Genomic DNA, 286320 nt, shown 5'->3' on the forward strand with positions numbered 1-286320 from the left:
ATTTCCTCATATTTATTCAACAAACTGGTTTTAATTTTTCTTTTAAATATCATGTTTGATTTTGATTTTTTAGTTTCTCTGTTGAGATTGTTCCATAAACCTTTACTGTTCCTTTATTGTTTATAACCTACTCTAGTTGTCAGTCCAAAATTAGGCTATGTAGAAAGGTGAAGATATATTTGAATTACCCAAGAACTATTTGTAAGTCCTTTATATTTTTCATTTGTGTAACTGGAGCAGACATCTCCCCAGTTTCCATTTGATTGCAGAAGTTGCACGTTTCCCTTAGATGTTGGACTTGGATGATTCCAGATGAGATTTTGAGATGAGTTTAATGTAGTAGGTATGTCATAGTCTTATCCTGCTGTCCATTCTGTTTTTCTCCTGTGATCTTCCCTCTCTCCGACTTTCTGCTGAATCTTATATGTCTTCCCTTAGTATCTGTGTCCCAGAAAACCTCTCACTGCCTTTTGATTAACATATAAATTATTATGTTTCTGCTTTCCTTATTGGAATTTGGATTTGCTTTAAACTCATTTTTAGTGAGGTGATCTACTGTCTCATTCCCTTGAACGTCTACATGATCTGGTACACAAACTTCACATCTATTTCTAATCTGATGCTTCTGTACAAAAGTAATCCAAATGTCATATAGAATATCTTGTCTACGATTTGAAGATGAATACTAATCATTCTGCCCTTGAGTCTGAACATATTAATATCTACATGGGTTTCCTCTATCATGTAAGGCTACTGCCAGCATTTGAACTGCATGTGTGATCTGTTGCTCTCCTGGTTATCTTCACTTTCAGTTCTGGGACATAAAATGTACAACTTCATCCCATCATTAGGATTTTAGGATCCATCTGTGAAAATCTTCACATAGGGCTCGACCTCTTCTTTGATTTCCTTTATAGCTTGATTCTGACCTTTTGAGGCATAACTGCCACCCAAAGGCTATACAATACTGCTTTGGTTAACAACATAATACTGTTTACCACTTCCTAGCTTGAAAATGTGTCTACAGCTCAGTCACAAAATGTTTGTTTTCTTTTCAGACTTTTTAGTTTTAGTCTTTCTACGATAATAAATATCATCACTATTTCCAAGAAAAGAGGCTAAATAAATCACTGACCAAAAATAAGACTATACTTTTATGTAAGCAAAATATATTTTTTACTTATGACAGTTTAATTACTATTTCGACCCCATGCGGACAGGTCATTTAGAAATGATGTTAAATGATTTTAAACTTTTATTTGTTTCTGAATTACATAAGAACAGTAAGTAATTTTGAGAAGTGAGAAATAGATTTCAAGCCTAAAGGTAAAATTTTGTACCCTAAAATAAAGATCTAAAATAAGTTTTCAACTGCATCAAAACAGTTAAAGAGCAGCGCTTTATTCTAGGGCTTTGCTATATTTCTGAACACAAGATGGCAGCATTAAAAGCGTTACTCATTGAATTTACACTCCACCTATATACTAAAGTCAGGAAATTTGACTTACCATGGTGGTCCTCTCTGCTTTGAAAATGTATCAGAGGGTCTAGCGTTGCAAACAGGAGGTGTGTAGAGATTGTAAGTCAGTGTTGAACAGGCTGAAAGAATCATCTAATGGCAGACACTGTTGAGATGCATCAAAGAAGTGTGGTCTTCACAATCTCATTAAAGGGCAAAAAGTGAGAATATCTTGGCATCTGCTGAAAAAATGAGAGAACCTCCTGAGGTCATCAACAAAAAAAAAAAAGAGTTATACAATTAATTGGTACAATGAGCAAAACAAGTGGTTATGTGTAGATGTTATCACTAGAAGTTTCAGTCCAGTCTGTGTCACTTCTATTCAATGAAAGACATCTCTGTTACATAAGGATTCATGTTGTGACAGCTGACTGTCTACAGTTGCAGACTTGTTAATCTGAGGCACAATAGAGGACAGGAAGAGTTGATGGTGAAGTCATTTAGTTTGTTAAATACAATGTAACATTACCAATCTGAACAATGATGCCTTCACTGATCAGGGAATTATTAATAATTTAAAACAAACAGCTCTTACACAATGATAGGAGCAGCTGGCAATCACCATGGCAGCTGCTGCAGAAAATCCATCCTGCCCATATATTTTATGTGGACCATTTGAGCCTTGAATCTTGTGTTAAATAAGTAAAACATTTTATCAAGATACCCAAAACCTAATTGTGGAAAGATTTAGTGACTAACAGGAGAATTTCAAAAACTCAAATAAGCTTGGTTGGTAACTGTCAGACTATCTGCGAATTTGTCTCGCACCAAGAACAAAATGTGTTTTTTTCATGTTTGATTGGGGTTGCATGTCTTTTTAATTATTTGTATCTTCATGCCAAAGTTTACTTTTTTTTCTTGTTTTTTCTACATATTTGGGTATTCCATTCATTAGTTTTGATGTGTTTAACTTTGTTTCTAGGAGAAGCAGTAAAGTGGAAGGACTATTTATGCTCCTGGCCAACCAAAGCTTTATCTCCACAGACACAGATATTGTCTGCAAGCCGATCCCTTGTCTGCTTTGTCTGATGAAAGCTGAAAATAAAAACTTTGAGACTAGCAATGATGGCCAAAAATAAGTACAACAATTAACAGCTGATTCCCTTTCTGGTATGCAGGGACACAAGTTCTCTGTGTGAAATATCAGTTTGTGTGAGCTATGAAATATTGTATGTCATAGTGAATACCAAAAGAATTAGTCTTCATTATTTCTTACCTAATAAGAGGTTTTTAGAATAGTTCGGACAGATGTTCATGTACAAATGGTCATGTGATGAAAGAGACATGTTGGGTCATTGGTGCTCCACTAACCTTTAAGTGACGCAGGGCCTGACTTTATTTTTAGTGTAATGTTCTGTATTTATTGTGTAATGGAGATATGCTGCTTCACAGCACTGACTCAACCTTCATGGTATTCCGATAGCCGGACAGCGGAGTGGTGACGGCTCAGATTCATCTTCCGAGGGCTGTCTGTGAGGTCACTGCAGGCTGGTTGAATCCGGACCAGCAAGTTGTTTACTGGTCTGCTAGTGTGTCTAAAGGTTATTCACGCTGTGTTCCCAGGAACCTGTTTTTAGCTCCAGGTCAAGAAGGCAGCTGGTGAAAGGTGGCTCATTATTTTTTTAACTTTTCCAATATTTTACTTGCAAATTTGATGAAGATGAAACAAGTACAATGAAGAGAAAATCCACTTTGGACTTTGGTTATTAAATCTATATATGTGTTACTATTACTGATATTTTAACCATAATGCTTAACAATCAAAAAGAATACCAAAGTGATAAACTGAGAGTAAATATAAAACACAACATATAGAGTCACACTAATTACGTAACGATCTCCTCATGCAGGATGTACCATAATCACAACCAGCAGCCTACATGAGGATCTTGATCAGTATAAATGTTAGTTAAGGCCACTTTAATAACTAGTTTAATAAAATACAATAAAGAGTGGAAAATGTGTTAGAGGTGCAGGGCATTTACAGGGAAAGGACATTTCTCAAGCCTTGTTGGGAAAAAAAAACTTCAGGGACTGTTAGATTTGTGTCTACTGAATTATGAAACAGTTTGCCAAATGATGTTCAAACATAATAAAACACAATTACTAACATTATAAAGAAAAACAAATAAAGCAGCAGCACACACTAATGTGCATGATACAATGTAAGAAGTTAGCCGTACAGTTTCAGGGATATTACAACATACTCACACATGTTCGGACAGGTGAAACAGTACAAATATGAAGAGGACATTTCTGCTCAGTCAACCGCATGACTTGATTTAAGCTTGCCATGGACCTGACCTGAAGCTTCTATGAAAAGTGTCAGATATGTTGGCATGCACACACAGGACTCCTAACACTGCAATACATAAGTGTCTCCACTTTCTAACACTCTAACCTGTTCAGAAAGCAGAGCTTTATTTGGGTGCTGCTGGTTTGAATGGACAGATGCTAATGGCTAACAGATGCTTTGTGCAACCCACCCACCCTCGTTCATTATTGGCTGAGAAGCATGGCGTTTCCTTTGCCTGGAACATGTTGTCATTTTATGACCTCCAGGGAGGAAGGACAACGGAATTCCTTAAACTCCTGAACTAGGTGTGAGTTTTGGAGCACAAACACTGTGAAGGAGATGTGTAAAATGTTATCCATCGCAGACCTCTTGTCAGCCAGCTAAATGCTCCCTAAAAACATGTTGGGACTCCAGACAGGCCACCCTATCTGATTGGCTGATTATATCAACCAATAGAAACATGAGGAATGTTCCTTGATGTCAGTGAGTATCACAAGCTGCCCCACAAAGTTGAAATGTTATGTAATCCTAATTTTAATGCTAAAATAGTGTTTGTTCGGTTTAGGTTTTGATTGTATGGGTTAGGGTTAGGGCTTGTATATTAATAATATTATTAATAATAATAATAATAATAATAATAATAATAATAATAATACATTTCATTTAAGGGCGCCTCTCAGGACACTCAAGGTCACCCTACAAGTTGTTGATTTTTGTGTTCTTAATAATGTTTTGTTGTTTTGGTTGATGTCTCTCTATATTTCTTGTTGAGTTTTCTTCATTTTAAAAGACAATAAAGAGACAGAAATTGCAAATGAGCTCAGAGTATAAATGTTGGGGTGTGTGGAATTGATTTGTAACTGTATACTTCTCCCTACAAGTAAACATAAAATTAGTTAATGACGACATAAATAAATCAACAAACGAAACTAAAAATATTTGTACGAGTTTATAGAGTACATATAGTATGAGTCCCTGACATAATGACTCTCTAAGGAGCAGATCAACAACAGCTCAAATATCCGGCTGTGTCTCTCAGTCTCTAGTAAACACCCGAGGTGCACATGACAGGTGTGCACATGTGCAAAAAGTGTCTATAAATTCAGAGGCCTCTTCAGCAGTGAACAGAAAGCAAACCGCTTGAGAGGAGGAAACGAAAGGGACTAATTTTCCTAAAGGACAGTGTGTTCCCACTGTGCTGGATTATAACTTTCCTGGAAGACTTTTAGGTAACTTTTCACATGAGGACAATTTTCTTTTTTTCTAAAATCATCTGTGGTATCAAGCTCAATTTTTGCCACTTAATATTTAAGTGTTAGATGATTAGATAAACAAAATGTGAAATGTTAAGCGTTTTAAATGCTTTGCTCAATTGTGTTTTGTACAACTAAACCCAAGTTTAATGTATCACCGAGTTATCAAAATGACCGTTTTATTAGTGAAATGCATGACACCTAAAATATGAATTATTCTAAAAATGAAAAATAAATGAATGCTTTTTGTTTCAGTGAGTGGTGGTATGCTTGCTTGGCTCACTTTGGAGTTTATGGCCCAAAGCATTTTCAAAACAAAACCACTTCCAGGAACAAGTGTACTTCTGGAGGAAACTTGAAGATTTTTTGTTACCCTTACTAACAGGTATGCACAAAGTTTAGCATGAGTACCTCAAACATTTGCACACTCAGAATTGCTAATTAAAAAGAGCATTATATACTGTGTGTTTGCATTGATGGCCTGGTTTGATCGATGAGTATTTTCAGTATCTTGATCTACACAGATGCCCTGAGTAAATGACATTAAGTGCAGATATTTCCATTTATGTAATCAGCCCAGACATAGAAATGGTTGGCGTGAAGCCCAAAGACATGGTGCCCTCTGGAGCAGTCAAATTCTTCGGAGCAGGAACTGCTGGCTGCATAGCTGACCTGATCACCTTTCCACTGGACACTGCCAAAGTCAGACTACAGGTGAGACACAATGTTTGTCAGAACTTCAAATGTATAAACTTGAGATTAAGTCTAGTCAGAACTTATCTCAAGCTGCTGCTAACAATTCTTGAACGTTAACCCTCTTGCTTAGATCCAGGGGGAGTGTCACGCAGTAGAAGGGTCCAACGCTGTGAAGTATCGAGGAGTGTTTGGCACCATTACCACAATGGTGCGTACAGAGGGGCCCAGGAGTCTCTACAATGGACTGGTGGCCGGACTCCAGAGACAGATGAGCTTCGCCTCTGTCAGGATAGGCCTTTACGACTCCATGAAGCAGTTCTACACACGAGGCTCTGACAGTGAGTTACATAACCTGAGTGTCATCATATTACACAAACACGGTTGTTTCTCTTGAATTCACCGACACTAATGGACACATGCTGCACAGGTACTGGGATTGTTACTCGTCTCATGGCAGGCTGCACCACAGGAGCAATGGCAGTGGCTTTTGCACAACCGACAGACGTTGTTAAGGTGCGTTTCCAAGCTCAGGTACGACTGGCAGATGGTGAAAGGAGATACAACAGCACCTTGGAGGCCTACAAGACCATTGCTCGGGATGAGGGAGTACGTGGGCTTTGGAAAGGTGCTTGCAATTTGTACTGCAGTATAAAAACTAAGCTGTATCTATAAGAATTTATCTTGGAATGTCCCTTCACTGTTTTTTGAAGACAAACCTCCTCTGTCTTCTAGGTTGTATGCCAAACATCACCCGTAATGCCATTGTAAACTGTACAGAGCTGGTGACCTATGACATGATCAAGGAACTCATCCTCAAGTATGACCTAATGACAGGTGAGGTGGTAAAGCTAACACATTGTTGTACAATATGCAGATAAAGGTTTTCAGACACTTATTACTCAGCTCTTCTACAGACAACCTGCCATGCCACTTCTCTGCTGCCTTCAGTGCTGGCTTCTGCACAACAGTCATTGCTTCTCCTGTGGATGTGGTTAAAACGCGGTTCATGAATTCAGGGGCTGGTCAGTACAGCAGTGCTATCAACTGTGCTCTCGCCATGCTGGGAAAAGAAGGACCTTCTGCCTTCTATAAAGGGTAAATTCACATTGACTTTACAAGCGAACCAAACAACAAAAAAACAACCTTTTTGAGGCACTGTCTCATTTTTCTTTTGTTTGTTTCCTAAAGGTTCATGCCGTCTTTCCTACGACTGGGCTCCTGGAACATTGTGATGTTTGTGACCTATGAACAAATTAAAAGAGGGATGACCAGAGCACAAATGTACTGGGAGTCACCATTTTGACCAATGACCGTGACATCAGACACTACTGCACAGAAACAGCTATCGCAGTTGTGACCATTAGTGACTCGCAGTTTGGGAGACCGGCAGGTTTTGGGAGGAAGCCACAAATTGTCGACGTCCTGAATGAACACTGAATCAAAATAGACTCTGAGGGCATTGTTGTAGTACCTTAAGTGATTTAAGCACTCAAGTCAGTAAGTATTGTAATACGTATTCTTGGTTCAGGGGTAAAAGACGGATGTGTAGGGGTTATTCCATAAGATTTGTTTTAATCTCTAGTTAACACACTCACTAAAACCTTGGTCAGTAGCTTTGATGATCGATTTCATGTTTACAAGGAGGAACTGTGAGATTATTTGAATAATGTTGTGTTAGGGGAAAAGCAATAGTCAGATTGAGATCTGGCAACAAAGACCTAAACTGTGATGATTTCTATGTTCCTTCTGTTGCTTCCTTTATTGTGAATCATGTGAAATGCTTTACTGTTAGATTTTATAGGTTAATTTATGCGCTGCTTATTGTAAATAGCATGATTTATTGCAGGTCAATAAATCATAAATAATTTATGTTGTGTACAGTAATAAATATTTCCAAAATGTATAAATAGTGTACTGTTGTTTTCTGTCAAATACTGACCTTCTATATACAATAGTTAGAACATATCAAGTAGTTGATTGGAAAAGAGAAATTCCATTGTTGCTTATAACATAACTTGAACTTTTAACTTTGTAGTACACACCTCAGGTTGACACAAACGATTAATGTCACAGGTCGGGTAAAGAAAAATGTCATTATGTCTAGATTGATCAAGATGTTGCTTCAGGATTACATATTACTGCAAAGCCACCGTAAACCGGCTGTGATATCAAAGTTTGCAGGAGAAAAGGAAACTGATTAATGTATTGCTGTGATTGTCTTTAGCACTCTGCAGCCTTATGCATATGACTAATAAAACAGTTGTGCTGATTTTCACTATAAAAGCATTGGTAGCAAGTTATCTGATCGGACAAAAGGCATTCCACAACAAGGATTGAATAGAAGACAACATAAAAACTCAATCCAACTCCACAACTAACAGGCACTGATACTCCACATATAATACTGCAGGTGCTACTACAGAAAGGTGTGCATGAAAATGTTGTATCTGCTGCCCACCTTCCTGGTCCAGTCAAGGTTTGAAACTGTTTGCTTGTGAAGGAACTGAATGAAATAAAGACAAAAATGTATTTAAAAAAATACATAATCAAATATAAATTCATATATGGCAAATGGACTTGAGCTTGTACAGCACTTTCATAGTCTTCTGACTAGACTACTCAAAGTGCTTTTTACACCACATGTCACACCAACCCATCCACACTCATTCACATACTGATGGCAGAGGTTGCTATGTAGTGAGACCATCTGAAGCAACTAATCCCATCCATACGCATTCTTACGCCGCTCATGAAGCAGCGGACGCAATTTGGGGTTAAGTGTCTTCCCCAAAGACACAATGGACATGTTGCTGCAGGAGCTGGGGATTGAACCCTCGACCTACCGGTTGAGAGACAACGACTCTACCAACCAATATGTAGGTCAAAGTAACCTCTATGGGGAGCCATTTAGCTACACACACTGACAAAACCCATATCAAACATTCAACTTTGTCACAGGTCAATTATTTTTTGTGTCAAGCCCCCCGAAAAAAACAACTTCCTGTTTCTTGGCACACAATGTCACCATAGCCACAGCATTTGAAGCAGACCTTTGAGCTGTACAAGCTCAGATGGTGAAGGTCTTAGTTCAAATCAATTTTGAGGAGAATATGTGAAAACTTGTAGGAATCACTAGGGATTCTTCAGAGCAGTACCTTCCCTTTGTCAATAGGTGGTGCTGTCACTAATAGAAAAATTACAATTATGAATGTGCTGGCCTGGTGTGTGATATGTTGACATGTGAGATCTGATAATTGACCACTGCATATCAGAGGTATAATCATTTATCTTTTTGTCCATTGCCAAAAAACACATGGACTGCCCACCACGGACACACCCTTTGAAGACCACTAAATCTTTTGATAACTTTAATCCCCAAAGTGTCTACAACACGTTGACCAAAGAAGTTGTTGATCAGATGAAACCCCTAGGACAAGTTCATTCAAGTATGACAAACGTCAAAATTAGCCATTATTTGAGGGTATCAAGAGGGTTTTTTGTAGGTCTTGTCATGCTTGATATGCAAAGTTAGTTTCATACATCTAGGTTAGAGTAACGTCTATGGGAAGCTCTTTTAGAAAATTTCAAAGTGGCACTATTGAGCCATTTTGCAAATGTCATCTGTGAAACAACCAAAATGTCACATTTTTCAAGAGACCTGGTACAAGAAAGAAAGAAAGAAAGAAAGAAAGACCTGCATTTCAATAGGGTCCCCGCTCTGTGGTTGGTGCTTGGGCCCTAAAAATAGTAGGTTCTTCAAATGTGAACAGTGCTTGTCTGTATTAAAGTTCACAAGGCAAGTGGTTGGCTGACACAAATTTTCTCATCTGAACATTTATAGGGTTCAGCACTAAAAGCGCAGCAATGCATGTAGTGGCACTCCGTCTCTTTCTTCGTCCTCTGTACCACTTTTTGGAATCAACTCACAGTATTTGCAACGCGAGCGAAAAGACAGGACAGCTTTCCTTCGTTTTTAAAAGGCTTACTGAAAAAACTTCAAAATAAAATACAGGTTTAACACACGGTCAAACGCACGGTCAAAAAAATGTGTAGCTTCCATCAATATTGGACTCCAAACTGCTTACGTCACATCCGTCACAACTTTAACTACGCAGTGCTGTCATAACATAAACATCCAAAAACATAAACAAAAACCTTTTTATCATTTATAAATGACTAAATTATGCCTTTAAAACAATTTTAAACATTATGAATTTACATTAAATTACTGTTATTAGATTTTAATCATTTTTAACTAGATATTTAGTATTAATCAATAATTTGCATATTGGCTCTTACAATGCAGATAACTGTCTAATGAGAGAAAAGTCCTGCTCTGACATTGGTCCACTGATGAAATGTGATTGTTTGAGTCTGGAATAAGTGCAGAAGGCAGGTTCTCATTTACGAACACAAGCGCTGTGTCCGAAATCACTCACCACTCAACCTATAGAGTGCACTATATAGTAAACACGCCATTTTGTCGTGTCCGAATTCTTTATTATTATCTGCATTATCCAAGCAATCTTTGAATCATGCATTGCAGTTCAAAGATTTTTGCGGGCAGAAAGTTGCATTTGACTCGACTGCTCTAAGTCAGAGGAGAGAGACAACCAGCATGAACACAAAAATGTCACATTAGGAGGCTGAAATCTACAAGCTGTTTTTATAAAGAGTACAGGATTTTAAACATTAGTTTGTCCATATGATGATGACAGGCATGAGATCAGAGTCTGTCAGAAGAAATAAAGGTGAAGTGAAAATATGTTAAATCATGTATAGATCATTTAATATTATATATTTATTTAGTATTCCTAACTGTTTTGTAAAAATATGATTTCTAAACTTTCAGTTATCACTGAAATTCATGTTGTTATTTAATATTACTCTTATTATTACGTTAAGCTGCACGTTTTAGTTGTGAGACAGTAATGACGTTACTGTCTGCGGCCGACGAGTGAGTGAGTACTGTCCACATTTTTTTTTCTATTATACCGAATGAGTGCACTATATAGTCCCCTACATATAACTCCCTGTATAGTGAGAAGGGAGTAGGGAATGAGTGTGTGAATTCGGACTCAAGGCCTCATAAAGTCACGTGTAGAACAACATGTACTAAAGTCTTCATTTATAACATTGCCATCCATACATCTCAAATGATCTGATTTTTCACACTGTACTATCAGTCATTGCAGGAAGGAGTCATGGAACAATTTCAACAACACGCTGTGGTGAGACATTAAAGGGTCTAAACATGCGGATCTAATTTGGTGGGTAATGTACGGTTTGTTCTTGTGTTTTCAGCATGACTCAGCATTTACTCCTCAAGTGGGTGCTCCCTGTACCGTGAATCTGTACAGAACTACACGGATCAAGCAACTAAATTTGATTCAGCAAATGAGTTTATTAACTTCAGCACTGCAACAATTTATTTTCACTAATCAACTCTTATTCTACACCGTCTTTCTAATCAAACATTTCAGTTTAGAAACTTGTGTGGGATGAATTTCTTATTTTAAATAGACTGATGAAAAGAAAGTGGATAGAGATAGATATAGAGATATTCATTTTCAAAAATGTAACACTAATCAGAGAAATGCAACCACCACGGTTTGAATCAGAGACAGGCAGTTTGTCACACAGTCAGGTTTATAGTCTTCCCATTGGACCAGCAGGCATCCTATATAGATGCAGTGGGGGTGGGGCCCCAGCAGCAAAACATGCCATGATGTAACAACGGCTGTACTTTAAGAGGAGCCACTCTGCCCCACACCACTGCATGCTTTCCATTCACACTGAATTGTTTGGATATTGTCAGCCTAAGAGGCATATTACCCCGACATTTGAACTTCCACAAAATCAAAAGGTGGGTGTTTATTTTTTCCTGGAATATTTATACTACTGTTACTATTGTTTTTTTGTTTGTTTGTTTTTTAAACCTTATTTCTGTATTTCAGGATTTGTAGTATGATTTTAAGGTTCATCGCTTCTGAAAAACCTTCTATGGAAAAACAAGGAAAACAATTTATAACTGGGACCAAATTCAACCAGAGGGACACCTTTAGAGAATCCTGATCTCTAATGTTTTTGTCCTAATCTGCTCCAATAAAGGTAAGGTTATCCCCCAAATTCAGACAAAATGGGTTTAAATTGAGCAAAATAATAAATGTGTGGTTATGAAATGGAAAGGCATTTTTTTTAAACTGTGAGCTCAGTTTTTTCTTTTTTGTGTACACAATGTGCAGCATTATTCTTTCATATAGAATTGGTCAAATCTCTGCTTTGGGATGGCTCATTATTATTTGGATATTGTTGAATAAGGCTTGACAATGCCAGGTAGCATGATGGATTGTTTTTGGGGTCTATCTTCTTGCAGATTTTGGAGGAGTTCCTTTCCCTGTCCACATTACTAAGCCACTTCTAAATCATATTGAAAAATGGTTGGATTTGGACCTGCAGATGTGCCTCCATCAGCAGCTGTGAAGTTTGTAGGAGCAGGAACTGCAGCTTGCATTGCTGACCTGTTCACGTTTCCACTTGACACAGCCAAAGTGCGGCTACAGGTAAACGAGCACTTCTATCGCAAAAATAGAAGTAAAATGAAGTCCCCCATCTGAAAAAAAACCAAGCAAAAACAAAAGTTTACGCTAATAGCGACGCTTCTAATGAGGTGTTACTCAAACCTATCATGACTTTTTATTCTGCATAGATCCAAGGAGAGTCCAGATCTTCGGCTGCTGAAGGGAAGCAGTCTGCAGTGAAGTATCGTGGAGTGTTTGGCACCATCACCACCATGGTGCGCACAGAGGGGCCCAGGAGTCTTTACAGTGGACTGGTAGCAGGGCTGCAGAGACAGATGAGCTTTGCCTCCATCCGCATTGGTCTCTACGACTCTGTAAAACAGTTCTACACTAGAGGCTCTGATCGTGAGTACTGCTGAATATAATAGATTAAGGGAGTTCTGCATCTATCAGGCTTAACCTCCCCATCCTTTTCTGATTTAGACGTTGGTATCGGCAGCCGGCTGCTTGCAGGATGTACCACTGGCACGATGGCTGTTGCTTTGGCTCAGCCTACAGATGTGGTGAAAGTTCGCTTCCAGGCTCAGGCCAGGTCTCCTGGGCATGCCAGGCGCTACTGTAGCACTATCAATGCTTACAAGACCATAGCAAAGGAGGAAGGTGTTCGTGGTCTGTGGAAAGGTAGCTTTCACTTCAGAGAGTTTCTTTGGCATTCAAGCATTTCCTTTAATTTTGCTTCATAATTCTTTCTTTGCACTAATAATTAAACTTTCACCTGCAGGAACAGCTCCAAACATTGCAAGAAATGCAATTGTTAACTGCACCGAGCTGGTGACGTATGATTTCATTAAGGATACGCTGATTAAGTCGACTCCCCTCACAGGTGAACAATGGCTGCAGTTTAGCATGATGTACTCATTCTGTATCCTTTTATCTTTTCTGTATGGCATAATCATTTCCTATTCTTTCCTCTACAGATAATCTGCCCTGCCACTTCTTATCAGCCTTTGGTGCAGGGTTATGCACAACAGTGATTGCCTCTCCTGTTGATGTGGTCAAAACGAGATACATGAATGCTGCTCTCGGCCAGTACAGCAGTGTCCTCAGCTGTGCTTCTGCCATGATGAGAAAGGAGGGACCACTTGCTTTTTATAAGGGGTAAGCATTGATTGCATGGACAATACTGAACAGAGTAATGAGTACATAAATAAAGTGTTTAGGAGGGGTTTGAAAGAAAATGCATGTAAACTAAATTTACTGAGCTGAACAGATTTATTCAATCATTTTGTTTTTTTCCCCCCTCAGGTTTGTGCCTTCTTTCTTACGCCTAGGCTCCTGGAACGTGGTGATGTTCGTAACATACGAGCAGCTGAAACGGGCCATGATGGCAGCAAGTCACAACTGTACAACCACGCTGTAACCGTTATTGTGTCAGATGAAAGGCTGGTGGTGCAACAGTGGTGCTTATGTGTCATGTGATACAAACAAAAGTTTTAGAGAGTGATCAATATTTAAAAGTGAGAGCTTGCTTGATCAGTTGCCTCCTCTCAGCGGAGAGCTTTTCTGGAAACTGGACATCAAATGTGATGATGAGGTTTCCTCTCTGAGAAGGATCCTGGGACAGCGGCATACCCTCTCCAGTCACCACCTTTTTGTATCCAGGGCTGATTTGTAAAAACAAAGCCAATCAGAGAAAGAGAAATGATGCCCATGACAAAAAAAGACTTAATACATATCTCTGCTTCTTTGTACTTTTCTATAAATAATGATTTTTATATTTGTGTCTCTCTCTTGACTGATCTTAATGTTTAACTCACTTAACATAGAGTTAAGTATTCCAGACTAATATTGAATAATAATAGTCAAGAATATTATCAACTCATATTTACAGGAATTTGAAAATACAGTGTTATACATTAGGTAATCCAAATTTCCTAGTATTGGAAAAGCACTTACTGAACAATGTCATTGATGGGAAGAGTGAGTAGCTTGCCATCTAGTGTCTCCACTTCCACAGAGAACCCAGTCAAAGCCTGAAGGAAAAGTGAGGGGGGGCTATTATCACGAAAAAAGCTTTTGTAGTTTATAAACCAATTTTTATTTCAACTCACATTAAAACGACTCACCATTTCTAGAGAGATCTGGCTTTTGAAGATCAGGTCATTTTGTTTTCTAACAAACAGAGGATGACTCTTCTGTCTCACAATGAGTACAATGTCAGCAGGGATACTGTTCGGCCCCTACAGATAAAATATGATAAGATGGTGGAGCGTCATTTTTGTTTTCTAACAAACAGAGGATGTCTCTTCTGTCTCACAATGAACACAATATCAGCAGAGATACTGTTCGGCCCCAAAAGATAAAATATGATAAGATAATGGAGGCTCTTTGTCTGAAACTTTGATTGATGATACCAAGCAGGCAAAAGAGGGACCCGGTACTCTGTCTTTATTAGGTGTTTATTCATCTCAGCATGCGTAAGAGCAAGTAAAGTGATCTGCTGAGGCCACCTACTGGTGAAAGTGGGGGCCGCTTGAGCTAGTGCCCATGTTTATTCAATGTACTGTACTTCGAAGCATTATTAATCAAACATAACCACAATATAACGTGTAGAAAACATCATAAAATAGTTTAATTGCGAATCAAATGGAGTAAAGTGCACAATGACTAAAAAAGTTAGAGACACAAAATTCAATTCAGTGTTAGATAAATGATACCATGATTCATCTGATATCATCCCAAGCCTTTCTAAAACCGATGCCTGAGCAATGCCATGAACCCAAATGTAGGCCATAAATCACAATCTTGCAAGAAACTGTGCAAAGGCAAGGACATCAAAGAACAGGAAACCTGTTTTTAACCTAAATAACGCATTTTACCATTTCTAGACAACAGAAAATGAATCAAACATGGACAGCCGTTACCAATCGCATGTTATCAGTTCTCTTACCTGATCTCCCTCTTTTTGAAACACTACTCTTGTGCCTTCTTTCCATCCGGGCTCCACATCTATAGTCAGGATCTTGTCTTTGATACTGGATGTGCATCCGTCCTCATTCATGACCTGATTAGAGGAAGGCATGAATCAAGATTTTACATTCAGCTAGTTCTTTTGTGGACCATGTTGTTATCGATCGGTAAGTCTGAAAGGTGTAATGACTCCAACACTATGCGTTTAAAAAAACATGGTTACAGTAGGCCTGGCTCTTACCCTACGAGATATCTTAATCTTTTTAGTGCATCCATGAAAGAGATCATCCAGGGAAAGATGAAGGTCTCTCTCTATATGAGAGTCTTGTGTCTTTACCACAACTTGTTGCAGTCCACCAAACTGAAGTGGTGCATCGTGTGTAGAGAAGTCTAGCAGAAACACACGTTAAGTCAATGTAATATTGTAAATTCACACATGCACAAATTGTGGCCTTTCATTTTTTACCTGAAAATGGGTTGTTGCCTCCGAAGAACTGTTTGAATGTTTTATCTGGGTTCCCATGGTAAGCGTATTTAGATGACCAGGCCCCATTGCTGCCAAACTCAGGTGGGATCCCACCTTTGAGACCCTCCTCACCAAACTTGTCATAGGTTGCCTTTTTTCGAGCTGTTACGAAGAAAATAGAGATCGTATTACACTCTAGTCCAGTCTATATGCAGTGATGACAGTCAATTTCAGTCAAAAGTAGATATTGTTTTAAATTCAGGCAGATTATGACATTAAACTTCCCATAGAAAACACACACATGCACAGTTCAAATTTGTATAGCCTAAATAAACTGGATAATCCATATATAAATAAACTGGATAACTTTGAAATGTTCAGCCTTGCTCAAAGGTTGCACCAGTCATAGATAAACAAGGTTTCTACTGACGGTCGCTCAGCACGTCGTAGGCTTCACCCAGCTGACAGAATCTCTCGGCGCTTCCAGTCTCTCTGTTGTCCGGATGAAACTTCAATGCAAGACGTCGATAACTAGAAAGGATACAAGTAGAGAACTGTGAGGACAAGCAGCAACATCTAACATCTATGGATGACATGAGGTTTCCACGTCAATGTTTTGGGCTAGTTCAACAAAAACTTACGCCTTTTTGATAAATGCGTCCGTTGCATTTCTGTTAATTTCCAGCGACTCGTAGTAGTCAGTACCCATTATGAAATGTAATGCTTAATGTTAACCCTTTACTCAGCGTGCAAGAACTAGAGTAGGTAAAAAAAAAATACAAGTTAAAACAGTAGGAGGGAGGAAATTATCAAGATAAACAAAGAGCGCAGCAGTTGTTTAGCTTGGTTTCCAAGGTAACAGTAGCTTCCGATACTCTCGCGGACATTGTGCTCAACCAATCAAGGCAGAGACCATAGACTGTAACTATTAAGACGAACATTGGTGAACATGTAGTCAACAAGTCAATGTTAAACTGACAAAATGTATGAAAACTTGTATTGGAACACACAATTATTTTAAAATCCGTCTCTTTTCAAACCCTTAATCTTGTTAAGTTTTAGTAAAATAAAGTTCATGAGGCTATTTAGTCCTAAACTAACTGGCTGTACCATCTTGCTTTGCATGTCTCAAATTATAGTTGCTTGTACTGTCAGTAACATTTAAAGCTAATTCACTACACTGTATGAAAGCTGCTACACAGAAAATTGTATTTTTAGGGTCTATTAATAGCCTTGGCATAGCCTATTTGACACTGCCACAACAACTAGTAATTATTTCTAATAAATGCGAAATTAATCAAATTATGGTAAACTTGTTGAAACGTGAGGGAATCTATGAATTTTCAAGGAGTGAGTCTTGCTACAGTTGTGTACTAGATAGGTATAATTTCCCTCATTTTTTAAAAAATAAACAAGAATTCCAGCAGCAGTGACAAGTGTATTTTTATTCTCTCATTTAAAACCATTCCAGACAGAAACATTAATGACTACTGTGCTATACAAATCCAACACTCTTCCATAAGTTCACACAAAAAAATTGCTGGGTATTATAAGAATGATAAAATTGCCATTTTAGAGGTGGTAGAGGGCATGGCAGACACTCTCTACTGATTCTGTTAAAGGTGGTCCAGATGGATGCACATTTTACAAGTGATTCAGGACTCATACCGAAAATGAAGATAGATATTAACAGCCATTAAAAAAAAAGAAAAAAAATCCAATAGAAATAAATATTACAAGTCATTGTGGATTAAATACACATGAAGAATAATCACTAACAAAAAAATCAATGCCATCAAAATAAAAGAAGCCAAAGTCTTTAAAGGGTTTGTGAAACATCATACCAAACGTAACTAGATAATCCCAAAGGAAGCCCTCTAATATTAAACTCCAAAAGGCATTTATCTCCATTCCTACTGTTATGCTGGGTTTTATGGTTGACTCCATAAATGAGAAAATCCTCTTTAAACACTACCCATCAAAGAAATAGTTTTAATCTGACAGCTTTAGTCTTTAGGAAAATAAATCAAACATCTAACCAAATAAAAAGGTAATAGAAAACGGAAGCCATGGTCAAAATAAACCATCTCAGGGGAGTGCGGAAGGAGAGGAAGGACGGTAATTTGGAGGGTGATGTAGTAGTGTTAGTGTGTGTTGTGTTCGTGCTGGTTGTCACCAGACTTTGGTGTGTGCCTGCGTGTCGACTTATATTGTACTGGTACGTGTTTGGAGAAGTTGGACTCTGCTGGTTCAGGGACCACAGAGTTTAAAATGAGCTCCTGGCTCACAAATTCACATACCGTACATCATGTGTGTACAGTAAAAAAGCCAGACCCACAACTATGTTAGATTTACTCAAACTGTTTCCACAAATTACTCTGAGCAGTTAAACCAATAGTTTGACAACACATTTCATTAATGAATCCCTGCAAATTGATTGCAAGACAACAAACATTTCAACAGACACATTTTGCTATAGCTTAAAGCAGTTTTTACATTTTTTGGAAGGACATTCCACTCTTTAACACATATCTTTTATCAGATACATTTTCTTTTAGTCTGATCAAAAAAGTCGTCATGAGACAAAATCATCCATGCGATCACCAAATCTTTTTTTTTAACTGACAGACAACAGAAGTTCAGTAAAGGAGTGTGAGCTCCCCTTGTGAATACTGTTTCAGTGTACCAGTACTCGTGTTACAGTGCAAATATTCGGTTTATTAATTGATAATGACTCTCAGAGTGTTCAAGATGAGAGAGCAGGTTTCCTCAATGGCAGATAACGGATATAGTGTTCTCTTCAGGGTGGGGGACAGAAAAGGGACAGATACAGAAAAGAAAACGACTGGGTTTTAGAAACAGCCGGTGAGATATTTGTTTGAGCATGAAATATGCTGGGATTAGCAGGAACAGCCTCCTTCACTGACAGGTAGCTCTGGTAGCTTCTCAATCTGTATGTCAATCACTGAAGGGTTCATTAGTTAAGGAACAGCATGGGACAGAAAAATGCAACACAAAATTGTACATGAGAGGTTTTAGGGATAATATTTGATCTAATGTATGACTAGAAAATGTTGGGACTTTTGTTTTCCACTGTGGGACATGACAAGGGTTCAGGGAAAAATAATATTACGTTACAGTTTTATGAAACAGCCAAACAACCTCCAATTATATAAACAACGTATCTTTAATGTTTTTCATTTTAATGTAACCTGTGAAGCTATGTGGTTCTTAGCATATTTTCAAATCTGAGCATTTCCTGGAAAATACTGGTTCAAGCACAAAACCACGAACCTCAGACGATGGCAGAATACAGCAGGCTAGTTTGACTATTTCCCATCTATGAAATTAACTACTGAATAGAAATTAGCTGGCAGTCTTTGTCTTCTTTAAAAAGGTTTCATTTAATTGTAAACCCTGCCTAGCCTTCACTAAGAGAAGATTGATTAAAAAGAAAGCTGAGTTTTGTTTTTTTGATGGACAGAATTGTTTTCATTCATTCCAGGTATTTCTGACAAACCTCTACTTGAGGCCTATGATGCATGAGTGATTTTGAATGCTTTCAACATGATTTTGATGCAATCTGAATATTTCACAATTGCAGTTAATCAAAGAGACAATGATTAAAATACCCCGAAAAAATAGATACTGGCCAGAGTATTCTTTTTTTTTTTTAAGATTATTTTTGGGCTTTTTTTTTAGACTTTGTTTCATAGGAAATATATAGGAGACCAGGAAATATGGGATGACAGGCAGCATCAGGAGTCTAACCAGTGGCCAGTGCAACAAGAACTTAAGCCTCTATATGTGGGGTGCCTGCTCTACCAACTGAGCTAAACCAGCGCCCCTGGACTATTTCTGTGACAGTATATCCTGTAAAACGGTCAGTTGAAGAAAAATAAGTGCCCTCAGTGGTGAAATACATCTAAAGGGACACATGGGTTGAACAACAATAGCTGCCTGTCACACTGCAGCACTACATCTTCTTTATGGCAGGAAAAGTAAGAGAGCTAGAAGACCTCCTGCCTCTCCTCTGTCATGTCGGAAACAGACACCGACACTGACGTGAACACAAAGGATACTGTCCTCTCTACTCTTGTCCTGTGAGGTATCCATGCCAGGGAGGGCTGCTGCCACACGGCGGAAAAGCTGGAGGGGAAGAAAACCAGATGTTATCTGTCAAAAAAAGAAATACTCCAGGCATGACAGAAACAAAAACTGAAATCCAGACAGCGGGCTTTGTGTACTCCCATAACATTATTTAGCACAGCACTCACTTGAAGCTCGCACAGAGGAAGATGACCAGCAGAGCTTTTTCCAAATTTGATTAGAATTAAGCAGCATGTGTTTGAGCTACTGTAAGGCCACATGTATGAACTGCAGAAGTGGCTTGGTAGAGTGTGTCATTTTGACCTTCCACTGTGAGAGCTTGAAGGATTGTAAGTGATCGATTGATTCAAATGGATTTAAAAGGCAAAGTGTTCAATGCATGATGATGCTCAACATGCCTACCCCCTCTTTATTTCATCACATAGACCACAGACTGTATTATAGAAGTGTACCGAGTCGTTAGTTCTGAAAAGTAAATGATAATAACCAGCACGGGGCAACTTTACAAATTCAAGGAATAAAGAAAAATATGTAAAAACAATCCTATTTATCACTTTCTCACCACCAAAAAGGTAACATTTCCACTAAAGCTATGTATGTTTAAGGGTGTGGCCATCTTATTATTTCTAAGTTACTACAAGGCTAATATTTTAACCAGGGTATAGGTATAAAAATGTGTATCCATCTTTAAATATTGTCACTTCTGGCTCCTAAAAAAACAGTAACAACATTGTACAAATATGAACTGAAGGCTTAAACAATAGTCCACAAACTGCTGGGTGAGTCCACTTCTATATACAGTGTGTGTGTGTGTGTGTAGAAATAGACTAGATACATGTGCAGATGTCACAGCAACAAAAAAATAATACAAATTGCTTCAGTAAGTCCAGTGGGAGGCATTGGTTTGCAGACCCTGACCCACCTCGAAGTCTGTATGATCAAAAAGGTGGAATGTATTATTACCTCAAGCAGGTGGGAAAGAGCTTGAAAACAAATCCAACCTTACTTCAGCATAGAGACAGTCGATGTAGAAAGCACACTTTTATGCATGCATGAAATAGAAGCCAATCAGAAGGGAGCTTGAGCTTGGCTATCAACAAAAAAAAACACACACAAGGTGCACACGCTCTACCTGTTTGACATTGTAGCCTGTCTTTGCACTTGTTTCAATAAACAGAACATTCATCTCTTTCGCTCTCTGTTCTCCCTCCTCTGTGGTTATCTGTCTGTGATGACCCACCGCACACAACATACATAACATTCACAGGGAACACGCACACATCGCCACACACATTGACAAGAAGACAAGGGAAAAAATACAGATAGTGATTATGTTGAAATGGACTAAGAAGTCGTGCCCCTTCCTGCTGCTGCTGCTGCCACGTGAGCTGGAGACCAAAAGACTTCCAGTAGACATTTGGTAATTCAATTTTCTACAGAATATTAACAAGGACTCTCATATCCAATAATATATTGAATAAATACCTATTTTAGGATGATTTAAATTAATATAGCGTACTCTTAAGGAACTTATTACTCAACTCCCCAAACCTTGCCATCTGATTTTGAGAATTCTGAGGACTTTTGGAGGTGGTGCTCATGCGGCAGCATCCTCAACAGGCTTAGAGAGCACTACTCACTCTTACCTGCTTGACGTTGTAGCCAGCTTTCGCACTAGTCTCTATAAACATTACATTTAGTTCTTTGGCTTTCCGCTCACCCTCTTCAATAGATACTTGCCTGTGGCAGATAAGGGGGTTAAGAGATGCACAGCTATACACACACTGCATAACTTCATTAAACAGGTGGATAAAGTGGATCAAACAGTAGACACTTTCAGATGAAATATTATCAAACATCACAGAAGATTTAGTTATCTTTTTAAGATTAAAACATCAATATCAATAATCAGTAGTGGGTGAATCTTGGAGAACAAGGCCTTGGTACAAAAAAAGTCAATAACAGCTTTGACGTCCATAAAGGGCTATGCTAACTTGCTCTGATCTCCTGATGCCTTAGGAAGGACTGAGGATCTCAGTATTGATAGGCAAGCAGCAGCAATCAATAACTTCATTAGTTTGCTCTCAAGAAAAGAGGACCACGTTACCTTTTATCTGCAAGGTCTGTCTTGTTCCCCACCAACATGATAATGACATCACTTCCTCTCTCTGTCCTCACATCGTCTATCCATTTTGTGGTTTGCTGGAAGGAGTTGACATCTGAAAGAGAGACAAGGAAAAAACAGGAAGAAGAGCATCAGTATTCAGGAGGTGAAAATCCTCAGCTGTGAAAACAGATGGGTTTGTGACAGGAAGACAAAGAGGAAATAGAACAACATCCCACAGCTCAACCAAGTCTTAAATAGATGTTTTGAAATACTGAATTTTTAAAGTTTAAAAGCTATGTCGGCTTGCATCACATTAAAAAAAAATGTATTTCTGTATAATAGTATATTTTTTAATTATAACTGTTGTAGGCATTTACACGTTCTTGACAGACCCTCATTTCTCTGATAACAACACATTACAGAGGACAAACAAAATGTAGCATTTTCGTAAGAAACATGATCGCACATGTAATCCACCTACTTGTGATGTCATACACTACCACAGCAGCAGCAGAGTCTCTTATGTAACTTGGGATGAGGCTGCGAAATCGCTCTTGCCCCGCTGTGTCCCACAACTGCAACCGAATCTGCTGGGCAGGAAGGGGCAAGGGATGGGAGGAGAAATAAAAGAAGAGAAAAAGGAAAAAAAATATACAGAGGGAATGAAAATTATACAAGAAAAAAAGAGGTCAGAGATGAGGTACGCTGTGGTGACATAAAGCAAATAGAATGAAAACTCAATAAAGTCAAATGGGGAAAAGACAGAGAGGATAGAAGACGCGGGGGCATGCAGGTAGTGAAGGACCACCAGAGAGAGCAAGCTGTCTGGGCCTGGAGGGGGAAATAAATAAATAATCATCCTTCACTTGTCATTAACCCCCCCCCCCCCTCCTGATCAAGCAAGGTGTTCAATTTCAAAACATGAATGAAGAGAATAGAAGGAGGGGAAGAAAGGAGAGGAAGAAAACTTGTGTTGAGGGGAAAAACAAAGGAAGGATCATCATGGGGATACGGCATCCAGCGCACACTTGAATGGAAGTGCAACTGCTGCGTTTGTTTGTTAGAAAGAACATTACCAATTTCTTTGAGACAAAAAAACTATTCTATTCAATTATATCAACAATTAATATCAGTGTAGTTTGATAAACAGAAAAATATAAAGCTGAGACCGAATACACAGAAGAAAACATTCCAATCTTGACAAAAATGAACATTTAGGGTCTGATTGACCAATAGCAGCGAATAAAAATACTTACAGTTCTGTCTTCAAGGTACATGGTTTTCGACAGGAAATCGATTCCAATTGTGGCCTGAAATGGGTTACAACAACTTAAAAAACGTATTTGTCTTTAGTTTAACCCATTAATGTTTAGTTTTAGAAGGATATGAATATTATGATTGTAGTGGTTGGAGGCGTTTGTTTTACCTGGTAAGTGTTGTCGAAGCTGTCATACATGAACCTGGTGATCAGGGATGTCTTTCCCACTGAAAGAAAATAGAGACACCATTAACCACTGTTAGTGCAATGATCACCACTTAATTTGCTCTCCTCCATAAAGACCAAACTGATACCAATTCTATTTGTAACTGTTCTATATCCTTATTGAATCATTTTGAAAACAACTTGGGGAAAAAATGCCAAAAAAACAATTAAGAAAATACTAAAGGATTTCTCAGAGGCCACTGTGACAACTTCAGGTAAAACATTCATCTGCTCAACAAACCAAACAACCTAAGATATTCATTATGTAAGTATGTAACACACAATCATTTCAGTTTAAAATGTATAAAATCATAAACAAAACCAAAATTAAAACAGCCTTATTTTTGTAACGTTCTACAAAATGGACAGAGTATCTCTTCCTTCCTATATGAAGGCCCATTTAAAAAGTAAGTATCTTACAAGGTCTTGTATGGGCTGGCCTCCTGCTTAACATCACTGACTATTTGAAGTGTTAACCAACAGCATATAAAGGGTGACTGCAACTTCTATATAAAAACTTGAAAATACAAAGCAGCATGTGTAAGAGCAAACATCAAAGCCATGTGCAGTCAATGAGCAACAGATTCTTTTTTTACATTAAAGGGTGTGGTGTGCTATCCTTTAAGTATTCAAGGAGAAGTTGAGGAATGCAGAGATTCAAGAATGGTAGGGAACCAGGTTCCCCATTTATTTCCCTTCTCAAACTATTTGCCTTGAGGTGTCCAGTCCTGTTCTGACCAGCAGTGACAATCTTTGATGCTCATTGTCGATGCTAAAAAACAAGACATTGTCATCCACTACTCCCTTCCACAACCACTTTGTTGTTATAAAGAAAAAAGAAAGAAGACTCTTTCAATGTTGACAATGTTTACTAATTTAAAAAAACACTTTTAAATCATCACTACGCAGAGTCACTGGTATGGTGTCCTTAGGCATTTAGACAGTGTTCTCCTGCATTGGACAGTTTTACTGAGCATCAAGTAACGACGACAGGACTACAGACAACTCTGCTGTTATCAGTTTTACATGGGGCACCTGCTGACCACAGGAAAACACAACTTTTTTTTCCTTCCTTGATTAAAGATGGGAGTCACATTGAAGTGCACAATACCTGTAAAAACAGTTACAGGTATCAAGAATGCATTTTGGGGAATGTGGAGCATAGTCCTCCACATTCTTTGAACAAGTATAGAGGAGCCTTCAGCAACTGGAAAAATGCATTTGAAAGGAACATTTGGGCATTGCGAGGCCCAGCGTCTCTCTCAGATTTGCAATTTTGCAGTAATTTTCTTGTTCATTTCAGGTCACAGACTCTTGCACTTTCTGCTTATTTGCACTTCTATTGAGATGCCAAACCTCATTTCGTTACTCTATACTTGTATATGTGTAATGACAATAAAGTTGAATCTCATCTCATTTAGAATATAAAAATAGGAATAGTATAAATATGAATATTCCAAATTCAGAATACACTTAGTGCTGCTTTGTCGTAAAAAAAAACACGTTTGTCAAGTAGTAAGGATGTATACTTTATAACTTTCCCTTGTCGTATTACTCTTCCAGTACAAGTACACGGTTTGCCTGGAAAGGGGGAACATGAGTAGTGGGAGTGTAGGCTTGCTGCTGAACATATCACCTCTTCTCAGAACACGCAGGGTGCAACAAGTGATCTGATTGTGAAATCACTGCAACATTAATGTGGACTCTGACGGATGATGACATCATCAAAGACAACTCATCACCTGAGGTCAACTTAAGCCTGTTACTGTATCCTCTACTGAGAAAGTAGTACTGAAATCTAAAACTACTCGAGTGTAACAACTTTAAAGTGAAAACACTGTTTTAATCACTCTGTCACATAGTGAAGTTTAATTGACACTTCTAACTTTCTGCTCTTGCCTAATAACATATCGGTTACCTAACAAGCTAGGAAGTACATTTGCACCTGAACAAGATCAGATTGAACATGAGGAAAAGGTCGTACATCATTTCCATGAAGCCTACGTGGACTCACAGTTAGAAACAAATGACTGAGTCGCGATTCCTTCTGCCAAGTTTTAACGCTGCTAATGCTAACTAGCCCCTTAACGCAATCAACCACACAAAACCAATAAACTGAAGGATAACAACTCCAACAAAGACACCTTTCAGAAACGTTTAAGGTTGGATAGACTCACCACTCTGTTCCCCGAGAAAGACCAATTTAAATTTTCTTAAGGGGTTTCCGAAGTCTCCGGCCGCAGACATGTCTGTGAGAAGCTCTGACGTTTCTGTGAGGGAGCTCCCGAGCTAATGCTAACTACTTAATGCTAACCTGCTGTTGTACGATATGGGTGGTACGGGAGGGTGGGGGGGGTCGTTTTACCGGCTTGCCAACCCTTTACACGGGTCGCCTTTGGAGGTTACGTACCCTATAAAGACCCCTTTACGCCTTTAAGACACTTTTGACAACTCTCTAACTACAGCAGCCAAGTTAACATCGCTGTCAGTTGTCTAACATGTCTAGACCAGCTAGCCACCCTGGACTACTCTTCTTCTTCTTCTTCTTCTTCTTCTTCTTCTTCTTCTACTTCACTCTGTTGGTTACCTCGCACATTCTGCCGACCTGCCCCCTACTGGTGAAGAAAACCCACAACGAGAGACTGTGTATCTATATGACAGACACATTACTGTAGAACATAACAACAATATGCACACGTTTAATAATATATCCTGTTAATTTAATCGGTTAAAGTGACTAAAATCCAAGCCTTTACAGCCCAAACAACCTCCAGTGATTGAAGCATGTACGGCCACAAGAGGGCGTACTTACACCAGCATATCTCACGCATAATAACCCTTTGTGAGAATCCATTGACTTTGATAATCTCTTTCATTAGCAGTCCAGAGGGGCATGAATGAGCTGTACACTGTTATTGAAGTGACATTCAAAAAAACGTGTAAGTTTCAGATTGTTCATTGAGCAGTGAACATGATAAAAAGATACGGGCCTGACCCGAGAACAGAATTACAATTATAGTTATGGATAGCTTTAAGTAGGATCTGTGATTGCCTAGTTGAAGTCTAACTTCCTAGGTTTATTAATTAGACACTTCATGTTGGATTGATTTCAGAAATAACTGTGTAGCTTTTATTTGATTTCTTTTGACCCAACAGCTCAGCCGCGACGCTTAAGGCTGAACTTCTGTGGAAACATATATCCTACGGTGAATTTATTCATTTGCAACTGCCTGATACACACAAAAAAAGTTAAATTAGGCCTACCAGAGTTCACAAGTGAAATGCTTTATTTAAAATTGAAAATTAATTAAGAGATTCAATTTATTCGAGTTCAGCTTTACAAGGTCTAAGAAAAAGCCGTTCATGTTAAAAATTTTAAACAAAATATTTTTCATTGACACGATTCATAATCTAAAGATTGTCATGTTGTGGTGAAAATAACACATTAACGGGTAGCACACATTGTAAATCTATTCTATCACACATTAAAAGTAAAATTAAAAATCAAATAATAATAATCACATTTGTTACAAGAAAGAGATGATCCAATATTATGTATTTTAAAGATTTAAACATAAGGGATATTGCTGAGGTACTAAGTAATTATGAGTCTGCTCTTATTTGAATACTACATCATGATTCATCATTATTATAATCAAGTTTATGAATTATCACCACTAATTGAAATATTACCAAGTGCCCTTGTTGTGAGGATAATTCTTCTCTCACATAACTCTCATAAACATTACATGGGTTTAAATATTGATTACCCCTGCAAGAAGTGTGCAGTTCATACAGGGACATTTAAAGGGTATTCTTTAAGGGCATCTTTATGAGATTACACATTAATGAAACTTATAAACTGAAATATGAATAAAATAAGTGACACTTTGCAGTTCTTTCAAAAATATGCATTGAAAAAGAAATACACCTTTTTGCCTTTTCATGAAATGGCTCCCTAACTATTGTGCTAATAGAATTGCGTCTGTGTAACCGTAGATGCAAACTTGTATGACTATGTATGAGCACAGTATGTGTGTTTGTGCGTGCTTGAACTGGCTGTTCTAGGTCACTGGAGACACACCTGCGTCTCTCCTCACTCATGTGCCATCCAGCTTGGAACTCTCTTTTCAGAGCATCGACTGGCTGATGCCAGCGCTTCAGCAGCTCTGCTTACGTCCTCGCCAAACTACAGCCGTCACACTTCCCCTGCCCTACTCCTCCTTCCCCTGCTCTCCTGAACAGCACTCCTGTACACCTACACCATATGTCCTTGGAAAGGGAAAGACCCCAATTCCCCCCGCTGAAGATGCTGAACCATCAAAATCCTTTTTCGCTCTGTCTCCCCCACTCAGCCTCATTTTCACTCACACACATGCAGAGGGGTTTTTGCATGTGTGCATTCATGTACACGCATAGATCAATGTGCTGTAGGTAATACACTGTAGAGGTAGTTGTGTAAGTGGCTGTGATTGTGAATTTGGTCACCTCCCTGTATTTGTTTTCATGATTATAAAAGATGTTCCAGTGGTATCCAGTTCTTCCAAAGCGGCCCAAAGGCATGCACCTCTTTCTGAAACAAAAAGCTGTCAACTAGGAAAGATCGTCAAACAAAATCAAAGAAGCAGAACTAAAACAATTGAACTTGTCACCTCAAGCCATGCCTTCACTCTAGTGAACTGGTCTCATATCATCATTTAATTCAGATGAATTTGACTCAGTCTTCAAATAGGAAAACATTGTTGTGACAAACACCTTGGACAAAAAAAATCTCTTTTCTTCTGCTGTGTCCTCTCTTTCTTGTGTTTTTGTTGTCGTATACGCATGTATTTCCTCACTGTAACTGTAAAACCTGCCATATTCCTAACACACCATACATCATCCAGTGTGTAATGGAGAGACACCATCCCATTCACCCACCACCTTAATATAAATCTAATGAATGCAGCTTTCAATGTCACAGCAAAGTACAATACGGTGCTCATCTCTCTAGAGAAGAGGGGAGAGAAAGAGCAAGGGGGCCATAATGGTGGAGGAGTAGGAGGGGGAAATGGACAGATGAGGAGCAGAAAGGATGAGATGAGGAGAGGAAATACATACAAAGGGGCATGAGGGCTGGGTCAGGGTAAAATAGGTGTGTTGTCATCACCAATACAGTAAGATAGGGAGGAGATAGATGGGGGGTGGAGTGGAGCAGGGACACAATTCCGCTGTAATCCCCCTTCTGGAAAAATATGGGGCCAGATGATGTATGGCAGAGGGAGTGAAGACAAGAGGGTTTGAGAAGTACGGGAAACACCACCGAGCTTCCAGACTGGAACAAAGGATTGCAGAGGAGACAGGGCAGAAAGGCAGCTTGGTTAGATCTGAAATCCCCCTTTTTTCTGTGCAACATCAGGCAGGAACAGACACAGCATTACGGTGGGAGGCATTCTTGCAAGCATAAGTGAAGCAGGGAAGCAATCCAAGCACATTTACCAGAGGACGGAGGGAGGGAGGAGAAAGAACAGATCTATGAGAGGAGGAGGAGGGGATGAGGATGGGGGGTGTTGCATGCTCAGGGAGTGTGACAGAGATAGAGCGATTCCATGAGCAAGAAAGAGACACAGAGGCAGAAGAGAGGGAGAGCACGGAGCAGGGAGAGAGAGGGATGAGGAGCAAACAGTGAGATAGAGGTAGTTTGCAGGGCTGAGATCTGCACACAAACGTGAGCAAAGGAAGGGGGAAGGAGGAAGAGAGCGGAGGGTGAAGGAGAGCAGGAGGAGGGGAGAGAGAGAGAGAGAGAGAGAAGGGGGAATGCAAAGATGATGGAGCCCAGAAATAGGCTTCATAGGACAGATTTTCATCCCGGCTCTCTGCGGCAGACATGACTCTGGGCACTGGACTGTGCTGAAATTAGCCAGGGGGACAACACAGGACAGCAGGTCTGCAGCAACTGCCTCGGTTCAGCCTCACTTGATGCAGCAAGGCAGCTGATTTATTACTGAGGGGCTGGGTGGCAGCGTGTTTGCGTGTGTGTGCATGTGTGTGTGTGTGTGTGTGTGTGTGTGTGCAGGTTTTATGGTTCCTTGTAACTGCTCGAAGCTGTGGGAGCGACCATTCCTCCAGTCATAAAATGACATTCAGCAGGCAGGGGCTTTGTGTGCTGGCGTGGATCTGCAGTCTTCAGTAGGAAGTGGGAGAGAGGGATTTGGAGCTGTCATCGAGTGCAAGTGTGTGTTTACAGTGCTGTTCGCTGAGGTGAGCCAAGGAGGATCAGCTGAATGCAGTGTGTGTCTGTCTTTAGGTTAGAGTAGCAAGGGTGCAGCAAAGGCAAAGATCCCACACAATGCAAGGACGAGTGCAGAGCAGCACTGATGGCAGAAGGTGCAGGTGAAGTACAAGGAGAGTCCTGGGGGTAGGGTGGAGGTCGAAGGCAGGGACAGCAGAGGAGGAAAGAGCGAAGCGAGGCAAGTGGAAAAGAGAGGGTGATCATGGCTGTCACGCAGTGAGCTATAGCATATGCTGTAGCGCAGAACAGAGTGGTGCGGCAGGGGGAGGACAAGCATCACTGCGCAGGGGAGGGGGGAGGAAGGGAGGAAGAGACTGAGGGTGAGAGGAGGGGGGGAGGCAATCAGCTCAGCACCTCTCCTCTACCAGGAAGAGAGGCACAGCGGGACGGGCCCAGGAGAAGACTCACTGACGAGTCAAAGACATACTGACGAGTAGCCAGGTCAACGTGTGGAGGTCAAAAAGGGAGCTGGGACAGGGGTCGGTGTACCCCTGGCAGGTCCAAGGGAACGTGGGCCGGTCCTAAAGAAGAAAAAAAGATTTTGCTGGAGAAAGAGCAGTCGGCTTTTCCAATTCCTGTTTCTCTTGATAGTCCTGCCACCTCTCCACAACCATGGGAGAATGGACCATCTTGGAGAGGCTGCTGGAGGCGGCTGTCCAGCAGCACTCTACCATGATTGGAAGGTAAGACATGACTCGTTTTAGTATGTCAAGGTGTTAGTTTTGTGTTTGTAATTTTGTTTTTCTTAACAGTAATTGGTTCACTAAATGGTATTCTGTAAATATATCATTTAACAGCATCCATATAGAACCCCCCACCCCCCTAAAGCTTGTCCCAGTGCTCTCCTCTGATACAGCCCCCCTGACACAGTCATCACTGCCTCCCCCATTCTTTCCTCCTCCCTGCTCTCCTCACCCTTATCCTCCACACTCATTATTAGTTAAGGGATAGACTAATTGCACATCATCAATAGCAGGCATTACTTGGCATTATGGTTAATTCAGAGAGGTTTCTATGTTGATACTACCTAATAGGCTAGCTATTGATGGATAACGCTCAATTTTGTTGGCCACGGACCAATAGGACAGAAGGAGGAAAAGGGAGTGGGAGTGAGAGGGGAGATGAGGTGTGGGAGATGAAAGGACGGTGAGCAAGCAGGTGTGGAAGGTAAAATCAAAGGGGGTCTAAATGGCTCTGAACTCTGAGTGAACTTGACACCAACAATGACAAAAAAAATAAAGAAGTTTGTTCAGTTTGTTCGTATCGACAGAAAGTCACTTGCATCAAGTCTGGTGAGATTATTTCTCGTGCTATATGTGAGAACGGTTTTGTGGCAGAGGGTTGAACAGATGAGCTTTTAGTTTGATAAGCAGCGGGGAAATGCTGAAAATCTGTATGAAAATGGGCTCCACATCATCTCTGTGGGATTAATTAAACGCAAAAGGGGAATTTTCCACCCATTGAACACAATCCAAATGTCACGCTGGGATGCTCATTTGGAAAAGTGCAGAATCAAACTGTTCTAGCGTGTGAAATCTGGATGTATAGATTTGTGATTCTAAAATTGTCTTTCAGCAAAAAAACAATTCCACGAAGACTATGAATTACACTGCACTGGTGTGCTCATTAACCCAGACCTCAGGTTGCCCGCAACAAAGGCATGGCCTAACCTTCTCTTTGCTTGTATGTGTGCTTAGGAAAAGTGTGTTGAGATGGTATGTGTTTCATTCTGCTTGGAAGTTAAAGTACTGAAGAAAGGTGTGTGCCCTTATTGACTACACTGTGCACAGAACCATTAGGCCATACCCCTCAAAGTCATCAACACTGTCACCGCATCAGAGCGACAGAGATGATGTGGGCTGCATTGTAGCCATGTGGATCAGGGATTGTGTGCGATGGAGATTTTCCTTCCAAGAAACTCTACACCAAGTAATTTCAGTGAGTTCTTCTTCTTTGTTTGAATGTGCTAAAGTCAATGAAATCACCTGGTTTAGTCCTCCAATGGAATGAAAACCTGCATAAAATATAACATGTTGACTTCATTTAAAGATGCATTAAGCAATATTTTGTATCATTAATTATATAACTCCCTTCATTTAATGGGAATGTGAGTAGGCCTACTACCGGTTCCTCTGAGAATCAACACCTCACTTAGAAGCTCTACTCAGCTTTCAGCCACTCTCAGCTCATTGTGTTGGTTTCCGTAATGCCAATTTCAATGACTGCTGTTGACAGTGGGCTGCTGCTCCCAACAAAGACGCAACAACAAGCTAATTGTATGCTAACTGGCTAGTGGGAGGTGGCAAAGACCAGAAGTAGCTGGTGAAGAAATTCCAACACATAGCAAGCCAAAAAGAGTTGGAGATTTTTTTCTCAAAAGCCGGGAGACAAAACAGGGGCTAAATGCCAGTGAATATTGGGATTACATTCAACAGGTGGCCAGAAAAAGGAGACCAAAGGGATGTCCGTGTTGCTCTGTTTCTGCTGGATATGTAAGTAGGCAACTGTTTGCTAACGTGTTAGCCCATAACAACTACATAAGCTAACTGCTAACTGTTGTGAACTTGTTCTGGAGTCTTTCCGCCCCCAGTGGTCAAAAATTACTTAATGCAGCTTTAAAATTCAGTCCTGACACCTGAACCAGTAATACCCTGTGAGCACAGGGTAACTAATCAATCTTTGGTGATTCAATGACTGTTAGCCACCTACAGTTTTTCAGAGGCACAGAAGCAACTCTCAATTTGTCTGCTACCTTTTTCAAGAGTCTCAATAATACTCTGATGATGTAATGGCTTCCTCTCATTTGCTTAATTTAAGTTATTTGTTGATCATGCACGCCACTGGTTGGACTCTAGAAGTATTCTCTGAACACTTCAATTATCCTACATATCTTAAAAAGAGCAGTGCTTTTATCTAGATCAATTCAGAATAGCCTAGTACATATTTCTGCCATATGGCTAAGTCTACCTGATTAATTAGCTGCTGTAACAAAACATAAAAATGATAAAACACTAGACATTTAAATGATACACAGTATGTAATTCATGCAGTTCTCTACAGCCCATTGGCTATGTGCTACTGTGCTGAATACAGCACATTTCTCTGTAAACGATCCCTATGTGTTTTGGCTTCCCTCTGACTGTGTTGGTCCTACAAGGCTCTCTAGTTGACTCGAGGGCATTAGCTGTAACATTAGCTGCTTACCAGTGAGTCTCCCTCCTATTACTCCTATTGCCTGTGGTTTGACAGTCAACAAACTTTGTCTTTGGAATCAATTTGGTCAGTACGTTGCCAGTATTTTAGTTTGTAGAGACAAGAATTTGACTTTTAACCCTTGCTAAACTATTAAAAAGTTGTTCCAGTTTGCTAGATTGAATGTGGGCTAGCAAAAGAAATAGAAAGCATGCTTTTACTGCACAAGCAGGTTTAGAGGATAGTAGTTTATTAGTAAGTTGTGGTTTGGATTTTGGCTTTTTCTTGTAGACAGGCAATTTGAGCAATTAGACTTTTTTAGGCAGTCATAGCAGTTACCAAAAAACACCACTGAAGACTTGATTCCTAATCCGAAGCATGTGTCTGCATGGTCAGGAAATCAATGACACTTAACATTTAAATGATCAGAATGATGGTTTTTTGGATGTACCAGCAAGTTGGAGAATTGTTCACCACTAGCACACATTTGTGCTGTAAAGATGCCTCCTAGATTGTCAACAAGCTACTCCACACTTAAACATGTATGGAGTCAAAATTTCCACACTGACCTCTATGGGTTGAAAGGTTCAAGTCTGTTGCACCACTGACCACGCCCAACAGCACAGTTGGGCCTGGTCAGGTGTAGTCCGTTGCACTTGTGAACAAAACCAACTGTGACATAGTGTTGCACTGTTGTGCAATGTGAAGTCATGCACTTCACAGGGTGTGGTTGGAGCATGCAGCAACTGCTAGACGGCATCACATGTAGGACGTTCAGCCTGTGTGTAGTTGTCCTGAAGAGTTTGCATGTGTACGCTTGCAGTATAACGGATGCAGTTCCAAAGTACAGGACAGTGATGTTGCCCCATGGCTGAGTAGTCTCCCCTGCACCAAACTTTGGAACATGTTTGCATGTCAGTCATCGATTTGAGTGACAATCCCCTCTCTTGCAAATTGAGGAGGTACATCCACCATGAGAGACTTCTGGATCGCATTATTGGATGTCTAGAATCTGATACAGCTACAATTAAGCTGTTTCTTAATTGTAGGTTTTAAGCTAACCTATGCCCTGGCATAGGAATGGTAATTAGCTTAGCCATACATAACAGTGTTCAAAATAGAAATGCACCAACCATGCAGTGGCATAGGTTAGCTTAATTGTGGTCTTTGAAAGAGACAGACAAATGGAGTTGCTTCTGTGCCTCTGACTAACCACAGGTGGCTTGCATATGACTCATTCAAAGAATAATGTTGTGTTGTGATTTCCATATGCCTGACTTCTAACCGGGCAATGTACAAAGTGTGCATGGATAACCGATGACTGTGATCATGATAACACAGTGAGAGAAATCATTGTCAAGGCTGCATTAACCTCATTCTCTAGCCCAAACCAAATGTACCATATACTCACAGCTATAATGACCCTGGGGGTTTCACCATTAGATAACTGACAATTCAGAGTGGCCTCAGAAGTACCCCACTATATCTCTCTCTTTCTCTTTTAATTAAGCAAATTAATTACATTTCTGCTCTTGACGGGCGGAGTGTAACCTGCTAACAGGTGATGCCATACGGCCACTGAAACAAAAACCCACAAGGGGTTATTTGGCTATTTTAATGAAAATGGAAGGTACTCATCTATACCTGTTTGTGTCAAATTTGCCAATCAATCTTTCTCTGCAGTGACCATGAGTTGATTGGCTGTCAAAGTAGCATGTTGCTACACTGAACAGATTATCACATGTTCTTTAGACTTTTTCACATAATTTCTGACACAAGAATCATCAATATTTTTCTATCTATGTGCTAATTATACCCTGGTATGTTAATGTAAATTAATACAGCTGCCTTGACAATGTTTGTAGTCATCTTGTGTGTCTTAAAAGTTTAAACACATTGGAATCAAAAGACTCAAACTAAGAAACACTTGATCTTAGCAACAGGGTAATTTTGATTATAGTCATGAACTTACAGTTAGTAAATACCTTTTGTAGTATAAAAGAATTGAGAGTTTTGCAACTTATAGAACTCGATCAGCCAACATTTTCTGGTAGTTCTGATCCATTACAGTAACACAGTCTTGTTTCTTGAGTTACAAATGGTAGATTAATATTCAATTTACTCGTCCTTTCTTTGTTTTTTATACTATACTTCCCTATCATACAGGAATTCAAACACTGTGAGACATACTCATGCAGATCTGCCAACACCAGGGATTTGACCACACAACACTGCAAACAGTTGGATATGGAGGGCACAAAGGGTCAGCTTACATGTGCTGAACAAGACTTTGTCAACCTTTTTTTTGCTAATGTCCTTTTTATTTTTACAAGATATAGATATGTTGATTATATAAATTTTTATTCAATTTTCAATACTTTATACGACAAACTGAACTTGCATATATAACCTTTATTGATACAACTGTGGATTAATACCGCACTACATGCTACATCTTTCCCACATGTGGTGCTCAGATGTTTTTGCAAAGCATAGGTGTGCATGTTTGTTGACTTGTAAATAAATTACACATTCATCTGTGAGAGTATGAAGCCTTTGGGTTTGAGTTATGTTATCCACCTTGCAGGTAGGAACAAGGAAAAAAGAAAGGAAGTGTGTTGATGCGTCTTCCCCTGCACTGCAATGCTGTAGTGAGGTCAGCAACAAAGACAAGTAGAGCGAAGAAAAAAAAAGAGGCAGAGATAATGGAGGACTGGAGTGATCTAAGGGAGATAAAATAATAAAGGTTGCCGGATGGAAGGATGGAGAGGAGAGGATGTGAGGCGTACAGGCAGAACAAAAAGGGTAAAGAGAGAGGGGGGGGGGGGTTGCTGGAGTAAAGGAGACAGAGGAAGGAGGAGAAGTTTTCCCCTCTGCAGAGTTTCTGTGCTAAGAATCTGTGTCACAGCTCCTTCCTCTAGAGCTACTGACTGACCCGCTGCCGAGGAAACAGCTTACACACACACACACACACACACACACACACACACACACACACACACACACACACACACACACACACACACACACACACACACACACACACACAAACACACATATTAACGAGGATTTCTATCGGAATGCATAAAGCTCTGAGAGGAGTTCTTGTAAAAGGTGAGGACGATGCCATCCAGAGAAAAATTACATGAAATAATAAACATCTTTGCAAATCCAGCATTGCAGGTTTGGCTGCAAACAGCTCATTAGATAAGAGACTGGACGCTCTCTTGAAGAAAACAAACTCATCATTGTCTTCAATTACACTTTAATTCAATCAGATTAACGGTGATTATATAAATTAGGATTTGTTAATGATTAATTTAAGCACTCTTTGGTAAATGTCAACATTCTGTTATGTTTACTCCTAAAAGACACAAACCATCTATTATTTAACATCCATCACTCCCCACTTGAGCATTACAAATACTTCATAAATAAATGTTATGAAGCCCTTGTTGCGAGTTGACACTGATGTCAAGTCATTCATTAAAAATGAATGCATATTTGGCCAGCCGTTTAATGTAATGGACAAAGTGGTTTATTGAATACCTTGTTGCAACTGTAACTCTGTTCATATCATTAAAAAGCACTCGGATGGACAGTCCTAAAAGATCAGACGAAAACAAATGCATCTCCATCCTTGTCTGTTTGCACTAAACGCAAAATACAGATGGTGATCTCTTTTCCCCTCCTGTACTCTTGGTGCAAACATCGCTGTTCTATCTCCTCTGTGCATAAATGGGTCAGGACATCCACAGGAAGGAGGCACCCTACTTTGAGAAGGCCACTCTACCTCTCCCAAAATAATTTGAGATGTGGGAACACTCTGCTTTAATTGAGGGCATCATCCATGTTTGATATAAACCAGAGTATATTTCATGTATCATTAATAACAGCTCCCTGGGTAGAATCTATACAGTCTGGTAAGATTGTGTTGCAAAGCAAACAATGGAAGCAATATTTCAGCGTTTGACAGGATTAGTAATCCATCATCCTGCGGCAGGTCGCGGGACTTTCAAATTAAACCATTTTTCTGCACATCCAGAGTTGTCATTAGTTTATTTGTGCAGCGCTCCCTGATGTTGAATGCTATTGATTATTCTGTTCAACGGGGATTTCGCCAGTAAAGCTGAGCTCAGCTTTCATCCAGCGAAGGCAATTATTCATTTCAGCAACACATCGATGGTGTGTGTGTGAGCTTTACTGGGCGTGTAATGTTTCTCTATACACATCCTAAATGTTCTTTAATCCAATGATTTCCCCACCAGTGTTACAATCCTTTAATTAGGCTTGAACAGGATTTCATAACTTGTAATGTGATGTAGCTTTTTAAAGAGCCCATATTATGCCCTTTTTGGGGTTCGTATATTTAATCTATGTACCTACTGAAGTATGTTCACGATAGCTCCAAAAAAGTGTCTGTTTTCATGTACTGCCGCTCCATGCACCGGCTCGCTTCTGACTCTCTCTCTAAGGCTCTGAAGTGCCCACGTTCAGAGTCCCCACGTGTGCCAAGTCTGATCTGATTGGTCGACATGCACAGGACACTTGGAAAACACACTAAAGAGCATATAAAACCACAAAAAGCATAATATGGGACCTTTAAGTTACCCAAACTCTCATAAACCCAGAAGTCACAACAGTTTAATGCTTCTGCAGTGTAAGAGATGTTTTATGTAAGAAGCCATGATTTTGGCCTTTTTTAAGATGTAAAAGCAAGTACTAATAGATACAGTCGGCTAAATAAAGATCCTTACCAACAAGAGGTACAATATTTGTCTTTACATTTAAATTATTTATTGTAGTTTTGCATCCAATTGACCTCAAACGAAGCTACGTAACTACAAGTCTGAAAAGCTCGCAGCTCACGACCTGTAAACGTTTTAATAAATTATGATGACAACCCCAGCAGACAGGAAACATTGACAATCAGGTTAGTCATGAATATCCTGCAGACCTCAACTTAAATCTTAAAACTACCCAAAACGAAAACCGAACAGGGGAAAAACAGATATTGAACAACATTGTTTGAATACTTGTGAGTTTAACTTTTTTTAACGGCTGCATGCAGAGAAATGTATTTGTGGCTCAAACACACCTTCTTTTTTTTTTTTTTTTTACCAAATAGTTCGGATATAATGAGTTTAAGTGAGTTACGATTAAGTAGGTGAGTAAAAAAAATAAGCCTAATCATCTTTGTGTCCAAGTCCTTAAGAAGGACTATTTTCTCCATCAAAAGCCCATCTGAGTAGCATCAGTTGGATACAGAACATCAAATGCCACAGAGTGTGCGGGTCTGTGCAGAACTTTCCTGTAGTATACATTTTTACTGAATTTAAACACTCCCTCGTTATATTTGTATCTCCTTTGATCATGCAAATCCTTTCATTTCTCCAAATACAGCAAGATTTGATTATGGAAGACCCTCTGAATATATTTATGCATTTTTGACTCAATCAGCAAAATGTGTTGGTTAACTGAAAGGACAAATGCTGATACCACTCAAGGTTTTTTTTTTTTTAGAGATGTGCTTTTTCATAATGTTTGACTATCTTGGCTAGAACTGGGATGAAAGCATCACTTTAAGATGAAAGGCTCATCTTACAGACGAGCAGGGTGGAGGATTTCTGCATCTGGTTTACACTGCATCATCACCACACCTTGTTAGACTGTGCAGTGAGTGAACAGAAAAGTTGTTTGTAGAATTACATCGAACAAGATAATTTCTTGTTTAATATCTTGTTTTAGTCTCTATAGCTTAGGGGGATTATCGTATCATTTTGTTTTTGTGCAGAAAAAAATCAAATGACAATGTAAGATTTTCTAATCTAAAGGTATTATGCCTCAAATTTTGAGGACATTTGCTGCTGAGTTCCCATAGTTCATTTTCTTCGTTTGGTCAGGGTTTAACCTGACCCAAACGAAAAGCTTGTATCTTCATTTTTACAACACACATGGCAAAAGGAAGATGTCTATACAAAAAACATCTATATTTATATCTCAGTAAAATGTGACTCATGCGTATTTGAAGAAGAACCACTGCAGCTGAGTGCTCACAAGTTTAGCTTAACATTAATGTATTCGTCACACCGACTCTTAGTGGCACCTCAGGCGGTCGTGCACGTCTGGCTGATGTGTGGGCGTGACCTAAAACTATTAAAACAGTTTGAAAGAGGAACAGTGGAAGAAATGTCTGCACTCTGATAATTAAGCTGCCTAATTTCTCTGCCTGCTGAGGTCTTTATTCATTATGTGCTGCCATCAGCAATCAGTGGAGCTTATTATGGAGCGAACAGGCGGGGAGAATATTTTTACTCTGCACAGATAATCCTGCACTTTACCAGCCTTTCAGGGGCCTACATGTGTACCTTTCTGTACTGATATACAGTACACCTTCATATGTTTCTCTACTGACTCATTTGCAGAGCAGGGGGGTTTAAATTCACAGTGTGTGTATGTGTGTGTGTGTGAGGGTAAAGTGTGTGTAAATCCATCTGCTGCTGTACTCGGGGCGATTTTTGTCCCTGGAGGGCGGCGGCGGCAGCAGCTGTTGTATGAATGAATGTGCGTGTGTGTATATATATGTGTGTTTGTTTAAGTGTGTGTGTGTTAAAGCCTCTGGGAGAGACAGAGCCTGTATGTCCAGCCGACACACCAGCCGAAGAGCAGCTACCATTACACTAAACACACAATCTTACAGGTCGATTGGATGACTGCGGATCAGTTTGTAGAGATGCAGAGCACTGAATCATGTCCTCGTGCTTTCTACCTCTTCAGCTCGTCTGTTAGCGCTGCTGATCTTTGCACTTTATGAAAAATACCGGCTGTAAGTGAAACGAAGATTGCCACAAAATTGACAAGATTGACTTGATTCGTGATGGCAGCAGTAGGAAATAATTGAAGGGACTTCTGGTTAAAGGAACCATGTGAGCGTCAGTGTCGTGCCTGCATTTCTTTTCACTCTTACCTTTTGAATCAGCGACTGGCCTTATTTTTATATTCTGCCCTCAGGTTTGAGTTACCGGTACTAAAAAATCTTAAAGCCTTTTCATCATTAATGTTGGTTATTGAATATTCTGCAGGTTCACGCCTAGGGGCTGTCCTGCTCCAATCTGCTCTAACGCTCAGTATTGCCTCGTTACTCTGCAGGACTTAAAACACTGATGTTTGCAGATAACCTTCGTCCACTGCTTTCTGCTAATGCAGCAATCTGCCCTGTGCTGATTATCCTGTTATAGAGCACACACACACACACACACACACACACACACACACACACACACACACACACACGCACACACACGCACACACACAGCACAACACACAGCACAACACTAAATACTTGCAATGTCTTTGAAATTTTTAACCATATAAAACTGCCTGACAAACAAGTAAAGACCGAATGACTCTTTACGGCAATACGGTACTTAGCTAAGTTTCTCATGTGAGATATGTGAGATGAAGTCTGTAAGTAAGTTAGACAGTTGTTACTGTGGAGGTGCAGAAAGCTGCAGAGAACACTGCAGTCGAGATGTGCTGCATCTTCAATAGACATATACGGCTTTATCCTTTGTTTCTATTCCACAAAGTCCTCGGCCTGCATCCTTATTTTGCTGCATTCAAGTATTCCTCAACAACTTATATATCAAGAATAAAGAAAACTTGATTTCTCCAGGTTTTCACTTTCAGGGTTTATAAAAAGTTACAACCAAATTTTACACATGTAAGCATCAATTAGTATACCTTTGAACTGAATGTCATGGGAACAAACAATTTATCTCTAAATAAATCAAGTCAAACTGCATCAGTCAACATGACTGAACAGTTAATAGGCTGTCTAAGTTACGAGTATCAGGTATGTATGTATGTATGTATTTATGTATGTATGTATGAATGTATGTAATAATTATTCAGTTGTGCTCTTAAGCGATTATCTCTTGAGATTTGTATCTTTGTAGTTTTATATCTGTCACCCTTTATTCGTTCCTTGCAGCATTATTCTTTATCAAGGTACAAAACAATGCAGAAAATGAATTCCTTTAAAATAATCAAAAAAGACACTTAAGGTTATGGGCTGTCCTTCAAGAAAGAGTTTTTGCACAATACAGTCTTACCTGTACAACTGCTAAAATATAGTTTTACTATTTTTTCCACTGAAGGCACAACATCTTTTAATGACACAATATTAAATAATAAATCTGTTAGATCTTAAATGTTGTGAACATTTTACTGTGAAAGACCTACAGTCTATGAGCTTGAGTATGGTTACTAGGCAGACGAGTGACCTTTAGTTAATGCTATAACAGCCGAGTTATTATAACTGGCAAAAGATGAAGCAAGCCTCCCATAGAAACAGACAACACATTTGTGACATTAGCTACTTTCTAGTCTTTTACAAAGTTTCAAAACCAGCATCCAGAGCTTCAAAGTCTCACACTGACACGAAACAATAGCTATTTTCATATTTTCTATGTTATTTTAGAAAATATTTGCATTTAAATGAGCGGTGGCAACCACAAGATTTCCAGCTCAGTGAACAGTATTCGTCAAATGTGTCCTTGTGGTGCAGAGCAATATCAGGCCTCGGGTCAAATCCTAAGCCGTCGAGCTTTTCATGAAGGCAGATCTAAGGACATAGAATAATGTCTCAATGTAAGTTAAAATCACAACTTGCATTTAATTTTGGAAGAGCAAAGGTGCAAGCAAGCTTTATTCTGTTGCATTTCCAAACATACTGATAGTCAGTGTAGCGTATGTGTTCACAGCTGCTCTGAGCACTGATGGCTGGACATGTTTGCCATTTTGCACAAGTCACACACATGGCTGACTCTCCCTCTTTGTCTTAGAGTTTTCGTGTCTGTCTTACTCTCACACACAAACCCCCCCCCTCCCTCCCCCTCCCCAAAAACACACACACACACACACACACACACACACACAGGCATTTACTCACAGGTGGAGCAGGAACAGTCCTGAAGCGGCGCGCTGCTCTATTTTAAGTCTGTTTCACGCTAACACGCGTCCCCATGCTACACCTCTTATCTTCACCTGTCTGCCACTGTGCTTTCACGATCTGTCTTCTTTATGGCCTCGTTCGACGACATTTATTTTATAACTCCCCTGAGTAAAAAACAGATCTTACTTTTCAGACATTTCTCACATTTTTCTCCTCCATATCTTGGTGTCTGCACCCCTTGTCTCTCACCTTTCACTAATCCGCTTGTTGCTGTGGTAACTCAGAATGGAAGGCGTCTGTGGGCATTTTTGAGCCCTCATTAAAAGATACACCATGGAGTCTTGGTTGACATGTAGATAAAAAAACAACAGAAAACAGACCAACTTTTCATTTGCATATTCAAAATGCATACGTCACCTGAATTTAAGACTGCTGTCATACACAGCTAACATTTACCCGTGTCGGCCATGGAGGTCTCATCCATCTCTGTCACCAAGTGGCCCTCCCTTGCTTGGAAACAAGTGTGTTTAAGGTAATTGGCTCATCTACGCAGGGAGCATGCACATCCTCTGCACTGTGGCATAAAAAAAGGGGGAGCCCCATGATGTGCAGGCTCTCTTCGCTCATTAGAAAGAGCTGACAGTGCAGCTCTAAAGCCCCTAGTCCTCCTCCGCAGTGCCCATGCTGGATCGACCCCAGAAGATAACAGTACAGCACTCTCTCAGATGCCTTAAAAGCAGCCGCACTGCTCTCCAGATCCTCATCTGGCCCTTGGACAATATCGCTCTCAAACTGCAGCAGTGCGCTAATGATGCTCATTGGGAAATCCCATCAGTTTTTTGTTGTTGTTGTTTTTTTGTTTGTTGAAAAGGTATGGTTTGGGTTGCACATAATAACTTTTTAGTTACTTTTACAGAGAGCAGGGGCTGCTTTAGTTTTGACGGATTTGAAACACAGATTTTTATATCCCTGACTGGTGACACATGATGGTGCCTATTTCTGAGATCTTTTGTAACGCAGGATAATGGAACAACAGAGAAGACGTTCATTATAGAGTACAATAAAAGACAAAATATGGGAAATATTCAAAATGGCACATAGTTAACAGCAGTCCCTATTTAAACATGTATTTTCAATCACACACATACACAGTGATGTCTGCACATGTCCTGATCCATTTCTGAAGATGAGTGTAAAGTCACCTGTTTTAGTCTCATATGATCAGTGAGCCCATGTGTGCATGCTATATAGGACGCGCCTCCACACTCCTATGGGGTATTTGTCACCGCAGTTGAGTGATAACACGCACACATACACAGTCATGCAAGGATATTCCCATACACACAAAGGCACATAGGTATATCCATCAAAAGATCCTTTTAAAGAAACTGTTCTTTCTGCTGCAATTAGTTTTAAGGTGAGAAAGTGAACATCAGGTGAAACCAGGACTTTCATTTTTTTTTAGAATCATTCCAAGATATTTCCTGAATCTCTGCACATTTGCTCCTCATTAACTGGCTGTTTCTGTCTCCTTTTTCAACCCCCTACCCTTTCTGCCCTTTCCTTCTCCTTCTGTCTCTCTGCAGGATACTGCTGACGGTGGTGGTGATTTTCCGAATCCTGATAGTCGGCATAGTGGGTGAGAAGGTTTACGAGGATGAGCAAATCATGTTCATCTGCAACACCATGCAGCCCGGCTGCAACCAGGCTTGTTACGACAAAGCCTTCCCTATCTCGCACATCCGCTACTGGGTCTTCCAGATCATCCTGGTGTGCACGCCAAGTTTATGCTTCATAACATATTCTGTCCACCAGTCAGCCAAAGCAAGGGACCGAAGCTACTCCCTTTTGCACCCCTACATGGATCACCACGGTCACGGTCACCACGGACGGCATCATGACCATCACGCTCGCAAGCTTCATGCCCGCAACGTCAATGGCATCCTGGTGCATCCCGATAGCAGTAAGGAGGATCACGACTGCCTGGAAGTGAAGGAGATCCCCAATGGACCTCGAGGACTCCCTCAAACCAAGAGCTCCAAGGTGCGACGACAGGAGGGCATCTCTCGCTTCTACGTCATCCAGGTGGTGTTCCGCAACGCACTGGAGATTGGCTTCCTCGCCGGGCAGTACTTCCTGTATGGCTTCAATGTGCCTGGGATGTTCGAGTGCGATCGCTACCCGTGTGTGAAGGAGGTGGAGTGTTACGTGTCTCGTCCCACAGAAAAGACCGTGTTTCTGGTCTTTATGTTTGCTGTGAGTGGCATATGTGTGCTGCTCAACCTGGCTGAGCTCAACCACCTTGGCTGGAGGAAGATAAAGACGGCCATGCGAGGGGTTCAGGCACGCAGGAAGTCCATCTGTGAAGTGCGCAAGAAGGATGTTTCACACCTGTCCCAGGCCCCAAACCTGGGCAGGACCCAGTCTAGTGAGTCAGCCTACGTCTGACAGAGGCTCCTCTGCCTGGGGGCTCAAGGACCTCTTACATTTTGGAGAAGAGCTTTTCCCTGGCCCAGGACCCAGGATCATTAGGGCACAAAACTCACCACTGCATTATTATTCAGGAGCAAGGACAGACTCTGTGTAGCATCAATTTCCAAGTAGACTTTGACACTTAAAGAGACGAGAATCACCGGAATCTCCAGAGGCAACTGTGTTTCTGTAAGAAAGCTTACACCTGAAGCATTCACGATGCAGAGGTTTGCTCTGCCAACGTGACACTAGCTGCCTTCAAAGAACCCAACAGATTAAACTGAGCAATTTCTAAACACTGTAAAGATAGTCTGAGGTTGAACTGTCTGAAGTTCTCTATTATTTGCCTTTGCTGTAGGTCAGAGATAATCCCCTTATTTTCCAATTATGTGCATATGCAAGAGCTTAAGCGTGTGCATGCATACGCATGTGTGGGAAAAAAGCCAATCTCTGACTCAAGTCAGAAAATTGAATGCTAAGCTACTCTAAGCTACCAAGAGAAAGATGATATTATTTCTCATTGTCCACAAGCTTCGAGTGAAGTCACTTGGCGGACAAATAAGCACCTTTTTTAAAACTTACACAAAGACAAACACAAAACCAATAGCACTAAAACTATCAGTGATAACTGGAACACAGTATTTGTTGTCAGTGTACGAACTCTTACTTAAAAAAGTTGTCACTTTTTCTCGTATTCTTTGGTGCATTAGGTCATCAGACGATAGACTGACATTGTAGGGAGCCTTTGTGCAAAGTGAGACACATGGTGCATTCAAGATGAGTATGATTTACTTTTCAACACTGTGTTACACTCCACAATGCTCCCAGTGCCTGCAAGGCATGCTGTTTACTCTCAGAAAAAGGAAAGTATGTCAGTGTTTCCACTTCAGCTTACAAAGTTTGATCCCTGTTTAAGAGGTATTAATTTTTTTTCAAATAAACAGGACAAAGTATGGTAGTCACATATATTTTAACATGTAACCTCAAGCTTTTTTTCACAAGCAGATCTGGTGCCATATGTCAAAGTTACTGTACATAGATGAAATGTTATAATTACACTTAGCCTTTTTCCTTATGCGGTGTAAATGGGCTTCACTTGAATGGGGAACAGGGGTTTGGGTGGTAATGAAGATTAATCATAGATTGCCAGCTTTAACAATATGTATTATTAATGTGCTCTTTGTTAAGCCTTCACCCTCTAATGGAGACGTTATGTTTCGAAAGTGTTCCCCTTTATAAGGACTTTGAAAAAGGCATGTAACTGAAGCATTAATAGAATGGGTAGATTACGACATGTAACTTTAAAAGAGACTGTTTTATTTATTTGCATCCTGCTCCTGTGAAATGTTATACTTAGCATGCATGAAGATGAAAAATATATGAACATAGAATCCCCTTGTTGGAATATTGAAAGTCAATACCTGAGAGGCTCCAGAACTGCAGCAATAATAATATATAGTATGTGAAAAAAAATATGTGAATAAATTATTATGCAAACAGTGAGTTTTTTCTGTGCTGTGTTCAACAAACAAGCGCCGATTGTATCATAATGTTTGAGATTGTTCAAAATGATATAAAAGTTAAACTACTCGCATTATCTAATATCCTTATATCCTTATATATAATATCATTATATAATATATAGCTTGTGCTAGCGTGCTAAATTATCAGCTTTTCCATTACAACAAATGTAGGCTTCTTCTCAAGTAGCTTGCAGTGTAGCTGTTAACATACACATTAGTCCAGCAGTGGGTTTGTGCCTCTGGTTCCAGTGTTATGTTGTGTTAACAAGCTGAAATGAACAATTCTACTGACTCTTCCTTAAATGTGTAAACAGCCTTTTCTATTGTAGTTGGTAAACATGGCGCTAATTTGTAACTATTTAATACACAGAGAAGCTAGTCAAAGGAATTACTTTGCAGACATTTACAGTATGTTTTGTAAAAAATGTGTTTACCACCAATCTTACTATTTATATCAAATGTATAATGAAGAGCAGAATTAATATAAAGTTAAATAAGAGAAGAAAAAATGTAGCCTACATTATTACAAAATCTGAGTTACTTTCTAATAAATTTCTTTGCACCACTGGTTTACAAGGCAGGGTTGTTTTTGCTGTAGCATGAAATATAAAGCATATTTTTGCGCTGTGAAGAACACATACTAGTCTCATACAACACAGAGTCTGGAGTACAATGCATCATCTTCAGCTGCACAGATTGAAAACCTGCTTTAACATCTATTATTCAGCAGACACAAAGTGATACACATCTGAGAGATACATCAGCGCACTCTAAGTTTTGTGGATAAATTATAGATATTTAACCCACTCATCTCTGTGGTGTAAAACTCAGAACAAAAACTTCTGAATACTCAATGAGGGTTTTGCTCATTTTCTCTGATAAACCCCTTGTTTTTTTTTTGTGTAAAATTATTCACTTCATAGAAGAAGGTTTTTTTCAGTTTCTCAGACTTAACGTGACTCATAGGCAGGTAAGTTATTACAGCCGACCAGATAATTTCAGTAATGACACAGTTACTGGGGGAAATGTGTGGGGGTGGTGAACCTTTTAGCGTTATTAAACCTTCAGTCGGTACAGGCGTCATGACGCCGCATCATGGGGAACAATGATAGTTCCGAGGAACCGGAGGAACAGGATCAAAGATGATGAATAGGAGTGTTACTAAAGTCGATTGTTTGATAGGGTGTAAAGTAATGAATCTAAGCTGGGCCTCGTTCTTATTGACATGAGGGATGGGGATGAGTGACTCTGTGTGCTGTGTGGTATATTATGTACATGCAAATCAACAAGCGCCCAACATACACCGAATGTATAAACATTCAGGGTCAATAAATACCTAAACAAGCACATTTCTGAGGATGTTGCGGGGCCGGTTGCCGTGGTGACAGGAGGGTAGTAATGATGTTAAGCTGCAGAGCGCAGGGCAGAAACAGCAGCACTGCACCACCTCTCCTGCTGACTCTCCACAGCAGCAGGTCAGAGCACAACACACACACAAGTTCACACTCATTCAAGGCAAAAGTTAGAGACATGCTTTCCACGGATGAATGCTACAACTACAAGTGTGAGCTGAAGGTATACAGTAAGTACAGTTCTTACCTGCTAAAGGTATTTTTAGTAACGATTATGACTTAAAGTCCAAAACTAAAGGTGAAGTGTTAAGTTTCAACACATGTATTGCACAGTTTTATTATCAAATTATTACACATAACAGGAAATAAAGGAGGTGTAAAAAAACACCCCCCACCATCAAACAAATGTGGACATTGATGTTAAGTTTAATGTAGGTTAATTTGACTAACATTCAATTTCATGATGAAGTGTATAATGCCTCTTCACCTTGACTTTGTCACTGATGACAACAGATGTTGATCTGATGTTAATCAAAGTTATTTTGTTAAGCCAAAGTCCCATAGGTCTTCCAAATGTGGTGCACACGACAGTAATAATATATACTATAATATATATTACTATATAGCAATATACAACTGATGATGACATGAACACACATTGGGCGTATTTAATAATTTATTGGGGCTGTTAAATAACACAAATCCTTTCAAATATATGTTCCTTTCATTGTCAGTGTTTATGAGTGCTGCCATAAATAAAGTGATCATCGTGATAAAGTCCCAATTACCATCATCAAGAAATGCATGCTTTAATTTCCAACAAAGAAGCTTTTAACTCATCTCTTGACACAGCCTAACTGGACAGCCCTGCAGAAAACATGTTCAGGGTTTTTTAAAGGTCTAGATCATACTGTACTTATCAACAGAGTTGTCATTCATCATCCACACACCTTCACATTTGTACCATCAGTACAGTTAATTAGGTACAGCACAAGTGTGTCTGCAACTTCCTCATACCTGCCTCTAAAGATGAGAGTGACATGACATAACGTGTACATTAAAAAAGAACAAATGAAGTACAAGTAAAGAGATACCCTTCCCCCCAAAGAAACAGAATCACATACATAGCTGCTGTGCAAACTGTTTAAAACATACACGTGCATGCAGAAAAGCAGATCTTCCATGAACAAGCTGCTGCAGCATGAGCCATATGCTGGCCTGAACTTTACTAGGGAATGCATTTTGTCCATTTATAAACTAAAATAAGCATTTTTTTCAAACCATTTTCCCTTTGTGTTTGATGTGCTGTTATTTTCTCAACCAGCTTTAAGTTGTTATTAACTTCCAACTTCACTAAGTGCCCAAAATGAGATCTGCAACATTTAAATCTGTTTATAGTTGATTCTGAAACGAGTTAAAGCCGCATAACACTTTAACACAAAATCTCTCCCTTTCTGCTGCAGGTGTGCAGCAGGCGTATTGATGTTAGACAGTAATGCTGACTTAATGCACTGTCCTCATTACTCAGCAACTCATCTTTATTCTGGGCTTAAAACTTACTAAGCCTGAAGACATCAGTTCAACCCATAAATACATTTCAAACATACCACGTTGCGCTCACCTTTACAATAGATTTACAAAATACAACTCAGTGCGTCAAATATTTTCCCTCCAAAAGATCAGTGAAACCAGAAAAATGCAGTCAGAAAAGAATGCTTGTGTCATTCTCAGGTTGCTAAACTGATTATGAAATACATGTTAAATCTCTCTCACATGTTCACATCCTTCTCTGATCCGACATGAAGGATGTTCAGCTGAGCCTCTTCACTCCAATCTTTCACTCCCTACACTGTTCACCAATAATGTATTTTCCTGCGTATAAATCAGACTTGAAACATACTTACAAATGAAATCATAAAAACAAGCAGCAAATGTCACCATCATTGATTGTACTCAAATGTCATTAAATATATAAAACTGTGTACATTTAGAATGAACTAATTATTTGTTTGTGTGTGTGTGAGGAGGGGGGGGGTCAACTTTTGTTTTCTCTGAGAAAGTAGGTTAATCGTTATTTCCATTAAACTGAGTCCAGGGTACATCTTGTACTTTAAATGTCAAGTTCTTGCTCCGTAACTGTTGTAATAATTCCTTGTGTGACTATCACCGTGTTAGGCTTTGTAAACACTGACAGCTGCAGAAAGGTTTTTAGTCATCTCACCTGTCTGAGTCTCTTGCAAATGTTGACTTTACAGTAAATAGAACATTGAAAAACTTAACAGATATTTGTCTCTGTTAGGATGACTCTGTATGAGCAGATTGATTGACATTGACAGTCTATTCTTAGGCATTCATCCTTGTCTCCTCATCAAATTTTCATCTGCTCACTGACCTACTCTCCACAGCTGATTTATAACTATCCCCGTAATAAGACAGGGATAGAAACATCATTTAATTATTCCTCTCCTTTACTCCTTGGATATTTCCCTCTCTGCCTCTTCACTCTTTCATAAAGATGATGTTGCCGTTGGGTTATTCCTCTCTTGAGTCTGCTCCACTTCTACTCTCTTAATGTCTCAGGACATCAATCTGTGTCAGTCTCCATTCTGCTCCCTGCAAGTGTCTTGGTTTCCTTACATGACATCCCTACTTGGCACGGCCTGCCTGCCCTTCATCTCCATCTGCTCCTCTCCTCCTGCACCTGACGCACTCTGCTTCTTCTTTCCACTGCTCCCTCCACCTCCACATTTTGATTCAGCCCTCCTGCCTTCCTTGGACCTTTTCCGCCCTTGTGTATGTAGGCCTGATCTATCCATCTGAATCTCATTTGAATTTAACACTGAATCCAATGGTTTCCTATTTCCCTCTTTGCTCCTTTTCCTCCATCTTTGTAGCTGTCAAAGCTGCTGTAGCTTAGGTCTTCTGCAGTTCTGCAGAAACACCATTCCTCAGCCTCTCCTCCATCTTAAACTGTCTGTGACCCCCGATTCATCAAGGGAACGCTGACGAAAAAAACCCTGAGACATCTCCTTCCAGCAGCTCACAAGCTTTCATTATCTTCCTCTGCAACTCTACTGATGCTGGATTGACACCTCATTCACCTCTCTCCCTTACGGCTAATCTCTGAAATATTATATTCATGGAGGAGACAACATATACGTTTTTCCTCGTGATATCTTTTTAAAGCCTTGACATTCTTAGTGTCAAGACTTCCAGATCTTCTCATGACTGTTATGCCATCAAACTGGATTAATTCATACTTAGGAATGTGCTCTATGTGTCTGTCAGATTTGGCCTGTATCTCAAAAATACCCCCATCAACCCTTTGACCAGCTCTGCAGTACACTCAGCTCAAATCTGGATCTAATGCGACTGTTCTGGTAATTAAAAAAAGTGGAAATGTTGGGGTCAAGTTACTTATATGACATGGGTAACAAACAGTCTACTCTGCTTTTTGAAGAGCGTTTCTGGTTTCGTCTGTTTAAGAACACACCATGGTGCAAGATAAATCCAGTTATAATCTTTGAACAGCAACTATTACTGTACTTTTTGCCCTTGTCACAAGACTTGGCCTTCAAAGAAAGTTTTTAATCTCAGAAAATGCTTCTTAGGTAAGATGGTGCCGCACGTTTGTCCAGATTCTTTATATTTTTTTGAAAGCAAAACATGTAACACATGGGGAAAAATATTCAAATATGGAATGATCCGAACACCAAATATTTCAGTGGGTCTGTACCAGGTTAACCCTTAAGTCCCCGAAGTCGAGAATCATTTGCTTCTTCGATAAATGATTATTTCTGTATCCCATTGGTAGCTCCATAGGGTGCCAAATGTGTTAGGTCTGTCCTTTGGGTTGTCTCTCTTTGAAGATTTTACATAAAAATGCAGGATCTGTAGGCATGGGGTGGGATTTTGGTATTAGGAGTGTTTTGGTATCTATTTGTAGTACGAGTAGCATCATATATCATCCACTAGCGCCAGAGGCTAAACTGTGTAGAGATTAAAAGGCATTTGACTTAGATTTTGACTTAATTTACGTCTCCTTAAACAGATATCTGCATCTAGCACTCTTAGACGTTACTTACAACGCCAGCCTCAAAGATCTTCTCACATTACTTGTCCGACTGTAAACAATGGCAAAGCACAAAAATAGGGTCCTTTATCGCTAACAACTGGCTGGCTATACTGGAAGCCCTATAGAGGCAGACAAAGGCCAATGGGTTTAAGATTGGGCCCTAGGTAACCTGGAAGTCTCCATCAAACAGCTGAAAACTTAAAATATCCCTGTACAGCAGAGGAATGATGAGTGGACACACATGTACATGCAGCTATTTGTCATATATCCTTTTAAAAAATCCTGCTTAAGAACACCTAATCCTGCACTGGGAGCCAAAAATAAGTCATGGCAGCAATAAATTCAGTGTGACCACCTCAGTTTGTGTGTTGTCTTCTTACAGAAGCATATCACATGACTCCCCTAATCACTTTTTCCCCTGAAGATTTAGAAAGGTTGATGATGTGGGAAGACTTGTTTCAAACTGATGTTATTTTTCTAATCCTTCATTAAGGTTAATGCTTTCCAAACTACTGTAACAGAAACGTGGGTTGAGGGACATTATTTTACAGTAAAGCTTAAGTCCTTTCAGTCAGTAGATGCGGGGAGTGCAAGAGCTGAGGGATTGATGCTGGTGAGTAATCCAACCATGCTCTTAACGTAACACTATATCTAAGAGCCAGTCTCCTGTACCTGAGCAGCTTCTTTTTATGGGCAGAGATAACATGGCTTATCAAAAAACCCCACAAAGAGACCTAAGCAAATCATCAAGGACAAGGAAGAGCTGCTGGATGCAAACAAGATAGCACTCTTAGGTCCTAAAATATTGGCTATCTCTGTCATGAACTGTAATCATAACAACAACAACAACAATAACAACAACAACAACAACAACAACAACAACAACACCAACAACAACAACAACAACAACAACAACAACAACAACAACAACAACACCACTGACCTTTTGTTTGCAATGTCTTTCTCTACACCCTCCCCTCATACATGCACCTCTGTCCCTTGGATCAATAAACAAAGGTCACATAAATTAAATAGATCTCTTATCATATCTTGTTTTGTGGCCAGAGGGCGTTCTAGCTGTGTGCAAAGAAGGAGGATGCAGATGTTCCAACTGCAGGAATCACTGCATCAAGATTTCACGTTTAACAACCGCTGAGTTACGCAGTCACACTTTAATAAAAAAAAGGGCAGGAAATAATAATTTGATATCAGCTGGAATGTAACCAACAAATTCCTGCTGTGAGTGCCTCACACACCCCATCTCCACCTTGAACATGTCCATTTCAGGGCAGCCTTTTTTTCACCCTGCACAGCTGTGCCTCGTCTCACAGCATTATTAGAGGGGGAAGGTGGAAGGCTGGAGATTTATATGGACATTTAGGGGTCATACTTTAGAGGCTGAGTGTCAGCAGAGTGAATTGTCTGTTTAGTAGTTCAGATCACACTGAAACACAGCACCCCCAAGAGGATAAACCTGCACACTACAGCTCGTTTAAAAGAAAACATGTTAACAACTATATCGTGATTAAGCAGATGTTTCTTTTTCCATATGTGAGGTTATGCATTATGGATGTTATTGAACTCGCCACTCAAATAGTAAAGTGTGTATAAAGTTAAAACTGCCTCAGTACAATATTTGTATCATTTTTCATATACACTCATGTCAGAAGAGAAATAGAGTGGCCACCTCGCACAGAATCACAGCCTGAAAGTGCAGAGGAGGTAGTGAATAAATGAGGCTGCTGTGTGACTGGTATTTTGTCCTGAGGATCAGTCACTGTGGGACCACCTGTGGTCTTAATCTAGACTTCTTTATTCATCCACAAAGCTCATGGTCACATCTCCCACAGCTCAGCCCTGCTGATGATCTGAGGCTGTATGCATGTAATGTCTGGATAAAAAGGGGATCCTGTACACTGGTTCAAAATCTGAGCATTTTCCTTCTTTTGATGCAACAATGTACATGTAGCTTTGAGCTTCACTCAGCATGAAAAATGACTGTCTCCATCATTTGTCCTGATGGTTGTTTTCCCACTTTGGAGGACAAGCTACAGGCCTATGCATAAAATTTTCTGTGCAGACAAACCATCAATAATAACACTTACATTTTAGTTGACAGGCTACTCAGTATGGGGACACCCCTTTCAAGGATCTGCAGTACAAAATCTCTTTACGTTTAGTTTCAAGCTGGCATCCGGCCACAGGAGCCATTACAGAAATATGCAAACATAACGAGGAGCTCAGCCACATGACTAATACAACAGATGACGGCAATGCATTAACAGAGGTTAAAAAGAGAGACGGCATCCTCTGCTTGCTTCCAAAGATTATGATTTAATGATCTGATTTTATTTGTGACCAGAAAGCAGGAACAGCTTCAAATCCATGACACTACATGCTTTGTTTTATAAATATTGGCATCATGACATTTCAAACTGAATGACAAACCAAGTTCCCTGTGTTGTGCCAAATAGATTTCTTTTTAATTATCTTTACTTCTGACTTTTTATTCAGGTTCCTCAACAGGAATTTAAAATCTATTTAACATGTTTTTTATGAATGGGATCACATTCCTACCATGTAAAAATAGACTACAGCTATACTACCTCTGTGTGGTTTTAAACTACATGCTAACAATAGCATGCTGACATCAACAGGTATTTTCTATTTCCCATCATAACATTTTTGGAACATGAAATAAACTCATTAGCACTTAACACAAGTAAAAAAGTTACATTTTGAAGCTATTAGGTGTAAATCCAATCTACTGACAAATTAAGAGTATATTTGATCTGTTGATTTCACGTACATGTAGAGGAGTCATTAAAGTTATTTAAATTACTTTTGAGGTAAAGAAAAATGTAAGGGCAGTCCCAATTGTTTTGTTGATGCACTGCTGTCACTGGAGCAATGCTTACACGGCTAAAAGCTCTGTGAAGTGTTTAATGACTGTACTTTGTCACTCTTGGAGATAGCCTAGCATACCAAATACTAATATTAAGAATGTATTATTAGTATTTTTATGTCTGTTTTCCCAAAGACAGCCCACTCTATACTTTGAATATCTTAAAGGCAGAGACAACGCAGACATATTTCATGGAACATCACATATTGTTTTGGCTTCAAGACCTAAAATAGGTTTGTACCACCTGAATTATTCAGCTGTGCGGCTGAAAACAACAAAAACCTGCACCACTTCTCTCTCATGGTCCCCCTTGGTGCTCTGTTGTTCTTCACCATCTGTTAAGTTTCTCTTTCTGTATAACACCCTCAGATTTTACGCCCCAGTGACATCACAGCTCTGTTTCAATTAGCAGCTCCCAGCACTGTCATTAACACCCAGCAGGGCCTACCTGAAAATAAAATAGATATGCTAAACTGCTCTCCGGAAGAGGTCAGAGGACAGTCACTAGAATGGCCCAGTTTGTTCTCTGTTGAACAAAATTTAATTACACACAGCTTGCATTAACAGAGGTCAAAATGCTGCTTTAAGCTATTTAAGGTGCAACAAAGAAACAGTGAGTGGATGTGATATGCTCTTTGCCCCCCTGAGCCACCAGATGTTGCTGTAGTGCAGGTAACGCCTAAGTTCACTCTGTATCTGGAATTTAAAAAGAAACATGCAAAGTAAGCTGTGTTTCCTGGTTCCTGCAAATGCAATATTTTGGAGATTCAAGTTTAGATCCCTCCAAAAAGTGTACATTTGTATTAGGTACGGTATACACCATCAGGTCTAGGAGAGGTGATGTGTTCAGCTTCAGAAAGAAAAACTCAGAGCCAGAGAGAATAATCTACTATCACAAATGCAAAAGAACATTTCCAGAATGGAAAAAAAATAAGAAATGTTGGGTGTGATTCCCTGCCCACTCTGATCTCAGCTACATGTTGAATTTCTCATCTGTGTGTATTTCACCATTTACATGTTTGCAGTGTAGTGGTGCCACCCCCGCCCCCCCCGTTTACTCACACAGCTATCTGTCATGGTTTTACATGAACAGCCGTCCAAGTATCTCCCCTCTAACTCCGCACCCCATCAGGTCAACCAGTTCACTGAATATATGAACTGTTGCATGAAGTTAAAACACCATATCCTTTAGGAAATGAAAGGTAAAGAAATGATACAATATTTGGATTATTGTTGTATTAGCTTTGCTATGTAAGAAGTTAATGCTGGAGTACTGTAAGGTCGTTGAAACATCTATTTCATAAACATTATATGTCTTGCATGAACAATATTAATCTGCTGGGTAAGTAGTTATGGCTGTTAGAGGAAGTAAAGTAAAATACAATATTTAAAACTAAAAAGTGGAGCAGTGAAAAAAGTGTTTCATTTAGCAATCCATTTGTGAGTGACACTTCATTTTGTAAAAACCCTTCTAAATAAAAAAAGACAATAAATAAAGTGAATAAGAAATATTTAAAGTTTTAAGTACTGCCGTTCAAAGGGCGCCCCCTATGGACCAGGTAGTATGTCTTATCCCAGGGATGGGCAACTTTGGTCACAGCAAGGGCCACATTCATTCAATTCTCACTGCCAGAGGGCCAAATAGTAGGATACAAAAACAATTACAGTCAATTATGTTTAAAATGTAACTTCAACATATACCAGTGATCAAATATTTTGATGGACATATTTCTGGTTTTCATGATTTCATGGCAGAGTTTGCCATGTTTTCTTCATGTTTCCAATTAATTGATGTGTAAAAATCTATCTGAGGGCCACATTGAGGGTTGATTGGGGCCGCCAGTTGCCCACCCCTGTCTTATCCTGTTGCTCATTTTTGTACTAAACACAACAAGGGATTTATTTTTTAAACAAAAATCTCATCTCATCAAAAAAAAGTGTTGCTGTTTCGGCGGGGTGCACCCACCCCACTGCTGCAATTTTAGTCATGACAGTTACCTGGACAGAAATGATAAATCTTGTCCATGATGGTCTTTTTTTGTTTAAGTAGTTTATATAGAGGCCTCACTAACAATTTAAGCCTGTTTTATTAGGAGAAAAAAAACTCATCACAGAAGCTTTAAGATTATACATTTAAAATCTGATGAAAAGGCTCTTTCTGATAAATCTGGTATCTTTCATGTTCTACTTTAATAAGGTGTGTTCTTTAAGTTGACTTGACAGGTGACATTGTTAAAACATTAATACAACTTAAACCACACTCAGACAGTGAATGGTTTCAGTCTAGGTAGTGTTGCTGAAGTTTCATGCAGTTACAGCTTCTGTGCAGTGAAGAGGAAATAATCCACTGCAATGAACGCCCCCTGAGTTTATGATAATCATTAACCCTTTACATGTCCTGATTGAGGATCAGGCTGAATACCTTTCTCCTGTGACACAAAACATAGCTGACATGGTCTTCCCCCATCACATCAACATATTCATGACCACTGGGCTTTCTCACACGGCCAACTCCTCACATTGTTACCACCTCTGATGTTATCTTGATATTTCAAAGCCCGCCAGGTCCTGACTTGTCCCTGTAAACGGGGGCTGACGTGGTTTGAAATGTCTAAGAGGGAGTGGCTCTTCCCCATGTACAAAGCCTGTATGTTAAACTGTAGCTTCTAAACACAGAGACAATCGCCACGATTTACAAGTTAAACTACTAAAGGAAAATTGCTGTGATGTGTCATGACCTGTAGCTTTCAGCTTTCAGCTTCCACTTGACATGAAACTGAACAAAGAGGTGGGGGCTTACATTCCACAGCTGCTTAACTTCCTGATTCAGTTTGAGACACATTTGAGAGACCACAAAACATCAGCAGATTGAATTAAAGCAATGAATAATCTCCCCACATGTGCTCCTCTGCTCTATAATTACTGCAACTCTCTTCCTGTGCTGGTGCTGCCTCAGACGTCACTGTGCTCCAGGATTTTATCACCCCTCCCGCCTTCCTCAATCTTTCTCCTTCTTCAGTGGTGGAGGCAGAAATTTGGAGAATTCCTTTCAGTGACCACACCAAACTCTCCAGTCACATGGCCTTTTTTTTCCTTCCTGTCCTTCTCCTAAATAAGGAATTACTATTTAAGTGAGGAAACAGGGAAAGAGCAAAAGGGGGTGGGTCACAGTTTGAAATAAGAGGACATGAGGGCGTCTCTCTCTCTCTCTCTCTCTCTTGCTCTCTCTTTCTGTTGAATGTGGTGAAGTCATTTATTTCAGACAAGGGTGTTTGCTCTGTTTATATTGGCAGTAGTGTACAGTGCAATCTGCACTGCGTAGTAAGAGAAAAAGAAGAGCAACGACACGACATCCTGAGCGCAGACTCACCTGTATTCACCTGAAATCTACACAACAAAGTAAGCACAAACTTTTTCTTCTTGAATTTCTTTGGTTTTAAATCTCAGTCTTTTAAATTTCTCACTGGCAGGATTTGTGTTGCTTTGTGTTTGTGGCTAGCTCTGTACAGGAAACGTGCTTAAGTGTTAAGCATGATTCTGAACGCCCCACCCTCTCTCTATCTACTTCTTCCCTCGTGCTCATGTTTGATCTTTGAAGGATTTAACACTGAGTTAATGTTTAGCTCGTTCTGCCTGGATTAGATGTCTCACCTTTCAGTCTGAACATTCTGCTCTCATGAAATCCTGTTTTTTTTTTTTTAATCTACATCATGTACTCTCTGCAAAATGTGAGGCCTCAGATTTAGAGGTTCAGCCTCTGACAAATCTCTCATCAGAGACCCAGTGCTGTCAAATAAATATATTTTCTAGTTGAGTATGTGCTTTGGCTGCTTGTTTGGGATATGGCTCTTAAACTCAGCATGTGTTTGTCACATTTATGGACCACAGTAAAGTATTATGTACAAGAGGGATAACCTTAAAGACCTCAGCTGGGGTTGAGACTGTTTTCAGTGAATATGTGGAATGACAAAGTGCTGATTTAGCAGCAGCTTGGACTGTGGAGGAAAACAGGCAAACGTTGAAGATGTGAAAAATCACAGGAAGTGTACATTTAGCTCACAGAAGAACCATAATATGAGTTAATATGTGGTATTGAAATGAATGGAAAAGTATTGATGCAGTGTCATGCTGAATGGTGCTATGCCAAAAACCTTGTGAAACATCTCATACCGGATGACTGCAAGTAACTGTGATACAAAGTTGAAGAATTTGGGCGGGGAATAATAATGACGGATAAAACTCTATCAACTGGAGCCACATTTGACTTATTAACTTAACCCAGAAATGGTACAGAGGAGCAGACAGGACAGCATTGATGAGTTTCTAACGGTAAAGAGCAAAGGCTCAATGGAGGCTATGCTCAGAGCCCTCAGCTCCTGAAGATTTTAAAGGAAAATAACTAAGTGAAACAGTAGCAATATGCCGTAGATGTTCAATAGAGTAGCCTTATGTTTAAAAGAAGGAAGTAGAAAAAAGAAGACTCAAGTAAGATCTTTTCTGCAGCAAATATAGTAAGCTTTAACTTTAGGCTGGAAACAATAATATCATTTACAATAAACTAGAAGACATGTGTCAACAAATCGTTGTGGTAATAGTGCACAGTGAATGAATAGATAACAAAAGTCACACACAGTCAATGAAGCAACAACGCTATATTAGTGTGTGGTGACATGTTGAACAATGAAGCACACAGAGCAAAGATTCAAGCATCGCAGCAAATTGAAACCGAGTCAGTCAGTCAATCAGTCACGTTAGTGACATGTTTAACAAGAAGGGGAGTTTTACATAAAGGACAGATTCAATTCAGTGTCTCTCTTCTAAAGATAGATGATTGATCATCGATTGACTGCTTTGATAAGTATGTTTGAACAAAGCACAGACTTATTCTTCGTCTCCATAAGAAATAACCTCAGTGACCCCAGCCACATCTTGTTTGGTGGAAGGTTGTAACTGAGACGCCATGATTACAAGTAACTTCTAAGCCTATCCAGTTGATTTCTAAAGTGTGCAGGTTTATGTAGCCTATAGTTAAAAAACATATCCAAACACCTTTACACACTCTGACTGAACAGCGTGTGCTAATAAACTAGTTCTCAGTCTACTTAATAGTGGTGAACACAGTTGTTAACTCATACTGGCATGATGGCAATGAACAGAGCTGAGTGGCAGTGATCTAATCTTTTTTATAGCCAATCAGTATATTCTATTAGCAGATCAGAAATCAAAATGTATGGTAGATAAAATCTGTGTCAGTCTGTGACTTAACCGTTCCTCTTTGTTCACTTCATGACGAGAGGAGTCCAGATGTTTACAGCTGCATGATGTTCTCTGGGCGTGTCAGGACACCACAGATGAATGATGCTATGATTGAGAAAGAGTTTGCATGTTAGGATCTTTACTGCACCCTTGTTATTGGTTTTGGAGTTACAAAGCAAACAGGAAGTAACTTCTCCTCCACATTCTCCGTTCCCACAATACCACTAGAACCTCACACAATGAACAGCGCATAGCATCTATGGCAGCGAGGGCTCCAGTGTGGAGCCAAACACAATTTGTCAAACTATCGACACATATGGTGTAAGACTGACAAGCTTCGATTTTGGCAAGTGATGTAAAAGGTGTGCCTTTCTGCCCTGGGGTATTTAACAGTTCTTTGTCTTGTATAAAACCTGTTTGCATGGGTACAAAGACAGTGATCCTGGCAGACATCACACATGGTTTCTACAGACCTTTTAAAATGTAAGAAAAGTTTTTCCAATATTGGCATCACATATGCATTCCACGCATTTGTGCACACGGCAAGAAAAAAGTAAGAGCAGGAGGATTTTCCTATCAGCTTTAAACATCTCCATATGTTATCTGCCTTCCCAGAAATAAGACTTGGTTATGTAACTCGGGTTTTCAGATCTGTTAAAGCAATAAATGCAGCGTGGCAGTTAGCATGCAAAGTTTGATGATTTAACAGGCTGTTTGTGTGTTTTCTTGCCCAAAGGTCGTCCCTATCGCAAGCAGCGGTGTGCCGTTTTGTTAAAAGTCATGTACACACATAACTACCTTTTTCAGGGAGGGAGGAAGGAAGTGACAGCTCAATGTGCAAACAGGATGCAGGGAGTAAGGCGGTGCTGCTAAAGCCAACAGGAAGCTTAAACTGCATTAATACATGAGACAGGCCGAAAATAATTACTCACACAGAACACATGGCTGGTTATTCATGAAGACACAGAACTTTGTCTAAATCCACAGTACAGCACCGTCTTATTTAAGAATTACACCCTCATGGCGCGGAAAGTGGGAACACAAAAGCTACAATTTGAGCTTCTTCAAGATAATGCAAATGATTTATAAAGAAGATAAAGGGTTCTATGTTGATATCAGATGTCCTCTGTTAGATCATATGAAAGCAGATATACACTACATGAACTGACATTTCTATAAGACTCTCCTCGGATTTCTTTACTTTTCACATACAACTATACGTCACAGCGTTGAAGGCTTTATATGCAATTTTTTGATCCAGCAGATGTCGCCCTTGAGCTCCAGCATGAAACCAAAACAACTCGCGCTGCATTGTTGTGTTAGCATGCTAATGCTAGCGATCTTTATTATTAACGCTTACGTGACATTCAGTTAAGCAGTGAGTACACTAGTCCCTCAATTAAACAACTTTTATACACGAGGGGAGGAGTCAGCCGGCCGTCCCGGCGATATAAACAAAGTGAAGCTAGGACTCTGAAAACTATGAAAGCATCACAGACAGTGGGACTCAGGTGTTACACCCATTGTAGACAGTCATGACTCACAGAGTTATTTTCAGAGGATATACTTGATTTCTATAACATTTGAGTGTGAAAAAGGGATACTTGAATATTTTTGGACAACTGCTTTAGTAGTTAGATGAAAAGACAAGATACGATTAGCCGGTTTGCTTTTTCTTCTAGAAATAAGCGCAGGAAATAATGAAACAGCTGGCCTGGTTCTTTCTGAAGGTATCGGAGTTTGTTAACCAGCGCTTCAATAATTCACGAACACATTATGTTTTCTGTGTTTGATCAGTGCATATAATGAAGGGGCTGTGTGTAAGAGCAAGGAGGGTGTGTATGTACTGTAAATGTTATTATAATTTTTTTTAAACATCCCTAATAAAGAACACAATATGCTGTCAGAGAGCAAAGTTTGTTGACCCGCCCACATGTCTAACTCTAACTCTCTGTCTAATCAGGATCACCATGTCAAACAGAGGTACCCCTTACGGTCTCAGCCGCGAGCTGCAGATTAAGATTGACAGGAAATATGACCCGGAGGTTGAGGAAAGGCTAGTGGAGTGGATCATGGCCCAGTGTGGCCATAATGTCGGCCAACCTGAGCCCGGCAAGACTGGCTTCCAGAACTGGCTCAAGGATGGATGTGTGAGTGTTTGATTAGCAAAAGCATTAATATAACATTGTAACCTGTATGATGTAAGCTACGATATATTTACAATGATACGCCTTTTCTGTGCGTGTGAACAGGTGCTGAGTGAGCTTATAAACAGCCTATATACATCCAACAAGCCATTCAAGGCCATCAAGGCCTCTGGCATGGCATTCAAGCAGATGGAACAAATATCCCTGTTCCTGAGTGCTGCAGAAAAATACGGAATCACCAAAACAGACATGTTTCAGACTGTAGACCTGTTTGAAGGTAAGAAAACACAGGAGAACTTATTCATGATACTACAACAGACTGTTGTTGGCAAGTTACTGACTTTAGTCTAAATTTAGTATGATAGGGACAATTCATTCATATTTTTTTTTCTTTTGGACATAGACAATTGTAAATAGCAAAATAAGAACCAGACACGTTGGACACAGGTAACAATTATTGTAAAAGAGACAGAGTGAGGGAGATTGTGCTTGAGTGTACGTAAATGTTGAGATGGGATACTGATTTCACAATTTTAAAAAAAAGATTGATTTAATGTTTAAACGCATAGAGATAGCCAGTGAACCTTTGCGGCACACTACAGCATTTCTAAAGGAAGCTAATTTGGAATGCGCGTCCTTGCAGTAACAGTAATTTCATTATTGAAGACCCTGTAATACGCAGAATAAAACGATAGCATACTTCAAAAATGTCTCTTAGGTCAGCAAAATGTCAACGCTAAACCAAGAAAAAGCAATAGATAGTCATCAGTCTTCTTGAACCTCTCTTTTCACAGTCTAGACATTGTGTGTATACGACATTTTGAGGATCTGAAATTCCTTACCTAATTGATCTAGAGGTTTTTGTTTAAAAAATAAAAACTCTTCAACCAAATTTTGTTTTTATTCTTAGAAAAACTATACTAGGACCTTTGATTCATGGGTTAGTATTTCATGGTGCAGATCAGTGTCTTTTCCCCATATTTTTGCATTGCTGTTCATGTGAGGCTGTGGTATTTTTCTAGGTAAAGACCTGGCTTCTGTCCAAAGGACCCTGATGGCTCTGGGTAACTTGGCTGTCACTAAGGATGATGGGACTTACAAAGGAGATCCGGGATGGTTCCATAAGTAAGTTTGATTATTTTATTCACATGTGTAAACTAGTTTCTATGTGCAAAGTTGTCAAACACGTCCAAGGGAAGGAAGTTTATTTTGACTCACTGAGATATGTGATGGGTTCGTGCAGGAAAGCCCAGGAAAACAAAAGAGAATTCACAGACGAGCAGCTGAGCGAAGGCAAAAGTGTCATCGGTCTGCAGATGGGCACAAACAAACTAGCATCTCAAGCTGGAATGAAAGGATACGGACTACCAAGGCAGATCATCAACGACCCCTAAACCTGAGCAGAACTTAAACCCTCCTCCTCTGGCAAGACACTCCACCTGCTTCCCCTCTGACAGGACAGAGAAACTCTAAACACGAGGAAGAATGCCACCTGACTGTTTCTGAGAATAAACTGGACCAAAACAGGGACCAACAAATGTGCACATATAGAACACCTAAACAGATACCTGTGACAATTAAACAATAAGAAGAGTTATATTACGGAGCAAATCGTAAATAAAGGTTTTCTTAAAGAATCATTCCAATTGTTTTCATTTCATTTGCTCTAATATGTAAAACTATTTTTAATCCATTTTGTTACCTTGCACACACTCAAAGTTTCAGTTTATTAACTTGAAGAGACTTGTAACCCACTTGATAGAAGCAATCCATCAAATGTATTAAGTTTGCCTTTTTTAGCTGCATATTTGCAGGAACTTCAAAACTATGGTAATGTAACAATAGGATTTATTTTTGAAGTGTTCTTGTTTGTTTATTGTTTATCTGCACACAGTTTTCTTACAGCGTAGCTATCATCTACTTATAACTGTTATATCAGGGTGTCTTTGAATGCAACGCCAAGAAGGGATTTGAAAACATTCTCTGCTCAGAGCTGCAGACAGCTTACACTTCATCAAGAAATTAAATTGAAGACATTTCATTTGTTTAATACAGTTATTATCTAACTCAAGTGCTTCAAGTCTTTGTTGTGTCCTGTATTTGTTCTGTACTTGTGTACTTGCTGTGTGATTTCAAACATACGATTGAAAATGCGATTGATAGCGATTAACTATTGAAATTTAGCGATTAACCGTGACTAAAACATTTCATCGTTTGACAGCCCTAACAAAAACATAAAATGCAGTCATGTGTGTTTTAAGTCTCCATGGAGGCTTCTAGATTCAAACACTTACTGGACCTTTTTTTAGAGTGTTTACACATCATTTATATTGAGGATGACTTTGAAATAAAATTGGATTTACCTGTAAAGAGGCCTTTTGTGTGAAGTATGGATCGTTTTTACTGATAATATCATTGATCACAATCAGTGATTTTTCACTGTGCCAGGTAAAAGGTAAATGAGATTAGTTATTGTACAAAGCAACCCAAAATAAATATGTCAGAGTTTATGCAGGTAACTATAAACCTTGTTTACTCTAAGCATCCATACACAGATAAGATGATGTATTATAGTGTGTAAAAAGAAAAAAAGTAAAGACGGAGAAGAGAGAATGATGGGAGGGAGTGATGATGGGTGGGGATAAAGCCTGGGTTTTTCCTGGCTGGGTTTTGCCTTTTTGGATGGAAAGACAGAGAGAGAGAGAGAGAGAGAGAGAGAGAGAAAGGGGGCTCAGAGGAGGACTATCACTGTCTCCTGCCAAGGTTTTGTTTGTTCTCTGTTTTTGCTCAAGTACTGACTAATCCGTTCAGCATGAACTGAATCAGAAAAAGGCCAAAGATAGAAGAAAGAAACAGGAAGGGGAAGAAAGAAAACAAATAGGAACTTTGGTTTGAGTAGAGAAAGAAGTTAAAATGTAACAAGAGGAAGAGGTACTTAAACAAATGTCCAGATGGAGTCAAACACAGGAGATTAAGATGGCTGGGGTCAGAAGGAGCAGAGGTGAAAACAGAACAGAGGATAGAAGACATCCCAAAAAGGAGCAATCATTACAGAGGGAGTGCAGACAAAAGACTTCCTTTTCACTCTATTAACTATTAACAGGAAACTGTGTGAGGAAGATTTCACACAACGGGGCTTATTGGTAAGCACATAAATAATTGACAGACAAGTTTAAGACGAGTGAAATTAGAGATGGTATGTATTTGATACAGACAAATACACTATAGGCCAAAGGGGTCAACAGACCTGTGAATGTGGCACCGTGCCACAGAGAGCCTTTTTCTGATATGGGAGCACTGATCCCTGTGGGATTCACTTTTACTCTTAAAAAGGTTTTTAGTCTTTATGATCGGACATTTGAAGATATGTTAGAAGATGTGATTAAACCACACAGTGTTTATATTTCTTTCTTCTATTATATGCACATTTAGAGCATATGGAAAGAGTTACTCTTATGTGCCTGATTATTCATAGTCAGACTCATAATAAATATTTCACAAAGACTTATTACAATACCAACCAGACTGTGATAGAGTGAGATCATATGTTATCTACACTGTATGCAAAGAAAGATGTTTTATTAATTCAACACAAGCAGACTGGTGTGCTGTGGTGCTATAACTTCTTTAAGAATTGCTGTTTTCATGAAGTGAGTGACATTATGTGTTTCATGGTCATTGTTCCGTCAACCCTTTGTGAGGAAAGTAAACATGGACAGTGTCAGAAATGTGTGACTCTCATCTCAGAGGAGATAAAAGGTGATGGGGAAACATATGTGATGTATCATTATAGATCAGCTTTTCTGCACTGATGACTTAACTTCATCACTTATTGATTGACTGAGCAAACAACCTTTAACATTTATGATATACTCCAAGACTGCATTGTTACCAACTATTGTTTTTGATTTTTTTTTACTTTTCATTGATTAATCGGTTCTTCGTTCTATTAGGAAGTAATATATTTGCCCTGTGAAGGTTCATTGAGCTATGAATGATGTCAGTGGAAACACTCTAGTTGAGGCAGCAGAACACACAAATTAAAACTGGATTAAAAGAAAGAAACGACAGTTGCTAACTATTTATAAACAGGTAAACTAGAGCAAGGCGCCAACCCAAATGGCCGCTGAAACAGAACGACATATAGTGTTATTACTTTGAGTAATGCAACACCTGACGTGTTGAAGGCTGGTGACATTAATGAAAGCGAAATACTTTTTCACACCTATCTCACAGCTTAGATCTCGCGCCCATTTCTACAGCTGATTGTAACAGACTTTTTGACTCAGAAGCTATTTTTTCTTGTTTCATCACGGTTTTTATTAAACGTGTGGAAACTGGCTTCACAGCAGAGGAATGCACTTTGATGCCATACAGGGGCAAAACAGGGGGGACGATTACCCTCGAGGTTAGTAAGGTGACCTTATGACTGAAGAGATGCCAGACTGTACGCTTAGACTGTCTGTAAAAAAGGTGAATGAGGAAGCAGATGTCATATCTCCTTCTTCAGCAGGGAGGAAAGCCTCACTGCTCCAGTGGATACAGTAAAGCTCTATCAAAGGTCATTTTAAAGTCATCTTTCTAAAGAATGTCCCATAAGAGGCTCCTAATGGACCGCAATGTACAACTTATTCAGTCCAAGAAATGTCATGCAAAGCTTCAGGTCTAAATTTCAACCAGTCCTGATGAACTAAAGAAGCCTTGTTCAGACATCAGACATCCTGAAACGTCCTTTCAGAGTGATTATTAGGCTAGAACTAATGCTACAGTCGGCGCAGTCCGTCAGATAGGACACTGGTTAGGCTGTCTGAGTGAGGTAGTGGAAAAAGCTGCAGAGATCTGACTGGAGAGAAAATCCTTCCAAGAAGACATCCGCATGGGTGTTTCCAGAAGGTGCCCCAAAATGACGTTAACAAAGAGACTGTAGCAATATTTGTGTCTCTGTTAGCTAATGTACATTATATGTTGTTGTTTTGTCCTTACTTGTTGTATTGGTTTTGCTTGTCATTGTGGTTTCATGTAACTCTGTTTACCTGTTTACCACCAACCTGCCAAGGGACTACAGATGGGAATTAGCCTATGGCTATAATCTCACATATTTACATGTTTATGTTTATTAATGTGCACTGTCCCTATTTTAAATGAACAAATCAATAAAGTTATTATAAAAAGGGGTATAATATGAAGTTAGATGAGTGAACAAGCTCTGATCTGAAAACTAGGAAGGTCTTGTCAGCGTGGTGGGTGAATCGAAACTTGCGTTGAGTAGATATTGATAGTGGGTCGTTGTCAGGCTTTGTTTGGACTGAGCACTTATGTTTCATTCTCTGAGCACCAACAGGAGAGGCAGTTGACGTGTGTCACACCCTCTGTTGATTACAAGCTGAAAATCTGGGGGCGGGATTTTCACGAAAATCCAAGCTTAAAAGAGTCTGAATCCGAAACTGCAGCAGAACAAGGTCTGATCTGAAAACTAAGCGTCTGACGCTTCAGCGTGGCCACAGAGCCCGGGCATCCACGACTACTGCTTTGCCTATTTCCTCTGGTCATCTGCTAAATGCAACATGTGCTACAAAGAAATCTCTGTCATTCATGGGAACAGGAAAAGACACATCTGTCATAGACAACGAAATCTTAACAACTTGTCTCTGCTTAAGAAAGCCTCTTCGATCCCACCCTTCATTTACTTTTGGCCTCTGGAACTGTCAATCTGCTGTGAATAAAACTGAATTCATCCAAGCACTTGCAAAAATGTCAGACATTCAGGCACTTGCCCTTACTGAAACCTGGATCCACCCAGAAAAAACAGTCACACCAGCTGCTCTTTCTGTTGACACAGTGTTCTCACACACACCCCGTTCTGTTGGACGTGGAGGTGGTTCAGGTATCCTCATTTCTAATACCTGGGAATTCAATAAACTCTTCCCACTGAGCAACAACTCCTCATTTTAATATCACACAATCTTGGTTACTGCTCCTATTAAAATGTACATTGCTATCATTTACCGCCCACCAGGGTGTAATCTGAATGATTTTGTTGTGGAACTGGACATACTACTCTCAGAAATCTCTGATGATGGAACACCACTGATTGTAATGGGAGACATGAATATACACACTGATAAAGCCCAGGCAACAGACTTCCTTGCTCTCCTATCCTCATTTGACCTCACGCAAGTCCCAACTCCTCCTACCCACAAAGCTGGCAACACTCTTGATTTAATTCTGACTCGGAACTGCTCGACAGCAAACCTGACTGTCACCCCTCTGCATCTATCAGTCCACTTCTTTATTCAATTCACAATCTCCTCACCGGAACTCCCTCAGGCACACCCACAAAAAGTGTCATACCACCAAAACATGCGATCGCTCAAGCCAGCTCAACTGTCTGACGAGGTAATGACTGCCATGCCTGCCCAAAAGGTCTTTACCGCACTCTTTACAGACAAGGCTACAGACATACTCTGCTCCACACTAGCCTCATCTCTGAACAAGCTCTGCCCTCTGGTGTCCAAACCTGCTTGCAAAACCCACCCTAGTCCATGGCTCACTGAAGTCATAAGAGAGCAAAGAGCAGGGCTGAGGTCAGCAGAGAGAAAATGGCAAAAATCCAAACAGTCCGCTGACCTCAATGACTATAAGCAAAGACTTGTCTCATTCTCCTCCAGCCTGAAAACGGCCAAGACAACATATTATCAGAATAAGATATGCAATGCCACAGATACAAGATGCTTTTAACTCACTGCTTTAACCACCTCCTCCTCCACCCTCCGATCTGTTCACACCAGACATGTTTGCCTCATATTTTACTGAAAAGGTTGCAACCATCAGTAACCAGTTTTTTGAGCCTGACCAACTCAGCCCAAAGGCACCAACCAAAAGTGCCTCACTCGACTCATTCTCCTCTCTGACTGAGGATGAGATCTCTAAGCTTGTGCTAGACTCTCGGCCCACCCCTGTCCTCTGGTCCTAATATACCATCAAGCCTCCTGCAGACCATTTCCTCCTCCGCTTATTGATGCACTTAAGCATATCATTAACTCCTCTCTGTCAACGGCTGTGTTCCCCACCGCATTCAAGCAAGCTCAGGTCACCCCTCTGCTCCTGAAAACTACAGACCGGTTTCTCTTCTGCCCTTTCTGTCAAAAATACTTGAGCGCACAGTCTTTAAGCAAGTCTCTGAGTTCCTGTCCAGAAACGATCTGTTTGACCCAAATTAGTCAGGCTTTAAGCGGGGCCACTCCACTGAAACTGCACTACTGTCAGTAACAGAATCGCTATGAGCTGCCAGAGCTGCCAGAGCTGCGGGTCAGTCATCAGTTCTATTACTGCTTGACCTGTCTGCTGCATTTGACACAGTCAACCATCAAACCCCGCTATCCATGCTCTCTGAACTTGGCATCTCAGGATCTGCCCTCTGCTGGTTAGTGTCCTACCTCTCTGGGCGATCCTTTGGAGTGTCATGGAAGGGAGAAGTGTCCAAAGCGCACAGCTTATCCACAGGGGTACCTCAAGGGTCAGTGCTTGGTCCCCATCTCTCCATATACACAAGCTCACTTGGTTCAATAATCCGCTCTCATGGCTTCTCATACCACTGCTATGCACTCTTCCTGTCATTCCCGCCAGACAATGTTACAGTCTCTGCAAGAATCTCGTCATGCCTTGTTGATATCTCTAAATGGATGAATGAACGCCACCTTCAACTCAATCTTTCAAAGACTGAGCTCCTTGTCATCCCAGCCAGTCCCTCTATGCAACCACAGATCAATATCCAGCTTGGAACAACCAATCTCATGCCCACAAAGTCTGCCCGGAACCTGGGTGTCATGATTGATGACCAGCTAACTTTTAAGGTTCAAGTAGCCTCGATTGCCCAGTCATGTCGATTTGCCCTGTACAACATCAGGAAGATCAGACCTTACCTGTCAGAACATGCAACACAGCTCCTGGTACATGCTCTTGTGATATCACGCATCGACTATTGCAACTCTCTACTGGCAAGGTCTTCCTACATGCACTATCAAACCCAGATGCATCAACTGCAGATGATACAAAATGCAGCAGCACGACTGGTCTTCAACCTTCCTAAAAGAGCACATGTCACTCCGCTGTTCATCTCCTTACACTGGCTCCCAGTTACTGCTTGCATCAAATTTAAAACTCTGCTGCTAGCTTACAAAACAGCGACAAAAATGTCCCCTCCTTTCTTTAACTCTCTCATCCAGGTCTGCACTCCCTCCTGCCCACTACGCTATGCCAATGAAAGGCATCTGATCCAACCTTCACAACAGGGTCCTAAGTCTCTGACTAGACTCTTCTCCTCTGTCGCCCCTCGGTGGTGGAATGAACTTCCAAACGCAATTCGATCTGCAGAGTCCCTCTGCATCTTTAAGAAAAAGCTAAAGACCCAGCTCTTTCATGAATACCTACTCACTTAATGATGATGGTCTCGATATCATTGATGATGATGATGGTTGTGATGATGGTTGTTGTTAAACGACGATATATAAGATGGTTTCTATACTGATTAGAGCTCTCAAGAACTGCCGTCAATGTTGTGCTTTGCCTCAATTGTGTCCAATTGGACTCAAAGCTCTTACTGACATTGTTCCCTTTTTTTCTAGATCCTTGCTTGTGTTGTACTTACTCTCTGATGTACGTCGCTTTGGATAAAAGCGTCTGCTAAGTGAATTTTAGAATTGTAGAATTGCACAGGTGGAGATCAAAGTGGATTTGGTCAACAAACATCAGACTGTGGTTCCTGTTTCCAATCAACCGTCAATTTACAAGGATTGTTGTAGTAAACATGACGATTGATCTCACTTAAGCTTAAAAAGATTATTACATCAAGTAAAATCATGATCTTGTTAATAATATACCAAGATATTTTCATGCTTGTAAATAACATTACACATAAGGCGTGTGATAACAGAGATTTTTTGACATTTAGAGATGAGTAACAGCTTTGCAAGGAAAGAAAATGACAACACATGGCTGGTTATGACGTCAAAGTATAAAATGTGTTGTGTGTTTTTGTAAAAGGCATAGACAAACTTTGTGGTTGAATCTGGAGGACTTGTGGAGTGTCACTTCTGGTTTTGCTTTTTTAGAAACCGAGAATGAAGTTAACATATCAAAAGACAACATTTAAGACGGGTGCACCTTTTATTCCATGACAACGGGCTATTCATGGGTTAGCAGAATTGTCATGATATCAAGGTTGCTGAATAGATAATAAATTATATTTTTGGGGGAACTGTAGGGTATAAATTCAGGCTTTCATACTACAGAGTACAATTCAGCTACAGTTTTCTATAAGAGCAAAAAAAGGGTTTTACAACGACCTAAACAGTGGTCCAGGATTTCGCTGCTGTCCTTGGAATTCATATCATGTTTATTTTACTAATCCTCTCTCACAATAGATGTCTTTCCATAGAGGAGAAGTCAATCCATTTTAAATGTACTGAGCAGGTGTGAACTGTTTGCAGGAAATGTCATGAAGAGAAGTCAGGCCTGAGGTTAGGAGTGACAGCCCCTTTTCTAAAGACACAAAGCTTGCTAATACATCTTGAAATGAATGAGTGAATGAATCTTGAAATGAAGAAGGAGGACATGTGAGAGGAGCTGTTAGAAAGATCTCTGATTAAGAGACAGTGATTGCTTGTAGACCTACAATCTATTCAGTTCAGTTAAAAATGTCCCATGTCTTACTATTTCTGTGGGAAATACACTGAAACATCACAAATCAGCTTCTTAGTACAATAGTGCAGGCTTTACATGACAGCAGAAGTGTTATCTGTTTGTATACAGCGAGTTGATGCCGGTTCAAGGTCATTAAGAGAAGCCACGCAAGGATGCAGTCAAAAAAAAAATGGTTGCCGTCGGTGAAGGAAAGGCAGGGGAGGTAAACAGAGCAGCCCCGACCCTGACCTGAGAACTGCTGAATTAGCTTTAGGACAAAGACAATTATCAAGTGGTGCAGAGCAGAAATCAATGAGTATTAATGAATCTCAATGACCTGGTCGAGGAGGAGAAAAAGCCTCAGGAATTCTTCTGCACTGCACACAGCAAATGATGCACCAGATTGGTCGTAATTTGCACGATGAGAAAGCTCAGTCACGGTTTACTTTGTGTTGAAGATCCCAAGTTGTTGAAGGGGCTTTTAAAAATGGTGTATGAGCCAATGCACTAACAAGAAAGTCCCTCCTGCAGCTGGAAACTGCAGGTTTGAAGATTCTGAATGATTAAGCATGAATGTCACATCAGATACTACGGACATTTCCCCTTGCAGGCTGCAGTGAGGTGAACATGAAGACTGCATATTCAGTGCATGTGTGGGTAATATGCACATGACTCATAGGCATGACTATGGCCGATCCTGAACTACAGAGAAGGCTGCAGCAGTAAGATTGCATGTGTCATTAGCTCTGAATGCTGGAGCATTGAATGATAAGAGAAAGAGAGGTAGGTCACAGGAGTATCAGGTGTAAGTAGAGGGTAATCTGAGGCAGGAAGTAGGTGTTTTCCCCTCCAAACTGCTGGTTAGAGGCCAAATATTAAGACCTGAAAGCTGAACCCTCCATTCAAACACCATGAGAGGAGGACAAAGCTTTGAAACACGTTAAAAGCTCACTTCACTGCTCAGAGCTCACCCTAGGGTGATGCTGCCTTAATATAAACCTTGTTCCAAGATTGTCATGTGCAAAAACCTACATTTACTTTTAACACTTTGTGCTTCATTTTGTCACCTAATTAACCAACTGCGACCGTCTTGCACCTTACTGGACGGAGGAAAGATGCTGTTGTGAAGCTGTGAAGAGCTCTTCGCATCGTATTGTAATGTGTTGTATCTATCTTTAGAACGCTGAATCTCCTGTCTGCACAACAAATGTACCCTTTTAGGTATTAATAAAGGATCCTGGAACCTTGAACCTGGCAGGGGAAGATAAGGAGTTCATTAGGTCATTGAGCTGCAGTCCTGGAGTCACAGTCATGTAAGATCACATGCTTAATATAATTTATTAATTCAAAATAATTCTACCAGAAACTTGCAAAAAATTATTGATTCACACACACCACAAAAAAAACTTTCATCAGGGCTTTAAGGTTCTTAAGGTTATATGAACTTCTGCTTCTATTATGTCAACTTCTGTCTTTCGTTTCCTCTGATATTGTTCAACATCAAGTTACAAAATCATGTGATGTATTCATTTAACAGGGTCAGAAGCACATGGCTCATGCCAAATACGCACTTGCATAGCTCATGATTTATGATGTTAATACAGTTATGCCAAAGACATTATAACAGCACACAAGTCACATTGTACCCTGATTAAATCAACTGAACCTCATGAGTGGTTTTGGACTTATTTATTTTCAAAAGGGTAAATTAAATTGAGGAACACATAATCACCGAGGACATCAAGTTATAGAAGACAATAAACACCATTATGCAACATTTTCAGTCGGGACAAAAATAAATGTGTCATTGCTTCAGTGATAAATGAGCAGGAATTTTTATATGATCAGTGTCAGCGCTGAGCCTGTTCTCTGTTATTAGATGCACTATTAAACCTTTACCGTGCAGCACATGACTTGTAGGTCTAATGCACAGATGCATGTTGTAACCACGGTAACATTTGTCACATATGTCAGCGTCTAACAAACCCTGACCTCACAGGTTCACTCATAAAATAACCTTCTAATAGGTGTGAACATACATCTAATGGTGATTTCATGTTTCCTCACGGCTCATACAGGCCCTTCGCTTCACTGCTGCACAGACTTCCACTGCCCAGCTTATTTAAATACTCAACTAAATCCAAATTTAAACGTGTCAAAAGAGCAATGAAAACACACAAGCCCAGATGTAGATTCTATGGGTGTAGCTGAATTTCCAAGGAAGTCTCTGGCTCTGCTAAGGCGTGCTGGGATTAGAAAGTTATCATTTCTTTTTTTTTTCCCAAACTGTGCACGGACAGACAAAGTGGTTCAATATTTATCCAAGTCTACATGGGAAGCTTTAAGAGTTATAAAAACATTAGAGGGATATTTTTATATCTGAATCACTGGCAGTCAAAATATAAAGAGTGTAGATGGACAAAGTGTCGACATGCGTTTATTTTTATTTCCCCGCGTTTATTGTGCCTTGAAATATTTCCTTTTTACCACTTTAGGGGACGCTGATTTATGATGCACAGCGATTTCTCTCCATCATTTTACATCGTACAATTGAAGAAAAATAACAGCACAAAATAAATTCTTACCTTAATCATTCATGAGTCAGACAAACTTTAAACGTGCATCCAAGTTTAACGGACTTTAGAAAATGACTGTCTATTGTTACCACTGCTTCACACTGACATGCCTCCAGATAGACATCATAGTACAAAAATGATAGAGAGAAATATCAATGTTTTTTTTGACTAAGCATTTTTGAACTTGACCTCCCTTACATAGTTTCCTGACTAAATATTTACTGAAAGGTTTGACATATGTCTACATTGCCTCTGAGAGCTGTTAATAATCTCAGCAAGGGTGACTTTAAGAAGGTAATAATGCATTCTAAATCATCTGATCCAATGGCTCCCTCTGCTGGTGAGCACTAATGCTACAAAAATGTATTCTTTTCCAACCAGTGATGCAGGATGTGTCCTTGTTTTTTTTTTTAATCACACAAAACATGCAGAATCACAAACTCAACAAGTGTATTTCCTTGTTTTGTTTTTTTTATTATTGGAATGCTTTACCTCAATAATGTGACAACGAGCTGACAGTGCAAAAGCATGATCGCACCGAAAGCAGACTCCTTCAAACTTCATTTTCTCGCAGGCTTCACATGTCTCATATTTACAAGAGGGGTCACTCTAGACACTCATACATCCAACTTACTTGCACAATCCAGCACCACACATACTGTACACACTTCTGTCCCCATGAACACTTAAGGCACGCACACATACACTATTTATATTTAAACACAGCACGGCAATGTGCAGAGCTTAAGACAGCAGTAACGTAGTATAATTCAACGCTCGACAAAAGGGTTCAACAAAGCCAAGTCAGGAGGAAACAGCTACAGTATACGCTCACAGACTAAATGGATCTCTATACATGACCTGTGATTGTGCTGTGTTGCATTTATCGTGACGATATTCAGTACAGCTTTTTTTCTGTGGCTTAAACATGTGGCTACTTTTTAGTCCTAAAAATATGCTGTAACACTAGCAAGTAGAGATGTCAGGTCCCAATGTGAGTCAACTATACAACAGGGAAAAACAAAGAGGAGGCTTTGAAAGCGTATATAGAAGTGCATGTTGGAGAAAATACTGAATATAGTTTAGGAGGGAGAGGGAGAGAGACCCTGTGTTGGTCAGTTTAGTGTCTAACTGTGAAGTTTTTGTGGAGATTTCAGTGTGAGAAACAGATATGATGAGATACGACGAGCGGTAGAGAGCTGAAGTCGGATGACCGTGGTCACATGATTTCTTTAAGACAGTGAAATATAATATTTTTCTATTAAAATATGTATTTAGCAGATATAAAGGAAGCAATCAAGACGTTCTCCTAAAGCACGTTTAAAAAGCTGGCAGTTAAGTGTTTCATTCATTAGAAAGGTGAACTTATTTTTAAGTCTTAAGCAGATTTATCTGGACTCTGTGAAGAACACAATACACAAGTGTAAGATGCTATGCACATAAACAGCAGAGTCAGATGTGTTGGAAGAACAATGAAGATGATCAGACAAGACCATTGAAAAGGTTAGCATCGCTCATATGTTTGATGACATGTTTTTGACTGATATTTACCATCTTCATACATTTCTACTCAGAAGCTGATGCTTCAAACATGCACACGATTGGCTGTGTGTGGTCTGTGGAGAGATATACAATGATTATTATTATTATTATTAAAATATATCTAAATAGTTGCAATGTGTCCAAAAGTGAAACTTTAGTAGAATAAGTGCTCTTGGTTTGTCTGAATATACTAAATATTACACATAAACTTGACCCACAGGTTCCATCAGTGTTATTTGTGTAAATTTGCTTCATGGCTGCATTTTAGGCAAATTCATCGCAGTGAGAAATATTTTCAAATCAACTCATAACATCTCACTAGTAAGCCCTCTGCAGCAGTGGTTCCCAAACATTTGAGTTGTTTCAAATTCAGGATATTTAGAAGCCTCGAGAGGTAGAAGTGTGCAGGAGTTCCACAAGAAAAACAAAATCACAAAAAAATTAGACATTAAATAAAAAGGATTTGTATTTCATTCCCTTTTTGACCCTTTTATAAACTCGTGATCTCTAACTTCACTCCTGTGGCATCTAGTTGAGTGTTAAAGCCCCTGTTTGGGAACCACTGCGCTGTAGCGTACTGCTTTGACTGATAACATTGTTCAATGTTCAATTATGTTCTGCCAAGTGAGTATCTTGTGCACTGGACTCATGCTAGATGAGAGGCCATGCTGCTAACTCTTTTCCAGGTAAAAAAAAAACGAAAGGGGAGGGAGAAGATAGCTTTTGTTTCCCATCCCCCTGACACTGGTGACAGGGGGGAAGAACACTTTCTATCTTCAAGACAGGATTCATGTGTTTGTTTGTCTTCTGTGATCTCAGTATATCTGTCTTTAAGTCAGAGTAGTTTGACCTTTATAAATGCTTTAGCAACAGATGGATTACAGTTTCTACATCTGATGTGAGGTCTCTCTCCCTCTTTAGCACCTCTCCAAACCCTCCACTCATGATTTTAATCCAACGCCCCCTCATAGGCCCACTCACAACAGGGCGTCTCTGTCCCCCTATGAGTGGGCCCTTCCTCCTCCAGAAACCAGAGACATGTCTCCCGATAGCAGGCGAGACATGCCTCTGGGGAAACGTGCTGATCAACCACTCGCCCTCAAACCAGCGACGCCCGTCTCTCCTCCGGCGTCTCCTCCAGTATCTGAAGCAGCAGGTCGCTGAGGGGCTTGGCTATAGTGCGGTAACCTGTGGGCGTCAGGTGGAGGAAGTCAAACATGTCCTGTGGGACGATAGTACCGTCAGAGTGGACAAAGTCCCCACTCACATCCAGGAACTGAGCCTGGATCAGGCGAGGCAGGCTAGAGCGCAGGTACCCGTTTACTGCTGCGTTCTTCTCCCTCAGTGGGTTTGGACGCTCCCCTCGGGGCATCAAACCCTGAAAAAAAAAAACATATTAATGACAGGTTTATGAAGATCAATTTTCTTGACAGTTAAACCTTGATATTCTGGATACAATGTGTTATTTTTAATAAGTATTGTGCTTTACTGGATACATGGTTTTAAGCACAGCCTTAAAAAAAATCCATCCTGCATTTCACTGAATCTAAGGCCTAGTCCACAAGAAGGCAGGTATTCTAGAAAAATGTTTTTGACTTGGCATAGTCATGACAGCCGCAACAGCGCCTTTTCATGTGGATGTAAATCTTTTTGAGAACTTATTTTTGTAAACGGAGGAAGAAAACCTCTGTTTACTGGTTTTCCATAAATAAATATTCTGCCTATTCTTTGTTTTTTTACAATTCCTGCAGTGTTGACTGAATTAGAGGTCATGTGCTTCAAGCGCCCTTGAACCAGTGTCTTAATATCGCTTCAATCTGTTCAAACAGTAGAGCTATATATAGACAAGTTAATAAACTAAGAGTGGAAAGGATATGATTACTAACTCCCAATGTGACAACTACAGAGACAAAATATCCACTAAGTGTGCTGAATAGAATTTCATAGACTTAATAGAGACGATGCATTCTAACAGCGCTTCAATGCTAAACAGAGTTCATAGCTGTTGCTTATTTCCAACTCTTGTCCCATGTTGGGCCTTTGAGTAAACAGTGCTAGATGCATAATGTCAACACAGCTGTTAAGAACAAACTGGGTGCAACAAAGACCAGACTCATTACCTACCAGGACTATGATCTTTGCTTTGGGGAGGCGGGAGGTGAGCAGCTGAGCAATAGCAAGAATTCCTCCGGCAACTTGCTCCGCAGTGTGTGTGTGATTGTTGGTTCCTACCCACAGCACCACCACCTGGAGCAGACCACAAACAGACACTGTAACACAGAACTGTACCCAAAGCATGATCTACGAGAACAATGAAGCAGCATCATGTCCGATGTTTAAAGAAAGAGGGAGAAACAGTGCGCCTGCAAGGTCTGTGTGTCAAATGTATGCGTGCAAAAGAAACTTTATGTGGAATAATGAGGTAAAGTGCTTTTATTTCTGCACAAGACGCATCAAACCAAATGATTTTCCTGAATCCTGCCTAAAAGAAGTTATCAGGCCTGTCTGTCTCACCTTGGGACGGATGTTCTCCAGCTCTCCGTTCTGCAGCCTCCACAGCACATTACAGGTGGTGTCCCCTCCAATGCCAAAGTTGAGTGCATGAAGAGGGGAAAATAAATCCCTCCACACCTGTGGACAAGAAGCCCAATATTAGGATCATAAATTAAGATCCATATCTTTTTTAGTTGACATCAATAAGTCATGAATAATGAATGTTGATAGGAAATTATGCTAATTAATGACCGAATACATAACAATATCTTTATAGGACTAGAAGTACTCTTGTACTGTATTGAGACAAAACACTTTCTAAATTAATCATTAAAGCTACTGGCTGCTAATGAAAATGTCCAGGAGTCTCACATCATACTGCTGCATTAGTTGAATCATAGAATCTCCCACAAACAGCACGTCTGGTTCAGCATCTTTACACTCCTGCACAAATCGTGTGTGCTGTAAAAAAAAAAAAAAAAAGAGACAAAAACAGATCCTAGTCACAACAGAGATTGTGAATTAATCATTTAAAAAAAGAGAGAGGATATTTTACATTTTATTCCCAACAAACAACACAGCTAATCACCTTCATTTAAGTCATTTTTAATCTGCATTGATACCTTGGAGTTATGAGTTTTCTAGCTCTAGGATTACACCTGTTAGCCTTCCAAGTCAAACAAAATCTCCCAAGCTCATCAGAGGACACGGTGCGTCTCAGTCCAATTAGCAGGAGGATTAACCTTTGATAGGCCTACAAGACGGTGCAACCAGACAAGCTGCTCGAAAGAAGTGCGAGCTCTGCCTCTGGGAATCAATGATTGAGATCTATAAGCATGAAATGATCTGAGTCAGATTAAAACGCCTGGCAGGTTAATAATCTATAATAGAGGATCGTTAGGGATCGACAGGTTTGTTTTAGCTTCCTCCGTTATTAGTGTAGTAAAAAATAGCCAGATGTAGATCACAGCATATGACTGGAAATACCTGTGGGATAATGTACTTGTGAGTATCTTCTTGTGCATACATAACCACAGTGGATTTAACAACCTGATGTATTCCTGTTTCTTTTATGTGCGAGATTGGAGGGGCAATAAAAGAAAGCTTAACAATAGAGGGAGGCACTATTGCCACGCATGCAAAACTAAGAATACACTTAAGAAACAGAGTACAACTTCCAGCTGTGGCACATTTAGTGAGACTTGAACAATTGTTGTCCTTGTTTCATTTTTAGGGAACATTTATTAAAAAGTGGCACATGTTATGGAAAAATCATAGAGCCCAAGAGCAATACAAAAAAATAAATGCCATTGAAAATTAGATATCAGATAATGAAATGCATTCCTATGCTTTCATTATCATCATTTCTATACCTGTCACCTGCAAATTAATTGTATATTGTATACTATATCGTATTACTTACTTGAATATTTGATTTTAGTATTTGTATATTTGTATATTTCTGATATTAGGCATGTACAGGCTTGCTCCAACAATATTTCGCTGTGCTTGTACAATGACAATAAACATATCTTATCTCATCTTATTAGGGACAAAGCAGGTAGAGATACTAAGTTTATAAGCATGACTAACCTGTGACATCCACCGTCCGTCTCCTTGTACATCCTCCACAGGCTGAGGCACTGCAGCTGGGTTTAATTCATCACCACTCATCCTGCAGGAGACATCCCCGTTTATTCACAATTAAACAAAAACAGCACGCTATAAAACAATTAAAAAAAACACATAAAACATCGAGCTATTTCTACAGTGAGCTAAATGACGGAAAGCATCAGAAACCTGCTCTGATTCAGCAGCTTCACGATGCAGCAGCGGCCTGATGCAATTGTAGGCTACTTTCGCTTTTTAAGAGGGATAACCGAGCTGATAGCTTTAAACTGGGAAACTGGTCATCATACATTAGCTTGTTTGATAGCTAGATAGCAAGCTAACATTCAAATGTCTGGAGACTGTCATCCACATCTCGTACACTTAAGAGGTTGACACGCCCGTCGTTGAAATCATTTTGATGTAACTACCTGGCAGGGTGTCGGCCGTCACTTGTCGGTTTACTCGGCTACAGAACAGCTATGTTTATGCCCTCACTTCACCTCACCGCTGATGGGCAGTAGGAGCGGATGATGCTCGCTAGCAATCGTTAGCTGACTCCAGCTAGACGAGACAACAAAAGGTGTGTCAAGAGGCAAAGAGCAGAGACTCTGTGAGGGGGGAGAGTGTCGATGTGTTACCATGAGCTGTAACACGGCTAGAAAACAAGGCAGAAACTGTGTGACCCTGAGAGCTGTCTGTCAGGCGACAACAACATTTATTCACTTAAACTCTTATCAAAAATGGCCCTACTTAACCACGAATACTGCTACACTTAAGATAGTATGTAAGTTGTGTAGGCTACTTTGTTGAATGAGACTGACGCACAGCTTCTCAGCAATCGTACCTTACATCTTAAATTCGGGGATAAAAACCACCCTTTAAATTCCTCTCCCGCAATGAATCATGGGTGTGTTGGTGGTACAGTCTTTGGTAGACAATGTTTGACAACTGGATCAGGATTGTTTCCCTCTATCTTAGATGTCAGGCTACAGCTACCGAGGAAAATACCTTTAGATCAAATAGTGTGCGTCCAGAACAGTCGGTACGGTAAACTGATCTCTCACTTCAAAACATGGCCCATCTTAGTTCATCCTTACCCATCTCTGATCCGAGCCAGTTTAATCAGCTGGACGAAATGCATCATGGTCAATTCAGATCAAATGCTGCATTCCAGTGCTGTTGGAAACACAGGGAATGTCGTCTTCCTATTTCTTGTGATACAATCCAATACTTACAATACAATACTTTATAAAAAAAAAACAATATACACTTTGTAAACAGCCAGTGTTTCACATTTTGAATGGAATAATGAACTATGTATTTTTAAATACAACCAAAATAAATAACGTGGGTCATTTTCTGATCAGCATCCAAAAACATAGCCTACATTTTCTTTTTCTGAGACTGGAAAAGGCTTTTCTGACTGCAGTTTTCTTTTATTGACAACTAAGTTGAATAAACTTTTAATACCACCAGTTAAATAATATTTCCCTCTTGGATTGTTCCTCTCATGCAGAGCAAACTTAATAACTTAAGGCTGCAGGTATACCTCTAAATCTACCCCTGTTTGTTTGTTTGTTAAATAAAGCATGACCAGGTTTAAGTAGACCCCCCATGTGATGCACAATACTGAACTCTGAAATATTCATTATCACCTGCTTTCAAAGATGAAGTGTGCTGTGTCACACTTCATCTTTGAAACAGGACAGGACAGGTGGGTCTTTTCTATTGAGGTTACTGTTTAACTAAGTAGCTAATTATTTTAAAAACATTTTAAAATGTCCTTAATTTAAGTGTTTTTAAGTAAAAAACAAGTACAAATAGTCACTTATTTTTTTGGCCTAGTTATTTTTCTGTCATTTAATATCATTGTATTTAAAGCTAAAGGTGAATTTAATTGTATATGCCTCAATTGCCCCCCTGTTGCTGTGCAATTAAATCAAATGTGAAGAGAAGATGATTCTTGCTTAAGCATCACATGTGAAGTGCAAGTGCATCAGAATCAGAATCAGAATCAGAATCAGGGTTTATTGCCAAGTACATTTACACATACAAGGAATTTGACTTGGTGTATTGGTGCTAAACAATTAACAAGTAAATAACGCAGAACTAGCAACAACTTAAATAATACAATATTAGAAACTATTACAATATATAAAATAGAATTTAAAAATGTAAAATATAAAAAATAAAGATAAAAAACACAAAATGTACAAAAGGTGCAATGTAGGAGCTGTGCAGTGGACTATGAGAAAAAATCTTAATCGGTGTGGATGAACCCACTCGTGTGTGGATGAATAACTCAAGTTAGTGACTGTTGAGCAGCATATCTGATCGGCCATCGTGCCCCGCTGTACACTGCATGACTAACGACGAGCAATCAAGCTGTAATTTGGTCCTTCTTAAAAATAGTTTATAAATTAAACAGTGCATGGTAGCTTAAATTAAAATTACAGCAGAATGTTGGCACGCAATACAAAAACAAAAACAACGATGAATTCCCCAACTGTGGATTCATAAAACATCATCAATGGTGTTCAAAATGTAGTCACAGTCATTAAAGTAGTCATAATACAACCATAAGTCACAAAGCTGATGAGCCACAGATACTCAACATTTTACAGATCACCTCTGAGATACTACATTGTCAGTAAGATACTTCAACAAGTACTCTAACCCCCGGACATCCAAGAGACTCTACAACAAACAGCAATGGAACAAAACACAAAATCAGATTCCCAGAGCAGAGCAGATACTGAAGATGGAGAATAAGGAGTTTATAACACAAAGCCAGGAGCCGGCAGCAGCCGCCAGCAGGACTAGTTCCAAGATTTCCCCACCTAGCCACAAGCTAACACTCGCTTCCAAAAAGAAGGTTTCAGGCAGCACCAGTACCCATCGAGTTTCCTGGTCCGTGGAAGTAGAGAAACCCACCCCCTCCCTGATGGCAGGTGGAAGCAGAGGGACATGAACTTGCATCTGAGACAGGCGAAAGTGATGAGACAACAGAGCCACAGACAGTTTACAGACACTACATTGTCAGTAAACTGTGATCGCGCCCTAAGATACTTCAACAAGTACAGATAGAGGAAACCACTACCACGCTGCAAATGGAGGACTTAATGTATAAAATGCAGGAACAGACCAGCAGTGGGGCTGCTGCTATGAGCCATTGAGTCCCATACAGGGAAGTGAGATCTTTGTTTTCATCCTCGGCACAAAGTCAGACCTGTTCCCAGTGCGTGTTGGACTCCACCTTATAACTGATTCTGTTTGGGATTCTGTTTATTGTGTGCCAAAATTCTACTTTTTGCAGATGTGGTTTTGTTGGCTTCTTTAGGTTGGAACATGAAGTGTGGAACAGTTTGGATTAGGGTCAGCACCTCCATGTCCAGACCATGATTCTCTGTCGGAATTTGATGGACCGCTGCTCACTCCGAGTTAGGGAGTGAGTCTTCTCAATTAAATGTGTTTAAGTATATCTGGGTCTTATCACAAGTAATGGTTAAATGAATTGTGAGTTTGATATGCGGGGTTGGTGCTCCTTCAGCAGTAATGCAGGCACTGTACCCGCCATCGTTGTGAAGAGGGAGCTGAACCTGAAGGCAAAACTTTCGATTCACCAGTCAATCTTTGTTCCAACCCTCACCCATGGCCATGAGCAGTGGGAAGTGACCAAAGAATGCGATTGCAGATACAGGCCAAAATGATTTTCCTTAGGAGAATGGCTAGGCTCAGCTACGAGAGAGGTTGAGGATCTCAGACATCTGAGGAAGTAGAGCCACTACTGGGTGCACCTATAAGTTCTCTGGAATGATTTTATATCCCATTTGGCCCTGTAACTTCTTGGAATCCCCCAGGATTCCCCCCAAAATGTTGCTGGGAGGAGGGATGTCAGTGTTGCTAAAAAATAAAATCCACCTTCACAAAAACAAATAAGAAATAATATTTTCTTGCTCATACTATTATATTTAAGTGAGACATTTAACTAAATATGATGTCAAAGCTTTTGGACATCACCGCCAGAGAAAAATTCCAGTCACCAATGATGAGAATCACAGTTATAGCCTATGTTTGTTTTTGTTTATTTACCTCTATAAGGTGTTATCAGTCTGTATTAATATAGCCTAAAGTAGACAAAATTCATAGATTTTCAACTCCTTTAGATGAATTCAGATTTAAATGAGCAGTCAACTGTTTTGGGGTGTAACAAATCCAAAAAATCAATAGGCCTATTTTTTTATGAACTGCGAGAAACTTGACTAAACCACAATATGAAAATATGATTCTATATTGTTCAACATTAGCCTCATCACAAGACTGCATTTCTGCAAGTTTTTTATGAAAATGTCCAGCCTGTCAGCCTAAACGCCCTTAAAGCAAATATTTAAAAAAAGAAGAGAATCCATTTCATGCTGCCAAAAATCAATGTAGGTTTACTCAATTCCAGTCTTATGATTGACACTTAGCCTGAGTGTATCACACCCACTATTATGTGTCTTGAATGATCAAGAAGGGGAATGATTTGTGATTCGATCCTGAGGCCACAAGGTGGAACCAGTCAGCAGAAAACTTTATAATTCCCCTTGTCGCTCAGAAATAACAAACTAAATACCGTAAGCACATATTTGTAAGGGCTGAAAAGTAATAGTAAGCCTACAGTCGACATGTTGAACAGCAGGTAGGCCTATGGTAGGTGACAAACAGGTTATGCAAGAAGCAAGAAAGGAGGTAGTTGACGCCGCCCATCAGGTGTGTTAGCAGGTTGACTCACATTTCCACCACCAAAGCGTAGATTTACACACATTTTTCCCTCCGACAGTCTGCGACGATATTTACTTTTGAGCCCATCCAACAAGCGTATGGCTACATGAATGGACTTTGACTTCAACCCGTCGGAATTGAGGCAGTTTTAATGTTTTATCCTCCCATGTCTCGGGTATGGCTTCTGCTTCTCCTGGGAGGACTCGTGCTGCCAGGTGAGTTCACACGACTTCCTGGAGAGAGTTTGCGGAGAAAAAAAAAAAAGTTTTGAAATGGTATTTTGGGGCTTTTCAGCTGTAGCCTACCATTAAAGTCCAAGTTTAGTTTTACTATAACCAAATAGTCTCTGCCTTCTGATAAAATGTTCGACATAATAGCGTCATACAGAATAACAGCATAATGTTGTCTACTATTGATCGTACTAAAATGCTACATAATGACTGTATAGGCCTACGTGTCCATAAATAAGACAATTATATTAGACCATTACAGGAGTCTTTTGTGTCGAAGTTTCTTCTATTTTTTGCCTGTCCAAACGTTGACAGCAACACACAATAGCCTATTGTAACATCCAAGAAACAGATAGGCCTGTAGGGAATAGTAATATATTGATATAGATGTGAAAGGATGCTAATATTTTCAATACAAAATCAATGTATCCTAGCCTTTTTCTGTTTTAAATGAATGTAACGTTCACGGTCATACGCTGACAAAATAACAATCAGTTGTTTACACAATCTGATGGATTTTCTTTTAATGCCAGGATGTTTGAACCTTAATTGAAGCCCCAGTCATGGGTTAAAGGTAACATAAGGCAACAGGTTGAATTCCGAAACACATTGTCACTGAAGTCTCAAAGACCTCAAAGGCATGTATTTATTATTGTTCTAGTTTAGCAAAGAGAGAGACCCTCTGCTGCACCTGCCTAAAGGGATATTTACATAAAAAAAAAACACCACAGTCAGGAGTCAGTGCAACCTATGTGACAGGTAAACCATAACACTCACTATAAGCTTCACCAAATGGACTTTGCATTGTGTCTTTCTTTTCCCCCCCAGATCAGCAATGAATGCTGTAACCACCGGATCTGGGTGTTTCATGACAGAGTAGTGCTCAGTTGTGTAAATGTTGATGTTTTAGCACATTTCAACATGTCAATAAATGAACACAATGGATTAGTGTCATGTAATGTGCATTCGATTTATACCATGTTTATCCAGTCAGGGAACAGTTTATACTGAATATGGAGCTCTTTCATTTGCAAAGTTAGAAGTTTTGATTTAGGTCTATCAAAAAATTGTACACAACAAAACCAGATGAGCCAACATATTCATAAGTGTTGATATTAGAGCAAAGGTTAGATTGGTCTCAATAATAAGAAATTACACATATAGGAACAATTGTGAGCAAAGGCACTACATGTATTTGGCTTTGTAAAAGACATAGCGCCATCATTCTCTCGTGTTGACTTCGGGTTTAGTTACACTTCAAAAGCCTTTCTGTTTGTGAATATGGAGGAGCTGTTCAGACAGGCAAGCTTGCAGACGTGTGTGTGTGTGTGTGTGTGTGTGTGTGTGTGTGTGTGTGTGTGTGTGTGTGTGTGTGTGTGTGTGTGTGTGTGTGTGTGTGTGTGTGTGTGTGTGTGTGTGTGTGTGTGTGTGTGTGTGTGTGTGTGTGTGTGTGTGTGTGTGTGTGTTTGGCTGGGCTGTGGTGGTGGGGACGCCTGATTTCATTGTTGAATGAATTGGAAAATTACTACATTATGATCTTCCCTTGCTGGCATTACAGCTGAAGATTGTAGACATTACTTCTAATGTTGAAGCCAGTGGGACCTTTATTATGAGAGTGTTTCTGTCGATATCTAAGTGCAGAGCTACGTACATTTCAAGGCTGAATGTCAGATAGACAGTCTAACAGTGTCCCAATGGAGAGATAACAGCAGGCTTTGGAGCATAATCATTCAGTAGGTTCCCAGGCTATTTCTACTCAGTACTATACTATGCAAGAGCTGAATCTTAAAGGTGCTCTATGTAGTTTTGAGAAATGTGAAAGTTTGAGAAGTGTACAGATTCTGTGGTATATGTTCATAACTCTATACACAAACTGCCCTCAGAGGAAAAATTTGGTCCCTGGAACACTGTTTGAAGATAAAATGCGACTCGAGAAGTTATGGTGGCGGGCTCGCAACAGTGAAACCGTAACTCTCCTGGTAGCTTTTTTTAGCTCCAAACAGTGTTCCAGGGATCAATTTTTACTTTAAATAAAGTTTGTGTATTTAGTTCAGAAAATCTAGCATAGAATAGTTTCACTTCTCCAACTTTCAAATTTCACTACCAAATCTACATAGTGCACCTTTAACTTTAACCTGGTAAGTATCCCCTAGGCTAACTCTTTTTTTGGTAGTGTATCAACAGTATTCCACCTCCAATCCTTGGCGAGGGTTGTAACCACAGATTTAAAGGACAGCCACAACAAATGTCACCACTGATGTTTTATTGGACAATTACTCTGAGTGAAGTGTAAAGATTCCAATGCCTTTTTTGACTTTGCGTCTCAGGCATTCCTTTATCAGTTCGTCTCTGAAGGTTTGCAGCTAAACAAGCTCATACAAGTTGATGGCGTTGATTCAGTTTTATTGCTCAAGCTGTATTAGGCAAACACTGTCCTGAGGCATCTCACTGTAGGAACGTCCATGACAGTGTCTGCTCTACAGAAGACAACACTGACAGCAATAAAGCAAAAAGAATCAACAGAAAAATAGTTGGAAAGAAATCATAAATGTCATCGGACCACTTCATCAGTTTAAATCAGACAAATATCAGATGAAAGGGGGGATCATTCAAAGAACTATACTATTTTGACTCGCTGAATGCCAGAAAAAGGCACCTCTTTGTGTATTTAGATTAACCACTTTCTAAGAATTAAACAAAGAAATACTTTCTGATTGAAACTGCTTCAGGTTACAGTCTCTATAAGTCACAGTATATGTGGATGAATGAATCATTCATCATATGTGGAGACAGAGCAGTGGTTGAAATTCACCAAATAGTGTTGGATTGACAGTCGAACTGTGCATGTTCTTTACCAGCTGAGCTAAACCAGCACCCTGAATCATTAATGGTTTGCTCAACCGACCAAGAAACAGGTAGATCATGATTCATGTTCATGTCACACTTCAACAAATTAAATTCAAATTTTGACTTTGAAGTTTTGGTAAAATGGAAAATGCAAAAAGATATTTTGTCAACTGAAAACTGAACTTATTTGAAGTTTGAAGTGCTTCTTTTGTTAACATTAGATTATAAATATACTAATTTTAGATCCACTGTTTTTATTTTTTTAAAGTTTTTTTTTTTAACCTTTTTAAAGTTTTTTTTGTACCCCGTCTTTATTATCCAATGTCAGGTAGTTCTTGGCATTTGATTATCTTTTGGGTCTCTTTTTCATTATTTCATACTGATATGAAAACACTTTGCACATTTATTTCATAAACAGGAGCCTAGGATGAGATGTCTCACTTTCAATTTATTTAGCGTTTATTGGTTTTGACTCATAAAGGTCAAGAACATGTCCACTAAATGGATTTTTACAAGTTGGATGATGTGTTTGAGTTTGCTTGCAATAATTGAATTATCGAAATTTTACACACTTACTTTATGACAATGTGCATATACCACTGGGTTCTGCATACACATACACTGACCATGCTTTAAAAAATACCATCATGTTCTAAGATTGTAGATTTCTTGTACAATCATACATTTGATTTGATCCATGTCTGTGTAGGATTAAAGCACATTCTTGGCTTCTCCTCCTCTGAGGTTTATTTTCTGGAATGTTTTAATCCTCAGGTTGAGTTTCAGGTCTGCTCATCGCTGTGGCTGACAACGTGATGCAGATGTAGCTAAACTAACAGTTTCAAGTAAAATACAATAAAAAAAGTAATATTCAGATGTATCATTTAATACATCATGTCCAACAACAATCACCTAAACCTGTTCCTTTTAAGGCGGTGTCGTCTGACCCTCTGTACTTGTGCACACATGCAATCATTAACCCATAGTAAGTGTAGCATCTATTTCATTATTTGTATTATGACTCTCTAGTTTGCTTCACTGAATTGAAGTAAATTAGAAAAGTGGTAGATTAATCCCTTATTCCTAAGCAGGGGTTTCATTTTAGAGGGTCACAATTTAAAGCTTCAAACATAAAAAGCAGAGATCTGAGGCACATGTCACTTTGCTCTTTGTCAAGGTAAATTATCAGTGATACGTACATCTGGTGCAAACAGCTCTGCTCTCGTTTAAAGTTTTCAAACTGCTCTGAAGTGGAGGAGTTGAGAAAACATAATCATCTGGACCATTCAGAATATAACTTTTGTTGTGTCAATGAGTCAGGTGATGGAAATGTTTGTATAATGTATTGGTATAGTTGATGAGTAATTCTGAATGTCTGTATTGTAGGGGTGCGTCATGTGAGTGGAATAGATATTTACACGCCAAGTGAGGTGGAGGCGGTCAACGGGACAAATGTGAAGCTGAAGTGCACCTTTACATCCAACCGTCCAGTGTCTCTTCAGTCCGTCACAGTGTCCTGGAACTTCAGATCCTTGAATTCAGGATCAGATGAGTCGGTGTGTAGAAACTGATTTTATTTTTTAACATATATTACAAACATATATGAATGTTTAAAAATGTGTTTACTCTATTTTCATTGTTAACAAAATCCAGCCAAGGCTTCGACTGAGCTTTTAACATGTTTTTAAATGATACTATATTTTGACAGTATATATTTGATTTTCTCATCACCTCTCAGTACAAGCTCCCTCACACTCATACAGAATTCAAATACAGGCAACAACAGACAGAGAATAATAAAAAATTGGGGCTGCACATAAGCACTGAACTGGCCCTCGCACCATTGTGCATGTCAGGGCGCGGTCACACTGGTCATCTGTACCGTGCTGTACCCAAGCACGATTTCTCCCCCGCTGCGCAATTCCCACGCTGGCCGGCACGGCCCGCGGTCATACTGGCCAGGACTAACCGTGCTTAAGCACGATTACCTCTTGTACATAAAGTCGTAATACAACACATGTTGTCAGTTTACAAACAGGCGGACGAGAAAGAGAGAGAGAAAGAGAGACGCGCAGTCGAGTCCGCGTCTGCACATCAGAGAAAAACACAGAGCATTACAGCTACTTTACTGACTTTGCAGCTTATTTTAAACCATTTTAATCAGACACAACCATAAATAAATAAATAAATAAATATAATAGACGCACGGCCAAGTCCATAGGCGAGTCTGCGGCCTCACATCGGAGAACAACACAGAGAACATGACAGCTACTTTGTGGCTTATTGCGTCATTTTAGTCAGATAAAGCCATGAAACTCTGGATTTCTCCATAATGAAGGCTGTCAGCGCTGTGTACCCGCATGCTTGTGCTCGTGCATGAAGTGTACCGTGCCAAAGCACACCTCTCCAAAGTATGCCAAGGAAGTGTATCGTGCCTGAGCACGATATGGAGCGGTCACACTGGTCAAACGAACTGGACTTTAGGGTTGGGCACGGTACGGATGGCCCGTGTGACCGCACCCTCAGAGTTTTATGCTTGTTGGGGTTATGGCACAGCCGCAAAGTGTGCTGCTGCTGCAATGTGTTTCAGACACACCTTTAAACTATCATGTCATTTAGACACAACATACAATGAGAGCATTGTGTGTAAATGTAATGTGAACTGACTGAAGCATGTCACGCAGGCTTACTGTGTCTGATTAATAGGTAGCAATATAACAAATATGCATATTTGGTATAGAGATATTATCCAAACAAGTAAAGTCTTTGGCAGTTTTGACCCTGTATGTTTGAGTAACAGTAACTTCCTGTTTCTTGGCGAAAGATCACATTTTTGACAAGCCACCATGGCCATGGTCCACTTAAATGCCCACTTAAACTTCAAGTTGGATCAGATGAACCTCATAGGAGAAGTTATTTTAAGAAGAATGGCAAAAGATCAAGTTACACCCCCAAATTCCAGTTCGTTTGACTAGTGTGAGTTCTCCGCAGCGTACACTTTCTTGGCCCTGGCGTGGTTTGAAGAGGTGGGCTTCAGCACAGTACAGTTGCTCATGCTCATGTGAGTTAGGAAGGATTGAGTAGTAGCTCATGTGTGGGGCAGGTGCAGTGTGTTGTAAAGCACCAGACAAAAGTTTTCTCCTTCATGTCCCTGGAGGACAGAGTCCAGAAAGTGCTCAGTACAGCATGCTTCACTGCCTTGGCTTAGCAGAGCTCTCCATCTGCATCACCCCTCGCACCTTAGCATCAGCACCCACAGCTGGCCTCAACTGCCTAGGTAGAGTTAATCCCAGAAGGAGCCTTAAAAAGGTCTACTTTTTAATCAAAAATTCAAGATGTGGGGCGCTGGTGGCGCAGTGGTTAGTGGCAAGATGTCAGTTTTCATGTTGAGATTATGATACAGAGCCAAGAGGCCTTTTTGTAGGTCTTGATAAGATTCATAAACCCACCAAATTAAGTTTTGTAGGGGGTGTTAATGAGCCATTGAGCCAATCCCACTGACAAATTGGAGCCATTTTGCACTCTTGTGCATCCCCCCCAAAGTGGTTGCTGAAAATCCTCTCTAAACCAAACTTTTAGTCAACCTAATGAAAGGCTTAGGACAGTAATGACAACAACTTATCAGACCTGTATCGTTTTTTGTACCAGAGGGTAAGCATTGTAATTTCTGCTGTAAAAACAGGCTTTGTTTAATGTAATGTGTACGTGACATCCGGGCTCTTAGAGCCAGCCTCTCGCGGACACTCTATGAACTGCAGGATTTTGCACATCTGCATTGGCTTCATTTTTCAACACCAGACATTACTGCTTGTTTAAGACCCATTGGATGACATTCTTGGTGGCTTGATGTCTCTGGTGATTCTGTATATACCGTTTATATCAATTCAATGAGAAGTAGCTGTAGTTGAACCAACCAAAGACACAGATTTTTCTTGTACTTGTTTTTTTTTTCCAAATTGTATCTCTGTGTGTGTGTTTGTGTGCCAGGTGTTTTACTACCAGGAGATGCCATACCCTCCCCAGCATGGGCGTTTTAAAGGCCATGCAGTATGGTCAGGAGATATTTTGAGACGCGATGCCTCCATCACCCTGCATGAGGTGCCTCCGACCTTTAATGGCACCTTCATCTGCCAGGTGCGCAACCGTCCAGATGTGCACGGCAGTAATGGAGAGATCGTCTTCAGAGTCGTCAACAAAGGTCAGACTGGCAGCTCTGAATGCTTGGAGGGCCTATACATTACCTAAAATAGAACTTACTCTACATAATTTTGAAGAATATAACACCAACAAACAGAATTATTAATCATTCAAATCAGGGCAAATTAAGAAATATTAGGGGTAATAGAATACTTCCTTGTGGTACACCACAAGTTATATTGACTGTGTTGGACATCTGTTTCTTAAAAAATAGTTGAATGCATGCAGCAGGAAGTGAAAGACAGAATGTCTTATCCCTGGTAAATAGTTATTTTATTCTGATGCTATCTATATTTTGTTATTTCAAATTACTCAACATACTGCACTTAGATTTCTCCCACTGTTATCTTTCATTTTGGTTCTTGTTGCTTCTAGTTTCCCTCTCTGAGATCGGCATCCTGGCAGCAGCCGTTGGAGGTGCCTGTGGTGTTATCCTCATCCTTCTTGGTATCTTTGTGGCAGTGAGGTTTTGCAAGAAAAAGCACATGGAAAACGACATTGAGATGCACACTGAGGAGTCGAAGAGGAAGGACCCGACTGTGTGGTGAGGGCCAGACATCTGGAGCTCCTCTGCTCCTTTTATTCTGGGGGCTGGTGTGGAAATTGGGGGCTGGTAGGGTACACTCTGCTGGAAAGGACAAATGAGATTTGAGGGTGGAAAGGCTCCTTTTTCTTCCATGTTTGTTCCTCCAATGTGAACCTTAAATATTATTGCATTTTATTTACTTCAGTATTAGAGATATTGTGCATCACATTTGCAGCTTATTATTTTACCAAATCTTTATTCACTTCTGTATGTTTCACCAATATTTGTCAATGATTGTAACACTTAGTTTTAGTCAGAGTTTTTAAGCTGTAAAGTAGGAGATGTGAATATGGAGGGATTTCGAACAAAAATTATGTCCTCAATTTACAGCAGCAGTTCTGACTGCATCTTTACATCATCAAACAGAATCATAATTGACTCTATCCCGATAAAAGCACATAGAGCACAAAATACATTATTCCGCTGCTGTGAATTGAGTTGTTTCCTATCTTTTGCTTTCTACTGAGGGTTTAACTTTTAAAGCTTTGCAAGATAAGAGCAGATATACTTTTTCTGGGCAATACCTTCCCTTTTCTTCAAAAACTGCTGTTTCACAGTATGATCCATCTTAGGCTGGGAATACATGTGAAGAATTTTCCAAACAGAGACAACTTAAACCTGGAGAACCATGATGCGGTGGAGAGATGCTCATGAACTGATGTCTTGGTCGTCTTTGTCCACGGGTGGGAGCAGCTCATAAAATCTCTGTGGTACTCTTAACTGGGTTTCTTTCAAGCTGAGGTTCTTGTTATTGTATTCTTTTAAGCCTCTCTCCCTGTTTATAATGGAATGGAAGTTGTTTTTTTTGCGAACCACTGTGGGCCCTTTGTTTGCTAGAGGTTTCAAGCCTCCAGGTATCCATGAGAAGACTGTCTTACTGTCAACGTGTGTTTGTGCGTGTGTGTTTTCCGGGGTTTGCATCAGTTTACCTGAAGAGGCAGTTCATCTGACAGTAGTGACGAAGGAGAAAGAAGCGGAGAGTTCAGACGATGAAGAGTCTGAACCCAGCAGTGGGGATGATGAGGAAGAGGACGGCCTTGAAGATGACGATGATGATGATGATGATGATGACGATGATGACGATGATGACGATGATGACGATGATGGTGGCGATGATGGAGGTGGTTTATTAGACTAGATTGATTAAATGTGTTCTTCCATCTATAGCATCAGGGCTTATAAATCAACCTGTTATGTAAGTTATTGTACATTAAATGTATCATGGTTATTGAATAATACAGTAAATACATTACAGTAACATTGATTTACAATTTACTATTGCACTCTTAACACTTTTATTCTCCCGATGGACAGTAAAAAACAAACAAAAAAAGGCATCCAAATCAATGACACAGGACCAGTACTGTCATTTTTAAACTTAAAACCTACATTAACCATAACCCACCAGCAACCCGTCAGACAAAAGTTTGGTCAGGGTCACTGATGATAATGTTATGCTAGTAGAAGCAGCCTTCAGCTGCTAGCCTGAAGTAGAAGAGAGGTGCAAGCCACTACAGGTGTCTGTCATGTCTGCTAACTTCTTTCCTTTTCTCTTTTTAATTTTAAACTTTGAAGTTAATTCCAAACTAACACTGACTTAGGTGACATCCCTTATTTCCCATATTTCATGAACCTGCATCTCCAGCCTCAAGAGACTTTGTGCAACGTATTCCCCTTTCATTTCTGTGTGTTTTTTGGATATGGATTGATGAATGTGTGTCTGGGTGATTGTGCATTACCACTGGAACTCTGCTTATTTATGCTAACTCACTGAATAACAAATCAGCTGTTGTTAGGAATGTATTGCCTTAGAACAATGTTTGGAAAACTCGTTCATTTTTCGTGCCGAGTAAATGAACTATACATTTTTTAAAGAGGGAAGCCAGTTTAACTTGGCTTATTGTTCAAAACACCACATACCAGCAGACAAGTGTCTAACCAACTATGTGATTGTTAGATTAATGCAACAGCAACTGTTTGTTTAAACTGTATAATCTTTTATTTTTTACATTTTTTAAAGAAATAGCTTCTAACTGTGTCTTAGTGTTTAACTTAATGAAAGTCCAACATGATATTTTTGAGTGATAATCAATGCTACGTGTTTACTACAATGGCAACATTGCACAAGTGATTATGTACATAGTGTAAGATATGCAGAACTTTCCACTGTTTAACTCAAGTCTTAAAATATCTTGTGAACAATTGTGGAATAAAGAGTTGTTTTTGAAACAGTAGGTCAGCTCTTGAGGTGAACAGTTTGAGTGGGTGAGTGTGAAATTCCAGTGATCAGCCACTCCTTTACGTGTCATACACAACAATGTGGCACACACTCCCTGGACTCAGAACAGGAAAGTAAAACTCAGTTTGTTCATTTCACTGCCAAAGTCAGTTTGTCTGACTGTGGATCCACCTCTGTCTAAAATGAGTGGATTTGAAATCATCTCACTGGGCCTTTTGTGTTTTTGTAATAGTTTGAAATGTTTTAGCATTATTAACACCTACAACAATGAAAATGCAGCTTGCAATACTTTGGAATTGCTCAAATAAAAGTTGAAAATCTGAATGTGCTTTTAAGTATTGTGAAAAAAGTGTGATCATAAAAGGACTAATAGGCATGAAGGATGTTACTCCCCCTGGTGGTTTCATGAACTCACTTTTTTTATACTCCTTACATGAAAGTGTTTTTTTCTGTTGACTTCAACACAATCAATGCTTTCACTTCCTTTTCAAACAAACGAAGACTGAAGCAGTTTCTGAGTCAGGGTCATGTGGGGACCTGTCTGAGAAACAAGCTTGTGAAAAACCACACGTAATTGTTGACTCTTGCTTTGAGTCCTAAAATGTATGTGTCTAATGGATAGAAAATATGTTTTGTCTCACAGGTACTCTGTATAAATATAACAGTAATCTACCATTGTCTTTAAGGGTCTATGTTGGGTACAAAAACTTACACTTTAGGTCAGACTCATTAAAAGTCTATAAATTGTAACTTAACTTCTTCAAAGGTTTCATGATGGCCTGCAATAATAGTTAAGCATATTGCTTTATTTAACAAGAGATACATTTTGATAAAAACGCATCAAATGTGAGACCTATCAATGATAGCTAAATATTAGTAACCCTCTGACCCCCCCTGCCTACAGGTTTGCATATAGAGTTTTGTTTTGGCCGCCTGGTGTGTGTCACTCAAATGTTCCTCCTCTTTTAGGTCTGAAGGTCTACAGGGAAAAGTCTGAATCTTAAGTAGCCCCAATTTTTGCCTGTGTGTCTTGAAAAATGTTGGGTTTTCTGGGTTTTTCTATATTTAGGTGGTGAACAATCTGAAAGTTATTGTTAGCTTAGATGGTATCCTAATGAAGTAGTAGCCTACAAACTGGGGTTGTCTCATTAGCTGCTAAATGCTATTTGTTCTCTGCAGCCGCTTGCATGAGTGAGATATAATTATACATATATTCATTTAATCTAATTTCAGTCAGTTTAAGCTACAAAAAGCAGCAGTAAGATTGTATACTGAATGCAAGGTTAATAAACTTGGCCTGCAGTGCATTGGTTGTAGCCTACTGTTCATCTTGTACAACAAGAGAACAGAGAGGCCATGTTTGTAGTCTTCTTTTTTTTTTTCTCTCCAGACATTTCTCAAAAATACTGGTTTTAAAATGTTGAAAAAACATTATTGAACTGATCTTGAATAAAAGGTGAGTAATGCAACACTTACAACCCCACCAGATTGTCTTTGTTACCCTGTGCCTGAGCTAAAGCATTAGGTCAGAAACCCCTGAACATCAAGACTGCTCTTACTAACTGTAAAGTACAATAGTGTCTCTGTATATACAATTAACACAGATCAATATCTAGGAAAGAGTGCTGTTTCTTTTATACTCTGAAGTGCTTTTGCTCAGTATTTACTTGCAGTAGAGTATACTACTTTGAATGCAGCACTGTTACTTGTAATGGAGTACTTTACAGTGTTGTAATGGTGTCTTTGTAGTTTTTACTCAGAAGTGCTAGTAATAACATGAATATACAGTAAGAGCTGGGACACCATCTGTCATTGTCTATTTGCGTCGAAGCAGCACACAGTTTGCTGCAGTGCGAGCAAGTGACACCTATGGCCTCTTAAAGCGAAAATGCACACTAATGGCTTCTTTGAATAATAATATGAGAAGCACACTAATGCAGATCTGTACACTAAATACTATGTGTTCATGTTAATGTAAGCAAGACTGTCCATGCGCACATTCGGTGCAGCTGCAGTTGTCCTGTAAGTCTGCAGCAGCACCCTGTCTTTCTGCAGCATAAGGCTCTTCTTCTTTTCTTTTTTTTTTCTTCTTGCAGTTTTGGAAGACTTCCCACCACTGCTGCATAGACACCCCGGTGGAGGGGCCTGGAGAGGAGAGCGGTGAGCATCCTGGACACATCATCTCTCAGTTCGAGCCCTATACCCATTAAAACACTCTGCACTCTGCTTACTGTCACACAACACCACGCGTCACCTACTTGTACATGGGCTTTAGATCAGTGTTTATTGCTAGTGGGAAGTTTTTTTCAGCCCATGCAAACTCTCATTGGACACAATTTCACACTGTCCATTCGAACACGGGATGGATTAAATTGGTAGATTATCATGTTAGACAGACGATCATTACGCCACATTTATCAGCAAGTAATACATACTTTATACTTAATGCAAGAGTAAAACACATTTCACAGAATTAACACATGAAACTATTGTAAACTTGTCTGTAGCTAAAGAGCCTGCCTATATAGTCTGTACATTTACATAATAAGCATTGCAATGCATAGTAGATCAGTGTTAATACTTGCAGATTAAAAAAAGTACAGCTACTGCCACTGACGTTTATTCTGCCAGTAGTTTAAGAAATATCAGGTGCAGTCCTCCAAACTTTACCTTTTCTTCTTCTGCAAAAGAAAACAAAGCACTGTTCTTGAGGCAGAGAGAAAATGCCAGAAGTTTAAGTCCAAAACGGATGTGCACTTGTCTGCTTGTCCTCAGCAGTCGAACTGTACCTCGGCTCAGATGGCACTGTGTCACATGATCTCAGTTGCATCCTTCCCAGCACTCACAGTTCTCCTTCCCTCCAGCAGAAAACTCCAATTAACCTCTTCCAACCCTATTGAACTCAAAACAGCCCAACCACATTTACTGTAAAGTCAAGTCCCTGTCTATTTACAGTAATGGAGTTTGGCAGGTGTGTAGCCTTAAGTGTATTAATGCAATATCAGTCATGACTAAAATTGACTAATCAAATCTCAAGAGTCTGACTGTAGCACTTCCTCTGTTGCATCCTGCAGTGAAGAGTGCAGACATGTGATGTCCGTCAGCCTTTGTTGACTGATGTGTTTGTGCATTTATGGGAAAAATGACTGCAGACATACTGCATCATATCATAACGCACTTTAGCTGCATCGCACTGATCACAAGAGAGGAATGGATGCAGCATGAGGCACATGATAGTTTGACCTTCAAGGCATTGAATGAGAAGACGGGACAAGCTTTAAAGTTGAGTTATAGTAAATAAAATCTGCACTTTTACCTAGTCAAAGCAGAATAGAGAGTTTTGATACCTGAAAGGTGACGTTATCCGTGAAACAACATGTCTATTTATGAATGGATCATTTTGAGTTGGGAGCATATGTCGGGGGCCGGCCCAGGGGCTGCATTACACAACCTCCTCCCTTCTCAAACCTGCACTGCAGAACTTCTCTCTGATCTCCACAAACCCTCTGACAAAAGTGCCTGAGTCTGCATACACGCCCCGAGTCAGGAGAGGGGGAGGAGGAAGAGGGTAAGGAAGGGAGAGGGGTTGTTGATGGAGGAGAGAAGGAGAATAAGAGGGATATGAGGAGGCAGGTGAGGGAGGGGATGTAGAGAGAGAGAGAGAGAGAGAGAGAGAGAGGGAGAGAGAGAGAGATGGCATGCAGCCAGCTGAGAGGACAGGGAAAAGTTGTGAGGTAGCCGGAGGGACGGGTAGGGAGAAGAGTCAGCATCAGCAGGGCTCTGCTGAGGAGGACTGAGAGCAGCCACTTTCCCCCTCCACTCTCTGTGTCTCTATCTGTGTCTCTGTTTGTCTCCCCCCCTCTCCTCTCTCCTCTAATTGTATCCTGTCCATGCTGCCGATGCAATGTGGCTGTCTCTGCAGTGAAAGTACTGGCTGCTGCTGGATTCTCCTTGAGTGAACCCTGACTGTGCGCAGTAAGCGTTTGCCGCTCCGCCTGCTGTCCTGTTCGCACTGACTCAGCTGTGCAGGCAGCCGGGCCGGCCTCTGAGGGGAAAACACCGGCTGCAGGAGCAGGTAGGAGACACACAACTAAAACTGTACTTAGCTTACAAATCATGTATCTTGTCTCAGCTTTACCTCTTTAACATTTATTAGAAAATAAACTGTATGCATGTGTAGAAACAACCATGTTGGAAACACACAATATATCTGTCTTGAAATGTAACTTTTTCTGTGCTGCGTCTTTGTTTTCTATTAGCTAAATGTCTTATTCAAGATTGCAGTTGATTAACTTTTTGCCTATCTCTTTCTCCTTTTCCTTTGCCCTCTGTCTCACCTACAGTCCACAGGAGTGCTGAGGGGGCTGCCAGTCAGGCTCATCTCCCCCTCCCGGGACTATACAGTACTGTAGGTGCATCATTGGAACGTGCCTCCTTTTGGGTCAAACAATCCAGAAAGCAGCTCCAGATTGAATCAAGTCTCAGTTGAGGCTAAAGGATATTTTGCTGTCCGGAGCTCGGGCTGGATCCTGCTGCTGCTGCAGTCTTTTTTTTGGAGCACATCTGGCGGTCATGGAGGTCCAGTGGGTTGGGGTTGAATCCCCGAGGCTGGGCCCTCCGCAAAGAGCCGTCGGCGTGATATTCTTAATCCTTCTTGGTAATGTCAATCTCTCACTCTACGTCACCTCATGCCACATCTGCAAAAGCATCTACTGCTGCCTTAATCATATTTTTTTAACTTTACAATTGTTTGATTTTTCCTTACTTCGTATGACTGGTGCCAACATAACATATATTAGTGCTGCTATGCGGAGCTATGATGCTGTAGCGTTTCCAAACCTGACATTGACCTTCATTTGCTTCTGACCTAGTTTGCTGTTTGATGCTTTTGTATTTAAGACATGTGTCAGCACATTGCTGATATACTAGTGACAGGACTAGATTGCAGTGATGAAGTATTTTTGGAGGTTGTGTGTTACATCTGATTAAAAAAAAATGTGCTAATGGTTCTCAAACAAAGAATGAACAAGGAAGAAAACGAAAGTTGGTTATCATGTCTATCCCCTAAATGTTGATGCAGTCTAACAGTTTTATATGCCTATTGATCAGTATTGCTATGTGTTGGGATCGTATGTCCATAAAAAGGAACTGTCAGCCGAATCAAGCGGCCCCTGTGGTGAAAAAGCTGTGTCAGACTGGGGCCACTTAAAGCAAGGCCCTGCCGTTTGCAGCATACTGTGCATCTGAAATAATAGACAGCAGCCACTCTCAGACCTGTGTCTAGATATGATATTGTTTATCTAAATAGATTGACACTTCGAATTACACACTGGTTGTAGCTATTGCCAGTTACAATGCTTCAAATATAGAGTTTCGAGTTTGAATACTGGATTTTGTTTTCCTGAGACAACATCAAATCAGGTATCACCAATAAAGTGATTGATTTTACCTCTGCAAAGAAGTGCAGAGATAATCATCATCATCACTTGTAAACAGTAAGTCACAGATGACACTGGTAGAGAAGTTGGCTCTCATGCATTTAAAGCCATTATCTCATCAACGTTTAGCCTAATATGAGCAGGATACATTTCATTTGTTAGTCTATGTATGAATCTATTTCTCACTTAATGTACTTCCCTATTTGGATTTTCTTAACCCACCTGCTTATAGGTGTGGAGCAACAGTGCAGCACACAGGCATTAAAACGTTAAACCTCTATGACATCATAGCCTGTGACATTATGCAGGAACTGCAGACTTTAAAACTGCCTTCAGTTCAATGCTAAATATTAACCTCTGCTTGATCTCTACTTCCACATTTGCCAGCATAAACAAATGTATCAGTGGAATTTTGTTACCAGGAACACAACTTAATGTAGTCTCGTTAAAGATATGTATTGCTCATAGTTGTTGTCTTTGCAATTAAGAGCATTTTAGCCTCTTTTAACAAAAACTGCATGGTAAGATTACTTAAATTAATTAATAAATTAAAATGCAGGCGCTACGGTAAAAGAGTAAATATTGAAAGCATCTTAGCATTATCCTTTTTACATCACATTCATTTTCCATTGTGTAATGCATTATGTGTGGTTTTCAAGTGACAACCTCCGATGTTGAAAAATGAAGCCAATGCGGAAGTGCAAAAAACTGTAGTTCCTCCAGTGTCCACTATAATGGCAGTTTTGGCAGCAGAAATTAACATGTTTACAGCCTGGTCCAAAAAACCATTTAGGCCTGATTAGTCAAAGCCTTAGAACACACTGTGCAGGTTTTTTGTTGTTGTAACTCACTGTTTTGATTTGATGAAGGATATGAGTTCTGCATAATTAGGGCAGTGACTGATCTGACTGCAAGCGGCTGCATTGTAGTTTCTCAGGAGGCTTAAGGCCTAAGCTAAGCTCCAGCTCTTTGGCTTTTGTTAGGTTGAACAGAATTTAGATAAAATCAGCACTTTAAATATGGCGTCCACCATGGATCAATGGGTGACGACATTGAGGCTCCGTCCATGGTTATGTACAGTCTATGGGTGGTTTAAAAACTTTATAAGCAGTGAACAGTTTGTTTTATTTTGGTTTGCGTTGATGTGTATCTTTTGGAATTTGTTTCTCCAAAGAATTTAAGTATACAGAAAGATATGGAGAGAAAGAGCAGGTGCCTGGTAGTGCACTGAAAAGGGGTTTATAAATGTGATTTAAGGATCTCTGGCAAATCTGCTGCAGTGATCATTGATCGTTACATTTTGGCCTCCACTAAAGATTGTAGGAAAGAAAGTTCTGAATGTTTTTTTGTTGTTTCTCAACCATTCAGAGCTGGTCCTGTTCTCATTTGCAGTAGTATGTGTCGCCCCACACATCTGACCACTAGTGAATAAGATACATTTTTGTCCCTTTTAAACCTAACCTAAACCCCCTTTGTTAAAGCTTCGAATTAGTGTTGTTTGAAATTCTTCATCTGATGTCAGGTTTTTTTTTTTACATAACAGATGTTGGTTTTTATTGTGCTCTAGACAGCTATTCGTCAATCAGATAATGCAGTCAATCAAATTGCAATAGAGAATTTCCAAATAATGTGTCAGATTTATGTAGCAGATAAATAACAAGATGATGTTCTAACAGCAGAACGTCCTGCTCGGTATGTTTCAAGTGATGTTTGGTTGGTTGACCTTCTTTCATGTTCAACATCTCCATCAGAAAATACAAAAAAAAAATGAGCCAGGCTTTAGTGTTTATATATTTAGCATATACCACTTTAAATTGGGGAGCACATATTCCTGTATTCATGAAAGCGCTATTGTTTTAAGGTGACTTATGTAGGTTAGAAACTGGAGCATTACTGGTCTACTTTTTTTTACTGAAGCACTAAAACTTTACATTGCAAAACAAAACTTGAATTGGTAACCACAGAGACAACGGACAGGAGGCCAATGATATTTGTGTGTTGTGGCATGACTATCAAGGATCATGATATGAGAAAAAAGGTTGTCATTAATTGCTCTGTTTTTTTGTTCTTGTTCTTTTGTTAGCAGGTTTAATAACAACAGTGATAGAAACATTATATTTTGTTGAAAACAAAGCCTTCAAAGAGGCGATGCACAGAGGGAACACAGAGAGATATTGACTGATGGAAAGAATTTGACTTACTAACATTTTGTGAAAGGTTGCTTAAAAAGCCGGAGTGACACGGAGTGCATGCAGAATGAGGCTGGAAGGGTGATGCTGTTGCTCTCTCGTCACCGTTTTTGCAAGCTCACTGTGCTGCAATGGACCAGCTGAGGAACAGATCGGACAGAGAGAGTTTGGGGGGGAAAAGCACAAATTGTGTGAGAGAATAAATCTATAACTTAATGCACATATTGTCCTCCTATGCCTTGTTTCACCTAACCTGCTGTTTTAAGCTATATTGTTTCTATTTGCTGCAGTGGTGCCTGTCAGATGTTGACCTTGACCACGTTGTGAGAACACAGCGTGCACAAAAGAGAGAAGCAAAATCAAACGAATGTACCACACTGTGCAGATTTTTTTTTTTTTTTTTTTACTGCTGCTACTGCAACCATTCATCATTTTCACATGTCAGTTTTTTCCTCTCTATAACCTCTGCATCTGTGTAATATAGCTCTGCTTCGTGCAAGCAGTTTCCACCTCACACACTAGATGGAAGCATTAAGCACAAAGTGTTTAAGTGCTGTAAAAGAGGGAGGGACAAGAAATACAGTGCAGTCTGTCCTTCACTTGCTGCCATCTGTCTGTCTGTCTGTCTGTGGTCCCTGGTATACAGTTACAGTCTCCACATAGGGCACAGCAGATTTCATCCTCTGTTATTCACAGTAATGTCATAGCAAGGACTTTAAGGTACCATGTTACTAAGGGTTTGACGATAGTATTCTGAATATCATGGAGATGTCACCTGATGGTCAGTAGGAGCTGTGGTTGATTGCTAAACTCATACATTATTGAGCTTATTATGCTGCAATACTGAGCCACTTTATGGGGCTGTACTACATTTTATACTTTTATCATTATTTATTTCTTCTTAAATTTGTATACCACTTAATTTTAGAACATATCTTTTTGTAACTACATCTTGGTTCAGAAAATCATTTTAATCAGAGTGACTTTTAGGGAGGCTTATGCGTGCCTCAGTGAAAGGACTGACTCTAGTCGTAAAGTCCCTTGTTTTCTTTTGACATTAAGTTAAAGTGACTACAAGTAAAGCAAACAATGATTATTGGGCACAAGCGGCAACCTCTGGTGTTGAAAAACGAAGCATTGCAGAAGTCCAAAAAACTGCATTTTATCTAGTTTCCACTTGAAGCTGGCTCACGTACACACCACATACAAAAATGTCTCTTTTTTCATTAAAAATGAACATGTTTACAGCCAGGTACAAAAAAATGATTTTGGTCTGATTAGTTATTGTCCTCATGGGCACACAGTGGTATAGTGCAGGGTATACGCAGGTATACAGAGTAGGGTATACCCACTTCTTAATCCCCTGGGATTCACACCATTGATTGATTGACAATATTATGTAGTGTGCTTTTCCTAGGACGATAACGGGATGACCCTCCTTTCTCTGTCTAATTGGCTGGTAAACATTTACTAAATATGCAAGAGCAGTCTTACATGTCACAGAGGCTGTTTATCCTCTGCAGGACGGGACACACAATAAACATTTGGAGTAAAAAGCAAGAGTATACCCACTTCTTCAAGCACACACTGAATTTTGTATTAATGCATCTGTTTGGATTTTATGAACAATACAAGTTATCTATAGTTAGGAGTGAGACTGACCTAACTGACAGGTGGGCAGCTACAGTGTAGCGGTTTGTCAGGAGGCTTAAAACCTGCCTCAGCTTCAGCTCTTTGCCTGTCATTAGGGTTGTCTCAAAGTTGCGCTGCAACAGGATTTCCAGCATGGCGACCACCGTTGATGAGCCGCCAGTGTCCCATGCAGTCATCTATGGATGACGTCACACTTTTTTCTTATCTTTGAACGAATGTTTTGTGAGCGATAGCGATTGACAGAAAGTGACAGTGAGGGATATTTCACTGCCACTGCAATAATGTCAACATCTTTATTAAAAGGAATCAGTGATGAATCATCCTCATGCAGGAATCTGCCTAATGTTATGCACCATCATGATGATACAAAAAATAAAAAACTGTCAATATTTAAGAGCACATATACTTTTAGGTGGGGGTTAATCCTTATTAAGGGGAGCCAAACTACCCTGGCTCCCTGTAGTTTGGTGATTTAAAATTGTTTTCTAAAAATTACCCCAAAAAAGTTTTAAACAGTGATTTTAAGAAATGCAGTTATGAAGAGATATTGTTTCCAGTCTACTGGAAACAGCCCACTTTGGATTTAGAGATCTGTTTATGGACAATTTTGGAAGTGGTATCAATATCCTCATCCAAATCAGGGCGAGTAAGCAGATACAGTATGTGCATATTAAATTATTGAACTATTATTTTAAGGCTGACTGACTTGTACTCACTCACCAAGATGCTGTAATGTAAAGTCTTATCATTTTGTGTCTCTTTTCCCTTCTCCTCAGGCGTGTGGTCTGCTCAGGCGCTTGAGATGTCTGTGGGGAAGATTAACCAACTGGAGGCGGTGAATGGCAGCACGGTCTTGCTGCCCTGCACATATGCCAGCTGTATCGGAATTAAGAACCTCTACTTCAACTGGCAATTCAACAACAACGGTACCATGCAGAAGGCAAGAACATCGTAATAAAAAATGATTCATCTTCAAGTTTTGGTCACGTGATAGTTTTGAATGCTTGACAGCTTGTTCATCTGGTCAGGTGTGTGAATCGGTGATTAAGGATGAGGGCGTGGTGCCAGATGTGACAATATTTCGAGAGCGGGTGGAGTTTATTGGGATGAATAATCACAACAATGTCTCCATCCTGCTGTGGAACATCACCTTCGAGGATGGTGGCAAGTACACTTGTTATGGAAGCAACCCCAAAGAGAAGGGCAGGAACCATAGCGCCATCTTCACCCTGATCGTGGTGGACGAGTGTGAGTGCCTACTTTTAAATCTATACTTTTCATGTGTGCTGATATATGTGAGAGGGAGGTAAGATTTATTTGTCATTTAATTTAAGACCTATTTTGATAAGGGTCTCAAGGTGAAATGGTAGCTAGGTGTTTATATGCAGGAGACATAGGCTTGTAGGAGACATAGGAGACAAACCCATTATTCCTCAGCCTGTTTTGGGGACATAAATATGCAGACTTATTGTCAAAACTGCCCAATGTGATGACAACTTTACCATCATGAATCATAAATGTGGTACAACTCATTTGGGCTTGCTTTGCTTATGGGAATACTGAATAGAAACTAATAAACACATTCCTAATAAACTAAACACTGACTATTGTTTAGACAGGATTTAAATCTGGTGACAGTTAAAGCTAGGAAAAGCACTCAAACTCACTCCACTAATGCATGTCCACAGGTCCTGTTTGTGCGTGCGAAGCATCTCTCTCAATAACAGTATAAACCAGAATTTCCCTGAGTCCCTTACTGCCATTTGTGATGTCACATTGTAAAGTGTTTTTTGAATACTATGTGACCTTTAATAATAATTTGGCTCTGTGTTTTACCAGTATCACACCCTCTCAGACTGAGGTACATTTTAAACATGAAGAAGCAAAGATAATAGATAGTTTGTAACTCCGTCCAGAAGCATTTAACATCATTAAATCAAGAAATTAATGTGCTCAACTGAAAAACTGAAGCCCATCTTGCACCTGGGCTCCCACTAAACCTTGTTTTGAGTTTAGTTAAGAGATTGGTTTTTATCTGGCTTTAGTTGTAAGTACATTTGAGTATCTTCTACTAGCATTAAAAGTTTATGGAGTGTTTCCTCATGATCTTACCTCAAGGGGGTGAAAAGAATTAGTCTGAGGATAGAATCCTTGTGAAACTTCATGAATAACTTGGGCGCACAACTTTAATGTGTACAAAATGTAATAGACCTTGTACACAACCAGCTTTAAATCACCTCACTGCAGTTATTTTAATGTCACAAGAGTACTAATCTATAAAACAGGGTGTGATAGTCAATTGTGTTAAGCTCAAGTTAAGTTCTCTTTATTGTAATTTCAACCATACACAAAGTACACAGTGAGACAACATTTTGCACCTCCAGAACAAAAAGAGGTAGGAATATAAGATTAAATGCAATGACAAGAAGGTGGTTATAAATATTTAAATTAGTAAACAAAGCAAAGTGGATCGAAAAACAGTTAAAACAGTAACAACAATTTTAAAGTGACTAAAACATGTAAAGTGGCAAAACAAATAAAGTGGCAAAACAAATAAAGTGGCAATGCTAAAGTGACAGTGGCAGAGGTCGTTTTTTTAAAATGCAGACCAGGGCTTAAATTGCTTCGGATCCTAACTGAACAAGATCCGGCACCTACCATATTGGGAACTATTTGATTGGACCTTTGGCTGTGAGGTTTGCTGTGTGTTGAAGTGTAAAATGTTCTGAAGTCGATGCGAGCTGCTGTTAATACTAAAAGTATTACTAAAAAGTGTTTATAATCCAGGGTTTTCAAATTAATTAATTAAATATTAATTTGCGCAGCACATAGAATGACTTTATGATATAGAATGACATTTATCAACATCAGAGAGAGTGCGACAGAGACAGAAGCATGTCATGATTCTACGCACTTCTCTCCAGTTGATTTTGAGCCATTATTGTGAAAGCTCCGGGGGGCCAGAGGCTCTGAGTATTTTTGATGTATTCAGTGACTTTTTTGTCTCCTCCTGCCACGCCTGAACAGCACTCTCTCTGTGCTCCGGGACCTCAGGGTTTACAAATTAAGTACTGATGCAGACTATCATCAACTGATACTGATACATATGTATGAAAGGCAGGTAGTATATACAGTATAAACAGTATACATTTATTATATATAGTGCAAAAGCCAGTCACTGTGTGTTAAGGAGTTTAATGGCTTAGGGGGAAGAAGCTATTACACAGTCTGGTAGTGAGGGCCCGGATGCTCAGTACCTTTTTCCAGACGGCAAGTGAGTAAAAAGTTTGTGTGAGGGGAAGGAGAGGTCAGCAACAATCCTGTTGGCTCTGCTGAGGTGGCTTAAGTGGTAAGCAGTTCTCTCTATCCTCTGTAAGGTTTTGTGGTCTGTGGTGATGCAGTTTCAGAACCGGGAAGTGATACAGCTGCTCAGGATGCTCTTTACGGTCCCTCTTTAAATATGTGGTGATGATGGGGGGTGGGAGGCGTACCTTCTAAAGCCTATGAAGGCGGTATTTGCGCTGCTGTCTTCTTTTGGTGCAGTGCAGCACAGTCGTGAGTCAGCAAGTTGAACAGTAACGGGCCGAGCACACAGCCCTGAGGGGTACCGGTGTTCTGAGTGGTGGTGTTAAAGGTGATTTTCCCGATAGGGACTGACTGAGGCCTCCAAGTTGGAAAGTCAAGCACCCTGTTGCAGGGGTAGGTACAGTATTCAGGCCTAGCATGTTCAACTCGGTCAGTTGCTGGGGAATGATGGTGTCGAATGCTGAACTGAAGTCGATCACTTAATGATTATTGGTGTCAGTGCAGCAGGACACAGAGGAGACAGGAATAGAGGTGGACATCAGACACATAGGAACAAATGCACTGCTCAGAGAGATGTTGTAGATGTCAGTGAGTATATCTGCTGGTCTGCGCATCCTCTGAGCACTCTGCCAGGAATGTTGTTGGGTCCTGCAGTTTTAAGTGGGTTCACTTTTTGCAGAATCTTCTGCAAAAAGCGTCTGTAGTCAGACACAGAACCTGGTCATTTGAGGAGGGAGTGGACTTCCTTGCTGGCACATTGTCAGGCAAAGAAGTTGTTCAGTGCATTGGGGAGAGAGGGAGGGAGTGGACTTCCTTGCTGGCACATTGTCAGGCAAAGAAGTTGTTCAGTGCATCGGGGAGAGAGGCATCGTTGTCACAGGCGGTTGGCAGCATTCAAATCTAACTGGGCATAACCAGTCTAAGTAGTGAGAAATCCACTCTCCAAAGTATTTTTGAGATTATTTGTAACTTTCGACAGCTATTTCAGGGCTTTGGAGAAAATACTAATTTAAACCTTCACTATGATAAAGGAACCAACTTGTTCCTCATGTTAAAAATAATTGTGATACTTAAATTGTTATTTTCACCTTACAATGTTTTCTCTGATATCTTGTTAATGTCAACAGTGAGGGTGGTGGACAACACGCTGGCCACTATGATAGCCTCAGCTGTGGGCGGAGCCATTGCACTGTTAATGGGATTCATGCTGCTTAAGAACTTCACTCTATTTGTTCTTTCCAAACTTGAAGAGAAAAAGTGAGTTTACAACCCCCTGTATATTTATATTATATTCATATCAGCAGTATAACCATTTCACACTGTTTCATCAGAGTACATCGTTTGGCTAGCTAAGTTACTGTACATGCTGAGGTAGATTTGAGGTGTTCCTTTGAGCTTTTATGCATGAACCGTTATAATTCTCTTCTTTTTTTCACCCCCTAATTGCAGTAAGGAGTGCCTTGTAACTTCATCAGGGATCGACAACACAGAAAACGGCCTCTCAGGATCCAAAGCTGATTCAAAACCGACACCAAAAAAGAAATGAGAAAGTGCATGTGAACACAAACATATGGGTACTCGTATTTATATACCTTCTTTGCATATATTTGTATATGCACATGTCTTTGCACACATGTCCAATCATTATGTTCATGTTGAGGTACTCAAATCTCTGCCTGGCTGTGGCCTTCAAAGAAAATGAATATACATGTACACATAACTGTGCAGATGATATACAACTGAAGAATGTGCAAATAATGAGTTCATTGATAATGATTTAAAATATGCATACAAATGTGGAAGAAAGTATAATTGCACCTGCCAGAGACACTTCAGATTGTCATTTTTCAGTGTGTTTGTCTTCTATATTTACATCTCTTTTCCCAAATGTACACTGTCTTAGTGTTTCAGCGAGCTCACTATACCTTAAACATGCGAAAGAAGGAGGAGATTTTAATTATTGGCGGATATCTGGTAAATCTAATTATTATTATTTCTACTGGAACAGTCGCAATCTGATGCATTCTTAAAGCAAGACAAACAAACTGAATGTGTACTGGTATTTATGGTTTTGTGTTGACCATTAGATATTTGTCAAATACCACATTGGTATTACACCCAATAAGGTACAGAAAGGCCTTAAAAAGAGCATTTAGAGTACTTGGGGGCTGCTTGTACTGCTTGAAAATGAGTTTTAATTTTAGGGGTTATACTGTGAGTATAAATTCAGTGAAAGCATTCATGTTTGAGATCAGTTCAAGCTATGAGTCCCTAGTAGATGGTTTCTATTTAAACTCAATATATTAAAATCCCATTATGTGCACATTTTTGTAAATAATGAGGATGTTTGTACAAATTTGTGTGTACATGTTATTCCCAACAATGTGTTACGTAGTTGTATATCATGTTTGCATGGTCGCACCCTTTTTCAAGTTATTTGCAGCCCTTGGTATGTCAGTGATTCTCTGCGGCCACAGCCAGAGTACATAACAAATTGACTGTTTTCCATTCAAAGGGTAAACAAAAACAATGTTTTTAAGTGCTTGAAACAGGGATTAATGCAATGTAGTTACAGCTGGGCTGAATACCTTTTCAGAAGAAGCAAAGTAACCCTTCAGTTATAGAACCAACTCAATCAAATTGAGTTGTTGAATTTACAGTGTTGTCCAATCATTTCAAACAGTCCTATATCACAAGTACTGGTCGACTTGTAACTACTTTCCACAGAACAGCTACTGTTTTTGTCTTAATTATTCCAACAATTTTTAAACAAACTGAATTTGAAAAAATGAATAAAAAGGATTGCTTACAACAGTGGTTCTCAACTGGTCTAGCCTCAGGACCCGCCAACACCTCCTTGATGAAAAATCTTGACCCAAAGTTTCTAAAATTTTCAACCTCTCAGATTTATTTAATGAAAAATAGGTTTGGACCTCAAATGGAACAAAATGTGACAAACATGTTTTAAATGTGCATCATGTAATTTAGTGCATCAATCATTTAAACAGTTTTTATTCCAGGCACAAATTCATGACCCACTGAAAACCGCTTTGCGACCCATATTTGTGTCCCAATCCACCAGTTGAGAACCACAGATTTAAAGAATACAAGTGTATAAGGATTCAGCCCAGCTTTTCATGCTGTATCTTCTCTTTGCTTGATATAAACACAGGTGCCTGTTAGTGCTTCTCTGCTCCTCTGCCAGCGTGGACGACTACATACTGCAGAACAGTTTGCAAAACTCAGCAAACAGTAATAACCCAACAAGCTTCTCAGCTCAAATGATAGACGATCCCCTGGAACTTGCCCCCTAAACTCCCCCCTTAGAAAATGTATGACCCTCAGATGATGCTGCTTTTAAGACAAATAACCAACGCATTTAAAGCATGTGCTACATGGGATGGGACACACTTTAGACACAATGCTTGAAAAAAAGAAAAACACTTTTTGGGGAAAAATAAATATGTCTTGATACTAACACTGGTAGTGTCAGCTCAGAGGTCAACTGTAAATTCCATTTCTATACCATACTAATTTCATCGTGCTAACCCTGGCTTATGTTTAGCACTATTTAGTGATGCAGCCCCAGATACTGTTAGCCTGGATCAGACTCAACATGTTCCCTTTGCTTAGTACGTGCCTGTTGATGTAAATGGCTAACATAGGACAAATATTCATTCACCCAGTCTTGCAATAAAAATCTTTTCCAGCTGCCATGCAGTGAAACGATAAACCTGGTGGACCTGCCCATGCATACAGTAGGTGACACATAAGAATGGGATTGGGCCTCAGGCAGCAGGCTGAGTATGGGGGCTGTTGTTCAACTTTAACTCCATCCAAGCTGGCAATAAGACAGATAAGATAAGTGATACTGTCAGTGGATCCCACTGACTGAAAGTGCCAAACAGGAAGCAGCTGTGCTGGGTATCACAAAAAGATGATTGTATCTGCACCAAACTCAAATAGTGAAATACAAATTCACCTGTTTTACAAAATACAACTGTTGCACATTCAAGCCTCTGAATGTCTGGCTTTAAAAAGAAATACCTCTGGAGAGTTGTACAGGTGTAAACACTGTGTAAAGCTGTATAAACGTACCTCTCAGTTCCTGCAGGTGTTGAATGAGTGCTATGTACAGTGAAGTATGAATTTCTGCTAATTTTCTGAAGTCTTTGTTGTTAATGTTAATAATAATGTGCCTCTGCATTTAAGTGACTTTAGTCTTTAGTCGCTGGCTTAAAGCAATACCATAGAGGACGTTTGTTGGGCACTTTAAACAGATGTTTATTTTTGTGAATGTATAATCCAAAGCAGTGTAGGTTGATGAGAAAAAAACAAAATGCTAACATGGAGGTTTGATGGAGTGTTTTGGTTTGAAAGGTCACAGGAAAAGGATAGTATTTGTTTCTGAATGTGATGCGAGTCTTGTTGAAACATAATTATAAAGTGGGGCATTCGTATTAAATCAATTATTAACTATTTTTTTCATTGTTGCAGTGAGTCAGGCGAGAATTTGATACCAATCAATCTCTGTCTTCCTGTAAACAACAGCTTAGCTTAGCTTAGCTTAAAGACTGGAACAGCTTGCCTAGCTCTATCTAAGATCTACCTTAAGGTGTTGGTATATCAAATATTTATTTGCCTCTTTTGGGTAAAGCTGGGGTAGTATACTTCCCTTGGCTACCAGTATTTATGCTAAGCTAGGCTAACTGTTTTCTAGCCCCAGCTCCAAATTAAATAAATTAGAGTTTTCTTCTTCTCATTCAAATCTCAGCAAAAGAGAAATTTAAATTCCTTTCAGAAAAATTTGGAAATATTTCTTTGGGAAAAATCAATAGACAATAAATTCAGTTTTAAGAAGAATGACAGAGGACAAACATTTCTGAAAATGATGTGATACATAGAAATTATTGATATATTTGAATGACTGAAGACCATGAACGTTAATGATAGCCTATATGTTTAGTTTGATTTCAAAATGTCTGAGTGTACAGGGGTTGATCCCTGTCAGTTGTGGAATAATAAGACCTGATTTGTCTGGTTTACCATCTAATTGTTTCAATGAACTGAGAAAATGAAGCTTTTGGAGAAAGACCGGATTGTTTCAGCAAGGGCCTTATGATGAAAAGCAACTCTATGCAAACAACAGAAGTGAATCCTCTGACAGTGTTTCATACTGCACCTTTGAGTTTCCACTGTGACAGTTCTGTGAGCAATACAACAGTGCTGGATCAGGGAGGTCTGATGATGGGATGCAGGTTGAATGGGGAACATTCAGAGGGGAGCATGGACTGGACTGGAGCCCCCCGTACTCAACCAGACCCTGCAGAGTGTTAAGACTCACAAAGTCATTCTCCACTGCTGCTCTCTGCACACAAATATACAGCTATAAAGCTCTGGCTCGCTCTCAAATGATGTCTCCGTTTTCAACCCCTCATCTGTGCACATCAGCTCTTGATCTCTTTAATATAGACACATGAAATCTAATAAAGTTTTAAATAAAACAGTTGTGCTGTGCTATTTGTATCTATAGGATGACTTTTTACTGAACTTCCTCTTGTGCAGAGGGAGAAGAGCAGTGAACCTTGAAGAGAGAAAATTGTATATATGTTTAATATATGTTAGAAAAATATTAAGTAAAACACACAAAGTGCTCTCAAGGGTAAATGCACAAACACACATGTGCAACACAGCGCCTCTCTTAATCAATCAGGCCAGCTGGGAGGTCTATGATACATGTAAACGGAGCAGGAGTTTACATTGTCTCTGTGAAGGCCTGCTGACAAAGCATTGCCATTATAATGTGAGAAAAGTACAACTGTATTTTTCAGGAAAATAACACCTAAAGACTCAGATGCATGGAGGGGTAATTATTAAAAAGTCTTTATTTCATCAGGGATACAGACTCGTAAAAACACAACATGTTTCAGCCAAATGCTAATACTGTTCTGTCAGAACCATGAACTGCCAAACCAAATAGATTTTTCCAGTTGAGTTATTTGGGGTTGTTTAAAGTGGAATGCACCATGTATGATAGAGGAAGAGGGGTGTTATAGCTTTGTGAAATAAGAAGTGCTCAAATTGCATTTTTGGGGCATTTACCTCAAATGTGTTTTGATGTGTTTTGTAACTCTTTTTGCAGATGTGTGCATATTTTGCAGGGTGGGTTTTTGCCACTGGTTTAATAATTGATAACTAGTGTTATTGTCTATTGGTACCATCCACATACTATAACAGATGATACTGGAGGTCCAGCAATTACTTGTTGTTCTGGTACTTTGGTTATGGTTGTTGTTAGTACCTGTTCAAAGGAAGTGTGCAGAGCTGCAAGGGCCCAAAGTGGCATTGGGTAGATCCTTTTTATTCTTTCTTTCTTTCTTTTTTTTAAACTGTCTACACTTTTTTATGTTTTTTTGGGTGTATACTTTTTCCTCATGTTCTTTTTGCCAGGTCTGTTCAATACAAATTGCTGCATGGTAAAAAAAAAACATATTCACTCATTTTCTTTTTGTGCCTTTACCACTGAGCCATCCTTAAATCTGAAAGACTGATCGTCATTGATGCCAGGATATCCTACTGAACTGGGTCGCATTCCACAGTATGCAAATCAGTGTGATATTTGACCTTCTGACCCACAATCCTGAGTACAATGGAAAATACATCACATCAACAAAGCACCCAGGCAGCGCCAACTGAGCCACCAAGGACTGGGATGGATGAATGCATTGTAAGTATTACAGTTCATGATGCAGAATTATGGCTAAGTAGTATTTCCCTGTTTATGCTGTATGTACAGAGCATACTTTGTTTGTGCAGCTTCAGTGTCCCAGTGGGAAATTTGCCTTGGACTTCACAGTGCTCTGATGCAGAAATAACAAAATATCAAAGTACATTTATTCATCAAAATAAACTGAAGTACTTTTTGTGACCCTTTAGACATTTTGATGTCATCAATTTTTATCTCAGCTTGGTCCTAAATACCACAAACTTCTAATGGAAAACTTGAGCCTGAATAAAGCTTGACAGACATCGGTTTTTGCCAGAGCTGGATACAGACTTTTTTTGACTAGGATGGCCCAACTGGGACACTGACTAATGTAAGGGTGGCATGAATTTTGTGTGCAACGGACACAAATGAAAAACCATGTAGCTCCAACTACATAACTGCTCACAGTAGTGTACCTAAAACATCTTATATTCCTGTTTTTCTGTTGCTTTTTACTTTAAAATAGAAAATCATAGATTAGGTTAGGACTTTGGTTTGGCCCCTAGGTGGCCAATTAGATTTTTCTGCCCCTGGTTTTGTATGCTAGGAAGACAGAATTGCCAAAAAAAACTGCAGTCCTTCTTCTGGCCAGCAGGGGGCGTCACTGTTTTCAATTCTGAAGTCTCTTTCACACATGCAATGAACTCCTGAACTTGTCCAGACATATCCCTAAAAGAGCTGCATTAAAAAACAGGTTTTTTAAAAGTTGACGTGGAAATTAAATTAACTTTACCTTGCAAGCCCCTTAGCCAAAAATATGGCTGAAAATTGCATTCCACTTTTATTTTAATATTGTTTATGCAAATACATGTTGTATTAATATCAGTGCCAAAACAGTCATCATTACAGACAAGTTCTTCTCCCCCTGCATTGTTTCTTGGCTCGACCACTCATTTAACCAAATGGAATGTTTGGAGGAGTTGACAATGCTGCTGCCAATCTCCGGCTGTATGCAACAAGTGTGAAAGGACAAATCAAGGACAATTTCCAGAGGTTACAGCTTGCCTGTATGAAAAGTATAATGACATGATATCTTAATTAAAAATCTCAAAATTACTTGCTCTTGATTGCTTGCTCCTTGCTTCCATGCTCCTTATTATGCATAACTGTAAGCCCTAATTTAAGGGTTAGGGTTAGGGTTAAATTATTTCATTTACATCAAATACTGTGCCAGAGGAATCTCATCATAAAGCCATGGCTTCCTGCATTATGAAACCATCATAACTACATCTCCAGTTCCTCAACGTGGCCACATCTCTTCCACAAGGACATATAATACAATATAATATACAGTAAATCACTGTGCAGGAATGGCTTTAAAGTTGCTTCGCTTGTATTTCAAGGTCTGGCCAGCAGATGTCAGCAGTGACCTGTGTGTGTGTGTGTGTGTGTGTGTGTTGTGAACGGTTTGAACCTTTTCTCGGATCACATCGTCGCGGACCCTGAAGGCAGCTCTGCTGAGAAAAGAGAGAAGGTGCTGCTGACCTTTTCTTCAAGTTATTTAAGTTTAAAGACGACCACATTTTCAAATACCACGTCTACATTTTTACAACGTAATATTTATTGGTAGCTCTTAAGGCCTCAGGCTGATGTTTAGGTTCTGCCTACTTTAACGTCTGCAGAATGTTTAAACTTTCATTCACGTGACTCTATTTAACATTTAGAACAAGTTGATGTAAGTTTATGGCATGCAAATTAGAAAGCTATTAAGTATTAGTCGATACGTTTCATTTAGATTATAGACCTGGTTAATGAATTCTACTCAAAAAACAATTAGACATGTCTAATGTCATGATTTTGTTCATTTACTGACTTCACACATCATCTTGTTGTGAAGTGCTGGTGTTGGTATAAGTGAACAAAAATATAATGCAACGCCTTTAACAAATTCCATAAACGACAGCAGTATCAAATTCACTCCAAAACATCCTGTTATCTCTGCCATTATTTTGTATAGGGAGTTTCTCAGTAGCCTAAGACATTTTTTTTTTTTTTACTCTAAATATCTTCATGAAATCCTTCGAATACGGTCTTGTTTATCTTTATGCTGTTTATTTGCATGGAGGTTGTGCGGCTGTCGCTGCAGGAAATCCTCTTCCAGATCCACACCAGTATCCACTGTGACTTTTAATATTCTATGAACTGGGAGTGTCCTCCTCCTAATTTATGCTTATTATGCAGGAGAGCTGTTCACGAAGATGGCAGGGTAAATAAGAGAGAAATAGCGATGTATAAAGTTGTTCCTTATTTTTTTACAAGATTCACTTTAACTGCTTTGATTTACCTGCCGTGGTTTTACCTGCTGTGTGGAAGAGTCATAACCCACACCCCACTACTCTTTCTCTCCCCTCCTCTATCTGCAGTGCATTTCTGTGCGCAAATGTCTACGCACGTTTCATGGCTCCCAAAGACAAAGAAAAACAGTCATTAGTCTGTGATACAGCTCCGCATCCCTCTTTTAAATATCCAAACTCTCAAGAAACGACCTTAATTCATTTTTAGAGTTTTCTCAGCAGTCTGAGCGGCTTTTGTAGATCCAGATTACGCAGAGAAACGCGGTCATCAGGGGCGCACAGGTGGGAGCGCTCTCCAAGGTGCCAACAGATCTGTCTGCGCAGCTCCACCGCGCTGTTCTACCGGCACTTTGGACACAACTGGACTCAAATCCACTGCTCAGCTCAAACCAACCATCCGTTTGTTGTGGCCCGGGATCGTTCTGCGGTGTTCGATTATTGTAGGGAGAATGGATTTGTATGCACAGTAGTCTTGGGAGGAGAGGAGGGACATGGGCGGGGCTGAGGCGCCTCTCACTTCCCCTCCACGCTTAGCGGGGCAGCAGGGCTGGAGAGACCTCCGGGGAGCACAGTCGCCAGTCCAGCACGGAGACCCGCCTGGCCAAAAAACCGCGCCTCACACTTGCCAGGATTGCCAAATATTCCTGAAAAATATACCTGCTATTTATGGCATGTGGCTTGTAACTTTACTCCTGTTGTACTCTCTCCAAGAAGGTAAGAGAAAAATAAATTATGGAATTATTCTTCATCATGTACACTGACTGCTAGAGTCTTTCTGTTTTTAAGTTGAATGAAAAGTGATAATTAATCGAAATGACTGCATGTGGTGCTGTGTATGGTGTATGTCGCTGCTGCTTTGATCTTTCATTGCATGTCTTGTAATGGAGAATTGCTTGAAAATGATTCTTTAAATTAAAATGTAGAAACGCATTGGAGCTGAACAGGTAGAAAACCATTAAAGTTTAGGTATAAAGTGATTTATTTGGAATGTTTTGAGGTTTTTATGTGGTGGCCCGTGCTGCCTCAGATGGTGCTGATAGCACGGATTGTTTTCGCATTACCAACTCCAGTTATGAATATGTAAAATGGCTGAATAGGGAGAATGAGGTGCAAATACAGAGGGAGGGTGAGAGAGAAATGAAAACATGTACCGGCCTGCAATTATGTCAAATTTTCACCAATTTGATATCAAATTTCATCAAAATGTGTCACTCCTGTAAAGTTTTGCGGAGGATTCTTTTGATTTTTTGTTATCTCGAAGCTCTCATTGTGTAGCTTTTGCTAATTGCAGATGTTATTTATGCACTATATTTAGCACAAGCGCTCCATTCTATTTTTTTTTTTTTTAGGGTTTAATCCACTTTCTTTTAGAAGCAAAATTGTTTCCATTTAAAAAATGATGTTAATTAACAGGGCCCTTTTTTTTCGTCGGCCTTATTAGTCTAATGGCCCTGCACCTAAAAGGCCATAATTGGTGCATTCACATCTCTCCTCCGTAGCCTATTTAATTCATTTGCTCTCTTCAGTTTTTCTTCTAGTTAAATTGTATTTGTAGATTTTAAAGGCGCTCTATTTGTTTAAAAGGATTCGTTATTCCTTCTTGTTCTGTATGTGCAGTAAATCCCTGACCCTATTGCAAAGTTGATCTTGTGCTATTACAGTGCATTATAATAATCCTGTGCAAATCTGCGTCGAAAATAACAGAAGTTCAACACTGTCTCCACATGACAACATTTTATAGGCCGTTCTGTAGCCTGCTGCCTGCATGGAGCCATGTTTACATGTTGTTTTGTTCTTATTAGCACAGCCCTCGATGTGTTAATTCATTTATGAAAAAGTCTGGGATGTGGTGTGACTGGAAACAGAAAATTGGCTGATATTATGCTAATGCGTTGATTTAAAAAAAGGCCATAAAGTCTGTTTGCCATTTTAACTTCTGTCGTTTTCTCACTTGGATTGACCTTTTTTCTTAATGTATTTGCAAATCTAAATCACATATTGGCTCCATCTGTGTTGCATGTCGTTGCTGTTTATGTTGTGTTTCACCCACTTCATGTGTCAGTTATTCAATATTGACAAAAAGCAATAATTCAAAGTGAAGTCTGTGATTTCTCAGCCTCTCCGGGAATCACATTGATATACGCAAATTTATTTTACCAAATGAGAAACTTCAGGGGCGTGGGTGCGCATTATAGACTTGCCCGGTCATGTTCCTCTAATAGCGCACCTGGACCCCATGGACGTGGTCGCGTGTGTGCCAGCGCGTGCGTCACGGCTCATGTTTGTCTCTGTGTGTGTGTGTGTGTGTGTGTGTGTGTGTGTGTGTGTGCGCGTGTGTGTGGGCGCGCGCGGAGGAGGGGTAAGTGACGGGGGACACCCCTCCTGGTTTGGTTCTTAAATGGTTTGTGTGTCTGTGCGTGTGTGTCTGTATTTTTGTTATTTCTTCAACAAATAAAAATATTGATTATCTTCTATTAATTGAATTTACAAATCTCCTAAAATATTGGTTAGTTACATCAAAATCGAAGAATAATTTTAAAAAGTGTCTGTAATTTCAGCCAAAGAGGCATGTTCAGGGTGTGAGGTAATTAACAGATATTCAGCAAAAATGCTTGAGGGGCAGCTGACCAATTAGTGCACAATGCCTCTAATTTTTTTAGTCATTTCAGATATTCACCCAATTAAAGATGATTCATTTTGAATTTTTACTGGTAATTTGAGGTTTTCTTCATTTGAAATCCATTCACTGTTTTTTTAAATTGATTATTAATCTTTTTGACTTAAAGGCCTCCTGTAGGCCTATTTTGATCTTAACATTATAAAATAAAATAAAAATGAATGAAATGATATTCTTTTTTAACAGTATATCTTGCATTTTAAACTGTGGTGTGAAGAGCATTTAGATCCTTCACCTTGCACACTCCTCTCCACTGCTCATCCACATATAGAAATATGCAAACCACCCCCTTCCTCCCAGTCCAATTCCCTGCTGTTGCCTCTGCAAGGCTGCACAATTAAAACTGCAATCTGAGCTACAGTCACCTCTCAATGACAGAGGGCTGCCAATCAACAGGGCACAGGCCTACTTTTATAGCAGCTCAGACCTGCATGGCAGCATGTCCTGCAGAAACACCCATCATAAAAAAGGGGATTATAAATAAGACACCTAGCCCAAAGAGTGATTTTTGCTGCAACTGGTCATTTCAACAAATTTATTTCATGAATCTGAATCTTTTAAATCAAACGAGAGGAATCTGCTCCAAAAACAATTAGGTAAAGTCTCATTAAAAGGCCGTTGCTGGATTTTTTTTTGTCTCTGATCTACCCCTTAATCTCTAAAATTCCACAGACAATTTAAAATAACGACAAATGCAAGTTATGCTTCACAAATTAAAAATGAGAAAATATCTGCAGTCAAATTTGGATCCCTGTTGTTGCCAAATGGTGGGTAAAGCTGCTGAAATAAGACTGTCAGCAGGGAAATGCAGCTCATTTCACTTCGCAACTCGCCAATAGGATGTCTCAGCTCTGTCACCAGCATCCCTGCAATCCTATTCGTCCTTAAATCTATTTCACAACCAAACAAGATTACAAATGAGAACGGTTCTTTCAAAACCACAAAAAAAAAGATGCAAATTAACACAATCCACTGTAAGAAATGTTTGTCTTCTCAGTAAGAACTCTGTGTTACACCACCCTGATGCTAAATTAAACCAGACCTCCTTCTAAATTTGATTGGATGCTGGAGCTGAACATTTTTAGGCGGAAGGAGGGTGCGTTCAGCAAATGTCAAATCTCTGAAGCAAGTAGTTGTTTTTGTTGGATCTCTCTCTCTCTCTCTCTCCCCCCCTCTCTCTCTCTTTCTCTCTCCATCCATCCTCTCTTCTTCCCTTCATTGCTTCCTCTCGCACTAACTCCCCTCCCTCTCTCTCCCTCATCACTAGGCAGAATTAAAGGTTGGGGGAGGGGCTCTTTATGCAGACTGTGCTGGGACTTGTGATCCACAGATTTGATATTCACATTAAGAGAGAAACAGGCTGCTTTGATGTGCGGGGGTAGCAGGTCCCGGGGGACTGCTGAAGTAGCACACTTTTTTTTTTTACTGACACAGCACAGGCCGGGGGGTGGGAATGGGGGGGGGGTGGGGTGGGGTGTTGGTGTTAGGTGGGTGGGGAGCAGATTGTTGGGGACAGGGTGTACAGAAAGACAGTAGGTGAGGAGCGTTGATACCCCTGTGCTTATTAGTTAACCCAGACAAACCCCCTTTCTACATCTCCACCTTCTTACACAAGACCAGTGAGGATAATCCATAGGTTTACACCTTTCTTTTCCCCCCAGCCCCCCCAACATTCAACCAATATTCAATTTACACCCGTTCTTTCAGCACATCTCCTCCTTGTTTTATGTTTCCACAAACACTTTCAGTCCTCAAAGTTACAACTTTCTGTTATGGAAACACCTGAAGGGTGAGAGATATGAGGAGCAGACACAGGGGATACAGATTGACTCCTACTCAAGTAAAAAAAAAAGGGGGAGAGGTTTCTGACTTCCCCCACATGGCTGACAATCAGGCCTTGTTCACATCGAGTCTGACCCAACTTTCGACCTTTAGCACACAGGTTTTCTTTCTGTCACTGCATCCTATCAGAGATCAGAGGTGCTACCAACATGATTGTCTTCTGACACTATAGAATTAAGTTTCGGTGCACCAATGAAAACATCGATCTCACATCATAATCGATCGGCTCCCCCAAACTAGTTAAAGTATTATTATCTATGATGATTAATAAATGAACAGTGAAGTGTGAGAAAATAATTTAAACATCGTCAAAGCAAGCACGCAAGAGTGTTTTTTCACCAACCGGGTATATGTTTTTATTTATGTTTTCGGACATATTTATTAATTCATTTTCTTAAATAATTTTCAAACAAAATAAAAAAAAGAAAATGAGATATTATTGACATTTTTGGATATTTGTTCATTTCAATTTGTACACTCTTCATATTTTTGTTGATCAAACTGGTAGCAAAGTCATACTTGGTGTTGGCTAATATTCAAATCTGTGTAACAATGTTTGTTTCCAGACTGAAGGGTATCAGAACATCTATGATGAATTGTGGTGAAAATGGGGTGCAGGTACGGTGGTACCCCATTTCCGCGGCCTCAGTTCGACTCAGAACCTCATCCCTGCACTGCATGCCATCCCCGACTCTCCTCCTCTAAACTTCCTGCCTCTGTCCACTTTTCTATCAAAAAAGGCAAAAGGCCAAACATTATCTCAAATTGAGATAAGAATTTAAAAAAATGTCTTGTCAGATGAAGAAATAGAAAGACGGAATAAGAGATGAAGTACATGTCGAGGTATTGTGTCTCTGCTGAGGCACAAGGAGATTTGGGTGCAAGAATGTGTGTGTGTGTGGAGGGTTCTAGGTTTGTTTACCTCCTCATCACAATACAGTCCTGAGCGTTGTGTGTGTGTGTGTGTGTGTGTGTGTGTGTGTGTTTGCGCGCACACTCGCATCCTGAGCAGGAGGCGTAGATCAGCTGCATTATGCATGATGAAACCTTGCATAGGTTATGACTTGTGCCTCTCTCACATACATATTCATGCGTGGCTCTCTGGCAGGATGTATAAAACAGTGGCTGCGGCTCTGACAGACGAAGCTTTGGCTCCAGCACCTCTAAGTGAGGGCTGCGTTCCTCTCTGCTGTGTCTGAGCGGGGATGATGAAGCCTCCTGGGTGCAGGTGAAGAGCTGCAGCTTCAACACATGGAGCTCGCACATGCACAGCTGTGGTCAGTATGAAGCGGAGTGTCTACACACTGCTGGATGTTTGTGGTCAGAAGAAAAGATACAACATGTGGCGGAGATAGAATTATCTCAAGATGTTTTAAACACGAACAGGCCTCATTGATATGATAAAAGGGAAATCAGACTTGAGCTAAGTTGAAATTAGGAACATTAATCAGATAGAAGACCTCATTTTGCACTTAAAAAAAACATGTAATTGATTATATATTACTAATTCCTACAATTTAGGAGTTTGAACGATTAACGCGGTATTGATACTGATGCAGGGTGAAACTTCAGGTGTGTTGTAACAAGGGATGAACTATATATGTGCGGTGCGTATATATGGGCGGTTATGGCTCAGGTGGTTGTCGGTTGTCTCTGCAGCAACATGCCCGAAGTGCCTTGGGCAAGAAACTTAACTCCGAATTGCTCTGCTGCTTCGTCAGCGACATATGCATGTGCATGAATGGGATAAGTTACTTCTGATGATCACCTCTGCCATCAGTGCAAATTGGTGTGAATGGGTAGGTGTGGTATGCAGTGTAGAAGTGCTTTGAGGAGTCAGAAGACTAGAAAAGCGCTATACAAGCCCAAGTCTATTTAATATTCAATTTATATATTTATTTGATGCTGAATCATTATTCAGAATCATTTTTCAGCATCACATTATTCTAGATCCATCATAGTGAGATAATAACAGAACTATTGATCATGATATTTAACTAGCGAAAAATAACCTTTAAAATGATTACCAGTAATAGTTTCTATCATGTGTTGAACTTGGAGGGATAAGAATACCAACTGTTACCTGCCTAATCCTCACAAAAGTGGCTGTTGTACAGTAAGCTAGTTCAGGAGTTCAATGGTTAAATAATGATTTGACAGAGTTTAGAGTACTGAATCTATAATAAATGTTTTCTACGGTGTTTCACTCTCCAGTCTTATGATGCCTATCATGTAAAGTTTAAAAAAAAAATGTTATCAGGTTGACATTAGTGTGCATCAATATGCAGAACAAAAAACGATCAGGTAAATTGTGGTTACATTATCATGAATCAAGACCTAATATATTTTGTTTTCCTAATCTTGGTGGAAGAATACCTGAGCTGTTATATGAGTCTGCCTGTTCTGAACCAGTAGAGGTGATACTGGCTGAGTTAGATGAGGTACGTATGAGGTGGTGAAAGGTGATTTATTTGACAGAGTTAACATGATGAATATGTCGAACAGCCGTTAGTTAGACTGACTGTGTTAAAAGAAAATCAATTTAATCTTTCACATGGGACTAAGGTAACTTGTTTTTTGTTTTTTTTTACGTGTATCTGACCGAGAATTTAAATCAGTAAATAAAATGGAATTTCAATAAAATGTCAATAATTGTGGGGAAAAAATAATTTTTCAAAGTCCATTTAAAGTTTTTAGATTTTGTGACCAACAACAGCCCCAAACCCAAAGATATTCCGTTTATTTTGATACCAAATATAGAAACAGGAATTCTCTATATTTAACGGCCACAATCATAATTTCCTGATTTAATCGATTTAGCAATTATCAACAGATTTTTTTTTTTCTGTCGATCAAAAAAATCCATTAGTCAACTAATCGTAGCAGCTCTGCTTTGACGTTGGTATTCAGCTCAAATACATGTTCACAGTACAGTCTCTGTTGGTTACCTTCTGTTGGTTCATGTTGGATGTTTCAGGTATGCACAGGTGGATTGTGATGTTGGGACTGTTGGTTTCAAATGGAGTGGAAACTCCACCTGCCCAGCACAAACCAGACTGTGCCAACTGAGTGCTGGAGCATTACTTGTGTGAAACACTAATGTGCCAAACATAACCAAACAGCAGATTTTATAACTGATTTAGACACAATTTATACCAAATTTGGTAGTTAACACACTTGAATTTACAGAACTCTAATGCTGCCGTCTCTTTCTTTTTTCACTTTGAAGCTTTAAAACATATTTATCTTATTCAGCAGCGTATATCTCATTACAGCTTCCTGTGACAGACTCCGTGGTTTGGTTTCTAAATTTAGATTCTTCAGTGGGTCATTGTTGACGGGTTAAACTGTCCCGTAGTTTTTTATTTAGTCACAGCTTTCAAGTGCCAGCGCCACCATAGCAACCCACTCTGTCTCCTCCCAGTGTGACTGAGCGCTGAGAGCTGCTTTTGGAGTGAGTGAGTGTGTGTGTGTGTGAGAGAGAGAGAGAGAGAGAGAGAGAGAGTTAGAGTGTGTGTGTGTGTGTGTTTGTGTGTCATGTGTTGGCTCGCCTGGTTTTGACAGGCTCTGAGTGGTGGGAGTTTGCTCTGATCCCCTTTCTATTCCACTTCCCGCTCCATCAGTAGCCGTCCTCCCCTCACCCCCCCCCAGTGCCCTGGCCCCCCAGGCCATATAATCTCCTGTATGAGAGGTTCTCCTGCCGCCCAGCCCCCCCTGGCCTCATGCTCTCAGGGTGACCCCCTCACTCCTCCACTTTAGTCCTGTCCCCCCATTGGGAGATTATAGATATTGCAATCTTTAATATGGGCTTTATGCTCAGGGGCCATTATCAGTAATCTGCAGAGGGGAGGGAGTCTGACCTGGTTTTTGCAGCCCACCACTGGACTGCCAGACACATTTTCATATACCATTTATAACATTGTCCCCAGATTTATCAATCTCTAGTCTAAGGATCTTTGAGAAGAAGCAGGAATTATGAGCAAACATTCCTGGATGAACAAAAACAGTATCTAGGTCTTTATTCGATATGGGGCTGGTGCTTAGCGCAACATAATACTTTATACTGTTTATGTTGAAGATTGATTCTGTTCAGGTTTTTTTGTTAATGTTTCTCCACATCACACAGGGCTTTAAGACATGCCTTAGTAAAAACACAAACAAAGTCCACTTGCATTGGACAATTTTAACTTTCACTTTCACTTCTCCAGCAAGTCTCTTTTATCTCAATGTCACGGTGCTTCTCTGCAACAACCTTCAAAATCACTGTTTACACTTACACACGCGCACACACACGCACACGCACACACACGCACACGCACGCACACACACACACACACACAAAATCAATCATCACAATCACATAATCAATCTTAGAATTGAAACTTGTATTAGGAGATATCGTCGATGTCTGTGTCACAGCAGACATTTTTTTTGTTTCTCTTTAAAGTGAGCGCAAACTAAAATATGGTAATTGTAGTTTATCACATGAGAATTTGTAACTTTCTGTTTTATGTTCATGATTATCATTAGAAAAAATCTTATAGTCACAGAAAACATGCAATTTGGTGGAGCACAACCGCTTGAGTCAAGTTTATAGGGCATATTGCTAGCGCTTTACGCTATTTACTGACATTTAATAGACCAAAATATAAGGGAGTAATAATTACTTTGTATAATAATATGTACTTTGTTTACTAGGGGTAGAAAAAGAGGGAACTGACATGCAGGAAAGACTGGGAAATGATGTTCCAGTTTGGACCCGACCCCATAGCCCCCAAATAGGAACACAATAGCTTCATATGGGGCACTACCTAACTTATTTTCTAAATTCTTAAAGGCCAATGTTTTTGGCCTTTAAGCATTTATTGGATAGGACATCTTAAGAGAGACAGGAAATGTAGGGTGGAGAGAGTTGGGGATGACATGCACCAAAGGGCCAAAGTGGAATTTGAACCCTCGGCCGCTTGGACGAGGACCTTAGCCTATGGGGCTTGCAAAATATAAACTAGGCTGTCCGGAGCCCCAAACCTTATTTTCTTTTACCCAGATTCTTAAGTGGTCTGCTCCCCTTCTTTTTCACCCAGACCACAGTTTATGAATGATTACAAATACATACAGATACAGAATAAAACCTCAAGTACCACCTGGAAGATTTTTGCTCCATAATAAAATCATAATTATAAATTATTATTCCAAAATGGTTTAATTGGAGGCAGATTACTACATCAAAAGTGGGTTATCAATTGTTTCAAATTCAAATGGTTGTTTTCATCCATTTGAAGTTACATATTTTGACAGTCAACAAGCTGTATTTTAAAAGAAGAATAACCAATTGGTTTATTTTCTTTATAGTAAATATACACAGTACCCTGAGTGCTCATTTGATCTCTTTTCAATCAAAATCCTTTGTCTTAGTGTTAGTGTTTTAATCCTTCAGGAGGTTTTACTTTCTGTGCTGAACCGAACATTACCAGGGACTGTATGTGGGGGAAGATGTGTATCAGATGATATAATTTAGAGTCAGTTGTGGCATCCACATCTGTCGATCAGCATTGTCCCCCACCCCCCATGATTCATCTTTCTTATCTAATCTTTCTTATAAAGACCCCAAATTTTAAAGACCCCACCCCCCTCCTCCTCCTCCTCTCATTCCTTTCTCTGCTGGTACTGTATGTGTTTAATCTGAGTGCCAATGAAGAACATCTCTGTGTATCTAAGTGTGTGCTTGTGAGTGTGTGCGTGCCCTGTGTGTGTGTGTGTTAAATATGTAAGGAGATTAAATCGACTTAAATCTCTGCGTCTGGCATAGAAATTCCAATCACATAACCTATCTGTGTGCTCCTCTCTCTGTGCACACACACTGTACAGAGGTAACAGGCTCCGCCCTTCCTTCCCTCCACCTCCCCTCCACCTAAACCATCACAGGCTTTAGCCCAAATCCCTGGCTTTCTGGATCACATGACTTATGTTTGCAGCTGGACATTTGACATACATTTGTTATGATTATTTTGCTACACATTTGAAGGACATTCCTGCTTTGTCCATTTTTGTATCCATTAAAATGATGCCGATTGCTTTGAATCAGCAACAGTGGACTCATGTTAGCTTACGTTCATCCCTTTGTGTGTTTACAAGGCTCATCTCTGCCCTCTCACCTCCTAAATGATGTTGTGTCGTCCTTTTTTTTTGCCCCTGCAGTACACAGTGAGGATGTGGGCTCTACCAGGCTGTACTTTGTGAACGCCTCCCTGCAGAGGGTAACCTACTCCAGCTCGGTGGGGGTGTCCCTGCCCTGTCCTGCAGGGGGCACCCCCAGTGCCATACTGCGCTGGTACCTGGCCACCGGCGACGACATCTACGACGTGCCCCACATCCGCCATGTGCACGCAAATGGCACCCTGCAGCTGTACCCCTTCTCGCCCTCTGCCTACAACAGCTACATCCACGACAACGACTACTTCTGCACCGCCGAGAACCAGGCCGGCAAGATCCGTAGCCCCAACATCCGCATCAAAGCTGGTGAGAATAATGTGGGGAATTAAAAGGAAAAATTTGGGAAAGAAAACACAAGTGGTGGAGTTAAAGGTCAACTCCAAACATGACACAAGAGGGAATTCAGAAAAAAAAAAAAAACAGTCATGACAGAATAAAGTAGAGCAGATGTGATTGGCAGCTGCAAAAAGCCTTAACCACGCACACAATCACCTGCCCCAAAATAGCCCGCCTCGACCTGAACACAGATTGACCTAGAACACAGTCTGCAGAGAGAACATCTGCATCACATACTACAGTCGGACTCGGACCGCACTCACACCTATCTGACTGAGCTGTGGATGAACCACTGCACTTTGTACCCACATAACCCCATCAGCTCCATCTACAACAGTGTACCACCTGGTGGGAAGAAAAGCCAAAGGACCAGCCCCTACAAGACTTAGAATTCAGTTGTAACTAGAATGTAATTTTTATGACCAAAAAGAGATTAGGAGGAAAAAGAGTTATTATATAATTCAGGCCTCATCAACACGTTTGATAAGGGCCGTATAATAAAGAGGATCAGGAACTTGCAACTTCTTCTATCATTTATAATACGTTTGAAAAGCTTTAGAAGGTGTGAAAAGTAAATCAAGACTGCAATGATTTTTGTTTTTTTCGGTTTCAGCCACCTTCTAACCTTAAACAGGGATTTTAATAAATCATATTTTGAATCGTTAATTTTCAATTCAATTGCTTAATTTTCAGAAACACAACATTAGACCAGCAACCAGTAACATTTGATTTAAAATGAAAGTAAATGAAAGTATTAAAGCTGGGGTTCAAATCCACCCAGTGGCTCTTTTCCCACATGTCATACCCCATTCTCTCTCGTGTCCCAATTTCCAACTCTATCCACTGTCCTGGCTCTCCACTAAAGGCCCCCAAAGCCCCAAAATACAGCGAAAAAAAAACAAAAACATAATTATTTGAACAGTTTATCAATCAAATATATCACTTTCAACTTAAGATAATTTGATTACATATTACAAGACTTTAACATGTGATTTTAAAATTCATACACATTTTTTAAGCTTTTTAAAGCTTCTTGTTAAGGATAAAGATTTCACTAATAAAGCCAAATTTTGTTGGTATTCTATTTTCGGAGCGTTTGACCAGAAGCTGCCTTTGTTCCCATCATATTTCATTTCTCTCCTGCTCCTCTTCCCTTGTTCTTCAAACTGCTCTCTTGTGCCAGACTAAATATAGCCACAGCACACTTGTTTAATTATGTCTCATTAACAAAACTAATTGGTGCTTCCCATTGATTGGAGCATGTGAGGCTGCTTTAATAAGAGAGACCTTGTCTAAAGTAAAACTGTGCATCTGGGGGTTTCAGCTCTGTAGAAGCAGAAACATGAGAATTAGAGACAGTTCTATCAAACCGCAGCTAGAACAAAGCTACATCTGAATGATAGTTACTCTGCATCTATTGTCCCCTCCTCCTTCTTTCCATCATTCATTCAGGCCAGTCAGTCCCTCCCCCTTCCCTCCTGCCGTCAACATCTGTTTTCATATTCTGCCTCCCAACACCGACCTGAACTAATACTCATATTAATTCTAATACTAATACTAGCGCCAAGTTGAGGATTTGAGCCAGGACCCTGAGCTGCATGCCAGCCGGTTGCTGCCTTCATTCCCACATGACCCTAAAGCCCGGCCTCAGGAGGCGAGGGATTAGCAGGAAGCAAACATCCTGCAGCCAGCGGCCTCTGTCGGGCTCTAAGGCACAGGTTACAATAGGACAGGGCGCTTTATTTTGGAGGGTCAGACTAGTGGCCATGTTGTTGAACTTGCCCTTCCACTGAGCAATAATTTAATCTAGTTTGAATCACTTTTTCTGCATCCTGCGAACAACAGTTTTTAAGAAAAATTCCCATCAGTGTTGCTTCACTCTGATCTGTTTTTTCTCCTCAAGTGTTCAAAGAAGATGCAAATTTCCATGCAAGTGTTCCCCTCCTGCAGCACGAATGTATGCACGCTGTCATCACGTCTGTTACCAGGGAAGGGATTCCGAACCAGTTTCTTAGCAACCTTCGGATACGTCCTAGCTTTCATGTGATTTTTGCTAATGAGTCCCCGCTCATTGAACAGAGTGTATAATAATGCATGAACCTGCATAAACTGAAGCACCAATAACCCTTCAGCTCTGGTGTGTCCTCGTGAAGTTCTGCACAAAAACAGATCAGTGTTACATGGTGATGTCATGCCAAAGCTGGAAAATAATTTCCATGATTATCCTGCTTAATGGCGGCTCGCGCCATTTATGGTGAAAGCAGAGGCAGGATTAGAGGAGTTCAAACAATACACGAGAGTGGGACAGTCTTTCTGATGAATTAGTGTGGAGTGCTGGGGTAATTGATGAAAGGCTGTTTTTGCTCTGGAGTGTTAATGTGTTTGTATTTGATGATGTAAACATGAGTAGGTTATGGTTTTTGTCCAGAAACAGGACTAAAGCTGAATATGATTAAAAGGCCCGAGATATGAGATCACCATGGTGTTGTCAACACAGACGATGGATGATATTCCGTATTGAAAATCAATTTATTTGAAAAAAAAAAAAAAAAAAACATTATTCGAAAAAACCTTCTCCAACAAAATTGTTAAAATCAACAAACACCTAATATTCAGTGGTAAGTAGAATTGTTCTGAAACCTGGTATCTGGTGATACTGGTTTTTGTGTCAACCTCTGATAATCCACCAGAAAGAACTGCAGTGTGGTGCTTTGAGAGGGTGCAATGTTCGCAAGAAGTTAGCAAAATGTTTTCAATCACGGTTATTTTCACCGATTTGATTTAAATTGTTTTGCTGCAGTAGAACGGGGCACTGGAACAGTAAGTTAGTAGGGGGAAGACAAAATGGCAACGGAACGTTTCTAGCGGTTAGGAAAATATCCTGACATTTCTGTTTCCTAATTATCAGTTTTCAGGGAGCCCTACACGGTGCGGGTGGCAGACCAGCGCTCCATGCGGGGCAATGTAGCCGTGTTCAAGTGCCTCATCCCTGTTGCCGTGCAGGAGTACGTCAGTGTCGTGTCCTGGGAGAGAGATACCGTGTCCATCGTCCCAGGTAAGGCATCGTCTGAGGAATTTGGTTTATTCAGGGGTAGATATGGTTGTGTCATTTCAAAGGATTCAAGTAGGTCTGTGTGTGTGTGTGTGTGTTTATGCATCTGTGTGTTTGCGTGTTTGTGTATTTGTGTTTGTTTATGTGTGATTGTATGTGTGTGCGTTGATGCACCGCTGTGCTCCATGTTTGACCGAACTCTTAACTCGTGTCTTCTGTCTGCTCACTGTTCTGGATCACTGCTCTGGTCCTCCTCCCTCCTGTCCTCTTCTTCTTCCTCTTGTCTCAGTCGCTTCCCTCTCCGCAATCACTAGTTTTCAATTCTATCACATACAATCCCCCCACGTCAATTATTGTGATTGACACGGCATTACGCAGGCTCTCTTCCATGTGGTGTTACTACTGCTCAGTTTCTCCTCATCAGATCTATTTCTGTCCTCTCCCTGCTTGTCTCAGCGCCGTGTCCTTGAAGAACAGGGCCACAATTAGAGACACAGGATGTCAATAGGACTGAGACCCTACATTCATCTTCATTAACCTCATTTGTGTTCGTGAGTGTGTATGTGCAAGAGAAAGAAAGCCAAATGCAGTGTTCAGCCTTTCTGTCTTTTCGTCAGTCTTTTACATGATTATGTTATTTGATTATATACTGTGCAATGCATGTTTGAAATGTCTGCATCATTATTTCATGGTTGCAATAACAAAGCAGCAGAGAGGGATGGGCTATACAGTAAAGGAGGAAAATGAGCCAAAAGAGGAGAATCAAGGAGGGTAGTAGGGCAAGAACGGCCTCAGGTCCTGGCAGATGGTGTTTTATATTATATGTATGCAAAACACATAGACACAGTGTCACAAACACACATGCACCAAGCTCTCAGTAATTCACTATTTTATACATTCTGGTTTGATCCTGTTGTTTTTGAAGTGCTGAAGTGTTTTTAGGTTTTTTTGTAGTTAGCAACCTAGTAAAAGTTGCAATAATTAATTATTTTTTTGTTGGAAAAACCGGAACATGTCAGCACAAGTAATTCTCACAAGTTCTCCTCTGCGTGGCTCACTCACTCACTCTTTACACGGTTGGCCACAAACACAACATGGCTTCCTGTGATTTCTGTGCCTCTGTTTTGCCTTATCCTCTGTGTGTATATTTATGCTTCTTTATATACATAGTTTTTGCTGTGTACGGCATGAGGCGACTGTGTGTAATTAGGGGTATATAGGTCAGTTGATGAGCAGTGAGTGTGAAGATCAGATGTTGAACATGATGAGCTGCTCGCTGAACTCAGCCGCTTGTTTTCCTACTACAAAAAAAAAAACACAACATGGACTCGTGCGTTAATGTTCAACCTTGACCTCAAAATTCTGCCCTCATCAGCCAATCAAAACGGGCGCTTATCTGATAAACAAACACACTTTCAAAATCCTCTGCAGAATGATTTATAATCTGAGCATGGTAAAAGCAATCAAAGCATTCATAACCATTTACATAAATGGCCTTAACAGACATGATGAAAATGTGAAAATTAAAATTGATTTTGTGACTGAGCACTCTCTGCCTGTGAAGATGTGGGTGGTCGCTTGTCTTTGCCTGTCATCGCTTTGCCTGTCATCGCAGCTTGAAAAACACAGCAGGAAGGGCAGGAGGTTGATTATGACAGAGTAAATCTATACATACTTGTTTCTCTTTAAATAAGTAACAGTCAGTGTTTTCTGACATCCGTGTTTTCTGTTCAGGGTCATGAAAGGTTACAGGTCATCCCACAATGCACCAAGGTGTCAGAGAAAACTTGGACTGTTTCACGATTGCACGGGATTGCATGGAAATTAATTGAACTTTGTTTCTTGTATTTTGTTAAATCTCTACTGATCTGATTTTGTGGTCACATCCTCTCTGGCTGGGAAGTTTTTTTTTGAGTTATACAAATAAACAGGGACATTGTCTGCTGGCATCCACTGCAAACAAGCCAAAGAGCTCAACTGCCACTGACAATTTCTTTGAATTTTAAAGATTTTGTTGGGCCCATTGCAACAAAAGGGAAAATATCTGTTTAGTTTCCTGCAATGCCTTTTTAGCTGCAAACATCAGCACAAGGAAAAAGTGCCATAAAGCTTCATGCACTGTCCATTTAGATGTAGAGACAGCCTGTTGTTTCTGTTTTAATCTTCAAATTTACTTTGACATCCTTTCGAAGTATTTTTTGACTGATTGATATCTTTATATGTTTCATTGTGATAAAAAAGAGGACACACTATTAATCCAAAAATAACAATTAAAAAGTAACAAAAAAAAAGTTTAAACTGCAATATGCAACAAAAAGCAAAGCTTGTTCCCAAGAGAGATTTAACATCTGCTTATCAACACTGATATTATATACATACAAATATTGACAATTGCAGTTGTTCTTAAACTCAAATATCCACCAGTGGCAATAGCAATGATAAAATGTAACAAGCTATCACATCCTTTCCTCTTCTTAACACCAGTCAACAATGTTTTTGTTTGTAAAATTCCTCAGCGATTCACCTGAGGTTGTCCCTCCTGATTCTGACAATCTGTATGTGAAGGGGTTTCAAATAAGAACATGAATTTTAAATTGTCCACTTCATCTTCTTTTTAAACCTGTTCCTTTGCACGGAGGAGTCATTGTCTGCGCTGATCAGTAACACAATCACATACCGGAGTGAAGGTTGAGTTGATGACATAACACAACGCAGCCGTGCCCTCTGCACCCCAACAGGTTCTATTTTGTCAAACACACACGTTCCCCATCTGGAGCCGTGTGTGTTTATGTGTGTATAAGTAAGTGTGAGTGTGTGAGTGGAGTTTGTGTGTGTGTGTGTGTGTGTGTGTGTGTGTGTGTGTGTGTGTGTGTGTGTGTCATGTCCCACTTTTCTGTCCAGCCTGGACAGTGAGGGGGTTTAGGAGGGGAGGGGTGCTTGCAGACTGACCTATTTCCCTCTCACTTCCCTGTCCCGTAAACCATCCCTGTAGTTAAGCTTTGTGTGCATGTTTTTGTGCATGTGTTTGTGACCCTCATGAGACAATGGAGACTAGTCTGAGCGGGGATCTGAAGGAGAAGAGCTGGAGCGCAGACAGAGGGATGGAGGGTTTGTAGATTGGAATAAAAACAACAACAGTGGGACGCAGAGAGGGTTCAGCCTTCAGATCGAAGCCGTCAGTTTTACCAGCAGAAAGTTAATGAGAGGCTCCTGTGAACAGAGACCCGACCAGCAGATGGCTGTGGCCACATGGTGGTCCACAGAAGATGCCCAAGCATGCTCCAACTCATCCTCCTGCCACACAGTTTGCTCCTGTTTGTGTATTTGCACAGTGATTTGATACACATGGAATTAGAACCAGTGCTGAGAGGCAAAAAAGGAAAGGAAATGAATCCACAAACTTCCATTTTCTCCAGCTCCCTGTGGGTCAATTATACCAAATACAGATGATGTTTTGCATGCTGCTAAACAATTGATTTACTGAATCTTTTACACACGCTGCAACTTTAAGATAATTATGAGAGAAAATGTGCATTCGATGAGTGTGTTGGGTCTAACCCTTCATGTGTAAACACTGAGTTAACAGTCTTTAATGTGAACTTGAGTCCTAAAGGGCGACACCGGGTGGTGAGGTCACTTACAGGCTACATTACAGATCAATCATCTGCCCCCTGGGGTCCCTGCTGGAAGTCAGGCAGTTCAACCTGACACAACAATACACACACACACACACATATGTCATGCACACTTGAACAGTATAGAGGTTAATTTGGGAACACATGGAAAAGTATACTTAAGTCTAGTGGGATAAGCATGCTGAAGGAGATGAACTATGACAATAAGTGTACAAAGTGACATATTTTAATGAAGAATAGAGCAGACTACCTTAAAGATATGCAACACATTTTTTCTGTAATGATTGATTAATGTTAGCTATTTTCTTAATTTAATTTCAATTAATCTTCAGTGGAAAGACAAGAAAACTGTGAAAAATGCAGGCTGTAATCTCCTGCAGCCCAAAGTGATGTCATCAATCCCATTTTATTTTTTCCCAACTGACAGTCCAAAATGGAAATATATTGTTTTTAAGGTTATAATTCCAAAAATATCTAAATTAAACCTGAAGTTGATTTATTGAATTTACATTTTTACTTGATAAATAACAAAATGGTCAAATAGATTAACTTTGTAATTTGTCCAATGACCAACTGTTTAACTGTTAATTAGTATATGTTGCAAATTTAGTCACAACCTGTGCATTATTAGTGCATATTTACATATTTAATTATATTACTATTAAAAAATGAAAGGTCTAAAGCCAATAGCAATATTCAGCTTCTTTGAGGTGTTTATAATAAAGTGATGTCCATAATGCAAGTTCAGTTTAATGTACCAACCACTGCATAGTTAAAAACACATCATGGGTTAAATGTACCCGCCTATTTATTTGGGGATTAGAAAAGAAGATCTACATGTGTGAGTATAGATCCAATATGTTTATGACACTTCTCATACACGAGTTTATCCTAATACACACATGCACGTCCAGCAGGGTTTCCTCTCAGTAATTAAAGCAGGGTGTCATAAGGGCTGCACACACACACACATACACAGACTGGTGCATGGAGGAGAGAGGTGACAAAGGCAGCAAGACGTCATGGAGAGCAGCGGTGTGTTAGGACACAATGAGTGTGTTTGTAAATCTATGCTTGTGCACTCTGAGCAGGAATACATTAATAGATACACTTGTCTGGGGCACCGCAGACTCATGTAAACACTAGTCCGATACACACACACACGGGCATCTACAAAGTACAAATGCACAAGCCTGCCCTCTACACACATTCACACCAAAAGAACACAATAAAGCCATTTCAGATTTGTCATGGAGCTGCCTGAATGTGGAGCTCTCATTAAACATTAACTCAGGATACATTAAGGCTCTGCTCTGCTCCCGCTGCTGTGTGATGCCTGTCTTGTTGTTGTGTTTTGGTCCGGCCTGGGTGTAGCAGGACGTGTGTGACAGAGGAGGGCAGGGAGCACGTGGCGTCCCCAGGGCTCATGGGACACAACCCATCGACTCGCCCTTGTCATTCGCCCAACCTCTCAACAAGTCTCACACTATCCCTCCCTCACCTTCCCCCCCCCATCATCTATCCCACATGCCAAGCAGCGGATCGCCCAGGTTAGCAGAGGACATTAAAAACGTCATGCAAATGAAGGTGTAATAAACTTGCAAACATGTGGCAATGGCAGCAGCACTTAAAATGACGAGCCTCATGCAACATTTCTCAATGGAAATTGCAAAAAAAAAAAAATAACCGTTTTATTTTTAACCTTTAAAATCCAGTTTCCATGCAGCTAAATCAGCCAAACCCTTGTTTATGGTTTATTCACCTCCATCTCTTTAACTCTGGTTATATTTCTGCCCCTCTCACTTTTGCCCCTCTCTTCTAAGAGCTGGGCAGGAGCAGATGGGGTGCTGGCGGCCATCTTTTACTCAGTTAGGTTGAGTAGGCACGTGGGTGGGTGTGTAAATTAGCACAAACAAGTGCGTGTGTGTGTGTGTTTGCGTGAAACGGGCACAATAGGCATAATTATCTCTGCTTGAGAGGCCCTGTTGGGGGGTGGCTTGCGTGGAGAGGCGGAGTTCAACAATGGCTCAACCACGGGCTTTGTGTGTACAGAGCAAAGGGCTGACAAGTGTTGCCTATTATTGACTATTTACACACTACTACACACCCGCTCACGTGCACACAAGACAGGAATGTACACACACTCTGCACACGCCATTGCCATCACCACCGCTTTCCTTTGATGCCTTTTTTCCTCTTTGTGTATCCATCAAACACACACACACACACACACACACACACACACACACACACACACAGATGAAGTGTGAGCATGTCTGCAGTGCATCGGTGTATCAGTTTCAATCAGTGTAAGAGGGAGGGATGGGAAAGGCCCTGCAAGCACATCACTCTGACACAAATCTGGCTGCTCTCTCGGCCTTCAAGCCCGGCTGTGTCAGGATACAACTCAGTGACAGAGACTTTAAGAAGTCACTTCTCATAATCTGGCTTTAAAGATAATTACTAAACTGGGGTCTTTCCAAAACAAATGTCTGCTTTGGTATTGTATTGATTATGTTATGGGCTATGGTTATAGGTTATGAAGTGCTTGCTGAGATTGGAGGGGAAAAAAACAATTCTACTTCTACAAAGTCTTTCAGGAGAAATCTTCTTTTAAAAGGCAGAGTTGTAGTAAATGGGTAAAATACATTGTTTTGGTTCATTAATTTTAAAAAAAAGAAACTTTTCACTTGTTTGTCACTTTGTAACTTAGTTAAGAAAATAAATGTTTATCATTATTAATGTATCAGTATAATCTGGTCATCATCAGCAGTTCGAAAGTCTAACGGTAATCTTAGATTTGATCAACACTACAACTTAAAGTGTGAGTACATGTGAGTACAGTTAACTTGTAGTTTAAAGGCACAAATCACAAATACCTTCATGTTATGATATGAGATGTAAAATGATAGGACATTTGCTTAAATCACAAAGATTGTCACTAAACTGAAAATGACTTTATTTCATCCATGCAGGGCCTGCAAATGACAATATCGCACTTTTGAATATGTTCTGTTTTTACTCTGTATAATTGAAATTCAATCATTGAAGATTTGTGGAAGGACACATATCAATGTATTGTTACACCCCGGCCAAAGTACCAACACTGCTGTTCTCCTACTGACCAAGAGGCACTACGGTGAAATCTCACCAAAAGTTCAACTAATCAGCCAACAGCTTGTAATCTCTCACTGTCAAACTATAAGACATGGGTGGGGTTCATTTTGATCAGTTCTGTGTGATCCTAGTCTAGATCTCAGGTCTGATCATCAGGTCCTGCTCCTGAGTGATTACCACGTTGTCATTTCTGTGATTATTATATTCATTAATTCAGTCAACAAGAATCCTTAAATAAATCCCAGTAGCCGGCTCTGTAAAGGATAAGTGTTAATCTGCACTTGTAACCACATCCAGAGTTGATCAGTAAAGTGAAAGCAGCAAGGCTTGTGTCAAGGCTTAGAGTTAAAGAGTTGGAAGGTTTATGTGGCCTGGATTGTGTTAAGAAATAGGATTTGAGTAAAGAGGTTTTACCTCTTTCCCCCTGCTTTCTTCCACTCTTTTGTTTAGGCTAGCAAAGAGGGATTAGTGTGAAAGGCTTTACTTAGAAATGGTATTTAAGGAAATGCTTATTTGGTGCAGAAAGTAACGGGGCCCAAGAAGTTTGCTGCTGTCGTTTTATCATTGTGGACTGCAGCGATTTTCTCTTTATAATATGGTCCTGAAATATTCCTCTAAATTCATGGGTTTTTAGAAACTAAGTTTAATCTATTACATCACAGTGTAATGATATTTTAAAAAGAATATTGGCGTTTAAGTATGGGGTTAATAAACACTTCAAACTGAGAGTAAATGCCAAAACTCTGTATTTCTTATCAAGCCGAACATAAATGTTATTCCAGAACAGAGTGATAGATTTCAGTGCGTCTGTGAGAGCATGCACTGTGAGGAGACATGATCAGGGATCAAATGGGATTCCTGGTGGTCATCCAAGTGCCATGTTCCTACATGACCTCTCAATCAGACCTATTGATCCGCCGCACTATTAGCTGTCCAAACACACATTAAGGCCAGATCAACATGGCAGGCTGTGATCGACTGCCGTGGACGAGAAGGTGAGGGGAGGTGAACGCATCAGAAAGCTGCTCCGAGGTTAATGTGATGGAAAATTTCTGAGGGAAAGGAAGGTTGTGCTGTTGTTTGTGGATTAGTATGTACATAGTAAATGTCATGTGTATGCAAGTCAATAATTTAGCGTGAGTTGTTTGCTCCCTCTGTTTCTCTACAGTAAAAATCTGTTAAGACTTCCGTCAACAGTTCAGCACATTGTTTACAACAGGGATGATACAGAGCAAGCAGCATCACTGACACCTTAGTGGATGAATAACATACAGAAATGAAGGGTCAGTTTGATTCTTTAATATCTATATTTAAGTGTACTTTTACATTTTTATTAATGACCTGCGGATCGCCTCACTCGCTCTTTCATTAGACATGTATGTTCAATGGGAAACATAATGGTGATTATCTATCACAAAGGCCTACAGAACTGTTTGTACACTTGGTTCTGAGACACTGTAGGTTATGGGGATGGAGGCATGGTAAACAATGCAACAATTATTAAGTCAATTATAAAGACAGAAAAAAAAGCATCTTGTCCAAGATCTTTAAATGACTTGTTTACTCAAATCAACAATCCAATACGGTAAGACTGTAGTACCCTATAAAACCAGGAAATCCTATTGATCAACTGATACTTTCAGCTTCATTCCCAACATGGACTGGTAGGATGCTTTTCAATGGGCTAATGCAAAGTCAGAGAATCAATCTCACTTACAGTCAGTTCAGAGTCTCCGATTCAGCTGAACTGCACAACTCAACACAGGTCAAACATGCAATCTGTACACAGAAAGGTATGAGGAGTTCAGCTGAGTTTGTTTGTGAGGTAAAAAACGAAAAATCTTTATAGTAACCTTGTTAATGATGGCACCTTAGGCACTAGAGTCTGAACTGAGCTATAGATTAAAAATAAGTACTTGGGAAAAGGATAACCAGTTCTTCTTCGGGTTTGGCAGATGGGGTTCAGAATTTAAGTACATTAATAGAAGTCATGCCATTAACTCAAACTTTAATGAACATCTGTGAATACCTGTTAGTTTGAAGATTTAGCATACAGAATGTGATCTCTGTCATTTTTATTCCATAAATGATTGAATATTAAACTGTATATAGTGGTTAAAAGAGCTCCATTTGGCTTGCCTCACTATTAGAATACTTCCTATGTTCATGTATCAGTAATATTCATCTTAAAACATTAAGCACAAACTTTTCTGAAGTTTTTTTACTGAATGATTTAAACTTGTAACAAAGTAGTTCGACATTGTGCTATATCTACTTCTTCTTCTTCTTCTTCAGTAAAGGACCTTCTTTGACTTCTACACTTCACCCACTGGACATAACTGTTTCACGTCACATCTTTCATTCATTGATTACTTCCTGTAAGGTTTAACAGACAATTGTACGCAACAGCCATGTATATGACATGTTATATAATAATACATCATAACATTTGGTACTCTAATTATTCAACATTATTTGTTGAGCTGTTAGGGATTCCAACTCTAGTTCCTTTCTAGTGTCTGGTGTGTGTGTGTGTGTGTGTGTGTGTGTGTGTGTGTGTGTGTGTGTGTGTGTGTGTGTGTGTGTGTGTGTGTGTGTGTGTGTGTGTGTGTGTGTGTGTGTGTGTGTGTGTGTGTGTGTGTGTGTGTGTGTGTGTGTGTGTAGTAGTAGTTATGCTCTCTCTCTCTCTCTCTCTCTCTGTGCTGGGCTGTGACTCTCCTCTGCCACCAGCACTCTAATGGGGAGGGACCGGGCAGCTCACTCAGTGCCGCTAATGCAGCTCACTGCCCCGGGCCATGGGCTAAGCTGGAGTACACCACATCTCACACACACACAATATGGCAGACACACAACATACATCCAACTCTGTCTTGAATGTGTTGCTGTACCAAAACAAGGTGGAGGGGTGGCTCTGGATTTTGACTTTGACTGTGTGACATTTATTTTGAAAGGACAGAGTCTCTTCAGTGTTCAGACTTATAAGTGTCCATGTTATTATCAGTTCAATAAGAGTTCTATGAGTTTGGACCATGGTGGCAAGCTTCTGTATAGTGCTGTGTATAGGGATGTGTGTGTGTGTGTGTGTGTGTGTGTGTGCATAAGTGTGTATATGTGGTTTCTCTCTCGGGACTCTCATTATCACTGCTGTCCCAGATGTCACCAAGCACATGAAACACACGTCATGAATAATGGAGTCCTATTTCTACATTTTTCCCCATTTCTCTCTCCTATCCTCCCACCCTTTTCTCCTCCATCCTTCTTTCCCTCTGATGCCTCTACTGATGCTTAATCTCCTGCGCGCTGCCTCGTTCTGAGATGGTCCATTTAGCTTTATGTAGCGTCGTCAGCGTGTCTGGTTTGGGTGGGTTTATAGTGGGGAACATGGCGTCTCTGCGCCACTGCGTTGAGTTATATCTATGCAGACGACGACACCGTTTTTGCGTAAGCTCTGTTTTATGGCTGTGCCCTGACTGCCCATTCAGCCTCTCGATACACCCCCCCACAAACCCCTGCACAGTGTCCCCTCCCCCCCAGTGTTTACTGTTTAAAGTCACACAGGGCAAATTGGGACAATGCAGTCAAGTGAAGCAGAAGAGACGTGGTCCAATCGCACTGTAAACCGGACCCTGCTCAGTCTGTCTGCTCTGTCTCATTACTCTTTTCCCTGAGACTCCACCTTTGTTTGTTTGCTCCTCACCTCTGCTCCTCTCAACTTTTTTCAACATCCTCAATGCTCACGTTGAGCCGCCGTACAACACAAGGGTCAAGGCAGGGAGAAAACATGATTGAAAGTTGAGGTAAGCAGTCAGAATTGGTTAGAAAAGAGCACAGCAGTTAGGATTAGACAGCCAAGCGTGGCTTTTTAATGAAAACATGACAGAGCTGTAGCTTCTTCGACGTCTTGCATCCCGTCCCCCTTCTTGCAGAAAAAAATGAGCGAGAAGGGGGGGGGGGGGGGGGGGGGGGAGAGAGAAAGAATGCTGAGAGCTGAGATTCAGATATTGCTCATGCAGCGTTAGCCTTAACTGGCAGCGTGGCCCGTGCTCAGTCTGAACACTTTCCTCGTGTTAACAAAGTCTCTTTTATGGAGGAGATGCAGCGGGGGCGGGCCAGCATTGCACAATTAGTTGTTGCTCATGAGTTGTGCCAATAAAACCTGCTTTGAATGTAAATGAAAGAGTTAAGAGGGTGCCGTTCATAGATGTTGAGTAAGAGTGCGGGTGAAAAAGCCAGGAAAGTATATACATTTAATTGGCTGACACCTGCTTCTACTTGGGCTTTAAATGTACACAGCAAAGAGAGCAGAGGGAGGGGGGAGAGGGCTCTTGCTTTGAATGCAGATGTAACACCCCCCTTTTTTATGCATAAAGGACGGGTGAACACAGACATCCACTGTTATCTCCTCCACAGTTTAGCAACCATCTCTTCGTCTCCTTTTCTCCTCAATTGTTTTTTTTGCACTCTCTAAAGCTGTTCATTCAATCCAAAATTGTTATTCATTTTCTCCTTTTTCAAATTCTTCTGCTGCATAATTGCACGGCTGCCATTCACTGACTTTTTGACGTTCATATTTTTTGGCCTATTATAAGCCCTAGTATAGGTGTTTTTTTTCTGTGTGATAGTGTATGTATGTGTGTGTGAGCCTGGCATGTCTGTATTTGTGAGCACCAAGCTTATTCAAGCACTGCAGAGAATATCTCCGGAATATGCTGCTTTTTTTTTCTTCTCTTCGTTCTGTGACAGTCACAAGTCTTTGATCCGCTCCTTCCTCCTCCTCCCCTCTCTCGTCTTACCTTCTTTCAAATTCCTCTCCGCAACTTGTCTTTGAGAGCAGGGTATAAGGCAAAGATACAGAATGCCATTTTTCCATTGTCAAAATGGCCCATTTATATGCCCAACATTTAAAGGATGATTATCTATTTTGAAATAATTACAACAACTTCACCTCACTTCCATTTCACTGCATCACATTAAAAAGAACTCAATTCAATAATTAAAACATCATCTCAAAGTATCTTTCACTATTCCTGTATCCTCTGCCAAATGTCTTTGGGTTTTTTGGTGGATAAAACTGCCTTTTAGTTTCAAACTTTATAGAAAAATCATGTTTAATGCACAAAAGCACAGTATGGGAAAAAGCATCATTTGTTTTAAATTCACCCTTTATCTAAAATCTACAATTTATGTCCATTTGAAGCCTATGTGGTCTGATTGTTTCATAGAGTCTGGGCTTTTCTGAAATTTTCAGCTTACATTTCAAATAAGCTAAACCTCTGAAATGGACAAAAGTGCAGTCATAAAAGTGTCCATTTAAAAGTGATTTCGAGTTTAACTCACAGCCATGTCTCTTCAATGGCTCGACACGCTGTGCTGTAGGCTTCTATCAGATGGTTTTTACACTGCTGTCAGTTTGTGGAGGAGTGAAACCTCTGACCCACCGCTGCTTTGCCACATTTTCTTCTTCTGCTGCCTTATACTCCTCATAATGAGCAAGGAAAACACACTAACCTTGATTTAACTGTGAGAGCCCTTCAAGGCGAGGAACCAGTGCCTTTGACCATCAACAGAGTTGAGTAAGATGGAGACCCCAGGGATCAGACTGGAGTGATCTGTCACGAGGGAAACAGGGATGTAACTTCGATTGCTCATTAGCCTTTTCCGAACTGATTAGATATGGGGTCCATACAGGGAACTCCCATAGGAGAACCAGTGTTTTTATACAGTGCTAGGCAGTCACTTTGTATTTTTATTGTACTGAGTCTGAGTTTTCTTCCCTCTTCGAACACAGAAACAGTTGTATTTTAGGCACTTTAGTGTCGTAAATATGTTTCCTAAAAGATTTTTACAAAGCCATCTCCTAAAATAGTCTACTTTAGACGAAGTGGAAACTTGCCTCTTTAAAACATGTAGGTCAGTTTGGTTTCCAAGAGCTAAATTGGTTTCCTGTTGATGGTAGAGAAGTCCATCTGTGTTTCAAAACTGCATAAATAACTGCCAATGAACAGGCCCCGAGTGTTTTTAGACTTTTTTTTTTTTTTTTTTAATTCTGTGAGTAAGTCACACTCACACTCACAACACACATCCCTGTGCTGCAGGTAAATAAATCTTAAAAGTCAATGAAATCATTCTTATTTCAAGGTTCAGATGTGGACTAACACCAGACTGAGACCCAGGATAAGGGAAAACCAGTACCACGTATTTTCTGTTTCATGTTTTTTGGAAATATTTGTGATTGGTTACAAAACCCATGTGCATCTGAGTAGCTATTTTTAGCCACTTTACACTGATGCGATTGTTTTGCCCATTCTTCTCTCTGAGCTCTATCACCAACTCGCCATTCAGATTTTTGCGGTCACATATAGTCAGAGGGTTCCACCTTTGTGTCCTCGACGATTGTAAACATGTTGTGCTTTAATTGTTGCTTAAAGTACAGCCAAAATCGTAGCAGGATGGCAGTGTGAAGACCCTAGCAACAGGGAGAGGATGAGGAAAAGCGTGAGAGAGGGAGGGGAGGGGGAAAGATGCAGAACATCAATAAATAATGGCCCCACTGAGGAGGTGGAAATATGGGCCTCGTTATCTTTGCGCCGACGCCTTCATTTGCATGTGAGAAAATTAGGCTGCTACCAACTCACACACACATACACTCGCACACACACACAAGATCTTGGACCCAAATGGGCTACAGTATGTATCCTATTTATAGACTCTGTCATGCTTTTATTTTTTCTTATTCTCTCTCACACATTAATACTTCTATTATTTCCCCTTTTTTTCCACCTCTTTGGATTTGTCACAGCAGCAGGTCGGGCCTGTAGAGGCCGCAGGAATTTTGTCGGATTAAAATAATGAAAGCAAATGTAAACCTTTACTATACAAGAGGGGTTTGCTGAGGACATATACAGTACAATTCATTTAAGTAATGGCATTTTATTACAGTACATACATCCATAGAAAAGCAGAGCACAAGGTTGGAGTACACACACTTAGTAACATCAGCTTTTAAATGTTTTTTATTCATTTATTTTATCCTTTCAGCCTATCTGTAGATTTAAATCAGCGTCAAATACATGTGTGCTGCCTAAAGCAGAAGGTGGATACATGTGGGATTAAATTATCTCTGCAAATTTTTGTGTGCATGCATGAGTAAAAACATCTATTATTAAAAGGACCCTATGAATTTAAAGAGGTCATATTATGCCCTTTTTGGGGTTCGTATATTTAATCCAATGGGCTTAGATCAGTGACCTCACACTGACAAGACGTCACACTGGCAAATTGTTTTCAAGGGGGGCTAGAACCGAGCGTTACATGCAGCTAACAGGAGGACGTAGGAGAAGCCACGTTTCTGCGGACTTTGAATTTTTGCAAATAGATGTGCCTAAACATGCACAGGACACTTGGAAAACACACTAAGGAGCATATAAAACCAGAAAAAGCATAATATGACCCCTTTAAAAGAAACTGAATGATCAGGCTCATCACTGTCTCAGTCCTGTGTCAGTCTGTATCTGACACTAACATAACGTGTACATAAAGACACACCAGGAGGGCTTTACAAACACTCCATCACCACTGCTCTGCTCAGCTATATACTCAAGGAGCCAGCCTAGTATCCGTACAGTCCCGTCTTCAAAGGTAGAGGTCGTTTTTTATTACACAAAGTTATGGGAAATAACTTGACAGCTGTGGCTTAGTGGTAGAGGCTCACCTCTCAACCGGAATGGTAGGGGGTTCGATCTCCAGCACCTTAAGCCACATATCAAAGTGTCCTTGGGCAAGTAGATGGATCTTTAACATATCATCCTTGGCATTTGACAAACAAAGAAATCAGGTTGTAAAATTAAGCTTCATGCAGCTCCGATCCATCTCCAAATTAATGTTATTCCGACCTGGAGAAAGTTATACACGCATTCATATCCACTCGCATCGATTATTGTAATTCACTTTATTTTGGTATCACTCAGTGATCTCTATCCCGCCTTCAACTCATACAAAATTCAGCAGCCAGAGTCCTAACACGGTCAAAAAGGAGAGATCGTATCACCCCAATTCTTGCCTCCTTACACTGGCTGCCGGTCAAGCTCAGGATTGATTTTAAAATACTTCTGACTGTGTTTAAGGCATTAAATGGACTTGCCCCCCCCCCCCCCGACTACCTCTCAGAACTCCTATCCCCATATAAACCGTTAAGAGATCTTAGGTCATCTGCACAAAACTTTCTGTCACTGCCTAAATCGAGGACAAGGTGTAATGGGGATCGGGCCTTTTCTATTGCAGGACCAAAACTATGGAACTCTTTGCCCCCAGACATCCGTCTCTCTCCCCACTATTGGTGTTTTTAAAACTCGCCTTAAAACATATTTTTACTCAATTGCTTTTAATGTTCAGTAACCTGTTTTTTTTTGGTTTTTATTTTTTATTGTTGTTATTCTTGTCTGTTACTTTTTAATGCTTTGTTTCTGCAATGTTCAGCACTTTGGATTAATCAATGTTGTGTTTAAAGTGCTATATAAATAAAGTTGATTTGATTTGATTTGATCCTCTGCCATCAGCGTGTGAATGTGACGTGATGTAAGGTCACGCTCACTAATCCGTTGGGCCCAACGCTTAAAAGCGCTTTGTCTAGTAAGAAGACTATAAAAACACAATACAAGCTCAAGTCTATTTACCTATTTCATCAATTTATTGTATCAACGTTATGGGCAGGAAAATCGATATAGTATCGTAAAAACTAACAGCACAATCGTTTTTTGAATCGATTTTTTCGCACAGCCCCAATGCACATGTGATTGTTTACATCTTTCCTCTACAAAACTACACATTTCTGGATCCAGCTGTTACTACACAGGGTTGCTTTAGTTCCCCTCCAGACTCCATCTGCATCAGGGATACATGAACAGTTTTGCACAATCTTTCCATGAATGGGTCTCATTGAGACTCATAGAAAATCCAACAATGTTGGTGTCCTTTAGGCAATGCAGCCTCTTTCAAAAAGCTTCTTTCTGGGTGAAAGAACTCTGTAAAGAACCATTTATAGTTGATGAAGAACACTTAAGCCTCTAAATGGTTCCTTCAGAGCTTTTTGCAAGAAGGAAGTGCTGCTATTTTTACTTCTCGTTTCTTTTGGCTTCTTAGTTCATGATGCTTTACGATCTGAGAACTAAATATTGTCCAACTAATGGTCCAGACATTTGTATTAGTGTGTATTCTGATGGTACAGCTGATCAGCTTTCGTTCCTTCCCAATTAGAGAATTTCTCTTCTCAGTATCTTTTCATGTGTATGACTTTTTACACTTTGATTAAACACAAAAACCTGTCTAAGACATATTCCCTAGATTTGTGGTGATTAGGAAGTTCGAGTAAAAGACTGACTACAGACTAATGAAAAAATATGTAATACTTGCACTTACATGTGAATAAAACCATTATAAGCCTGGAAAAAAGACTGTAGCATTACACCATCATGTAAATATAGAACAAATGGAAAAGAATTATGCAACACTAACAGCTAACAACAGCCACATTCAACTCTGATTTCCTGCATGCATGCATTTCTGCATGTTTTGCTGCAGCTGTGTGTCGATGTCTTTGTGTCTGTGTGAACGGCACATTGGCTCTGTTTCTCGTTATCAAGTCAAGTCAGCATGAATAAAAGCTGAGGGAGCGCAGTGATTTAGTAATTAATATTTTACTCTGTCTGCCACTCGGCTTAGAAACTGAGAACAAGTGGCTGAGGAACAGAGAGAGAGAAAAGGAGAGAGGGAGGATTAAGACAGTTCACACAAAGAGATGAAGAGTCAACTGTAGATAGACTGATTTTACATACAAGCCACTCAGAGAACAAGGATGGATAGTGAGGGAAATAACGTGTTGTGCATTGTGTAATCAGTGTTGTTTCAGAGGTATCCCTGCAGAAGGAATGAATTCTGTCCCTTGCTGAAGAGAGAAAGTGTGGTCTTGACAGATCCAACTGACTCTCCCTCTCCCTCGCCGACTCTCTCCCCCCTGCCTATGTCAGAGTGTTGTGACAGGCGAGTTGTCGGTGTTGTGGGAGTAGCAGCCTTAAAGTGCTCATTATCCTGTAAGGCTTCATTCTGGGGGGCAAACAAAGGCTGCTGTGAAATTGCAGCCTGTGCCTCCTCTCGGGTCATGCAGCATATTCCATGCAAACACATGGTCCATATCTGCTACCTTTCATGTTCCTGTACACGACCCAGACAAACACTGAGCTTGTGGATAAAATATTGACGCTGATAAACTCGCAGCACAGCTCGCTCACGCTAATTCAGCTGCTGACCTGTAGCTTAGATGTTAAAAGACACATGCGATAGCTGCTGTTTAAAAACCGACACTGACCGCAGTGTAAATTACCAACCTTTTACAAATAATATTGAAGGCTCAAGAAATACAGCTTCATTAATGTCATGTATCTTTTAAATCATTATTTTGAAGTGAGGCCTAACAGGGTGTGGAAATCATTTTACAAAAGGAGTTCAATTACATCAAAAAGCCATATTTTTTCCCGTTATGTAATTTTGGATAACGTTAGCAATATAGCTTCCGTATTTTCCAGAATGTTGTGGTATACGGGGGGTCTTTAAATACTACATCTGCTTAAACATGTTGGAAAGGTCAGAGTTTCCAATCCAGTTTCCAATTCTTTAAATGAAATATGTAACGCTCTGAAGGAAGAACATGTAGATAGTTTGGTGATGATGGTGCGTCAGAGTTTTACATTGTGTGTAGAAGAACAGTAAATCTGTCTCTGCTCCATCTATGGGTGGTGAAAGTGACCGCTGCGGGTCCTTCAGGCCTTGAAAGAGTGCCAGGTTTTAGGGGAGAAAAAAAACTTTATCAGGCAGGTAGTGCCAACTGTTCAGGCAGCTGTTTGTTCTTAGCACAATGTATTTGTACCAGAACGATCATCTTTGTACAAGTGTTTTTTTTTATGTTTCTCTGCGTCTGTCAGCAGTTTTCCTTTCAAATGAATGTAAGTCTTTATTAAATGTGTCCTCCTCAGGTAACAGGTTCTCCCTGACCTCCTTCGGGGCTCTTTACATCTCTGATGTTCAGAAGGAGGATGCCCTCTCCACATACCGGTGCATCACCAAACATAAGTACAGCGGCGAGACCCGCCAAAGCAATGGAGCCAGGCTCTCTGTCATGGGTAAGAAGCTTAGTTTAGTCAGTTTACACACGTTTTACGGATATTTGACACCAAAAAAATAACCCTAATTCTCTCCCCCCCCCCCCCCAGACCCCAACGAATCCTCACCCACCATCCTGGACAGTTTCCAAGCAGGGGAGGTGTACGCTGGCCAGAGTATCGAGCTCCCCTGCATAGCGGGAGGTTACCCCAGCCCAACTGTGCGCTGGCTGAAAGACGGTCGCCCTCTGCCCTCGGACGCCCGCTGGACACGGCGTTTGACAGGGCTGACCATCAGCGACCTGAGGCAGGAAGACAGCGGCAGCTACGCGTGTGAGGTCACCAACAGTTTTGGCTCCAAAGAGGTGTCTGGACAGCTTCACGTTATAGGTGTGTGAACACAAATACACACACACTTCTACACACACACACACACACACAACCTGACAGACTCCCACGCTGTCTTCTCTGTGAATCAGCCTGGCAGTCAGACACATTCAGCAGCTCCTCTGCTTTTTGGTTTGAGGCACACATATAAGTCGCACCTCGAGTGTGTCTGTAACAAACATATGTGTAAGCTGTGCAGTATGATGCCCCGTCATATCAGGTCTCAAACAGAGAGACAGGGCAATAATTCACTGAGACTGGATCCGTAACACAGCTGCCAGCAGCATTCACCATCACAGAGAGAGGGAGGGTGAGGAAGACGGAGATAAAGAAGAGGGTTCACGGAGGGGACGATCAGACATCCAGACAGTGCTGGAATGACATTATCTACTATGTACTAACAAGATGATAAAAGAGGCGGAGATAAATGTACATTGTGTAAGGTATACAAAGAAACAAAAAGCGGGAGGAGTCGAGACAGAGGGAGATAATGGAGAGGCGGTGGGCTTTGCCAGTGGGCACATCATGGCAGCACACTCTGTGACTCTGACAGGGTGAGAGGGGGTTGGGAGGCACAGAGATGCCCCCCAGCACACACCACCAGCTGCCTTATTGCTCACTGACATTTGCACACACACATATGTACATACACACACGCTCTCGCATTCACACAAACACGCAGACACACTCACACACACAAGTGGACAGAGATGTGAAGAGATATCTCCAGCTGCTTTTCTAATGAGTGCGTCGAACTGATTGAGTCACCATGGCTGATTGTGCTCTCTCTCTCTCTCTCTCTCTCTCTCTTTCCCTCTCTCTCTGTCTATCCTGTCTCTACGTATGTAAATGCTGATTGTATGCATGAACCCATGTGTCTCATTTTAAATCCAGCTGAATGATTTAAGAGACACAACAATTGGAATTTAATGAAAATAAGAAATAGATTTGAGTGACATTTTTTTTGTAAACAATATAAATCATTCATGTTTTGCAAATGTCATAACCTTATATAATATATAAATAAGGTGAGATTTAGCATTATTTATTTTAAGTATTTATTCATAAATCTCACAATAAAAATATTTTCATTAGGCTAATAAATACTTAAAGCCCAATTACTAGTTCAAAAATGACTTAACTCTTCGTTTTTTATAATATATTGTGAATCAAAACCAAAAAATTATTGAATTACATACAAAGTAGTAGATATCACGTTCACATTAAACCTTATGGAAAATATGAAGTAGTTTAGCTACAGTAAAACAATTTTATTAAAGCTGTACTAGCGATTTTTTTAATCATGCTACAAATTGCTTTTCAGTAAAACTGATTCAGAAGATTTAGATTAAATCAGTTTTCTCAAACATGTGCCCTTTTTTCCAGATCCGCTACTTGTGACCTTGTCCCCCAAGAATCTGAAAACTGGCATTAGCAGCACCCTGTTCTTCACCTGCACAGTGGAGGGCTCTCCAGAATACACCATCAACTGGTACAGCAACACTGAGCCCATTGTCCCTGACCAGCACATCTCCATCCAGGGACAACACAACGACACCCTGCAGATCACTGCAGCGCAGAAATTCCACTCTGGGGCCTACCAGTGCTTCGCCTCCCGAAAGGGTCACACTGCTCAGGACTTTTCCATTATTCTGTTAGAGGGTATGTGGACAGGGAATAGCAGGAAACTGCACAAGGGGAAATTTTGTGTAAAGAAAGAAAGAAAGAAAGAAATATAGCATTGTAGCAGCAAAATGACAGGAAAAGAGGTTCTTCATGTTTAAAGCCTCAAGTCTGCTTTCTATTTTTTTGATCTGTATACAGGTCCAAAGTGTCTCACCTCTCTGTCTTTATATATCTATTTTTCTCTCCCTATCTTTCTGTCTCCTCCTAGATGGTACTCCTCGTATTGTGTCTTCCTTCAGCGAGCGGGTGGTGAATCCTGGCGAGCCTTTCTCCCTCATGTGTGCTGCCAAAGGAGCCCCGCCGCCCTCCATCACCTGGACCCTGGACGACGAGCCTGTGGTACGAGACTCCACCTACAAGACCAGCCAGTACACCCTGTCGGACGGCCTGACCGTGTCCCACGTCAACGTCAGCAGCCCGCTCATTCGAGATGGGGGAGTGTATCGTTGCGTCGCACGCAACTCGGCCGGTAGCGCCGAGTACCAAGCGCGCATAAACGTAAGAGGTGCCTGTCTGCTTTTCAATATAAATGCACTCTACACCTGACTCTATACAAACACACAGGGGCTAGTGAGAGGAATATATTACTTTGCATTTCACATAGACTATCTATCTATCTATTGATCTATCTATCTATCTATCTGAAAAAAAATGAAAGCAGTAATTACAGAAGCAGCTAGACAAAAATGTATTATTTAAACCAACAAACTGCATAATTTTGGGAAATTTTACAATATTTTTTATACAAAAGCTCATAAAAATTAAAAAGAATTTCTATAATGGTGGATAAAATGCGGACAACAGTGCTGCTAATTGGATAAGCAATTTACTTGTAGCGTATGTATTCTTCTTACTGATTGGAGGTGCATTTTTTTGTCATTTTAGCCGTATTGAATGACTGATTGAAATGCTAAGATGTTTGTCATTAAAACAGCAAATTTTCCTTTCTGATTGCAGATAACAGCAGGGACAAATCAGTAAGCAAGTACTTTTAGTTTGAACTATTACTATGGCTAGCTGTGGTTAGCTCTTGAGCTAGCTGTCACGCCTTAACTGCTTTTGGAGGCATTACTTTCGCTTTTTGAGTTCACCGATAGCAGCGCTGCCTACCCACCTATCTGTCTCTTTACCCATCTACTGTATAGATACCTACCTGGCCACTTTTATTCATACCGATCTATCTTTCTGTCTATCCGAAGGGAACTGTAGAAAATTACACACAATCTCTTAGATACAAAGAACTCCTGATTAGACTTAAATCCACAAATATCCTCAATCACATTTAAATAAAGGGAGCCTAACTAACCTCCCTGTCCACCTGTCAACTTGCCCCAATCACTCTATCCCTCAACCTTTATCTCTTCACCTCCTGTCTCTGTGGCTGCTCCCTTACTCTGCCATGACCTCCTTCACCTCATCTGCCCCTCTCTTCGACCTCTGTGTTTCTCTCCGTCTCTTCCCTCCATCCCCTCTCTCTCTTCCCTGTGTCTCCAGGTCCACCCCGAATCAGACCCATGCGAGACATCACCGCAGTGGCGGGTAGGAATACCTACATAACATGCCGTGTGATTGGCTACCCATATTATTCCATCAAGTGGCTGAAGGACGGCATGCAGCTGCCTGATAATCATCGTCAAGTGCTGTTTGAGAATGGCACCCTGAGGCTGACCGACGTGCAGAAGGGCGCGGACGAGGGCACCTACTTGTGTAGCGTTCTGATCCAACCTCAGGTGTCAATCAACCAGACGGTCCATGTCACGGTCAAAGGTAAGATTGCAGAAAAGACTGGGCGTACTCCATAGGTAAATAATACCCATTAAATAAATCAGAGAGTAAGAGTGGAATAAAGATAAAATGAGTCGTCAACCTGATGTGATATCAACCTGATCTGATATGCTTGAGATTAACCATATTTTCCCAAAAAGACTTATTTTTGCTGTTTGTGGACATATGTTTGAGCACATTCATTTATAAATATACTGTATATATGAATATATATCTCAGTATATATAGCAAATCAGTATCGTGTATCCAGATTATCACTGTCAAATGGAGACACCAATATTCAAAGTTGTGCAGTGCAACTTTACAGCAATCCTTCAGGTCTAGGTTTATGGTGTTTTAGAACAGATTTATGTTTCAGTCTGCGCCTGTATTTTGTTGAGTCTGTGATTGGGGTAACGATGGTAGCAGGGCAGCTGCAGAGGTGTTTAAGGCTGTGTGCATGTGCCTGCGTGTGAGTGTGTCTCTGATTTAATTAGATGAATAATAATGAAGCCTAGATTAAATCCCCCAGATGTCTCAGCTGTAGTACCCCCACTCCAACCTCCATTGCTATGGCAACGGAATGACTTCTTCCTGCCAATTGGACTCTAACCAGAGCGGCTATTATGGGCTGCAGGAGATGGGGGCTGAGGGGGGGGGGGGGGGGGGGGGGGGGGGGGGGGGGGGGGGTGGGGGGGGGGGGGGGGGGGGGGGGGCGAGAAGAGAGGCCCACTGGCCATGACCCCTCTCTCTCTGTCAGCATTGCTCCAGATGGCCATTCTGCCACTCTTCCTCGTCTATCACTGCCTTTATTCAGCTAGCTTTCTGCACTCTTTCTCTCTCCCCCAGTGCCACCGCTCATCCAGCCCTTCGATATCCCCTCTACCTCAGTGGGGAAGCTCATGTACATCGCCTGTGTGGTGTCATCTGGGGACATGCCCATACGCATCACCTGGCACAAAGACGGCCAGCTCATCGTGCCAGGCTCAGCATCTGGCGTGGCAATAGAGACCAAAGAGTTCATGAGCTCCCTACAAATCTCCAAGGTGACACTGAAACACAACGGAAACTACACCTGCATCGCCAGCAACGCCGCCGCCACTGTCAGCTGGGAGAGACAGTTGATTGTTACTGGTGAGGGCTTGAGCAGAAAGAGAGCAGCATAATGATGAATATGGGTCAGATGAGCTGCGATATCTAATGTGCAGAGGGAGCTTGGGTCCCATTTTCAAAAATTTCTTTGGAAGAATTCCTTTTAATTCATTTATGTTAACCTCATGTTTTTGTTTCTCAGTGCCACCCCGCTTTGTGGTGCAGCCTAACAATCAGGATTGTATCTACGGCAAAGCTGGAGTTCTCAACTGCTCTGTGGAGGGTTACCCACCTCCAAAAGTCATGTGGAAGCATGCCAAAGGTAATTCAGCTCGTCATCACAGGAAAAACCTTAATAACAAGATGATGTAAACAATGAAAAAAGGAGGCAGTAATAAACATTCACTTCATGTCATGTTTTGCAGGTGTGGGAAACCCTCAGCAGTACCACCCAGTCCCACTAACAGGCCGAATCCAGATAATGTCAAATGGCTCTCTGCTCATCCGGCACGTGCTTGAGGACGACCGAGGGTACTACCTCTGCCAGGCCTCCAACGGAGTGGGCTCAGACATCAGTAAAAGCATGATCCTCACTGTCAAGAGTAAGTGTCAATCATTCTTGCTTTATCTTGAACACACTCCCTCTAATTTCACATGTCCTGCATCACATAAACAGGCAACTGCACACACAGACATGGCTTTTTCTAGGAGAATCTGCCCTTCTAAGATGCACTTTTGCCCAAGGCTAGTGTGGCATTTACTGAGCTAACAAAACCTCTGTCCTGCACATCCTGAAATGGGGGTATCTTTCCTATTGATTGAAGTGTTCTGGCTGCTGGTTGGTGTGCTACTGAATGTTTGGTTGGGAAAGGCGCTGATGAATTAGTAATGAAAACAAAACCGCAGGAACCCCTTCAATCAATAATCTATGTCTGGGGAAAGGAGGTGGAAAAGATTCAGGAGTAGAAGATGAAGGCATACAGTGAGAAGGGAGGACCAGCAGGGCTTGAAGCGTGAAATGAAAATGGAGAACGATGGGCAGAAATAGAGATGTCGTAACATCTGTAATATATCCATGATTCCCATACTATATCCCTGTTCCGGTGTCTCATTACTCTAATACTATTAGCCACACTGACACGTGTCTGTAATTCCCCCTCAGTTCCTGCCATGATCACCAGCCACCCAAACACCACAATGGCAAGGAAAGGCCAAACCAAGGAGCTGAACTGCACAGCGAGGGGGGAGCAGCCCATCATCATCCGCTGGGAGAGAGGAGACACAGTCATCGACGCAGAGAGAAACCCCCGCTACTCCATCACCATCAACAAGAAGGGCGATGAGGTCATCTCCACCCTTAAGGTCAGACAGGTTACAACATGGAGGAGACCTTTACATTTACAAAATGCTCTCACAACTGAAGGGGATTGTTTAATGCAGTGAAATGACTATTACTACTAAAGGTTCAGTCACTCATTTAGCTTCGTAAAATAGTTTGACTTTATTGATAAGAAATTAGGAAGATTGATAGGACTCTTCTGTCAATTCAGCTTGAGCAAGTAGTCAGTTAGCTTAGCTTCACATGAAGAGGCAATAGCTAACCTGGCTCTGTCTGAATGTAACAAAATCAGTCTACCAGCATCACTTCAACTTTCTTAAGTATTTCAAATCATAAATCTTGATTTCTTGTGATCTTTAAGTTCTGGATAGAGCATCTTCTTTTGTTTGAACAGAGCTGTGATGGCTTTTTATTTTTCATATTTATAGAAAAGTATAGAGTATAGAAAAGAGCATGGTATAGATATTATCATCATTTCCGCTTAATTGTTATGGAATAACCTAAAATTTCAAGACTTCATGTTTAGTAACTTCATTGGGAAATGTAGAAAAGAGGTGGAATTACCTGACCTCACACATTTTTGGAGATGTGTGTTATTGCTGCTGTCGGATGTGCATCATGTAGCACATTTACCAATTATTCTGATTGTGTTGATGTTTACAGCTGAACCCAGCAGAGCGAGGAGATTCTGTCTTCTTCTCGTGCCATGCCATCAACTCCTATGGAGAGGGACGAGGGCTCATCCAACTCACTGTGCAAGGTATCTGTACCCACTACATGACACATTCCAGACAACTTACAACTTACTGAAAATGGTGCTAAATGGTACATGTGATTATCCAAATTGCTCAGTGGCAGAATCAGATCTCCAGAACTATAGAGTTAAACCTTGTTGGTGCAGCACTTTCAACTCTTCTTTTTTAATCTTTTTTTATCTCACACAAACAGAACCACCAGATCCCCCTGAACTAGAAGTGAGGGAGGTTAAGGACAGGAGCATGAACCTCCGGTGGATCCAGAGGTTTGATGGGAACAGCATCATCACCAGCTATGACATTGAGTACAAAAACAAATCAGGTGGGTTCCTTAAATTTAAGCATGCCATTTAAATTAAAGAAATTGAGATACATGCCTTTTAAGTCTCTAAAACAAAAATTGTTCTTGACAGACTCCTGGGATCATATGTACACAACCAGGAACATCTCACCCACCAACAACCAGGCCAACATCGTAGAGCTGCACCCAGCCTGTGTTTACAGCATCCGCATGTATTCTTACAACAAGATTGGCCGCAGCCTTCCGAGCAAAGAACTCACAATCAGTACCGAGGAAGCACGTAAGTGATTGTTGTCTCTCCAGAAAGCTCTCTGTTTCTGCCTTATTTTTCTCCGTCTTAAAAGAAGACTAAGAACGTTGACTTTAACACTTGTTTTTCATCAAAAGCACCCGACGGACCACCGATGGATGTAATCCTCCAACCAATGACGTCTCAGAGCATACGGGTTACATGGAGGGTAAAGTCACTGCTTTATAAATAATCATGCACAACATTAAAACATTACTACTCTTACCTTAAGAAACCTTGCCTATCTCTTTGTCCTGGAAATTGACTTGTCTTAATATCTGAAGTTTAGTAAGGCTTAGGCAAACCTAAATGTGTTATTTATTAATATGCTGCCTCACGAATGCCTTAATAATTAATGATTGAGGGCGGCAGGAGAGGATTTCAGAATTAGCAAATAGATGTGACATTATCAGTTCAAGGAATGTAAATATTGTCAACCCCTCATAACATTCCTGAAGAAAAAAAAAGGAAAATTATTATTATGAGCATTATTAAATATTCTGCATTCAGGAAACCCTTTAGTTCTATTTAATTTTCTGTCGTTATTGCTGCACCATGCACTTAAATATAAATTGCTTTCCTCCAATTTCTTTCAGGCTCCAAAGAAGGAGCTGCAGAACGGGGTGATCAGAGGCTACCAAATCGGCTATAGGGAGAACGGTCCAGGCAGCAACGGCCAGTACAGCATAGTGGAGATGAAAGCTACAGGAGACAGTGAAGTGTACACCTTGGACAATCTTAAGAAGTTTGCCCAGTACGGGGTTGTGGTCCAGGCCTTCAACAGAGCTGGCACGGGTCCATCCAGTACTGAGATCAACGCCACCACATTGGAAGATGGTAAGAGAACAAAGAGAGCAGGATGGAAAAAAATGTAAAGATAGTGGCATGAAGTAAAAGGGGCATAGGCGCAACTGAGACAGTGACTAAAGAAAATGAAAAAGAACTAATGAAAGAAAGGAAGGACACAAATTAAAAGATTAGTAAACCTCGTTGATTGCTAATAGAGAAGAGTCAAATGCAGCAACAGATGTCAGACGTATAAGTTTACATAGTTAACATACATTAAAAATAACACGCAAAATGGTAGAAATGGATCTGCAGCACATACTCCCATCCTTCTTTCCCCTTTAATTAGCGCCCTCATTAGGCTGGTAGAGAGTGATAGAGGAACAAGGAACCCTATTACTCTCTACATGTCTTCCCACTCTGCCTCCTTTCATTCTTTCTGCCCTGAATCGTCCTCTTTCTCCCATTGGTTTTGCTCTCTTCTTCCTCGCCATCCTCTGTCCATACATCCTTTTATATCCTATGTATATTTTTCTGCCACCTCAGATCTATCGTTTCTATTAGACTGAAATATGCAGACAGTAATGGCAGACACCCTGATCATGGCAGCAGTAATAATGATAGTTATTGTCCAGTTATATCATCTGAAGCTGAGCCTAAAACTGCAATTACCTTGAAAGGTGAACATTTTCTACCTTCAGATTTGATCCCCCACCTCTCAGCTCATCCCTCCCTATACTCATCTGCATTCTAACCGCTTAAGGTGTAGCTGTTTCACTATTTATGTTGCTCTCTTTTAGTGTTCACCCCCCCATTCATCTCTTCTTCCTCGCTCTAAGAGCTCATGCTGAACAAGGAGCCATTGAGATCTAATTTGACCTTATTTGACTGATTTATTTCAGGAGAAATTGCCTGTGGGTTGTTGGTGTTTGGTATTTATTCATTATCACTGTGTCAGTCACCATGCTAGATAACTCAGGTCTTCTTGGAGACAGCAATAGTCAAGGATTTTGACAAGATTGTTGAAAATGCAACCCTAATTCTGTGTGCCCTGCTCTCCTCCAGTGCCCAGTGAGCCTCCTCAGAACGTGCGAGCCATCTCTGTGACGTCAGACGAAGCGGTGATCACATGGGCAGAGCCTCCACGGCTGACGCTCCACGGTGTGCTGAAAGGCTACCGGGTTGTGTTTTGGTCCCTCTTCCCTGACGGAGGTGGGTGCTGTGGGGGCCAGGCCCAGTGGCCAATGCAGAGTAATTATCACCTATCTCATTCTAAACGTCACTAAAAACCCCACCTTCCCAAACACCTGCCTACTTCTCCGTCAGTGCTTTGAGTCAGAATGTGTGTCTGCACTTTTCTCACAACGCACTGCCTGTACCTGTGTGTCTTGGATTTGTCCATGTTCCCCCCGTTGTGTTGACGTGTCAAAGATTATTACCTCTATTAGTATTGATGGTGGATGAGAAATCAGGACATTCTGAGTGTTTGTGTGCTCCTATGTCTGTTCAGTCCTGTTTTCCGAAAAATTAAGTTGATTTTCAACTAACTTGCATTAGCTAATGTGTTTTGTAGGAAATCTTCTTAGCTGAAGATTTTTGGAAAAGTGGCATGATTTACATTTATATGGTTATTTTTGAGAACTATGTCTATGAAAATAGAATTGCTTTTATACCAGTTGTGGTATCAACATGCCCCCAATAATGCCTAAAATCTGTTACAAAAGAGTCGGCTAGTCAATGCAATGATTTGATACCATCATTTATAAGCTCTGCTAAAATTGACCTTTTTATTCTTTTCATAAAACGGTGGCTCACTTAAAATAGAAAATAATAAATACTATGGCTGCCACATTTAATTTTAGAGCAGCAAAAAGCACACTTCTAGAGGACAATGTGATGTAAGTCAAAAGCTTGTGACAACACAATTTGATGTTGATTCCTTTAAGATTTTAAGATAGGTCTAAATTAAAGATGGTTGCGTTTTTGGATAGTATTCCTTCAGTGTTTTGAGCAAGGCCCAAAAAAGAATTATATTAATTATATCACATCTATACAGGACTAGAACTATACAGCTCAGTATTTCCCATTCATAATAATAATACCACAAACTGCACTACCTTTATACCTGTCGAGTAAAGAAAGAGAGAGAGACATCCACTGTTACGTTTCTCTTTAGATGTCATTATTGTGGTGCAACATCTCATTTTAAAAACATCCGCCCTATGCTGGTGACTTCATTGTTTTGTGGAGCTGGTTTCTCCCTGCACCAGGCTCACCTTAATTAATTGAGTGTGAAACTTTTTACAACTGGAGTTTAGATGTCTGAGCAACTTTAAAAATGTACTGCAGTTGAAGATAGTCAAAGGAGCAGACACACCGCTGTGTGCATTAAGAGTAGAGCTACAGCTGTGTGCATTAAGAGTAGAGCTACAGCTGTGTGCATGTGGATATGAGAACTGCAGAGAAACAAGATGAGCCATTTGTAAACAAAAACTAAAACAAGCTACATAATTGAAGCACGATTAATTTGATACATAGCAAAACCCAATATAAAGAGGGTAATGCATTTATGTATTTTTTTTAAACACCCTTAATCATTTCCTTAAAAACACAAAATGCAAAGCAAGTTAGTTGTATATAAATGGATATTGTAGAATACAGAGTTTGAGTGTGTTACCTGCCCACCACATAACCAACAGTATTCTGTAAAAGACATTTTGCATGCTGTCCCTCCTCAGAGTGGGGAGAGATGCAGAATATCACCACCACTAGAGAACAGGTGGAGCTGCGAGGCCTGGAGAAGTTTACCAACTACAGCGTTCAGGTGTTGGCCTACACACAGGCCGGGGATGGAGTCCGCAGCAACGTTCTGTATATCCAAACCCGAGAAGACCGTGAGTATACAAAGTCTCAAAGATGTAGCTTATTTTGTTGATTCATTTGAGTGAAATACCAACAGAGGAAGGCATGAATGATGCTTGTAATGGATGAGGGCAAAGGGGGCAGGAAGGAGATAGGAGGGGACATATAAAAGAGTGCAGGGCTTTATCTCAAACCCATGACAAAAGCTCATTCATGCTTGGAAGCTCCATTAGCAGTGCTAATGAGAATTAAGAGGCTTTGGGCCCACAGCTCAGGGCTGAGGGAGAAGACGGGGGGAAGGGAGGGGTGCTCTCTTGGAGTAGAGCATCCTGGAGTCAGCCATCAGCCGGGGCCTCACATCCTCCCTCCCGCCAGTACGCTTGCCATAGGCAGAGGGATTAACTTCTCTTGGATTTGAGAGAATTAATTTTGTGCTTACACCATCGGAGGCGGGATTACAGACAGATCCATGTCTCTTTATAGAGGAGGGGAAGGAGGAGGGGCCTGGGGGGGGGGGGGGGGGGGGGGGGGGGGGGTGAAGATGGTAAAGATAGAGGGGTGATCATAGAGCTCATTGTTGGCAGACAAAACATACAAGGACTACAAAAGGACAGATAATAGATATGTCAAAGCCAAGACATTTCAATCATTTTCATGATCATTCTAACCCATTTAAAGCGTTCTATGTGTATCTGGTTGAGCCCTTTTAATGAGACCATCCCTCCGCTGACTGGCACAGGAGTGCTAATATATTCATGTAGGTGGGGCTTCCTCATCATCACACGGGCCAAGCTAGCTGTGCAGCAGACTGTTTCGGTGTCTGGAGACCTGGGTAGATTCTGGGCACCAGATGGGACTTAACCCCCCCCCCCCCCCGCGTCCTCCTCCTCCCTCTCACGCTTCTTCTTCGACATGGAGGTCCAGTTATGATAATGATGACTCCTTTGCCTGCCCCTCCCCAACACCACCACCATCATCCCTCCCCCAGGACCTGCACCTTTCATTCTCACCACTTTTCCATCCCCACATCCGTCTTTTAAGACATCCCTCACTACACCTATCCTCCCTGAATCTGTGTTTTTATCCCCGCTCATGTCATGTGCGGGATGAGGGAGTCCAAGGGCATGGGGGTTGAATTATTGGATCAGGGGGGCCTCGTGAAAGAAAAGAGGCATTTAGAGAACTGTTTCTTACACTGCAGTAGGCACCTTTTGTGGACCCCAGATGAGGCCCAGTGTCAAGCTTGTGGTATATTTATAGAGGGGTTTGAATAGGCTTGACACTGTGAACCAAATACTGTAAGGCCATGGTGACAAAAGCATTATTGTTCATCTCTCAAAGTATCCAGTATCCTGATGTGTTTCATTTTGCATTGCGCATTCCTTTTAAAGCCTTCTTACGCCTTACTTGGTAGTAAGAGTATTAAGTGGTGTCCAGTGTCAAGCTGAAGTGGCCAGCGGAGGATCAGACACGGCTGCCTAATCTGTTTGTGGGTTTGAGAGTTAAGAGAACGCTGGGTGTCACACAGCCTGAACTGCTGACCAATGTCTGACTGAACATATGTCACCACTGTGCACCCAAAGGGAGTACTTCCAAGTCCTCTTGGAGCAGCTTAGTGTGGGATAAGACTAGCAATCTGCAAACAAGCCTGCTCATTTTAATGGGCATCCAACAACCAGCATGAGTTTGCACAAACACACAGAAGCTAATGCTCATACCCGCTTTGCTGATGTTCCGATGCGTTATTTTTTCAATGTGTACAGTTCCTGGTCCACCAGCTGGCATCAAGGCAGTTCCCTCTTCACCAAGCAGTGTGGTGGTGTCCTGGTTGCCACCTCATAAACCGAATGGTGTTATCCGCAAGTACACCATCTACTGCTCCAGTCCAGGGTCTGGACAGCCGGTAAGTGCTTCCTCTGTGGTTTGTGCCTCAAAAGGGGGAGGGCATTAGAGAAAAAAAAACAGGTAATTGAGAAGTAAGGAATTTCTAAGTCCGATAAAAATCTATCAGTGGAAACACTTCAGCTTTAACAACTGTAATTAATTGAACCCGTGCATGTGTACGTTAAAATTTGTGTATGTCTCTCTTTCACTGCGTTTGCACCATCGCTTTATTTCCTACCCTCCCAGATGAACAGATGAGGTTGTCTTGGCAACGTGATGAGACGTAGATATGCAAATGAAGCAGAGAACAAGCTCACACATGCACACTGCCGCATAAGAAGCGCACACACACACACACACACACACAAACACACACACACATCACATTTCAACGTTTTCTATTTATACATGCATGTGCAGCATTTCAGTTGTGGTTAGATCATGTGCACACAAACACTAACACACACAGTGAAACCTGACATCTAGCTAGAATCTCACTTTCTTATTATTCACAAATACTCCTCCCTCTCTGTGCATGAGTGCCATGTAAATGAGCACGGGCAGGGAGGAAAGAGGGAGGAAGGGAGGGGAGGGGGAAAGACGTCTAAGAGACGGAGAAAGAGAAACACCATTAGCGGTAGGGAGAGGCCGAGGGGAAATGAGGGGAAAAGAGAGGGATGAGACGAAGAGGGGGAGAGTGTGAAAGACAGGCAGGGAAGAAGGGAGGAGCAGAGGAGGGTATCAGTCACATCAAGATGAGAGTGCTTTTGTCCGTCTTTTCATTATCTCCCCGTATCACTCCCTGGATCACCACAACACGGCCGCTATGCTGGAGGAATTTTCGAACGCACCCCCTAGACACACAAATACCAAACACATCCTCCTTCCTCCCATCCTTGTTTTCTCCATCCTCTCCTCTTCACTGAGCTAGACAGAGAGGGATAGATGGAAAAAGGGAACGAACAAATGGTGAAGGAACTTGAGATGAACACAGAGAGATAGAACAGATTAAAGAAATAGAAGAGTGGACGGGTTTGAAAAGGAAAAAAGTGTTTTTGAGTGTACGTTGGAATGTGTGTGCCTGTGTGCCTGCAGGTGTGAGTGTTAAATTCCTCTCAAAGATGTGTTTGTTGGAAAATATCCAAGGAACACAACCTTTTAATCCAGAATAGAGGCCCAAAATATGAACGTTTTTTTCCTTTCCAAAAAAAGATAAAATAGGAAATACTGACACTCAGTGTTGATGCAGTATTTTATCAAGTGAAGAGTATTTTCTTAGTTTAAATCAAATGCTTAACTGTCTAAAGCTTCATTGTTACTGCTCTATTTCTATGGTCATATTCATTCCTCATTGGAAGCCATAGTAGAGTAAGGACTTACACTTCTGCATGTCTCAATAAAAAAAACTCAAGGGGCAAACAAAAAAGAAAAATCTGCATAAGTAAATGCAATTTAATGTTAAAAGAAACCTAAAAAGACTAAGAAAAAGATCAAAGAATGGCAAACATTTAAAAAATATAAATCCAAAAGAAAATAGAAACATTGTTTTTTATCAATAAACAGTGGCTCCAAATATACACCTTGGAGCCCACCCTTCTTGTACCTAAGAAACGCTGAGTCCCCCCCAGTAAAAAAACAAGAGAAACATTGCTGTCAAAAATCAACATAGCTTTTAACTGTTTTCATTACAACCTGAGGTAAAGGTGGGAATGACTAAGTAAACCAATGGAATACATGAAAAGGAGCTACCGTGCGTTTTATTTTATTTTATATAAGATTACCCCCGTTAAGTCTTTACATTTAAACACCTGCCTTACATTCTGCATGTTCCTGAGTTTTACCTAAAGGAAGGTAAGGAAAATAAATGAGGTCAAGAGTGAATGTAGTTCTCTCTTTCCTCCTTTCCTTCTTGATTGTGTAGGGCAGTCCTTACTTTTATCAATAGGTTTTTTTCTGTTAAGTTATCAATTATTTTTAAAACATCGACATTACATTACTACGAAGTATTCCACAAAAATAAAGTAAAACCTGCTTTAGAATATTCATCATGCCATCGTCCATTTTCGCAGAACATCTTTTCAATATGTGAGTGATTAGAGCACAGGTGTAAATGCTGAAATGAATGATGGCTGCATTCCATTTAGCAACTCCAATTTCAGGATCCCAGTATTGTTCATGTTGCCTCACTTTCACACTTAAATTGTTATTAAGACACAGAACAGAGCTATCTCCTATTTCATTAGTAACACCTCTGCTTCTTTCTTTGACAAGTTCTAATGTCTTCTGTGAATGAGGACGATTTTATTCCTTGTGTCCAGTCATTGAGACCTAACATAAGCCTGGATGTGTTCTTCCAACAAATATTGAATACATGTTACAGCAGTGAAGAGACTGGCCTCCACCAAGACTGTCATGTCACTGCATCATCATATCTTGCTAACATGGCATTGTGTGCCCTCTGTCCCAGGCGCCCAGTGAGTACGAGGCCAACCCAGAGATGCTGTTCTACCGCATCACGCACCTTTCCCGTGGTAAACAATACCACATCTGGGCTGCAGCCGTCACGACAGCGGGTCGAGGCAACATCAGCTCAAAGGTCATCGTGGAGCCTGCTGGGAAAGGTAGGACCTCAAGGCGAGCCTGTAGTGGAGCAGAAGGGTGGAGGGATATCAGTAAAGGTTATAGGAAGAGCGCTATGAAGATGTCTATGAAACGCTAATATGATCACCTCTCTCTGTCTCTCACTTTCTCTCCTGCTTACTCCCGTCTCCCTCTCTCTCTCTCTCTTATTGATTGACAGCTGCTGTATTGATTGAGTGGCGGCTATGTTGCAAGAAACGCTGTTGTTAATTATGTGGTGATGAACAGGGCCTATCTAGTAAAATGACCCTTGGGGAGAGAGGTAGCGGGAGAGAATCAATAAAGGGGAGGATCTATGGAGAAAAGATAGAGTGAAACTAAGCGGTTCAGAGGAGGGGCTATGCTAAAATACCACGCTACAGTTTTTTATTTCCCCAGCACAGAGAAGAACTTTCCCCTTTGGCTAACTGACTTAGAAAACAGCCGAGGGTGGCAGTTGGACATGAGGAAAGAGACGCCAAAGCAGTTTTATGTTGTCTTGGTGTATTTATAATCTTCTGTGTGAGAAAGTGAATGATTGAATTTGACCCCTTTTTTTGTGTTTGTGCAGTCCCCGCTAAGATTCTGTCCTTTGGAGGCACAGTGACCACACCCTGGATGAAGGAAGTGCGTCTGCCCTGCAGCTCAGTGGGGGAACCCGCACCTACAATAAAATGGACCAAAGACAGGTCAGAGCTCATCATATGCCACTCAAATATCAGCATCATGACTCACTCAGACAGAGAGTGCTGCTTGTAAGGGGCCAATATAACTCTGCTTTTCCTGGATTAACACGTATGACCTGTGTGTCTCTCGACAGTGACGACTCGGCCATCCCAGTAACTGCAGACAGCCAAAAACAGATCCTGTCCAACGGCACGCTGGTGCTTCGTTCAGTCAAAGCAGAGGATTCTGGGTATTACACCTGTACGGCAACTAACACTCTGGGCTTTGACACCATCATAGTCAACCTGGTGGTGCAAGGTAATAGGAAGCAGGTGTCTTTAGTTGGTAGTAAATATAAATAGAGGATGTTTTTGTTTTCTTGGGTTTCTGCTCTGTTGTTAAGTCAAGGTCTTTCTCTTTCTTTATACCCAGTTCCTCCTGATCAGCCTCGTTTGACCGTCTCCACCACTTCCACCTCCTCCATCACCCTAGCCTGGATCCCCGGGGACAATGGGGGAAGCTCCATCAGAGGTATACCCCCGACAAGACTGCCCACCAAAACCTGCCCACGTTACAACTTTGACTTTCTATCTAATTTAATATAATGTTTTTTCAGTAGTCACCATTTTGCAATCAGTTGTACTAATTCTGCAGATTACAGTGAAAAAAAAAACCTTGTTTCTGGGTAAGAAGTAGGCCTAGTCAAAAAAATAAAAACTGATTGCTAGCTGTTTGTCGCCCCCTGGTGTCCAGTAGATGTAGCAGCAAACTCCACAGTCTATCAATGGTTGTTACTATGAATGACTTATTTTGAATATTAAACTTTGCTGTGTAATCCTGCAGGATTTGTGCTTCAGTATTCTGTGGACAACACAGAAGAATGGAGAGACGTATTTATCAGCTCCAGCGAACGCTCCTTCAGGTTGGACAATCTACGCTGTGGAACCTGGTACAAGGTCAAGTTGGCCGCCAAGAACAGCGTGGGCTCAGGGCGCATCAGTGAGATCATTGAGGCCAAGACACATGGACGAGGTAAAAAGAGTTAGCAGATAACCCTCAGGCTTTCTACAAAAATTGACTAATTAGACTAATATTGAATTTATCATTTCAGATGTTTAAAGAATAATCATGTTCTAAGGCCGATCTTTGTTTTTTGACTTTGAAAAGTTTAACATCTTGTTTTTTCTTGCTTTAACAACTTATTTCAAGTTTGTTTTGAAACAAATGCCCACCCCTGATCAAGTAGTTTGTGCCGAAAAAAATCTTTACCGGACGAAAAATGTTGGATGCTTACTATTTCTATTTTTCTTCTTCTTCTTCTTTTCTCTTTGCTTAATCCTGATAACTATTTAATATTTTCCTCAAAAAAAGAAAATACCTAAATGATTCCAGAGTGAAGCCGTGGAAAGGTTTTCTTTTTGTCAGAATTAATGCTATTGCCTGTTAATACAAATATTAATGGACCCAAAAAGAAAAGAAAAAAAAAAAATCCTGATGTCAGAAGGTGTGTTTAAAGATAGTATGCCTCCGAGACGTTTGGCACAGCCATGTGATCTTTTTAACCTCCTGTTGCTCTTCCCTTCAGAACCTGTGTTCAATAAGGACCAGCCGCTGCTCACCCACATCAACTCCACTCATGCAGGCCTCAACCTGCAGGGCTGGACTAGTGGCGGCTGCCCAATCACAGACATGATGCTTGACTTTAGGCCTAAAGGCACCTGGGCCTGGCAGAGCCTCAAGGCTAACTCCACAACTCAGCTCTTCCTCAGTGAGCTGCGGGAGGCCACCTGGTATGAGCTCAAAATGAAGGCCTGCAACAGTGCCGGGTGCGGCAACCAGAGCTCCCAGTTTGCAACCACAGACTACGACGGCAGTAAGTGTCTCCTCAACTTCATTTTTTTAAATTTTATACATCTCATATTATATTGTATTATACTGTATTAATTATTACTGTCATTCCTTCTTCTTGCCACAGGTACAATCCCACCCATTAAATCGGCTCGTGGAGAAGGGGATGACGTGAAAAAGCTGTTCTCTATCGGCTCTCCTGTCATCCTGGTTACCCTGGGCGTTGCTCTGCTCTTCATTATCCGCAAGAAACGCAAAGAGAAGCGGCTCAAACGACTTCGAGGTGAGAAAAAGATTCATTGATTGATCTGTTATTGTGTGTTAATGAATTAATGCAGCAAAGTGTGACGAGTTGAAACCTCACAGCCATCAATAATCTAATTAAAATATTGTCTTCTTTTAGATGCAAAGAGCCTCGCTGAGATGCTTATCAGGTAACAGCTGGCTTTTTATACAGTTATACTTTTTACAGTTCAACCTCTTTTTGTTCGAAAACTAAAAAGAGACACCAGTCTTACTTTGTGTGTCATTTCCATGTGTGTGCAGCAAGAACAATCGCAGTATAGACACTCCAGTGAAGGGCCCACCTCAAGGACCACGGCTCCACATCGACATCCCTCGTGTTCAGCTGCTCATTGAGGACAAGGAAGGAATCAAACAGATAGGTATGTGGCTGCATTCGACTGCAACACACAGTTTAATTGATCAAGTAGTTTGAATTTAACCTTAACTGTTTCTCCTCATCCCGTGTCTGCAACAGGAGAGGACAAGGCAGCTGTTCCTGTGACAGACACCGAGTTCAGCCAATCAGTGAATTCACAGAACTTCTGCACAGGCGTGTCTCTGCACCACCAAGCTCTCATCCAGAATTCAGGGCCTTTGATTGATATGTCAGACATCCGCCCAGGCACGAGTGAGTTCAGTTTTCTTTTCAGGTTAAGGTTTTTACACTGACTTTCGCAGCTCTTCCAGATAAAACAAAAGACAGGTTTTGCAGGTAAATCCAGGCAAAAGCTTTGATCTCTTGTTGAACTCATGAGACAGCAAGAATAGTATTTCTTCTTGAGGATCAATAAATGGATACACAGTCTTTGTGATGCACAAGCTGCTCTCTGATCACTGTGACCTCTCTCAGATCCAGTGTCCAGGAAGAGTATAAAATCAGCGCACAGTTCGAGGAACAGATACTCAAGCCAGTGGACACTAAGCCGGCCGAGTCAGAGCCAGTCAACAGCCTCGGCACGAACTCTGACCTCAGACTGGCGGACGATGGGCTCTCATGGCATCACAGCCACTGAGAGTGACAGCTACAGTGCAAGCCTCTCACAAGACACGGGTAAGTAAATCCCATTAATTATATGTTACGTTCTCTTTTTACACTGACAAGCAGCTCTTTTATGGAACATTGGAAAGGTGTTTTTTTTCATCACACTAAAGCTTAATTTACATACATCATCAAGTTATTAAGTTTATGGGGCCCTGGTGGCCTAGCTAGCAGACAGGTTGCACCCAATTTAGAAAGGTTATGGTCCTCCAAGTGGGCGGCCCAGGTTCTAGTCAGACCTGTGGCTCCTCCTGTGTCTATCCCCACTCTTTCACCCGATTTCCTACTCTAACCGTCCTATCTAAATTAACTCAAAACTCAAGATTACAAAAAATGTAATATTTATCTAGTTTATGATGGAGAAAATCTATAAAATTCTAACCTTTACACCTTACTGTGCACCTACTTCAAAAAACAGTTTTTACTGTTCAATGAGACCAATGAGTACTGTATGTAGTGTTATATTATCGTAGGATTAGAAATAAAAAATGGGTGAATTTTGTTGCTAACTCATCAGAATTCAGAGACCATATCAAAATTGTAACCAAAAACATTACTTGTTTTCTATGACAACAAAGTAAATGTATTTACATTGTCCAAAAACACCTGCAATTATTGATATACTGGATATAATATTGACATATTCTGACAGTGTAGCTACGAGCAATTTGAAATCATTGTGAAAGCCGAGCATTACTCTACGTAGTTAGAAGAGAATAATTTTAGTTATTCAAATAAAAAAGGCCAGTTTGAGGAGTTTCAAACTGGAAATGCCAGGATGTAGATAGGTCCGATACATTCTGGTTGAGATCAAACTTTATTTAAGAATTCAAGTTATTGGATAAAACACCCATTCAACCATCTATAAACCACTTGAGTTATTTTATGTTATCTAACTTGACTTATATGAATGGACACACAGACAATCCAACAAGTTTCAAAGTATGAATAGAACGTATACATAGTTGGTGCAACAGGCCACTGGAACAAATGAAAGGAAACAAAGACAATGAGCTAATGAAATGATTTTCTCTTTTCATTTTTCCAGATAAGGGTCGCAACAGCATGGTGTCGACAGAGAGCGCCTCCTCCACCTATGAGGAGCTGGCGAGGGCCTATGAGCACGCCAAGCTTGAGGAGCACCTGCAGCACGCCAAGTTCACCATTACAGAGTGTTTCATCTCCGACAGCTCATCGGACCAAATGACCACGGGCACCAATGACCCGGCAGACAGCATGACCTCACTGAGCACGCCGTCTGAGCCGGGCATCTGCCGCTTCACTGCCTCACCACCAAAACCGCAGGACTATGACCGTGGTAAAAATGTGGCTGTTCCCATTCCCCACCGCGCCAACAAAAGTAAGTAGGAAGAGACAAGAGACAAGAAGAGACAATACTGTACACAGTAACAGAGCAGGAATGTGATCATATGCCTTTTACAGAACTTTAAAAGATCCTCGTTTGAATTAAAGAATAGTTTATACAATAATGATATGAGGCATTTCGCTTCAAGGACTAAAGCCACACAAAATAGCAAAGAGTCAAGTCGTGTTTCTCGATTGATAATGAAAGTAGGGAAAACCCCTGACTCATGTGTTACAATGTAGGAAATGAATACATGAGCCCTATTTATTGAGATGTCTGTAAAATATAACTCCTGAACTCAAAATGACCTAAATGTATGGTCTCATCCTGACTTCTCCTGTTTCTTCTATAGGTGAATTCTGTAATCTTCCCCTTTACATGAAGACAGACCCTTTTTTCCGCAAACAAGGGGAGCTGCATGACCCGTGCCCAGCTGTGCCACCGCGAGAAGCCTCAATTCGCAGCCTGACGCAGCGGGCTTATCACACCCAGGGTCGTCACAAGACTCTTGACCCTTCCAAGCAGCAGGCACTGACGCTGGGCCACTCTGGGCTGGGCAGCTTGGGGGTGAACTCGGGCACCGCCACCCTGCCCCAAAGGACTCTCACCATGCCTAGCTCCAACACCGCAGCAACAGCCTCCACTTCCAGCACGGGCAGCAACCCCACCAACAGTAACAAAGTGGGGGGCTCAAGAGACTCGCTGCTCGAGAGCAGCTCCTCTGCACTGGGGAGACTCCAGAAACAGAGTGCAGGGGCATACTCTAAATCATACACACTGGTGTAGCTGACTCTCCTGCACAGACTTGCATTGCTGTCCCCTCTCCTCAGCTCGCCCTGCGTTGGTACTCTTCAGCCAGGGCCAAAAGGGGCATGCAAACATTTTACATTAAACCCAACTAATGGTGAACTGCCCAGCATTCTGTCTAATTTTACTCGGGATAGATCTTCTCCCAGACAGAGACCCAGTTTACCCTACTTTTCATATTCACCTGGGACTCTATAAAAGATTTACTAACTCCAACTAACAGTTCCAGCCGGCTGGTGCTCAGTTCCGCTCATTTCCTGCGGAAATTGCACAGCAAAAACCCAGGAAGTGATTCTATGGTCATTTGGAAATATTGACTTTAATTGAGGAGCTAAAGCTCTGTGTTTATGATGATGAAGACTACGATAGCCAGTATGAAGCTGTGTGGCCATTCTGTCTCTCATACGTACACGCATATTGTCCTCCATAGTTTGAGTATTATTGTCAATTTGCAGGACTTCCAGTTAAGTTCCCTTTTCTTACTGTTTCTTTCCCTCCTTTGTGTCTCTTAAGGTCCCAAATAGCTATTGGCAGAATGTTCTCCAAATGGTGAATCCAAAAGAAATCATTCAGGTTAACTTATGTCCAAGAATGTTAAAAGAAAAAAAAATCTATCACATTAACTTTCTCCACACATCTTTCTCTCTCCAGCTGAACAGTGTTTGACTTTTTAAAACAATCATGACAACCCAAATGAGCCAGCTATAATTCCTCACATTACAAATAGAGAATATTTGGTATTATAAAGAATTTACATATATATTTCTATGTAGGTATATTATTGACATTTAAGTGAAATTATGACAAAGTATAAATGGTATGTACTACAATGGTGTAGTAGTATTTACAGCAATTTAATGTTAAAGTCAAATTTAAGAATGAGACAATCGCTCAATCATGAAATTTAATGAAAGAGAAATTTAAAAAAAGGTTGGACAAATGACAGAAAAAGTTTAGTATATCTACGGAATGTTCTGTATGTTTCTGTATGTACACTGACTAAGAGAAGAGTGTTTCCTTTCGAGGCCACACGCTGAGGAAGGAAAAGCAAGCTAGGCTAGCAAGTTCTAGTGTCAATTCCTGAAAAGGCAGGAAGGTTCTCTTTGCTGAGATTGTTTGATGGAGACAGTTATTCTCCATACTCACATGGAGATCATTTTCCTCTGACGTCATGCTAAGGGTTGGAAGTTCAAATGCTGTTGTCGTGTCAAACAGCTGTGTCCTGTGTTCCAGCTACCTATAGACGACACATTAAACCACATGGGGCATAAAGGCCTAGACAAAATGTTAGCTAGCCAGCGACTGATGCTGTCGTCATAGCTTCTGCTGTTGTCTATTTTTTTTAGTTGTTGATCAATTAAGAAGTGAAATGAAATTATTTGGTCAGATCCCCAACCTTTATATGACTTAATCCTAGAATACAGCATAAAAACATAGCAGCATTTGAGCTTCACGCCCTGAGCGTGATGTCAGAAGAAAATGGCCACCGTGCGGAAAAGATGTCAGAAAGCTTTCTGTAAATGTATTTAAGCCTGCTCATGTGCCACTTAGACTGAGCCCGAGTGGTTGTTGATTATGATAAGATTTAGAAACCAAATCAAAGTGAATCCACAAATAAGTTTTATGTAGCGTAAATGTACAGACTTGAGTTGTGTTTCAGAATTAAAGGCTTCTGTAACAGAGACAAACATCCTACCAACCTCTCAGCCAGCCACAGTGCCACTCAGCCGGTCTTCGCTCTTTAAGGAACGTGATAACTAGCTGAAGGAAATTCCATCATGATGTGAATGAAGTAAAAATATTATAATGTTGAGCGGTGTTATATGTCAGGGAGTTCAGTTTGAAAAATTATATAATATTCACTCAATTGATATCTTTGTTGTTGCCCTGTCTGAAGTACTGTATATGTCCCACTTCCTTTATCTTCATACCCCTCCATTTTGCGCTAATGTACATTCACAAACGAACCTTTTGGAATGTCTATTTCAAACATCTCCATGAAAGTGTTATGTGGTTTGTATTTATTTACACATTTGCTTTGTTTGTTTGTTTATTTGTTTAAGGAAGGGTGTTTCTATTGGTCTCTTTATTTTGAGTCATAATATTCATTTTTAAATTTGTTTGGATTTATGTCAAAATTTTGTTTCCAGGGGCCAAGCAGTACTAAAGTATTTGGTCTGTGGCTAAAATCAGTTCAGCCAGGTGAAATCAGGGACTCGTAGCTATTTTGGTCACACAAACAACTGTTGTGTAAATACTGGACTGGAGTCAGTCTGTAAACCTTAAGCATTCAGACTCCTGTCCTTTTTCCCGTTCTGATAAATTAAAGTTCAAATTCACCCCCTTAAACTTACTAGACCCATCATCTCTACCTTTGTCAGTGTTGTTTATAGATTAAGTCTTGTACATAAACACAGTTTTGTATGAAGAGCTATTTTCAGATAAACCAGGGGACACATCAGGGTTGAATGCCCCAATTTCAAAATTGAAATAGTATCAAAAATAAATATTTTACTTCTGAAGTGGGCAAAAACATTTTTCTTTCCCTTTATGTTTTTGATACTAATTTGTTGAATTTTTATTCTTTTTTTAAAGGTCTTTTAATGTCGTCATTTGTCCTGTTTACTTTTTTTTTATTATTTTGTATTTTGTTCATCCTCAAAAAGTCATTGCATGCTTGCTAAAAGGGAAAAATTGAAGGAAAATATGTATGAAAATCAAAAACAAACAAAAAAAAATGTTGAGGGTATCCCAAACATTTGTTTGAGTTGCTTGTTATAGCAATTGCTTGTGTTCAAAAGTACATTTTCTATGAAAAGAAAGCAAAAACTAAAAAGATCATTCTAACACCTTGTGCAATAAAGCTATCTTTCATACGTCATGGCTTCTGTCCTTTTCAACAGGTCTGTTTGCACATTATGTTTGGACTGAGATCATAATAAATTAGAACTTATGGGTATTTTGAGAAGCACTATTGATACTTAATTCATCACCAAGATTTTAAGCTACATGACTTAAATATCGGTAAATGCCTGATTGAGTATAGGATGTTCATTTTGAATGCCCCTGTTTTTGAACATACACAATGTGATCATGTTGATCCAACCAGAGAGATCTGAGACACAAAGATGTTTTCACACAACGAATGAGGAATTATCAAGTTTGTGACCACAGCAGTATAAGCAAAAGACAGAAACACGTATAAACTAGTTAATAATAAAAGTGTTGGCTAATGTTCCTGTTCATAGAGTGTTAAAATGCTATAAAATCACAAACACTTACCGCACTTCAGCAGACTGAGCGGAGTAGAGTGAATTACCATCATGTTACTTCACCATAAGAGATCACAAATACAAAACAAGCAACCTGAAAACCTGGCTGTGGGACAGTGGACCAGACCTTTACCCTCACAGGGCTTCTTGGGGAGGTGGCTAATCGAGTCTAAATGTGTTTTTTTGAATCAGAGAAGGCGTTCGAACACGTTCCTCGGGGGTCATGTGGTGTGTAATGTGGGACTATGGAGTCCCAATACGGGGTTGCTGTGAGCCACCAGGTCCCTATATGACCAAAGTGAGAGCTTTGTCCACATTCTCAGCACTAAGTCCAGGTCCAAGGCAATGGTTCACTGTCGGACAATGGTGGACTGCAACTTCTGGGTCGTGAGTGATCCCTGCCTCAAGTGAAGAAGTTCAAGTATCCTGGGGGCTTGAAAAGGGTAGGCTCTGCGTTAGAGATAGGGTGAGGACCTCAGACATTCAGAGGCAGCTGGAGCCAGTAGAGGTGGTTTGGGCATCTGATTATGATGTCTCCCGGTCACCTGCCTTTGGAGGTCTTCCAGGCACGTCCAGCTGGGAGGAGACCCAGGGGTAGACCAGAAAATGTTGCTGAGAAGATGGACATTTGGGGCAGCTTGCTAAGCCTGCTGCCATTGCGGCTCGGCCCCCAGATAAATGTTAGATAATGGATTGATAAAAAAGAAAAAAAGATTTAGGGATGAATTATTAATCTATTATTTTGACGCATTACACAGCTTTGGTTCCTCTGACCACAGGTTTGACTGTCAGGCCTAGGGAGACGTGTTAGACCGCCCTGCTAACAACCTGCTCTGTTATCTTCCCCTGCATGAGCTTATGCAGCTTCTGAGCTCCAAAGTAACAGACCGAATTTCAGATTTGAGGCAAATTTTCATCAAATTGTAAACATTTCCAGCATTCTCTGACTGATGGTAGCTGCTTCAGTTCAATGACAGTGTCTTTTTACCAATAATGATAAGATATGAAGGTTGGTGAGTTTTTGATCTGCAGAGAATGTAGGCTATATAACAATTTGACCACATCCATCTTGTGCATATAACACAACTGCCCTTAACCTGATAATGATACTGAACGACACATTATCCACAGAGGACATAACATTCAGGTAACTAATAGGCTATGTGCTCCGTGATATGGTAATGTCTGAAAAAGCTATATAAATGTCTATAGCCTCATTTAATTGAATTGCCATCAAAACATATATATGGGTTTTACAACGAATCAGTCAGATGTGCTTATACTTTGTGTGAAAATAAGCAGAAAATATGAAAAGAAAACATGTGAGTAAAGCACCTCGACAGTAGGTGCTGGATGTGTTAGACTGTTAGTGAGGCTGACAAGTTAGTGGAAGATCATTATTCTTCACACCTATATCACCATAGCTGTGGTGTAACATTTTGGCACCAGATTCTTGTGCAATCTCCAGTAATGCATCTAAACAGAGAGCCCTAAAACAACTTGTGAGATAATCCTAAAATATCCAAAGTTAAATATGTAAGCTAAAATGTACATAACATTTCAAACAAATGACATATGATTCCCTGCCCACTTAATCCAAGCTCTGCTGCTCTGCAGCCACAAGATGGCGACATCACATATTAATCTCCAACCACTCCACAGAGGTGAACAGACACTGTAAGGGAAGTGTTTAGCCCAAAGAGTTCAGTCATTCATGACGGATATGCTGTGAATAATTGATGCTTTTCAGACTCACCTGCATCAGTGCCTGAATACAACAGCCTCTAGTTACTACAGCCAAGGCGTCAACTTGAATTCTTGGCCCCATGAAAAGATATTGCTGCGACACAGCCTAAGCCAACCCTGCACAATTGCTACATCCACAGCTTGATTGTGCTTATGACCTATTAAAAGCTTTCAACAACTAAAACTTTGTGTCACTGCCTGACAATTGGGGATCAAAAACCCACAGAAAGACGCATTATTGGAAAAATCTTAGACATACTGTACTTTTTCAAACATAAACAAGAGTGTGACAAGAGTGTTTACAAACAAGCAAAGCAAATCACAAAAAGGTAAAAAAAAAAAAAAAAACACATTAAAAAACAAACAAACCATTAAACTCAAATAGGCAACATCAGAACAAACACTGCATGGCCTGACTCCAGGCAAACAGGGCAAAGGACATAAGAAAGGTTAAAAGGCAGCAAAAAGGAAACAGAGCAGAAAGGGTTAAAACAATAAATAGCAATCAAAGAAATTAATTGAAGCAGGAAAAAGTAAAAACAATAGGCCTACATGGGGATAAAAGCAATGAACGAAAATGAAACACAGAAAGAAAATGAAAGACATCAAATCAATAAAATAAAAAATAAAAATAAAAAAGATATGACAGAAAGGGAAAAGCAATAGGAAGATCTGCTATGAGAATCGATATTTAAGTAAGTTGTGCAAAGACCAGACCACAACTTACTGAATGGACATTAATAAGGCTTTAGATCAAACCTATCCACATGGCAGTGATGGAGCTGCTGGAACAAATTACCACGGCAATAGACAATAAAGAATATACAGCAGGAGTTTTCATTGATCTAAGAAAAACATTTGACACGATTGACCATATATTAATATAAGTAATAGTATGCTTACTCAAATCCTTAAAAATAGACATCATTATGTGCAAATAAACAACAACAAGTCTGAGTGCTGAGGGTTACAAGTGGGGTCCCACAAGGGTCAGTGCTGGGTCCGAAATTGTTTATATTGTACATAAATGTTATTTGTTGTGTGTCCAAATTGTTTAATTTTATTCTGTTTTCCTTTACAAATTATGATTGATTACACTGAAATGTAAGAGTGTACAATTAGGATACATTTTTAGGAGCGATTAGATCACAAACTATGCTGGAAACACACGTTTATTATATTAAAACCAAACTATCAAAGTCCATCGCAATATTGAAAAAAAACAAGATATTCTTAACCAAAATTCATGACATATATTGTACAGTATCATACTTCTATACAAGAAGAGATCGTCCAGAATAATAAACAGATCAGAGCTGATTATCGTGAAACGACAAACACATTTTGATTTAAAATAGTATAACTGATTTACAAAGCATACAACAACACCTCATCAGACTGCATTCAGAGACCGTTTCAAATAAGAGAATGTCAGTATGAACTGAGAGGGAAATGTATGTTCACAAAAACAGAAGACCAGAACAAATGTTAAACAAACATGTGTTTCAGTGAGCTGGGTACATTTGTGGAAAGGCTTCCAAACAGAAAGGAAAGATTGTAATACCCACAAAAGATTTCTAAATGTATTAAAACCTATGATAGTTATCAAGTATAAAACTGAAGAACGAACAACAGAGTGCATGTAATTTGTTTGAGATTAGGGTAGACAGAAGGCCTATAAAACACTTATATTCTTCTGTTGCTTTCTTTACTGCTCTGTATACATTTAAAGGGAGATAACAAAACATGGATGTAAAAAGGGTAGGTTTAATAAGCTAAGACTTCAGCCTACATATTTTGGGTCCTTTTTTTGTTCCTTTGCTTATGTTTTATTTATGATGCTTGAAAAGCAAAACTTAACTTGTTTATTTTATTATGAATCTCTGACTCTAAGTTTCTATAAGTTGGAAGATGACCAAAATTAACTGAACCAAAAGAAGATTAAAAATAAGAATAAAGATCGAAAGATGTATAACTGGGCTGTGTACATTATCAGCTCTAAAAATGGAAAGGTACAATGTTTCAACTTACTGTAAAATCCACTGGCTGGTCACCTGCGCGGCTCTCAGGTGATAAACTCCACGTGTTTCAGCGACATCCGGAGATTTCTATCCCACTGAGAAGACCCGGGTATATTCAGTGACTATCCGGATCCCAATCTTCCAAAATGCATGTAATTCGAGATGATTTATGTAAACATTTTAGTGAAATAGTGTACTTTATCTTAGCTCACTAGGCTAACGCGGACGCTGCCATCTTGTTTTTTAATTTTCCAGTCAGAGGCTGAACCTGAAACAGACGTCACAGCCTGTTCTCTGTTTTGAAACATTCATCCTTTGCAGCTTATTCTACTAACAACATATCTATGATCCTTTTTTTTTTTTTGCAAAACAGCTTTACATGAAGATGGTCTTTTAAATTGAACAAATGCTTTTTACAACTATTTTTGACACAAAGCTAAGAGCTCAAATAAATGGCTACGGTTTTTGATCTCTGATAACTAGTGTTTATTTTACTCCCACCTGATCACCAATACATAGGAGTTCCCATTTAGGAGGCCAAATATCATAGTGTTGTTGTTTTACATTTATTTCATCTGTAATATCAAATGTTTGCTTTTCGGTTTTCTTTTTGTATTTATGGCGTAATAACTATTTAGGTCTTCATCTGACATCCTTGGGTGGTAGATATTCTGGTTTCCCAGGTTGTGCTGGGGAAAAGGATGTATTTTACACGGTTGTGCATTATTCTGGTGATATTATACATGCCTTTTTACAGAAGGAGACCAAGCATTGAAACATTTTGGAAAAATGCCTTAGACGTCAGAGGGTTAAAGGCAAAACCAAGTCTATATCGGGGAATTTTAAGTAATGGATTCAAAGATGTCACATATTCTGAATGCCTTATCTCCTCAGTCAGATTGTTTCAAAGCTGAGGGGTCCTGATGGCAGAAGCCTGAGCAGTGCCCACATTGACTGTTAGAGCCTGCTGTGGAGTGGCACGAGGCTTTTATATATTGGAAGGGTGGAGCTTAGGCCAGTTGAGACACAGGTGAGGAAGGGGATCGGGCCAAAAGAACTACCAGACTTGAGTAACACATCAAAAATATGCCTGGCATGTGAAAATTATTTCTAAACAAGGGAAGACTCCTCCTGGGTTTCAAACCCAGAGCCAGCCTGCAGTGAGGCAACAATGCCCTTGAATGAGGGAATAATTAAAGGCAAGAATTAAAACCCAGAACCATTGTTTTGTGAAGCAGCAATGTCAACCACAACGCTTATACACCTCCATGCAGTGCTCACCTCTTTGAGTTTATTTTGTATTACATCGTAGTGTATCAAAAAGCATTGTCATTAATCTGCAGGGGAAGACAGATCAGCCCCAAGTCTTGACCTAGATTGGAATAACTGTCCCCAGTTCTCATTTAACGTTCCTTGTTTTAATACCAAATATTATAGTAGATTATCTCACCTGACATTAATTACATTGCATTTTATGATAATAATAATCAAGATGATGATAATAATAAATTGTATTCATGACATGCCTTTCAGGTACTCATAGACACTGTACATAGCTAAAGTTAAGATCAAAACCACAAATAATTAGCACACACATACTGGGTTTAGCACTTGGGCCTTGATGTTTGTCAAGTTGTCAGGGAGGAAACTCATTACTACTTTCCCATAGTGAAAATTTCAGATAATAATAAGCTGCCCAATATTTTTTTCAGATGAGAACAGGTGAAACACTGTTTTACAAAAAACTGTTAAGGGCCTTCTCCTCTCAGGTATTACTGAAAATTGCCATCACCAAAATGCATGCTTGATACTCTACATTCCCTTGGCCCTATTGTTGGGACAATATTATACTGACTCCTACCTTGTAAAATATTATCTTGGACAGCATTTTTAACAAAGACGTTCCAATCTCATTCATAGCTGAGGTACAAAACTAGTGACATCAGCGGATGGGGTTAAGACGTTCAATAAACAACACAAACAAAAGCACCACAAGGAAGCCAAGGTCAATTTTACAAGATTTAATTTATTAACTATTATACAGTTCACATAAGGCCTTCATCTTCAAACACTTTTCTCAGTCAGACAAATTCCATGGTTTGCTCTTGGTGCACAGTACATAAACTTTCACATTTCAGCTATTTCACTTTAGCAATTTGTTTGTTTTCTGGTACTAATTTCATGTTTTAAATAGGAAGAGGCTTTCATCCATCTTCCTTGGTGTGTTTTTTTTAAATCATGCACTAAACTTACCGTAAGTGGCCTTGAACCATTCACAAAAATTGTAAAAATGGACTTTCAATCATTGAAATACACACTAGAAATGTTTTCTACCATTGACTAAAGGGTTGTGTTCCCCAACATACAAATAAACAACCATTATAGAGTAGTATGCACCCACTTTTTGCTCATTGAACAGCAGTTTTGCCAAGGTTCGTCAAAAGTGAAGTGTCGCAGCAAGAATATCTTCTCCCAGGAATCGTGATATAGTGAGACTCGTTCTGTGCCAGTCCTAATGTTACAGCTTCTCGCTCTGAGCTTGTTGAGAAGAGCCCTCAGTTTAATCTTATGAACACTTAAAATGACTGACTTCCAACAGTGTTGCAATTCCAAAAGTACCTGTAATTGATGGTCCCATTAACTACTACAACAACCGTACTATTCCGGTCTATGTTGCACCCAAGAACTGTAACAGAGCCCCAATCATCCAGAACCTGCGTCTGGTGGTCAACTGGTTTCCACTCCCCACTGAAAAGACAGTAGTTCCTCTCAGTTTTAATGTTTAAAATGGTATGGTCACCATTAGCAGTGCTACCATTGAAAATGTGCAGCTTTTTTTTCCATGAAAAAGGAGGACAATGAGCTAGCACAAAACGTATACACAAGAGCAGGTAAACGGCCGTAGGTGCTTCCTGAATGTGCCCCATTCACAGACATTAAACTTCTACTGGTCTTTGTATTGTAAAGCAGAACTAGCAGTAACAGTGTGTTGAGGATACTAAACCTTCTAAGTTAAAGGTCCTTAATATTGGATGAATACAAAGAGCTTGGTTTGATAGATAGCCACAGCAACACATCCAGCAACCTATCATGTTTCAAGCATTTGGTTTCCATGGACACAAGATGGCAATGTAGAGTGTGTTATGGTATGACAAGGTTACACATTCAAAAATGGCAATTTTTTTTTCCTTCACTTGACTGGTGGCAGGCAAAGTCCTCTGATATCGTAATGGTCTAAATAATGCAAACTTCCCTAAACATCGCCTCTGATCAACCAACAGCTAGAGAGAGGACAAATCCTAAAAGAAACTATTTTCACATGGCTGGATGAATGAGGAATGTCAGTGGATTCAGATTTCCCATCAGCCTAATATGGGACCTCTGGATCAACTTAAACAACGCAAGTTTTTACAAAAGGATCTCGTTTCACAAGCCTGCACATGTTGCCACACTCAACCACTAAACAAACATTATGGACAAGTAATCAATGTGGCGTTTCCTCTAATTTAACACTACACTATCAAAAAGTGCTTCAGATAAGTTTGCGGATAAAAAAAAAAGGTTTGATGTAAACAAAGTTGCTCTGTAGAGGCAATGGGTATGGCTGTTTGAGCTGTGAAATTAAAAACACACAAGAAAACAGAATGTCAACAAAAAAAAAAAACCCTTTAGAGGGAAAAACAACAGTGATCATTAAAGTGCATCCCTGGATGTGTAACCCCTCCCCCCCCCTCCCTTCTTCCCTTCCCTCCCCATGCTGACCCCTCAAGTAGAGCCTATGAGAGAAGCACTGCAGGCAGACAAGAGCAACCTGCTGCCCAAAGGACCTACAGAGGAACAGTCTAAAAATCCAGTGGCAGTACTTTCATGAGAAAAAGAACTAAAACAGTTTGACGCTGATAAAAAAAAAAACATGGTGGCCACAAAACATTTCTTCCACCTTGACATCAAGGTTCCTTTTTTTCTTGGTAGTGTCGGATAAGTGGTAGTTTTGACAGAAGTGACAGAGGCGAGGCTTGCTGTGACGGCAACCTCTGTCCTCATCTTCTGAGCTGAAAGCAGATTCAACAGTCAGTGGTACAGAGGGCAGAGGAAGAGTCACTGATAATGGTAGCCTGCCCTTATTCACACAAATATGGATACAAATGGCAGGTCAGGGAGGTTTTCTCAAGACCCTTCCCATTTCTTCTTTTCATAATCTAGGTTGTCCATGATCAGAAATATAGTGTGCAAGTGCACGTTTTGTTTCGTTTTTTTTTTGTTGCGCACGCATGTTTGCATGCGTGTGTGTGTGTGTATTTATGTGTGTGTATATTTATGTGTGTGTGTGTGTGTGTGTGTGTGTGTGTGTGTGTGTGTGTGTGTGTGTGTGTGTGTGTGTGTGTGTGTGTGTGTGTGTGTGTGTGTGTGTGTGTGTGTGTTGGTGATAAGGTCCAGCATCATCATGGGCACACATGGTTTCACCCTCTATCACAGTGTCTCTTGTTCGGCTGGGGAATGGTGGGAGTGGGGATGCTGGTGGAGTGGCGGGAGCAGAGACTGCAGGGGAGACTGGGGGGTGGTGGGTGGGGACTGCTGCAGAGGGCTGAAGTGAGTGGTGGTGTGGGGAGGGGAGGAGCGGTAACAAGAATAGGCAGAGCTCCCACTGAGGGTGGTGGTGGGCGAGGCAGGAAGACCCGCCAGGCCAGTGGGGGAGTCCAGGAGGGGCTGGTTGTAGAAGAAGAATGCACACTGGTGGATGAAGGTCTCGATGATTGTCTGGTAGGTGCGGGTGGCAGTCAGAGCGTCCATAGTGGTGAAGTCTGGCCTCATAAGTGTGGGCCAGAAACAGATGGACAAGTTTTCACTGGTCATCAAGTTCAGCCTGTTCAGCTGGCTCACCCTGGGAAAAACACACAAATAGACACTAATTATTCATTCTCATCATCAAGTGCAGAAAAACAGATGGGTGTCTACTGCAGAAGACCCACAAATCCATGAAAGGGATTTAAACAGCAGACAGGGGACTTACTTGTGTAAGTGGCTCAGTACATATTTGAAGACATCATAATTCTCCCTGGGGAACCTCCTCAGGACATCCTTCATAGTGTATAGCCTCTGTTCTCTGTCATTGATTTCTGCACAGAGAAAAGAGTTACAATTAAAACAGAGACCTCATCAAAGACCTGTTCAAAGGGTAACTTAAAAGTTGAAATGTCCCTCTACACCACCATTATAATAATTCTTAGCAGCACTAAAACATCCCAAAGAGAGCAGAGCAGGTCTGCAACAACCTACCCTTCCCTCCTAAAGAAATAATCTTTTTATGTTCTAATAAAGACCCTCCCAGCCCAGCAGTATTTGCTTACTGAAAGCATCCAATAGGTCCACCTGCAGAGCGCAAGGCACCAGGGGCTCAGGCAGCTCAGAGAAGAAGCTTTTGAGGCCTCCAGCCACAGTGTTTATGGAGAAGTCTTTCTCTACTAGGTCTAATCCATGGTCTGCACAGAGAGAAAGAGAGTTAAAGAGAGCAGCGAGAATACACCAATCAAAAGTAGCTGTCATCAGGAGTGAACAATCTGCTGCATGTAACTCCTTTAGTAAATCTCTTGTTTATGTTTTGATCAGACATCCACATAATTGTATGTCAAACAGCTGGTTCAAATAAGTTAGATCGGCAACTCACCCTGTTCAAACTGCCTTTGCATGCTTTCCATCTCTGACTTGTTGCCGCTCACGCGGTACAAACCCTCTGTATTCAGGCCTAAAGGAAAAAGAGTGTAGCAGTGAAAAGACATGGGGGCACGGCTGGAAACACTTTATTAGCTACATCGCAAACAGACATGACAATACAGATGCTGGTAGTGTTCAGGGTTTATGAGTGAAAAAATCCATGAATTACTTTTATATAACATTGCAGTAATGAACAGGTGGAATATGATTTAAAAGATATTATGATAGGTACACCACCAATATCATATTTACCTGTGTAAAATAACAACAGATAAATGACCACTGTCAATATTGTAATCAGATTTGCACAGACCTCATGCACAGTGGCACACTATGAAAGGTTAAAGGAATTAAAAAATAAACAAACTAACCTGTAGTCTCAATGAAGCGGACACACTTCTCAATAAAAAGCGGGATAGGTCTGTCTGGGGACACCACACTGACAAGGGGGACTCCAAAGTAACTGCTCTCCATGGGCTTGGGAATAGCTGGACGGGCCTTTGGTCTTGTTTTCTGTGTAGAAGAAAGAAAGAGGACTCATCAGTCTTTCAGAAAAAGGATTTCTGATTTCTTGATTCTAACTGGCACTCATTTGATTCTAACAAACGAGTTGTAGCCCATCGAGGCAAACCAGGAGTTCCTTGCTTTGTTCATATCCTCCTGAAGACATTTCCGAAGTTTAAAAATATGTATACTATCTCTGGTAGAACCACTGTACATCTAAAAATTACTAAAAGATAATTCACAAGAGCAATTACTAAGAAATCAGTTGAAAAACAGAACAGACTCAATGCATTACATTGTGGACAAGTAAAAGAAAATAAGACTTGAACAAGAAATAAAGAAAAAAGTGGTATAATACACACCTTGGCTGTCCGTCGCAGGCTCTTCAGGATATTCCTCTTTTTTGGGTCTTCAATCTCCTCATTAACAAGACTTTCACCTTTGAGTGTCCCATAGTCATCTTCCTTGGACTTCTGAAGGGCTCCCATCTCATCATCACTGCCTATAAAGCTTGTACGGAAACTGCTGAATTTGCCAAGCCGCTTGGAGCGGTCACGATAAAGACGAGGCTTTACCCCTGCTGCTGAGAACTTCCTCCTTCTCTCCAGAGAGCTACTGTCTGCTTCGCTATCTGAGCCATTTCCATTGGAGTGCATCCGGTTGGAGTTACGGATAGTGATGATTTTTCCTTGTGTACTGTCATGTGGAACCGAGTAGATGATCTCTTCGTTGCTTGGGCGGGGTTTTGAAACAGCATCAATGGGTTCAGCATAGTCTGAGGGATCATAGCCCACATCCCCACCAGGAACCCAGGTAACAGCAGAGGGCAGGGAGCGCCGGTGGCCTAGAGTATCAATGTATGGGTTACGGCTCACCTTCCGGAAGTCAAAAGTGACACCTGGTTTCACTCTCACTTGTGGGGGTACCTTGTTGTTAAGCTTGTTTTCAAAGTCTCTGATGTCAGAAATGACAGAGATGTCACTGGAATCCAAGTCAGGCAGGTTGTAGCCCCCACTATGAGAAGAGAGTGTGCCGTCATAGTACGGTGGTGATGGCTCTACATCATCCTCTGAATCCAAAAACATGGTGACGGGACTGGGAGAACTGCAGCGTGGGGAGTACACATTTTCATTGGTGCATGCTTCAGCGACATTATCGTACATGTGTGTGGCCTCAACAATGTTGCGTTTCTCAACCACCTCCATCAAGAAAGAATGGAACATTTCTATCCTGTGCATGCCTCCAACCACTCCCCCAGATCCACAGATCAGACTATTGAAACGACCCTCAATCTCATGGGCAAGCTCCTCCCCTTGAATCAGCTGTTCACAGGCATAGTCGCTGTCGGTGAGCTCTGCTTGGCTATCTCCCACTGCCAACAGCTGAACTGGGATGATGTCCTGAACCTCACATAAGAAGGCACAGAGGGTCTCCAGGGAGGCTTTTCTTGAGACAGAGTACACAGCAAAGTAGCCGTGTACTAACCTGCTCTTCCGCAAAGTGAAGGAGGCGTGGTACGAAAGCAGAGAGAGCTCTATTGCCAGCTTGTGTCCACCAATTGTCTGTTCTAGCAATACAGAGGTGCCACTATTGGACATAGGCCTGCAATGTTGATGCATTAGGAAAGGGGACAGGAGCTGCTCGATGTCGTAGGAATCTCCGCACATTAAGCACATGACAATGCGAAGGTCTGCATCAGGGGCCGGCTGATGTGGAGAGTCTCTCAGACCTGGAGGCTCAGGCAGGAGGGGTGGAGAGCTGCTACTAAAAGATGTGCTCCTTCTGATATCCAATAGGCCCCTCAGCACCTGGTTGATTTGAGTCTCGTTGACATTATGGCCATAGCCCACACCAGGGGAGGCTGGGTCTAAAAAGCTACACTGTAGTCTCCTTGCAACTTGGTGTCCCTGTGTAATAAGGTTTAAGGCAGTTTCTCCACCTATGTCCACATATGACCCTACACCCCTTTTAGTGACCAAGAGAAGAGATGTTGGCAGCTGTGCTAGCTGGCTATCCCTTCGACTTAAAGTTGATTCCCTTAGTCGCTCAAGGCTTTCGATCACATAGGAGAGAGACTCTTTTGAGTTGTACAGACACAGACATCCATGAGGGGTGAAAGTGGGGGTGTGGAAAGAGTTTACTGGAAGGCGTACATTTCCTTCGATTGGACGCAGTGTCAGTTCATACATCTTCCCGTCTAACACATACCAGTCATCATTTGTGCAGAGAGCCCTAATCTCGTTGGCGAATTCTCTGGCCAGTCCATCCTTCCCAAGTATGACAAGGTTAATCCTGTCAGCCTTGTTGTCTCCAAAATGAGCTTTCAAATCAAAAAAAGGGTAACAAGTGGGGAAACGTGAAGCTAATATTTGTTCAATCTTGGAGTCTCCACAGTGAGGACTGCTAGGGCAGGTCTCCTTGGTAGGGTGATAGACAAAGTGGATATGCTTCAAAACCAAAGCATCTCTTTCAGCTGGAAGCTTCTGCAGCGCCTTGAATCGCTGTTCCTCCCCTAAAACCTCCTGGATTGCCCCCATTTTTTCCTTGCTGGGCTTGGCATCCACCTCAAGCTCATAGAACAGCTCAGAGTACTCCAGTAAGAGCTCCTGGAAGTCTTCTTTAGCACGGTCAATTATCTCTTTCTGATGCCTGTTGTACAGGTCCAAGTACTCTGGCTCCTCAAGCCACTGATAGAACTCTTCATTCATGATAAAGCTGCGGGCCTCCTCCCATGGTTTACCAGGTGTGACAAAGGGAGAGGAAGCCAACTTCTGTTTAAACTCCAGCCTCATCTCTGCACGTCTGCACTCATTACGCAGATGTTCCAGGTGTGCATTGAATATATCCTCTGCTTCACCAGTCTCCAGTAGGTCTGAAGGGATTCTCTCATCTTCCATGTTATCAATGTGAGACGTATCCTCCCATGGCGAGTCTTCCAGAACAACAAACCAGTGGGCAAAGTGCTGCTTGGACTCCAGGACCTTCTGCACTCCAGACCAGCTCAGCTGATCTATCTCATCCAGGTCAGGCACCAGAGAACTAAGTGCTAAGGGAAGAGTGCTTAGGTATATTTTGCGACGCCTCTCAATATGTTCCTGCTTCAGACGGTAGACATGCTGTTGAAAAAGCTTCTTGCATTTTGCTGTTCCCTCCAAGAAAACATATTCTTTGTACTCTGGTGAGGTGTTCATGCGTCGACTAGTGTTTATCCAGGTTTCGTTGTGGTTCTTTACTATACGGTTAATTAGCCATTCATAGCGATCCTTGGCTGAAGCTATCTGCTGACTTTGTAGTTTCAGGGCTTCAAAATAAGGAATGATCTTGGGCTTCCCCCTGCTCTTATCAATAAGCTGAACCAAAGTGAGGAAAGCAAGGTCAACGTTTATATTTGAACGTGCAGATGTCTCAACTACTGGCAGACTCTTTTTTGTGATAGCAAATGTATGTGCATCTTTGATGTAGCGTTCAACTCCTTCGTCACATTTGGTGAGGACCAGAACAATGGGCTTCTTAGTCTTGCTGAGCTGACCGTACAGGTTTGTGACAAATTTCAGCTGGTCGTCAAAATTTCGGTTCATGCCCCGGCTGACATCAACACAAAGCAGGAAGCCATCGACCTGCAGCTTGCCCTCAGGCATTTGTTTCTGCTCGAAGTCTTGCTCCAGGCCCAGCTGATCTGTACAGAAGTACATGAGCTTCTCTGCTGAGGCCAGCTTGGTTCCAGCAGCCCGTTTGATATAGGGCTGCATAGCAGTACTACGGTGTGGCTGAAATGTCTGGTCATCAATGAATTCAGTTTGCTCCACAACATGCATCCTGCACTCAGGCCCCTCCTCCAGAACCCGTGACACCTCTCCCCAAAACAGAAAGTGATCATTATTAACCACTCGACCCCCAAAGTCACTGGTGCTCAACACTGATGTGTGGTCGAGATAGAAGTCATCAGCACTGGGCCGCACATACCTATTACACAAGCAGGACTTTCCAACCCCACATTGCCCCTTTTCTTTTTCAGTTCCTGACAAACCCACCACAATGAGGTTGTAAATGGGCGATCGGGCATCTTGCTTTTTCGCCATCATAGCCTGCTGAAGCTCATCCTGCCATAAACAGGCACTGTGTAAAGGAGTTCACTTGAATGTTTGTCCATAAAGCTGCTGATCCACAGGAGATCAGATTTCACTTTCTTCTGCTGGCCTTCAATTTAATAAATAGCAGTCCAGTTATACGAGTAGAGTCCTTCATGTATTCCTTGTACGAATCAGATCCTGTAAGAAAACACAAAAATACAAAAAACAAAGTAATCAGACAATCTGGAAAATCAACATATAAAAATGTATCATTAAAAGGCAAAAGACAAAGAAAATAAAAAAACTGTGCAAATATCAGACAAAGAAAATACTGATATACAATTTAAAAAATCATGGTTAAAAACTTCTACTAAATATGGAAACTGACTTACTGACAATAGTTTTGCCTACAAAATATTCAAAATAGCCTTTAGAAATGTCTGTCAACTTACATTTGACCTTTTTCTATCTTTATCCTTTGATAATTCAGTTATCTGGCATAATTAAAGCCTAGGATAATGACAATAGGCTAATTTTATTCCATTTCATGGCACTTTATTTTGTATACCAAATAAGTTCATCTGATGTAGTTTCACTTTGGTCAGCATAAAATGTAATAAGAGCATTCATATTACTATTGTACAAACCAAGCTGTTTCCAAACAAGTATTTGACACCATATCTAGCTGCCACAAAAGATTAATGAATTTAGTGTTATAGCTTCAGTTATGTCAACAAGTCACAATCTCCTGTCAAAATTGGATGTACAAAATGTTGAAAGTAAAGTTAACATTTTCTCACAACGGTGGAAGAATTATTATCCATTACGATGCAAATGTGTGTAATTTATCAGCAAATCATTATCTCACATAATTAATTCCATAAAATGCCAAAAACAAATGTGGCATAGTTAAATATTCTTGCTGACCAACAGTGCAAATCCCAAGGTAATATCTTCAGTATTATTGAAAACTATGACAAATGGCAGAGATAAAGATGTGACAGGCTGAACTATTTTCTGGCATCATCATAAAAAAAAAAAACTTTTAAAATCGTATTTTCATACCAAAAGGGTTACAGTTCCCATCAACTTATCCGCTAATCAACACATCAGCTCTAGTCTGATCATCTTAAGATCCATCTTCATAATATCAGACATGGACTACATTGATGATGAAAGAACATTTGGGAGTGGTGCATTTAAAACGACAAAGTCGGCTGATCAATGATTTAGGCGACAAGCATGCAAATTACTTTTTTGTTGGCCCCTCAGTTTTTATGAACTGATCACCAAACAAAATAGTGATTGGATGGAGGACTTATTCAAAAGAGCCACACACTTGCACAGGGTTTGGCAGGGGACACAGAACTTGGTCACCCCGTAAAGACATCCGAAGTTATGATCCCTTTCTTACAGCATTGTCTAATGTGACCACACAATGCCAATGGTGCAATTCTGATATACAGCTGCATAATTCAAGGGTTAACAATTATCAAATGCAAAATCTAAAATGTGCAAAATATGACTGAAGTGAAACATGACAAAGGGGGAAATTATAGTCATTGTGAAACAATAATAACGTGTCGTATGAAGCGTCCACACATGAGAAACACACAGCTTCCAGCAGGGTCAAAAAGCATACCATGGGCAGTCGACACCGCTCAGCTGAGCAAGGCCTGATAGTCAAATGAACAGACAAGTTCACCGCAAATAAAAAAACAACCAAACTGCCCCCTCTAGCATTTCCAGAACACAGTTTACCAAAGTGTACCATAAGCTGTCTCACTCACATAACCCACTTACCTAGATAAGATTCTGCAACCTTATATGTTTAGCAAAGGATTAACAGTTACCATGGGCTTTAGGGTGCACACAGAGAGGGGCTGACCACGCCAGGCCTTGCTGTCTACATAATGAAATTGCAGAGCCGAAATCTAGTATAGCCCACCGCCTTCCACGCCGACTACGTTTAAACAGAATTTATTTACTCAGCTGTCCAGGGTGCAGCACTCGACAGCTTCACTAGGTAATGGCCCATAAAGACGAGGACAGAGCATGCAGGGTACATACCATCGCATTTCTCCCTTTCTCCTCTCGCATCTGTCAGGCCAGCTCTTGCCGCAGCCCTCGCCGCCTGATGTGCAGTTGCATAAAGCCGCAGAACACACTATGGATCGTCTCACTTCAGATAATACTGATAATAAAAACAACGTGTGCAATGAGGTAATTTCATTTAAATGTCCATTGTCCGTGCCTTGAATCTACTTGCTCAAGCGCCGCTGTTTTCTTCGCATTTAAACACGGGGAATGACGAAATAAATATCCCAGATGAAAGAACAATCCAATTTTGTTCTTGCAAGGGTCTCTCCTCATTAGGATTTTCAGGCGTATTAAATCTGCATAGCCGTCTTCTTCCTCGGTTCACCACGTTGCCTTTTCAATAATTATTCTGTCCATTGTTGTGCCCACATTAACGCTGGGCCGGTGGCGCACACGAGACAACGTTGAGTTTGTTGCAATCGCCGTGGCGTCTCGTCTCAAATCGTGCTCCTTACCGCAACAGAAATTGTTCACGTCCCGGTGAATTTATGAGCAGATTGCGTGTGTGAAAGTGGTATTTCTGCCAGCTTTCCGATAATGGCGGCGGCCCTCCTCCCCGGACCTAGTTCTCGTCTTCTTTTCTTTGGGAAAAAGGAGCTGTGGAGACAGAGGCAGCGGAGAGAGGGACTCACCCAGCGGCGCCCTCACACAACTGCAGCAAGCTCTGCTCTCAAGCTCAGCTCAGCAGTGCTGGAGTCGTATCTCTTAAGTAATGTGTTTCACAAGTCATAAAATAACACATGACCAAAGACACGGAGTTTAAACATCCTAATTCATGAGATAATTGTGCTTGACCAGTAATACGTTGCTTATATTTCGGGTTTTTCTGTTTTAAAATGCGGTTGCATCCCCTCTTGTTGCCTTCAGTAAAGTGTGCATTTAAAAACAATAATAGCTAACAAAATGTCAATTTGTCATCAGCTCTTCTTGTAGGCTAACTTTTAATTATTTACTAAATTATTACACAAACTTTCATCATATTTGAAACGTCCTCAGTATTTGAGTAAAACGTATTAAAGGTGAATATATTCATGTAGGTTGCAATTATCCTTACCTGACAGGCTATTTTACACATAGGCTTCTACATGTTTTTGCAGAGGGCTACTTGATTAAGTTAGCTTTCTTTTGGAAAAGACATTGTCCTGTAACTTTTAAACAGGCAAGAAATGTTTGCAACTTTCTAGTGTTAGCAATATCTTTTAATTCACTAACATCATCTGCTAGGCTAGTTGCCAATTGTAACATCATGTCATCTTGATTTTGACTGTCTGAAAGAGAGAGGGAAAGAGAGAACAAACTTTTTAGTGGGCTACTGTGACCCAATATGCTTGTATTTATGTTTGTTTGTTTTTTTTCAAAATCACTGCTACATTTAAGAATTAGTTTTCCATGGTCACAAACTCCCATTTCTGTGTCTGAGATTAACTATTTAACCATATAGGCTTACTTTGTAGGCTTCCAGGCCCAGGAAGTAACCTGAAGCAAGCTTTTGGAGTTCATTTGAATTATCAAAATGCCTACAACATATTTTTACTCAAGAATAGGCAAGTTGTATCACCAGCAGAAACATACTATTCAATAGTCTACCGATATAATGAACACCATTAGGCTATATGAAATTGGTATTATCACCTTCATTTTTTGAAAGTAGTCTATTTATAGAAAAAGTACCCACTTTGCAGAAAACCAACACTGATGAGACATGTGACACATTATTAACTTGTTAATACTGATGCATTATTTTGCAATTCTATAAGGGTCGCTAAAGTAAAGCTACTATTGCAGCAGTTAGGTAGTTCAGTTTTTCACAATAAGGGGGCCAGGACCCTTGGAATGACCGCAAGATGAATCTGAGGGGTTCTGAGCGGATTAATTGGACAGGAATAGATCAAACAGTTCGGATGCGCAAATCTGCTTTATCCTTTAGACTTCCCCTAAAAGGCCCCCCTCTTAGATGGGACAGAGATTAAAAAATGATGTGTATTTTAAGGCAAAACGGTTTACAACTTTTGCTGAACCTTTAAAAGTGCCTTTCTGTTAATGTCTTCACAAATTCAGTTCAATAAAGTAGTAAAATATATCACTCAAGTCAATTTCAAGTACTCTAAATCACATACAGACAATTTTTAGGTGACTCTCTTACATTCCACCACTGATAGAGTCCTTGTAAACTCACTATATGTAAACACAATTACAAAGGCTAATAAAACTGCAGCATGCACAGGGACCATGACATGCCCATAATCAAATTGTACTCAAAACAATCTCTATTCCGAGCAACTCATTTATTTGACTGCACAAGTTCACAGTACAGTCCACTACCAGTCAGCTCTTCCACCTTTAAAAGAGGCTGGCATCTGTCACCTGCATCATATCTGATTACTTTGCGCAGACCATTAACTTTAGAGCTGCCGCCTCCTAGCGGATTTATTGGCTATAAACTCCTTGAAATTCTCTATCACCTTTGCAAGAAGGCTTATTACGGTCACAGTCTTACTTTCTATAAAAATTCCAAACTTTATCTGCAAAGTACTTTTGCTGTGCTGTAATTATTTCAATCTGGTTTTAGCCATTCCCTGTGGGAGTTGATTGAGTCTATGCTGCTGATGGATTGATCAGTCTACGAGCTTCACCTTCAGCTCTACAAGAAACTCAAAATTGTGGGCACCGCCAGACTTGTACTGGATAAGGATATGGTGGAAAGTCTTCATCGTTCAACTTCAGTGAATCTGTTTGTGCAGTCTGATTATTGACCAGGTAGGTCCATTTCATATACAGTATACTGTGTGTATCTACGAATTCATGTATTTGTTAATTATTTAATAATATATTCATTATCTTTGGAAGATTCTCATTACTGTATGTGTGTATTCATGCATGTCTTTTTGTCATGTGTGAGATGCTTTCACTTTTCTTTGTAATGCTTGAAGTGTATTTCAGAATGAGCTTTTGTGCTGGATGGTATTGGAACGTTTTTATTGAGCCTTGCCTAAATTAAATGGAGTAAAAATACACTATAGTGTGACATTCCTGCATACAGCAGAGCTTGATAATATATCTTTAGAACTATTTTGTTACAAACAGAGCCGATTTTGTACAAGATGATCAGTCATGCATTCAAATTGATGAGGATTACTCTTATGGAAAGTTAAATGCAACCCATCCAAAAAAAGGAGCATAGGAGCCAGTGCAGTGCAGTTGATATGATCACCACTAGGCTGAGCTCTAAGTCTTCCTGTAATTCACAACCTAAAGAGAATTGGATCTAGTAAGCTCACTCTTCATATTGACTCCATGAAAATGGATGGGAAGTTATACTATAGGCCTGAAACCTCCTCTTCAACCTCAAGTTGACTGTGTTAACTATTATCAAGAGAAAACAAAATAATTTTATCCCCATTCCAAAATAGATGTTTCATTTGGTGTTCTCGTTTGTAGATTACTGTCACGTTTTAAATTTACTTTCGACGGCTTGCTGATTCATTGGGTTTTGTTTTACACCTTTATCAATTTCTAAAGTAGCCCTAGTGGTGTAACAAGAATCTGGGGATGAGAGGCGGCAGAGGTGAGATTGGGGTGAAAGGGGCAACAGATGGGTGCTGAGAGAGCTCTGCACAGATGGACAATAGGTACAAAATGGTGTCTCTATCGAGGATATAATGAATAGTTAAGACAGCTAAATTAGGGAATCCCAACAAGAATGAAATGCATTCGTACATTTTTTCAGTTCACTTTATGATAGTACAATACTGCAAGAAAAGGAGAGAGAAAGAGCATAAGTCTAATAGTTACTGTAAAGGTTAGCATTATGAGATGAGCTTTAGTGTTTATTCTTCTACTGTAATACCCCCAATCTTTTTTTTCCTGCCAAGGTTATCTGTGGTGTGTGTGTTTTTGGGTGAGAGACAGAGACAAAGACAGAGACAGAGAGAGAGAGAGACAGAGAGACAGAGAGACAGAGAATTGTAAGAAAGTGAGCAGAGTACCAAAACATTTTCCACCCCACCCTGCCCAAAATTAGTCATCAACCCTCTGTGATTCATTGTTGTATTAAAACCATAGCAATTCAAGAATAGTATGAGATGAAATGGTTTGACTCAATCACTTTCCATTCACACAATCCATGACAGCAAGTTTCATGTGAGGATTCTTTGGATTGTTTACATAATATGTCAGATGTTCAATATCAGGTTTTGAATTTCTAATGGAATTTTCTGAAATTAAAGTCAGGCCTGGGGCTGTGTCTGCTGAAAAAGATGATTTTACAGTCTGGATGTGGATTGAGTGCCAGTTGAAGTAGTGAGTTTACTCCTGAGAGGATGATGGTTTCAATCAGTTTAGTCTGAAAAATTGTTCATAATAAAATCTCACTCAAAAAATATAACTCAGAAAGGTATAATCACATTAGACCTGAGCTCAAAGAAATGGTCATAAAGGAAGACGCTGAACATCAGGAAACAGCGAGGAAGGAAATCCTTCTTACAGGAACTGCTAAACAAAGATAGGAACACTTATTGGAAAAATCTCAGCGGTAAAATAGAACAAGAGAATACATCACTAGCTATCGCTGAGGTGATGAGTATGCACTCTCCAGTAAAACTGTAGTTTGTGTCTGATTGACTTCATTGTCTTCATGATTTCACTTGTAGAGGGGGTTGTGTACCGGATAGTGAAATGTGTACAGTGTGCAGAGTAAAGAAACCAGATGTGGTGTTGGGAGAGAACCCTCATGTTTTCCACATGTGCTTACACATGCTATGCCTTGGATTGCCCTCAAAAGTAAGTCAAAAACACTGCCAGCAGTCTACCTGTCTATCGTTTGCCTAGGGCCTTGAGAGTTCCTTTTTTTCAGCCCTGAACATTGCGGCTTGAAGGAAGCTGAGGTTTCATGAACACCAAACAGAGGTATCAATATGCATTGTGCTTCAAATGGATGTTTTTGGTATTGTAGTTTAATTTTAGGTTGTTGCTGTCCTCTGAATAAACCATCCAATGACAATCATCTTAGAACAGTGGATGAGCATTGTGTCCATGAAATACCAGAAGCTATATAGTTTTAGGCAGTAGTAGCTGCTGGTCTCATGTTGCTCCTTTGACCATGAACTCCATAAAGCACTTTTTGGTTTTCTCATCAAACTGTTGATTAACTTAAAAAATATGAGTCCCAACAAATGGCACAATTGTTCAACAAGCACTCAGTGTGATACCTTAGAGTGATTTGAAACCAAACGTACAGCGCACACTGAATTATATAAACAACCGAACCCTTTGTCCAGATGATTTCCTCTGTGCTCTCTTTTGGCTTTGATAGGGAAACACCACAATACCTTCCATTCTTCTGTGGTCACATTTTCTCTGCCAACTAAATCATCAACTTTCATCTGATTGTACTTGTTTCTTTGATTTTTGTGCTGTATACAATATTGACCGGCAGTGAGCACATACAATTGAGGGGGATTAATTAAAGAGTTGAGGAAGTTTCATTTGTGGAAAAACATTGTAAAAGAAAGAGTTTAAAAAAGGGAACTTAGGTCAAACATGGCAGGACTGCTTACCAGATATAGTAAAAAAAAAAGAAAAGAAGAAGAGGGTTGGCATGAAACCAATTACTACAAGAGTGTTTTTCATTTAAATAAATGTGTAATATCTAGTATGCCAATTGTATTCCCTGGTGGTGGAAGAGAAGCAGCATGTAGACTTTTTCTCCTCGTTCAGAGACCTATCAAGACCTTCAGAGGTCGAGAAAAAGAGCTGGAGGTGTTCCCCATCTGGGTAACATTATTCAGATTCCTCAGTGTAAGATATTTGATTATGCTGGAAATGGAAAGAGTGTGAGGCGGGGACTCAGAGAGGGAAAATTGGGTGAGAGGGAAATGGATAGGCAAGGAAACCAGAGGAGGGCGCTGTTCTCCCAGGCAATGTGGCCTTGACAGCACTCCCAAAAAAATCCCAAAACAAGAGGGGAGGTAAGACATGAGGAATGTTATGGTTCATGTTCACAGCACATACACCGTTAATCCACTATCGTGTTAAAATATGTGCAGAGTGATATTCTGATGATTTTACCTGTTATTTATTTCATCTACAGTAGAAGTGAGCCACAAGGAGACAGGCAGTCCTGCTGTTGAAAACTCCCATAACTCACATCCCATGTGAATCTGTCTCAGCTTGCGGTAGAAAAGGGAGGGAGCAAACTAAACAGGGAGGGAAGCAATGAAAGAATGCACTGAGATCTCATCATGTGATTTCTGTTTTTTTTTTGCTGTTTTTTATCGCTGCACACTGATTACATGTTTGTAGACTGGAGCCCTTAGCAACATTTTCCAAGACCTCTCAGCTCTCTGTTTCTCCTTCTCCTTTTTTGCGGCTGACTTTGCCTCTACTTTTTTTTTTTTTTTTTCTGTCCACTTGTGTGACGTGTGAGTGAAGTTCCTGCCCTTGTTGTGTGCTGTACAGTGAAGAGGGAAGGAGAGGTACTCACTGAGAGGCGTACATTTACTTGAGCGGTCAAAGGGAGGATGAATTGAAGGTGTAAACAAGAGGGACTGTTGGTGTGCTGGCCTGAGTGCTTTATGCTTTGTCCTCACAGGGGAGCCAGACGAGAAGGAGGAAGGACCTGGAAGCTGAGAAAGAGTGAGAAAGTGACTGAAGTGAGGAAGGAGAAGAGGATAAGTTAACTTATTCTGCTGGCCAAAAGCAAAGTTGGATGAGAAATTGCAGTCGAAAAGTCTGCTAGACACGGAAGAGGAGCACCAGCCTGGGTGGGGACCACCCGTTCAGCAGTCGTCCAGCAGCAAGAGAACAGGATGAGGTACCAAAGCAGGGTAAGATACTGATCACCATGGTGCTCGTTGTTGTGTCTTCTTGTTTAGTGCTGCACACGCCATGGATTCTTTCCATATGTGTGCTTTATCTTTTCTTTCAACTCAGAGAGGAAAGCAAAACAGAACAATGCCACTTTGTGTGAGTCAGTGTGCATTTTGGGTTTTGTGTAAGCTTCCACCTATCAGTCCAAAACGTGGTGTTTTTCCACCATATCCATTACCAGCACATCCGTGGTAGAGAGCCAGCTGTGGTACAGGAGAAGCCAGCCCTGGGACAGAGTGGTGGGGCATGCCTTATAAGGAAGACAATCCCAATGTAGTCGGCCCAGCAGAGCTTAGTCATGGGGCCTGGAGCCAAGTCCCACTCTGTGGTTAGAGTCCCGTCTGGATGTCACTGCTGCAACATATTTCAAACCTGCAGATATCACTGACGCTCCCTGATACTTAATCAAAGACTCAAGTCAAATCCTAAATAAAGCACTCTCACACTTGTTTGAGCCTGTCTAATAGATCTGACTCTCACTGCTCTAAAGAACCAGGCCTCAGGTCATTTCAGTGACAACAAAGCTGCAAGGATTACACTGTATTGTGGTAATATCTCTATCATAAACATAAAGCCCTGAAGCTATCTCAGCCACAGAGTTTCCGAAAGGATGATTCAAATCCTTCAAGATTTCCTCTAACACAGACGTGGAACTGTTTCTAATTTTTGAAGCAAGGAAGTGTTTTGTGAAGGCTTTTTCTGCATATTAAGATGATCACATTCCTAGTTGAACAGTAAAAAAAATGAACTCATGACTGCTGAGGAAACTGAGAACAGTGTGTGCTGTGTTTTTAAGTTTGTTTTTTTTGTTGCTTGGTGAATCTGATGTATCAGTGCACACAGGCACTGACCCTTTTAGGATGACAAATCAAGTGAGCACAAGAAAATGAGTACACTAAATTGCATGTTGTTAGACATTGCATTGGTATTGTCAGAACAATAGACAATTATTGTACATTTTACATTATTACAAATGAACATAAAAGGTCTGAGATCTGGAATGAAAAGTTCACGCCAAAAGGGTCAGATCCCGGTGTGCCGGTCAGTGTCAGGCACCATGAAAGGTTTATGGTATGCTGAACATACTGCGCTGTCTTCTTAATATCTTATATTATTCAGGTTAATAGATCAAAAGAGCAATATGGCATTTACAATTGGTGCAGAGTCCAAATTCAAAACATTGGAGAGAGCTAACCCCGCGCCCTCCCCTCTAGAGGGTTGCCATGTTACGGACATGGAAGCTTTAGTATTTAATCAGCTCTGCATCTGTCTTGAAAAACTTCTGCGTTCTAACCTCTCTCAAGTATTTTTAGGCTTTTTTTTTTAGGTCAGGTGCCCGCTTCCATCGCTGCAACACCTGTTGGTTTGCTGTGATAACTGGCCTCCTATCTGGCAAATCAAGGGATGTCCAAATCAGCCGTGTGGGGGTGCCTTAAAACCACCTACTCCTCAAATACAGACCATATCAGACCGGAATCGAAACTTAGGAGGAGATACTGGCTGCTGCATCGTTGTCAGAGAAGCCAGCACGTTAACATAGCATGTCTCCTTTAATGTCTGATCTTATAGTAAGGTCATTGTATCATTTAATTCAGTAGATATCTTACATATTGCTCCTTTGGGCAGAAATCACCTGGCTTTATTAACCACACAAACTGCCCCGGGCTAACTCAATTGTGTAGCTTTCGCTCTGCACTGCTAATTTCTGCAGTTTAACCTCAGAGGGGTTGTGATTTGAAGTGCAAATGTCTTGATGACTGTCAAACAAAAACATTAATTCTCAGTGTTTTGTATCAAACATGCACAGCTGTAGACACATCATAGAAACATTTAGTGACATCCACTGATATCCTGCCCTGGACCTGACCCGAACATTCCTTAGCTGTATCCTTTGGAAAATCTGACAGAACTGTAATTACTATCTAAGGGAAGCCCACCTGCTGTAATGGAACAACAATACTCCAAGGTGAAGCAGAGAGGAGGGGCTGCAGTGGAAGCATCCAGCGACTTTCCTTAGTTTGAGCGTCTTGGCTTTCGTCCACTGTTGTCCTTTTGTGTTTTTAAGCATTTTCCTGCATCCAGTGCACAGAGATAATGACCTTTTACCGGCACTGAACTGCCAAATGAGCCCCTTGAGAGGCTTGCAATGAAGAACAACAGAAGTCTTGTGGAAGTTTATCCCCTTTGTTCCACTTTCTGCTTGTGTTTTATGAAAGAAAAAAAACAAACAAAAAAACAGCAGGGCTCGCTCATAAATGAATCTTTGATACTGAAGATTGCGAGCATCTGGTTTGGTAGGTTTGCAGTGCATTGATCACACTCTTAAAGTTTGGGGTTTTATATTTGTCATCAGATAGTACTGACCTCTGACATTTTCACATCTCTTTGCAAACATGTGCACATGCCTATAATTCAAGTTGTGTGTGTGTGCGCTGTCTTACGTCAGGGCAGTTTTTCACTCAGCAGACTGTGAATTATTTCCTGTCTGCACTGGGGTTTATATGTACACACACTTTACTATTCACGTTGGTTAATCCAGTCTGGTGATATAGAGCTGTGTGTACTGTATACATCAGAATACTTTATCTCAGTATGACAAAAAAAAGGAGTCTATTCTGTCTGTTTATGATAAAGATTCCTTAAATGTCTTCATTGTTGAATCTTGGTTCAGCCTGTGTGTTTACAGTGATGTTTTGGTGATGTGATCAGTAATTCTTGAGGCTATTGCCCTGATATTTAAAAACAATATACCTGAACTACAAATTGTCTCTCTTCATATTTGGATTCTGTGTTGTAGAAATAAGTGGCATTTATTCTACAACTGAGCACCAGATGTTAATTCTTTCATAAGAATGGGAGTGTATCGTGTAGCCGATGAAATGGGAACAGGCCTCTTGTGCCCCCTGCTTGACAAGATTATAATAACACCAACATTCAGTTTAGTATCAGTAAGAGCAGAAACTCTCTTCTCCCTGCAGCACTGCTGAGCTGTGACAGGTGGCATGATTCTGTCCTTCTCTCTAACATTTCTCTTTTCTCTGTCTCCCTGTAGCAGGTAGATATAGAAGGAAGAGTGCGCCTGGGCATGGAGAGCGCCCTGACTGCCCGGGACAGGGTGGGGGTGCAGGACTTTGTCTTGCTTGAAAACTACAACAGTGAGGCGACATTCATAGAGAACTTACGGAGACGCTTCGGGGAAAACCTCATCTATGTAAAAAAAAAAAAAGCCAGTTTTTCTTGACATGTTCCAAAACATTTCATCTGTTGTGGTGAAACATACTTCAATGTGTTCTAATGTTTTGGCTCAGACGTACATTGGCTCGGTGTTGGTGTCAGTGAACCCTTACAAAGACCTGGAGATTTACTCCAAGACGCAGATGGAGCGCTATAGAGGGGTCAGCTTCTATGAGATATCACCGCACATGTAAGTCACACTTCAAGAGTCTCGTACTTTTTTTTTTTTTGGAAACTTCTTTCCATTTCTCTCTTCTCAACTGTCCAGATAATAAACACCTGACATGTTGAGAAATATAAATAACTAAACTGATTATCTGTGATTAAATTGCATTCTTTGAGGCATCTATTAATAAGCTGGGTATATTTGTATTAAATGCTTTTGAACTGAAACTTCAACACATGTTTTCTACCATTGGATATGGGGAGTGCATTTCATATAAAAAGACTGTAATCAACATAAACGTTCTGCCTCTCCTTCTGGGACCTCATATTACTACCCTAAGCCCCGCCCACCGGATGACACACCAAACATTACATACCTCACCTATGATGCACACATGCTATCATTAAATATTTAATGACTGGATACAAGTTACATGCATTTATTTGACCATAAGCGTATTATAATATCAAGATTTCTTTTTCTAACAATGAGGAACATTTTCAGATACAGTTTATGACCACAGCGCCTGAAAACAGAATGAAGAGAAACATACATAGCTTTAGTAGACAACACTTTTGGAGTAGTTACTTCAAGGTCCTATGAAGAAGCAGAAGGGACTTGGGGACATGAGACCTCTAACACCACTCCTACTCCTGCTGTAACTCTGAGTGCCGAAAGCATGCCAGTATTTGCCAATGGGCATGTGTAATCACAGTTGCAGCAGGATAGAAAATGGAAGAAAGGGCATGGATCACATATCACCCCACCCAATATTCCTTTTTAACCTAATATGTCTGTTTAGTGGGCCAGGCTGTACGCAGAGGAAATCATTTATATATATATATATGATTTTTTAAAGATTAATTTCTCTACAGAGGGTAGAAAGGTCAGATGCTGAAGCCACTTCAAAGCCTATGTGTGCACCTACCTAATTTCAACTAAAATTTGAATGAAATATTCTTGCCTACTGTAGTTTTAAATGTTTTAGATTTAGACCTTAAAGTAACCAGCATGGAACTCTTGAATCATAAAAACTGTGTCATCTGTATTGATTTGTCTTTGTATAAAATATAAAGTGTTATTAAAATCAACTATTTATATTCTTAAAAAAGTTCAAACTTAATGGGCTTTTTTATATTTGTTGTGAATTTTAGTTTTGTAATGCTAATGACTATTTATTACATTTTACTTACCGTAGGTGCATAAAGTGACCCGATTCGGACGCCAATTTGAAGCGTATGTTGCTTTGTGTTGTCCCTCAGCTACGCACTTTCAGACAACACTTACCGAGCCATGCGCACAGAGAGGAAGGACCAGTGTATTCTCATCTCAGGTGAGAGTGGAGCTGGTAAAACAGAGGCCTCCAAGAAGATCCTCCTCTACTACGCTGTCACCTGCCCCACTAATGACCACATGGCTACCCTTGGTGAATGCTTACTACAATCTAACCCTGTTCTGGAGGTATTTATCCATTTGAATTTCAGACTGAACAGCCACTGCCACAATATAAAAAATAGAAATTCTAATAGAAATAGAAAATATAAATATCTGTGTTATCATGGTGATTATTTGGTTTTGATGTTCTACTCCTCTATGTAATGTCCTGTCTCTCTTGATATGTGTAGGCATTTGGTAATGCAAAAACACTAAAGAATGACAACTCCAGCCGCTTTGGAAAATACATGGATGTCCAGTTTGACTTCAGGGTAAACTCTCCCTCCTGCCTTTCTCACTCTTCATAGAAATCAAACCTGAGTTCCAAACCTTCCATTTACAGTTGCTGCCCGCCCCTATCTTTTTCTGTAACTCTTTCTAGGGAGCACCAGTGGGTGGCCACATCCAGAACTTCCTGCTGGAGAAAACTCGAGTCGTGCACCAGAACCAAGGTGAAAGAAACTTCCACGTCTTCTATCAGCTTCTGGATGGAGGTGACGACGACCTGCTGAAAGCACTGGACCTGCAAAGAAACCCACAGAACTACAACTACCTGGTCAAAGTGAGTGTGGGGAAGAAGTGTGATGAATGACTTGATTTTAAACTATTTATAACATGAGTTCATTTAATTTTGAACTGATTTTTTTTTTAGGGCAACTGTCCCAGACTCAGCTCTGTCAGTGACAAGAACAATTGGAAGGTTGTAATGAAGGCTTTGTCTGTGATTGGCTTCACTGAGGAGGAAGTGCAGGTGGGCAGAATGAGTGCTGTTGTGTTTTTCAATCATGTTCTGTGGTTTAACAAATATACTTCATTGAAATGGATTTTGCAGCATACTTTTGGTTCACGTCGTTAATATGTATACACACTCTTAACTTTTGAACGTTGCATTGTTTACATATACCTGCTATGTTATAACCATGAAGATGTAAGGAGCATTTTGCAACCTTTTCACTGAAAAAAATGTACTTTACCCCTGAGTGTGCTCTCATTTCTGTAACTTTCCAAATTCAACCATTTAGTTGAAAAACAGAGTGTTCCTAAATGGGGTTGTTTTTTTAAACTATGTTTCCTGTGTCGGTCCTCAGAGAGTGCTGAATATCATCGCCAGTGTTCTCCACCTGGGAAACACTCAGTTTGGGGAAGGGGAAGAAGGAGAAACTTACATCACCTCTGAGACACAGCTGAACCTCACTGCAAAGGTCAGAACAGTCCCACACTAGTATTTCTGAATATTCAGATATGCACAAATACTTGCAGAAAGCCAAGCATCTGAGCACAGATGTGTTGTTGTGTTTTGCAGCTGCTGGGTGTTGATGGTTCAGCCCTGAGGGAGGCACTCACTCACAAGAAACTCACTGCGAAGGGAGAGGAGGTGACAATCTTGGCGTCCTCATTCCTCATGTTGTTTGTTGTGACATTTGTGACTCATTGATTGTGTGTCTTTATTTTGTTTTTGCGCTACAGATGATCAGCCCTCTGAATTTTGAGCAGGCAGTGTCTGCGCGGGATGCTTTGGCCAAGTCCGTGTATGGTCGGACCTTCACTTGGTTGGTGCAGAAGATCAACCAGTCGCTGACTGTAAAGGTGCAGCGACACTTCCTATAACTATCCAAAGACAGCAGTGAAAACGCTGTCATGTTTTTCAATTGCTGCTGTGTTTAACCCTTGCTATATATACCTGTTACATGTCATCTTTTTTGCAGGATGAATTGTACCACAGCAGTAAAGGCTCCTCAGTCATTGGGCTTCTAGACATCTATGGCTTTGAGGTCCTACAGCACAACAGGTATAAGCTGGTGCAATTGTTCCTTTTTTTTTTTACATTTGACATCTTAATTTGCTCCTCATCATTGTCTGCAATACAGTACACAAATCATTCACACACAACTCGAGCCCGGTTTGACCTTAATGTCCTTAATTTGTATTTGTGCCTAAAGTTTTGAGCAGTTTTGCATCAACTACTGCAATGAGAAGCTCCAGCAGCTGTTCATTGAGCTCACCCTCAGATCTGAACAGGAGGAGTACGAGACAGAGGGAATTGCAGTAAGTCTCGTTTTTTCTTTCTTTAATCATGTAAATATTTCAGTGCTAACATACTATCCTGCTCCAAATGTTTCCCTCTGATTTCAGTGGGAGACCGTGCAATACTTTGACAACAAGATCATTTGTGACCTGATAGAGGAGAAGCACAAAGGCATCATCTCTATTCTGGTACGCGTGACAACTCCTAGATTGTGTGTCTTGTGTGTCTTTGTGTGTCTTGCTCTGTTTCTGCTTAAATTTTTCATGTGGTAGTTAGACTGAATAAGTGTGACTGTTCTTTTAGAACGAGGAGTGTCTCAGACCCGGAGAAACCTGCGATGTCTCGTTTTTGGAGAAACTGGAGGACACACTGGGCGGCCATCCTCATTTTGTCACGTACACACCACTTTATCTGAAGTGTATTATTTGAGCTTACAGTACTCAAGGCTCTTTAAGCTGCATGTATTCCATTTCAATATGTGTGTTTTGCAGTCACAAGTTGGCGAATGGAAAAACTCGCAGGATAATGAGCAGGGAGGAGTTCAGGCTGCTGCATTACGCTGGAGAGGTCAACTACAACGTCACTGGTAACATATAATTCACTGATAGTAATTAGATGACTTTTATGAATCCATTCATTTGTTTGAAAAGGATTGTGTGTTTCAGAGAGCGGCCCACACCACACTGATATCTAAATGACAATCTGCACTGTTTTCATTTGTCTGACTCAGGCTTCATTGAAAAAAACAATAAATGGCTGAACAGGAACGTGAAAGAGGTGAGAGTGCTAAAAATGTGAAAATAGAGCCTCATAACTGCCCTTAAAAACCTCTGTGATTCTTGTTTTGACTTGTGGAGAGGATTAGGGAGTGTGTGTTTGTTGACATGTGGTTAAGAGGTTTTGGTTTCTTTAAGGTCATGTGCCAGTCAGAAAACCAGATCCTACGGCACTGCTTCCGCAGAAAGGAAGGGACTGACCAGAAACGCCCGGAGATGGTCAGTCTTCTCTCTGGCTCCCTTCCCTCGCACCCTCTCTCACACACACACACACACACACACACACACACACACACACACACACACACACACACACACACACACACACACACACACACACACACACACACACACACACAGTCTCGCACCATTTGATAATTTAGCTCATTAAATTTAAATTTGATAATGCTTTCATTCTCCTTCTTTGGAAATCCAACGTGTACACACAGATTTACACAGGATGTCCCAGAATTCCATCTTTTTTTCCCCCTTACGTCCTCTAGGCTGCCACTCAGTTTAAAAACAGTCTGATGAAACTCAAGGAGATCCTCATGTCTAAAGAGCCGTCCTACGTCCGCTGTATCAAACCTAATGATGCCAAGCAGCCAGGTAAACGTCAATACCTTAACGCCTGAAACATTTGAACTCAACAACTATTTTCTCAAATGAACGTAATAAATGCAAATAAATATATATTCTTATTCTGCAATGGTTACTGATAAAAAGAAAATATGTCTTCATAGTAAATATATAAGTATTTAGTACTAATGGCGTAGAGTAAATTATTATTACTAATGAATATGATCTGTTCCTGCAGAAAGGTTCGATGAAGTCCTGGTTCGACACCAAGTGAAGTACCTGGGCCTGATGGAAAACCTGAGGGTCAGGAGGGCCGGCTTTGCCTATCGTCGTCGCTTTGAGGCCTTCCTGCAGAGGTGACTTACCTTCTGTAGGACTGACCTGCAGCTCCAGTCACTGTTCATTCTGTGTGCTTAGATTAGCTTTTTGACAACATAATTGTGTAAAAATGGCTTTAGGTATAAACCCCTGTGTCCTGAGACGTGGCCTAATTGGCACGGCAGACTGGCTGATGGTGTCTCCACACTGGTCAACCACCTGGGCTACAAGGAAGAAGAGTACAAACTGGGCAGGTAATGTGCTGTTTGAGGGGATGGGAAAGTGTAAGAGGAGAGTTTGGTAACGGTGGTTTTAGAGTCGCTCTTTGTGCAGAACAGATAATGTGGCGACTGTCACTGAACGCATGTGTATAAAATATTTATACTCAAAATTAGTTTGTAACGGTATTTTTGATAAATGTATTTCAATGCTGATCACAAATATCTTTGACTGGTTTTTACAGATCGAAAATCTTTATCCGCTTCCCAAAAACTCTCTTCGCCACTGAGGATGCACTTGAAGCAAAGAAGCCAGACATAGGTAGGAAGCAGTGTTTATTATCTTCACATGATCAGTTGAGCAGTTAGTACATCGATTTCATGAGAAAGGTACATTAAAGAGGGAGGGAGGGTGCATGCAAGGTCTTAAAAAAAGACTCCTGCATACTATCTTAAATCGCATTTCTCTCCCATTTATTTATAATCCAAACCCCACATTTTGATTAAAAAATGACAGTGTGTTCAAACTTTGGAATGGGAAAATTACACATTAAACAAATTAGTACCAGAGCATTAATCCTTCGTAACTCTCCTTCTTTGTTGTGTCCCAGCTTTGACTCTGCAGACATCATGGAGAGGCTACAGGGAGAGAGCCAAGTACCAGCGCATCAGGAAAGCAGGTCAGAGCACCTCCCACTGTTGACCCGCTCACAGTTTGTTTGTATTGTTTTATATTATCGTCTTTGATGCATTTGCTTGTCATGCACATGGCCATAAATGACGCCTTTGGATGATCATTCAAGTTTTGATAAAAAGGGCTCAACATTAAAGCTCATGAGTATTATTGTCAATGCATGTGAGTAGAATGACTTGATTTCACTTCGACATGATGTTGTGTCAGACCTCAGCTGACTCTCTGTTTCAGTGTGCTATACTTAACCTGGGATGTTAAAAAGTTGTCTCAGTGTTGACATATGTGCATGTATGTGTCTGCATAGTGATAGTGATCCAGTCTGCGTGGCGAGGGATGAAAGCACGCAGAAGGGCTAAGAGACGCCGACAGGCTGCTGAGTTAATACGCAGGTGCTTCACTTGTAATCTATTAACATTTGTTTCTACATGTCTTTTTATTATCATAATTGTACATATTGTGAATTGCCTTCCTTTCGTCTGTCTTTTTGTCAGGTTCATAAAAGGCTTCATCTATCGACATGAGGAATACTGTTCTGAGAACGAGTACTTCCTGGACCATGTGCGCTACTCATTCCTCAAAAACCTGCGTAAAAACCTTCCAGAGAGTGTTTTGGACAAAGACTGGCCAACACCCCCTCCCTTACTCACTGAGGTACATAAATCCCATACACAAAGACCCTGAGTGATACAATACATACAGGTAGAAAAGTGAATACTACAAGTATGACAATGTCATTTTTATATTAGGACCAGCACAAGTCCAACAGATATACAGACATACACACGAGTTATCCAATTGCTAATTCTGCATTGTTGATTACACATTTCCTTACAGGCCTCTGAGCACCTGCAGAGGCTACATATGAGAAACATGGTCATGAAGTACTGCAGAAGGGTCCAGCCTGAATGGAAGAAACAGGTACACTATCTACAGGATGCATGACCCTAGTTTCTTTTAAAGAATAAATTAATTAGCTAAAAGATCTTTCATGGTATATGTTTTTACTCTAGATGATGCAGAAAGTTGTAGCAAGTGAGATCTTCAAGGATCAGAAAGACAGCTACCCTGCAAGTGTTGGAAGGCTGTTTTTGGACACCAGGCTAGGTAAGTTACTGATACATGCATCCATTACCTCTGAATATACCTAACATCATACAGAAGCTCTACCGAACAACAAACATTAACAGAGAATGTCCCTTTGCTCCAACAGAACGTGAGCAAATCAATCTGAAAGTCATCCAGACCCTTGGCAATGACAAAGTGCTGGTGGGACAGATTTGTCTTCTTTTTGAATTAAGAAATTAAAAGTGCTTAAAACCTCAGTTTCTTCACAGTAACATTTCTCTGATCCTTTTCTTCTCAGTACGGTATTCCTGTCATAAAGCATGACAGAAGGGGCTTCAAGCCTCACCATCGCCAGCTGCTCCTCACCAACACCTTCGCTGTGCTGGTGGATAGGACTAAGATCAAACAGAGGATTGACTACGCAGCTCTAAGAGGTTAAAAACAAACAGCTTTGAGTGCACAAGTCTAGTACTGCTTTGTGTTCAGGTATTTAGGAATGCCCTTGAATCCAAGATCATGCAGGGCTGTTTTTCAATTGTATTACAAAGAAAGGAATCTAGCAACTGGCACAGTTGTTAAATCATTTGATTTATTTTTGACTTAGAGAATTCACAATTCTTCAATAAAGGTGCACTGTTAGAGGATAAGTCATGGCAATCTTATTCTTTCTTTGTTTTTTCAGTTCTTTGTCAGATGAACTTGCTTCTCAGAAATATACTTTAATCTGAGAAGAACCCTCAAAACAAATTAGGAAACGAGGCTTTTGGATAACATCCTCCTTTTGCTATAGTGCCTCCAATATAGAAACAGAAAATCATTGCAACGTGTTTTGAATGATCACTGCTTAAATGTAACTGATAAATTCATTTATTTAAATTTAACTCGGTTTGTGTCTTCACGCAGGAATCTCAGTGAGCTCTCTCAGCGATGGGATGTTTGTTCTGCACATGCCCAATGAGGACAATAAGCAGAAGGTGCAGTAAGATGCAGCAATCAAGACTTTAAACTGCTTCACAACAATGTAACCACTCTAACAGCAGCTGTGTCTCTCCCCTAGGGCGATGTGGTGCTGCACTGCAACCATGTGATCGAGCTGGTGACCAAACTGTCCATGATGGCCAGCAAGGTCAACTACGTCAATGTCTGTCCGGGCAGGTGAGGCTAAAGCTTTCCTGTGGTGTGTGTTATAAATACCGAACGAGCAGCACTCATCTCCCTGCTCTGTCTGTGGTTGTTCCATCCTTTGTGATGTTGCAGTATTAGGTTTGCTGTTTCTCGTGGCAAAGAGGGAATCATCGATTTTGTTCGAGGATCAGAGCTAAAGGTGACCAAAGGCAAGCGAGGACATCTGCTAGTGGTGAGTCAGTGCCTGCTCTGATGTCATGTGCGCAGCCTGAAGGGTGGAGGGGTTTTTTAAATTAAAAACATTCAGGCAGCTGACTTTGTTCAATGTGATTTCTCTCTACAGACTGCCCCTCAGATCAACACCACATGAAGAAGCAGAAAACTACAACCTGACAAAAAGTAACCGTTTTAGCAATAAGGAGGATGAGCAGTCATTTCTTATTTTGCAGCGGACAAGACGATTCCACGAGCACACATACATAACAAACTACACAGGAGGAAGAATCCTTAATTATTCATACACATCCTCATTATTACAGCAATGCCTGCAATAATTAATGCTTAAAAAAAACACACAACATAAAGTCGCCACTGTTTCAAATGCTTCATCTCTTTATTTTCAGTCATATAAATATTTAAATATATCAAATATAAAGTCTTATCATGTAAACCACTTTATCTCTGTATTGTAATAAAAATAAAAATAAAAACCACTTTGGAATAAATACAAGTTAATACATGTTAATAAATATTAATAAATAGGAAATACATCTTGGGAAAGTCCTGTAAATGGAAGGTGTGGGGGAATAACCAGATGTTGGGAAGTGTTCTCTCGGCTCCGGGAGCTAACTTACAGTTAGAGGCAAGACAGAAACTCTGGGAAATACCCAAGAAAGCCCTTAAACATACAGTAAAACATCTTGTAAAAAAAAAAAAAAAGCTTTAAACGATAACTCCACACAAAGTGCTGACAGCGTCTTTAAAGGACTGATTCATTGATCACAGTTGTTTCTATTTTCTTTCCTAGTCAGCACTCGCCTTTTTTGTCCTTTGTTTGTGACCTTTTTTGTGTGACAGTTTTTCTGTATTGAGTCACACATGTGTGTTTGAAGCCAACAAGAGGAAGTCTCTTGCCAGCTTGGTGAGGTAAAGGTCTAGATCCCTCAGAATGATGTAACCTTCCACTCGGCTGTCCCACTCTGTTTTGGAGCTGGTTTCTGGGTCTAATTGCGTTGGAGAGGTAGGCTTCGTCCAAGAGCTCTGCATGTACCTCATCTGAAGGAGAAAGCAAAACTGTTTTAATGATTGGTGTCACTTCCTCAGAGGTCTTTGTGTGGGTGAGAGGGGGACTAAATGTTTGTGGATTTCAGTAAGAACAGAGTGGATACCTGACTGCTGACTTGGCCCATCAAGTCTCTCAGGTCCAGCTGAATGTGCCTGATTCTCCGAGGTAAAGTGATCCGGGACGCCTGTCCGGCCAGCTGCTGCTTCCCCTCTATTTGTTTTCTCGTCCTGTCCAGCTTATTCCAGTAGGCTTGCATGTCACAGAAAGCAGCATGAAGTCGTTCCCAGTCCTGAACACACATGATTATTATTATTTCACACTTTTATAAGCTTTATACGGGGAATTCCCCTCCCCGTGAAATCTCAACATAACAGTAAAGGTTTCCACAACATTTTGAAATGTTTCTTGCAGAGAGTGATTTATTTTCCGTGTTTTGAAACACTCAAACAGGAACTCACAGTCATATTCAGCCATGCGTAGAAATCCGTAGAAAGTGTTGGCAGGTCCTTTAACTGACGGCTTCTGTCCTCAAACTGCGTGTTCCCCAACTGCTCCTCCTTCTATCAAAGTAAACACAGTTATGATTAAACACCTGTAGTTAGGATCATCATATACTGGATGTGCAACTAGCTTTCAAAGCAAATGATCTAATAGTGAGTATGGAGAGCAAGGAGTTGTTTTTCCACACTCACATATTTCTTCTGCAGCTGTTGGACACGGGTTCGGGTGGACCTGGTGAGGCGAAAGGAGTTGTTGTATTTGTTCCTCTGGCGGACTGGAGATGGAGCAGAGGACTCCACGAGGATCAGAGTACAGAACAGGAGGATGAGAGCCTGGCAAGAAACAGTCATCTGAAACAGAGACAAGACCCAGGTTTATACATCGTGATGCGTCTCTTCCGTCTAAAAACAAAACTACATTATCACATCAAACAGTGTCTTCAGTCTTCCCGTTAAGCACACACTTTTCTGAGAACTTGACTGTATAGAAAGTCCATTCATATTTCTGAAAGAAAATCCCCAAATCAACAGCCGCTGCATCCCCATTCATGCTCTCTTCACTTCTTTTTTTTTATATGTAATTCAGTAACACTGCAGTTTTTCTAGTCATACATGCATGAAAACAGAGGTCGCTAGATTCCTCTTATTTGTTTCAGTGTTGAAGGAAGTATCCTCTCAGTATTGTCTTTTGGCCATGCACCCAAAATATCTCTGCAATATCCTGATTCACATCACTCGATTACAGATGACATTTTCCTAGACACCACAGCTCTGCTGGTCTGTGCAGCAGACCAAAAAACAGCACCAATATATCTAGAATAGTGGTTAAAGTATCGATTCTTTCAAGTTCACATTCATAATTAATCTGTAGATTTAAGATCAAATCCTCCTTTTCCCTTTGGCTATTTCATACAGGTCCATCATTTGTTAGTCCTAAAATATCTTCACATTTAAAAAAAGAAAGAAAGAAAAAGAGAGCTCTGTTGTTTCATAAAAAAGACTGGAACTTCTCTGATTTTGAATGCAAGCAGTCAGAGAGCATACAGAAACACTGCAGCTGCAAACATGTTGAGTGCAATAACTCTGTCCCAGAAATCCAAAAGTCAATGTTTCCTACAATATACATGTACACTGTTCTTTTTCCATACGCTCACATGGTAGTAATGTAAACTAAATCCTAAACTAAAATATGAATAATATTTTATTTTATAATAATACTAATAATTGAGTTGAAATGTTTCCTTCCTGTGCTGACAAATACTCAAACCCCCCAGCTTAAGTCAAAGCATCTCTCATTTTGAAGAGGCTCTTACCTTGGAGCAGCAGTGAACTCTGAGCAAGATGCCTTGATGCTACAGTGAGGCTCATGTACACTTTATATAACTGCCATGTTATGCTTTCAGTTTCACTTTCTTCGTCTGGGGTGGCTTCTTTCCATTCTCTCTCTCTCTCTCTCTCTCTCTCTCGCTCTCGCTCTCTCTCTCTCTCTCTCTCATACTCCATCTCACTCTTTCTCTGTTTCAGTGATGATCTTGTGGTTTATGTGACTCAGACAGAGAGTAAGCTGTATGGTGAGACAGCTTGAGGTTTTTCTCTCTTGCACCAAGACACACCCCCGTGTGAGGGGTGGGTGCTTCCAGGAGCACTGATTCAATGTTATATACAGAGAAAGCTAAGAGAATCTCAATATACAAGATCTCCACTAGTGTTTACCAAATATTGTTTTTTGCTATTGCTCAACACGCTCATATCCCATTTTACTTGCTTTTATTTATTTAGCTCGTTCTTTTTAAAGGTGACATTCTTTGGTGCAGTTACAATGTTTCTTATGAATTAGCAATGTCCAAGTTTAATGTTTAGAATATAATATAAACTACTTTCTTCCTGCCATCTCATGAAATGGTGACTATTACGTAACAGTGAAAGTGGTGAGCTGTTAAAAATTACTAGTTCCCGAAACTCTTGTTGTTGTTTTTTACAAGATGCAGTAAAGTTCAGTCATGATTATGCATCTTGAGGGAATATTCAGGAGTCTCATGATGTTGACACAGTTTCACAGAGTTTCAGCAAACAAACCAAACTGAGAAAAACAAAGTAAAAAAGGCCCCTTTTTGTCATTTTGATAAACTGACATCATTAAGAAAAAATTAAATTACTCTGTTTTTAACGTCTTCTTTCATGGATCATTTATTTATTCCAACCAACTGTTTTCACTCTATCATTCTAAGTCTTAAAACAAGAGGTGGAAGTACCTTTGTCCTTTGAATAAAGATACTTTCATCTGAGCTTGCTGAATTTGAATGATTTTTAACTATTTATTTCTTGGACTTGATTGGACTGGAACTTGTTTCCAATACATTTTTGTTACCTTTTTTTATGATTAATTTAATAATCTACCTTATATCAAAAATTGAAATTATAGCTCTGCAAGGGGCGCTGGTGGTGCAGTGGTTAGTGCGCGCGCCCCATGTATGGAGGCTATAGTCTTCCAAGCGGGCAGCCAAAGTTTGAATCCAACCTGTGGCTTCTTTCCCGCATGTCATTCCCCACTCTCTCTATCTCTACCCAATTTCTGATTTTATCCACTGTTCTATCTCTCCAATAAAGGCACAAAATGCCCAAAAATAAATCTTAAAAATAAATTATAGCTCTGCAAGTTTCTAGCCAAATAAAGACGATGATGATAAAATAAAGAAATATAAATGACATAATTATTATAAATGAAGGTAAAGGAGAGTAAAGCTTATCATGACTTTTACATGACATGTCACAATTGACTGGAGATGTTCATATAGCCTTCCCTCACATCTCTGCACTGTGCACCTCCAGCCTTTAAATTGTACACTTTTTATATTGAAAGTGTATTTTTTTGGTTTTCCTTGTGGAACTGAGGGTTGATAATTATTGGAGGTAAATTCCAAACCCATAATAAATCAAATGAGTACACGACAGGAAGTCCCCCAACATTCACATAAACCACGACTGATGTCCTGATTTAAAAAAAGTGTAGATTTGAGCCTTCAATCGTATTGATTTAAATGAAATAAATGTGTTCCCATTTTCATGTATGTATTACATACAGAGAATCCCATGCTCTTTAACAAAGCTGCATTAATCAATAGGAGAGCAGGGAAACAACGTTTCAAAGATGTTGGCTTTAAATGTACTTTTGTTGAAATAAAACAATGTTGTGTTGTAATCATTCCAGCACTCAAATGTCATTGTTTTGTGTGTGGTCTTTTTTTTAGCTATCTTTCACCATAATTTATTTCAAGATTGTCACTGGGGCCTCTTTAATTGTATCTAAAGACAAGACTCAATCATGATGCAAATGAGGATGAAAGATGCAAATGAATCAAAACTGAGTAATCCCTGAGCTGTGTCCTTCCACTTGTAAAGGTTTTTTTATTCTCTCAGTTTATTTACTGGAAATGAAATGAAATGTGTTAACCCGGTGATAGCACAATGTGTTCAGGGTTTGATAATTTGTCCCTAAGGCCGCAGTGACAGCTTTTTTTGTCAACAAACTTAATTTTAATAACAGAAGCATATGTCAAAGTCTCTTTCTGAGGACAAAAAGAGCATGCATGGAAAACACAATGTTAATTTAACTGAACACAACAGGTGTGACAAAAAATACAAACATCTGATAATGGTGAAAAAAAAGTACAATGTGTCAGGTGCAGACCGGCAGGGCAAAGATAAAGTTTTTTTTGTGAAATTTCCTTTGAGATAAGACAGTTAGTTTCAAAATATCCAAAAATCTGCAGAAAATTCCTCCTCCTTTAATACTAAACAGAGGGTAGTTCCTACCTCTTTGTGGTGTGACAGTTTCATTTTGGCATAACAGTGCTGGGTTTTGCTTGGCAGTAGGAAGTACACCGTTTAGTTGTACTGCACAAATGCACAGCTGAGGCCACAGGTTGTCATTATAGATGTTTTGCAGGGTTCAAAGCTCATTCTGTCTCTTTACGTAATAGTTCTGTCTCTGATTTATAGTTTATTACTGTAATTGCAGTTAACATGTTGTAACCCAAAAGAGATTAATGACCCAAAACATTAAACAGACCTACATCACTTGGTCACCTTTTTAAAGTGTTATCATGATGCAGTATACAATAGCTAATGTGAGAATATTAAAATTATATTTGATGGTTTAAATCAGGTTCTCTTCAAATCTTGGCTTGGAAATACCAACTGAATTCACCATGCACATGAATTTGTATACATTAAATACTATGAGATAATTACAGTTTAGTGTTTTAAATGACTAACAAATTACAAAATGTTTGCAAATATTGTTGCAGTGATATGTTTTAGAAAAATAGCAATTTGAAAATGTGATTAATAAAAACATAATGGCTTTGATTCATTCCTTTTTAAATTATAACCGTAGACCGAATATTTAGAGAGATTTCTTTGAATCAGATTAATCCAGAGATTGTTGAAAATGGTGTTCCACAAGGACCAATGTTAGGTCCTTTGTTAATTACTCTAGTATTTATGTTCTGGCTGAAGATTGACAAATGCATTTCTGCACAGATGATGCCATCTTCTCTAAATCTAAAACCCAGTCTGATTCTGATTACCTCCCGAACTGTTGTATTAATTCAAGCTATAAGAGTACCAGAGGAACTATTTCAAATTATTTTTCAGCACCCATGCAGCATTCCATGCATCTGCTTTTTTAGGAATTAAAGCTACTTCTAAACTCTGAACACAACCTTTATATAATTTACAAGAGTCCAAACCTTGGAGTTACTGATCCAGTCCATGTTCTTAATGGCTATAATCAAAACAAACTGGGAGTTAATTGTCCTGCGAAACTGCCTTCCTCAATTATCTCACAATCGAGCTTGTTTCTCATTAAAGCTACTGTGAAGAGTTTTTAACTGGTTATGAAATAAACTAAAATTGATAATGATTCTGTGATGCCTGTCCCGCCTGTGGTAGTGTGTCAGACCAGGCAAGACCCTGCAGAAAATGCACGTACTTCCACAGCAAATAATTATTGTAAGTTTGTTGTTAGATAATTAAAATGAAGAAGGAGGAGATTTATTTTTGAGAAAAAAAAATGCTTTTACATCGCGTTAGATCAGCAAAGAGATAAATCAACCTTGTTATAACTTGCAATAATTCTTGCAATCATACGTTTATTCCTCTGAGGGAATTAAAAATTCTACTTTACATTTCTATGATATTCATAACTGTTTCATTGGGAGTGTGTGATGATTTAGTTAACTCTTTATAAAGTATTTTTCTATACTAATTTTAAGGTCTTACTTAAAATGCTGTTTTCGTTTGTTGCATGATATTACCACTATATTTTTGTTATGTACCAAATAAAATACACTTCTAAATACTGTAACTAATTTCTACATGAGGAATAAAACCAAACAATGAGGGAAACCTGTGGGTCAGTGGGGGACTTAAGTTCATCAAGCTGACTTCCTCTTTAGAAGGGGAAATGTGTAGCTCTTCTTTAACAGTCTCGATGTGCAATAGAAAAGGAAGGGAGCCATAAAAAAGGGCTTCCCTCATTTTCATAACCCCCCTCCCACTTTTCATTCCCTTCATACAGTAATGTTGAATTTTCCTTATGACACAGTTTTCTTTTTTAGTTTTGCTATGCATTTCCTTCCCATTTTGAGACTTTTGAGAAATCTGAACCTATTTCTTTTAATCAGCATATGGTAAATCATTCCATAAATTCACTGTCAAAGACTCTGATAACATGAAGGGTCATTACAGGCCATCAGAGATGTGGCCCACATGAAATAAACAAGATACTGCTGTTTGCAGTTGTTTGCTTCAGATGGCTGACACAACAGAAGAACAAAAGACAGCTGCACAAAATGTAATTGTGACAACAACACACTTCTGACCTGGCTCAGCTCTTGACCTGGTATAAACCCAGCAGGCTTTCTATTTAGTTTGGATCACTTTAATAAATGACTGGGTGAAAGTGTTTTATTAGGCTGGCCTAATTTAATGACAAAGACATCAGGCTCCATACTGGGGTCAGTAAGAGCAAGTTCACCATCAGTCATCATAGATACAAGTATATTCAAATAACAGGGTTGAAATGTATCATCAATGTAACAATAACATTGATATTATTATATACAAAATATGCCATTTTTTTATTCGATAAATCTGGTTTAACTATTCAGGATTTTGTGCTTGCGTGATAATTTGGTAATAATAATATGGTGGCCCTGAAGGTCAAAACTGATGTCTTTCTGAAATGTTGGGTTTTATTTAAATATTGTTGTGGTTGGCTTTTGAGCTTTAGCAACACATGTTATCCAATACATAAGAAACCAGCCTTTCTCCTTTATGTGAATACTCCCTTTTCTTTACTCCTACAATACAATTTTAACATATTTCAACTATTCTTTTGAGATTGGTGTCTGGAACTCAGCAAAAGGGACTCATCCCTCTTCTCTTAAAACAAGAGGAAAATTAAGATCCAGTTCAATTAAAAGAAAAAAAACATTATCAATACCATTTTCTTTATTATCTAGCGAGAATAGAATATTCTCTATGTACATTGCCTCTAGTATTAAAACGGTTATTTATGTAACTAGTGCTGGTATTTAACATCTCTTGGAAATTATCAAACTTTATGAGAAAAACAAGAAACCTGGCTTAATCTTTGTGGCTGATTCTGAAAAGGCTTTTGACACAGGGAAATGTGAGTACATCTATAAGTACATCTATTGGAGTACATCTATAAGGTAAAGGGATTTTCTATTTCTGGTAGTTCTTTGATAAAGAAGAGTGGGTTAGAGTATACAATAATCTATGAAGTATTATTATAAACAGTGGCTATTTATCACAAAGCTTCTCATTATCTAGGGGAGACAGAGAGGGTTGCCCCCTATTGATGTATTTATTCTTGTAAGTCATAGAAACGTTAGTTATAATGAAATTAGGGGCAACATGAATATTAAAGGTCAAATAAATCTCTATACACAGATGACACCATTTTCTCCTATCGCCTAAAGAAAACTATCTGAATGCCCTACAGCCTTCAGAGCTGTCTGTTCTGAAGCCAAATTATGATAAATGTATTTATCTGATTAGGCTCTTTACATAAAGCTACATTCAATTTTTTTGTAATCCATCAATGACATGGTCAGATAGACCAATCGATATACATACTCATATATCAGAACAGATTAATGAACTGGTAAAAATAAATTACCTTTGGAAAAAGGCACCATACAAAGATGATAACTTGACTGTTAACTAATGATGTATCTCTTAATTTACTTATTTGTTAACGTCTCTTCCGTTGCCTGATGAGAGTTTAATTTAAAACATTTTAAAAATTAGTCTTTAACTGTTTATCGAATAATAATCCAGGAGAGATCAAGGGGGAATATTTATATAATTGTTTGGAGGAAGGAGGCTTCAAATAATCCACCTCAAAGCACTGAACGCTTCTTTAAAAGCATCCTGGTGACAGGAAATACATTACAATCATTATTGGACCTCAATGACCTGCTTTAAAACAACAGTTTGACCAGATCTCAAAATATCCCGTTAGTTGTGTTGGGGTTTTTCGTATGCAGATATGAAACTACACATTCTTTTAACACATCAGCATTATGTTGTCATAATATATCAGGACACTGAAAAGATACTACAAGAAACTGGGGCTTTTCCAGAGAAAGAACCACACTTACAGATGAAATGTCTTGGAGGGTTCTCCTTTCATCATTTATGTGCAAGCGGATGGCTGCTCTTCTGATACAACTTTGCAATGTAAAAAAAAGTGTTCTCACAAGTGTTAAGTCTTGTAACGGAAAGCTACAAGCACTTGGCAGAGGTGTATGAAAAGGGGAGGAAAAGAGAGGTAAACACGGTATTTAGTTACTGTCTCTTAATGTCATCTTTGTATGTCATGGTATAGCTCTACTTCCCTCACGTGATTATCCTCCATGTTTAAATTTGAGGGGAAAAGAGCGGGGGGGTGGGGGGGGGGGGGGGGGGGGGGGGGTGGCAGCAGGGATGGTTGTTGCTCAAAAACATCTGAGGACAGCTGCATGAACCAAAATGAAAGTATAGCCAAAGACAATTCTTTTCCTGGGTCCCTCCCTGCTGTGACGGGGTCAAATCTGTTTAGACAGCTTGATTTCTAAAGTGTGCTATCCATGTTTTTTTTGTTATCAATAATGTGGTTCGCCAGTCTTATCCCTATAAAAGCAGCAGTGATTTAGCTGAAAGCAAGGTGTGCTTAGAGTTGGTTTTGCCTTCTACTTGTTTGGTGACTCTATCTGGACCGGGAAAATGTTTGCAGCCGCTGCGCTCTTCGTGTTCATGTGCTTGACCGCCACCAGCCATGCGGACCACCATCATCATCCCTGTCGTAAGATTAAGTGGTTCCATCAATTTGCTTCCTCTTTGCTATTTGATTTTTAGATTTTCTTTAAGCTAGGTCCAAGATCACATATTTTCAGTTTGAGTCAATTTACTAAAGTCTAAAATGTGTAAATGTCTTGTATTTTGTTGAATATGTGTTTGATCTATCTGACTGACTTGTGTTTCAGATACACCCAACATGACGGGGCTAATGAGTGTGGTGAGTTCAAATTGCTCTTTCTGGTTCTTTTTATAGGATTTTAGAATATAGTATTAAACTCTTTATCTTTTTGTCTCTGTATGTGTGTGTTTGATTGGTACCAGACGTCCCTAAAGGGTGAACTGAAAGCAGTCGGTGCCTTCACTTATGATTCAATGGGCAGGAAGCTTCGGTTCAGGTCGAACGAGAGCCACCCTGTGAACACGTCTGTAGGTTTGGATCTACTGATGTTTTTTGATGAGGTAATGGATCTATTTCTTTAAAATAAATAGGTATTGTTAAGAGTTCACTTGATGCAGATTTAGACCCTGACTGATACATCTTATCTGGCAGGGGATATTCTACGAGATCGACAGCAAGAACCAGAGCTGTGAGAAGAAGAAACTGCATTGCAGCCTGCACCCTCTAGATATTCCCGATGATGCTAAATTCCACTCTACCGTACACAGCGGGAGTCCCTCCATCGAAGGGGAGGGATTGACACTCAACATATGGACTGGAGACTTCACAGACTCCAAAGGTGCAAAAAAATACTACTGTGACAGAAGTATTGAATCAAGGTGACATTACATGCAACCTAATTATGTTCTGTCTTTTTCAGGCCATTACATAATGTCTGTAACCATGGGATGTTTGCCAATCAGCGCACATTACTTCTCTGAGACCACACCATTCTTAATCAGGTTTGTGAGTTCCATTATAACTGGGTTTTTTTTTAGTTTTTTTTAGAACTATTATTCAACTTTCTTGATTTTGTTGGATGCACTGGCTATGTTTAATATGTAAGAAAAACTTAACTTTAATATCACTCTCTCGCAGCAACATGGAAGTCGAAATGGAGATCAAGGATCCTGATCTCCTGTTGGTGCCTTCCTTCTGTCAGGGGCTGCCTTTGGAGGAGACTCCTGAAGGGACAGTAAACAGTTTCCTCCATGAGTTCATGTAGAGGACACCCTGCCTGTCCAAAAATCAAACCACTTTCCACATGTGGCCTCACAGAACTTTAGACTTTTCTCTCCTTTTTCATGTGTGACTCGAGATTTTCGTGTGACACTGCACTACATCACATCTGTTTCCATCACTCCCCTATTAAGATATGACTCTGTATTTTGATATCAAGGAAACACATGACATGGATTCTAGTATTAGTCATAACTACTAACAGTTGTAGGCTTTTCAAGTTGGTAGCCTACTGCTTACCACTGCAACTTACAAAACCTGTAAGATATTATTAATGGAACAATAAAATGTCAATGCTGTCAAAGTTGTGAAGAGAAGTTTTTTCATACTTTACTTCTGAATTATTATTATAATTCTCTTTTCTGTGTTTTGACAAGAATGTATGTACGTTTTGCATGAGAACATTTTACTGTAAGAAAAACCAAACCATGACAAACCTATATGACTGAATTAGTCCACTAGGGGTCCCTGCATTGAAAGCTCACATCCAAAATCAGTAAAATCAGGGGGAACTATAGGCTACTTTTTTGACTTCTGAATTAGCACCCAATTAATAAAATCTTAGCTGAATTAAGTGTTTATAATAAATCGTAAAGACATAATCTCAAGAAATCCAAAAACAATTCTGATATACAGGTAATATATACTGTGTGCTATTTGATAATCTGAGTCGAACTATAGTAAAAAAAGCCTATATATAGCCTAGTAAAAAATAATGTTGGCTATTGTATTGTCATTGTATGTGACAATTAAAACAATGTACATGCATCAGTGACAGTTGTTTTAAATCAGAATGCAACATTTAAAGTTTGTTTCCCTCTGGAAGAAGGCATTTTCAAGGTGTGTTAATACAAAGGGAGTTGGGGGTGCACCTCAAAAGGAGTTTTATTCTATTTTGTAAAGTAATACAAGCCTGCAGCATTAATTGCACTGATTTCAGTTTTTCACACCCTAATTTCTTAATCAATTCACTGGAGGGTAAAGATTTCCACATATCTAAAAGATAGATCATAATGTTTAACATCCACCAAGGTCTTCTTTACTTTACTTTGCTACTTATTAAAATTAGAGATGATGTAAAATCTAGCCTATAAAGGAGTCTATCTTTACCAGGGACATGCAGATGAATTCCAGTCATGACATCGTTTTATTTAAGGAGGGTGCTTGTTGATTTCTCGTATTTGGTCTGCTGTGCTCACACGGGAGAGAAGTGTGCAGCTTGCTCAGAGCACTGACATTATGTGGCCCCCTCATAGCTGCAGTTCACGGTGTCACCGACAGGTGGTGTGTGTGCTGCATGAAAAACAGCGAAAATACAAACTGTGCCTTGCTATGTTAGCCTCAAAGGAGCTTCTCAACGTTAGCTAGTAAATAAATACATTATTTTTTAGATTTGTTAAATGACAGTTTGTGCAGGGAATTAATGAAAGCATCCTCTTTTCAACGTTTGGATTACTTGGTTAAAGTCCGTCTATGATTTAAAACGAGGTAAGTTGTAAAATGGCGGATAGCTGAACGCTACGTTTACATCCAGGAAATTTAGATTGATGCTGCTGTTCAGGGTAGTTACCTATGCGTTTGACATTAGCCTTACCGGGAGTAATTGGTAAAGATTTAACTCAATACGTTTTTTTTAAATCAAGGTGAATCATTTCAGAGACGTAACTTTACACCTGACGTTCAGTAGCGAGTGGTGTTGCTAGAAAAAGCTAATACAGCTAACGGCACTGCTAGTTTCAGGTAATCTGACGCTTCAAAATCTGACAGTGAAACTTTATCCCCAATGTACATCGCTCGGTACAAATACGGTATTAAATGTGAACGTCCCAAATGTGGCTATCGGAACGATGTCACGGAGATTCTCTCGTTTTAGCCTGAGAAGCTGCTTAGCTGCAAGACTGCAGGTCAGGAAGAGACTGAACCTCCAAACATCTGCAGATGTGTTTGTAGTTCGGAAGTGAACAACTGCGCGTCACAATCATTTTTTTAGGACCTATTTGTTTTATTAAAGAGTGGCGCTGGAGTTTACTTTGACAACCACCTGCCACAAATACTTATACTAATTCGACGTTACATGTGCGTTACTTGTCTCAGTAAGTAACGTTAACCCGACGGTGGCATACAATCCCGGTACGCGTTTCCATTTATGGTCCTCTACGTCCAAAGTCCGGACCCCCCCTCCCAACCCCCCCCAACCCCCCCTCGTGGTCAGAACAAGAACAACCATGTCATGTGTGCCCTGCTCTTACAATGTGCTCGTATTTACCTTAAACACGCCCACACACTTTGCTCTTCACGGATTATATCTGCGACAAATAACAGATAAAGTTTGAAGCACTGAAATCCGCCGGATTAAACTACTTCATGTTCATACTTATTATAATCGTTTAAAGCAAGGGGTCTCCAACAGGTAGCTCAGGAGCTACAGGTAGCTCGCTGGGCAGGTTTTCAGTAGCTCACCTATAGGTTGACCGACTGTGTTAAAAAGACAAATAAATCTTGACTGCAGTAAATGCACCTCTTCCCCACTATTCATGTATCTGGCCCATAAAAACAAGTGTAAAGTAGTGATGTTTTATTGGACATTGATGTGTATTTTCAGCAACATAACTTACTATGTGGCACAATAAGAAGTGTAAAATATTCATGCTACTTTCTTGGATCTTGATGTGAATTTTAAGATTATTGATAAGCATTGGCTTATTGCAATTTCCCATGTGTACAAACAGTAGCTTAATTCAGCTGATGTGTGCTGTGTAAATAAATGCAAGTAGCTCTTGGCCACTTCCATTTTTTTTTTAAAGTAGCTCTCAGATGAAGAAAGGTTGGAGACCCCTGGTTTAAACTGTTTTAAATTCAAATGTGTATGCACAAGTGGAAAGTGAAGGGTCTACCTTTAACGCTCCTCATATACCAAGTTTAAAAGAACACACACACACACACACACACACACACAAGCCAGTCAGCACTCTGTAGTAAATGACAATAAGCCATTTGTGTTAAAGCATTATACTTAAGCATACATGTGATGTAGCGATTTGTCAAAGATAGAAGTAAGTGAACAATTTATTGTTTTGGTCAAGACTAATGTCTGCAGCAGTGTGCGTGCTATTATTAGCTCCTTTATGACCGTCAGCAGTTGAAGGTTTGGTGTCGGTTCTTCTTGTTGTCAGACAACCATCTGGCCAACAGCAAGTTGATCTTTATTAAATTACCAACCTGTTTTTCTCAGCACAATCTGTGTCCAAGGCTGTGAACAAGATGCTTTTTTTTCAGTTGTTTTCTTCATCTAACAGTCAGTGTGATTTCATCTTAAGTCAAAAAATCATTTCATCCATCATCTACCTATATACATAATTTTTATACCAGATGGTACATTTTTGGTATTTCCCACAATATACATATCAATAAAATATAGTAGAAGGTATTATAATATACACATATCAATAAAATATTATTATATGCTGTATTGATTCATTCTCCCACCTCCGCTATACATTCTATTTTATTGTAATTGAATCATCCAAATCAAGACAAATATGAAAATCAAAACATATTTTGTTGTTTCAGTCAATATTGTCAGTGCAAAAATACATTTCCTGTTGTTTCAAGTTAACTCTTTTAAACGTTTTTTTAACCCACATCCATACAAAATAAATGAACAAATAAGTAAATAAATGGTACATACACAAGCGAGATGGTACGTTTTATTTATTTATTTAACCTTTATTTAACCAGGTAATTGAGATCAAGGTCTCTTTCACAAAGGTGACCTGGCCAAGAGGGCAGCAGCACACGTCATATTAATATTACATGATTAAGATAAAACATTTACAAATAATAATTTAAGAGCAACAACAATTAAAATGTTCAAGTCAGTTTGCAGAGTCTTGATCACAGATTCAAATTCAAAAACAAAGGTACTTTCCAATGGTCGCACGTTTTCTTGTCTTTTAAGATAGAGTGAAAGGCTTCAAGTGAAATGAGATCTGCCAGTTTCAAGTCATTCTGGAGAAAGTTCCATGCAGATGGAGCAGCAAAACTAAATGCTCTTTACATAAATAAGAAGGAACTAAACCAAGAAGAGCTTTATAAATAACACTCAGCCAGTGTACCTGTACACCTTCAAGGATGGCCAATCAGATTTCATATGCAGGTCACAGTGATGAGTAAAAGCGTCTACAAGCAGTCCCAAATCTTTAAGCACTGTGATACACGGTACCAACAAACATCTGACTGATTATAGTATTTATGTTCATACATGTTCACATGTACGTAGCTATCTATATTTACATTTTATTTTTCGATGTGTGAGGGATGAGGGTTGTCATGATACCAGAATTTTTAGTTTTGATATAATCTTAGTAAAAGTCAAACAATACCAACTACTGTTTCAATACCACAGCAACACAAATAGAAGTTCTTGCAACTCCATACTGGATAATTTATTGTTTTTTTGTTACCAAAGAATTGCTGGTAAATTGACTCAAATTCTGCACAGTGTCTAAATTGCATGAACCCAATTTGCCATGTCTCTGTACTGAAACATTCTGAAAATATGGTGAAAGATCTGTAGTTAGTTAAAGCTTTGGTACTTTTTGAAACCATCAGTCGTTACATTAACAAAGTTTTGATTAAAAATCTTAACGGAAAATATGTGGTCAACCTTATGAGGGTCTACTTTTCTCTCCAAATTGTCAGTGATTCATTTTCTGTCTTTATACCGTCTCGGCAGACATTTTGACATGGCAGGAAATCCACACCACAGATCCTCAAAATTGTAATCATTCTGTTCTGTGTTCAGGTGCACCACTGAGCCACCCACGTCATTGCGACAGTGAGGCAGCATCATAATCCTGAAACTAAAACAGCTACAAAATTCAGCAAACATGCTCTTTCAGGTTCTGTAGGCTTTAGCATTTTCATAATGACGTATGAACGTATAAAAGGAAGCCATCGTGCCTCTCTGCTCTTCAGAATAAACATGCATCTGCAGTGGGAAACACGAACAGTACAGGCTCTTATCGTAGAAGATCTAAACTAAATAAGTTTGCAGTATGAAATGACTGTGCCAAACAGTGATAAGTGAATGAGCACATCTTCACAATCTACAGTTTGAATGAGTCACTTCATGAGGAATTACCTCCTCAGTGGTAAGACTGATCCAGCCATGCAGCAACAAGGGTCCATCAGCTTTCAAAGATTACACAGGGAATCCTTGTGTCCACATTGTACATGACTCATCTCAATCAATCAGTCTTTATTTCTATAGTGCTAATTCATAACAAATGTTAATTCAAGACACTTTACAAAAGAGCCGGTCTAGAGCTTACTCTTTTTTTATATTATTTACAAAGACCCGACATTAATCCACCATGAGCACAGCACCAAGCAACATTTAGCAAAGTTACTGTGGCAAGAAAAAAAAAATGCCGTCTAACAGGCAGAAACCTTGAGCAGAACCAGTTTCATAATGAACAGCCATCTGCGGAAACTGTGTCGGGAGGGTTGTGAGGGCGATAGAGCGAGATGCAGAAAGAGAGAGACGGAGCAACAATGAATAAGATAGATTTACAGTGGACATGATAATGGTAGAATAAGTAGTGTAGTAATAACAGTAACAGCTGAGTATGATAGCAGACTGATTAGTCTAATATTAACATTAGCTGCTGTAATGATGATGAAATGTGGAGGATTGATTATGGTTATTATAAAAGTTGAAGTTGAGGAGCTCTACTATGAAACACTGTGCCGTGCTATCAGGGTACTTATTGAAGTTTTTTCCCCACCTTAACAGAACACATCATATCTGTGCATGGTCCACATCATCATGATGTCTGTAGGTTTACAGTGAGGGGTTTGAACCTAATTGACAGTTTCCATCACAGAAACTTCTACATGTTCTCCTCTTGTCTTTGTTTTAAGTTCTAAAAGTGTCTCTGAAATATAGCCCCAGCATTAAATACAATATAAAGTGTTATTGCAGATAATGTCGGAGCTTCATTCCTCCACAAACGTCTCTATTTTTGTCTTATTTTCCAGGTGCAGCAGAGAAGAAGAAACCATCTTGTTTGGGGCCCAGAGCAGTCGAAGCACTACCTTCAGCACATACAGAAAATGTTAAAGAAATGATAGCAGCGCAGGATTTGCACACAGAGTTTCAATTTCCCCAGTAAGCAATGCATTACAGACGTTACTCATTGAATTCAACATGGAAAAGTGTCTCTTGTTTTTGTTTGTAAACTGTTATGTACATACGAAAGCCTTAATGTTGTGTTAGAAGTCTAATCATGCACGTAATGACTTCATGTGTTCTGAACAGGGAGGCAGAATCTCAGTTGTCTTCAGATACTGACCTTGAGGATCCCGATGGCAAAAATGCAAAGACAGGGAGGGGCATGGTATGTTTTTCAAATCGTATATCGTGTGCCGATCCCAGCATGTATTTGCTACAAGGCCATGCTGTTAACTCATGAAAGGTGAAATGATGTAGATAGACAACAGCTAACAAATACATTTAACAACTTCCGAGCTGAGATTGCTGAAGGATAGTGCTACACTGTACTATAAAGGATTAGTGTGTTTTACTTCCAAGCTTAAATCAAATGTTGATTCATATTAATGTATATGTTCCTTATGATATTGTGCGACTTTGTCAAAAAAGAATGTTAGCTGGCTGGGGAATAAATGCTAATGTTAGCTGAGGTCCAGTGTAAGCTACTTAGTTATTACATTTATTGTTTTGCTTTGAAATACGTCCTGATGTGTCTCTGAGTTTTCACCATTCTTGTCTTTTCAAATGGTGATCAATTGGAAAGTCTATGCTAGAACTAAAACACTTCTGAATGGAATGAAACATCTTGTCCCCAACAGGCAGCCTGGAAAGGGAAGAGGGGGCTCGGAGACAAGGCCAAAAGTGGGGGAGCAGGGAGGGTCCCTGGCCCCGGCCGGGTGAATGGCCATCATCCGGAGAATGGGGCGGAGAGTATGACTCTGTTCGAGGTGGTTAAAATGGGGAAGAGTGCGACACAGGTAGGGAGAGTTTTGTTTTAAATGTTCCTGTCAACCTTTTCGTATTTGTTTGCACATTTCAAATTGTGGTATAGCTGTAGGTTCCATTTTTGGTAGATGGGATCAATTATACAGGGCTTAAGTAGGCATATAGTACTAAAAGATGTTTTGGGTGGGGGTTGACGCATCACTCAATTCTGTGGTTTCTTTTTTAGTCTGTTGTTGATGACTGGATCGAGGCGTACAAACATGACAGGGATGTCGCTCTGTTGGACTTAATCAACTTCTTCATCCAGTGCTCTGGCTGCAAAGGTAAATACATGATGTGATAATGTGTCTAAATATGTCGAAGACTTCGTTGTATCATAGCAAATTAAAGTGCTAAACTCTTCTTCTGTTGTGTGATTTGTCACACAGGTGCTGTGAGTGGAGAAATGTTCAGACATATGCAGAACTCTGAAATCATCCGTAAAATGACGGAGGAGTTTGATGAGGTGATACAGGCTGTTTTTTTTTTACTTTCCCTCCTGAACTTATTATCAATGAAAGGAGGAATCTAAGTATACATCTGTGTAGATACAGGCAGGAGATATGTTTTTAAAGTTGCAGCAGTTGATGATCTCTCTTTTTTTTTTTTTTTATCATCAAACAGGACAGTGGCGACTATCCACTTACTCAGTCTGGACCTCAGTGGAAGAAATTCAGGTCAAGCTTCTGTGACTTCATAGCCGTTCTGGTGCGTCAGTGTCAGTACAGCATCATCTACGACGAGTATATGATGGACACAGTCATCTCCCTGCTCACCGGCCTGTCCGACTCACAGGTCCGGGCGTTCAGACACACAAGCACACAAGCAGGTCAGTTGAAATGTGTGTTTCACTTTGCTAGTCTGCTACACGATCACGTTGTTTTTCTTGACTTTTATGATCTTTTCCAGCCATGAAGCTGATGACGGCCTTGGTCAATGTTGCTCTGAACCTGAGCATCAACATGGACAACACGCAGAGACAGTACGAGGCAGAGAGGAACAAGGTTGTTGCAAAAAGAGCCAATGACCGCTTGGAGCTCCTGTTACAGAAGCGTAAAGAGGTAAGATGGATTGAATGGAGTCTTAGGGGGGAAAGAGCCACAGGTCGGACTTGAACCCTGGCCATCTGCTTGGAGCATTATAGCCTCTGTACATGGGGCGTAGTTCTGATCGATTATGGCGAAAATCCCATAAATTCTTATTTTGATTGATATTAAGATCTAGATTTTTAAACATGATTACATTTGACCTAACCGCTAGGCCACCTGCGCCCCAGCCTCTAATTCTAACTTTCTGCATTGCATGGATGCACACTGGATTAGTCTCTGTTTTCTGTCTGCTTTTCATGCTCAACCATCAGCATCTGTTATTTCTCATGGTTTGTATTATCTTGATAGGTTTTTGCTCTGAATTTAGTCCTTGCTCATGTTCATGTTAATTAACTGAAAAATTGTTTGTTTTCAGCTTCAAGAAAATCAAGATGAAATCGAAAACATGATGAATGCCATTTTCAAAGGAGTGTTTGTTCACAGATATCGGTATGTGAACCCCTGATTGACCAATATTCTGTATGTTGACTCTGAGAATTCACTGAGGTGCCTCTAATCTCGCTTGAGCCTTACACAAACAGGTGCCTTCAACGTTTTTGTTTTGGCCTGTTGGCTCCCTCTAGTGTGAAATGTATGTCAGCACCACATAGTTTCAGTTTCAGAACTGATCAGACAGTTGTGTGTATGTAGGGGCCTGTTATCTAAATGTAATCCATTCTCTCTTGTGCTTTCAAAAGGGATGCCATAGCTGAAATCCGAGCGATTTGTATTGAAGAGATTGGAATGTGGATGAAGCTGTACAGTGACGCTTTCCTCAATGACAGTTACCTGAAGTATGTCGGCTGGACCATGCATGACAAGGTGTGCTCACAGACGACTTACGGGTTATGCGAAAACAAATGGCTGAATTCACTGAAGAAGAGCTGATCAACCCAAAAAAAACCAGACTCAGCATCATTGGTGCTCAGTCAATGCACTCAGTTTTTTATGTAAAGAAAAACATTATGGCTTACAATGTTTTAATGATCTAAGTCATGAAGAGAAATGCATATAATTTTGCAAAAAATCAGCGTAACCAATGACTATTACGGGACTAAATCTGATGTAGTTCATATAATCTTGGATCAAAATCTGATCAATCCTTTTGATCCCTTTATTTGCATAATCACTCTTTTCTGCTCTGCCTGCAGCAAGGTGAGGTGCGGCTGAAGTGCCTGACGGCTCTTCAAGGTTTGTTCTACAACAGAGAGCTGGGAGTACGACTGGAGCTCTTCACAAGTCGCTTCAAGGTGAGCCAGCAGCTGCAGCACGTCAGCACTAGTCACTGCTTCTTCTCCATCTGTGATATGAGCTTTTCACTTTCAATATATGCCGACATCTAAAGAGTAATTATGTAATTTTGACCTCATGATATCTGTTGCATGAAAGCAGAAATTGTTTAAGGAAATTGTCCAGATAAGATTCAGTACCTGCAACATACTCTCATCAACAGGACCGCATTGTGTCTATGACTCTGGACAAGGAATATGACGTTGCAGTGCAAGCCATTAAACTTCTGACACTGGTCTTACAGTAAGTAACCTCCACATCTATTGAGTTTTAGTACACCAGTCCATGTAACTAAAGACTTGATACTCTTGCCAGTCAACGTGATCAACACACATACTCTTTGTTAAAATTATTATTTAAAAAAGCTCATCTTCAAGCTTTATGACTGAACATGTCTGCACTTCTTCAAACAGGAGCAGTGATGAGGTCCTGTCAGCAGAGGACTGTGAGAATGTGTATCATCTGGTTTACTCAGCACATCGACCCATCGCTGTTTCAGCAGGAGAGTTTCTGTTTAAGAAGTAAGAGTTTCTTTGCATCTTTTCTTTCTCGTGGCTTCTGACTCGTTCACGTAAGGTCACAGTTTGTGACTTCATGGTTAGAAGATGTCACATGAGCTCTGAGGATTTCACAAAACAAAAAAAACAGAAGTTCTGAAGTTTTTTTTCACACAAAAAAAAACAGAAGTGCACAGAAATGGCGTTATTGTGTAAGATTTTGCTGAATATATTTTAGTGGAAAAAAGAATATGCATTGGGAGTTTTGTTGCTCTATAACAGAAAATTCCCTTCAAATGTCTCCTTATAGAAATAGTGCTGCAAAATGTTTGTGTTAAATATGACGTGTTCACTTTGATGAAGCACGCCACACAAACATTTGAGAGTGTTTGTTTGTTTTTGTATTTATGTGCACATTATCAAAAATTGAATGACACCCAATGTTTATCCCAACATTATCTTTCTACAGACAGAGAAGTTGTTTATTCCCCCTGCCCCTAACCCGTTATTTCTAACAGCCTTTTCATATTCTGCTGATTTAAGGCTTTTCAGCCATCAGGGACCTGAGGAGGAGGGACTCCCCAGGAGGGGCAGGCAGAGCCTCAACGGCAGCCTCATCAAGACCACTGTCTTCTTTTTCTTGGAGAGCGAGGTAACCGCATCTGTGTCTCGCTTTAAGATTATTGCCTGAAGCTCATTAGAATAAAAAAAACATCCTTCTTAAGAAGTTTGGTTTTCATCTAAAAAAAATCTTAAATGAGTATTTGATAAGGAAAGATGATATATTTTTTATTAAATTCCTTTTAACTAAGTGTACCACCAGATGAAGAATCTTGCCTTTTATCTATATATTTTATTACGATTGGGCTATTTGGTATGTTACAGCTCCATGAGCATGGGGCCTACTTGGTGGACAGCTTGTGGGAGTGTGGCTCAGAGCTGCTGAAGGATTGGGAGACAATGATCAGCCTGCTGCTGGATGAGCCTGTGACAGGGGAGGAGGGTGAGGGTCCACTCGTTTACACAATAACTGACTGATTTTAAGCACCAGTGTGTAAAAAAATAAAAAATAAAATCATTCTAATCTTTTGTTTTCTTCTAACTCTTCTGTGCTGAGTCAGTTAGACTTTTTTTCCCCCATTGCACCATCAGTAACTGTGTGTGTGATTTCAGCCCTGACTGATCGGCAGGAGACGGCTCTGGTGGAGATCATGCTCTGTGCCATTCGGCAGGCTTGTGAATGCCATCCTCCAGTGGGCAGAGGCTCAGGGAAGAGAGTGAGTAACACGTTGCTATGCTCACATAGGATGAACTGTTGTCTTTATTGTTTCATTTGAACACATTGTTTTTGTGTGCATGAAAAGGTCCTGACGGCGAAGGAGAAGAAAACGCAGCTGGATGATCGGACGCGTATCACAGAGATGTTTGCGGTTGCGTTGCCTCTGTTATTAGCAAAGGTGATTACCTTAATGTGCTTGTATCTACTTTAAGACGACATGTTTGTTTCCTACTGTCCATCATAACTGATTTATTTTCTCTTGCCCCAGTACTGCGTTGATATCGATAAGGTGACCAATTTGCTACAAATACCAAAGTTCTTTGATCTTGACATCTACACAACGGGCCGGTTAGAAAAGGTTCGTCACTTTTATTTTTACTGTAAATTATCCATTGTGAAAATGGCATGCAGGGCCAGTTAAATGATGTCACGTGCTTTCACACTCTCATTAAGCATTTGGATGCCTTGCTGCGACAAATCTGGGAGGTCCAGGACAAGCACACAGACACTGAGGTCCTGGAGGCCTGCTCCACCACCTACCGCTATCTCTGCAACGAAGAGTTCACCATCTACAACCGCGTGGACATCACCCGCTCCCAGTTCCTCGATGAACTCGTAGACAAGTTCAACAGACTCCTGGAGGACTTCCTTCAAGAGGTGGGTGAGATTTGTTACTTTCCATGGATGGTGCGGAAACAAAAGGGACGAGTGTTCAGCATCTAATGGGTTGGACTGCTTTTGTTTGTTTTAGGGTGAAGAACCAGACGAGGACGATGTCTATCAGGTTCTTTCTACGCTCAAGAAGATCAGCGCTTTCCACAAGTAAACCAGTGTACCTTTGATAGATGTTAATCTTGTCATTATTATCCGTGTTATTTATTTTTTTTGTGGTCTCTTTGCTTACAGTGCACATGACCTTTCTAAGTGGGACCTCTTCACCAGCAACTATCGGCTACTCAACACAGGTCTGCAGAACGGAGATATGCCTGAACAGGTATCCCACACTGAGCATTGTCATGTTTGCAGGATTCTTAAACATCATGTAAACTCTTTGTAGGGATTAGAAGAATGTGAGTTTCTTGTTGTCTTTTTACATGACAAAAACTTTCAGACTGGGAAATTAAAAAACTAAAGCTCACACAACTGAGGCTTGATAAGTGTGAATTAGTCTTCATAACAGAACTTTCAGACATCTTTCAGTTTAGTTTCAACAATATGTGTGGGTGTTTTCTCCGATTACCTCTGAGTAATCTGGTTCAACACATGTTAATGCTACTGGACTTAATGGACTTGACTGAACATTTCTGGCTCATCTGATCTGCTTCCCCACAGATTGTGATTCATGCTATGCAGTGCGCACATTACATCATCCTGTGGCACCTGGCCAAGGTTTCAGACAGCACGTCGGTAAAGGTATGTACATGATGGTCAAGATGCATTTTTTTTGGACACTTGGCAAAATATATTTATAATAAAAGATAAACAGTCACAGTCAGGTTGACAGTATTTTGCCTCCTCCTGGGCACGACAGCTAATAGCTTCTTCATTGGTTATCTCTTTGTGGTTCTAATCATCATCTGTTTTGCCCCTTTGTTTCATGATTGTTATCATGAAAAATAACTTTTAATTAAAGGACATTGCCACTGAGTTTTTAAAACAAGCTCAACATTTTTATTTGTTTATTATGTTTAACTCGTTCTAAATGGTCAAATATGTCAAAGGCTTTCATTTATTTTAAAGACAAATGTAACAAAACTACAATATTATGTACACCGATACTTATTCAGTCGTGTTCATTTGAAAAAGTTCACTTTATTTTGCTGGCCTAACTGATCATTTGTGCTTTTCAGGGTGATATGGTGACCTTGAGAAAGCAAATGAGAGCTTTCTGCTTAATGTGTCAGCGTTACCTGAGCAGCGTCAACACAGCAGTAAAAGAGCAGGTGGGATAACACTCATAGGACAATTCTTTCATCCCGGAGTTTTCCACGTTATTCAGAAACATTGTTTGGTTGGTCGTTATCGTAAAAAGCTGAAGGGGTGTGTTTATTGCAGGCCTTCACCATACTGTGTGATCTGCTATTGATCTTCAGCCATCAAATAATGTCTTCAGGCCGGGAGCAGCTGGAGCCTCTGGTCTATATGCCAGACGCTTCTTTACAGGCAGAGCTGCTCAACTTCATTCTGGATCAAGTGTTTATTGATCAGGATGATGACAACAACAGCACAGGTCAGAGTCAATAACCACTACTATACACACACACACACACACACACACACACACACACACACACACACACACACACACACACACACACATCCACATACACATATATATAAATTTACAGATATATAAAAATGTGTCGTATTTGTATTTTCAGACGGACAGCCCGATGATGAAGCCGGTAAAATTGAGGCTTTGCACAAGCGAAGAAACCTTCTAGCTGCCTATTGTAAATTAATCATTTACAATGTTGTGCAAATGGACACAGCAGCAGACATATTTAAACAATACATGAAGGTAGGTTCAAACCAGTCTTTGGAATCATTAATAAAGGATTTCATCCAGCTCTAACTTTTAACAGTGAGAACCTCTCTCTGTCCTCAGTATTACAATGACTACGGAGACATCATCAAGGAAACGATGAGTAAAACAAGACAAATCGACAAAATCCAATGTGCAAAGACACTGATACTGAGCCTGCAAACGGTGAGACTCATTGCATAAAGACAACATGATTAATGCTGCTCTGTTTCTCCTTAATGCTTTGAAATACACAAGAAGAGCCTCGTACCATTAACACTTCCTGTTGATTCTGACCTTTTAATGTTATCTACAAGGCATCACTTTTTACCGTAGGTCTTACCAGTGTGATCAGAGGAAGATGGTGGAGGTTTTTTAAGACAGCATTCTATTAACAATAGATTAGGCTTTAGGTGACATAAAACCCAGATCACAAATCAATTTCATTCAAAGATGGAGACCTCTCAGACTGTGAACTTAACTCAACTTTAAAAGGCGTTTATTTGTGTTCCATTTTTCTTTTGTAGTTATTCAACGAGATGTTGTCTGAACTTGGCTTGAACGTGGACCGCTCATCGTCAGCCTTCTGTGGCATTAAAGAGCTCGCTCGACGCTTCTCGTTGACTTTTGGCTTGGATCAGGTGAAGACCAGAGAGGCTATTGCAATGTTGCATAAGTAAGTGATGATCCTGAGAGACTTTGGTTTACAGATAGTGCATGCATCTCAATGCCATACAGATGTACTGTATGTGTTGTATTGAATTTAGTTATTCATTTATTGTTCCTCTCTGTATTTATTCTAGGAATGGAATTGAGTTTGCATTTAAGGAACCTAGTCCCCATGGTGAGGGAGGCCCACCTCTTAATCTAGCCTTCCTCGATGTCCTGAGTGAGTTCTCCAGCAAACTTATGCGGCAGGATAAGAGAACAGTGTAAGGATTTATTTACTGTTCGTGTATTTGGTGGATGTATGGAGTTGTGATAAAGAGCTCTGAAAAGGTCCTAACTGTGTCTGTTTTCATTCTGATTCTTCTACAGTCACATGTATCTGGAGCGCTTCATGACTTTTCAGATGGCCCTGCAGCGAGAGGACTGCTGGCTGCCTCTCATCTCATACAGGAACTCCCTACAGGTTGGAGGCGATGACGACAACATGTCTGTCATCAGCGGGATCAGCAGTCGAGGCTCCAGCGTCAGGAGTAAGAAGTCCAAGATAACCACGTCAAGCAAAAGGAAAATGCCTGAAGGTGATGCACCATTAGACTTTTGTTTAAGCATAAATTCACTTGTATACTTCATGAATTTTCCTCTGTCTCTTAGAATTAAAGAAATTATTTCACCAGTTTGTATTTAAAGTTGACAACTGCATAGTTGCAGTAATTTGGACAGGATTGTGTGCATTTCTTTTGCCTTTGAATGATCACACCTGTGTTTTTATTATGAGTCTGTCAGTAGGGGGTGGTCATTCTCCTTAGCAGAAAACACAGGGCGTTCTGTAGTTAAATATTTCTTTCTTCCTGCTGCAGAAGAGAACAGCTGCAGCAGCAGCGATGCAGTGTGGATGAACCGTGAGCAGAACATGCAGACGCCGATGATGATGCACTCACCCCACCTCACCTCCACTGTCCTGAGGGATCCAAAGAAGATGAGGCCCGAAGACAGCTACACGGCTGCGTACAGCATGCCATCAGAGCAGCATCCCCATCAACCTCTGCCTCCTCAGCAGCAGACACACCATCACCATCAGACTGCTGTTGATTACAAGTACAAACCCTTTCTCCATACCTGATTCTAATCACTATGTGCTAGTGCTGCTGTTTTTGCTTCTGAACTACATTTGTTAAACCATGAGCTTTTTGAGAACACTTTTAAAACTCAACACTGTCCCACAGCACACAGGTTACTTGGATGTTGACACAGAGGCAACAGGCTGAGGCGTGTCAGCAGCAGGAGCGGGTTAGCATGCACTACGCTAAGATGAGGAACCACATGCAGCAAGCCATGTAAGATAAAACACCCTTGGAGATCTTTTTTTTTTTTTTAAAGTCAGAATTCTTATTATTTCATATTTAGCACTTTATTTTTTACTACCATATCCATGCTTACCCCTCAGTCGTCGAGGCACTGGACTAATGGAGGATGATGAGGAGCCAATAGTGGAGGATGTGATGATGTCATCGGAGGACATCAATGAGGGCATGGATTTTGACACAATGGACATTGACCTGGTAATCTAAAGCTGAAATGATTCTTTGCTACTTAAATCCAGAGGAAACGTATATTGACAACAACATTTAAACATTTTTTGGCCACTATGCAGAAAATAGAGCTAAAATATATTCAGTGATTTGCTTAATGCTTTTTTCTACTGTTAAATGGATCTTAGAGCTTTTTGTGCACTTTAACTACCTACCCGAGCTGAAAAGAACACTTTAAACAAATCAATCATTGTCATTTAAAATGGGCTTTTATGCCTTCAATGCCAAACATTAGAATCTGAATGTCACCTAAATGTAAGCATTTCATAACCACAACTGTGGTGTATATAATTCAATTATTGAAATGTTCAAACTTTTAAGTTGAAATAGTGTCTTGTTCCTTACATTTCAGCCTGCATCAAAAAATCGCAGAGAAAGAACTGAACTAAAGCCGGACTACTTTGATCCATCTTCCATCATGGATGACTCGGTAAGGACTTTCCACTTTTAATAATACTGTTAGCTTCTTATAGAAATAATGTGTAAATGAAATATTAAGTATTTAAAAGAAGTTGTGGGGGGGGTCCAGGTTGTTCATGATTGCATCTGCCCTTTATGAGAGTAAGAGTCATTATGTTAGGATAATAATGACTCTCTTTAGTTATCCATTCAGTAAGAAATGACCAATGTGGCTCTGAAACATTTCTATTTGTGATTCCGATGACAAACTCTGATTGCAAAACATGCCTTCAGATAGTCCATTAAATGTCACAAATAATATTTTATTAGATTGTAAGTTTTCTAAATCACTTTTGTTTGTCTTTAGGTTCTCAATGTTTCGATGTTCTAAATCAAAAAGGATGGCTCATGGAGAAAGTGTAATCAAAATCCTTGGAAGGTAACGAGGGATGACTGTTCTCAGTAAAAATCAGGATGGAGTGAGATGGACTACTATAAATGGTTTGTGAGACACCAACGTTTGCCTCTTCAATATTTTATTAGAGATTAGACAGAGAGCTGGAATTTAAATTTTTTCTGATGTTTTCACAACCTTGACTTTTGTCCTACTGCAGCAAAAAGCTAATGTATGTAAAAACCACTGGCTGTGAGTTTTTACACAGTGCAGACAGGGTGTGCATGGTGAGTGGACAATAACAGACTGAAATTTAAATGATAATATATACCTTTAATCTTTTTTCATTCAGTAGACAAAACTATCTGATGTAAATACATAGCGGCCAATATACAGGAGGGGTGAACACAACTTCACAAACAGCAGTAGTAGAAATGTAAAAGCCCTGCACAATAATAATACTACCTGTGTGATGCTTTAAGCAGAACACTATCATGACGGCGCATTCTGTCACAGAGGTGTGAATTCAACTCGATAGTAATTTCACAGCCATATTCTTAGAAATTATCCAAGTAATGCCTCTCTGACCCAATGTGAGCTCAGATTAATCATTGTGCATTTCTTAAAGGCATCATTTACTGCAGGGCCGTTGATTTGGAAAGCATAACATCCAAAAGGTGTCAGTGATATTGTGTTCACCTGCTTTACTTTTTAGACTGTAGACTTTGGCATGGCATGTAGCCATATATCAAAAATATGTACACGGTAAAGTATAAAGTGAACAAATGATATACGACAAATGATATACGACATTCTCAGACTTCTTTGTGATGGTATTTTTTAGAAATGTATGTGTTCTGCTTTTATACCTTATAGATGACTTTGATTTATAGATATTTTCTAATGACAATCAAATGTAAATGAATGGTTTCTAATCATGTAATTTCACATAGATGCTGAAGAATCCTTTTTAATGAAAATAATGATGTTACTCTAGACACGGCCAGCTGTTTATATTTCCTTTTCATGTCTCCATAACAAGACAAGTAATTCATTGCTCATGTGTTCGAATTTAACAAACAATCTGGAATCTACAATTGTTTTATTTTATTTTGGGGAGCATACACATTGTCATACATAAACTCTCACTCAACCTTTAGTGTGTAATCTCTCCTGTACCTTAAATATGTTTCTCCTCTGTATACTATCTTATAATATCTAATCATAAAAAAACATGCCATAACTGCAATCTTTAGAGGAAGAATAAGAAACTTAGTTGAGAACGTTGTGTGTGTGAGAAAGGTGTGTGCTTTTTTCCCCCCCAGTTTGCAAGTGTGCAAAGGATTTTTTTTAAATGTCAATTTATTTGATGTGCCACTGTTTGTTGTATGAGAGTTATAGAATTATTCTAAATGACAAAGTTTTAGAATTCGTTGCTCAACTATAATGGAATCAGAATTGTATATTATACAATTACAAATGTGTAATATATTGTGAGTCAGTTCTCTTTTTATATTTGCAGGTTCTGCTTGCTTGATAATTTAGGGAAATAAATATAATGCTACTATACAAAGTCAACCTACTAAATTGCAACTATACATCAAGCTCATTGTTTTGTCTTTTAGTGGGTTGTTGAGATTTTTCATTCTCTTTGTATTAGCCTGGTTGGCAGATTCAGTGGAAAGTAGAGTATTCACATTGTGGTAAAAAAACAACATAATTTTCTTAGAATCTCACAATAAACTGGAAACATCACATGGTCTTAAGCATTAACCATATACAGTTCATACAACAACTATTGGTGTAAGGCAGATGTTAAAAAAAACACATCTTAAAATTTCCTGCAAATTTACATTTATTGTATCATCTATTTTTTTTTCTTCTGTTTTGCATTGGACTGCTGAAAAAGTGCATACATCTGTATGTTTACATATATTTAAATATTTGTGAATTAAAATGTGTGTTTTTATTCCATTTTCAAAGTGCCCATTGTATCCTTAAAGATTGTATTCATGACTGGATGTATCATGAACAAAAAAAAATATTTACAACTGATGAATCTAACAAAAAGCTTGTTAATCCATTATTTTAATTTAGGAGTAGAAATGTTTGACATTTTGAAGAGTATGTGGATACACTACATTAAGAAAGGGTTAGAGCCTATCTGTCTGCATGCATCTGTATTTCATGTACATTTTAAATACCTGCAGTGCACGCACACATACAACAATCATATATTATTTGTTTGTATTATTTTTTTCCTTTACTGACAGTAGCAAAAACAAACAACTCGATAATTGTGCTGTGTGTTTCACTGTAGGATGTCTGAATCTTTAACTTGTAAAGTATGGAACTAGTTTCTTGAAGAACTATTGTGAATAAGTTAAAACTAAATTCGTAAATGAACCCAGGTAGTAGCTCTAGCCCACATGGTACACAAAGTTCCGTTTTAACAAAGCCCTCAGAGACAGTCCCACCATGCTACAGTGAGCTAGCAGCGGCTAAGCAGCACATTTGACCCTGTGTGTGTGTGCGCGCTATGATGAACTAGACATCCGGGCTGTGTGTGTATGGAAGATGGCGACACTTATCCTCCCTGGTGAATGGATCAAAAACTGGGAAAAATCAGGAAAACACGAATTGTGAGTTAATGTGAACTTAACAAAAACGGCACACGTTAAGCTGCATATTTATAAGTCAAAAGTGACAAAAGATATGTAGCTTGCGCGGCTAATTAGAGGGAAGCCTTCAAAGTGTGTGTTTGCTACGGCTAACATAAGCGGGGCTACGTTAGCAAGCGAGAACACATTTTAACAGTGGCCTGCTAACGTTAAGCTAATGAAAGAAGCAGTGTGTATAGCTCGTATTGGATTGTGAGTGTAGTACATTTTAATTGTTTACATGGTGTGTTAGGTGAAGCGTAAACGTTGCGAACTGCCCCGCGTCTGCATGCTAACGATTGAGTTAGCTTGCTCTCTCAGTAGCCCCCCTCTTTAATTTGTAAACACGGTGACTCGCAAAGCTAAGCTACTTAGCATCCGTGTAGCTTCGCTCTCCCGCTTGCTCGATGTCTTAACTGGTTCCTAAATGTTCGGGGAATTGATGCCAAAATATAGATGGTACGCTTATGTTACATAACAGAATGTAATCGATTAGCAGCTGGTTATTAAACACCACAAATATCGTCCTGTTGGGAGTATTATCTAATAGTAACCAGGTGGAGGGAAAAGGTCTCATGAAGCTTTTAGTGAACCGTAACTTTAGACACGTCTGCTGCCAGTTACACGTTTAATTCATAAGAAAATAAAGTCTTTATTATTCTCAATGCACATTTATTCTGAAAAATAAAACCAGTTTCACAAGGACTTTGTGGTGCAGATGTATAAGAGTTGCTTTCATCAGGCTCGTATCTGTGAACCAGTCAACATCACGCTGTTTAACAGAAGATAAGCGAATCACGATGAAAACATTGTGTGCTCTTTGCCAAGTGATGATATAAACATAGTGACAATTTATTCTATTAGTTATTTACTTTTTCATCAGAGGTTAGGCAGCACTAGAAGCTGCAAATCAGAAACGTGACCAGGGGACGATGTATAGGTTTTTATCAGTCCCATGACGGAAAACGTCCCAAGAGTTAAATATTGCTTAAATTATAAATAAATAAAATAAATGAATAAAAAAAAAAAACACCAACTCGGCCGTCATGTAAAGACAAAGAGACATCAACATTGCTTGTTGAATTTAGTGGTTGCAGGCCTTCATGTGTGAGGCCTGCAGAGAGATGAATCAACTGGAAGTACTCGATTCTTAGTCACATTCATTTTTCATATTAAAAGGATAACTCGTCTCGTACATGTAAATGGTTCAATACGTTGTTTTTCAATGGTGTTTATGGACAAAAGCCCTCCTGTGCCATAGCCCAGTTGATGTTCACAGCTGAGATGAAGCAGTGAAGCTCAGTGAATACTAGAGCCACAAAAAGTCTTCCAGTCATAGTGTCTTATTTGAAGGCCCCATACCTGCAGCCTTGGATTTCATTGATGCCATCCTGCATAGTCGCTGTAGGGCCTACTGCTGGTTAAGTGCTGTACTTATTGGGTTGAGTAGTAGACACAGACACTCAATGGTAATATCAATCTGGTCGTATCTGACCTCAGGGCCCTGACGATCTGCTGTGAGTTTTAATACTGTTGATCTGACTGAACATGACTTTTACTGTAGTTTTAGCTGTGGGTCTAGCATTGCTGGGACGAGTTTGTTGTTTTCATCCTCTATTACACAAATTCAGCAAAGGTAAAGCGGTGGGAGAGGATGTCAGCTACATTCAGTGTGTTTTTTTTTCCTATGCGATATTTCAAAGGAAAACTCTTGACGTGAAATAAAGCAAAGCTGTGTAAAGTTGGTCAAGTCAGTTTAACAGACTGACGTGTTTCAGTTGCCTAACTGACCAGAAATTTTTCGATTTACTTCTAGTGTACAACTCTGCAAAGAGCTCACGGAAAAAACAGATCATGGAAGTGAGATTAGAGGTAAGTTTCTAATGACGTCAGCTCTATCGAGTTCTCATCTTTTCTTTACATGTTAGTGTATTTTAGTTTTCCTGGTGTAAACAGGAAAAAATACATTTTATAATTAGAAATATGGTACTTTGAATCAAATATCTATGCTTTTTGCCCTGTATAATGTCACCACTAATAGGAATGCTAAAATGACGCAACAATTGTTGGCTGAATGTCAAGTTACTGAAATGTTAACGGGTGACTTGACATTATCTTGAAAAGGGTGAATTCTTAATTTACTTAGTGTTTATGCAGTTTTTTATGTAACTGTCTCATTTGGATACTTTTTTGTATATTGGTGGTATATGTACTATGTAGTATGACAGAGCATTTTCTTGTCAGATCTGTCAATATGTTTAAAGATGTGCTGTGTCTTGTCCGTCTGTCCATCTCCAGATATACAGGCTGCCTTATACGAGCTTTGCTGGCAGGTTGTACAAGGGAACCTGAAGTTGGATCTCGTTGCCACCGTCCTTGGGGACATGATGGTAAAAGGGTTTTTCATCAAAGTTAGAATGATTTTAAACACTGTGCGCTCTATTTTTAAAGAGACAGGCCTTTTATCCTGTGATGCTGCCTTTTTTATTCAGTTGGTACTCTGTCAGCATTGAAATTTGAGAACCTTTTCTGTTTTGTTGTTTGGCAAAGAATTTCTTCCAACAGAGCAATTTTCCATTGAAAAGACATTCCTAAGATGAATACGTCAACAGTTTTAAAGACGTTATAGTGGTTACAAAGTGAAAGTTTTCACTGACCATTGAAAAACATTGATTTAAAGTCTACCTTTACACCAAGTTTCACCAGGAAATCTGTCAGAAGATTATCACACATTAACAAAAAGATTTTCAAGACACATATTACATTCACAGCGGCTGAAATAATTGTAAAAGTGCAAAACACAGAAAAATTAATTCCAGGCTAGTTGGATTAAATCTCAAAATGTTTCCCTTCAAAGCGACACTCATCTCAGTCAGCCGCTGACTTCTTGCTCACCTCCATAGCGTCAGGTATGAACTACGTCAGCATCCAGTGTTGAGCGTTTGTAGTCTGATCTGAGCAGCCTTTTTTGTCTTCTTTTTACTTCTTCTGTGGGGAATGTTTAAAAACAGTTCCCTCTGCATTGTCTCTGAACTTTCTTGTTAACACCACAGAGCCTATTAAATGCCATACTTAGGATTTTAGCGTTGAACTCAAAATGTGTTGAAATTATGTATTTACGTGGACTAGATTTCAGCTCCCACTGCTAAACAGTTACAGAGAAATGCAACGACAGTCATCATTTATAGTCGCCCTTTCAATGCTTATATGAACAAATGATCAAAATTATGAAGCAAATCATTTGATGTTATATCCCTATTTTAGCCTCGTGGAAAAGGGGTCTTGGCGAGATGGATTTGATTTCTCTTGGTTCTACACCAAATGTTAATGTTGAAAATCTGATTAGTGTTCAGTGCGGTCATTAAAGTGGGATTGTATAATTGTGGTCTGTTCCACTTGCTGGGCTCAGTTATGGTCGTGCTCTTATTGTCAAAATACACCTTACAAATAGAGAACATTGAACAGTTCATTCATGCTGACCACTGTAAGGCACAAGAGCTAAATTACTCTTTTTTTAAATAAGGACACATTGGTTAAATAAAAATATTTCATCAATACATTTCCTAACTTGAACTTTGTTAACTAACCTTCTTTTTTTAATTTCAGGAACTCAGAGATGACATGCCATCAATTTTAGCAGATGTGTTCAGTATACTAGGTAAATATTGGACATTTATTTTAGAAACATCTATTAAAGTCTATCTGTACTGCTTTAGAGGCACTGGAACATTTTTGTATCAATTTATTAGTGGTTGACATGTTTTAACAGTCAGAATATTTGTTTACATTTATGTTTTTCACAGATTTAGAGACTGGTGCGCTGGAAGAGAAAAACAAACGTGACCATTACACACAACTAGTGGGAGCATGTTTGGTAAGAATATTTTTTTATGACCATCAGTATTGACATATTGTGGAGAGCAAATCCAGACTAAAATAAACTGTGGAGTTCGCCTGAAGAGAGAGTTTTGAGTCATAAAACTATGATTCTTTGAATGACACAGTCTTCCACTTTGCCTCTATATAAACACAGTATGTAAAATACTCCAAAAATGGCCGGTGTAGTTTTTATTTTATTTTTTTTATCAAAATGACTGAAATATTAATGGTTTGACAACAATAAGCCCATTCAGACTGCTGTTTCAAGGCGTGGTATTTACGTCCATTTGATGTTTCACTTTCAAACTGGATGTTGGGGAGGATGAAGTGATCCTCCCCTCTGTACCGTCTTTGGGGTTAGTTACAGACTCACCTTGTTTTTGAAGGTCTCTGAGAGAGAAAAAAAGTTTAAATTCTATTGTGGTTAGTAACTTCAACAACGTGCAATTTCTGTACAGCTTTTAGTTTTGTCTGTTGTCGCTTTGTGGAGTTTGCATTCCTAGCTACAGTACGGTAGTCGAGCTCTCAGCCTGCAGTTAAAGTTGTGAAGCACAGACCCCCTAGCTTGCAAGCTCTCTGCCCGACTCATCATCATTCTTTAACTTATGACTCTTATATGACTCTTTCAATCAAAAAAGCACGTGAAAAGGTTTATTACGGAACAATATACCACAGTTTTCTGTAAATGCACTATTATGACCTTGGGAGGAAGAAAAGATGTAAAAAAGTCACACAGACTGGTCTGTGTAGCTGTGTTCCTCAGCACAGTGTGCAATCAGCTTCCAATACACAATGAATGGAGATTATTTTTAAAAATTGCGTCAGGTCGCCCGCATTGATGGTAGCTTCTGCACCCGCAGTAATGAAGGCACATGTGTCAGCTTTTTATACTGGTATATTGGTCACACTGGTGCATAAGACGCAGCCAACTTTTAAGATTAAATATTTGGTATTAAAAGTGCGTCTGGGGCGCTGGTGGAGCAGTGGTTAGTGCGCACGACCCATGTATGGAGGCTATAGTCCTCAAAGCGGGTGGCCCAAGTTCGAATCCAGCCTCTGGCTCCTTTCCCACATGTCATTCACTACTCTCTCTCCCTGAATTTTGACTCTATCCACTGTCCTACCTCTCCATTAAAAGCACAAAATTAAATCTTTAGAAGTGCGTCTTATACACCAGATTTTAAGGTAGATGTCATAACGGCTGACTTTAGTAACAGCGCTTTTTGCAGAAACGCATTCCAACGAGGCTCTTGCTGTCTCAGAGGCCTTGTTGGAATATATAGCGAGGTCTGTATTAGATTACCTAGATTTTGGCGGCAGTAGCTCAGTCTGTAGGGACTTGGGTTGGGAACCGGAGGGTTGCCGGTTCAAGTCCCGGTGCGGACCAAATATGGAAGTTGTTCTGGTAGCTGGAGAGGTGCCAGATCACTTCCTGAGCACTGCCGAGGTGCCCTTGAGCAAGGCACCAAAACCCCTCCTCACCATCAGCTCAGGAGTGCCCACTGTGGGCCGCTCCGAGACTCTGGCTTCTCTCCATTAATGTCCATAGCAATCCTGTTTCTGCATGTGTATATATTTCAGCCTATGTGTGTGTTGCATAATTTACAGAGTCAATAAATCTTAATCTTAATTCATGAACTTCATCATAATATTCTATTCTTTCCCAGTTCTTTGTTCCAGAGGTCATCCTGAAGGAGAGGCTCGATCCAGAAACCCTTGAATCTCTTGGACTCATAAAGCAAGCCCATCAGTTCAATCAGAAGATTGTAAAAATCAAGACTAAACTATTGTAAGCTCAGCACACATTTCAGGAGAAAATGCATAAATCAAAGCTTTTCAGTGTGTTTATAACACTCTTCATAATGTGTATACAATATTTATGTAATCTTTTTTGTTCTTTCAGTTATAAGCAACAGAAGTTCAACTTGCTAAGGGAGGAGAACGAGGGCTACGGCAAACTAATCACTGAGCTCGGCCAGGACCTCTCTGGCAACATCACCAGCCACGTCGTTCTGGAGAGCATAAAGTCCCTCATAGGTATGAACAAGTTTCTCTCAGGACAACAGAATTCAATGCAGGGCTTCTACCTTCTTCAGCTACAGTCTTCCAAATCCTGCATCTGCTTTGCATGTTTCTTTTTCTTTTCATTTTTGAAAATTGTCCATCAGAGATCAGATCAGATGGTCTCAGTATATTTGATACTGGTGCCAGGTTCATTGTTTTTAATCTCTTATCTCAAATGTTTTTATAACAGTGTAAACAATACAAATCCCATTAACTTTGATCCTTACAACTGCAGGTTGGGTCCCATTCACATGTTTTTCTATTCAGATGCAGGGCTGATTCTTTGCTCAGTGAACTCGGTCTGAAAAACTAATACAAAACAATCCTGGACGTTTGAACTATTCTGATATCTGTTTCCTATTCCCAATTCCACAACACCTGACCCTTACTCAGCACCATCACATGCTCGGTCCTTTATCTTTCTATTCCACTTAAATTTATATCCTGCAATTGCCTTTTCTGTTTCCTGTCGATTCCCCTGTGTGCCCTTTTCCTTAAAGGTCTTATCCTCGTGTGTCATATACATTCGTTTACTCAATGATCTCATGGTTTCACCCGATTGACCGCTTCATCCTTTCATTTCTTCTGCCTGCAGGATGTTTTAACTTGGACCCTAACCGTGTTCTGGACATTATCTTGGAGGTGTATGAGAGCAGATCTGACCAGGATGAGTTTTTCCTGTCTCTCATCAAATCATACATGTGTGAGCCGCTTACTCTTTGCCACATCCTGGGCTTCAAATTCAAGTTCTACCAGGTGAGGAAAATCCAGGATGTATAATGACGCCAAGATATATATAACCTGTTATTCGGGACTTGTCATCTGTTTTGTCTGTTTGTATAATTGAAATGCTTTCTTGTGATTGTATAGTTTGCTGTGTTTTTAACATCATTTATCCAAAAGCCAGCCTGAACTCCAACTATAATCCGAAGATTATTACTTAAAGAGGACATATTATACTCCTTTTCCACCTTTTAAAACAGTCCCCTGTGGTCTACATGAAACATCTGTGCTGTGCTTTGGTCAAAATATAACCTGAATCAAGCACCAGAGGAGGTCTGTAACCCTGTATAAACCAGCTCTCTCAGAGCACTCCGTCTTGGTGTGTGTGTGTCTTTAAATTAAATGAGCCCCCGCTGAGTTGTCCTGGTAGACATCACTCCTCTGTAGCGAGAATAAAAATTGTGCACCTGCGCAAAAGTTTTGTTCTAGGCTGGGGGCGGAGTCCATGGATGGCGATATCAGGAAAGGGGAGGTTATCTTTCCCACTGTGACATTGGGATTCTGGTTGGGCAAATTTTAAACGGAGCACTTTTGTCTGTGTTGTAAGACTGATGCAGACTACAAACAAAGGACTTGATGGGTTTATTTCCGATCTTGTGGGTCTGTAGACACTCATGTTACCCAAATATATGTTCAAAAACACTGTAAAAGGGGATTTTTCATAATATGTCACCTTTAACTGATTTATTTTGTTGTCTTTCTTCAGGAGCCAAGCGAGGAAACTCCCAAGTCACTTTACCACATCGCTGCTGCTCTGCTTCACCATAACCTGATAGAGCTGGAAGATCTCTACGTACATGTAAGCATGCAAAGAGTCCTAGTCCACCAACTTCTCACATGATTTAAAATAAATCTTAATTAAATCAACATATCCATCTGAATTTGGGAATATACGTATTTTTGAGAGCCAAAGCTAGAAGCGGTAATCTCGTGAAGTTTTCAGGGAGGTTTTAAGTAACAAAATGTATTCATGAACTTCTATTATACACTATTTCATCATCTTCAAAGTGTAGTATTATTTCACCAACATCACATGTTAAGCCTCTGACGTCATTAGTCCAAAGACTTAAACGTTCCCTTTTTGTTACCTTTGTCATTCCAGCTCATGCCACTAGATGCCGCCATCATAGAGGAACACAAACGAGATATCTCCGATGCCAAGCAGATTGCCCGCAAACTGGTCATGGTTGTGTTGCCTTCGGAGAAAAATGAGGACAAAGACAAGGAGAAGGAAAAGGAGGAGGAAAAGAATGAAAAGGTATCAAAGTTCCATTCCTGGTGGTTGTAGAGAGCCAGAGGAGTGAGAGATGTACTACTGCTTAAACCACCATTGAGTTTAACTGAACTTTTGTTTGTTTAATAATAGCACAGACACTCAGTTTTTACTGTTCTCCGTTCCCACAGGCTCCTGATAACCAGAAGCTCGGTCTGTTGGAGGCGTTGCTTAGAATCGGAGACTGGCACCACGCCCAGAGTATTATGGACCAGATGCCTTCCTTCTATGCAGCTTCTCACAAGGCCATCGCACTGGCTCTCTGCCAGCTTGTGCACCTGACTGTTGAGCCTCTTTACAGAAGGTGCTGATTTTTTTCCAAAATTGTTTTACTTGCTGCTTACTACATGTGGTTGGACCCATACAGGCTTTATCTCTGCTCAATGCCAAATTGTCATGCATACAAGTTGATTCAAAGAAGAGAAATGCACCATTACATGCTGGTCTTTTCCTCACAGAGCGGGCCTCCCAAAAGGGGCACGTGGATGTGTGCTGCAGCCACTGAGGAGCAAGCGGGCCCCTCGGCCTGCTGAGACCTTTGAGGACCTTCGTAGGGACACTTTCAGCATGCTCGGCTACCTGGGTCCTCACCTCTCTCACGACCCCATCCTCTTTGCCAAGATTGTGCGTCTTGGGAAGGGCTTCATGAAAGAGGTACTAAACCAGTCAATCACTACCTCACTATCTGCTTTACAGTCTACACCTTCATATTACTCATGCTGTCATCGTTTTCTTCTCAGAACCAAAGTGATGGCAGAGCTGACTACAAAGACAAAATGGTTGGTGTAAAATCAATCAAATGAATCAATTTTTATTTATATAGCGTCAAAGAGTGAAACCACTATTTTGTTTATTCATCTTTGTAGTACAAGTTACTTTGAGGAGCTGATCTATTTTTGTTGTATATTTGTTGTAGGACACACTATTGAGTTGTTTCCTGAGCATTGCAGACCAGGTGCTACTCCCTGCTCTCTCTCTGATGGAGTGTAATGCGTGCATGTCTGAGGAGCTGTGGGGTCTCTTTAAACTCTTTCCCTACCATCACAGGTAAAGAACACATACACGCACACACTCTCTCATGACTCTGTTTAATCGAGTTGTTGGATAGTAAAGCCTCAGGCAGTGCTCCAGGATGGTGTTTAGCTAGCTAGGAAAGAATAGTAGACACGCAAGCAAAGACTCTGTCCATCAAACCAGGCTTGATGTTTTTTTTTCCCTGTTATTTGGCACAGCATCTTTTCTGCTCCACAGTTATTTTTAGACTTCAGTTTTAGTTTGGATATTTTGCCACAATGCTGATGAGCACTGACAGGCCGCACCCCTAAAGGTTTTGTTTTTCTTTACTCGTCTGTGTCAGTTTGTCACATCTAATAATGCAGCTTATTAAGTGACGGAACATAGCAGCACTTTGTCGAATATTTCACCGTCTTTTTAATCAAACTGTGTCATCACTATGAAAGGAAGGATTTTATTCATCTACAAATGGACAAGTGGCGTAGTTAATTAACCCTCTGCTGTGTCTGTGTATTAAGCATCTGGTGGCTGTTTGTGCTGAATTTTCAGAGTATTTCGCTGCGTTGCTCTTACCAAGTATGACCCACGGCAAATGACTGATCTGATTGTCAAGGCTCAGTGAAGCTAGGATGAGCCACTCGATTTACACACTTTTTGTTGTAACATTTGTTGAAATTTTCTTTACATTTGGACAGCAATCAATTAATCAAATGCTCTGACAAAATAAAGGAAGGCAAAAAGCTGTGCCTGTGATAAGCTGGTTATAATTCCTTCCTGTCTCGTTCATCAGAAAGAAACTATTTTATTATTTAAGGATTGTTTTGAAGTCAGTATGTTTGGTCCATATAACTTTTTTTGTGTCATTAAACATCTGGGCAACTGCATTTTATACTTTTTTTCTAACTCATCACATGACGAGAAGCTGTTCCTGTTCACTTTCAGAACAAACGTCTCTAGGGTAGCTACAGCACATTGCATACTCATGCTATAGACACTACCTCTGACTATCTGTGTAACAATTGAGGAACAGTATTTCATATTAACCACAGATTCCATTTTTTAACCGGTCTGTCAATGTTTCTGAGTGCTGTTAAGCTTCAACTGTGCTTCCTGTGTCTCTGCTCCCTCAGGTATCGGTTATATGGACAGTGGAAGAATGAGACATACTCCAGCCATCCACTGTTGGTTAAAGTCAAAGCTCAAACAGTGGAACGGGCCAAATACATTATGAAGTAAGTCACCTTGCAGAAGCTCAGTGTACCATTCCTGTGCAGTCTTCTGTTTTGTACCTTTTTGTTTGCCTGTTTCTGTCCGTTCAATTCGAACAACAGGTCAGTTAGTGTGTCCTTGTAGGCTGTGTGCGTCCCGTTGTGCATGTGGAATTGTTAAGCCATTATTTTAACCCTCCCAATACAGTCCTCCTCTGTTCTGTAGAGGTTTGATTTACTTAAACCTAAGTTAAAGAATGGGGAGCCCTTCACATCCATTCAAACCAAGTCTCTGCAGTTTTACCGTTTTATACTGAGATATTTCTCCACTCTCTAAATGTCTTTCAGTCCTTTGTTTTGTTCTTGCCTTAAGTTAACCCAGTATCACACATAACCATATCAAGTCATTTCAGAGGGTGGAGCGCTTCAGATGCTGACACTATTTTGGTATTAATCCAGTTTTGACACCCTTTCCCCCCTTGTCCTCTACCTTCACAGGAGCACTAAGTTTGTTTGTTTGCTAGTTGATCCTTTTTACATCAACTTTCAGAAACATATCTCATCTCAAATGTCTGTTCAGCTGTTAATATCTCTTTATTATATTTTCTTTATTTTATATTGATAAAAAAGACAAACTGATTACTTCTGTTCTGACAGTAACGTTTATGTACATGAAGTTTCAAATCTTATAACTCAAACATATAAAACCTCACTCAGTAGGATGGACTAGATGTGATAGTTTAAACATGTAGCAGTGTGTTCATGTTCTGTCTCCACCAGCGCTCTGAAGCTAAGCTGTATTCAAATGACAGTTTAACACTCACAGCATGAGAATTTAAAACAGTTGTGTGTTTTGTGCTGGTCAAGTAATTATTCTGACACTGCTCTGCTGTTGAAGGAAATCAATGACGTTACTTTTATCCTAAGCTGACAACCAAGAAAGAATTTTTGCAGTCGCTGTGAAGCTTACAGAAGTGACAGTCGCGGCTTACAGCTCTCTTGTCATCGCCTTGTCTTTTTTAATCGGCTCTTTTATGTCCTGTGCTTTTTCTCCATCTCCAGGCGGTTGACCAAAGAGAATGTGAAACAGTCTGGAAGGCAGATTGGCAAACTGAGCCACAGCAATCCCACCATCCTGTTTGATTATGTAAGTGATTTTATTTGACTCCAGTCTCATATTGGATGACGTCAAAAACATTTGACATTCTCTGATAGAATATCTTAACTAAAGGCTGTAGCAGCTAAGTCGCTCTTATAGCACACACATGTGAAGGCCCCTGCAGTCATATCAATTTACAGCACTCCCTACATATGTGATGGATTTATCAATCAAAGTAAATGACTAAACAAAATCAATTGGTACACTTTGACTCAGAGGAAGCTTTATTGGTCAAGTGTGTTTACACAGAAAATGATTTTGACTCCAGTTTACTAGGCCCTCTATGTTCACAAATACACATTAAAGAAGTTCAAAAAGTTAATGCTTGATCTTTACACACCTCTTCACTTTACCATTACTTCTTGAATACTTTTTTTTTGTTGACTAACATTTTTGCAGATCTGTTCCACTTAATCAGAAGTTTCTGATCTATGTTTATTGAAGTGTGCATGCATCTACAGTACAACAGTCTAGACCTGCTCTTTTTGTAAAGTGTCTTGAGATTTATTGATATTTCACAAGAATGACTTCTGCACTTTAGTTTAGCCTCTTAATAGTTATGAATGTGCAGTTAGGTTTAGTGCATATCTTTTCTACAATGTTACAATTCACTTAGAAGACGCTTTTATCCAAAGCGATGTACATCAGAGAGTAAGTACAACACTTTTTTCTATTTGTTTCATTCCCTTCTTTTCCCCTTTTTCAGATGCTGTCTCAGATCCAGTGGTACGACAACCTCATCGTTCCCGTGGTGGATTCTTTAAAATACCTCACATCCCTCAACTATGATGTCCTGGCCTGTATCCTGCAATGTTTGGCGTTAATTCAGCTTGCAATAGACATGTGTGCATAAGTTGTCAGAGGAAGTAAGGTGTAAGTGCAAAGAGGTTTTTCTTCTGTCATTTCACTTAACTATGTCTTCAGATTGCATCATTGAGGCTCTGGCCAACCCTGAGAAGGAGAAGATGAAGCATGACGACACCACCATCTCCTCATGGCTTCAGAGTATGTCACACCAAAGTTTAACTGGCTGGTTACCGGCCGGTCACATCTTTCATTTGCATGCAAAAGCAGACAAACTGTTTGATGTTTTATTGAGTATCTGACATACACCTGTTCCTCTGCTCCATGAAGGTCTGGCAAGTCTGTGCGGAGCTGTGTTCAGAAAATACCCGATCGAGCTGGCTGGCCTTCTTCAGTATGTCACCAATCAGCTGAAGGCAGGGAAGAGGTAAGTTGATGCAAGAGCACAGGTTGTTTTTTTTTCCCCCTGCCACATGAATGACCTTTTCTGCTCGTCATGCTTCTTTGATGTGTCAGGAAGGTGCTCTGCTTTATAAGTTCTTCCTCTTCCTGCAGTTTTGACCTTTTGATAATGAAAGAGGTGGTGCAGAAAATGGCCGGCATTGAGATCACTGATGAGATGACCTCCGAGCAGTTAGAGGCCATGACCGGAGGGGAGCAACTCAAAGCCGAGGTATGTAGACTCATTTTCGGCTTTCACTCCCTAACAAAGACTTTTGATCAAGATCTACGTGAACCAGTGTTGCGCCTGAGTTCAGGTCATTTTCATTAGGTTGTGCTTCTTTCAACAGGGTGGCTACTTTGGCCAAATCAGGAACACTAAGAAGTCTTCACAGCGTCTGAAGGATGCCCTGCTGGACCATGAACTGGCCCTGCCTTTGTGTTTACTCATGGCCCAGCAACGAAATGGTGTCGTTTTCTTAGAAGGTGGAGAGAAACACCTCAAACTTGTGGGCCACCTCTATGATCAGGTATATAGTAAAAGTTTATCAATCTTATTTATTTAAGATGTTAACATTTGAATGACCATGGATTAGCAGGTGAATTCTTCAGAGCTCCTAACGAGATCATATTTTACATATTATTTACTGTGTGTTATTGTATTGAATCCTGCAGTGTCATGACACTTTGGTGCAGTTTGGGGGCTTTTTGGCCTCCAACTTGAGCACAGAGGACTACATCAAGCGGGTTCCCTCCATTGACATCCTTTGTAACCAGTTCCACACTCCACATGACGCTGCCTTCTTCCTATCTCGGCCGATGTATGCACACCAGATTTTGGTGAGTGGAATACTTTCTCAAACTATTAGTGTGTGTCATGTCACATCTCTGTTCTTTACAGAACAATTTCTGTGTGTTTTTGTGACCACAACTCTGCCCAAACTTGAAAAACTGTTTGATCAACTGCTGAAGGATGCAAAGGACAACTCAATTCTTCTTATTCTTTTATTTTTATTTTCTTGAAGATGGTTTTGGGTTTGATGGTTTCAATGGTTGTAAACAGAATGATGGAATATGAGGGAATCGAATAGGTTGATAACCTTCAAGATAAACAGAAAAGACATGCATTAGTCTCAAATAAATTCCAATCAACATTTCCCCTCAAAGTTTTCCTAAAGAATAAATGTTACCGTTACTTGATTCTCAAACAAACAAAGTCATTCAAATTAACCTCAAACCAATGTAATGATTAAAGTAACAATATACATACTTAATCATTAAGTTCACTTAAGGTTTCAACAAAATACATAAGCTTAAATTAGCGTAACCAAAATTGTCCAACTTAAACTGCATTTTACTTACTAATTCAACCAAACAGTCATGGAGAAGCATGACCTCAACACATCATCCACATTCAAAGTTGTTTTTTTCCTACCAGTTGCATCTTCTGAGTAGTTGTTGGTTTCTTATGTTAAATGTACCTTGACTGTGATGGTAAATCTGTTAGCCCACTAAAGGCATTTTCTGTTATGTGTTAGCATCAAGCTAACCAACTTGTTACATCCCGGTCCATCTGTAAGAACCCCCCCCCCCCCCCATTCAGATTTTTATCAAAACTATTGCCAGTTACTGTAAAATACGGAATATAAGTCGCACCGGTGTATAAGACGCACCCTGTTTTGAAGGTGTCAGAGAGAAAAAAAAGTTTAAACTGTCTTCCTGCGTGATGATTTATATTGTGTTCAGCGATGTCTGCAACGTGCAGTTTCTGTACAGCTGTGTCACTCTTTAGTTCTGTCTGTTTTCACTTTCGGGAGTTTGCGCTCCTACTAGTTACAGTACGGTAGTTCAGCTCTCAGCCTGCAGGGAAAGTTGTGAGGTACAGACTCCTAACTCTTCAACTTTAATATAGGACTCTTTGAATCAAAAGAGAACTCCACAAGGTTTATTTAGGGGAAATGGCCCACTGTTTCTGTAAATGTATGATTATGACCTCGTGAGGGAGAAAAGATGTGGAAAAAGTCACGCAGCCAGCCTGGTCTGTGTCGCCGTCTTTCCCAGCACAGCGTGCACTCAGCTTTCAATACACAATGAATGGGGATGGGTTTTTAATCGCATCAGGTTGCAGTTAGTGGCTGCTGCCCCGCTGTAATGACAGCACGTGTTTCAGTATTTTATACTGGTATATTGGTCGCACTGGTGTATAAGACGCAGCTATCTTTTAAGACGGAAAAAAAAGGTATTAAAAGTGCGTCTTACACCAGATTTTACGGTACTTTCAAATTTTATTATCAATGAAATGCCTGTCCCTAACTTGTTCACACTATTCTACCTTTAATGTCCTTCTCCTCATTTATATTTGATCGTATGTTGGATGAATAGCCTCAACTTTGGGCTAATAGAAGTATGAAAATGTGTTAATGGCGACTCTACTCCCAGTATTCTGAAAGAAGTGGGCAGATAATAAATATGAAGAGTTTTTTAAAGGATGAAAACTAGTTTTGATCAACTCCTATGAATGAATCCCCAACAAACTGTTTGAACTCAACACAAATAACTTCTCTGGAAGGGAGTTACATTTTTTTGATTAAGATGAAATTAAACCCTCACTTTGTTTCTTCTACTGTGCAGTCGAAGTATGATGAACTGAAGAAAGCAGAAAAGGGCAACAGGCAGCAGCAGAAGGTGCACAAGTATGTTGCAGCGTGCGAACAGGTGATGACCCCGGTCCATGAGGCGGTGGTGTCCCTACATCCAGCCAGAGTGTGGGACGACCTCCGACCTCAGTTCTACGCCACGTTCTGGTCCCTCACGATGTACGACCTGGCCGTTCCAAATGCTGCGTACGATCGTGAGGTCAACAAGCTCAAGACTCAGATCAAGGCCATCGAGGAGAACCCAGAGATAGTGAGTAGTTGAACAAGGCTTGTTGATTAGCATACCCTTAAACACCACTAGTGCCCAGTTTGACTTGGAGAAAAGTTTTGTTGTATGAGTCCCAATATATGTTGTTCAATACAAAAGAAGTAAATAAACATCTGTGCCAAAGCTGTCATCGTGTATTTATGGTGAGAATATGTTTATCGTTCCCTTTCAATGTAGCCCATGAATAAGAAAAAGAAGGAGAAGGAACGCTGCACTGCCCTGCAGGAGAAACTGCAGGAGGAGGAGAAGAAGCAAGCGGAGCACGTTCAACGGGTTCTACACCGCCTCAAGCTAGAGAAAGACAACTGGTTGTTGGCCAGTAAGTGTTCCCATGTTTACACAAGTGCTTTGATTTTGAATGTGTACTCTGACTTCACTTGTCTTCTGATCAGTTCAGGTTTGTCCAGAACACAGTTGTTGTTATACAAAGTCTTGTATTTCACAAGCATAAAGAGATGATCTCTTTCAACCTGATTTAACTCAAGATATCTGTAAATGTAATGGAGGAGGAAAAAAAACAGTATTTCATGTGTCATTGTCACTAACTAACACATGTAAATTCTCACCGACAGAATCCACAAAGAACGAGACGATAACAAAGTTCCTGCAGCTCTGTCTGTTCCCTCGCTGCATCTTCTCCTCCATCGACGCTGTGTACTGCGCCCGCTTTGTTGAGCTAGTCCACCAGCAGAAGACACCCAACTTCTGCACCCTCCTGTGCTACGACAGGGTGAGACGCTCGAAACATCTATACTTTTATTCTTCAGATGATTGAGTGTTCAATTTAGTGTAACTACATCTTTACTGTACAGCCAAAAATGACTTTTATGAGAAAGGGAGGACACATTATTCATGTGATGAATGAAGAAGATAATGAAGGCTCTTAATTTTGCAAAGTCAGTGAAACAGAATTTGTTGAAATATTTATATATAGAATTCATTAAAATAACACAAACGGATAAATTTAAGTGTCAAACATCCATTTAGCAGTTCAAGGAGCACTGAGGTGCACCATCAGATGTAAACCTTGCAGGACTGTTTCATTGTAAATGGAATGAGAGCATTAAAAGTAAAAACTAGTCAGACAGGGTAAAGTTGAAGAGTTGTTGCTTCGTCCAAATGCACAGATTTGAGATTTTCTCATTTTTTTAATTTAACCCCTTACATTGTGTCACATTGCAGGTGTTCTCTGCCATCATTTACACGGTGGCCAGCTGTACGGAGAACGAGTCTCACCGCTATGGACGCTTCCTCTGCTGCATGCTGGAGACGGTGACTCGATGGCACAGCGACCGAGCCACCTATGAGAAGGTGTCCTACTTTGTTTCATGTCTGTCATTGGACAGTTGTATCATATATTATGACAAAAGTACAACAATAATTTCTCCTTTTTGTGTGGTAACAGGAGTGCGTTAATTACCCTGGCTTCCTGACCATCTTCAGAGCCACCGGCTTTGATGGAGGGAACAAAGCAGATCAGCTTGATTATGAGAACTTCAGGCATGTCGTGCACAAGTGGCACTACATGCTGACAAAAGTGAGCAGCTCTTCTTCATTATTATTTTTACTCTTGAAACGTCTGTCTCAATAATCAGCGCTCTGTAGAAGATGATCATTTATCTCTTATAACGCACTCTGTCCCTGTTCCATCCAGGCTTCAGTTCACTGCCTGGAGACGGGAGATTACACCCACATCCGGAATATTCTCATCGTGCTCACAAAGATCCTGCCCTGCTACCCCAAGGTCCTGAACCTAGGCCAAGCCCTGGAGTGTCGAGTCCACAAGATCTGCCTCGAGGAGAAGGACAAGAGGCCCGACCTCTATGCCTTAGCAATGGGGTAACACAGCATTGTGTGCTGTTCAGCTCCATGTGGAGCACACATTCACTCTATTGTCTGGAGTCAGGGGAGGATTAGGTCCTGAAAGAGGAGTAGTCAATCAGTCCATTTTTGCCAAATTTCACTAGATAGCACACAACTTACGATACATTACTTTACTTAAGTGGATACCTGTTAGTACTTATATGTGTCCATGCTGTTTATTTGGCCTTGTAAATTTGGGTTGTAACTGTAGGTCAGTGCTGATTTAAGATTAGTTATGAGTTTTCCTGTCCGTCTAAAAGTCGTTTGATACCCAGGAGTTTGACTTAATCTTTGTGTGTTTGATTCGAGGTTTTGTCTGTGCTGTGCAAAAACCATTTATGCATCTTGCAGTTATTCGGGTCGATTGAAAAGCCAGAAGGTGCACATGGTCCCTGAGAACGAGTTTCACCACAAGGAGCAGCCAGCGCGCAGTGCCACCCCCGCCAGCCAACAGAACGGCCCCAGCAGCACTGGAAAGCCGGCCAGCACCTCGAGCAAGACAGAGGAGGGGACGCCAGAGGATGGAGGTGAGTGATGAGAAATTAAGGGAGGCTGAACCTCATACATTATACACATTGTAGAGATTGAACTTTTTCAACTGCACAATTGCAGACTTGGTAGGTCTTTCTTTTCTTTTTTTTAATTACATCTATTATATTAAGAATTCAAATGTAAAACTTCTTTGTTTTTATAAAACTATCAAAAGCATTTGGATGCTTTTCTTTGGCTGCACTATTATTTTTCCCATGAAAGCATTTGGCTTAAGATAGTTGGGGGGGGTTATTGGTTCATTGCTCAAACTGTTCTTGTTTTGTTTTAATGCAGATCGGAGCAAGGATAAATCTCAGGGGACTACAAAGCCAGTGAACAAAACCAACAGTGCAGCGGCCAAAGTGACCACCAGCAATGGGAATGGTGCTCTCAACAGGTAGGCATCTTGAGAACTGATATCTCAAATTAGCTTAACAGCCTCAAAATGTACAATGGTATCACGTCCAAAAACACAAGTATTGTATTGTTCAGTATTTTCAGTATTCTCACATGAAAAATGTTTCCCCTTTTCAGCACCAAAGCCGTGAAAGACCGGGACGACAAAGAGAAGAGCGGGAAGGACAAGAAAGAGAAAAAGGAAAAGACACCAGGCAGCACTCCTGAGACAAAGGCGGAGAACCGGCGGGAAAAGCAGAGAGACGAAAGAGCGGGGAAGGAGGAGCGGGCGGCACGTGAGGGTAAGGACAAGACCCCCAAGGCAGACAGGGAGAAAGTGAAAGCTGAGGAGAAGAGCAGCAAAGACGAGAAGGCCAAAGCCGGCAACGGGGAGCCAGTGGAGCCGTCCAGGGAGCGCGATGCCATCAAGGAGTCCAAGAGCAAGGAGAAAGGAGACCGGAGTGCTGCAGCTGGGTCCCTCAAGTCCCCAGTTCCCAGATCAGAGTCAGCCGAATCTGAGAGGGGTAAGGAGCCTATCTGCATGTCTTTGATACTGCTCTATTTACCCACATATACGTACACTATCTATATATAGATATCTTTCTTATTCCAACTTTTAATTTAAAGCATCAGATTAAATAACAAAAAAATGCTAATCAGAAGTTTCATTTATTTAAAACCTGTTTTTCACTCTTTTCTTTGTCCAGATCACAAAAGACGAAAGCTCGACAGCCACTCTTCTCCTTCCCACTCGTCGTCTGTTAAGGTTAGTATGGCTTGAGGAAGGCTGTGACCGTTTCTTCTCTGTCTGCCGGAGAGTTCCCCTGCCGTTGCACATTCCAGCAGCCCCGAAGATCATCAAGGAGAGTTGTCGTACACACAGGCATCTGGAAATCCCAACCAAATCCATGGGAGTTGGAAAGCATTCCATGGACTTGAGCATGATATTTTGCAGAATTGGGTGAAAAACCCCCTCAAGGACTTAGCCAAGAGAATATTGTGTATATTGAGTATTTTCATATTGAAATATTTATCTATTTTCATATTAATGAAAGCAGTCAGTGTGCCTTCGGAAGAAAGATTTTTTTTTTTAAGCAATTCTATATTCCTTGTGGATTTTTTGCTTTTTAAGAATAATATCCGCCTGAAGTTTAATGGCTTGCCAAATCAAGAGTTTCACCTTTTCATGGCAAAGATTTTTTTGTTACGTCGAGAGCAGTCTTTTACTACTCGGAGTGATGCCCAAGATGATTTTTCCTCGTTTTTTGCAAGCCGAGAAGATTCCCTGGTTAAAGTGATGTAAAGTATTTTTTTTACTTTGCCGTCAATGATCCTGGATCCAGCACAGAGTCGAATGGTGTCGAGCAAACCACTCTGCTACAGGAAACCCTCACCGCTGCGGCCCATCGTCCCTTCTATCTCCATTTGTTAAAACGGCCCGCATGCAGCCATCACGTCACATGATGTTTGTCCAGTCTGGCCGCTGAGGCGCTACTGCCCCCAACACCTACCAGCCATCAGCATCGACAAGTCGCACTACCTCCTGGCAAGCACTCAATTGGGAACCTGAGCCACCAGCAGCTGAGATCAACGGAGAAAATATATGTCGCCATTTTGAATCAGCCAAAAAAGCAGAGGGAATAAAGCCTGCTCCTACAAAGAGAGAGAGGGAGGGAAAGAGTGGGCGAAGCCTGAATCGTCTGGAGCGTTGCCTAAACCACTGGAAGCTTGTGATAGATCTTTATTTTACCTTCCACCAGAGAAATAGGCTCCCTGTGTCTTATCCATTCCTGAACTGTAAGTGACAGCCACAGTTATTAATGTAGGGATGCAGTCAAGCACATAAGTGATTTGTCTTACACACACAGGCACACACACACACAACCACACACAGTATTTATAAGCAATTGCACTTTAGATGTATCTGATACCAGCTGCACTGTAGGACTTTTATATTATCTTGCCTGCACTTTCAGACATGTCTGTAGTGTTCTGACTTAGAAGTTATTTTTTAGATATGCTCAGGGTTTTTCTATTCAAAGTACTGACATTCCAGATTTTGAGCTTATGAAATCTCCTCATGTAATAACCTTGTCAAAGCCTTAGTCCTTGAAGGTCAGAGGTCAAGGGAGACGTATGCTGTTGGTCCGGCAAGCTCCGACCCCCCCACACCCCTCCCCTACTTCAAACTCTACTGCTGTCTGACAACCTCCTCCAAACCCCCCACCCCCTCCCAGCTCATCTGTCATCTCCATTCATCCCCACAGGACAATAACAACGAACCCAAGGATTCCACATCCAAGGTTTGAACTTCCTCCTCTACTTCCTCCTTAAGTCACACTTTAATCTTTGTTTGCCAAACATGTGCTGCTGCTCACAGGAAACATTGAATTCTACATGTCTGTGATTTTCTCGATCCATAGTTTGTGTTTACTCGGTTTGTAAACTATCATAATAGTCATGGATTGATGTATGTGTGTCACCATTACCAAAGTTGTTGTTTTTTCTTCAAACTGCAATTGTAAAAACCTTCTGGGCACGTCGAGGCAGTGAAAAGATCTCAAAACACTTAGTCTGATCTGACATTATTACATTTATAGAAACTTCCACAAACTGCTCGTTTACACATTCAGCTGACATAATGTGACGTTCACATTCTTCTCTTTCTGCCCTCTGTTTCTCCATGTTGTCTTTAGAATATGATAAATGTGTAGTCTGCTGAGAGATAAATGCACAATTTTCACCGGCTAGTCTCAACTGTCAGACAGATCAACAGCTGCTTCTGCAGAGGGAAACTAACTTATGACAAAGACAACAAAAAACCATGAGAGGAGGCTGAAAGACTTTTGTAGAACTGCTGATCATCTCAGTGGGTTCGCCACTTCAAGCAGCCCCTGTAGCATTACACAGCAGTGTGATATTTAACAGACAGTATGTTGTTGTTTGATGTAAGGCTCATTTTGTGGGAGTAGATTAGATGCAGTTCTGAACAGTAATGCCTGTTCAGGATTGTATTTCCTCTCAGGTTATTCAAACAGTTGTCATTCTTTTTAAAGCATTTGTTTAAGTCTGATCAATGATTAGATTTGAGACTAATCTGTCTGAGTCATGTTTGTCTGAAAGAACGAGAACAGAATAGCTCATTTATATTTCCCCTTATAGTAGTTTTTCAGGTTCACATTTGTTCTTGTTTAATTATAAAGATTTAAATGTATATTTTGAGTTATTAACCATTATCACTATTGGTCACTGTTAACTGAGAATTTCACCCTTTCTTTATTTTGGCCAGTTCAGACAAAAGATTTGCAACAACACAAAATAATTAAAAATCGTTGGTAAAATTAGAAGCGGTGTGAAGTGGCCCAAAGGAGTCCCTCACAGGGGTTGTTAATAAAGTTAGCTTTAATGGCCCCTTTAGGTGTTTTTATATCTTTTGTCATTTAATCTGTACAATAAAGCTCATTTAACAAGTCAGAACCATCTTCAAACATGTTTCAGACTGGTAAGACAAAGTTTCAACTGAACTTGTTACAAACTTTAGTTCTAAACTGGTCTTAAGTTTAAATAATAGTGTGACAAAGAATAACTCCATTCCTTGAGTGTAAATAGAAGTATATAAATGCTCTCCGACATCATATAACAGGTTTCTGTCTTGTTCATATTCAATCGTTTTCACAGCACCACCCCAACTACAATTCAGTAGCCCGGTCCAAGAGCAGAGAGAGGGAGCAGGAGAAGAAAGAGTCAGACAACACACAAGGCCGATCCAAAGAGAAGAAAGAAGAGAAGGATCGAAAAGAAAGGAAACGAGTCAGTACAAAAACAAGAACCACGTTGTTCTCTGGAAAGGCTTTTTAGAACCACATTAGATATTTTCTCCAGTTAAGAGTTATATGTTGTTTAATAGACGCAAAATACAACGTCTATAATCTGATTTTTTTGTTACTTGTACTAACCTGCTGTGTGTCCTGTTGTTTCTCTGTTAGGACCACACTGTCAATGATCGAGAGGCGAGCCAAGAAACCAAACGTAAAAAGGACGAGAACGGAACCAGTAAGTTTTGTCATCAACCACTCTGATGTGATCATTCCACCATACAAGTACAATGTAACAATGCAACCCAAAAAAAAAAAAAACATGATTGTAAAATTCAAACTTCATCTCTTTCTAGATTCCTCCAAAAACAGCAAGAGCACGAGTCCCACCTGTGACTCCCCGCTTTCAGCTGAAAAAGAGAAGAGCAAAAGATCCAAATCTTCGAGTAAAGAGAAGGCAGATTCTGTGAAACCTGAGCGGACGTCCTCTGGAGGGAAAAAGGTCGACTCATCTCATTAACCTTTACCAGCGTTAACATGTCTCATGTTTTTACAGTTGTACATCTTGGAACCTGTAATCTTTAGCGTTATTTATCACAGGCTGACATTTCTTCAGTTTTAATTTAAGATGAGGATGTACATTAACTGTAAACGTGTATATATCTGTATTTGTGTTTCTATTGATCTGTGTCATCTCATACTTCTTGGTGTTGTTGTTCTGCAGGAGTCTCGACACGACAAAGAGAAATCTGAGAAGAAAGAGAAAAGGGACAGCAGCGGTGGAAAGGAAGAGAAAAAGCAATATCCTACAAAGTGATGCCTTGATCTTATCTCTGGGTAGTTCAAATGTTTAGATATTTAAAGATGTGTATAGTCTTTCAAAAAAAAGTAACATCATGTCAGATCAGTTGGGTTTGTTTTTAAAGGCTAATTCGGCTTCTTTTCTAAGATAAATATTTGCACAGTTCATAAGTGTTTCCTTCATGAGACCATGACCTCCCATTGTGTTTCAATGAACTTCAATTAGTGCTCAGAATCACAGCAGTTTTCAGAAAGCACTGAGAAGCAAGACAACAGGGCTTGCTTGTAAGATAATTAAAAATATGACCCTCAGCTAATATGAGCATTTAGCTGCTAGCTAATAATTGCCAGTAGGACTTTGCTTTACTTGCTTTACTCATCGTATGCTCTATAAGATGTTAGACATCGTCCCACATTCTCATTTTGACATTGAGAAATATGTTATGAAAATCAACCATTTATTTTCTCATTATTTTATCATTTTGTCATTTTGCTTAACAGTGATACTCATAAATCTTCTGACAAGCACAGATAATGTGCACTGCTCAGTGAAGGTAAGACATGTTCAGCTTTCTTATAAACAGCTGTCAATGCATCCTCTCTGTGGTCAGTGTCTCACATGTTTTCTCTGCTCCTCTGCAGAACTGGAGAAGCTGTGTTTTTATCTGCGGGACACCTGCAGCTCCACCTGCACTCTGTTCTCTCATTTTGCCTGTGTTGTTTTGCTGTAGTCCCCTCCCAAATGTTGTTAGCTGTAGTTATCTGAACGTACAGATTCACCTCATTATTTTTTCCATTTCAGTATACAGCAAACCAATGGAAACCAGTTTGTTTTTTGTTTCTCTTTTATTATCCAATACAGGCACAATGTGCTGCTATGATCACATGGTTACTATTGCTCTGAGTAGAGAAGTGGTTACTTTATGAAATGATCTCTTGGTGACAGCCGGTCATCCATCCAATAATCTCATGCTTGAAAAATTTGTATTTTTGTATGTTGTCAGGCTTTTTGCTCGTTTAATTGGATTTAACACACTTTCCATATTCACTTACCTTCTATCCTTTTTGAGATATTTAGATACTTTTATTTATTTATCTCCACCTTTTAATCCCTGTTAGGCAGTAGGCGTGAGTGACAAAACTGAAACAAAGGACCAGTTTGTATATTGTGTACAATAATAAAGAGAGTAACATGAAATTCACATCATGTTATTTCTTCTTTTTTTTTTTCAATGTCCCTTTGTGATTTTGTGTTAATCAGGTTTTTACATAATTTATAAAAATGCCAGTTCGACCTTGACTCAAATGTTGAATTGTAAAGAAGTCAGACAAAAAAAAAAATCTGAATCTCTGTACTCCAAATCCATCTGTTTAGAACTGATTTTTGGAGATTTTATCTGCTGTACTCAATGAGTGTAAGCTTTTTAAAGAAACAAAACAAAAACCAATAAATAATAGTTTTCCTAGTGTGTCACTTTGATCTTGTCTCCTACCTTTCTTTATTCTCCTCTAATGGAAAGAAGTGTCAGTTAGCGACTACACAGGGAACACATTGATGTGATTTTATAGGAAAACAATTGGGGGAAGTTAAATTAGAAGAAACAAACTCCTTTGAAGGTAGATAACTAATGGTTGCAAATGAATGACTGGTGGTCTGGAAACTTGTTGGTTTAAATAAAAATAGATCAATTAAAAGTTCACGCCATTAGTACCTCCCTCAGAATCGTCCAATCAAAACAACTCTTCTAGTCTTTATTTGAAACAGTGTGACTGAGAAATCACTTATTCCTCTTATAAATAAAAACTCTTTCAGTTTTATATCAGGACTCAGCTAGAGTCATCAGAATTGACTTTTAATAATGGATCTAAATGCTTTTAAAATATGGTGACTCATTTAGCAATTCCAGGAACGTTAGAAGTAAATGCCACAGATGTATAAAATAAAAGTCTTAGAATAAGCGAAAATAAAATGTGCTAAAATGTCCAGTTTTTGTTCATCTACAAGTAGTTTAAGTTTTTGTGATACATTTTTGAGCATTCAATCTTTCCTGGTACATTTAGGCTCCATACTTATGGAAATATGTTGTTGATTAATCTAACAGTAATCTTCAGTGAAGTGTTAAGATCTTTATCAGTAGAAACTTTACAACGTTCACATTGACAGTTTTAAGATTTTTTTTTCTTCCTAAATGCAAAATAAGAGGTAGTCCAAAAGGTTCATATAAACCTGCTTTTATTAAGGAAATGTAATAAAATCCTTTGTACACGACCTCTCCACAGAGGTTCATTGTGTCCATACATGCAACTCATGGTTGAGGTACCTTTACAAATGATTTGGAAAAAATTTAAACCAAACTGGATCAGAAGTGGTTATTGGACGCTAACTAAACCAGGGTCCATTTCGAGTTGCAGTTTGGTCGTACTACCACCAAATTCACATGCACTTTATCCAGGGGGGAATCAAATGAGAACGTCTGATATACTAAACAAATGTAGGCGTACATAGTTTGTAGCGTTGGTAGGTTTTTCCCTCAGTTTATAAAAAATTCACTTATGCAAACAGACAAAATGTTTCATTTGTAGCTCTCCTTCCTCAATGTACAATTCACCGGCTCACTTTCTGCATGATGCATAGACACAGAAAGCTCATCACAACCAAAGAAGCCATGGTGTGTTATCGTTTACCAAAAATGTTGAGATTCACAGCTGCAGATACTGCATTTACATGAGAACAGCTTCTATGTGTGTACAAAGTGTAAACCATAAGCGCAGTTAAATGTGATGAAACAGAAAAAGGGGGGTCACTCTCTAAGGATTTATAATGCTTTTGATTGCAACAGTATAGCACTAAGTGATTAAAAGCAGATTTCAATTCATTAAAAAATGGTCTTTCATTTCAAAGTAGTGGCAGTTGAAACAAATGCACTTGGTTGATTTGAAACAAAAGCATCTAAATGAAAACAGAGTCAGTTGCACATGATGTCCAACAGGCTTTAAAATAACACCACCTAGTTTCATATTATTATTCTCTGAGTAAAAGTTGGGGTACAATGTTGTTCTTTTAATCGTTGCTTAAACCTATTATTGATGCTTTTTCCTAAATATTATGAAACTCAAAATAGTCTTATATTAAAACAAGAAAATGACTTTACTTCACTAAATATAACATTTATCCAACTTAAGATTTCACCACAAAAATATGTCTGTAAAGGATTCAAATTACTTCATAATAAGTATTCAAGGATGGTTTGATTGCAAATCATGGCTTTTTTTTCTTCTCCACGATAGGAAACAACTGAAATTACAACAGTTCATCTAATTGTCATTTGAAGCGTTGCCCTCGTCCCGTGGATTATTTTTCAAATTTTCAAGTTATTAAATTTTTATTTGCATTGCCATGATGGCGAAAATGCTCCTTAAGGCACTACAAGAGGCAAATCTCATGTTTCCAGAAGCAAAAGTCCTGTTGCGTCATTGTCCTCTGTTAGTGTGACGGGCCTCACAGCCCAGAATGAGCACTTGTTGACTTGTAGGCTTGAGTCCAAGCAGATGACAAAGAGGGCTGTCGCCTCCAGGATGACAGCCTCAGGGTGTCGGGGTCACACAGAGTGGCTGTTTCCTTCCAGAAACTCCAGTGGGAATCAACACATCTTTACTCCTGCAAGGCCAGAGAATGAGGACGGGAAAAGAAAGGTTTAAGGTTTGTTCACCGCAGACTTCAAGCTTCCCTGCTGCCATTGATAGTTAATAGATTTTAGTACTCCAGTTAATTGTTCTTGAGTTCAGTTATTTCAGTTATCTTGACTTGTGAAAGTATAAGGCCATCAGAGTTGTTTCTCATGGACTTGATGTACAAAGTTCCAAAATCCTTAAACGCTGGGTCAAATTAGCATTGACAAACATCAAAATGAGTGTGGATTGACTTTGGAACTACACTATACTTCACTACACTTTACTATACTATACTAAGCGTCATCATAATACTGTTTTTATTATAATAAAAAGAAAAGAGCATGAAACTGTATTTTGCATGAAGAACTGTTAAAGACAAACAGAAGGGAATCTTGTTTTCTGTTAACTACATGCAAGAATGAGTTTTTGAGATCAGTTTAGATCTGTCATATCATGAGCTCGTTATTTCTAAAAATAAAAAAAACCTTCAGTTGTATTTGCTTGAACCTGAGGTCCAAATAAGTAGCAAGCCCAGTGTTATTTGTTTCTGCATATTTACCTCTAGGTGACCTCTGTGTTAAGAAATAAAGCGGAGGAAGTCCCCAAACTGAAGTTCATCAAGGGGCCACTTGGACACCATGTCACCTTAACTAAAATCAGTCTTGGCTGTGTTAGTTGTTGACTTTGTTTTTGGGGTATTTCTAATGCAAGATGTCTAACAAACACATCCTCCTGTGTTGTATACTTTATTTGTACAACCCGTCAAGGGAATCTTTCTCCATTTTTCCAGTGACTAAACATCTAGTAATACGTAAAGTATTTGTTTGCACAAATTGGCAGATTTCTTGTGCCCTACTTTCTCGCTTCTTAGCTTATATTGGGTCCAAAACACAACATGGAGAAGTCCAAACCATTGAAACCATTGAAGTTATTTAGATGAGCTGAATCCACTAAATCCCTGAATGATGTGTCGCTGTGTTTTAAGTTAGAAAGTATGGAATCAACAATGAAACACGTACCCTCTAGATTTTCACACTCTCTGTCCCGTACACGTTGTAGCCTTCACGATACGTTGCAAAGTTCTGGGCGTTTGCTGGAGGAGCTGGCTTAAAGTTTTGGGAATTCTTTGCCAGCTTCAGTCTTTTGGTTTCTTGCCGTGACTTATAGCAGAACTCTATCAAAGCCACAGTCATAGCCAGGCCGAGCCCTCCGACTAGAATATAGAAGACTCCTGCCACGTTGCTCAGACTTAGTGCACTTGTCTTGTCCTGGGGGAGGTAGAGACCACCGTTAAGACTTCTTGAACTGGCAGAATGAAGCTGACATCTAAGACCATATATACACCCACACAAACAGATCCTATATGAACATCCTGCTTCACTATGACTACACTGTAACTCTGAGAAGGCTGCTGACTGTCTACTAAACCCCATGAGATATACTGTAGGTGTCTGAAGTAGCTTATAAGAGTAATATTAGAACAAGCTAAATGTGTCTGATTCCCCCTCTCAGGTTATTTCTACTCTAAAAAAGTATGAAGGTGAATGTAGAGAGACATTCTATCTGTTCTGCTTTGTGGTCTCTTTACGAGACTACCTCTAGCGGAAGGCGGTCGTGGTCGTACAGGTCTACAGATTAAATCCCTGGATTCTAACTCAAAGCTTTTCAACTTCAATACATTTGCATTTATACATTCAAAGTGGCAAGCTGTGGAAGGCGAATTGAACCATTTTGCTGCTATTAAAAGCCAAACGTTGGTATTGAAATTAATTTACGAGTTTGACCATTTGTAAATCTATCCCTGGGGAGAGTTTGTCTTCCTAAAGGCAGTAAACTTAAGTTTTTATTTCTTAAAAAGTAAAGTTAACTGGCTTATTTACATAGAGCTTAAAATATGTTCCTTACTGTGACAATCAAACAAAGAGGCCTGACTGTGACATATTATTTGCACAAGCTGTGCTCTGGTGGTATTTAAAGGTCATTTTGGACTGTCAGAACACGGATGCCTTTGGAAATGAACTAGCGGGTTGTCTTGCAGTTAAAAAGGCACCTTGTGTATACAAATAATGAACACCAATAAACTACATTTCAATAAAGGTTTGGACCAAGAAAATAGCAGTATAATGATTTCAATTCAATGGTTCAACTTTCATATTTTTATGGCATGACTAAAAAATGTGTAATCATGCTGAAATTTAATAATCTGGTATTGTCTGCATACAATGAAATAATGTCAATGCGATGAATTATGATCACAGTGTAAATGGATTACAACTATGTGTCAAGTGGATATTTTTTTTAAACGTCTTTCACGTGTTACTGTGAGGGAAGACATTCAGATATATGTCATGTTGGGGAGAAAATGTGTTGTTGTTTTTTTATGTTTGCATATGAACAGTTGGTCAAAATGCATTTTGGAATCAGTATAAAAAGACCTGCAGCGACTGACCTTACTTCCAGAGTCCTTGGTTCCACATTCACCCTTATCGTACCACCATTTGTTTTTCAGCTTGTCTAAGATGCCTTGTTCACTGAGTTTCAATACTGCAAGGTTTACAGGAGTTCTTCACGTGGGAAATAACATAAATAACATTTTATTATGTTATTTTATGTTATTCAACTTTTTAAAAACTACTTTGTACTGTGCAAAGCGATAGAGTAGGGTCCTGGCCAACACATCACATATAGCAGGCAACACTACAGTATGTATAAATGTGTATATAAATATATGACCTTTCATAATCCATGACTACCCTAGCATGCCAGACCCCACCTATATCGCTTTGAGTAATCGGCACACACTGATCACAAGAAGAGAAAAGATTTGAACTTGCAGAATAAAGCAGCTGCTGCATAGCTTTGCAGAATGAAAGAAAACAGAGGCAGGTATTGCTGAGGGCACTCGTTTTTGTTGTTGTTGTTTTGCTATGGGCAGCCTTTTAGATGTTAAGCAAGGTGGATCTAACAGGAACCCTTTCTTGACTAAAAGACAAAACACAGCAGTCCAATTTTATTATCAGCTATTAAGAGGATAATGTCTTGCAAAATCAGCCCAAGTGTTCACCTGTGATCCCCACATTGAGAACTTCACCAATCAGGAGAGCAAAATGCAAATATCCATATTTAGGGGGTTTCTAAATGATAACCAGTCAAACCAGGTCAATCAAATCCAGATATTAGAGTCTATAAAGACATATTTTAATGGTTTGGGTTTTTTGTTTTGCAAGACATTACACTTGATTTCCTTGACTGATAGATTTCCAGGCTTATTTCTTTTCAGAAAACATCATATAAACAGTTTGTAATCCAACATCATCAAATATATTGTATTCACCACTGTGTTCTTTGTATGTCAAATAGAATACAAATCAAGTTATCTGTTTATCAAAACGTGTAGAAACAAACATAAAGCAGTCATGCATGATGACATATGGATGATCTGAAGTCCTGTTCAGCACTCAGAGTAGTTAGAAAGGCAGAGTTATGATGGGAAAGGCAAATCACAACTGTTTTCTTACATGAACTGAACTGATTGTAACACCTGATGCTCTGTCTTTTTAGAATCCATTAAAGAGACAAAATGAATGAAAGAAGATGAATTGCAAGAAAAAAGCTCAATGGTGGGATGTTTGCATCCATTCAGGAGCTGCAGCGAGAAATCCAAGGACTTTGTATGATCAATGTTTTTAAAGGAAGAGTTATTTATCACAACAACACATCAACATTAAGCTTCATTAACTGATTTAGTGTTGATTTTACGTTTAAATTGCTTTATCTTTCTCATTTAATAACTTTTATTCCAAGACACGGATTTATGATTATTACATTAACATCATATCTAACCTGTTTCACAACAATATGATCTGTTCTAATCACCCTCTATATCCTCTCATTGTAAATGATAAATCAACATGTGCTGTGGATCAGATAAAGACCTCACACACACCACCAGGTGGTGGCCATGGTCTTTTTAACGTTTTTTTTTTTTTTATCAAGAGCACTGTCCACACTCACAGTTTGGACAGACTTAGATATTTATTTTACATTTTCTTCTCAGGAATTATCACCAGGGGCTCTGATGGAGCAGTGGTTAGTGCACACGCCCCATGTACGGAGACTTTAAATCTCCAAGCAGGCATCCTAGGTTTGAATCCGACCTGTGGCTCATTTCCTGCATATCATTCCCCACTCTCTCCCTGATTTCTGACACTGTCCACTGACCTATCTCTAAATCAAGGCATAAAAAGCCCAAAAAATACATATAAGAAAAAATAAAAATAAGTAATAACCAGAATAGAAGTCAAATAGACTGAAATTCTACAACTTAAAAAGGGCACCTATAAGCAGGAAGGACTTGCTTTGCAGTACACTAAAAACTTTTGCTCTTTAAAAGTAATTTAGGGTTAATTCATCCACATAAATGATTAGCTGTCATAAAAAAAACATAAACATAAACATACATTGCTTAATTACTGTTTTAAAAGGTTTTTTAAACCCTCCATTCTTCAACTACACAGAAGGTGAAAATGTAGCTTTAGGCCTATTTGGTATATTGTATAAGCAGCAGTCTGTAGTTTTCATTTACAACATTTACTTGTCATTGCTTATTCGAAAAGTGAACACTTTCTGATCTTGAATCTTTTATAGGGATTAATTCAATGCCTTAACCTTCAAAATGTTTAAAGTAATATCTCCATTTCCTGTCAAGATCACAAGCATTAAGGAAATAAAAACATTTGCTGTATGATAATAAACTTACGAAGGTCATTAAAAAATAATAATAAAGCCATAAAACAAGTAAAACAGCATAAAGAAATCAGCCCACTGAATACAATAACTGAGATCAGGGCTCCTCACTGCTCTGGTCATTGTCTGATTGAAAAGATTAGTGATTTTGGATCGAGTTTAACAATCAGATATGTCCTTTTTTCCTTAAAACGGGCACATGTGAATAGATTAAACAACATTCACCAGCTCTTGTGACAAAATATGTTTGCTCTTGAATGTAAATATAAGCAAGCACATTTCATTGCATGCATGTGGACACAGGTGCTTTAGTTATTGGGGTTTCCTGGGGAACTAAAAAGGGACAGCAGGCTAAGATACACATTTGGTCTCCCATTAAAAAAAACAACTAATTTAATCTCTATAATATTGGTCCATAGACCAACGAGAGGCACACCCTCGCACACATACACACAGTTGCGTATGTGTGGACATGGTGGCTTTGGTTATTGGGGTTTTCCTGGGCGAGGAAAAGGAGGATCAGCAGACGGATATACAAGCAGTTAATAAACCACTCAACAGACGAGGCTGTAGATCTGAGAGAGAAAAAGGTGAAAAATGTAGTTACAAAAGCGTTCAATTTCAAAACAAACTGTAAAACGCTATAGGATCTGTTGACTAGGGCTATGAACACAGGAGCAGATTTTAAAAGCGCCAGTTTTTAAAAAGTTTGCCTGAGAAACATCAGGTTTTAATAAACTTTGTATCAGAGGGGATGTCTTTAGGCCATCCTGTTGCTTGGAAGCTTTTTATACTAAGCTATTTATCCCTTTTGCTTAAAAGTCTGAATTGAGTTATTCTTCCTACAGTTTGAGGTTGAAATCTCATGTGTGCAGTGAACATTTTTGGGCCATTGAGCGTGTTGTGTTGTAAACAAATGTGTTTACAGAAATTTTAAAGCTGCTTTTCACTCCAGCAATGTAAGAATCAAACATTCCTAAATGCACACTCAATGTAAAACTTTGAAGCTGTCTGCATTTTGTTTTTAAACACAACCTTAGGCCTGTTGCATCAGCTACGAATAAGTTCTGCCTTGAGTTTGGTTGTAGTAAGAAGTATAAGTATAAGAAGTACAGTGAATAATTATAGGTTGTGTTTGCTTTGTGTACCAGTCACTGTAATTATGACTCACACTGCATTAGAACTTTAAATTCAGGGTACACCAATCCAACCCTCTGATTAAGCACAGGCGGGATGGACAGAATATCATTCACAACTTTTCAATCTATGAAATGTAATACAACATCGAGCGCTATAAGTCTTATGTTTGTGCAGTTTAATTGATCATGTTCAGTTTCTATTGAGGCTGTGCTGGAAAGGTATAAATTCACCTGTATAGTAACTTGTATTGTACTTATTTCTAGGACTACTTCACAAAGATAACATTTATTGCTGTTTTGTATCTCATACATTGTACAGGTGTTTCTAATATAGTGTCCAGCCCCTGAAGGTTTTCCACGGTGAAAAGTTTGATTTAAGTTCTGCTCTTTCTGAATAAAGTCACATCAGAACTGTACCCTTCAGTCTGTCTGCGAAACAGGAAACAAGCGCCTTAAAACATTCATGAGCACACAAACCAACTCACACGACAAACACATGCACAAATCTGACTCTCATGGGCAAATCAAGGCATACGACCCATACTGCATGATGTCAAATAAACATCACACAGTATGAAATGTAAAATACCCAGAAGGATGTCATAATCGAAAATCAACCATCTGTGATAAATGAATAGTACCTGTAAACATTAGTAGACATGTTCTGTATGGAGTTTTGTTTGGTTTAAGTGAGCATGTCTGAAAATAAAAACATTAAATAACTGATTTCTAATATATCGATGTAAAATCTGAATTTGATTCCAGAGACCTATTGTTAAAATGTCATGTTTGAATGTCATATTTTTCTCAGTGGTAGTTACATACAATATATTTTCATGTCATTGTCAAATTACTCACATGTACATTTCTGAAAGTGAAATAAGGACATAGAAATGTGGCAGTCAGATGTGATAGACTTACACTGATTTTCTACTCTCTCTTTCTAACCCAGGGGTCGGGGCAAATTGCCAGCGAGAGAAGACATTTTCTTTGTGTTATCCCACTGGAAGTATCTATATCCTGCTCACTCAGGAATGGATGACTTGAGTCAATAACAGCAAAGTTTTGCCTAGTCTCTTCTCTCACAATGTGCCGAGTGTACTGTGGTCATGATGCAAGCTGAAGAGCAGAGGCAGAGATGGATCCACTACTTTCTGCGCCCGCCCTGCTGTTCTCAAACACAAGATCAGGGGCCTCATTTATAGAGAAGATGCACAAGAGATTTGACGGAAGACAAACCCTGTTGGTGTCAACATTTTTTTTTGACAAAGAGGAAAATCTCGTCTGCAGAGATGACTTGTATGTGCACCTCTCTGGTGTGTGAGAAAATAAAAAAAACACAAACTTTATTATGCAACAAAGACTTATTTGAGTAAGCAGCCTTACTTGATCTGTTTTGACCAGAAGTTACCGTTAGCTAATGTAAGCTTTTTAAAAAGTACTCTCTGCTCTACACTTGCAACAGCAACACTATGTTTCAAAATGTAAAAAAACACCAAAGCTTCAAGCTTTAGTAACAAAATTAAAGAAGTAGTAAACACTATAGAAAGCTCAACGTACCATCTTCTTGTAGTTGCCACTTTTGTTCACTAGTGGCCACTGTTAAGCAAAAGTTATATATCCTGACTACAACATGTGAATGCATCCAGACTCACTCATTCCCTTTATGCACACTAAGAAAGTTTATATATATATATATATATATAGGAAAAGAAAAGTGAGATTCAAATCAAATGCCCTTGTCAAAATGAGGCCCCTGTTCCTACCTTAGTCTCTAACAGGGTTTACCAGGTCAGGGTGGCCATGGATAGACTTTGACTGGCCTTGGATCAAGACCAACCAAAGGTGTCTGTCAGTCTTAACGCTTGATTTCAGTGAGAGGATGTTGGACAGAGAAGTTTGGACCGTTAGTTGTCAGTCTGTCATTAGAATTCTCACGTTTGCCTGCGATGCTTAGTCCCCTCAAGACAACGCTGTTCCCCGTGCCTGCCCTAACGCCCAGGCGGCAGATTGGAGAGTGCTTTCTAAGTTTATCTTTTAGATTGAATTTAGCCTTTCATCATTCTCACTATAAGCCTATATGAAGATAATAAGTATACATTTTGGCATGTAGATACAAAAAACGAAGAAAAAATGCTCTGTCTTTCATAACTACAGACCAAAAACATATAAGTAACTACTTTAAATATTTGTCAACGTTTATTAGTCTTTTACCTGAGCTTCCAAAGTCCTACTCCTGCATTTTTCATACATAGCTGGGCTTTTTTTCCTCCTCCATTAGCCAAGTAAAGGGTTCCCAGTTGATCACATTTGCACACTAAATAATTTACTGTATTAATGCATTAATTATCTGAAGATATTCAGGCCCAAAAGGTTCATTCAGTGAGGACAGCCTTGCCGATTACTCTGTTCTAGGATACCCGACTTTGGTGACATTGAGGCTGACCTTAGAGTCACCTCCCCCGCTGCCGCACTCTCCCTTGTCGTACCACCATTTGTTTTTCAATTTGTCCAAGAGGCCTTGCTCATTCAGTTTTAACACTGCCAGGTTAACAGCATTTCTTGAAACGATAAAACATAACTTGTAAGAAAATGAACAGGTCCGTGAGAAATCTAATATAGAATATTAGTAAAGAATAGTGATTAATATCAATGGTTCATAGGGGGAGCACGGGAGGGACAAATTGGTAAAGAATTTCACTGGTGTGGAAGGGTAAGAAGCATCTTTACAGCAAAGAAAATGTTATAAATATTAGAGAGGTGGCATGGAAGGTTACATTGCTTGTAACTGAAGTGTGCGGGATGGGGACATTCTGTCATTGCTGAACTAGAAATAAGAACATCCAGCATGCAGCTTAACATTCATCACAACTGACAGAGTAGCATTAGAACTAGCAAAAAGAGACAAATTTCAGTGTCGAGTTAGAAGCAATGCAAAAGAAGGCACCACGGAAACAAGGAGGGGGAAGAGATTGAAAGGAAAAGAGCAAAACAAACAAGGAGAGGGAGGGTGAGAGTGCACATCAACATTCAAATGATTTACTGAGAGTGATTTATACCAATAAAAACCTTAAGAGAAAGAAGAAAGTAACAGAGACACACACCAGATACATCGGACACAACAGAAAATGGCTGAACGTGTTGATTCAATTTAAATACTGTTCACTTGTGATACATTTGGAAAAAAAAGAATTAACGAAAATGAAAATTGCAAAAGGAGACATCAGGGTAGGTGGAATACTATAACAACATTGAGAATATTGTTATAATATCCCACCCACCTTAATGCAGAGCCTTTCGGTGTGGCCACACCATAACCCTTAGAGTCGAGGTTCCCGCCCACTTTCATGGTGTCACAGGGCTTCCGCTGCTCTATGTACTCGTTCATAGTGGATTCGAGAAGAAAGGCGAACTTTCCCTTCGACTTTCGTACCCGGGAAACCCCGTCAGGTGTTGTCTTGGCAAACACTGAGGGCTCAGCGGATTTCATGTATGACCACATTTTCTCATAAACTGCTATTTTGGAGCGCTGCAAAGAAAAGACAGAAGCAGATTAGTGATGCAAACATCAAATATCAAACATTCAATGTGAGCTGCTGTGGGTCTGAGGAAAAGGAAACGTTTGCCATTCTGGGAAATATGCTCAGTTGCTCACTTAGATAAGAAGATGGATATCACTCACATGTCAGTGTGGAGCTACAGGTAGCTGGATTATGTTAGGGTTAGGGACCGTTTGAAAATAAAGAACGGAAGGTGAAACAAATCTTAAATTTAATATTTTGCAGGCGTGTACAACAGTTATGTCTTTGGACTACCTCCTTGAGTTATGTATTACCTGTACTCTTAATCTCATGGAATAATTACAGATACAAAATACATGGCAGGGATGAAGTTAAAAGGGAAACTGTTCCCAGAAAAACATCTTCCTCAGCTACCATTAAACATCTGCTTTCATACAGTCCCTTGCTGTAACGATTTTAAGCAGCAAATCTGGTTGAGTCCAAAGCTGAGAAACACCTTCACCTTTAAAGACATTGTTAGTAACACAAATATCTTATCTGTTGAATTTGCACACAAACAAATATAGTCCTCTTGCTAAAATAACATTATCTAGCTAGAGGCTCCACACTTAATCCACAGACAGAGTGGTGTCAATCTTCTCATTTTACCAAAAGCAAGAGAAAGAATTTGCGTATTTTACAAAATGGAAAACTCTTTCTTTAAAGCAACTCAATTATATGCACTTCCTGCTACGTCCTGCTCTGTGACTTCACATTGACGTCACAGCACGGGGCGTGGTCAGGGGAAAAATATGCTTCAACATTTTGACACACTTTTAGTCCAGTTGTAAAACAACTTGGACTAAACTTGGTGGATTGACCCTTTACATGTCCACAGTGAAGCAGAGGTAAGTGGGCTCAATGCCAGCAGCCTGAAGTCTGACAATCTGGCAGCTCAGCAGAAGCAAAATGCAGGTCATGTTTGGTATCAACATGAACAGTCAGAAGTGACCTCGTCTCTCTGTCAGATTGTGCTCCTACCAGCAGGTCGCAGCTGGAGTCACAAACGTTATGTTTCCATTTATATTTAAATCAAATCAGTCCTTTAAAAAAAACAAACACGTTATCACTCCTTTGACTTCTGTGCTTTGACTGTACTGGCCTGCTGTGCAGCTTGAAATAAAGTGTGTAGTGACTGAAGACACAAACACATATTTACAACAAAGCGCTCTCTGTAAAATTGAAAGACTGAGATGGAGCTAGAAGCACACATGAGTATGACACTCCAGGACCTGTGTGTCATATTAAGTGTCTTACATCAATTGAAACAGCTTTTATAGTAGCTACTTCTTTTACAACAGTGACCTTGTGTCAAGCAATCCTCTTTCTAATGTTATAAAGATGTAAGTATTAACAGGTTGTGTCAGGGCATAGTTGAGTCAGTAGTTCTTTATCATTTTGTACGTTTTGCACATCTTTAATACAAAGTTAATTGTGATATTTAGGTTTTGGTTATAGTAATTTCTCATGTAATAAAATCTATGTTACTTGTTTTGGCTCATTTTTCAACAAATTGGGACACAATTGGTCTAGCAGATTTATGTGTCAAACTATACAGAAAACACACATAATCAAAGTGTACACTGTTAAAGTTGAGAGATTCCTTAGTATCTTAATGTTATTTCTTTAATTTGACATTCTTAATTGGCATAAACAATCTATTCAAATTTGGAGAACTATGGCACTTATTCTTCTTTTTTTTTTAAAGTGTGTAGCGCTCCCTGTGTAATGGCACGTTTGACCTGCTTCTTCCCAGACTGACGGCTTCACCTCTGTGGCCCGGTCAGCTGCCAGCTGGAGCGGCTACAGACATGCAGAGCTCAGCCCTGCTCTGACACTCAGTACGCTGCTAAAAATGGCCAGAGAGAGGCTGATCGCCGGCCACTGGGGAGAGTGAGTACACAGCTGTCTACAAAAGAGGGGAGAGGCTGATGTAAACTGGGCTAATTTGACCTTCTGCTGGGAGGGAGATGAGCCTTAGGAAGGAAACTTTGGGTTGAAACTTTCCTCGTTTCTGCCTTCCTTTAATTTCATGTTTTTTTTTTTTGTCAGAGGTTCTCACAGGTTCATTACAGCTCAAACAGGACAAACATTTGACATCAACTTGAAAGCTAGCCATGTTGAAAGTTTTCTGGAGAAATCAGGTAATGTATTTGACTTTTATACGATTAAGTGAATTTGATTATTTATCGATTTTTCCCACACATTTCTAACATTAAGTCAGGTAACATTATCAAACGAATGTGAATTTTAAATTAATTCCTTTTTGTAAATGATGCCAGTTGGTATTGTTTTATATATAGCATGTTTAACGATTTGAGTCACTGTATTGAAGAAGGAGTTGGATTAATGTTATGCTTCATTACTGTATTTGTTGTAGAAGAAAAGGGCATGCATGACCAGTTTGATCCAGATTGTGTTCAGTGGTTGTGTGAGTCAGTCCCACATCACATCTGGTTGGAGAACATAAAGGCAAACATCAAAGTGAACTGACAAAGTATGTCAGATCTGCGGTGTGTACGTCAGTGTTGTATAAATAATTCAGCGGATATGTAATGGATTGTGGGCTCAGGCTGGTAAGTGAATCATTCTTGACATATGCACGATTTCAGTTCAGTTGAGTGTTCATGTAAACACTGTTAACATGACAATAACAGCTGATGACAGGCATGACCGTAGTGTGAAAGCAGCGATTCGATGTTGGGTAACAGAAAGACACATGCTTGTCTGGACTGGGCTTATCTCGAGCTAGCCCGTTCTGTCAAAGTCTTAATTCTTACTCCGGCAGCCGAGTTAGCAAAGAGAGAGCGACCAATAAATTACTTTGAATGAATGACTTGAGCAACAAACACCCATCTTTATCATCTGGTCAGTGAGTAATTTGGGTTTACTGCCCCTCATCTATCCTGGAAATAAACTGGTCTAGACTCAAATTCTTCAAGCTACCAGTTCATCTGTCAGCTTCAGACTAAAAGGCTGAGAGTGATTCACATCCCTCTGTGCACGTCTGTCATCCTGAAGCCAAGCTGACAGGCTCAACAAAGCATGTGCAAGCTTTCTGCCGCTGTTTTATTTTTATCTGCAAACAAATCTTAGTTACGTGCATCATGAAGTTTGTAATTAAAAGTCATTCATGGTATGTTAAAGATCAGGGGAAACCAATTAATAAGGGAGCTATATATTAGCACGGCTCGTTTGTTGCAGCTGTAATTAAAGTGAAAGTCATCCCTACACACTTTTTAATTAAAGCCAACAAATACAGCTTTTGTCTTCCTACTTCTTACATGTGCTCTGTTTTACAACTTTTGCATTCTGATCCTTTATCTCTGAATAAACACTATAAGTAATAATAGAGAGCAGTTATCTTTAGCGGGTTGTAGAAAGTAACTCAGGAGAAAGCAAAAAGTCATTTATTTTAAATACAAGCAGGTGAAGCGAGCTTAGGAAAAAATAATTCATATTGTGTTTAAAACATGAAAATAAAGACATTTATTTTGAAATTAAAACATTATTTTATTTGCTTTCTTCCAGAGTTTGTTTTAAAGATCAACACAATATCACAACTGTATCTCATATCTGTAAGCTAAGTTTGATGCCACAGCCAGTGGTTGTTAGCCTAGCTTAGCATAAAGGCTGGAAGTTGTTCCCTCCCTATATATCTTTCTGTCCCCCTCCCCGCTCAATATCTCCCTTCCTTATTCCATCCCTCTTGTCCGCCCTCTCAATCTCTTTAAAAGAATAATAAGTTAACTCTGATTATCTGTAAACATCTAGTGCTCATCTTTCAGTTTGATGACTAATGTTGTCATGTCTGAGTTCATCATGAAGGACCATGGCTCCAAAAGGGTTCCAGTTGATGTGTCAATAATGTCAGTGTGTGTCCACTGTTTTCTGTTTGTTCACTTGTTTGTACTTTGTAATCAAGAATAAACAAAGTTTGACCAAAAACATTTCTCTTTGTCATTGCAGAATCTGTCATAAAGTGGGACAGCAAGGCCACAGAGGGGAAGTTAGAAGCCAAAAGAGAGGTTTAATCGATGATAAATGTTTTCTATTGGTTGGTTTTTTTAATGGTGAATGGTACAGTGCAGATTTTGTTGTACATTTTTTTGTATTGACATTTTCCATTTTTTATCGTAACGTGACAGTTCAAATGCTCAGAGCACATTCAATGTTTTATTTATCTTAATTTGTGAATTGTCTCATTTTTAACAGTAACAATTTAACCATGAATACATGATTATATATTAACATATTTGATAGGACGTCATCATGGAGACGTCTTTCAACAACCTAACTTTTCCAAATTTCACTTTTTTCAACCATTTTCTGGTCTAAAATCTACCCATTACTAGAACTTGTTTTTTAATGGAGACATTTTTTTAATTCCACTTTTTTAAAAATCATCTTTTTTACATGTCAAGCAAAATAAACTGATAAGATCTATGATATAGTTCAGTAAGTTTTAGAAGTTCTTGTGGGCATAGTCGATAGCTATGCAAAAGGACTCACCAGCTGTTTGCCCTTCTCCTAAAGTCTATATAAACTAAACTAAACTAAGTTAAGCTTACTATCTCATTGTCCTCTCTGATCTTACTGTCAGAAAGTTAATGAGCATTTTTCCTTAACTCTATAGTTTCACATGGTCTGAATGAACATATTATAAACAGATGATCTAGCTGAGGATACAAATTATAAAGCTCAAATGTATATAATAAAGCACCAAGAAAGAAGACTCATATATCATTTGCATTGAGGGGGCTGTATGATCTGCATTAAAAAGATCACTTTACAGCTCTGATTAATCATTAGCTTTGAATCATCACATTTCAACAACCCCTGCTCTGAGCAGCTCCTCTGCACTGATATTTCGAGTTTGACGAAGAAAGGCAGAATATGTGTCACTCAGGATGAAGTGACTACAGGCCTGTCAATTATCTCCTCAGGAGCACCTTTGACTAATCACATCCTGCCAACAGTGAGGATTAGCACATCCACAGCTGCTTATGGAGCCGCTTTAATGTAATGATTCATCAGGAAGCCCCAAAAAAAAGTAATTTAATAAAGTGGGTGAAAAGACATGTCAAAGAAGTATTTTAAGTCTGCTTTGTTTACTTCAACCTCTGCTTACGTTCAACCGGAAGCTAACATCGTTATTTTTGACAAAGGCGGTGAAACTTAAACACAACACAGCTCCAACAAACTTTAATAATGAATATTCTGTCTGTCCCTGTAGTCATGACAACTACAGATATGTTATGACTTTTTTCAGACTCTATACTGATGTGGATACGTCAGTACATCAGTACCCATTAGCTGAGAGAAGGTTTCCCTCCAAAGCCAGTGTGGATAAATTAAGTCTACTCTTATTATCAGTGTTTAAACAGCTAATCCGACTGACCGTGTTTATGTGAAATGATTATTATCTTTATTGTTTGGCCTGGCTCTGTACACTAAAAGAGTCCTAGTCTCAAAACAGAATTATCGTTTAAGTGAAGAAGAAACAAGTCCAATTCAGGGGGGTAGTATCAGAGGCATTTTGGATTTTTTTTTGCATTTCCTGGCAGCTAGAAGCAACACTGCAACACTAGCAAAGGAGTAAAATACATAAGGAATATTAGACTAATGTTAAATGTTCATCTATCCCATGGATGTCTTTTTAATTAAAATCTGTGTTTGAAGCAAGTTTAAAATGATATATATACAATGAAGTCTACTGCACTCTCGTCCTTTTCAACACATTTTGCCCTCCATTGGATTATTCCTCTGGTGAAAATTAAGTCTTTCCTAAAGAGCCACATTTTTCAGAAGTAAGTTTTGAAAGCATTGCAGTGCAGGAGACAGTGAGTTACAGATGACCTCCTCCACACTAATCATGGTGATTGCTCCATTTCAATGCTTTTAGACCTCAGTGGCGCTTGACATAGCAGACCAGGCTGTTCTGCTTGAACGCCTCCATAAACGATTCAGGTCGCAGAAACATTACATGTCTCCACTCGGTCACATCCCGGCAAAATCGTTCCTCTCCCCTATTGACCACAGTCAGAAAATCTTTTATCCTATAGGCAAAAACATTAGCAAGATGTTTCTCTCTTGTTTTGTTTTCTCCCTTTCTTCCTGCGAGATATGCCAAGAAACAGTGAGGGTTAAACAGAGCAAATAACTGAAGCCAGCAGACAGAAACACGCTGTTCTCTCCTCACTGTATTGTGAAGACAAATCTGCTGTTAAATCTCACAAGAGTATGTAAAAATTGTATGATGGGATTTTGTAATTCCCTGTGGACTGAGGCGGATTCTGAACCAACACACTGTGCTCGGGGCTACAGTAAGTGAGTCCAGAGTTTGTATTTATTAAATGTCTCAGACTCACTCAGGGCAATCACACCAAGAGGCGGACTTGCACTAAAAATAGACACAGCTCAGAGCAGGATGCTGGATGTGAATGACATTTCCATTTTCCGAGAAATAGGACGTCGTCTTATGATTTCAGTTCTGCGACGGAAGCCCACAAATTGGAATTATAATGACATCTTGTAGCCCCACTTGAAAGTTGTTTTGTTTTACAGAAGTTATAGACACATAGACAAATAAGCCCGATAATCATACTGGACTGTCATTTCACATCATTCATTATAGAACTCAAAGACGTGGGCAGCAAAACAACATCGACCACATTTGATGCAGAATTTGAAAAATGTAAGTACACGCCTGAAAATGATTTATTTATTTAAAACCCTACAAACTTTTACTTTTTTCACCTTCTTTTACGATGGCTAACTCTAACTCACTCAAAACTGTTACTGTTTTAATGAGTAGTTGTCATAAAACATTTATACTCTGTGTGACCTTGATGAGAAAATATGCAGCATTGCTTTGGCAGCACTTTAGTTTTACAAAGATAAAAAAAACAATCTGCATATTAGCGGAGGCACAGAGAGGCTAATCAGAGTTTAGTCATGGCTACTGGTTTTTGGATGACGGAAGAAAATAATTGTTGAGGTTCAAAAGCTGAATAATTATTTCTGTTGACAGAAAGTGTTAAAATTTTTTGGTTTGATGGTAAGAGTGGAAGTTAATCTTTTGGATAAAATGGATAAGAGCTGATAACAGACTTCATAATGTTTAAAAGGTTAGTTTAGTTTTGTGGGAGTTGAAAAAGAGGTTATAATCTGCTCTGAAACGCTTGTCTCAGATATCCATCACAAACATCTTTTAAATCATTTTACCAACAAATGCATTCCATCGTCTTTTAGCTGTTAAGTCCTTAAGTGATATTTAATTTATTTTAATAAAACACTTCACATCTCTGTTTAATGAAACACTGAATTAATCCAGTGATTTTGAAGTATTAGCCATTTGGAAGTGCTGTATCAGGTAGAAATACTATCTAGACCTTCTTTTTCATTGATTATTCGTTTGATTCATTACCTGGCAGGTAATAAATCAAAAGCCCAGAGGAAAGCTCCAGAGACTCTTCATCTCTGTACCTCAGCCAACATGAACTTGTATTGGAGGGAACCTCGTTATGCAGCGGCAGCATGGGCGACAGCCAGCTGAGACACTCACCCTAAAGAACTCCTTGGTGGAGCCTGAGTCTAACGTCCCATAGGCGATCTCTGTCTGCTTGGCCAGGTCCTCAGCACTCTCGATGGGAGACACCATCCTCTCCACAGTGAGGAAGGCAGCCAGGTTAGCCGTGTAGGAGGAGATGATGATGAGGGTGAAGAACCACCACACTCCTCCGACAATCCGGCCCGACAGAGACCTGAGAGCAGGAAGAGAGCAGACAGGGAGACATGAGGGCAGCGTGCTCTTGTCTACATAAGGGAAAGGGAAGAGTGATGGATTTCTATTGTGTCTTTGGTGTTTGGTTCCTAATTTTTTACACTTTCAACTTCTGGAAAAATTGCCTACCAATTAAGGGAAGAGGACTGCGATATCATCTGCATTCCCCTTGTTTTAAAAGCTATCACGTAAATCCTCTTTAATTAACTCACTACAGCTGCCATTACAACTGATGAAACATTATAATAAGCCTCATTAAATTAATATAAATGCATTAATTTTGGAGCTAAATCGAGTGAGAGACATTCAACGTGGCGAAAAAAATCTGAGCCCAACAGGAGCCTAAATCCATTAGATCCATCAACCAGCAGATCCAAACAACTTGGGCTTAAAACTAAGCCTGAATGATCCTTTATTGAGTGAACATTTTGTCTTCTGGTCTGTGGTTACCGATCAGCAGTAAACATCTGACTTTTAGACAGTATGCATATTTACTTGTTAGTTCAAAGCTGCAGCCTGTGTTTGTTTCAGGTATTTGAAAGAATCTGAATGCCTCTTTCTGTTGGAAAATGTAACACTCCAACACAAACTTGGATCAGAGAGGACAGAAACTGAAGTTTACTTTTGTCTGAAGTAAAAGCACCATGACAACCTCTCTCCTCCTGAAGTCTGGGAGTGATGAACCATACCAGTCTGCCACACAGATAGTTCCATCCTGCTCACTGGTCCTTAAACCATTCTCTACAGTTTCCACATCAGTGTTAAGGCTGTGAATTTAAATCTGTGTCTCAGAGGGCAGTCCTGGGGTCATATGGGCTATATCTAAATACGAGTTTTCTCTCTGGTACGATCCCAAACTTGTCGATCCCAAACATATTTCACTTGACTGTGCTGCTCAGACAAAGTCATACATCCCATTTCAAACAAGGATCCATTTTCACCACATCACTGCACAGCAGATGCTCATAATATATTGTTTTGTGGCATATTTACGTATTTATGCTTTCCCTGTAGCACTTTCATGCCGTCTATATTTTGTGTGTCCTTCAGAAATTCCATTAAAATGTGCACTCACTCATCAAAGTTTCAGACAGGCTGTAATTCGTGGCAGTCTTATCTATAAATGACTTTTATTTGGGGAAAATATTAACAATAACATCAAGTTGAGGTCAGTGAGTTGGTCTTAATTTATCTGGGCCAAAGGCAAAGTTGGAGCCAAAAAAAGAGACACCACAGATTACTGTAGGTATGATAAATGTGAAGACAGCAGCAAATGCACTCATCCTCTCATGGTGACTGCATTGATCTGGAAACTGCTGTAGGGAAATGTTGAACTGTTCAGCAAAATGATAGAATCAGCAGTTTCTATTCAAAAACTGCTGCTACTTAGATCAGTAATAAGATCCCTCATTTGCTACTTAATTGATTTTTGTCACTGATATATTATACTGCAGAAGCTTCTCTCTCTGAACATCTCCAAAAAAACACTAAAGTCAGGCTCAACTTCAGACTTGCCTGCCTGCCTGACTTTATGTTTTGCAAGCATCATCAAAACTGTCACATGCAGATATCATGTCTCTCAGTTTATTTATAAGAAAACTAACCACGCTGACATCCTAATGTTCTGCTAGTTATCTGTAATAAATGTGAAACCCTTTTACATGGTCTGGTAATTCACTGTTTGTTATTCAGAAACGAGTGTGTTGTCAACAAAAGACAAACATAAGTAAAAGGAGTATTTGAGAAGAAAGGACACTCCTTCTTCACACTTTTCTCTGATTTCTGTGATTTTGTCACAGCTTTTACAAACCAATGTTTTTACAATGTTCCAAAGTCCATGGATGAAAGGATGAATGAGGCAAGAATCCTTGAAGAAGTCTGCAGTCACAACATTGATGAGAAAAGAGATGGATGGATGGATGGAAGAGATGAGGGAATGACTGAGTGGCCATTGTGATGGGAATACACAAGACGCCGTAATGGTGCTGCACAAAATGCATTATATGCACCAAGTTGATGACCGTAAAATGGGACATGCAGCAAAAACACGGTAGCCCTCCAAGAGTCATGAGAAATGGAAGCAGCTGCTCTGAGTGAAATGTAATGACCCCTGTGCATTTTACAGCCCTCAGCATGGTGAATATAAGTTATTTTGTGGATGCAAAGCATCTCTGCCGGCATGCAGCTTAAAAACAAATAGATGCACGGTGAGAAAGACATGGGAGGATGGTGCAGTGAAGTGAAGCATGAGGTCAGATGGACAGCAGCAAAGCTCAAAATAACCTATATGCACCATGGCAGGATGGAAATGAAGCTACGCATGGGACCATAAAATGCAGAGAGATGACGAGGACAACTGAGAGGTGATGGAGAGTGAACACAACAACAAACCTTGGTGAGATATCGCATCCTTGCTGCATGAAGGCACCCAGGGAGAACCACAGGCTATTAAAAATCCCAAAGTCATTCGGAGGGTCTGGGGGGCTCTGAGGGTCTTTGACCTCATCATTCTCGTCCAGATGCCACTCATATGGGCTGAAGCGGCTCACCAGGAAGAGCACCACACTCACGCCAATATAGGCAAAAACTATACACATCCAGATCTCATAGGCCAAAGGGTCCAGGAAGGAAAACACCCCTGGCTTGGACTTTTGAGGCTTCTTTATCATAATGGAGATTCCTAAGCTCATAAAAGGCTTGGAGAAGTCTATCACCTCTTCCCGAACCAACGTTATCGTTAGCGGTGCCACGGCTATGTCAGCTCTCTGTGAAAATGGAAACAGGCACAAAGGTATTTAGTCTTACAGAACACACCAAATAAAACCTAAACAAGGATTTAGTAAAGGTACTGATCAATAAAGGCATCATGATATGACTTGGTAATGCTGCCAGTCTGAGGAGTTTAATGATAATGGATGATTCCTGTTAGACACCGCTTAGCTAACGCTTTAGAATCTACCAAGTAACTAGCGCTCAAGTTTTTTAAAGCTGTATCCTTTATTCTATTTATGAAACAAGTAAGAAGTTATAAGTGTCTCTAGAGAAAGAGGACTCAGGTGGGGTCTGCAAGCTGAGCTGCTGTGTAAAAGTAGTAGTCTTGTTTATTTTTTTCTTTTCCCAGATGTCTTCACTTCTCTAAAGCAAACAGATCTGTTTGAGCAAACTGTTTTATCTTGTTTTAGGTTCATAAGCCAAGTCTTTTACGATTATCTTCTGCAGATATAGGATGTCTGGTAAGGGGGCTGCTAGCAGAGCTGCCACTAAAAACCAACCGAGTGAAATTATGTTACCTTGATTTGTCAATAATAACCTCATCTTTGAAGGATAAAAGCCGTTTAAACAATGCTTCTAGTGGAGAGTGGGTGTGTACTTGGGTATGTATTCTCAAGCAAAAATGTAAACTGTTGACTCGCTGTTGTGGCTATGTCTGCTGCTTGACAGGCTGATTGATCCATCCAAATTAAGTCTAAGGTATAAATGTATAAGGTACATTTTATCGCAATCCCCTGTTAAGATGGTTTCATCACCCATCTGTAATTATAGGAAATGTTTTACAAACATAGAGTCAAAGAATAACCATGACTATATATTTAAGTCACACTGCCTTATAATCCCGTATATACATAGAAAGCATTCAGCTTTAAAAGTGAATTCATGGAGTAAACAGATTGGAGACGGTGAAAAACAGCAGCTTGGAATATACTGAATAGCAGACCTGCGAGAGGGAATCTGCCATATGAAAATGAGTCACTCAGCATTTGTGTAAGCTTAAGTCTTTGTCTCCATCCAAATCTCCTCCCTGAATCAAGCAAGGGGTTGAAAAGAAAGAGATGGAGGAGCTTAAGTAAGCAGTCCATGAAATGTGAATCAGCCTGTTAAATTCCCTTCCATCAGATCCTCTGCAACGCCTGACAGGCTCATCAATTATCAGCTCACTGTGGTGACAATCATTGGAGGGGTGGTTGTGACTAAACATAAACACCTCTTCCTGT

At 40.0% G+C, this 286320-nt stretch overlaps 17 protein-coding genes across 32 annotated transcripts in view; 11 read left to right on the plus strand and 6 right to left on the minus strand.

Annotated features, from left to right (window-relative positions):
• Positions 1-4893: 4893 nt before the first annotated feature.
• Positions 4894-7671, plus strand: LOC109981472 (dicarboxylate carrier SLC25A8-like). The gene is made up of 8 exons (XM_065963129.1): positions 4894-5044; positions 5324-5453; positions 5644-5782; positions 5895-6102; positions 6192-6389; positions 6497-6598; positions 6679-6859; positions 6953-7671. The coding sequence occupies exons 3-8, from the start codon at positions 5657-5659 to the stop codon at positions 7065-7067; spliced, it is 930 nt and encodes a 309-aa protein (XP_065819201.1). The 5' UTR covers positions 4894-5044; positions 5324-5453; positions 5644-5656; the 3' UTR covers positions 7068-7671.
• Positions 7672-11475: 3804 nt separating this feature from the next.
• Positions 11476-13733, plus strand: ucp2 (uncoupling protein 2). Its single transcript, XM_020630209.3, has 8 exons — positions 11476-11630; positions 11722-11875; positions 12141-12327; positions 12474-12690; positions 12769-12966; positions 13067-13168; positions 13263-13443; positions 13591-13733. The coding sequence occupies exons 3-8, from the start codon at positions 12202-12204 to the stop codon at positions 13703-13705; spliced, it is 939 nt and encodes a 312-aa protein (XP_020485865.1). The 5' UTR covers positions 11476-11630; positions 11722-11875; positions 12141-12201; the 3' UTR covers positions 13706-13733.
• Positions 13539-16554, minus strand: dnajb13 (DnaJ heat shock protein family (Hsp40) member B13). Its single transcript, XM_020630207.3, has 8 exons — positions 16363-16554; positions 16152-16252; positions 15722-15883; positions 15497-15645; positions 15236-15349; positions 14412-14525; positions 14242-14318; positions 13539-13949 (listed from the first exon to the last, which is right to left on the minus strand). Exons 1-8 carry the CDS (start codon positions 16428-16430, stop codon positions 13790-13792), a joined length of 945 nt encoding a protein of 314 aa, XP_020485863.2. The 5' UTR covers positions 16431-16554; the 3' UTR covers positions 13539-13789.
• Positions 16555-17146: 592 nt separating this feature from the next.
• Positions 17147-25978, minus strand: rab6a (RAB6A, member RAS oncogene family). Of its 4 annotated transcripts, none has more exons than XM_029276666.2 (8): positions 25599-25978; positions 23365-23423; positions 23195-23248; positions 22420-22528; positions 21939-22050; positions 21478-21571; positions 19804-19870; positions 17147-18686 (listed from the first exon to the last, which is right to left on the minus strand). In XM_029276666.2, exons 1-8 carry the CDS (start codon positions 25666-25668, stop codon positions 18622-18624), a joined length of 630 nt encoding a protein of 209 aa, XP_029132499.1. In that variant the 5' UTR covers positions 25669-25978; the 3' UTR covers positions 17147-18621. The 4 variants fall into 4 exon arrangements, with proteins under 4 accessions (XP_029132499.1, XP_029132497.1, XP_020485867.1 ...); XM_029276664.2 differs by lacking the exon at positions 21478-21571 and adding an exon at positions 20964-21057 and having other exon boundaries at positions 25599-25977; XM_020630211.3 differs by having other exon boundaries at positions 22420-22525; positions 25599-25976.
• Positions 25979-28973: 2995 nt separating this feature from the next.
• On the plus strand, positions 28974-45811 carry LOC109981471 (gap junction delta-2 protein). 2 transcript variants are annotated; one of them, XM_020630272.3, is made up of 3 exons: positions 28974-30375; positions 32128-32184; positions 43427-45811. In XM_020630272.3, exons 1-3 carry the CDS (start codon positions 30305-30307, stop codon positions 44286-44288), a joined length of 990 nt encoding a protein of 329 aa, XP_020485928.1. In that variant the 5' UTR covers positions 28974-30304; the 3' UTR covers positions 44289-45811. The 2 variants fall into 2 exon arrangements, with proteins under 2 accessions (XP_020485928.1, XP_020485929.1); XM_020630273.3 differs by lacking the exon at positions 32128-32184 and having other exon boundaries at positions 28980-30375.
• Positions 45812-57386: 11575 nt separating this feature from the next.
• Positions 57387-63945, plus strand: LOC109981477 (transgelin). The gene is made up of 5 exons (XM_020630279.3): positions 57387-57566; positions 61387-61573; positions 61676-61847; positions 62593-62695; positions 62814-63945. Exons 2-5 carry the CDS (start codon positions 61394-61396, stop codon positions 62962-62964), a joined length of 606 nt encoding a protein of 201 aa, XP_020485935.1. The 5' UTR covers positions 57387-57566; positions 61387-61393; the 3' UTR covers positions 62965-63945.
• A 10335-nt stretch (positions 63946-74280) lies between these two features.
• pafah1b2 (platelet-activating factor acetylhydrolase 1b, catalytic subunit 2) lies at positions 74281-80121 on the minus strand. The gene is made up of 6 exons (XM_020630280.3): positions 79902-80121; positions 79456-79537; positions 78235-78324; positions 77884-78000; positions 77494-77616; positions 74281-76747 (listed from the first exon to the last, which is right to left on the minus strand). The coding sequence occupies exons 2-6, from the start codon at positions 79534-79536 to the stop codon at positions 76469-76471; spliced, it is 690 nt and encodes a 229-aa protein (XP_020485936.1). The 5' UTR covers position 79537; positions 79902-80121; the 3' UTR covers positions 74281-76468.
• A 4032-nt stretch (positions 80122-84153) lies between these two features.
• Positions 84154-94660, plus strand: mpzl2b (myelin protein zero-like 2b). The gene is made up of 5 exons (XM_065962694.1): positions 84154-84452; positions 88701-88870; positions 91302-91512; positions 91887-92055; positions 93022-94660. Exons 1-5 carry the CDS (start codon positions 84389-84391, stop codon positions 93233-93235), a joined length of 828 nt encoding a protein of 275 aa, XP_065818766.1. The 5' UTR covers positions 84154-84388; the 3' UTR covers positions 93236-94660.
• Positions 94661-97404: 2744 nt separating this feature from the next.
• Positions 97405-112426, plus strand: scn4bb (sodium channel, voltage-gated, type IV, beta b). 2 transcript variants are annotated; one of them, XM_020630287.3, is made up of 7 exons: positions 97405-98411; positions 98680-98993; positions 104393-104556; positions 104645-104864; positions 108050-108179; positions 108372-108496; positions 110095-112426. In XM_020630287.3, the coding sequence occupies exons 2-6, from the start codon at positions 98909-98911 to the stop codon at positions 108466-108468; spliced, it is 696 nt and encodes a 231-aa protein (XP_020485943.1). In that variant the 5' UTR covers positions 97405-98411; positions 98680-98908; the 3' UTR covers positions 108469-108496; positions 110095-112426. The 2 variants fall into 2 exon arrangements, with proteins under 2 accessions (XP_020485943.1, XP_020485942.1); XM_020630286.3 differs by having other exon boundaries at positions 97408-98411; positions 108372-112426.
• Positions 112427-116435: 4009 nt separating this feature from the next.
• LOC109981462 (cell adhesion molecule DSCAML1) lies at positions 116436-172655 on the plus strand. Of its 2 annotated transcripts, none has more exons than XM_065962693.1 (33): positions 116436-116696; positions 126700-127020; positions 129959-130105; positions 147879-148025; positions 148116-148394; positions 149778-150053; positions 150286-150582; positions 151572-151844; positions 152691-152975; positions 153136-153255; positions 153359-153535; positions 154096-154295; positions 154936-155032; positions 155221-155349; positions 155441-155608; positions 155716-155786; positions 156214-156454; positions 157469-157654; positions 159142-159297; positions 161029-161168; positions 163617-163770; positions 164340-164457; positions 164589-164752; positions 164867-164965; positions 165278-165466; positions 166020-166307; positions 166410-166565; positions 166686-166716; positions 166829-166947; positions 167043-167195; positions 167418-167618; positions 168655-168966; positions 169325-172655. In XM_065962693.1, the coding sequence occupies exons 1-33, from the start codon at positions 116474-116476 to the stop codon at positions 169756-169758; spliced, it is 6351 nt and encodes a 2116-aa protein (XP_065818765.1). In that variant the 5' UTR covers positions 116436-116473; the 3' UTR covers positions 169759-172655. The 2 variants fall into 2 exon arrangements, with proteins under 2 accessions (XP_065818765.1, XP_020485917.2); XM_020630261.2 differs by having other exon boundaries at positions 116459-116696; positions 157469-157615.
• Positions 172656-181138: 8483 nt separating this feature from the next.
• On the minus strand, positions 181139-189833 carry arhgap35b (Rho GTPase activating protein 35b). Its single transcript, XM_020630221.3, has 7 exons — positions 189175-189833; positions 183397-187302; positions 182902-183043; positions 182484-182561; positions 182167-182298; positions 181830-181935; positions 181139-181700 (listed from the first exon to the last, which is right to left on the minus strand). The coding sequence occupies exons 2-7, from the start codon at positions 187114-187116 to the stop codon at positions 181289-181291; spliced, it is 4590 nt and encodes a 1529-aa protein (XP_020485877.1). The 5' UTR covers positions 187117-187302; positions 189175-189833; the 3' UTR covers positions 181139-181288.
• A 5636-nt stretch (positions 189834-195469) lies between these two features.
• On the plus strand, positions 195470-208419 carry myo1ca (myosin Ic, paralog a). Of its 2 annotated transcripts, XM_020630235.3 has the most exons (33): positions 195470-195677; positions 195794-196028; positions 199124-199282; positions 199380-199495; positions 200734-200932; positions 201097-201177; positions 201288-201467; positions 201558-201656; positions 201994-202107; positions 202209-202280; positions 202373-202492; positions 202612-202694; positions 202846-202951; positions 203039-203119; positions 203235-203326; positions 203423-203517; positions 203662-203708; positions 203846-203926; positions 204211-204316; positions 204525-204642; positions 204745-204858; positions 205068-205144; positions 205434-205502; positions 205821-205905; positions 206008-206167; positions 206351-206434; positions 206527-206620; positions 206727-206782; positions 206880-207015; positions 207485-207555; positions 207639-207736; positions 207839-207938; positions 208050-208419. In XM_020630235.3, the coding sequence occupies exons 2-33, from the start codon at positions 196011-196013 to the stop codon at positions 208074-208076; spliced, it is 3138 nt and encodes a 1045-aa protein (XP_020485891.1). In that variant the 5' UTR covers positions 195470-195677; positions 195794-196010; the 3' UTR covers positions 208077-208419. The 2 variants fall into 2 exon arrangements, with proteins under 2 accessions (XP_020485891.1, XP_020485890.1); XM_020630234.3 differs by lacking the exon at positions 195470-195677 and having other exon boundaries at positions 195686-196028.
• A 212-nt stretch (positions 208420-208631) lies between these two features.
• LOC109981448 (uncharacterized) lies at positions 208632-213082 on the minus strand. The gene is made up of 5 exons (XM_020630236.3): positions 210805-213082; positions 209684-209842; positions 209450-209551; positions 209095-209280; positions 208632-208981 (listed from the first exon to the last, which is right to left on the minus strand). Exons 2-5 carry the CDS (start codon positions 209840-209842, stop codon positions 208799-208801), a joined length of 630 nt encoding a protein of 209 aa, XP_020485892.1. The 5' UTR covers positions 210805-213082; the 3' UTR covers positions 208632-208798.
• A 4629-nt stretch (positions 213083-217711) lies between these two features.
• On the plus strand, positions 217712-219345 carry epd (ependymin). The gene is made up of 6 exons (XM_020630184.3): positions 217712-217868; positions 218050-218081; positions 218186-218323; positions 218415-218601; positions 218683-218764; positions 218901-219345. Exons 1-6 carry the CDS (start codon positions 217790-217792, stop codon positions 219025-219027), a joined length of 645 nt encoding a protein of 214 aa, XP_020485840.1. The 5' UTR covers positions 217712-217789; the 3' UTR covers positions 219028-219345.
• A 973-nt stretch (positions 219346-220318) lies between these two features.
• On the plus strand, positions 220319-237783 carry stag2a (STAG2 cohesin complex component a). Its single transcript, XM_020630230.3, has 34 exons — positions 220319-220529; positions 225084-225213; positions 225364-225442; positions 225915-226073; positions 226268-226364; positions 226470-226546; positions 226705-226909; positions 226990-227141; positions 227545-227618; positions 227867-227990; positions 228320-228418; positions 228622-228701; positions 228872-228979; positions 229499-229607; positions 229841-229958; positions 230129-230232; positions 230320-230412; positions 230503-230592; positions 230688-230891; positions 230986-231056; positions 231141-231228; positions 231567-231647; positions 232085-232177; positions 232290-232464; positions 232616-232755; positions 232843-232944; positions 233286-233434; positions 233562-233690; positions 233797-234005; positions 234285-234522; positions 234651-234761; positions 234872-234986; positions 235369-235446; positions 235783-237783. Exons 2-34 carry the CDS (start codon positions 225170-225172, stop codon positions 235804-235806), a joined length of 3819 nt encoding a protein of 1272 aa, XP_020485886.2. The 5' UTR covers positions 220319-220529; positions 225084-225169; the 3' UTR covers positions 235807-237783.
• A 518-nt stretch (positions 237784-238301) lies between these two features.
• Positions 238302-262905, plus strand: thoc2 (THO complex 2). Of its 4 annotated transcripts, none has more exons than XR_002277881.3 (39): positions 238302-238451; positions 240286-240341; positions 240768-240859; positions 242076-242127; positions 242273-242343; positions 244016-244137; positions 244252-244385; positions 245008-245168; positions 245902-245994; positions 246298-246453; positions 246600-246772; positions 246927-247122; positions 247209-247247; positions 247385-247515; positions 248613-248714; positions 249753-249837; positions 250556-250649; positions 250774-250854; positions 250984-251080; positions 251209-251326; positions 251445-251624; positions 251770-251934; positions 253726-254001; positions 254197-254338; positions 254592-254749; positions 255202-255330; positions 255425-255556; positions 255674-255858; positions 256234-256409; positions 256708-256810; positions 256948-257333; positions 257517-257575; positions 259077-259112; positions 260488-260619; positions 260796-260862; positions 260981-261126; positions 261349-261461; positions 261927-261979; positions 262068-262905. XR_002277881.3 is itself a non-coding variant. In XM_020630290.3 (39 exons), the coding sequence occupies exons 1-38, from the start codon at positions 238387-238389 to the stop codon at positions 261958-261960; spliced, it is 4713 nt and encodes a 1570-aa protein (XP_020485946.2). In that variant the 5' UTR covers positions 238302-238386; the 3' UTR covers positions 261961-261979; positions 262068-262905. The 4 variants fall into 4 exon arrangements, 2 of the variants coding, with proteins under 2 accessions (XP_020485946.2, XP_020485947.2); XM_020630290.3 differs by having other exon boundaries at positions 261349-261437; XM_020630291.3 differs by having other exon boundaries at positions 261349-261425; positions 261933-261979.
• A 736-nt stretch (positions 262906-263641) lies between these two features.
• The window catches only part of LOC109981486 (glutamate receptor 3), a 79578-nt gene continuing 56899 nt past the window's right edge, over positions 263642-286320 (minus strand). For 2 of the 6 annotated variants that reach the window (XM_065962989.1, XM_020630294.3), the window contains exons 11-16: positions 284720-285093; positions 282110-282308; positions 274264-274511; positions 273429-273543; positions 266117-266365; positions 263642-265083 (exon numbers count right to left, since the gene is read on the minus strand). In XM_065962989.1, coding sequence (XP_065819061.1) covers positions 266120-266365; positions 273429-273543; positions 274264-274511; positions 282110-282308; positions 284720-285093 — 1182 coding nt within the window. In that variant the 3' untranslated portion in view covers positions 263642-265083; positions 266117-266119. Of the gene's footprint in view, positions 265084-266116; positions 266366-267546; positions 267662-273428; positions 273544-274263; positions 274512-282109; positions 282309-284719; positions 285094-286320 lie in introns of those variants that run through there. The other 4 variants (XM_020630292.3, XM_020630293.3, XR_010668670.1 and 1 more) reach the window with 2 other exon arrangements.

This window comes from Labrus bergylta, chromosome 14 (genome assembly GCF_963930695.1).
Source record: "Labrus bergylta chromosome 14, fLabBer1.1, whole genome shotgun sequence".
NCBI classification, from domain to species: Eukaryota; Metazoa; Chordata; class Actinopteri; order Labriformes; family Labridae; genus Labrus; species Labrus bergylta.

Coding starts and splice junctions, on each gene's coding strand:
- LOC109981472 (XM_065963129.1), top strand. CDS start 5,657: ATGGTTGGCGTGAAGCCCAAAGACATGGTGCCCTCTGGAGCAGTCAAA. Junction 6,103..6,191: donor CTACACACGAGGCTCTGACA/GTGAGTTACATA, acceptor CATGCTGCACAG/GTACTGGGATTGTTACTCGT. Junction 6,860..6,952: donor CCTTCTGCCTTCTATAAAGG/GTAAATTCACAT, acceptor TGTTTCCTAAAG/GTTCATGCCGTCTTTCCTAC.
- ucp2 (XM_020630209.3), top strand. CDS start 12,202: ATGGTTGGATTTGGACCTGCAGATGTGCCTCCATCAGCAGCTGTGAAG. Junction 12,691..12,768: donor CTACACTAGAGGCTCTGATC/GTGAGTACTGCT, acceptor TTTCTGATTTAG/ACGTTGGTATCGGCAGCCGG. Junction 13,169..13,262: donor TAAGTCGACTCCCCTCACAG/GTGAACAATGGC, acceptor TTTCCTCTACAG/ATAATCTGCCCTGCCACTTC.
- dnajb13 (XM_020630207.3), bottom strand. CDS start 16,430: ATGGGTACTGACTACTACGAGTCGCTGGAAATTAACAGAAATGCAACG. Junction 15,646..15,721: donor AGGCAACAACCCATTTTCAG/GTAAAAAATGAA, acceptor TGTTTCTGCTAG/ACTTCTCTACACACGATGCA. Junction 13,950..14,241: donor CCCATCAATGACATTGTTCA/GTAAGTGCTTTT, acceptor TTTACAAATCAG/CCCTGGATACAAAAAGGTGG.
- rab6a (XM_029276666.2), bottom strand. CDS start 25,668: ATGTCTGCGGCCGGAGACTTCGGAAACCCCTTAAGAAAATTTAAATTG. Junction 23,249..23,364: donor GCTTCGACAACACTTACCAG/GTAAAACAAACG, acceptor AACCCATTTCAG/GCCACAATTGGAATCGATTT. Junction 22,529..23,194: donor TGTACCTTGAAGACAGAACT/GTAAGTATTTTT, acceptor CTTCCTGCCCAG/CAGATTCGGTTGCAGTTGTG.
- LOC109981471 (XM_020630272.3), top strand. CDS start 30,305: ATGGGAGAATGGACCATCTTGGAGAGGCTGCTGGAGGCGGCTGTCCAG. Junction 30,376..32,127: donor CACTCTACCATGATTGGAAG/GTAAGACATGAC, acceptor TACATTCAACAG/GTGGCCAGAAAAAGGAGACC. Junction 32,185..43,426: donor GCTCTGTTTCTGCTGGATAT/GTAAGTAGGCAA, acceptor GTCTCTCTGCAG/GATACTGCTGACGGTGGTGG.
- LOC109981477 (XM_020630279.3), top strand. CDS start 61,394: ATGTCAAACAGAGGTACCCCTTACGGTCTCAGCCGCGAGCTGCAGATT. Junction 61,574..61,675: donor ACTGGCTCAAGGATGGATGT/GTGAGTGTTTGA, acceptor GCGTGTGAACAG/GTGCTGAGTGAGCTTATAAA. Junction 62,696..62,813: donor GATCCGGGATGGTTCCATAA/GTAAGTTTGATT, acceptor GGGTTCGTGCAG/GAAAGCCCAGGAAAACAAAA.
- pafah1b2 (XM_020630280.3), bottom strand. CDS start 79,536: ATGAGTGGTGATGAATTAAACCCAGCTGCAGTGCCTCAGCCTGTGGAG. Junction 78,001..78,234: donor AACTAATGCAGCAGTATGAT/GTGAGACTCCTG, acceptor TCTTGTCCACAG/GTGTGGAGGGATTTATTTTC. Junction 76,748..77,493: donor AAGCAAAGATCATAGTCCTG/GTAGGTAATGAG, acceptor TTTTTTTTTCAG/GGTTTGATGCCCCGAGGGGA.
- mpzl2b (XM_065962694.1), top strand. CDS start 84,389: ATGTTTTATCCTCCCATGTCTCGGGTATGGCTTCTGCTTCTCCTGGGA. Junction 88,871..91,301: donor ATTCAGGATCAGATGAGTCG/GTGTGTAGAAAC, acceptor TTTGTGTGCCAG/GTGTTTTACTACCAGGAGAT. Junction 91,513..91,886: donor CTTCAGAGTCGTCAACAAAG/GTCAGACTGGCA, acceptor TGTTGCTTCTAG/TTTCCCTCTCTGAGATCGGC.
- scn4bb (XM_020630287.3), top strand. CDS start 98,909: ATGGAGGTCCAGTGGGTTGGGGTTGAATCCCCGAGGCTGGGCCCTCCG. Junction 104,557..104,644: donor ACAACGGTACCATGCAGAAG/GCAAGAACATCG, acceptor TCATCTGGTCAG/GTGTGTGAATCGGTGATTAA. Junction 108,180..108,371: donor TCCAAACTTGAAGAGAAAAA/GTGAGTTTACAA, acceptor CCCTAATTGCAG/TAAGGAGTGCCTTGTAACTT.
- LOC109981462 (XM_065962693.1), top strand. CDS start 116,474: ATGGGCGGGGCTGAGGCGCCTCTCACTTCCCCTCCACGCTTAGCGGGG. Junction 116,697..126,699: donor GTTGTACTCTCTCCAAGAAG/GTAAGAGAAAAA, acceptor TTGCCCCTGCAG/TACACAGTGAGGATGTGGGC. Junction 148,026..148,115: donor AGCCAGGCTCTCTGTCATGG/GTAAGAAGCTTA, acceptor CCCCCCCCCCAG/ACCCCAACGAATCCTCACCC.
- arhgap35b (XM_020630221.3), bottom strand. CDS start 187,116: ATGATGGCGAAAAAGCAAGATGCCCGATCGCCCATTTACAACCTCATT. Junction 182,562..182,901: donor CCGCTTCATTGAGACTACAG/GTTAGTTTGTTT, acceptor TTTTTCCTTTAG/GCCTGAATACAGAGGGTTTG. Junction 181,936..182,166: donor GGACCTATTGGATGCTTTCA/GTAAGCAAATAC, acceptor TTCTCTGTGCAG/AAATCAATGACAGAGAACAG.
- myo1ca (XM_020630235.3), top strand. Junction 202,493..202,611: donor ACCAGTCGCTGACTGTAAAG/GTGCAGCGACAC, acceptor TCTTTTTTGCAG/GATGAATTGTACCACAGCAG. Junction 203,518..203,661: donor GGTCAACTACAACGTCACTG/GTAACATATAAT, acceptor TGTCTGACTCAG/GCTTCATTGAAAAAAACAAT.
- LOC109981448 (XM_020630236.3), bottom strand. CDS start 209,842: ATGACTGTTTCTTGCCAGGCTCTCATCCTCCTGTTCTGTACTCTGATC. Junction 209,552..209,683: donor AACAGCTGCAGAAGAAATAT/GTGAGTGTGGAA, acceptor TTACTTTGATAG/AAGGAGGAGCAGTTGGGGAA. Junction 208,982..209,094: donor TGGGCCAAGTCAGCAGTCAG/GTATCCACTCTG, acceptor TTTCTCCTTCAG/ATGAGGTACATGCAGAGCTC.
- epd (XM_020630184.3), top strand. CDS start 217,790: ATGTTTGCAGCCGCTGCGCTCTTCGTGTTCATGTGCTTGACCGCCACC. Junction 218,082..218,185: donor TGACGGGGCTAATGAGTGTG/GTGAGTTCAAAT, acceptor GATTGGTACCAG/ACGTCCCTAAAGGGTGAACT. Junction 218,765..218,900: donor ACCACACCATTCTTAATCAG/GTTTGTGAGTTC, acceptor ACTCTCTCGCAG/CAACATGGAAGTCGAAATGG.
- stag2a (XM_020630230.3), top strand. CDS start 225,170: ATGATAGCAGCGCAGGATTTGCACACAGAGTTTCAATTTCCCCA. Junction 229,608..229,840: donor TCTTTTTCTTGGAGAGCGAG/GTAACCGCATCT, acceptor GGTATGTTACAG/CTCCATGAGCATGGGGCCTA. Junction 232,945..233,285: donor TGATACTGAGCCTGCAAACG/GTGAGACTCATT, acceptor TTTCTTTTGTAG/TTATTCAACGAGATGTTGTC.
- thoc2 (XM_020630290.3), top strand. CDS start 238,387: ATGGCGACACTTATCCTCCCTGGTGAATGGATCAAAAACTGGGAAAAA. Junction 246,773..246,926: donor GTTGAGCCTCTTTACAGAAG/GTGCTGATTTTT, acceptor TTTTCCTCACAG/AGCGGGCCTCCCAAAAGGGG. Junction 261,438..261,926: donor AAAAAGCAATATCCTACAAA/GTGATGCCTTGA, acceptor TTTGCTTAACAG/TGATACTCATAAATCTTCTG.